Here is a 251,604-nt window from a genome sequence, read left to right on the forward strand (position 1 = left end):
CCAATCAAAAGCAACCAAACAGCCATGTGTTGTGAACAGGACAACACTCAGACAACAAACCTGCAGTCTGGCAAAAGACAAAAAAACAAACAAAGCTCAATCTTAAATAGACACAATACAACATAATCACAATTTAAATAACACTGACAATATTTGTTTAGACATTGACCGCTGGCAATGACCTGGTAATCTTAAATACAAAATACCAACATGGTAAATATTACAAATACTTATAAAATGAAGCCAAACCTCACATTTAGCATGAAGATAATATCTTATAACTCAAAATTAGCTTTATATGGAAACTATTAGGAAGAGCTATTTAACGGAAACCACCAAAACTGCTAAGAATGCAGGTAAGCTCTGCCTTCACTATTCAACAGAAACTCTACTCAGTCAAAAGTTATCAGTTTCACTAACCTAAAAATGAAGAAATAGTTAAACACACATGATATGTTTATTTTAGTATGAAAGTTGGATTGTTCTTTCCTGTCTGTTGTTATGTTTACTTCTCAAATCAGTTATTAAATTTCACAAGTTTACAGTTGTGATTAGGTTTATACAAGGCCCAAATGACTGAGGCTGTTTGACTAGCATTTTTTTCCATGTAATGACTGCTGCTCTCTGGGAATATTTTATTGTGTGCTCATAAACCCCGTTTTTTGTTGTTGTCATAAACTATTTAATTATTCCAGTAATCACTGTCTATAGTCGGCAGACATGTAAAACCACTGAAAAGTTTGACAATGTCTCCACCTGCTGTTAAATACCTGGAACACAAAATATTGTTTACAATGCACCACTGCTTTTTCACTAGATAGTAAGATAAATAAAACACATAGGGGAACTTGTATGATCATAATTGTTCTTCATAATTGGATTGTTGTGCTATCTTGGGAGGTACTGTTTTATTTATTCATTTAGTTTTTATTCAGAAAGCTGTGTGTCCTTTATGATTTTGAATGTTCCAAAACAAAGGCAGCTTACACTTTGATAATGCTATAGAGATATTTCAAGAAAACATAAATCATGGATCATGGATGACTTAACTACTGCTGAAAAGAAAAGTATGGACAGTAACAAGAGTGCAAAGCAAAATTATATTGTCACTGTTAGATCTCTTTTTTTCTTTTTTTCTCCTTTTAGTATATATATATATATATATATATATATATATATTACACAGGAAACAAATATGGTCTTATATATATATATATATATATATATATATATATATATATATATGAGATTGTATTATGTTACACAAAGATGCAATGTCATATATGTATAGATAGTGATGTCTGATTGAAAAGCAGAACAGTGCTAAGCTTAACTTTTGAGAATTAGTCTGTTGTCTTATGTATGTACATATATAATATATATGATATAAAACCATTTTCAATAGGATTAAAGACACAGTGTTAATATTTTCAGCATCTACCACTGTTATTCTAAGCTGTTAATAAAAAAGTAGTGAATGTTTGAACAACCCTTGTCAAATTACATGTTTTGTTGATTTTCTGAGTGAAAATAAGTTAACACAGGAAACAAATACGGTCTTTTTTTTCAAATAAAACACATGTAAATGGTAAACAAACGTATAAAATGTGCTTTAACATTTTATGCTTTATTTTTCCCAACGATATGTTAAATTTAGCAAATAAATAGTAATTGTGCGTTAAAATATGTAAAAGTTTGTTCCTGTAGAGGACAAAAAACCAGTGGCATCCAAACTTCTGCATACGACTGTATGTCAGTTATTAACTGACTATAGTAAATTAATGTTTGAGACTCCATTTTGTGTATGTTACTTCGAGCACATTCATTAAGAAGTGATGTCTTACCTGCTCAATGTAGCTTACAAATACAAATATATAAATATAAAAATACAAATATAAAGTATTGAGGTGCTTTAACCACTGGTAAAAATGAAGTTCTTTAGGCTACCTTATAACATATTCAACAAAATGTTCTTGGTTTGGAGAAGAATCCCAGCCAGACTGAGTTCTGTAAAGCACAGAGGTGAAGGCGTCAAAGTCTGGGGCTGTTTTTCTGACAGCAGTGTCTCTGAGCTTGTGTTTATAGAGGAGATCTTGAACTCCGAAATGTACAAAGGCATTTGTGTGCAAACCTGCGGAGGAAGAAAATAAATACAACTTGATTTGACATTTTGTTTCACAGCATAACCTTAATGTTATTTTAATATTAAATTATATCAACTTAATAATATTTTCAAGAATATTTGTATTTAAAACCAAAAACAAAAACCTCTGTTTCAGGCAGTCATAGACACACAGTCATACTCTGACATCTAGCTAACGTCTGGGCTCGCCATTGGTACTACATTACCCATAAACAGGGTGACCTGACGCATGCGCCGTGAGTTTTAACTAGTCCCCCACCCTCCCTCACTCCCCCCCCCCATTTCATGTAAGATGGTGGTTAGACGGTGCAGCCGCTGTACATGGTCATAGAGGCTACTATAAAGGCTTGGCAGTTTCAGTTAAGAGCGGAGAAATAATCCCCTAAAAAAAATCAAGCTCCCAGTTTCCTAACACTTCGGAGTGCAGAAATCTCTCTCATATCCACGTCCCAACTGCTGTGCATAAATCTTGAGAAGAACAGATTTAGACAGGGTGAGTATCCCAAAAGCTAGCTAACCTGGGCTAGCCAGAAAGCAGTAACTTAACTCGCCACAAACCGTGCAACTTAGCTAGCTAACTAACTAGCCAGCCAAAGGAATGACAAAAAAGTTTGCTGTGCACTTTTGTGTGATTGTTTGTGTTTAAACCAAACCGAACAAGCACTGCGCGTAGTCTCTCTTGCGTATCTGTGTTATGGTTGGTCGAGAAAATGTATTTCTGTCTGTTTTTGAAAGTCTTGAAGTCGGCTTGGGAGAGTGTCGGGCTGTGCCGGGGTACTGCAGGCCTCACTACTGAAATAATGATGAGCTCAGGCAGACTGACTCTGTTAGTTAGCCACGTTAGCATCTGGCACTTGCTAGGTTGTTCGGCGCCTCCATCAAATTTTGCCAGCTTATTTACTCTCAGTCGTGCGAGTTTGTGCTGTTCTGTACCAGACTGTATCAACACTATACATAAACACCAGAAGTATTTATGTATATGTGTTGTTGATGTCCGACATTTGATGTAGCTGTTTCGCTAGCCCGCTAATTCGGCTTGTCTGTCAGTTAGCTCGCAAGCTCGTCGCTACACTTGACCGGCTGTTGAACGCCGTGTGGGACAGGACAGAACAGACATCAGCCCTGGGTGTGTTCAAGAGGTGATGGGTTATTTGTGTTGAGCGTATCGCTGTTTTTGTGCATTTTGGTTCTCCCAATAACTCCTCATAAAAGCTAGGTTAGCTTGCTAGCTAGGTTAAGTTAGCATTCCCCGCCCATCGCTTGTTTAGCTATCTAGCTAACCAAGTCACTAACAGTACTATTATGTGATTTCTCGACAAATAAAATGAGAAAGTTGACAGTTTGCAGTATAACCCTAATAAATGTGCCTCCGTGTTGTTCGGGTAGCAAATGTATTAATATTAGGGTAACAATTTACTATTTGCTTTACAGTGTCTAACGTTACCCAGGCGTAGCATTAACGTTAGTTGTTACATTAGCGTTAGTTGTCACACGAAATCTTTACGTTCTTTCCTGACAGACTGGCTAACGTATATTATTTTAGATAATTTGGCTTGTTCCAGCATGACATTAAGTCATAATGTGGCTTCCTTCAAGCTGACGTTTTATATATAGCCTCTGTCAAACTGCTATCATAAGGAGCAACGACAGTTATTTTTTAATATTGGCCTTCTAAATATAAATTGCGAAATTATAACTACATTTAATAGGGAGTCTATAAAAGGATAGGTACTGATTCTAACGGGGCTGTATCATGTGAAGTGTTAATGTAGTATTACTAATTTTGTAAGTGTGCAATCACACATTAATTCCACCCTTGCTGTTTGTTGGCAGTGCACATTTTATGCCTATTTTTATGCTTTATTTCAATTAGCATCACCTTAATGTAAACATAACAAATATAACATACATAATCTGTAGATTTAGAAGAATGCATTTGTTTTGTTACCCTTAAAAGCTGTCTTTTCTTTCATCTGAAATGTTTTAATGCACACATTGTTTACCATGTTTCTTAATCATTACTAGTGATTATTTGAGCCGGTGTGATGGCAAACAGGGTTGTGTTGGAGAAATTAATGTGTGTATATATTTATTTAGGAGACTCATTCAGTTCACTTGAACTGCCAGGTTTTTCTCTGTTTTCCTTTATGTTGCAATTTCACAACAAAGATGAGGTAAATCATTATTTGTAGTCTTGTGTATACATTCTTTCCACCTGTGTCATACTCTTGAAGGCAAGCCTTGGGTTTTCTCATTGGTCGATCATAACATCTAGGCCTATAGAAACATTGCAGCTCAGCAAAGATTAGGGAACTGTTTGCAAGACTCATGTAGCGGAGAACATATTCCTCTTTTAGGAGCAAGGCTGCATTAGAAACATACTGTAGTACTGTGTAATAGTGTTCTCTGCAAGCCTGTAGGCTTCTTTGTGCACACAGTACTTCAATGTGTGAATATAGACTAGCACAGTGTCCATCATATGGACGTTAGACAGCTCCATCTTTGTCAGCGTGTTTGATCCCATAGAGAGCAGTATTCTGACACCAGTCTGTGTGAGATAAAAATAATAATAAAGATGTATGCCTGATCAGATTCAGTTGAAAGGAAGGTTTGCATCAGCATCACTCAATAGACCACTTTCATAGCTACTTTTGCTACTACTTTGCTCCCACCTTTATTTAGCTTTTATTGAAAAACAAGCCTGTCTGTCTGTTTACGATAAGCATTTTAGGTGTCAGCTCTGGCTTTTATTGTGGTTAAACCTTGTTAGGTGTTTTCTAGACATTTTCCAGCCCATTACTGTAGGTGTAGGGCCTTTTATCTTTTGCCAGAAGCATAATGTGGGTGCAGTGTCAGAAATAACCACGGGCAAAGGACAAAAATGCCCCCATGTTCAACATTTTTTACTCCTTAAAACATAAATATAATAAGTCACTGAGAGTAAACATCACTGTCATACTAATAAAGCACAGCTGGCACTTGGTTACACATCACTTCAGCCTCTGATCTTGACCTGATAATTCTATCTATAGATAGAATTAATTTTATTTATTTTTTATTTATTGCAATTGCAGGCCTACGCACATTTTAAGTCTATAGTAGTACTTTATAGGTTTTATGCCTCATAGGCTTTAGAGAGACAGTATTGTCCTACAGTGTGGATCACTGCTTGGTTAGGTTTAAGTGCACAGTGTAGCAAACGTTTGCAAAGCTGCTGTGGCACAATTGCTGTATCTGTGTTTGCTCAGTACTTGGGCATGCAGTGTGTTATTTTGAATGAAACAGCTTTATTTGAAATTGTTCATATAAAGAGCTGTCTGTAGAGGCTGCATGTTACATAGCATGGGCTCAGTGTTTCATATACTGTGAATATATGAATCGTAGGCTTTGTCAGTACCTAGACGTACAGGGTGAGTCACCAAAGGACTTCTGAAATCACAATTGTATGTCTGACTTTAGAAGACAATTAACTACAGCTTAACTAGCCAAACAAAACAAGACAATTGGCCTTGGATGTGATTTCTGCTGTCACTGCGCTATAGAGACTGTTGTTGAAGGAGACAGATGAGGATGAAAACTATGAAACATACTTAATTACAGGTATACAAAAGTACTTTTCTGACGTGGAACAAAACTCACTCTTCTCCACTGCAGCACTGCTCGATCCAAGGTAACAAATGTAGCATAGCTAGCTAAAGTACTTTCTTTAAATTCAGCTAGATTTTAATTATTTAATATTTTAGGTTTTTCAGTATGATATCAGAATTGGTATTGGTGAGTACTAAAAAACTTGTACTAATATTCGTACTCAGGCTGAAATAGTGACATCAGTGTATCCCTAAATTCAATCACTGAACCATTGACTGAAGAGTTATTTACTATGATTTTATGTGAAATGGTTAATTGTAGAGAAACTTACTGACTCAGATTTCTTTACAGCAGTTGTAGTTGAAACCAGGGGTCACAATGTCTACAATGCAGATAAAAGCATGTTATTTACAATCCAAAACCACTGGTGAACTTACATGTGTCTTTTGAGTTTGTGATGTTGATAAAGGTAAAATAGTGGTAAATCTGAACAAATAAGTTTTGTTCTATTTTGCAGTACAATGCCCAGCATGTACCTTTCTGTCATGAATGGATTTAGAGGCATTACATGTTTTAGATCTTAATGATTCAGTTACACAGAAATTAAATAAGTAAAATTTCCCTTTAAGTTCCCGACTTGTACTTAAAATGTTCCTAAATTTTAGTCAGTTAGAGTAAATAGCCCCTTATGTACTTGAAACGAATGATATTTTGAAATATTTTTAAAAAGAGAGAGCCCATTTGCCAGGACTGTCCTTTGTATGAGGTGATGTGAAGTTGGAAGAAATGACCAAGAGGAGATATTAGCGAATAAAAGATTAATGTTGCGGAATCTTCTTGGCCCCATGTGGAGAAGTATGCACTGGCAGATATTGTCTGTGGCAGACACAATGTTGTAAGTCACTTTTTTGGCGAGAGTCACTGCTGATACCTAACACTGTTCCCAGGGGGCACAAGCTGAAGTGTCTAGTTGCATAGAAATGTCTGTGGCGGAAAGCCATAGGAGGCCAGTTACATAAGAACAAGCCTGCAGAGTGTAACAGAGTTGCTTGCATTTGTTAGTATTTGTTTGTGAGTAGGCCCACCTGAAGCTGGTTAGCAGAGTTTGTATAATGTTGTTTACTCAGAGCTTCTGATAAGGCATTATAAGCTTGCACACCTACACAGGAAATTTTCCGCTTTCTCTTTTTGATAGGAATCTTTGAAAAATTATTGGCTGACTTTTCCTTCAATCCGAGCTCTATGCTGTAATAATAAAACATTATTTGTGTTATTAGTAAGCTCAGTTACTATTTATTACAGTCCTATTTCTGGAAGCCAACATGTACGATTTCATTATAGATGAATCAGAGAGGTTGGATTAAGAATATCTTGGATTGTGTTTTCTAGACAAGGATGCTAATTGCTTTAATTGATGGTTTACTGATGTATTACTTAGCCGCTGAGGAAGCGGTAGGGACCCTTTCATTTTCTAAATTCCAGTGATAACATGGCCAGATCTGCTTGAAAATTGTTTAGCCATGGTCTGTTGTTTATTGCAGTGGTGATAGAGCTTTTTACTCTGATTGCCTTTCACTGCAGTTTGGTATGTTTGTTTGATAAAGCTATATCATCAAACTGTCAGCAGTCCTAAACAATGACAAGGTTATTACTTCAACCAGTAACATTTTGAATCTTCTTGTTTTATAAACCATTGCAGCTCCACATTCAAGAGGTTTCCACTGTTGTGTCATTCCCCGGCAGCTACTGCTACCAGATTGTCACAGTACTACAGAGCGTAATAGCCATCAGGCCAGACCACGGACATAAAGTATGCAGCTCTAACTGTCAAACTCTTGTGTTATTCATGTGACATGTGGCACTTCCTCTTAGTATTCACAGGCAGAAAAATGAGAAGTTGGAGAGATAACAGCAAATGTTTGTGTGCACACACATACAAACCTATTTTCATTAATTTAGACTGACAACTTTGGGATATTAACTTGCAAATCAGCCTTTTCATGTGTCAGGGTGTTGCGATTGTTTCACAGTGAAGCTCTACAGTGATTTTTGAGTTTGCATTTATTGGACACGGTTGCTTGTAATAGAGCGGGCCTTCCAGAAACATGCAAAGCTAATGCCAAATCTCAATTCCGGAGTTTGCTCACTCCACTGTCTCTCCGCTCACAGAGATAAACTCCATGTGACTCTTTTATTTTGTAGGGAGACTGGTTTGCACCTAATCGATTGCCTCTGGAAATTAACTGTAACACTACACAGAATAAAATGTAGTCTTGGAGAGAGTTACAGTAAGAAATAAAAACAACTTTACTGTTCTGTGAAGAAAAAAACTAAACTATTCTAAATACACATTTATACAAAAGTTTGAAGACGTCTGGTGTAATTAACGCCTTTGCTGATTTTGTAAGTGACAAAGGGGTATAAAGCAGTTTTTAGCAGCGTAAAAGCCTTAGTTAAACCTCAGTTCACCAAAGAGTTGACCAAAAAGTTTTTATTTTTAAAGCAGTGGTTTTAAAAATAAATGAATACATTTCTCTGCTTTGCTGCACGGCTCACTGCTATTCCAACAGAGCCAGTAACGTCTTCGTTTAGATTTGACAGATTTTTTTCACACCAGTGTTTGATTGTGTGTTGGCTTACTGTGCTAAAAGGTCTGCATTTTTAATCATTTTCCTGCATTTCGAAACCTATATAAAATAAATATTAGATTTCTCTATAGTCCTAATCCATATATGCATCTGCATTGGCCCAGAATTTCCATTTCTGTGCATCCCTACTAATACTAGCAGAAATGTGATTTCAGCACTGTTCTCTCCCCAAACCACAGAGCTGATTGATAACTAGGGTGTTTGTGAAGATCTTTTTCTGAATGATTTGATAAAGATGCAGCAGTGACCATTAGCAAACTGTTAATGGCAAACATCCATAACACATTAGAAAGTGTTGGTCCTGCTGACCTTTGTAGCCTTATGTCTCTGTTAATCTTAGACATATGTACACTTAACACCATTTTTCTGTTGTGAAACACATTCTTTCATGCTTTCATGAGATGTTCAAGACAGCAAAAGAATGTGCATCCTCTTGGCTTACACAATGCATAGGCTTATGGGAAACTATATCTGTGGGAAGGTGCCTGAATGCTTTCACTGATACTTGATACACTTTGGATTAGAGATTATTTCATACTGACCCCTGCACAATGTGAATAGAAATAGGCAAGTGTAGTAGAATGTATGAGAAAAGTGGGACAAAAATTAAGCATTTGTATTACTACCAGCTGACGCGCCATGCCCACCTGCAAAACGAACATGAATTCACATGAGTGTTAAGCAGTGGATGTGGCAGATAGGGATCTCTCAGTCCAACCCAGCAGTTTCAGGCATATTTTAATGAGCAGGTATCGTTTATGTTATGATCCAATTCCGATTCTCTGCTTTTTTTCCCCATTGAGTGTGTGATTGTGAATATATATGTCTGTCTGTCTGCCCTGCGATGGACTGGCGACCTGTCCAGGGTGCCTTCTGCCTTCTGCCCAATGGCAGCTGGGATAGGCTCCAGCTCCCCCCACGACCCAGAAGGATAAGCGGTTTAGATGATGTGTGTGTGCGTGCGTGGCATGTGTGCGTGTGTGCTTTTATCCCCTCTGTCTATTTAGAAAACTGTCATAGAGGTAACTTAAACTGATGTTATCGACTGACAGTGAGGTGCATTTTCAGAATTTAACAAAATGTGAAAATGTCTGCACTGCGGAACTATTTTTAAGTGGAAATGAAAATGTGTAAAATGTGCAGTGCCAGAGGTTTGAGCTTGCTGCCTTTCATCAAAACATGAGCATGTGAAATGTGCGGCAAGTCACTTTTGGTTTAAATGTGACATTAGAGGAAGCATTGTTTTCAGAGCTTGAGAGAAAGGAGCATACTACTACACCTATGTTGGAGAAATGTTATGAATTCGAGACACCAAAAATGATTATCACTTAAGTAGAACATAAAGTAATTTTACTGCAGCATTTTAAAGTGACAGGTAGCCAGGTCATCAGATTCATCGGTCACATTGGATTTTAATAAAACACACTATAAAATAGAGGTGAGCAAAATGATTGTATTTATTGTTGTCATGATAAATTGTCATTTTGTTATACAATATGCTTTTCTGAGCATATAGAAGATATCAGCAGTACTTAAAATAGTCATTAAAAAAAGAAGGCCTATACAAGAAAGTGTATTACTGTATCAGGACATTTGTAATGGCAGAAGTGTTTCCCCATTACACATTACAAAAAAATGGGATCTGCTGGGTCACAGTTTTCAGCCTGTTGTGCACAGTTTTTAATCGACTGCTCTTCCAGACTGTGGGCAGGTTAATACACGCATCGCTGCTAATCAGATTTTAATATCGATCTAACATTAGTATAGTGATTCGGAGGAACATCTGATTCTAGTGTCAATGTTGATATAATTGCTGCTATTTGTAGTGATCTTTTCACTGTGTGTCTAGGCTGAACTGGTTTTGCATGTTAATTTTTTGCTTAGAATTATACAGATTTGCCTGATGAATGAATAGTCAGTGAGTGTTCTGAGATGCCAATAGGCCCTTTGACTCCTGCTGTGCTAAAACCTCTTTGGATACATGTCGACAACATTAGCTTGTAGCCTCGGTGTTGCTGTGGTATTTTGTAGACTGTGACTCATGTAAAAGCTAATAATTTTTTAGCACTTCAGAGATGATGCTGGAATGAGGCAATTTACTGCAGTAACAGTATTATGAGTCTTTAAAACCCTGCAGTCTAAGTGTGTAGCAGAAGCACTTGTAATATATATGAAGGTCTTCAAAACATTGTATTAAATATTCATTTAAAATAGTTAGTATTTCAGTTAATGGGCATTATCTTCAATGAATGGAACTCTTGGAGTCAAATTATCTATGATGCTATCGCTATACTGATCACTGTCAATGACGTTTATGTCTACGTGATAGAAAAAAGTTATATTACTATAAAAAATGGTGTGACTTAGTCAAATAGTTTGTGAATATTTGTGGATTAGATTTTGTAAACAGGTCTTGTAATTTGTTCAGTGTATTAATATTAGCGAGAGATTATATTGCTGTTGGATAATTAAAGTTTAATTAAAGTGTGCCTCTTTTTGGTAAACAAACTGACTGTGGTTTACACTTTGTTAAACAGGAACTGAGACTTGTAGCCTAGACCTCTTTATGACCCCAGCACTTTGTTCTTTTTTGTCATGAATATTTTCTTCTTTTATTTTTTATTTTTTTTCACTTCATTAGTCTTTCCATTTTTTTTTATTGGTTTAGTAAATGTTGTTTCTGAATGTAACGGTCTATCATTGTTGTCATAGAAATATAACTGAAAATGGGTTCTTGTCGGTCAACTGCATAGTAAATCAAAACAAAATGATCTAATTTTTATATTCTTATGACTTCTAATCTATACGATCACTCTTTTGGTCACCGATGTTATGTGTGTGGCAAGATGGGCCTGAGAGCTGTAGTGTATGCCTTTTTATGACCCCAGCATTTTGTTCTTGGGTTTGTCAGCTGATAAACCTGGCCCTACAGCTGAACCCAAATCTCTTGTAAAGAATCGTCAATACTCACAGTAAGTGGTTACAGACGATGCAGATGGGTTACAGGTGCTTGAGTCAACTTGCGTCAAATTAATAATTATCAATCACAAAGTATTTTCCTTTTCCTCTGGTGTTTTTTCTTTTAATCTGCTCGCTCAATCTACTCGCTACTCAATTAAAATTCTTAAAATTGTTTTTAACAGCACAATGAGATTTTAATTTGGCCTTTGGCCCTGTGATTTCCAAGGAGCAAATCAGGCCCTTTAGTTCAAATGGTCATCATTCCTGTAAGTGTGGGTTAAAAGTGTTTGCACTTGTGATATAGTGATATAGTGATAGGCAGGATAGGACAGTGTATCACTGGTTCAACTAGGGCTGGGCGATAAAACGATAACGATAATTATCGCGATTTAACTTTTCCTCGATAGAGCGATACGACATGTTCGATAAATGTTCGATATAATACACCATTCTCACACTTCCACGTTCAGCGAAAGCCTTAGAGGTGTTTTCTACTGCAAGGAAGGCGACACTACTCTGCTGTCGCCAGGAGTGGGTGCACTTTCGAGTTTTTCTACATGATTAGTGAGGGAGGGGGCCACGAGTAAGATGAGTCTTTAGCAACGGCTGAAACACGGAGTTATACATTCCCTGTTTGAGCGGAGCGACCGGCGATCTGTTCTCCTGTGACCGAGTGTGAGTGACAAGGTCAGTGGTGTAATTGTACTGACCTACAGCGAACTCACCTCTTTCTGTACATCCTAACCGGCTTTAGCAGCGTTAAATCACAATCCTCACAACTAAAGCGCTGTTGCAGCGCTCGGGCAGTCATATTTTAATATTAGTGCATTCCCAAGCAACGAAAGTGAAAGAAAGAAGTGGGTTTGTGTAAATTACAGCTCCGATTTAAACGAAAGTAAACTGAGGAAGCTGTGAGGCATTGAAGAGGAGGAGAGCGCTATCTTTCCAGGCTAGCTGTTTTTAGCCGCTGGCTAACTTGAAGCAGCTCTGTCACTCCAAAACACGGAGAATTGATGATACTGTAGATCAAACATGACACAAAAGCACCGCTTTCAGTTTAAACGTACCTAAAAGGAGGACTCTGTCTAGTGTTGATATTTTTGTGGTTCACCACTTAAGCTACTACAATTGAATATCCAGTTGTCGCTAGCTGGTGTCTGAATACTGTGATGTCATTTGTAACGGGGTAGCCGAGCGCTCGTCACCAGCTAAAAATAATCTGTTTTCTTTCTTAAATTATGACTATTACAAAATAGCCATGCTTTTCCAGCTGGTAAAAACAGCTCAGCAGACACTTTCTCCCACTCTCCCATGACAGATTTGTGAAATGTTCCACTGTTTGGTGAGTGTTTGTCATGATCCGACCATAAAGCATAGTTTAAAACAGCAATTAACCACCCAGGAGCAAAAATCAGCCTTCAAACTTGAAAGAAATAATGATTTGACATTTATCGCTGTATGTATCGATATCGAACAATATGAATTTTGTTTAGCGTGATAACATTTTTGGCCATATCGCCCAGCTCTAGGTACAACCCATTCAAATTAGTCATCATTCGCTATTTAACAGGTTATAGTGAATGTTGGGTGTGTCTGCAGTAGGGCTGCAGCTAATGCCTATTTATATAATTGATTGGTTGGTCTATTATGACTTGGATTTATCGATCACAGGGCTCCAGACAAAAAATTAGCCTCTGGCTCCTAAAATGAAAAAAATCATGCGGCAGTAGCTTTTTAACCGCCAAAAAATATGCAAAAATATGAAGCTTATCAACACACCTCAGGTCAGCTCTTTGATTTAAGTATCTCTGCCATCCACCATGCCTGATTCTTTTCATACATATTATCATACGTCTTTGACACATCCAGTCTGTTTATCATTAGCAAGGAGGAGAATTTGGTGAAGGGTAGATCTAGATGTATCATGTAGGCTGCTTTGAATGTAATTTTAAGTGCTTTGAATTCTGTCGAGACACTGCGCGGGCTAAGGGAGTTTCTTTAGGAGCACTCTTTGCGATAAAAGTGTATACATTTTATGTGTACGACTCTTGTCATGTTTTTTCAGTCTCTTTTAAATGATTCATTCCTGTTAAGAAGTCCATTTTTCCAGCTATATCTTTCTTGCTTTCTAACAGAATTTACAATATAGTCTGCTGTATGTTATTATACCTGAGCCACGAAAATTCCTGAAGCCAATAAGTTCTGAAATGTCTTTCTGTCGTTGTACTTTTGCATGAAGTGCTTGAATTGGATGGTTGTTCAAGAACATCTTCGTGTGCGTCTTTCAATAGTTTACTGGTCCTGAGTCAGACTGGGGTTGAGCAGATGACCTCTTAAGGTCTGACAGAGACGTAGATTGTGTTAAAGAAAAAAATCTAATATTTTCTGATGTTCACTGCAAAAAGCTCAGCTCGGCTCATCCGCTTTGTCACTTTTTGCCACCCTGGATGTATTTGGTAATATATTTAAGTTGAATTAAGCCATTTAACCACATTAAACATTTTAGGCTAAACTGACAAATGATATTTTACAGTGAAAAATGAAAAAACAATAATTACAGCAGAGAAACATTAAAAAAGAGGGTGGTTGTATCTTTTATTCTATAGGAACAAAAAGGTAATAGAAACTAAAAAAAACAGTGCTTTACCTTCAGTGTCACGGATATTGTGAAAGCAGCTTATTTTACCTGGTGTGCCTTGTTTGGCTATAAGTTCTTATTCACATCATATCCAATATCCTGTTTTGCTTGTACACTTAAATACACAAATAATACACAAATAATCACTTGCTTTTTATGTCATGAGCTCTTAATGGACAGTGCATTGTGAACAGAATAACTCGAGAAGTGATCCCTTTTTATAGATGGTCAGCACCTGGGTAGGACTTCACATCAACTTTAATTGATAAATAAGACAAATGAGGAAAGAGAACACATTTAAAATAGTGGGTTTGGATTTAGCATGATAATTTACCTGCTCGCATGCTACCGTTGATAAGCATGTAGCAGTGAAGTTTCGAACAGTTTTGAAGAGCAGTTAAATGCAGCAGGATTAGTTGAGAAAGTATTTTTTATTCTTTTTACTATGGTTTTAAGAAAATGTTAGGATCTCACCATGTTGAGTTTCTGCTGCGAATGCATTATATATTCTCTCTTGCATACACTTGCATACTGATGGTCACGCTGCCTGCTTAGCTTGGTTTTACATACCGCACAGGAAACCGTCTCTTCAGTGATGTTACAGTAAAGTTTTCATAGTTTGTTTTTTTTTCCCTTCACATCAGTCTGAACTGCAGTCTGTGCTACCTGTTTCTCTCTCTCAATCACTTAATTAAAATGAAAAGTGAAAACGTCATAGACAACTAAATGATAACTTTGTTCGTTGCCAACTATTTGTTTTATTATTGACGTTATCAATGGTGTTGATTAGTTGTTGCAGTTGTAGCCCTTGTCTGCATGTTTGATTACCAGTGTATGAAGCAGTTTTAGATTTGAGGGGAAGGGGAGAACGGAGAACGGCTGCACCATATGGGCACAAAATATGTTGTTTAATAAAGTTGGATATTTCTGTATGAACTGTAATAAATTACAATAGTGTCCTTCTGACTGGATGTGTTGCAAGTAGATTTTTTTTTACTGTGTAAACATAAAAAATACAAAGCCACTATTCACTGTTATAGCAATAATGAAATGCATCAGAACATTAGCAAGCACATTTTCATGCATTGTAAGGCTAAACAAGAACCCACAGAGACACTTCTGCGAAGCACTGCTTTTAAGAAGATTAAAGTTATTTGGCTGCTTATGGCTCCACCTTTTGGAGAATTTGAAACCTACAAAACACGAGTGAGTTCCATGAGGGGCTTCAATCTAAAAACAGTCATGATTCCCTCTTCTGTTAGCATCGTTTGTGTAATCATCCTTCAGTAGCTCACTGAAACAGCCTGCCTTTATGTACATAGCCTGCTTTAACATATGGCCAAGGTCAGAGTTTACTCTCTAAACATTATTGCTCTGTTTTTGAGCTGCGTTACTAACCTCACATCTTTTACAGCTGTGTCATGTGACTAGGCAAGCTGCTAGAGTTTCTAGCACCACTGCATCTTGTTCTGCATTCATAATACTATTTCTGTCATGCTAGAATTGAATCAAAATGTAAAGCAGTGATCATACCAGATTTTTGGAGCAGAAATCGTTTGACCCTGGTGTTATGTGACTTCAGTTTTGGCACAGCTAAACTGTGAGTGACAAGCAACAGTATGTTGGCTGAGGAGCAGATTTTCCATATTTTATTTAAAAAAAAAATATCCCCCACTCCCTGGAAAGAAGAGACCACAGCCTTTTTGATTTGTTCATGCCTGAAAGGTTCACATATTAGCACGGTTAAGGTTCACCAAGATTTACTTCGCCTGAAACAAAATTAACCATTGCTGGAAGCAAATTCCTTTTTTACCTATGGCGTCCTTTTTGATTCAAGTGAATCGACATTTTCATCAGCCAGATTTTATTCATGTTTGGCTTGACCAAGCATTAATGTGTTATTGTTTTGTCTGTTTGCTGCCTTGCTTTACGCCAGGGGTGTTGAACTCTGATCCTGGAGGGTCATAGTCCAGCACTATTTGGTGATTTCCCTGCTCAAACACACCAGATTTAAGTAGACAAATAGTACTACTTATTAGTGCAGGGAAATCACCAAACTGTACTGGATGTAGTGGATACTTGTCCTTGAGGACTTGAGTTTAACACCTAGCACTGGCAAGCTGCCTTTATCTGGAGCAGGTCTGTTCCTCAGACACAATAGAAAAGAGGTCCTCTTCTCAGGCACAGTGAGAATGCATTACTGAACAAATCTTGCTGTGAGTTTTTGAGGTAAAGGGTGAACAAATAATACCCCTAGACCCCTGTTACTAATTCTATCCAGGCACTCTCAGGAGATAGTGTGTTTCAGCAGGCTTGCCGGCCCTGCTTGGCTGCTTGGAACCTCGCTGGCCTGAGGAAATACTGATGACCCTACATGTAGAGCAGCTGATTGTGGGGAGGGGTCGTTAACCCCCTTTCCCAGCGTTTCCATCCCTGGTTCCCTTTTAAAGAGAGAACCAGAGGGGCTGGCATCTTCTTCGACAGCCGGTCTGCCTTCAGCAGGATATTTTTAGATGCCTTCCCTCTGTGCCCGCCTCTCCGCCCTGATTCACACTCTTGGTGCTCCCTCTGTAGAAGCACTGGCCGCACTGCCCCACCACACACTATGTCAAAGCTTAGAAAGTACAGAGAAGTTGTAGAAGGATTACAAAGATGTGAACCAAATGTCAGGGGCAGCACAAAGTACACATGGTCTCTTTGGAGGCCTCTGCCTGTTGCTATTTGGCCAGAGTGACCTGTCATGTTAGGCAGCCCGTTTGTAAATGATTTGGCAAGGCCGAGTCATAGTGGCTGCGTTTCTAATGTAAGGTACACTCTGACAACTATTCCAGGTACAAGGAAAAAAAGCACAGTACTGAATGTTTGTGTTCACTGTTTACTAAAAGGTGATTTTGTTCGTTTTCAGTAAGGCCATTGAAAGAATTGTTTAGTAAGTGAAGTGACTGCAGTCATCATGAGGAAATGGTGCTGCTTGTCTGAGTGCATAGAAACGGAAGTCACTTTGCCAGAGCTTCACATTTGTCCTGTGCTGCTATGGCCAAAGTAAACACAGGAGGGAAGTTTTCTTACCAGACCAAACCAGAGATGTTATAAAGAAGGAGACGGATCACTGGTTGAAATGTGAATGGGAAAGCTTGACGTGAAGTCTGTTTACGAAGAAAGTCCTGCCGTCAAAAAAACGAGCCAGTCAGCTTGCTAGTAAAGCCTCAAGTGGGAAAAGCACCATCTCTTTGTTGAGATATGCGCCTGCGCAGTAGACAAATGCTATAAACTATTTATGCGATTTTGGTCAGATTTTAACTGCGATTTCAAATATGTTTTAGTTTCAGATTTATAGTTTTCTCCTCATTCAAAGAGATAGGAACCTGGTCGTGTATGGCTAGAAATAACTGCCAGGGGGCTTTGCCAAGATGGCCGCAAAGTGGACAGACTTTTCTATAAGGACTTTGACCAAACATCGTTGTATGAATTTTGTTTACTCATTTTAGCAGCTTGTTTAGAATGTGTTCTCAGCACTGCTGTGTAAATAAACAGAACTTGCCAATCAATTGCACTGGGCAAAAAGGACTTTTTACGCTAACCTTCAAAACAAACATGAGCAGAAGAAACAGATGGGCAGTTCTTCGTTTGTCATTATCCAGTGTTGAATTTCATCAGTTTCTCTTTCTCCCATAATTAAAGACTGTTGTTAATGTGTTGTACCTCTTTTGTTATTGTGTTCTTGAAGGGCTCTTCTTGGTGATGGGGTGCATTTCTGATGTTTTTACTTCAGCTCTCTCTCTCTCTCTCTCTCTCTCTCTCTCTCTCTCTCTCTCTCTCTCTCTCTCTCTCTCTCTCATTCTCATTTTCAATATGGCCTGTGCCAAGACTCTTTTTCACACAGTTGGTTAATGAGACACTTGATGACGAACTGTTTACTGTGGTAATGTATTCGAATGCGACAGGAACCAAGGACCTTCCCATTTGGCCAATTTGGCCTTGAGAAGGAAACAATAGTAGACATAACATTAGTAGAAAAAAAAATCCCATAGCCTGCACATAAAAGTAGTGTATTGTGAACACACAGGGCTGACATTGATTCCATATGTGAAAGTGTAACTGTGGTCTTTTTGGGCTCATTTAAGCTTCTGGTATGCTTTTATTTAAGTTTCCTATGTCACCTTAAATTGCTCTTCCTCTGTTATTTCTCTTATTATTAGAACATTCGCTTCGATTAGGAATAGGCCTGTGCTGGTACTAGCATCTTTTTATTCAGTTAACCGGGTGAAAAATAACCCCAATATATGTTTAAACTGGGACTCACATTTGGGAAGGTGGGAGGACGGCTGGGGGTCTTTTCTTCTGGTAATTTTGAGACTGTCCCCAACACTGCAGTGGGCGTAGAACGGCATGTAAGTTTAAATATATATATATATATATGTATATATGTATATATATATATATATATATATATATATATATATGTATGTGTGTAGTTTTGCGTCATAAATGGACACAATAGCACAGTTCATTGTCATCTTTAATTTGGCCACAAAAAATTTAATTAGTCCGAAAGAACGGAATTGCAAATGTCGCATAAACTCTACCAACTGAGACTTGATGCCTTTTGCCCAAGGCATAATGTCAAATTGTAGGAGAGCTGAACCGTGGCTGTGTTTTTCCTGAGAGCTGTTTTGTCTGATGTCTGAAACCTGATGCTGTTTGAAGTAGGTCCCAAAATGTACACCAAAATATAGCCGACTTTTTGTACAGTCATGTTATCTGCCTGCTGCACCGAGTGCATTCAGCCAACCTTCCTGCATGTTTTTCTAGCATGCCTGCTGTGCCCAGCACTCTTGATTTTAACTCCTAGGTGTCTGTAAGGTGGTGACTGTGATGTATGACTCCATAGTGCAAGATATCCATAGATCGGTAGTGAATGAGATGCTACGACATTTCATGGCTGTGGAAATACTTACTTTTAGAGCATTGTACTGCTGGGTGATTGTATTCCAAAGGCTATCGTTGGATGGGATTTTGTAGCTTGGCTCAAAAAAGTGAGTTATGTCTCTGAACCCCTCTCCAGAAACAGCAGATAGTGTTCGAATATCTTTGACAATAAAGCTGACAAGCAGTTCGTTATTTGACGTCTTTTTTCGTCCGTGAGAGGATGTTTTGAAAACTCTGTGATGCTAGCCTACCCGTTTCCATCGTGATCCGTCTTGCTACTACCGGTGCTAGCAGTTAGCACTGGAGGCTTCATTATGAGATGGTTATGCACTGCAGAAGTATTTTTATGGTACTTAAACGTAGCTTTACACATTGTGCAGCTGACTGTAGAATTTTTTCTGAAGTTTTTCCAGACTACCAAAGTTTGTTTCACAAAAGAGCTGCTTTCTTTACCGTATTGGTCATTTTTTTTCTCTTTTTCTTTTTCTTTTTCTTTTTCTTTTTCTGACTAGTCGACAGCTCCCCCTTGCGGCGACTACTGGATGGACTAGTCGACTAGTCGGTTAGTCTGTGCAACCCCTAATGTGAGGTAATTTTAACGGTGTATTTATGTAGGCTCTCACATCACTGAACATGTTTAAACGTTCAGTTATGCTCACATATGGGCATACTACTGTCTTGCTATGGTTTGCATGTATTAAAGCAATAAACTAACAACATTACCAGCGGTGAATGAGTTTTTACCATCATTGGAGCTGTGACTGGTTAAGAGTCACCAGGCCACCTTATTGCAAAATTGTTTTTTTGTTTTTTTTTTTTTAAAGGTAAAAACATAGTGTTTAGTTTATAAAATCTAAGTTGTAAGTTGGTCATTCTCAACTAAGAGTTGATTTTATTTATTTATTTCTATATATACACATACATCTGTGTATGTGTATATGTATATATGTTTTTTCTCTGTCTGTTTCTCTTCAGTTTTGTGCACAGTCCTCCCTCACACTGTAACAATGCCACTTCTTGCCACTTGTGCCATAGGATGTCCCGTAGCCCTGAAGTGAAAGAGGACCCCATGGAGTGCCCCCTGTGCATGGAGCCTTTGGAGATTGATGATGTCAACTTCTTTCCCTGCACCTGTGGCTACCAAATCTGCCGTTTCTGCTGGCACCGCATTCGCACAGATGAGAATGGCCTTTGTCCCGCCTGCAGGAAGGTAGAGCTTTGTCTGCCTTTACAGCCACAGTTTGCCATTTAAATGGGTAGTTCTGACATTTAGACAAAGCAAAGAATGGCATTGTCATTAGATGGAACTGATCAATTATGTGGTCCAAAACAGCCACTGGATTTAACTCAAAACAGACATATACTATACTGTACAATTTAGCTTTTCCATGGTTTTCTTTAAACTTTAAAACTGTGATGAATCAGACTAAATTGCCTGCTGAAGATTTGATCAGTACAATTTCCCAGGTGTTGTATGTTTTCATGGCAGAGTCATGGAGAGCTCTGACAGTTTAACTTTGAAAGTGGTGTTAAATTGCCTGTTCCCTAGATTACATGATGCAGTTTGTTGAACAGCATAGAGACCCCTTTAAAAAGCACAATTTTTATCAAGTCACATTCAAAGGCTTTCCTTTTAATATTTTTTCTTAGCCTGAGGAACTCCATATGGGTCTTTTGTAGAGCAGCACTTTATTTTTAGGGAACAGCTCCTTGGGGGTTGGTGGAGAAAAGTGTTTTGATGACTGGTGTTCAACATCCCAGTGAGCTTTGATAGAAAAATTCATGCTTGCTCCACTGCCTCAGGGTTTGAGTGATTTTTATCATTGCGGTGCTTGCAGCTGTCTGGGGGAAAGTGGCAGAAGAACCTGGGAGTCTCAACAATTTGTCTTCTCTCTCCTTTCATCAAACACCCCTCCTCCGTCCGCTGATCAATAAGGGGCATTCCCTGAGTGTTCACTGTACATGCAAGAAGACCCAAATCTTCAGTGCCCTAAAGCTTTAACTTAACCTATACCACTAAAGCACATAAGGCTCCTCTAGAGAACAAATATTAGATAGGGCTTTTCAGATTGAATTCTTGTCTTTTTTAAGCTCAGCAGGTTGTTGCTAGGTACCATTATCCTAAATGATTCCTGGGGCAGATAAAGGTTTTTCTCTGTCTGAAATTATGTAAAGGTAGAACGGTGCAAGATGTAGTAGTAGAAATAAGTTATTTAACCTTTAAGCTGACATACCCCATTTTATTTGAAACATTAATTATGCTTTTAACAGCCTGTAAGCAAATTGCTAATCATAATAACTTGCATGTATGTTCACCTGTCCTGTTCTTCAATCTTACAAACTTTCTTTTCAAGGGATTCCATAATTCTGCAGTCTGGAATTATTAAAAATGTTACGGTGTAGTTTAGGAAACTTTTATCGGTAATATTACATTTTTTTGTGTACAAAGGAAAGCAAGCTTTACTTACTTGCTCAAAGCTCTCCATATTCACTCTGATCCTGTGTGGAATTGACTGATTTGACTGCAGTGTGCTCTTCAAGTGCATTGCTGATTTTGGGATGGCACCAATTCAATACCAGTTATCTGTATTAGGCTGATATCGACAGAAAATGCTGAATCTAAGAAGAACCTCTGGAGGGAAGCTCTATGAAATCTAGTCTTGGCCTCTGTTCCATCATTTGGCCTGCAAGCCCTCTGAAACTGTCAGAAAATTCTGGATTGGATATCGAAGGGAAAAAAAGAATGAATGACATTCAGTACTGTAACAGATCCATCCTAAAATTGCAATGAAAAGTAAGAGCCGTATTATGCTGCTCTAGTGGCCACACTGGAGATGATGCTGCCATTGCCAATTCTAATGTTTGAGACAGGTGGCTGTCTCTGTGTTCTCTGTGCTGCACAAAGCATGTTAGTTTTAAACCTGTATATTGAGCCAATGAGGGGTTGTGTGACGCTGTGGTTGCTCTTCTCTAGCCGTATCCAGAGGACCCAGCTGTGTACAAGCCCCTGTCTCAGGAGGAGCTGCAGAGGATAAAGAATGAGAAGAAGCAGAAGCAGAATGAGCGCAAGCAGAAGATCACAGAGAACCGCAAGCACCTAGCCAGCGTGCGTGTTGTCCAGAGGAACCTGGTGTTCGTGGTGGGGCTATCGCAGAGACTCGCTGACGCTGAGGTGATTCCATACAAGTGCACTAACCCATATTTACGTGAAGTGTATTATTAATAAAGTAGAACACATTTAGCATTCTTTTAGCATTTAGATGTTGTTTTTTTGTTTGTTTTTTTTGTTCAGATGTGAAGATTATATTGTACCATCATAATATTTTTTTCAGGACCAAGAAGTCAAAATAAGTAAATCAAGCAGGAGCTGCTAGACATACACTTACATACAGACATGTCCTAGTTGCTTCTGCAAAAATATACAGTACCGTGCAAGTACTGTACCCTTCATTTTTTATTTTTCAAAGGCTGTTGAGGCTTTTATTGAGACTTTAGTTGTTTTCTTTTTTCCTGATGCTGAAAAGTAACTTGTACTAAATGGCCATTTTGAGTGGAAAACTCCCTTGATTATTTGAGTATATTGTAATGAGAGATGGCATAAGATTTTTATCTTTTGACAACTAGTCCAAACTAAGTCATAAAGCTTTTGGAAGTTTCATTGAAGGTTTTTATTTTTTATTAGGCAATACTGAGAACTATTTGTATGGATATGGCTTTCAGCAGAATCTAGTAGACGAAAAGGTTCATTTCTAGGCATGAGAAGCAAACATGCTGCGGCAATTGAGGTTAAAATCAAGGGAATAAGAACATGACCAGCCATCTTACACTCTCATAAACATAAGTACTATGAAGGATGGAAGCGTTCTCTGTGTATCAGAGTTTGTCTACTAGATTTGAGAGTTTACCACAGAGATTGTGTTAGGTGAATGATCAGTTGTTAATAATTCTTAATACAAAATTTGCACCTTTAAATACTTGCAGTGATTTGTGGCCAGATGTATTATGTGTACAAATTATGTCAATATTTACATAATCCTCAACTGCTGAGCATCTTGGTCCAACTTGGGTGACTCTTCACTCCATATTTGTCTGTGAAATACTTGACCGAACCTTCTTTGAAAAAATAATTAGATGTGATTTACTCCATGTGTTATGACAAGAATATTTTACATATTTGCTCTTTGGGGGGGGGAAGAAAAACTAGCTGCCCACCAGATTTTCAGACTCAACTATGAGTGCCCACGGGCATCTCTCTCCCCCTCTCTTGTTATGTATCTCTGACGTTCTTTCATTCCCTCTCTCTGTGCCATCACTGCTGACGTCATGCACCCTGAATAGCTCCCGGCACCAAGGAAATTATTCACTGCAAAAAAGCAGAGGCAAAGTGAAAGCATGCCTGCCTGTTCCAAAAGTGTCCGAATGAGATTAGGAACACAAAGCTGAGGAAACATTTCTGTCTGTGGGCACGTGTTTACTGACTAAAAGCAGGGCTTAATTTTAAGTGCATTTTGAAATCTAGTTCACATAGTCTGGAACAGGCTTTTATGCATTTGCACACTTGCTGAATTTTATGTGATTTCATTCATTTATTGAAATAAATGTTTTCCCTTTTTTTCACTGCCTAGGTTTTTTTGTCTTCTTTTATTTTCTTCATTCACGCCTTGATATTTGGTGGGGGAGTTGGACTGGGGGGAAGGGGGCGGCATTGATGCAAGCAGCCTCGGTCGAACAAAGGCCACAAAGAAATATCCGGGCCCTGGTCTTGGTTTGAGAGTGACTAGAATCTCAAAAGCATTAGTCTGTTGAACAGAATTCCTTTGCCAGTGAAATGCCACTTGAACACTAGAGGCCTGGTAGCGTCACTTTCTGCTTTTTTCTTTGGTTTTGTTCATCTATCAGTGTTGATTTGGCTCACATTATAAACATCCTGTTGATGATGTTGAGGTCATCAGTTCAGTTCTGAATGCAGTTAGTCAACTGCACAGACCCTGTTCCTTTTATTCCCATGGCTGTGAATGCAGGATTCTGTTTTTTCTATGGCGTCCGGAGTGGGTTGTTTACAATGTGTTTAATATCTCTGAAAGCATGGTTAGTGGATTGACGTTGTATTCAAACATCAGTTTCCCCCCTGGTGTTGTTCTAATTGTACCTGTGTGTTTGTAATTTGTAATTCTGTTTTGACCTTTTTAGCTTTTTTGCTCTCCATCTTATTGTTTGTTTGTTGTAACAACCTTTTGATGATCTTTGATCCTTGTGGCCTGTATGGTCTAATATAGAAGAGTATTAAAATATTGTATTTTCTGAAATTGTTTTTCTTGCTCATGTTAGCAGTAAGTCTTTGACACATTGGTGCTCCTGCCAGATAGCACAGTTTAGTAACTTGGCTTTGTTTCTTCCACACTGCATTTCAGGTCTTGAAGAGGCCAGAATATTTTGGCAAGTTTGGGAAGATCCATAAAGTGGTCATCAACAACAGCACCTCATATGCAGGCTCACAGGTAAAATGAAGTTTTCTTTTCATCATCCCCTCATCATCCCGAATGTACGTTATACTGCCTTAAAAGTTCACTTAAAAAGCTAATCTTTTGTCGAAACTGCATAACATGCTAATTTGTCCAAATTAGAATTAAAATTAAAAAAAAAAAATTTTCCCACCAGGGTCCTAGTGCCAGTGCCTACGTCACGTATATTCGGTCAGAAGATGCCCTAAGAGCTATACAGTGTGTCAACAATGTAGTAGTAGATGGCAGAACACTTAAGGTAATGTAATAAAAAAGTAATGTAATAAAGATTCGATTAAATGGTAATCAAATAAAATTTGTCCTTGTTATTGTCAAAATGACTGATGTAATATTTTTCTGCAGGCATCTTTAGGTACAACAAAGTACTGCAGTTACTTTCTAAAAAGCATGCAGTGCCCCAAACCAGACTGCATGTATCTACATGAGCTGGGTGACGAGGCAGCTAGTTTCACAAAAGAAGAGATGCAGGTAAAGTTGTCTTGTACTTTAATGCTTTTAACTTCACCTCTGATGTGTTAGTCCAGGCCAAAGTTTAAAATGAATTGTGTATTTTAATTGCAGGCTGGAAAACATCAGGAATATGAACAGAAACTTTTACAGGAGCTCTACAAAATGAACCCCAACTTCTTGCAGACCTCCACAGGGACTGGGGAAAAGACAAAGGGCAAATCAGGCTCTGTACAGAGGTTTGAGATTGCTGTTTCTTAAACTGTGTTGAATTCTCACAAAACAATTGTTTTCTTTATGATTTATGATTTTTTTTTCTGTTCCAGAGAGTCATTTAAACCATGTCTTATGTCTTTGTACCGGTTTCCTTGTTTTACTTGAATACAGTGTAATATTCCGTTTTTCTTTTGTTCTTTCTTCCCTCTCAATCATTTTCACTTATGATCTTTCTCTCTTTTCTTTTATTTACAGTTCCAACAGTAACAACAAAGACGCATGGCCATCGTTACAGCCCACAGGAAAAACAGCCAATGGGCTTTCAGAACACCGCAAGAGCCCACCTCTTGATGGAGGCTCAGACTGTGAGCACTTAACTCCAGATGGGCCAGACTCAGAGCTGGGCCTTGGTCCCCTCCCAGCCCCCTTCTCTTCAAACTGTGAACCTGCCAGGTAGACACCCCTGTAGCCTCCCTTCTCAGTTTCCACAATACAAATGTCATCACTGTTTTGATTAACTAAGTGAAAATAAACTTTAAGATTTTTAAGAGTCTCTGAGAAACCCAGAGAGACTTGAAAGATATGAAACAACAGAGTTGGACATAATTATGATGTGTGCTAATTTTATCATCTGTAAAAACTGTGTGAAATCTTGGAATCCATCTCTCTAGCTTTAAAATTTACTTTTGCATGAAATATAGTATATCCACTTAATGAATTAGGCAGCTTATATGAAATGCTCACTCAAATAAAATGATTGAATGATATTGTAATATCAGGGAATGAGATCACATTTTTAGAATTCTAAATATTGACAGATATTGTTTGACCACAAAGTGAGCAAAGATGATGCAAAGGACAATGCCAACAAAGTCACAAGAAATTGAATTTATGTTCACTGAAATGAGGCAGCCTCAGGTAGCAATGCTTAGTTCACTCTGTGAGGGGAGGGCACACAGATGCTGTAGACCTGAAAGAACAAGCAATTGCGATGACCTGGTATCTGCGCCCATGCCCTTCAACACTGCCAAGAACATGGATGTGTTCCGGGCAGAGTGGCAAGACGCTGATCCTAGTGTCAGCTGCTGGATGGACTTGTATCCCAAAGAGATTACCTCCATCACTCAGTGTGAAAGCTTCGATTTTGACAAAAGCCATGAGATAAGTCCACATGATAGCTCAAGCCCCGTACAGAGCACAACACAGAGTGACAAGTATCCTGCTTGTCAGTGAAGAAGCCAGCCGAATACACCAATTCATTGAGGGATTGAGGTAGAAGCACTAGAATGGGGCATAGTGTGTGGCATGTACCATCCAGAATTCTTATACACACAGTTTTTCTGAAAGACGATTGTGTAGCTCTCTCACGTTTTCCTGTGGTAGTCTGCAGTAAGAAAGGTGACTTCTGTGAGCTTCACTTCGGGTCCATTTGTGTCAGAGGTTCAAAATGTGTTCCAGTAAATCCTTTATGGGTAATTCCTACAGCAGACTTGTAGCTGAGTGTGAAGGGTGGAAGTTCCGCATGCTTATATTAAGGAAGGCAGTGATCAAATAATATTGCACTTAGGTACAACCTGTCCACACTCTTGTGATAAAAATAAATAGTGGTCAAGCATATGTGACGTAGGGTCCTCAACTAGAAACTGAATTTAAGGTCCAGAGTTGATGACTTCTGGTCTAGAGGAAGCAGCGCCAGCCGCACACCAAGTTCTCCAGCCATAGGCATACATTATGTTCATTGATGAGGCACTTGCGTGCCATATGGTCTCCTACCCTGCCTGCTTGCAGCTGCTCAGCTGTGGTTCCCACCTAGTGGCCACAAATATAACGAGACTGTCCTTGTACCATTTTCCAACTTGGTTCAGATTCAGTGGCCTCACCAGGAGTACAGAGATGGGGTGAAATAGTGCAAAGGTATTAAGCGGCTGATCTGGCCAGCACATCGTAGCTGCATGAATTTAATTACTCAAAGCACAATGGGTAGTGGTTTGAGTCTGTGCTGGCAAATAATTCACCAAAGTGGTAACTTGTCTGACACAGATCATCAAAATCGCTTTCTGAAATAACTACTCCTTCCACAGAAGGCCCTGCCTTAACAGCGTGTCTGCCACGTGGTTTAAGTTGTGATGCGTTGCTCACAGAGAGGGAAAGCAAGAAAATGCCCAAGTGGTCAGCATAGTTGTGAACATTTGAGGCATGAAAACAAAGAATCCTGCACATGCTTAGGATTAAATTGACCCCTGTGAAAGTGTTAACAAGCTATTATTAATGCTTTTCAATGAGCTGAATTAAATCCTAGGGCACAGTACAGGTAGCCTCTGTGTCTGGGAGAGCATGCATGAAATAGCAAGTGATACAAGTTGGCTTTTTTGGCCCACACAATGTGCAACTGTCTGCCCTTGTTTGTATAAAATATCGTAGGTGTGTAGGCACACAACTGTCCAACTGCTTTGCACCACCTCTGGTCATTTAATAGTGCCAAGTGTCTACGTTCAGCAATGTAGAAGAACTTTGAACATGTACAGCATGGCAGATAACAAGTGAATTTTCCTGCGGATTCCTTTCCTGCCAAAATAAACATAGGGCTGTCACAACTACAACACAATTTGTTGTCATACAAACAATTCTGATAAACAATTTGTCTTTTTTTGTTCATTGTTAGAAACTATTAAAAATATGCGCCTTACTTACTAGCTGTGTATACTTAGTAGCTAACTCTCGTTTGACTGTTCAGTCAGTACTGTTTGCACACACCACACAAATGTCTACACAGAATCAAGTGTAGTTAAACAACGCTACATGTTCATGAGATTAATAATATAAGAGAAAAAACTTGTTCTGCCAGCATACACGCTAAAAAAAAAGAATTTGCTGCATAGCTAACAAATAAACAGTACTCCGGGCTGCCCTCACATGTTAGAGTAACAAATCAGAAGTTAGAGTTTTTGTTTTCATAAGGCCCATGATGTCATATTGAATTTATTTACTGCTTTCTTTTATTTATATTCAGTGACCTCAACCCAATGCACCTCATTCACATTATATTTGACTATAAAAATGATTGCAATCAGTTTAAATAGTTGTGAAAAACTCTATAATTCTATAAACTCTATAAAATCAATAATTGCGATTAAGTGATTCTGTAATAATTGTGACAGGCCTAGATAAACAGACGCATCTCTTTGCGGCAGACAGTTTATGGATTGTAAAACGTCTTGACAGCATTCAGTGTTTAAATTTTGCCCAGACGTTTCTGTTTCTTTATCTTTCTTACATAGACTCTTAAACTCTAGATAACCATAGTCCAGATACACTAACCTAACGCTTTTTTTATTAATGAGATTAATGGTGAGTTTACTGGGTTGATCATATCAAGTAATGTTATTAAAAGTGGCCTTTACTCATGACCAACAAAGCCAGCCACTGCCTGTGCTCTTTTAGAATGATCTCTCTTCTTTCTCAGCCCTGGTGACAAACCTCCAGAAGCCATCAGTATAGGAAATGGGGAAACATTGCCACAGGTGATTTCTGCATCACAATTACTCAATACACATTTCAGAAATATGTAGTATTGTTCTTTGAATGAATTCACATATCTTGTATTTCCAGTGTATGAAATGTCTCTTATATTACAGCTCCTGGTTCCTCATTTCTTTTTTTGAGTAATATTCTTGCTCTTTGACACACACCAACTTGCTGTCTCTCCACTCAGATTCCCTGCAGTGACTCGCCATCGCCCCCTCCAGGTCTGCCTAAGCCTTGTCTGGTGGTGCCAATTAGTGTATCAGGCTTGACTGTGCGTTCACCCTTTGAGGGGGCAGCAGCAGAGTCACAGTCGTTGTTCTCAGACAACAGCAACTTCAGGCACCCTAACCCCATCCCGAGCAACCTGCCTGGCTTCCCCAGCTCCCCTCATAACAACACAGACTGGCCCACTGCTCCTGAACCACAGAGCCTCTTCACCTCAGGTTAGCAAGCCAGACAATCAGTAGAGCTGATTGAAATTATCGGTGCTATCTTTGAATAACAGGTGGTAATTGTTCAGTGTTCTTGAACACACATATGGGCACGCTTTCAGACAGATAGAGATTTGATACTTGTGAGTAGTCAGGCTGCCATCTTAGGCAACCCCAGAATTTAGTATTTTCCCTGATTTAATAATAATGTAACTCTTCAGGTAATGACTTTGTCTTTCATGTGTTTAAATAGATTTCTTAGAGCAGAGAGCAGAGAGAACACTAAACTGCTTTAGTGCTTCCTGTCATGAATGTCGTACTTACTTTTAATATCTGGTTTTAAACAAGTTATGATACAGTCTTTTATATTTGTAAATTAATAATTGACCCTCTCCTTCTTTGGCAGATACCATACCAGTATCGTCCTCAACGGACTGGCAAGCGGCCTTTGGCTTTGGCTCCTCCAACAAACAGCAAGAGGATGACCTCGGCTTTGATCCCTTTGATATTACACGAAAGGCGCTGGCTGACCTAATCGAGAAAGAGCTGTCAGTGCAGGACAAAACTTCACTGTCCATGAGTCACACAATTCCAGCACCCGGCTTCCCCCATGGCCCTGTGCACAGCCCCCTCCACAGCGCCCCCTCCAGCAAAGGCCCGCTACTTCCCCCTGGCTCAACCACACACTTCCCTGCGAACTCTGTGCTGCCACCGCGTGGGTTCTCCCAAGTCCCACAGCGGGCTGTGTACAACTCCTTCAGCTTTCCCAGTCAGACACAAGCCTCACGCCACAGCTGGCTGGCCATGTCTGCAAGGAGCAACCTCCCGCACTTGAACCACAACGCCACAGCTGCCCCCTCCACCGTACAGCACAACAGCTTCTTGGACTTGACTTTGCCAGCTCAACAACAGCAACACAGTACAGGGCTGGGAGGCATCCCCATCACAGGTGAGTTTGAAGAGTGGATAGGGGGCTTCTGGGAAATGCAGTCCTGCTGGTTCATTGAGAATGATGTGTTTTATGCAAAATTTAATCCATAGGCATTCGGCTTAAATTGATGTGGAATCAGTAAAGGCGATGTTATATTGTTATTAGAAGTTATCACTGGACTTTGAATCCAGATGCTGGTTCTGGGGTTTTGTAATCAGTGTTAGGAATGACACTGGGTGGCAAACTCCAGAACAGGACTCTGGATTCAAGGGCTAGAGCTGAAAACCTCCAAGTAAGAGAGAACTTTGTTTCTTTTCTCTAGGTATCAACATGGACTTTTCTAGTAGTATCTGAGCTCAGGACTAGCTTTCTCTCTAATTTACTTGTAACTAGCAAAGATACTTTCTCTAGATACACAAAGCACTTTTTGTAAGTTGCTCTGGATAAGAGTGTCTGCTAAATGCTGTAAATGTAAACTCAAACCTTTGGTACTGGAAGTAGTACTATTCTGCAAACATTTAGTGGTGTTTTTCTCTAGGGTTTACAGTGTCCAGATATTCAATATGGTATGCTTCAAGTTCAGTGAGAACAGGATTGTGTATCTGTTGAGGGTGTTTCTAAAGGGGAGCATTTATCCACTAGGAGGCAGTGTGGTGCTGTGTTGGTAATAGGATAAGACGTGTAGATGTAGACTACATCAATTGTCCCCATCAAGAAAATTCTGGTAAATGTAAAGGTCTTTGCCTTAGAGGTGTTCATTATTTCACGAAGAGTGAGTGCAGATTATTCCGTAGCAGTGTCTGCACTGATAGACCTGGCTACATTGCACTGGCCTGTTTACGTCTGAGCACAGTGCATTGCTGTTCAGTTATGGAGGTTGTCACTCTGACCTCATCAGATTCTGAACAGCATACATGTTGATTTCATTTGTGAATGTTAACAACATACATTCCATATTGTACAAATGCTACATGCTCATTCAAGCGTAAGCTGTTTTTAATGACTGGTAAAAGGGTCTTACAGTGACCTTTTCAGCCGAGTCATTGTCTACATTTACAGGGTTTGATTCCACAGCTGAACATTAAAGCACGTGTCTGTGACCCAGAACTCGAGGTTGGTCTTGCAACATGAAAGTGGAGTAAATTAACAACGTTTTTTAATTGGAACAAAGCCTAATCTCTAAAACATTGTGTGCTGTTAAATATGACATTGTCAGTATTTATTATAACTTTCAAGAAGTTTTACATTTTCTAAACTTTTTTATTTTTTGAAATCCAGATAATTCGAGAGTTCACACTTTTTTTTGCCCCACTACTGTACATCAAACGTGTTATTTCTGAAGCCGTTGCCTACATGTGGTAGAGCTCACAGCGAGAATTCTCTTATCCCCAGATCTTTTCTGCGCCCAGAGCACTTGCACAGCAATTTCATATTAATCTTTCATTGACTTTGTTCTTTTAAACACTGGTTGTGTTTCCTTTCAGTCTAGCTCTAAGGCATCTTACATGAAACAATAATCATCTACCTAATTCGCTGAGACTGCTTTCAGGGTGTAGTATTGGCTAAATTGCTTTGTTTCCTGGCACGCCTTTGGTTCTAAGTTCAAGATTAGATTAAACTTCCATTTGAGCGTATGCAAAGGAATAGTGAGCTAAAAAGCAGGAAGACCTCTGTTCTCTTGTTCTTACATTGACCCTTTGGGTGCTTTGGTCAGCTCTGTCTCATGACCATATAATGTGCTTTTGTTCTGTACAGTTTTGTATCATATAGATTCGAACATGGTCCAGATGTTCTTTTTGCATCATCAGAAGTAAATAATGATTGAGATTTTGAGTGCAGTTATTTTGAGATGAATTGGGATATTTGAATTTGTTTTACAGTGCTCTTTCACAAAACCTCCTTTAAAAAAGACTGTAGATTAGATGTTATTGTCAAATCCATGTTCTCAATTATTTGTGGAATTAATTGTATAGTAGTCCTAAGTGATATCACTAAAAAATAAGTACCACAATATTTCTTTGTTAAGAAACCAGGATTATTGATTATATGCACACTCACAGCCCCCCAGGATGTGGCTTTGACCGACTTTGTTCTGTTTAACTGATATGCTTTTTTAGCATTAACTGACTTAATGAATGAACATTTTTAGAAGCTATTTTACATCTTGTTTAGACAGTCATTGCTACAGACGTGTAGGTTTGTAGTTGTCTCTTCTTTTTAAAAGATGCACACTGAAGCACATTGCATGCCCTAGGGGAGAATGCTGGATAAACTTCAAACTGTCACACAAGTAGTACTTACAACCCTGTTTCCAAAAAAATGGGGTGCTGTTCATGTAAATAAAATCAGAATGTGATGTGCAAATTATTTAAACCTTGTATTAAATTCAAAATGGTTCAAAGACTACATATCAAATGTGGAAGCTAAGAAAATTTTACAGTTTTTTGACAAATGTATGCCTGTTTTGAATTTGGTGACAGCAACACATTACAAAAAAGATGGGATGGGACAACAAAAGACTGGTAAAGTTGTGTAATGCTAATAAAACATCCGGTGGTTAATTGGCAATAGGTCAATAACATGATTGGGTGTAAAAAGGGCATCCCAGAGAGGCTGAGTTTTTCAGAAGTAAAGATGGGGAGGGGTTCACCACTCTGTGAAAGGCTGCATGAGCAAATGGTGCAACAGTTCAAAAACACAAGAAACAGGACCCAGAAATACCGCTGCCTTCTCTGGGCCTGAACTCATTTAAGATGGACTGAGTTGAAGTGAAAAGTGTCCTGTGGTGCGACAAATCAAAATTTGAAATTCTTTTTGGAAATCATGAACATTGCCTCTTCCAGGTTTAAGACCACCTGGCTTGTGATTAGCGGTTCAAAAGCCAGCATTCGTGATGGTATAGGGTTGCATTTATGCCCATGGCATGGGTGCTTTGCACATCTGTGAAGGCACCATTGATGTTTAACAATATGTACAGAATTTGGCAAAATATGCTGCCATCCAGATTGCATCTTTTTCAGGAAAGGCCTTGTTTATTTCATCAAGACAATGAGTGCGTATACATGCACTCAATAATCTGATCATAATTTCTGCAGTTATCCGATTATTCAAATGGTCATGTAAACACCGTACCCCAATCTAGAAATCCAATTAAGAAATCAGATAAAGAGAGCAGGATTTTAGCTCAGTAATCAGATTTCTCAGTGCATGGATACTCGTACTCCGATTTCTCAGTCTGCGCATGTGTGAGAACAGACAGTGGATGTCGCGAGATGGCAGCAAAACACTTTGAGAGGCGCTGAAACCAAACACGAAATGAAGGATTTAAATATTCGTCTTCCAGATGATGTTCATATTTTCCAGGTAAAGTGGTGCGAAACACGGCATGAAGTTTGAGTTTTACGTAACGTTTATGTCACGTCTTCTTCTGTGAGTTCATTGGCTGGTTGCAAAGTAGAAATCCGATTATTGCCTGACTCATGTAGACCTGGAGTTTTCCCATTATCTGATTACTCAAGAGGACGCGTTGATCGGATTACTGACAAAATCTGATTTTCTGCAGTTATCGGATTATTAAGTGTGTGTAAACGCACTCAGTGTAAAGCCACATTCTGCACATATTACAACAGTATGGTTCTATAATAAGAGAGTTAGTGTGCTAAACTGGCCTGCCCATGGTCCAGACCTTTCACCCATTGAGAACATGTTATGAAACGAAAAATATGATAAAGGAGACCCCAAACTGTTGAGCAGCTGAAATCCTATATCAAGCAAGAATGAGAACATTTCACTTTCAAAACTACAGCAGTTGGTCTCCTCAGCTCCCAAACACTTGCCGAGTGTTTAAAAAAAGAGGTGATGCAACACAGTGGTAAACTTTTTTGAAACATGTTGCTAGCATCAAATTCAAAATGGGCATATATTTTTCAAAAAACTTTAGTTTCAATATTTGATATGTTGTACTATTTCAGTTAAATATAGGGTTTACATTTCCATGTCATTGCATTTTATTTTTATTTACATTTTGTGCAGTGTCCCAACTTTTTGGGAACGAGGTTGTGAGTAAATGAGTCACTTTCAAAGTCACGTCCACATGCTTTACACCAAAAAAGAAAAGATGAGGTGTTACATTTTTTTCGGTGCTGTTTTTGTTCACAGAAGCATACACTCTACTAATCTGTTGTGTGCCATCTTAACCATACAAATTTTATAGCAAACCTACATTTGCCTCACCACCATTCATGACAGCAGACCTAGTACCTGTGTTTTAGAATACCTGTAGTTATGTCTGCTGTAGTGTGTCTTTCACACACCAGTGTTATGATCATTCTGCTCAGAATGGATGAATGAAAACTTAATCAAATAATCAACCCTTAAACAAATTATGAATGGAAACAGTTAATGTACTGTTATGTTATAACAAAATACAAAAAAGCAAATATGTTAAAGATTTATTCTAATATTGTTGTATTCACAATTTAGATGAATAATCCTTTGTATTTTGACTATATGGGCTGTGCTGCTAAAATTGCCAATTCAACATTAGTTTATAGAAATCAGGGAAGCACAATGTGCTCACAATGAAGCAGAAGCATGTGTTGGCAAGTGTACTCTACACAAGTGATATTTATTGAAGGGAACCTACAAGTTCTCTGTTCGCTACAGGCACTTTCAAACAACTTTGCGTCTCAACCTGAAATAGACTTTAAGACCAGCTCTCGTTCCATCTACATGAATTAAACATCACACTGCTTGTTTATCTGTGCATGCAAATGGCAACACAGGTGATTGTTATTGCTTGCTTCACTCCACTTACATGCACATTTAAGTCAAAAGCAGGGTGCATATCATATTGCAGATTGAGGGGGAAATTCTGAGTGCATGACTTAAATTGTTTAACACTTCTTAGTTTTTTTTTTTCCATTTAGTCTTTTTGTCTTTGCGTCATCTTAACCATTAGACAAAGAACATGGGTCATTCAGACTCCTTAGTTAGCAGTATCTGTCACTGAATGATTTGACTAGTTATAATTTCTGGTAGGTGTTTAATGTTTTTAAACATTCTACTCATAAAAATTAAATTTTTTCAGAAGGCAATTTTTGTTTAAGTATTAGGTTAAAAGGATCCTAATTAGCTTCCTTCAGATGTTCTTTAGTATATTCACTCCACACAAGTTTATCAATTCATTCAAACATGCAGACAGCTGTGGTCTTACCTGGTTCAGTAAATAGTTGTGTTGGGAAAAAGTCTGAAATGTAGAGCTTCAGATGGAGCCACTCTGTTTATATTCTGGCTATGTATTTGTAAGGAAGATGTTTCCACAGGGTATAACTAGACCCCCGATGTGTAAATGTTTCTGTTTTTTGGCAGGCAGTGCTGGTTCTGTGTGACGCACCTTGTCAAGAAAAGCCTCAGTGTGTGTTTGTTACCCCCCTCTTTTGTTTTACTAGAGTTATCCCTCACCACCATGCCCTCCTCCCTCACGTTTGTTTCTTTACTGACGTCCTCACCCCCAGTTCCCACACCAACACACATACACAAACCTCCTTGTGGACAAAAGCTTCAGGTGCTTACTGCTTTGATGCAAAAAGGCTCTGGGTTTGTTTTGGCCAGAGTCCAGGTGCAGAAGTTCTGTATTATACAAGCTGACTGTCTCTTCCTTACTATAAATGTCCATTTGTTTATTTGTGTAAAATTTTACAACCTGACCTTTATTTATTATGTATGAAATGTAAAGTGAAATTAATTTGGAAGAATGTTTTGCCCCCTGTCTGTTCCTTATGCATCTCTATATTTTGCTTCTCTCTTTAGAAAACAGCAGTTCAGTAGAGAGTATAAATGTCAAAGAGTGGCAGGATGGCCTTCGAGCGCTTTTACCAAACATCAACATAAATTTTGGTGGGCTGCCAAATTCTTCGTCTTCCTCCTCCTCCTCCTCCTCCTCGTCCTCCTCGTCCAGCATGAATCACACAGGGGGTATCACGCACAGCCTGAGCTGGGACGGCACAGCAAGCTGGATGGACCCTGCCATTATCACAGGTATGTCGTAATTGATTATGTGCTGGGTAAGAATAATTAAGTAAGGAAGTAGTCCACTACTTTTCTTCTTGAACCTTAGAATAGCGATAGTGAAACAGTTAACTGTGTCATTTTTAGGGTATGAGGCAATATAACTTCAGTCCAACTAATTAAAGAGTGAAATTTAATTCAGTATAAGTTGACATGACATGTATTTCCTTAGGGGCTTCGAAGTGATTTAGTTGAAGTCAGAATTGCAATTTTCTTCAGTTACCATTTACAAAAAGAATCTGTTGTATTCGTTAAGGAAATATTTTGCTGTTCTTGTTTGTAGTTTAATGACATCTGCAAGCATATAACCTTTTATATCAATATGCAAACTTTAATTTGCCACACTGTCTATAAGCATGGGTCTCTTTTAGGTCAAAAGAGTTTATGTGCAATGTGATATTAAGGTCATTCTAATGCTGCCTGGAGCTGTTAGGAGTTCGTATGTTCATGAAGAGTAGGGCGAGTAAAATATTAAACTTGTTTGCTTATTATCTGCATTCACACTAGTTGTATGATGATGTAGTTTCATCATTTTCACACAGCACAAAATTCATCAGTCACCCTTTTTAGGCTGGTGCCAGTCTGTCCTTGAAATTCTCAAATCCCATGTTACAGAGAACTTGGCTGACATTTTGTAGAACTGTTGTGTTATTTAGGTTTTTTTTTTTTGCAAACAAATGGCAAATGGCACGTAAAATGCCTTGCAAGGAAACAGGAACAAATAATGCATTTAGTCATTCAAAACATTTTATTTCTGTAACCTTTTCACTACAAATGTCAGCAATGCAAAGGTGTTTTGTAGGTCGAAGAGGAGGGCACCTGTTCCAGATCAATTTTCTCTCTCGCAGTTTTAACCAGGCCACACAGTGTACAAACCCAGCCAAGAGAACTAAAGCTGACATGCTTCTGCAGTACTGGCAAGGTGCCTGTAATACCATACCAGCTTTACTGATCCTCAAGTGCGACCCTATGGCTCTCCATCAGAAAACATTAGAACGTCATTAGAATGCCTGCCACCAAGTTGTTTTTCATCTGTACTTTGATGAGGGAGATGTCACTGTGATAACATTCAGATGAAAGAAAGACGCTCTCTTCAAATGTGAAATATAAGTTGTAAACAGGCAGTAAATTAAGCAAGTTGGTGCCGCTTGTTATTACAAAGATAGAGGTTGGGCTAAAATGCCTGGAGCTAGCTGAGGTTGAAGCTGCAATCTGCATGGAAGTCACGTCTGTTGTCTGGGTGTTGGTGGCGGCTGCCGGCCGACATCCATCATCTGCAGGAGGTTTGAAATTAATGACTCGCAGCGAAACCTCTGGGCCAGGAACATTTTAACTTCCTTTAACCAAGCAAGATATCCAGTTACGTCCTGTTTCCATGGTAATTAGTCCCTTAATAGCTGCTCAATATATTTGAGTGCCCTCCATGGTGGTCTGCATTTTGAATAGATTTGAAGAGGTAAATGGACACCAACATGTCAGAATTTGGAGGTTCGATTAACTTGAACTTCTTTGCTTTACTTCTTTTTTCACCTGTAGGTATCCCAGCGTCATCGGGCAACGGTCTGGACTCTCTTCAGGACGACAATCCTCCTCACTGGCTCAAGTCCCTGCAGGCCCTTACAGAGATGGACGTCACCTCTGGCTCCACAGTGCCCCCCCAGCCCCCTCACAACACGCCCTTTGGGGCCCAGGTCCCCCTTCACAGAGCCAGCTGGGCCCCATACCCACCCGCGGTGTCGGCCAACCCTGCCAGCCAGTTCCACTCACCTCCCCCAGGCTTCCAGACAGCCTTCAGACCGTCAGCCCAGGCCCCTACAGACCTGCTCCAGAGTGCCGCCATGGACCGACATTAGGGACTGTGAAACTAACACCCTTTCCTTTACTCTGAGAAAACCCAACAAACACAGCAAGCCGAATCAATACAACATTACAAAACTATTAACAAAGTAATTATAAGATAATGTATTCTTTTTTTTCTTCCTCCTTCTGGTCTTTTGAGCTCATTTTATCTTTCTTGGTTTCACATTTTTCTTGGTTTAGTCTTTGTTCTTGTTGTCCCAGTGCTCTATCCCAGCATTCTGGGCGTGTGATCACATAAGCAAAGAAATTCTCTAACACAGCATGAGAGATTTGAATAGATTCACAATGGGGGAGTGTTTAGGGGGAAAGAATTGGCAAAGAATGATTGTATGGAGATCATGAAAATAATGTGAATGGATTAAAGTCCTGGAGAAGATTCCATTTGAACAATGGAGCATCTTGATCAGAAATAAGCTTTTCTGCCTTTAAAGCTATACCAAAAAAGATCAGCACCTGTTGTATGTCTACCTGTACAGAGAAGAATCTGCTTCCCACAAGTCCTTAAGGCCATGGGATTCTAAGGAATCAAGTCTTTCCTGCCTTCCCCCCTTTTAAATCAAAAGCATACTTGCTGCTGTTCTGAAGGATCAAATGCATAAGGAAAGGGGGGAAAAAATCAGAAATGCTTTTCTTCCCTGGAAGATGTTTGGTTATATTTTCCTGGTTGTGACAGAGAGGCTTTTTTTTGGAAGGGGGGGTTTGATTACAGTCTCCTTTCAGAATGTGGCTATGGTCCTTAAAAGCCATGCCTTTAGAAAAAAAAGAAAAAAAACACAGAAAAACACACAAGCTGGGTCCTTGACACATGCTTCATTTTACTGGGTGCAGCCTTTTAGGTAGCAGGACTTTGTCGTTGACCCTCCCACCAAATGACTGGTACCGGGTCAGGACAGGAGGCTTTTCAGTTGCAGCTCTGCATTTAACCTCTGTATCAGAGGGTGGTGCATTGCAAAATCGACTGAGGCCTCTTTTGAAGAGCAGGGGAACTGTAATACCCCTTCAAGCAAAGGATAGGCGTAGCGGACAGGACACCACCGTGTGGTGTCTTTCACAGCTGCCCTTACCTGAAGAGGACATCCAAAAAGAGTTTGTGTGTTCTTGGGTTAGATTCCCCAGGGAAATAAGATGGATGTTGGGTTCTGGGACACATTGCTGGGTATGATATATGATCCATATAGATAGGAGACTTGTTTTGAGGAGACACATGGCAACAAAGCAAAGTGCTCATGTCTCTTTTCTCAGCATGTAGCATCAGTGAGGCAAACACTCAAGTTCTCGTGCACTGGTGGGTGTCTGACAAAAGAAATGTCGGGGTACAAGTTATGATTGATATGGTGTGTGAGAAAATGACTTAGTATGTTTTATTTAATTAGTAATTTGATTTCAAGATCAACATTCAGGGATAATTTGTTTTAAAGGCATGTTAGTGTCATCTGAAAAGAGATCATGTGTTTCTCACACTTAAACAAAGCGATAATGGCCACACTGATGGTGAAAGCTGGGATAGCAGTACTGATAGGCAACACAAAGTTCTTTCAACACAGGATCTCACCGAGGGCCGTATGAAAACCACTCTCCCTTCCATCTGCCTCCTTTAATTTTCTTTTAATGGTCTTAATCCTGTATCAGCTGTGTAGGTTCTTGCCAACTGTTCAATATTCAACAGTATTCAAGAGAAAATAATTAACTTATGATCTCAAGAAGAAACCAATACAGTTTAACTATGGGTTTTACTCAATGCTAAAACAATGAGAAAGTTTAAAATGAAGAGCTAAAGGAACTGTACCTCTTTGCAGGTCTGGAAGAAGAAACAATCTTAAAATAAAAGAGAAAATAACGATGCTGGTGTTGAGCTCTTTCCCATCTTTTAATCCCTGCTCCTTGTTTGACAGCCACAAACCGACTCGCACTCCTCTCTTCTCATTTGATTTCCTGTGAATCGACACATATGGCAGAGATGTCTGCCAAAAACTTTTTCTGGCTAGTCTTGCCAGCCGCTACGTAGACTGAACCCTGTTGAATCATCACTACGTGAGACAGACAGACAGAATAGTCTGATTTCTTTCACACAAGTCCCACTGATTTAACTGTTCATTTTCTTTCTTTCTCGGGATGGTATCTCTGGACATCCACAAATAAGGTTTAGGCCACAGTTTAACTGTTGTGTTACATGTAGTCTAAATAAGAAGGAAGATGTGGGATTTCTCAGCGAAGCTGGGTAAACTGAGGGCTGTGTTCCTGATCTCTACTCCTATTGGAAAGGTTTGATTTTGGGCATGCCTTATCTGACGAACTGGGCCATCCCTATGTTCCTAGGGCTAAGTGTTCGCAGGGTCCTGTGTTACCTGGACCCTTTGTTTTCCTATTGAAACTTCTGGAAACCAGCCCTGTATTCCCAGGGTTGCTTGTGTATCCATTGAATTTTCCAGGAAACTTATAGTCCCATGTCCCCATATTTCAGCCCCAAGTTGTCTCCATAATGTTTCCTCAAGTTCTTTATGGGCAGAACTTTTCCAGATATTGTTGTGATCAGACGCAGCTTTCATTTCTTTTATTACTTCTTTCAAATCTTTGATATTTGATTTACCACTTTCAAACGGGGCTTAATGTTGTAACTGCTCCATCTGTTATGCATTCCTGCTGATGCAAGTGTTGTTACTTGCCCATCACTAGCTAATGGCTACAGCAAAAAAGAAAGGAAATTCACCACACTTACACCAGATAAAGCAGTTATTCATAGTGTATGTATTCTACACCTCACATTATGGAGACTGCTCCTTGATGTTCTATCTATCACCTTTGTGTGACCCCATGACCCAAACCATGACCTTAGAAACACCTTATATAAGTTTCCTTAATGTATATTATTGATATCTTGAGGTGTGATTATATAAAGAGCTGAAGGAACATGGGCCCTTTAGAACATAGTGCCTTGGGAATATAGGTACGCTCCAGGCTAACTGAGAAGTCCTCACATAGCTGCCGTCCTAACAAAGATGGTTCTTCAAGGTTCTTTAGTAAAGACAGTGGTTCTATTTAGAAACATGAACACTCAAAGGATCATCTGCATGATTAAATGGTTCTTTGCATGGTGAAATAGTTCATCAGATGATCGAGAATGTGTTGCACCAGGACACCAAAAAGCTTGACATTGTAACAAAAGCAGAACCATTTTGGTGCTATATAGATACAATTTCAAAAAGGTGCTATATAGAACCATATATAACACATTTTATGTCAGTCTGAAGAACTATTTCACCATAGAAAGAACCGTTTAATCATGCAAATGGTTCCTTGAGTGTTCATGGTTCTATATTGGAACCATTGTCTTTACTAAAGACCCCTTTGAACCATCTTGTTTAACAGTGTGGTTTTTATCTAAGCTTATTTTGTGGTTCGTCTGTACTTGTGAACTGATTCTCATTTGAGTCATTCAAAAAGATCTTTTCTTGAACGGATGGTCAGTCATTATCAGTCAATAGTATCTATGTTGGTTCAGTGTGAAACCAAGCTCTCGTAGCCCTTGTCAGGGCTGACGATCACAGAGCGGAGGTTCTCACTGCTTGCTCTAGTGGGCGTCAGCACCAACCTCTGAACTAGAGGGCTTCAAATGCTTTCAATGTAGGCCAATTAGCTTAATGTGAGTGAGGAGGCAGCAGCTGCCAGATAATGTCAAGAGTGCATTAGGTGTTCGCTCGGAGCTCTCAGCTCTTGGCGCACAGCAGATCAGAGCCGTTGCTCTCATCTAGCGGAAATTACCGGAGTACTGTGCTGGAGCTCTAGCCTTAACAAGCACACATCTACATTTTGAAAGAGCATCTGAAACTGAAAGTGCATATATCCCAGCTCTGAGTTGTTGGAAACCCACTGTTTGAGTTGAGACTCTGAACATTCTTTCCAGCATGTTCAGCATGATCTTACAGAGCCTTTATGAGGGTTAGGTACTCCTTAGGCACTGTGAGTGGTTTCTGAGGGTATGAATCACTGAGAAATCCCTGTGATCCAAGTGAATATTTTGAGGCAGAGGACGGGAACTAGAGACAGCTAATATTATCTATACACTATTAGTGGAAGTTGGAGTAGAAAAAAGATTGCAGGGGTAACATTGCAAGGATATGTATAGGCTAATGGTGTTACATGGTTTGGAGAGAGGCCAATTTAGACTAACTTTACAAAAGAACTGTAAATGTATAGTGGCCCCAAAACGTATCTGAACACTTTAACCATTTGACCATTGGTAAACTTTAATGAAGTTCTTTAGGTTACTTCATAAAATGTTTAACAAAATATTTGTTTTGGACAAAATTACTTTTAGCATCAACATCAAACTGATGGGGGACTTGTGTGGAGAGATTCTGGAGAAGAATTTCAACTGGACTGCACTGTAGGACGCTGTACAGAGCACAGAGGTGCTCTGTGTTTAGGTGCACATCAATGTGGGGCTGTTTCTATTACAGTGTTGATGAGCTTATGTTTATTGATAGGATCATAAAGTGCACAAAGGCATTTTTGATACAGCCCTCTGCAAAGGAACTGCTGAAACACACCAGCCAACTTTGGAAAGAAGACTTGTGACAAAAAAAAAAGAAAGTTAGAGTATTGTACGGGTGTACCCATACACAAAACTGGATTCGATAATGATACAATATATTTTTTCATGCGCCAAAAATAAAGAGTGGCTAAATGTGCCTTGTGTTCATATGTTAAACTGTTAATACGCACTAGAGGTGTAACCGATTTGAGAGGGGGGATGACAAATGGTAAAAACACCCCTTTGTAAGTTGACAGGTCCCCCTTTCCACTTAATTTGGGTCTCTCAAAAGATGTTTAGTTTTAATATTTTCTAATACACTTTTTAATTAACTTCAGGCCAAGCCTGTGCTTCTAGAGAAGACGTGGTTATGAAAAATTTCCCCACTTTTCTGGCTGTGCTGTGGAGTATTTGGTACAGTGTGCAAAGCTGCCAGTAGAGATACCAGGTGAGCAGTTCTCCCACCAAATTGGGCTTCGAACAAAAATGCAGTTGCAGGAGAAAATGATTTTGAAGTTTCGGCTTCTGGTGGGTGGCTCCCAAGAAAACTTTGGGTTGGAGATATTTTCTGCACCTGATAACCCTTTGTTGGAAATAAAATGCTAATTAAACAACTAACATGTCAAAAGGGACCATAAATTATCTAACACTTAATATAGTGAGCAGCACTGAGTAGCTCGTGTCTGAAACACTTCTTGAGGGTGGAAGATGTCCACTTTAGAGAGCTGAGCATCTTGGCAGAAACCACAAAATAGCTCAGAGTCTGAAAGGGGTTGTGACTGACCCTGATGCTAACTGACCACAGCTGAGCTAATGAAAGTAGTTTGATTCAAAATCTGAGGTTTAAACATTGTGTGTAACCTCAAATCCACATAATATAACTGTAATAAAGTGAATAAAGGATGATTCTAAAAGTAAAAAAAAGTATAGTTTGTTATATTGAACATACCTCAGTCTATATAAAGAAATACCAAATGGGCAGGCTAAGCAGAATAAAAGGGTGGTGGAATGCCAGGACCAGGGTTGGGCACCCCTACCCTAGAAGAAACACTTGTGTAAGTAATGAGTGTGAAAAAAACTATTTAAAGCTTACAGAACCTTTGCAAATAAAGGATTTTCCTTGAACTGTACATCCAAGACAAGAATGATTTCAGAAGAGGAACTCCTGATTCTTCAATTTCTCTGCACAATTAAATCATTGAAATGTAAACAAGTCATTTTAGAGTGTTTTGCTGGGAAATGGTGCATTTGTAGAGAAACTTACTGATTCAGATTTCTTTACAGTGGTGTTGATAGGAGCTGGGGTCACGATATCACCAACACAAATATAGCCATTTTATTTACTATCCAAAATGAACCAATCAACCTACACTTGAGTTTGTATAAGTAAGTTGGTAATGATAAAATAGTGGTAAAAAATTTGGAGAAAAAATATTTGGGGACTATATGGCCTTACATCAGCCTGCATATACCTCTCAACCAAGAATACCGTTCAAAAAATACATTTAGGCAAAAAAGTTCATTTCTAAACGGTCATTAAACAATGTCTCAGGCATCAGACAGCATACTGGTAGCCATTTCTTTCAACAGCTTTTTGTGTTGTAGCTCACTGTCCCTTCAGGTCTTAGTCCTACGCATGGTCATTGTAAACAATTCAGACTCTATATGTTTCTCTAGAACAGCACATTTCATATCTACCCTCTCTGATTGACATTGTTTACATCCTGACCATTGAATTAAACACAAAAATCTCATTTAAGTGTGTAAAACAGAACCTCCACTTAGTTATGTACGTTTATATTAACCACTAAACGTTGTGGAGTGCATGAACGTCTTTGTCTTAGCTCTTTTTTTCCTTTACATGATATAACAGTTCATTTTTCTGAATCAAAATGCAGATGCTCTGGCAACCCCCCCATCCCCCACAGGCTGGTGAATGATGTACAGACCTGTGTGTCAGACCAGAGTGATCATGTGCTGTCTGTGCAGGAAACACATATTGATTTTGAGCAGTTGGTTGAGCTGTTAATGTGAAGAAAGGAACAGGAAGTGTTCCTGAGACCCCATAAGGGTGACCTGAATGCTCTTTAAAAAGTTATCAGACTGGGTAGTTCAAACTGCATTAATGAGTGAGTGAACTATTAGAGGATACTTCACTCATTCTTGCACTGGTGGGTCGTGTAGTATTAGCCTAATGGCGTATTTCAGAGCCAAAGTGGCGTCTCCGAGTGAAATAAATAGGTAATCAAATGCATGGCGAGCGCTCAGGGTCGGAAGATGGCCTCCAGCTCGTTGGCCTTCTGGAGCACAAATCAAGAGCTGTCCCATCTTAATCAGCACTGGGTATTCATAGCAGTGCACCCATTCTAAATGCTTTCATGAAGAATTCATTAAGCCTCAAACATGAGCTTTTCATCTCTTTAAATGAGTCTATTAGTCATTTTGTTCTGCTGCAGTGTACTTGTAGCCAACAAGACCCAGTTTGCAGCTTTATCTTCTGTCTTTTGCCCATTCCTCTTCATGAAGAGTCGATTTCCAGTTTGATGTGGACCTCATTATAACAATTGTGTTATTATTATTATTGTTAGTTAATTGGTCTTATTTTGTCCTTATCCACCTACATATCCAATAAATCAGATGACAGTGTCTATGTATTATGACAACTTGCTTTGTTTGAATTAGCTTATAGGTCCCATGACCATAAATTTACATGCAGGACTGTGAAAGACAGAGACTTCCTATCTATTTATTTAATTTTCTGTCAAAATGGCCACTACTTACAAGTTATTTATTTCAGTGTCAGAAAAAAACAAAGAAGGAAATGTGTACTGAACAGAAAATGACACAAAGGCCTCCAGCTCTAAGTATTATATCAAATCTATCAGTGTTTAATTTGTCCACTGTTCACTTCCGTGCACCTACTACCTCTTTAACTCTTCCATCCTTCCAATCTTAAACCCAACCAGTTACAGCTGTGTCCTCCCAACAAAAGCCAAAGATCTCATTCACATTATGTTCCCCTTTAAACAGACACTAACATTTACACAATCAACTACCCAAACTCATCTTAGTTGCCTTGCAAATTCCTTTCTCATGTTCATCTAAAATGTCTAAAGGAGATATTTCTGGGATTTGATGTAAGATAATCCACTTCATAATGACGGGGAAAGTAAGTGAAAAATCTGAAGTTTACGAAACCAAAGTAAAAAAAAAAAAGATTAAAAGATACAGAGAAAGCAAGACTCCTAACAACCTGCAAGACCTGGTAGATCACCAAACTGTCACCATCAGATAAACAGTAGTTAAGCTTTCATCTTTGGGAGAGAGGAGAAGATCAAGCTCCACTGCTGCTTCAGAACTGAAAAAATTCATAGGTGTTTCTGTCCATCCTTCCACTGTGAGACGACAACTCAGCAATATGAGTCTGAAAGGATGTAAAACGGCCAAGAAGCCTTTACTGAGAAAAACAAATGGACAAAAAAGAACATTTGCACTAAAAAATCAAAACTGGACATCTGAGATGTAGAGTAAGGTTTTATAGACTGATTCTAATTTAATTCTGATTCTGAGTCCAAATCTATAAGATTTACTTTAGTGAAAAGCAGAAAGTGCAACCAACTTCTAAGACTGAACTTCGGAGGTGTGGAAAAATATCCCTGCAGATTTCTTGATGAAAGCGAGTCTCTTGAAAAGAATGGAAACTGTAATTAAGGCAAAGGGTGGAAACACTAAACACTGCAAATATGATGTTCTATGTAGTTGTTGAGACTTCTGTGGAATTTTCCATTAAATATGTTTTCTGCTTGTTTTTTCCTGATGCTGAAAAAGGATTAGGCTGACTTGTAGTTAATAGCTGTTTTGATTGGAACTGAAATAAATGAAGGGCGGTCTCTGACTTTTGGATGGTAGAATAAATGTTAAACTTGCTTACAATTGCTATTATCAGTCAGTTATGCTTTCTCTGGTCAGTACTATTAAATAATGGCGTATTTTAGCTCTAGAGTGACGTATCTTGACTGGAGTCCTGCTCAGCACGTGTGAGGACATCAGTGTTGTTTGTGTGTGTGTAATGTAACATGCCATACAGATAAACACACCAATGAGATTTTATTATGGTTTTACATTCCACAGTTTGAACATTTCCAGGATTTTTTTTCAATGTTTTGTACAGTTTTATTTTTAGATTTACGCAACAGACACATTACTGATGAAAAAGATTTGATAAATCCTTAGATTTGAAGTCCCATAAAAATGAAAGTTGCAGTTTCCGTGACTCTGCTACTATTTTACAACATATGAAGAAGAAAAAACCCCACTCATTCAAACTTTTATACCCAAACTTCCATCAAACAAACAAATGAACAAACAAAAAAGACACAATGCTAACATGTTTGGCTGCTTTCATGTAAACACTGACTTAGATTTGATGGAGAGATGGCAAGATATGAGATTTTTTTCTTTGCCAGTCTTGTTTCAATGAAGCTGTAATCTATTCAAAATACTACATGTGCTGTGTTTCTGGTTTTATAAAGTAGTCACTTCAGTATAGTAGCATCATAAATGTGTGAATCTGTGTTATATTGATTATGGTTAGCCTTGGGTTGCTGACCCTGTAGTTAAACGATTGCCTGATCTGCTTTGTCCACAATCTTGTCCTGTTCCATGTTAAGCTTCTGAAATGCAATTTAATCCCTGTCCAACAAATCCTCCCGGAACTGATGTCGTTCAAGTCCAGCTGGAATAAATTTTAAAAGTGCCCTCTGGCATCAGATGCCAGTGCCTGTCCCCAAGTACACCTGCTTATTCTAGCCTCGTATAAACCTTTTTCAGGATAAGTGAATGAAGAGGGCGGGGAATGGCCGAAATATGATGCCTTAAAGAGGAATTCCATGTTTTTTTTAGAATTTATGTATAATTCAATCACTGAGATGTAAACAAAGTCACTTAGAGTGGTTTGATGTGAAATAGTTCATTGTAGAGAAATCTATCAGCTCAGATTTCTTTACAGTGCTGGTGATAGGAACCAGGGGTCACGATGTCTACAGCACAAATATAATCATTGTATTTACTAACCAAAACCACCAGTGAATACACATGTAGGTTCACTGGTGGTTTTGGTTAGTAAATACAATGAATATGTCCTGCATGTCCCTCTGTTTTAAGCCAAAACCTTCTCAAAGAGGCATTTTAGAGGCATTAAAAGTTTCAAACTTCTGGTTCCTATCACCACCATCGCATCAAACTACTCTGAATGACTGAACCATTTAATTTTGGAGATATTTTTGAAAAATTGGTGGAATTCCTTTTTAATATATTCATTTCCATGGTAAGGAAAGGCAGATACACTGGTGCTGGCCTGCAGCCTCTGGCCTGCTTTTTACCTGCTTTTTGACGTGCATTGTGTGCAGGCAGCCACTGACCCCATTTACATCTATGCCTGGTTGCGTAATCCTTGCGGACTGAAATAAATATTTTTCTTCTTAAGTGTGTCAAGGAACACTATCTTATATAAGGCCAGATGGGCTTAATGCAAGATGCTTCTGAGAGCGGATTGTTTCTTTATTTACTTTGCTCATGACCCAGATGTTGTGTGTTGTGAGAATATAGTAATCGGGGACACTCCGTGTGGGCTGGGTCGTGGAGTTTTTCTGTCGGATAAGGCAGATTTTAGTGAGCGCCTGGTTGTGGGAAGTGCATGCCAAAAAAAAAATCTCTTGAAGTATAACCACTTAATGTAATTTCATGCCCAATTGCTTTATCAGCTAGCGTCCTGTGGAGCGTCCCTGCCTTCCCTAAATATCTAGGCCACAAATGGGTAGAGGCCAAAGCTTGCAGAGTCTACCCCAGAGTTGACTCCCACTTTAGCACTAAACACAGTAGTGCTGGGTGATATATTGTCTGTACTGGTATACCGGTATTGGGGTCACACTACAATATTAATTTTTGGTAGTACTGGTAGATAACAAAAAAACAAACTGTTGAAAAGTTAACTGTAAAAGTCATTTGCTGGATGCTTGAGATTGCTTTGAAAGGGTGGTTTAAAATACATAAAACTTTTAACGTTTAAAATTCTGTGTTTCCCCTTGGTGTAAATTTAAGAGAACTTATTACAAAAACAGAGTCCAATCCAAAAAAGCTGCATTTTTTTTTATAGCATAGAGTAACCGTACTCATGGGTTCAGAAACCTTAATATAGGGCTGGCCTGAATAAGGCTTCGAATTCTCATTTTCTGAACTATGAACTATGAAATACTCTTTTCAGTACTACCCTTAAAAACAATACTGTTTACCTAATTCATAATAAATGAAAAATTCATCCCAAAGACGCTGAGAAACGCATGTTGTAATGTTATGTCTGCTAAGGAGACAGATGAGTCTGACTGGATTTCTTCTTACCTAGATAGCAGTGATGACACAGCAGTTAAATCTTTAGTGATGTGTTCTCATAGTCAGTTTAACCACTGGTGTGAATGGGGAGGACATGTCCCCTCCACTTGTAGAAATTACGCAAGAAAGTTTGGGAGTTACGTGATGGTTGTCAAAAAAAGTACACAGCTGTCTTGCAAAAGAGTTGTCAGATCAATTATTACATAGCTGCCAATCACAGTTTAAAAATTCTAATTATACCACAAATACATTGTTGTTTTGTTTAGTTATAGTCAGTAAAGACAAAAACGTTTGACTTGCTGGATGTAAGCTTTAGTCCCATAGCATTGCCCCAACACTTTTCAGAACAACATTAGCACCCCAGGGTTCAGCCAATTTGCAAAATGGAGCCAAGTTTGTATTCCATTGCCCACTCAGTGGCCCAAGTTCAGTTCTGTCATGAGTAAAACAACTTTGCTAGGCGAACATAAATCTCACCCTAGACTGACAACCCGGCAATTTTAGTGTTTCATACTAAATTCGTATTGATTTATAGCTGTCCATATCTTATAGGTATTAGCTGTTTATCTCCCTTTCTCAGCTTTGCAGTGGCTGAATGAGTGACAGAGGCCACACTCAGCTCTTCATCTGAAGTTCACAACGGTAGCCAAGCAAATTAACTTGTATTTCTCTTTGTTTATACATTAATTACCATATTAATATCTTTCACTAACATATCTTGCTTTAGTCTTTCAAGGAAAAGGAGTTATTTGTGAAATCATGGGGGGGGGGCTTAGTAATAGCCTAATATCACGTCCATCGTGAAGACAAATATTAAATAAAGGAACAAATACTCGAATGAATGAATGAATACTGTAGTATTTAAATCATTCAGGCCAGCCCTACTTTATTAACGTCAATATCATCTGATCATGTGATGAACTGAGAAGATATTGTGATATTGCCTAATTTTATTCAGCACTAGAACGCTGCATTTACAGATGCAGAAGGTCCATTTGTTAAATAGGAGAATACTCTAGCAATTTTCAGCCAAATCTCTCCAATTGCCCATTGGCTGTTATTGTAAGTGTGTTTTGAGTAAACAGATTTTCTGTTCTTTTTAAGTACCTGCATACAGGGAAACATGTTACAGTTATTGTCCATTAAATAGTCCTGCATCCCAAATGGCTTGTGGAGGCAGGAATGTTCTTTTCTGTGCTGTGTAACTACGTCACCTGTGTGGAGCTACAGCTGTGATGATTACAGGAAGGGATGAGCACCTGGATTAGTAGTTACACAAACAGAGGCATGCTACAGTATCACCCCAGCCTATGATTGGGCCAGGCTGGGATTCAGGACACCATCTGAGATTTAATGTGAGCAGGGCGACACTACGCACTGCATATCTGGAATACTTGAAATGTTCTCACAGAAAAGTACAATGAAGAAGCATGGATATTAAATTATGAAATTAATGCTGCGGTGATCAGGGGAGAAATAATATAATCAGATCAGTGTGAGCATCACGGCTTGATCTGGGATCAAAAGGACCCAATAGCGTTAAGGGCTTAGCGATTGTGTTAAGCTTGTGCTTTATTTAATGAGTGCTTTCATCCTCCATTTCGAGGTTGCTTTTTTTTGCATTTCGAGCCACGTTTTCTCAATCACCTTTGTCTACAGTAATCAAGAAGCACGCAAATGCTAGCGATGGGGCAATGCAGAATATCTGGGCTGATAATAGGAACCAATAATTAGCTACTGATTAATTTTAGATAGCCATGACATAGCTAAATCAGATGTAAAAGCTGTTGTAAACATTTATATTTATGTATATATTTAGTACACTAATTTTAATTCCAGAGCCACTTACAAAGGTAGCTGAATGGAGCACTGAGAGTCTTGCCCAAGGACTCTTATTAGTGTAATAATCTTCTGTGGGAGGGTTGGTGGTGTTATCCACAATGCTATCTGTTTTAATGAGTTGAAAAGAATGGAAATGATCAGCACTAGGGTCTACTTATCAGTGCATGCGTAAGCTAAAAACAGGATGCTAACTTATGGGCTGTAATGTCAATATACAGCCGATTTTCCCATTTATTGTCAATATATAATAGAATTTATCTGCTGCCAACATATTGTGCACCCTTAGCAAACACCATGTCTTTTCAGAAAGCCCCATTACAATGGAGCATCACATTAACTAGCATCAAATGAGGGCTTCTTTAGCGAGCGCTCTCAGAAGAGAGTCAGCGTGTGTTCCTATCAAATGGAATAAGTGCCACCTCACAGACGAGCTTAAGGCAGCAACGCTGTGATGCTGAGGCTTCTTCCTTCCATCTCCGCGAGCTCTGTCTACAGGAGTGACTTCCAGAAACTCGGGGCTTAGTTCTTTTAAACAGGATATGGCATCTTTCCTTTTTAGTCGTCTTCTGTTCATCAAAGAACCTACCTATTGTTCCCCCAAGGCAGGTTTTGAGTTTGTGTTATTTTTTGTGACAGCATTGTTTTTCCCTCTCCTCTTTTTTCTTCTGCAGAGGCTAGAAACACTCACCCTCCAACACATTTATCTATGAGAGCTAAATGGAGGACAGATACTCACGCACACAATCATTCATGATACTCGTCAATTTTAGAAAACAAAAGCACACAAAAAACGGTGGACCACCATGTTAAAAATGTTTGATCCCATTTGAGAATGGAAGAATGGAACTCCCTCCCAGGGGAAAGTAAATGCTCTAAAATCTGTCCCCATGGTAATGATTTTTTGTTTTCTCTGGAGGATTATTTACAATTTGCTATACAGCAGTTGAGAAATACTGGCACCAGCAGACACGTTCCGTTCCTCAAAATGTTCTTCTCTTAGAAACGTCAACTTGTGTGTGTTCAGTAGTACCGATCTTTTAGGTGCACCCTAAAGGCCTTGTGGTAGTCTCCAGTGTCAAGTGTTGATCTTTGACACTTTAGACTAACCTGAACCCGTTCACATCTATATCCGTGTTTCTGCATCGCAGAATCCATTGCTTCTGAAAGTTTTCTCTCTCGCCTGCATTCTGCAACCACTGTGAACTGTTGCCTTCACATAATTGGCACTGTCTCCATTCAGTGGCCGTCCCTGGTGTTCTCTAAATGCGCAAGAAAAAAAAAACCCACACAAGTGCTGGAACCTTTTCTCAGTCCCAAAGCACCAATTTAGCGACATGGAGACAAAGACAAAACATCTAGGAACTTCTGTCACAAACCTGTCGAGCTCCATGCTTCTGTATTTTTCATATACTGATGTACAAAGTCTCTGTTGCCATTTTATGTTGCCCTTCTCAAAGTTCTTGAGGGCAGGGAAATAATCTGCAAAGTGAAGCCTTTCTTTTTTAATGTCTCCACTTCTCAGGCATCTCAGGAGAAGTCCACCAATACACCGCCTTAGAGTAGTACATATTTGTTAAATTTTCATCTATTTTTCTTTGAACGATCAAGACACTTGCAAATTCACACAAAAATGGCATCTGTGGCCTGGTCGGTGAGATTAGAAATGACTTGAAATGAACGCATGGTTTGGGTCATCAAGTTGTCTTACTATGTATATGTTCCTCATGTGACATATACAGAGTATATGTCCGCGCAGTGGCTTTATGGTGGACGTGGCGCCCCGGGAGGCCTCCGCTTAACACACCGTGCCGTTTTCTTGCCGGGACTTGGGGCAGGTGGAGCGAGGGAGCGGCTGGACGGAGGGCGCCAGCGTGCAGAAGAAGCCGGCGATTAGCGACAGGCCCAGTCCACCCCAGGCGCAGAACATGGACCAGCCGTAGCCGTGGCTGATGTCATCCGGAAGCCCGTACAGGTAGCGTGGGTAACGAGACAACTCGAAATTAATCCCCGCCACACAGGTGCACAACGAGATGATGCAGAATGTGCCTGAAAAGACAACAGAAAGAGAGGCGTGCTAGTATCGTTTAGACTAAAACTCAAATGGATCCCTACTCTCTACAGTTGTATGCAAAAGTTGGGCACCCCTGGTCAAACGGCATACTTTGTTTATATTTCAAGCGAAAAGGAGTAAATAACTATTTAAAAAACGCAAAAGCAAATGTTAATACACACTTATCTATCAATCTATTTGACTGACTTAAAAAACAGGAAAGCAAAATAATTATGGTAGAATCAGCAAAAAGTTAGTTGAAAAAGCTGAGAGCTTAATTCATTAAGCTTTAATTGACTTGTTAGGGCTGGTTAGGCAGTGCTGGCTTCTATAACAGGACAATATTACCTCAACATCTACCATAGACTATTCAAGAAATGTAAGCGGACTCTTTTGGAATGAAAGTCTGGAGGTAGATTTTAAACATGCTGCGCATGCAACATGACCCAAAAATATCACATAACTAGAAGCATCATGCCAGAAAGAGTGGGTGAAAACTTCTAAAATAAAAAAAGAAAGACTCCTAGCTGGCTACAAGAAGCTTTTACAAAGCTGTGATATCTGCCAAAAACGGTGTTACTAAGTACAGAATTAGTAAGGTGTCCAAACTTTCACACATGCCACAATTACTATTTCATTAAGTTAATCAAACATAAAGAACTGTTGGCAGAAATAAATAATTTAAATTAGTCCACTGCAGAAGCTGTTTACTTCTTTTCACTTCAGAAATCAACAAAATTCATTATTTGGCCAATTTAGGCCCATATGGGTGCCCATATTTTTGCATACAGCTGTATAGAATACATGACATACACTGCTGTTCAATAGTTTGGAATCACTTGTCATACTAATAATAATTGTACTCAGCAACTTGTGTTGTGTAGATTAAAATGACTTGTAATACATCAGAAAGTATTTACAGATGTTTAATTTAATAGTTAAAGATTGTTGTTAACAAGAAGTTATTAAATGATAAATAATTTGGATGCACTGAAATTTCAGCCACCAAAAATCTCAGGCTGCAAATGGCCAAAACCCACTTTCAGATTTTGTTTTTCGACTATTAAACAGAGAAATAATCATAAAAACACTGTTTGATTTCTTGGGTCTCCTGCACTGATCGGTGTAGACACGATCAAACAGTAAACTGTGAAACTGTCTGAACTACAGTTTCTAAGAGGGCCATTAAACAAGACATTTTTAAATCAGTGTTTATGCTGGGAGGACACAATGATCAAGAACTTCTCCATCACATGTTTGATACACCATTTGAAAACATGACATCCTGCTTGAAATGTAGAATACAGCAAAACAACCAAAGCAGAAAGGAAAGCCCCTGTAGATGCCATCTGTAGCTACAGTTTTAGAAATTATGAAAGAAATGATAAATGGCAGCCAAAACACAAAGCATTACTAAAAAACATGAATAATTGCCTTGGATGACCATCTCTGTTGTCAAGGATGTGTACTTACATGCCACATTCTGTGTTCTACATACTGTAATTATTTTTACTGTAATCATCGTTTATTTTATGTAAACTGTTATTTTCAGCTTTTTTCATTTTTTTTAGCCAAGTGTGTCCTGAATTTCAGTTTCGGTTTTGTCCAAAAAATTCGTTTTGGTGCAACACTAAAAAATAATATATTGTAATTACCTATTTATAGTTGTTCATTGTCAAGTTCTCTGCCTCAAGATCACCACAATTTAGGCACAATTTTTTCTGGCCTTTTAAATATTACATCTATCATAAATTAATTCACAATGTTATACAGCTTTCTCAGTTTATACAGCTCTGTTCATCACTCTGGACACATCTAACATGTCTATACAACTAAATATTAGAAAACTATGAAGCACATCTGCAACAAACTGGTTTTATATTATTAAAACTACGATTTCAAGCATTAGAATGGCACGCATATCATGAAATACTAGCCCAAATAGTGCACTATATCTTATGGCTTAGTCGTGCTTTAGTGAACACAAAATATTTCAACAGGGGTAAATCATAAGCACTGAGATTACTGTGTTTCCATTGTAATCCTTACCACTGAATTCTTAAGAAGGTGCATTCAAACCACATCTAAGAAAAAATACGTGCTCCGTCCGTTGCTTACTGGTGTCGCAGATAATGCCGTCGTCACACGTTAGTGGATAAAGGACTCTTGCTCTAATTGTGGACTCATTTTCTGTGTGGTGTGACTGAGCAAGCGTTCAGCTGGGATTCAGCCCCCCTCCCCCACCCCCGTAATCTGACCCTCAGCGCTCCTTCTGCTTTTATGACTTAGCATCTTAATTGGCTTTTTAATTGCCTTCTCATTATTCAGGAGCAGGGCACTGCATTAATCCTACGCATCTTAATTGCGTCTTCGCTTTTTGCTCTCCGCAGTGCCGGAGCTGCGCGGTGCACGCGGGATGTGAAGCAAGCAGGGCATGATCCCTCTGTTCTTCACTTTAACTCTGAATCACCATCTACAGTAATATTGAAATTAGAGGTGCATGCCCCCTCCCCTCTACTGACTTATGCATATCCCCCAACATACTCTTTGCTTGTTTATTAGGTACGCCTGTGTTGTGCCTTCAACCACTGGCCATTTTATCTGAAACACCTAGCACTTCGTATGCTTTGTAGCTTTACCATACCTGCCTGTTGCCCACCTATTGCTGCACAATTTTCAGCCCCCCCTCAACCCCATCCATCAATGGAAAGGCACCACCACAGAACCACCACAGCCCAGATGTTATTTGGGTGGTGCGCCGTTCTTACACTCTTTTTAACAAACATACTGGACATTATATAGGACATCAACCTTGTTGGTACACTTTGCTGGTGTACAGTTAGAGACTATAGCTCATGTTTTTCCATGAATTTGTGTTAGTCCTTCTCTAGCCCTTCAGTCTCTGACCACAGGACCACTGTTTGCTAGATATTTTTGGTATTCTCCACTCAGCTGTGACAATAGCTATATTATTATTGACTTTGAGGAAATAAAATGAAAATGCATAAACTAATTTTGTACTTTTTGCTGCCTAGAAGCATGCTCCCGTCACATTTTTGACTTGTAGTGATAAAAATGTTTTCTTTAATCACGTCACATGACACAAAATTTTTGTGTACATGTGTTATTTTTCTCAACATTTCAGGTTTTTTTTGGAAAAAGTCAACTTACTGTATGTTTTCTACTTAATACCATGTTATGGTTAAATTACCTACATAATTTATTATGCTGATACCTCTACCCCTTATTATTACCCCTTTGTATATCAGTATACATTACCACCAAATAATTTTGGACATTTTTCTTATGTCACCATCATATAAGTGCGCTAGCAACATCTTAGTAACCACCTGGGATACCACAGCAATGGCCTAGCACCACCTTAGCAACCACCTGGGACCATAGCAATGGCCTAGCAACATCTTAGCAACCACCTGGGATAGCATAGCAATGGTCTAGCAACACCTTAGCAACCATCTGGAATACCCTAGCAACCTCATAGCAACACCACAGCAACTACCTGGAATTACTATATAAATGTAATTAAATTACCAAAAACAATCACCAGTGTTCTGAAACTGCTTTACCTCTTGCAGCATTATTAGCTGGCTTTGTCAAGCCAAATTAAAGATTGTTCAAGGACAGCGCTTTTCTAGCTACAGTCTACACTTTAGTTGAAAAAAAGCTTGTCCACATTTATAAAATAATACTGACAATTTGTGTATCCATAGCCTGCCTTGGCATCACAGTGCTTGATTTAGTCGTACCAGTGCAGCACACATTAACATCCCACTACTGTGTATCACTCCTGTGTTGTGAATCCACCACACAAATAATATGCGGTCAGTGGTGGTCCTGTGGTAGTCAATGCGGTAGGTGCACCGATGCCGTAGGTGTTCAAACAAATTGGCCGATGAGTTGCTAATAAACTGACAACTCATCTGTAGCAAGACGATTGGCTTGTCAGTTGCCTTCAAAACAGAAGGCACCAAGTGCTCAAGTGCCACTGTAAACAATACTGCTTACCATAATAAGAGGTGAGGGATGGAGAAATAATTGTTATAATTATTTCAGTAGATCTCCCCATTGTCTGTCATAGTTAATCTTTGTATTGCTTGTGTCAAAATTATGGCAGATAGTTGGCTGTGATCACTTACAGCCTTCATAGCAAGCCTTTTCATAATGTGACCACTTTAGAAAGATTGATGCTTTACTGGAACTTTATAGTAGCTGTGAGAAGACTATCTCACACTGAAATATGCTTTAATTCAGGGCTTATTGGGTATAGGATTAAAGGATATTTAAAGCATTTCAAATGATTTGAGATACATATTTTAAAGGTCACATATTCCTTTGAAAGTATAACATAATTGAAAAAAAAAAATCAGAAAAAATGAGAAATATGAAACTTTTTAGAGTTCAACGTATCTTTCACCCTTACACTTAGCTGTCTGATTTAGTCTAATAATGTGACTAAAAGAACTGTCTTAATTAACTTGATTCACCGCAACAAAGAGGCACTTCAGTAAGTTTATAAATCTCCTCATAAAACCTCAATACCTGAGAATTTCTAACCCCATGTGCCCTGATATAAAGTCTTTGCCTGTTTCTTTTTATTCAGGCATAAAAGAAGTGTTGGAAGTGTCTCCGACAGTGTTTCAAACTCAAGGACACCTGTACCACAATTTATTAATTCAGTCCCTGGGCTTAGCACTGCAGGCCATAACAGCTATGATAAGTAGCTCACTGCAGCACACTTTTATAATATAGTGGTGAAGAACAGAAAGATATAATAGTGTGGCCCTTTAAGAGCTGGAATGAGCTGTATAAAAGAGTGAGATGTGCTCAAATCCATGAAATTAGCCATGGCACACGCCTACATCAGTCACCTCTCTCTAATGTGTAATTAAAATGCTTCAACTAGTGACAGGCGAGACATGACTCAAAAACAGTTTCAGTATGAACAGGAGAGACAATTTAAATGCTTTTAACAGCCCTGCTGAAGTGAGACTTTACACCATCCTGTGTCCAAATGTTCTCATTCTAAATATATTGTGATTGTTGTCACTATAAATGGTGTCTCAATTTTTAATGTGCGAAAACATTTTTTTTTCTTATACTGGCCCTCTATTCTTTAAATACTGAATATTATAATGAAGATAATACACATTTTACATATTGTTGTATATAGTAGTTATAGTAGTTGTCTACAGGGACTGTTTACTAGCTTGTGACTTGTAACTTGTAGTTGCTATGTTCAAAATGGTCCCCTAATCATTATTCCATTCAACTAAAAAATAAAGAATATTGTTGTGTACTGTACTTTGAGCGCAAGTAGTGTGTCTCATACTGAGAACTGAAACAGCAGAGGGGGTCCTTCATAGCCCTCTAGGCCTTTAGAGAAGCCTAATAATCTCTGTGAAATACAAATACATCTCTATAATTTTTAATTCCTTTTATTTAACAGAAGAATCATAATTGTATTTAAACTCTGTAGTTTTGTAGTAATCCTTTTATTTCATTGTTAAGTTTTGATTGGACACAAAAGGGCTAAAATCTTGGCACACCCAAAGGAAAATTATCCAATCAGAACTTCTTTCTTGTGGCATCTAAGCAGATACAGCCAAGCTATCTCTTCCATTAGTCAGGCCTGAAGGACTAACATGTTACAACCACCAACATAATTAGTAAATGACAGAGGAATCCACCAATGATATTTTCTCTTCCAGTGTGAATTGTCAAGTTTGTGGGAAAAGGTTTTTAAGGTAATTTTAGGTCGTATATATGACACTGACTGTGAATGCAAGTTCTAACCTAAGCAGGTTTCAGTCAGTTGTTAGAAATGGAAAACAGGGGCAGCTCTTTCGTGAAAGAGTCACAAAGCTGCAACATACAGGGTTAAATCTATGTTCAAGTATATTATAAACTTCATGTAAAGCATGGCATGTCTTTTAGAAGCATCTGTGTTTAATCTAGAATGGCCAAAACATATTAATGCGTACCAGTGTTAGCTTAACACTACCGAACTACTAGAAATGTCTTAGGTGTTCTAGCAGAAATTAGCATTATCATACAGGTCTTTTTGATATTGATGGCCCGAGTTGAAGGCCTAGCTCTAATCGTCATGGTCAACTTTGCACTGGCAGGCTTCTTTTCATAGCTTAAGAGGAGGTCCATTAGAGGAAGCTGCAGTCTTTTTAAATTTCAAACCTGAGCTAAATGTAATTGTCCTTCAATGACTGTATTTCTTTGAGGTTTTATTAATGTTAGGTTATTTGCGATATGCAGCTCAAGATTTTAAAATGTCATAATAGTAACTGGGTTACAGCTAATCTCAGTTTGCTAACATTAGCTACTTGCTATCCCAGGTGTGATTCAATGATGCTAGGTACAGTACAGCAAATTCTCTTTTACAGTTACTGGAAAACATTAGTGTTCGCTCTAAGACATATTACCCTAAGAAAATTTGGGCACAGTGAAGTGCACAGGGTAAAGGGTAAGAAAATAGCATATAGCAAGTGAAGAGAGACATATGAGTGTTTTTCCCACAGCACTACAAAATGACAGACTCCCCAAATAGGGTACTGTATAGTGAACATGGATAAGTATAGACATAGCCAGTGTGTTAGGCTCTGTGTGGGTGGCTGACTCACCGCCCATGAGGAAGAGCAGACCTGCCACATATTGCATGAGGCCTCGGTCCCAGCAGCAGCCGAGCATGCCGATGATCCAGCCGAACAGGATGATGGCTACAGCCATGCCCATGAAGCCAGCCGTCATCCTCCGCAGGTCTGTAAGAGCACACAACACATAGCAGTAGAGTCAGACTCACTGTGAACGAGAGCTAAAAGAGCTTAAACATAAAGTATAGCAATTTCACATGAAATCAGAAATTGCTTTATATGCTGCTTCCAAAGTTTCCATTATCAAAACACGTTCTGATTGAACATCTCAGTGAACAAGAATGAGAATCTATTGAGTCGTAGGCAGCATTTGAAGTTCACAATATCGACAAAGTTGCATTTTTATTCAAAGTATATGCATCACACACTCTAGTATTTCAAAAATCAACTGAATTATGTTTGCACACTGAGGCAAAGTGCATTCCTGCTGAAAATATATGACCTTTGATTACCCTGTGAAACAACAAAGCATCATGTTAAGATATTGTGTATGATATGAGAACCATTCCACCAAAGTAGTTCAAATTGCAATCCCACAGTTAAAAAAGGAAACAATTAAGCTTTCAGACATCCAGATATTTTACAAGGATTGTAGGATATATTTAAACCCAAGGCAGTAATTGAAATCCCACTGTTTTGAAGTAAATGTGTCCAAATCTCTGAAAATCAGAGTGTAACATTAAGAACTGTCACTACCAAAACACATATTGGTCACACTTTATGTTGAGTGATTCTTTTAGATGAAACAAACAGTTAGTGATATGTCAAAAACATATGAGAGTTAAGTTTAGGTTTTGGGTTAAGGTTAAGGTTAGGGTTAGGATTAGGGCCAGGGTGAGGGTTTGGTTTTGGGTAAGGCTGGGTAAGGTTAGGTTTTGTGTAATGGAAGTAACTAATTAACAACACATCTACTGAATGTGAGAAATGTATCAACAGAACATCTACAAGATATTTACTTCAATGTATCCAGATGCTTCACTACTGTTACTTCACTGATATGCTGTTGATGTGTTACTGATAATCTGTTAAGATTTTATTAATCATCTACAAAGGACCACTCCAAATAAAGTGTTACCCACATATTTACTGCAATTAAGTACATTTTTTGTGTTAGTAAAAACATTAAAATTTTGTGTGTGCACAACTCTTCAAAGCTGTTTGCTTGTCATGTACTGGCTAGCGTTTTTGAGCTCTGCTCAAAATTAGCTAAAATTGTCACTACCAAAACAGTCATTTGGTAAAGGTTTGGTAGTGTTATGAATGTTTTGGTAGTAACAAAATAGAACACTCAATCATACTGATATTTTAATAAATTAAACACAATTAAGGTTTGGGCTGCTCAAAGCAAAAGGATTTTAGTCCAAAATGTGTTTTCAAGTCTGACTTTGATACAAAGATCCATAAAAAGCTGAACCTGGGAACATGGGTACACGCCCATCCGCACAGCCTTGCATACGCACATTCATGCAGCAGGTTTCATCAGTCTGATTGGAAACGCGTGATTGCAGGCAGTTGTCAGCTCTGTGTGCTGTGACTGAGCTTATCGAAGTGAGCTAGTCACAATACTATTTTCAAACAGTGTAAAAAAGTAACAAGGTTTTGAATGCTAATTCTAAAATGCAACAGTCTTATGGAAATGAGAATGGCTCAGGATGAAACTAAAACGAGAGAGAACATCCTACTCTCACTAATGCAGTTTAAAAAAATTAAAGCAGGGATAAAACCCAAAAGGAAGCATAAATCTTGTTTAGCTTGAAAGTTTCTTCAAACCTCTGCACTGTAAAGCAAGGATTCCTGTCCATCATTTCCATGAGGCTTTTCTCTGTGGTGTGAGTTGTGTGTGTTTTTGAAGGCACACACCATGTGTAGAAGGGTCAACTCCGTTAGCTAGAGGGCAGGTCACACGGCTTCAGTGTCCGCTTGCTCTTTTTAATCTCACAGTTGAGTTCTCTCAGTATGGAAAAGGTAGCCGTTCCAAAAACGCCTGGGACGGCAGCCTAGGCCAGCCAACTGTGAAAAGGTTACAGAAGTGGCCCTGGGGCGAGGATCCGCAGATAGTGGATGGAACCAAGCTGGTAACAGAAAACCATATTTACCCTGCCCTAGCAGGGCGCAGAGTGCGCTTGAAATTAATTTGATTTGACTTCTGAACGAAGAGCAATTTGTAAGAGATGAAAAGTGTGATTAAAGAGGCAGCACAATGAGAATAACATGTGACAGATTCTTCTGAAGCTGCGAGATATGCAGAACATCATTCTTGTACAACTCCATTCCCGCAAGCCTTCAGAATCACTTACTAGAATCGCACAGGAAGAGAGCTGTGAAACAAAATTTTAAATTCTGTAATGTTCGTTTGTAGACAAGCATCTCAAAAAGCACATGCAGTGAGTCTGGCCTTGTTGTCTGTAATCAAATGATGATACTTCATTTATCTTGTGAGCTTTCACCTTAAGACAGGAATACAGCTCTGTGGGTCAATAACACCAATGACCTTTGTTATCCACTGACTGATCTCAAAAATACTGTGGCTTTTGAGGGCTGAACCAAGCAGAGTACAATGAACTGAGCTGAGTAGTTCAGTGATTTGTGTGCCACTTAAAGAGCTAGCAATTGCTTTCAAATGACCCCCATGTTCAGATGGTTAAAGCCACAGATGTACATCTCTGTGCAATTATTACAGGCACAACCTCAACCTCTTCCTATCCCTACATGTACAAGGGTTTCTTCTAATAACCCCTTAAATTCCCATGCTTATTACATCCTAAGGCATATTATTCACTAACTGCATGGAAAACAATGTAAACTGGAGAGTTATCCTGATTTTATAGATATGATGAATGGAAGCCTGGCTATTTAAGGTGTTGATACTGCCTTTAAAAGCTTGTAACCAATTAGTTCTATCTAACTTCACATTCTAAATGTTTGTAGTGGTCTGCTTTGAGTTTTAACCAGGATTTTCAGACATAATCAATGAAGACAGCCTGTAGCCTACATTGCTAATGTTTAAAAGTCTAAATCTTTGACAAATTTCATCTTTCATCTTTCATGGTTAGCCCAACAGCAAGCTACTTTTAGTCAGCACTAACAAGTACAAGTGAAGGCTGCTGCACCTAACTAGAGGTAAGATAAAGCTTTAGCGTCAAGGCTCTAAAGCACACTGTACATATGGGGCGTGTCTATTTGTCATGGCAAATCCAAATAGGTTTTGGGCTTCATAACTCTTGTTTAGTTAAAATGCTTACTAAATATTTAATTTTCATAAAAATGAAATTTACAAAAGTAAGAATGTTTGAGTATTTGGAAAATTAATTAAGCATGTCACACTTTTAATTACTTTTTCCTGTAACAAAGTAGTGTAACACATTACATTTTCAGTTCTTGTAATCACGTTACAGTTCCTGGCTTAGAATTACATTACTTGAGCATCGTGTCTAAATATTGTGCCTGTCCGTACATCTGTCCAACAGCTGACTGCACGAGTTTGATCGTTAATGTGAGATGTCCGAGCATGGGAGGCACTGTAAACTCGGCCAACAATCTGTGGAAGCATCTAATTCTGCTGATATGAAACTTATGGATAAAGATCCTCATGATGAAGAAGAGAGATCCAACCTCACCTAAACAGACTACACTCGATTTTCATTCAGGAGCAGCTCTCTAAGCGTTAAATGTTATCCGTAAAGATTTCAGGCAGCTGTTTTGGGACCATTTCTACTAACTAGGTTCTGAGTTTTCCAACCGCATTGGCTGTTTATCACTTTAACTAAGCTTAACTCTTTAAAATCCCAGGTTTATTACGTACTATGGCTTATTATTCAGTATCTACAAGGCCTTCAGTGCAAACTGGCTGAGCTATTCTTAGGTTATAGAAGTGTGTAATAAAACTTTGGGCCAGTCAGTGGACCACTTAAGGGGTTAACTGGCTATGGCTTGCTTGTGGCTGGCTATTTCTTTGTGAATAAAGTACAGAAGGTCGACTGGTTTTTCTCTTGTTCTCTCCACTTGGTACAGATTTGTATGGTTTTTAGAGAGTAACACAGAAGTAAAGTTTTGAGTACTGAGATTACTTTTTTCCAGTAAACAATCAATAAAGTGGTCCCATTACAGTTTTAGAGAAATAATAAGTCATTTGTAATGTAACCACCCTAACACTGTAGTTCTGCTCGGCAATGTTCACCGCACTTGGCACATGGTGAGGATGTATGGCATTCTATTTCTCTGAGACCTAGCTGTGACAGTGTGACAGCTGGCTCACCTGTTGAGCGAGATTTTATGGTCTTTTCTGTTGTTTGCGCACAGCGGCCCACTGTGCTCTCTGAGGAATTACATATCAGCCCAGAGCATGTGAATGGGAGAGAAGCTTGCGCAGAGGTTAAGGGGAGGTTACAGACAGCCTGTTATGGAAGCTGTGCTCTGGAACCAAACCAAAGCAGCGTCAGCATCTTTCTCATGAACTGCTGGGTAGGTTACAGATCGGAGGAGGAAAAGAAGAGCCGGAAAAAAAGAAAAATCACCCAGTCAGTCATGATTCTGAAATTGAGCCAGAAAGTGTCTCCACAATCTTCGCCAATCTTCCCCTCCAACTGAAATTCTTGTCATTTTGATCTCTGTGTTGCTAAAGCCAGTAGGCATCTGTCCATCAGTCTGTCCTTTTTCTATTTTTTGCCCTTCATGGAAAGTGAATTAGAGTGAGATGACAATAGCTGTCTTCCTGTTCATGAATGTTAGTGCTCGAAACCTAAGGCAGAGGTGTGTAATTATGTGTGTGGAAGGATCCGGCAATTAGGCCTCGCACGAATATAGCAAGCGAGAGTGCAAATGAGATGAGCGCAAGAAGAAAACGTTCTTCCTGCCATCACCTGAGGCAGGAGCTTGTTTTTAATCACAGTAATCACAGTCAAATATGTCCAGTCAACTGAATGCTGCTGTAGGCTCTCCCACATTGAGCTTGGAATACGTTTGCAAATTGACAGGTGCCTCAAGTCTGACCAAAAACCCCATCCAGAAAGTCGATCCTTTAATTGCGGTTTCAATCTAGGGTGACATACTTCCCCACTTTGATCACTTGCAGCTCTGGCAGGGCTGCATCGACTGAGGCACACTCAAGTTACTGCTGAATCTTTGCCAGTGGTGCATTTGCTTGAGTGGGAGTTTCATCGCCTCATGCAATGCAAATCCTCGAGAGTACTTTTGATAGTCATGAGAGGAATAATTGTCCCTTAGCTTCTTATCCGCTCCCACTCCTAGAACAGTGACTAGTTTATTCTGACATTATGTGCAAAATCTTCTTAATCTTCCTCACTTCCAGTTTATAATCCTCTGTACTTCACTAAATGTAAAATCTCTATTGTGTGATGTGCAGAATCACTGCCCTGCCTCTTTGAACAACACTCGCTAAGGTTAGGAACAGACAGTCTTACACGTGGAGATTTCACACTCAAAAACCAAGACGCTATTAGCGTACCTTTACAGCAAACTTTCAGGCTTTGCATCATTCAATTTGGCAGCTCTCAAATAGTGTTTTACTAACATTTACTCATACTTGCCATAAAAGGTCTGTTAAACAGGATGTCATCTTCATGGTATGAATGCCATTTCTGAATCACTCCAAGACACTCCTCCTGTTGTCTCTTGATGGTGCCAATTGCATTTTATTTGTGCAATCGATAGATACGCTTATCCACAGTGACTTACAATGCAGCATTAGGAGTCTTTGCCGAAGGAGTCATATTGGTATAGTGTGGTGTGCTTTTCTGTTTAGGGAATCAAACCACAGTCTGTTGCAAGGAAGGCAGTGCTATTACCCGCTATGCCAAACCAACCGCAATGCTAATGTCAATGTTTTCATAAAAAAAAATCATAGAATAATTACATGAAGATGTCATCCTTTGTCCCTGTAATGAATTGATTTCTGTTCACATGAGCTGTCCTGATAATCGTACAGTCTTCCCAAGATATCAACTCTAGCTTGCGTTCACACTTAATCCTGTACTGGTTAATTAGCACTGCATTCCTTTATTAAAGTGCATATGTAAAAAGTGCTACACTAGGCCTTAACAGAATTTTGCAATGATGCTATCACTGAAGCAGATGTAGAAGCAAATAAAGTGGTGGTGAATGAGTTGAAGCTTAAGATTTGTCTAATAGCACAGCCAGGCTTGGTGTCAGGGGGTCATTTAGTGAGCATTACCCTCCCGCCCATGAAACTGTAATCTAGTATAGGGGTTAGGCAATATGGCAAAAATATATCACAAAACTTGAACAGAACTGTGAAGGTGAGTGTTTTTCCCAAGACCAGAAGCTGTTTTGTCTGATGTGTGAAACTTGATGCTGTTGTCTAAGGATGTCCTAAAATGTACACCATAACATAACAGGTGACTCTTTGTCAGTGTGATATCTGCATATATTATATATGCAACGGCACACTGTGCTGTGCTGAGCGTTCAACCAGTGCAGCTCAACAGCTGCATTTTAAGGACAATCCCATCAGGTATAGTAAATGTGGTTTTCATGCAGGATATCACATCACTCAACACGGTGATGTTTATATGTTCAGTCATGTTCATGTATAGGAACGCTAGTGTCTCACTACGGTTTGCTGGAAATAAAGCAACAAATGGACAACATCTTTTATATTGGTGATAAATGAGTTTTTAACATTGATAATGGCTGTTACTGCAGTAACTCGGTTAACTGTCACAGGGAGCAGGCCTAAGCTACACTTTCTTCTCTCAACAGGCATTCCTCACTGAGCTTGTGAAATGCAAATGTACATATATCCCACTTTATGTCTATTTAGGCACATCTCCATGAAAATGTGCCAATCTGGCAATTAGCTGCACTTCTCAGTGACGCCAAATGAAGGGCTACTGTATGCAGAGGAGGCAGAAGGGCTATGATTGTGTACAAGACTGACTCCTGATGGGAAACTAATGGCTGCACCTGCTCGATGACAGGAATTCACATGCCACCCCCATACCTTTTAGGAAGGAAACACAAGCTCTGTGTGGAAAAGCGAGAGTTAGAAAGCATGGCCATCCTTACAGGTACTGTCTACACAGCCTATGTTGTGAGAGCATGGCCATTGTCTAAAAGCCCCTCTTTTGTTTCTATCCCCTGGGCAATTCTTTTCAAAGATGTCTCATGGCAGGATAAATGCTAACAGGTTCTGTGTAGCCCAAGGGCCGGTCCACTTGCCAACAGCACATTCAGAGAGCATTGTGTGCGTGTCCGGCCGTGTGACAACATTATTTGACACAACAGAGGCAGAATGGAGAAATTCACTCCTGACATTTTCCACACGATACAGCACAGAGTCTGGTCATTGTCATGGAGAGGATCTGTTTATGGCAATGAGATGCACTACAGGAAAATTTGCGGGGAGTGCAAAGTGGGCTGCTTGAGAATGAACATGATGATATTTTCTTAGAGCGCTTCTGTTTGAGACTGTTTTTGCCGAGCTTGACAGCTTCTGTATGTTTCTCCTGCATTAGACCAGTAAGCCCTGGCTCAGTGTGGATAACAGCTACGTTCATTTATTTACAGTATCAGCTGCTGACAGGCTGAGAACTGTTTGTTGGTCCTATCTGGCTTGTTAGCTTGCATTGTTCGAGCCTGTGCCACTGTCTTCGTTTAATTATATTGCTGCTCTCGAAGTTGACTCTGCAAATGAAAAGCTCTTAGGGACAAAAGGAAAATTTCGGTTTCTACTGTTGCTGATTAGCGCTGTGCGTTTAGATAAGCAGACTCGTATATTTTTAGTGGTGCCACGGCACACAATGAACGTGCATAATGATGTGTCCCCTGAAACCTTCAAATTCTGATGTTCACTGTGCCTTAAATGGAAAGTTGACTTAGTTTGCCAGAAGCTTCCTTAAATCACAAGTGGTTTTGTGTTGCTTTTAGCAGATTGGATACAGGCTGGCCTCAGTCCTCCATATTGATTGGAAGCCCTACAAACTACCAGTTCAAACTGACTGTTTACTTCTATGAGGAATACATCATGTCTTTTGACTGTGAGAGTTGGTTTGTAATGACTCAACACCTCTGAGGCTTATGCTTAGTGCAGATTTGCTGTCCTCATGCTGAGAGTAGCTGACTTTATTGGTGTGTTTGTTCCTCTCAGGATTGGTTGTCACGGAGGACAGCTCCGCCTCGACTGGCTGGGAGGATAATAGAGATTAATTTCATTACTCTGTGTCAAAGTGCCACCAGGGAGAGAACAGTCGCGGCCCTGGAAGCAAATCACACCCAACAAGGGAGAAGGTAGCTGTGGGTGCGGAGTGGTGTCCTCACACTCTGCATTCTTTTAGGGAGCATTTGTGTGACAATTTACAAGCTGAAGGGAGGATGTGTGTGTGTGTGTGTGTGTGTGACAGTTTACAAGCTGAAGGGAGGATGCGTTTGTGTGACAGTCTACAAAGTGAGGGGCCACAACATCGCCCACAGTTGGTGCTGCTTCCAAGTCAACCTTTCTGTCTCTAAGAAAGAAGATGCTGAATAACTGTGGTGAAGATCAAAATAAATCTATGCTTTTGGGGCAGCAGCTAATTATTGTTTCTGGAATTGATTAATCTATGGACTATTATGCGACCAATCATTCACAGTTTCCTCTCACAGGCATCATTCGATCTGTGTGATTTCTACTTTACTGCTGGTGCAATAAAGCAACAGAAACTTTATCGCCGCCAACGCTTCTTGTAGTGTATTGCAATCTATCAGAATGACTAAGTATATCTTATTGTCGCTGTTGCAATAGTTGAGGTGTTTAGGGCATTAGGAGTTCTGGGACACTGCCCTGCCATATACCACAAGCAAAAAAAGAAGAAATTGCCATATAGGAATACATCACTATTTTTCTACTAAATACTTAGCACTAAGTATTTAAAACAGCTAGAAGACGTGCTTGTGTACTCCTCTCTCTGTGCTGCAGGGTGCAGATCTCAGTGTTCGTAGATTGCTAACTCTTCATTTAATTCAGTGCCGTTAGCCAATCAGTAGAGCAGATAAATACTGGCTCAGTGCGCTGGACAAAACAGCCTTGACCAATCTAGTGGCCAGGCAAAATAAATATATTGCTTTAAAACATCTGGCCAAATTTCCTCCTGATGAAACCTTCAATTAGCAAATTTGGTAGACACAGTAACATAGCCTGCTAATATGGCTGAGGCACTAACTTTAAATCCTTTTGAGAGAACTTTTTAGTGCACTTAAATCATGTGTAAATAAAACAAAGACTAGTCTTAATGAGTTTTCACTAATTTTCCTTTTTACTATCTGTTAGGCTTATTACTTCTTTACTTCTTTATGTATTATGGTTATTCTGGTTATTCTCTATTATCTTTCAGGTCTGTATATGTTGACATGTCAATTGCTTGACTTCCATAATCTTGTTTTTGGAGTCTTGGGCTGATTGTGTTTTTTGTACAGGCTGCTTGGGATGGGGTTCAGTTGGTCTTGTACAGATTATTTTTACGTTGATGTGCTAAATGCAAATTATATGTAGCTGTTTTGTCATGTGTCTTCACTCTTCTGTCTTGTAACTCACACTCACAGTTTAGCAGGCCAAAGGTTCTCCATAAGGGTGCGATATTAGAGCTCAAGTAGCTTCATGTGCATCATTAGAATGGATGAACCTACTATTAATATTAGTAGAATAATAATTTTGTACGTAGTTTGACCAGAGGAGGATGGGTCCCCCCATGTGAGCCTTGGTTCCTCCCAAGGTTTCTTCCTCAGCTCTGAGGGAGTTTTTCCTTGCCACTGTCGCCCCTGGCTTGCTCACCTGGAGGATTTACATTTCATGTTGAAACTTTGTCCTAAACGGATTTCTGTGAAGCTGTTTTGTGACAACATCAGTTGTAAAAAGCGCTATACAAATAAATTTGATTTGATTTGATGAACCATAAATAACTGTTATGGTTCATTTACAGTTATGATATGAGGAACATTAATTTCATTGGCTAGGCTGTGAGTGACCACTGGCAAAAAAAGCAGCAGACGTGCTGTGGCATGAGACTGGGCCACTGCATTAAAATCTTTCCCTAAGAAATGGGACAACCCTCAAAAACCGCCTGCCAGTCTGCAGTTAAAGCAGAGGAGGGTAAAGTTCAGCAACCTCGCTGCTGGTCTTCAGTTACATTTGGGCATCATATGCCTTCAAAGAAGGGGGTGCCACAGTTGTTTATTATCACCCACCCCTAATTCTTCGGTAACATGAAGCTGAAGTCAGCTATTTGACAGGTTCTTGTTTGAATTTTCCTGTTCCACATAAAATGAAGCAGCAGTTCTGATGCCTGAGGTGCCTGAATGTAACTGCTGCACCATTTAGAGTGGCGCAGGAAATTTAGCTTGCTAGCTAATGAGACATCAGCATACCATTGGCATTTTTTATGCTTGCTGTAAAGGACCATAATACATTGAAAAGAAATTAAACTAAGACAATACAATAGTTATCATAGTTTTTTATCAGAGAAAATACTCACATTTATGGGTTTCTTTGCTCTCCTGCTGGTTTTTCTTTTTTATTCTCATAACACTCTGTTTGGAGGGTGCCTCTGAAAAACCTCCATAAGCGTTAGGGGTAAGGGGTGAAGTGGGATTGGGCCAATATCTCTAAAATAGTAACTTTATGGAAAAGTTTAAAATATTCTTAACTATAACGTACATTAATGTAACAAGATTTTATTAATGCAATTTGTTCATCCTATGTAAAGGGCAGCTAGTATTTTTAAATACTATAAAATATGAAACCTAAAAAAATGAAGTTACGAAATTTTGACATGACAGCCATGGCATCAACGTTTCATCCACAATGAAAGTCATTGAAGAATAATACTGTTAATTAATTGTTGAAGCCCTTTACTAAACAGTTCCTTTACAGGGAGCTCTAAAAGAGCCTAAGAGAGCAGTTCTGCCAAGATGACGCAGGAATCGAGAGCTATGAGTGACAGTCTTGATGTGCTTAGTGGCTTGGAGGACTCTCCATCCTCAGGGACATGCCAGTCAGAGAGGACAGACCGATAGTATCTGTGCACGGGTGGCGTGGAGCTAACGCTGGGTCTATAAGTTGAAGAAGGGCAGGGTGGGGCACGAGGCTGTCAATCAAAAGCTCAGTGAGAAACCCACCGAGAGGAGTGCTGAGTGACAGCACAGCTGGCGTTCCCGACAGTTGCTATGGTGACGTGCTGTCCATCACCGGGAAGGGGATGGTGAGGGGAAGTGACAGGCTTGTTCTTGCGGATGGTGACTGGTGTGCGTACGCTTCATCAGATTCCGGGGTTAGCGACTACACAGCTGAGCATGCTAAACAGAATGTCTTGTCATGTTCTTATCTTGCAGCCAGATTGCAGGGAAGACAATTAAGCAGCAACCCAAACATTTCCGCCACCCATTTAATTAGTCTAAATAGTGATGATTGCAGCCATGGAGCGCAATGATTGCAGTCAGTTTAAATGCCCGGGCTTTGACATATTGTTCACTCTTGCGGTTAAGAAATCGTGTCTTTTAACGTGCTCTAACTCATGATCTCTAATTAATAAAATCTGCTAGGACACGGTTTTAGGACAGACTTAGTGTTGACTGGCAAATCATCAACCAAGAAGTTTTATTCCAAGTGATTCTGGAGCATTTCGACTGCTCCATTCATCATTAAATTTTCATACAATGTAAAAGACAAAGGCATGGTGTGCAAAAGATGTTGGGAAAAAAAATCAACAAAAATGGAGATGCATGATTTTTTTGGACGGCAGTGATGTGAACTATGTCCAAAAGTAGTCCTAAAGTACTATATATCAGTAATTCGGCAGGCTGCACTGGACAGTGCTTGCCGGAGAGAAACTAACAAAAGCAATAGCTCCAATTAAGACAAATAAGGCAAATGTGATTAATCACGATTAACCACACAGCTGATTAACTACTGAGAATAATCAACAGCCCTAATAATTTTCACAGCAAAGCACTGCCAGTAGAATGTGATGCTCTAGAGCAGCCACACATGGGTCTGAGCACTGGGCTGTGGAGCAGTGGAACTGCACTCTCTGGGGTGATAGAACTCCATCCAATATCTTTAGGATGAGTTGGAGTGGTGTCTGTGATCCAGAACTAATCATCCAGCATCAGTGCCTGATGCTTCAGTGGCTGAACGCAATCATATCCTCACAGCAGGGCCAGGCCTTATCGCCCAACACAACCTCACTCATGCCCTTATGCCTGAATGGAATCGAATCTCCATAGGCACTTTCCAAAATCTAGTAGAAGGCCTTTCCACAAGAGTGCAAGCTGTTATAGCAGCAAAACAGGGACTCCATATTAATGTCCATGGTTCTGGAATGAGGAGTGCCGCAAACACATATGACTGTGTTGTGTGTGTCCACATACTTTTGGCCATGTAGTCCAACGGCGCATACATGATTAGTAACGAAATAATATATCAGCATCTGTTTTGCACACAAAGCACAAGCCCAATAACTACTTAGTGGATAAGACTTTGATGAACGCAGCTCAAAATCTCACAAACCCAGAGGTCATACAATCCAACCACAGAAGGCCTGTAAAGTGATCCACAGCAGTCTGTATCTCTTTTCACTTACAGATCCTCATCCCGTTCATCAGTATTATCATGCATCCAGCGCCGCTCAAATAGACACAGAAATCCCATTCAGAAGCAACCACTTACACAGCACTCTGCCTAAATGACTCCACAAAAAAAGCTCCACTTATTTACCGCCCCATAAAGCAGCAAAAAATCATAGCTGCTGGAGGACGTTTCTAGAAACATTGAGCACGACTGGCTTCTCTGCATCATCCTATCGCCCTCATTCTCCACAGACTGGAGGAGAAAGTGCAGGGGGGAGGGGGCAGAGAGAAAAATTAATAACATTTTTTTAATCAAGCGTTGAGCTTGAGTGGTTTTATGGAGTCGTGCATGGCTGCAGGAGTGCTGATGTAGGAGGGCTGGTGGAGGGTGTGTATGGTGGAGGGTCGAGGTGCTGACAGTCTATCACTCAGCCTGAGCCGCAGCCTCTGCACATTACGGCACATCATTAACGCGTCGGTTTGCATGACAGAGCTACCAGACTGGCCTGCTCCGAGACGATGGACGCATGACTCAGCGCTTTTTGCAGGCAAAGCTTTGCAGTTTAATCTTCCATGCTTGAGGAAGGCCTGCGTAATCTGTATACTGGTACTGGGTCCCCATCAGGCCATGCGATTAATACAGTGTGATGACAACTCCACAAACAGCATCTACTCTATTTTATGCCTTGCTGGACATGAAACTTGGCAAAACATGTCACAGTAAATATAGAGCTGCTGCTCTGCTGTTTCCCAAAAAAAAAAGAAACTGTGAAAATACACTAAAAATCTTGGCAGTAAAAATATGCGGGGGGAAAGAAATAGCACTACACTTCTACAAATGTAGTTATTCTGAAAATTACAGTTAATTGCATTCTTTCAAGCACTCTCCTTTACCATTTTAAAAACCCTATTTGGACTTTACACTGTGGGAAAACTTCTCAGTTCAAATAACGTTAATTAACAGAAATGGCAGTTGTTATTTTCACATTGAGAGTTTTTGTTGTTATTGTTTTTTATGTTTTCTGTACTTTTTGTACTGTAGAAACAGCAGAAATTCTCATTTATAGCACTTTATATGTGAAAAGCATCGCTGTCTAAAAAAGAATCTGTGTTTTTGATATTTCTTCATTGTTGGAACACAGACTCTGTCCTTTACACATGACACTGTGAAAACATCATGATGAATTGATCAATACAAATGCTCCAAAACATTTTGCTTTCTCTTGTAGTTATTGTGAAGATAAATATTTTCTTTTGGGTAGCAATGAGGTATTTATCTATTTATTTAATTTATTTTAATCTTAATGTTGTTAATGGAGGCCTGGATAATGGCAGCCCTTATGGACCTCTACTGACTGAGACATGGCAGTCTCTGCGAAATGTCAGTCTCTTTATCTGCCCTTCATCTGCCACGTCTGGGCAGTATAGGCAATTGTGATTTGCTGTGACAGCCGCTTTACTCTGGTTATGTTCTTTTACGGTTAGTGGTGATGCAGGGCTTAAAGGCAAAATGCCATCCCTGCTGTTTGCCCCTGTATTCCTCTCCTTCGACGGTTCAGTTAAAAATTAAATAACTCTAATGATGCGTCATTCATTCATTCATTACTCCCGAGCAATCACGGGGCTACACCTGTCTTTAAAATGACTCCACTTATGTACCTATTCTGCTGCTTTCAGGTTCCTACGTTTTGACGTTCCCCTCCCTCCTCCCCACCACCACCAGTTGGGTCTGTATTTGGTTGTTCAGGGGTAGGCTCAGCCCCTGCTGTCTCTATCCGGTAGGATCAGCAGGGTCTTGACACTCCAAGACCTGGACCGAGGATGGGGCCTACACCAAAGACTCTTTAATTTCTACTGAATTGTCATATTTCAACTTGTAAAATTCCATTGAGGATATAAAATACGGTCCTCCTTCACTTTTGCCTCCTGAATATTTCTGGCAGAAATGCAGTCAATCAGCCAAGACATGTTTGATGTCTTAAGCTTGATTTGCTTCTTTAGTTTTACACTGGAGCTGCGAGTTAACAAGTATTTCAAACTCAAACTGCATCAAACTGTTAGCTATATTAGCCTTGTAGTTCCAGTTCAAAAGTAAAGAAGGAAACTTTGGACACAGGACACGTCTTGCCTGATCAATTACACTGTGGTTCAAAGAAAAAATTATGTAAATTAGATTTTTGGCTGATCCATTACTTTAAAGTCACTCACTCCTGTTTGTCACCCATAGTGCATCTGCTAGATGTTGGGAGTCTGGCTCGGTTAGAGAGTGCTCATGCGATGGTGGATTTGCATGCTGAGTGGCAGGCTAAGCCAAGAGAGAGACCAGAAGAGGGAGAATGATGGTGAGAGAGAGGGGGGAACGAGTTAGAGAGGTTGGAAGAGAGAGCATGCTCATAATTGCCCTGGATCATGGAAATGAAACATGGCTTTCCATGAGGAGGTGGAGGCTTAAGGGAGTGGAATAAGTACAGGTCTAATGCACCGAGAGACAAGTGATGGAACTCAAAACTTGCCTCTACTTCCTTTTTCCCCACTACAGTCTGAAATGATGCAGCTCTCAGCTTTACCATCACCCTGTCTGTACTCACTGTATGAACACACAAGATCAACTTGCTTGTGTTTATCAGTGTCATTGCACATTTGGCTGAAAGAATACTGCATGCTTGGTATGCTGTATGTTTGTATTATTATATGGATTATTACAGTACATTTGGCAATAGAAGTGTAGGCCTACTGTACATAGAAATAAGCTGATTTTACTAATACCGTTACAGTGATGTGGTGTTTTAAGGGAACTGTGTGGGCTGAGTGCTTTTAGATCTCCAGGCATGATTTTTACACTTTACTACACTGCCTCAGACTCCCTCTCCACACTTGCCTTTAGTGGAATCCCTGTTGCCATCTTGAAAGGCATTCTCTTTACCAGCAGGGTCGTTCAGCAGCCCCTCAAACCTTTAAATTGACTTGTGAGAGCGGGTCTGCTAAACTGTAGTCTTGGCCTCAGATGATCTGAACATTACAGTACACAAGTCGACTGTCAGTTGTTGTAGAGGTGGACAATACAACAACATTTTATCATTCTCGTGATAAATTGTGGCATGGCCATCAACAAAATGCTTTACTGAGCATATTATGGATATCGTCAGTACTTAAATAACACTGACCAACTATGCATTTCATTAAAAAGAGAGCATAATTAGTCATGTTTAATGGGATTTAGTCCAGTACAAGATGCGGAAAGTTGTATACAAATCAACGTACTAAGATTTTGTGGCAGTTTTTAAATGTTGCTTTAATACATTGTCTCTGTGTCAAAATATCATGATATGTATCATGAAAATGTCTAAGTATTGTGATATGATTTTACATTTTTACATTACCCACCCCTAATTTATTGTAAGTTTGAGACAACTATAGGAATTTTGTCAGTTACACTCTGTTTAGCTATCAGCACAAGTACTTACCTACTCTACACAACATTGCAACAATGAGCCTTTCAGATCAAGATGTAGTTGCTAGATTGGAAAACATTTGTTAACAGCTCTTCTTCTTTAAAAGTTATTCAAGTTATTGAAGACTTTAAAGCATTTAGAGGACAATAAATGAGATGTCTTGCATGTTTGCTGACAGACATACCAATTTGTTTCTTGTGTCTGTTTTTGCACTGTTGCACTGTTCGACAGTCGCCTGCGCCTGCATCATGCAAAAAACATCAGCATGTGATGGGTCACTTTGTATGTCGTTCATATAGTCATTCTCTGTCAAAGTAGGTGGTAACTGGCCATGTTGCAGCCCCAACCTGATATGTGAGAGGAAGTCAATATGTAAAACTACAAAACTGTACACTTAACAAAGAAACACATCCCTTTTTGTCTTTTGATGTTTCACCACAACAATGATGAAGAGCTGTCCTCATCATGGAAGACGAGAATGTGTACAAGGGTAAGTTAAATTGACAATTATTAGTAAATGCAACATAATTAACCAAGAAGCAGAGAAAGATCATTTTATTATTGCCCTTACATGCCGATTAAAGTAAGTTCAGTAAACTGTAATGTCTTGAAACTAAAGCCAACACTGAAGTTACTTTACATCCATTTCACACAGAGACAAAGTTCAGGAAAGTCTGAGTGGAAGTCAATGAGTGTGCTTACATGTGCTTAAAAATCTGCAGAAAAAACTGCAGAAAATCATATTTTGTCAGTAATCTGATCAACATGCACTTGAGTAATCAGATAATGGGGAAACTCCAGGTCTACATGAGTCAGACAGTATTCAGATTTCTGCTTTGCAACCAGCCAATAAACTCACAGAAGAAGACGTGATGTAAACCTCATACCGCAGCTTTTACATCGTACCACTTCATCTGAAAATATGAACACACACCATCCAGAAGATGAAGAAAATTTAAATCCTTCATTTCGACAAGAATGTACTTGGTTTCAGCATCGCTCCAAAAGTGCTTTGCTGCGTTTCACGGCATCGCTGCTTGCTTATTTCTGATACCATAGTCTGTTTTCAAACGTGCAGACTGAGAAATCTGAAAGAAATCTGAGTAAGAGTTTACATGCACTGAAGAATCTGATTACTGAGCTAAAATCCAGCTCTCTTTATCAGATTTCCTAATCAGATTTCTAGATCTCTCTCTGATCTAAGACATCAGAGTATGCTGTTTACATGACCATTTGACTAATCAGATAACTGCAGAAATCTGATTATGATCGGATTATTGAGTGCATGTAAACGCACTAAATGAGAAATAGAAATAGAATTTCTGGTTGACGCTGGGTTGACAATGTGTGTAGGGAAACTTCAGAACTTGTAGCTGCTGTGAAGCATCAACACTAAGCAGCAGTGAGTCTTTCGGCAGCAAGTGAACAAACAAATGCCGTGTGGCTGAAGGGAAAGCATGCGGTGGAGGTGCTGTCCCACTGCGTGTTTGGACGGCTCCCTCGTACCCCTGCCCGTGTGTTAAATTATCACCTTCTCTGCCACTTTGGCAGGGGTACGGTATGCTGGAGAGTGGCTACAGACAGAGCCTGGTGCTGCTTCAGAGCCACACGGTCAGCCAGAGCTCACAGGAGGCCGAGAAAGTAACACAGAAACAGAAACTCAAGGTTAGTGAGACTGAGCCCCACTGTAAAAAATAATTTGTCATTCATCCTAAAAACGTACTTCATTTGATAACCAGTAGTTTAACTGATTTTATTTAAGCCAACTAGTTCAATTCTTGGATTAACCTTCTGAAGTTGCAGTTATTGCCAAATGTAATTTATGAATTTTTCCCACTCAAAGCAGAGAAATTCTGACTTTCAATCGTTACCACATTATAATTTGAATTTGATGAAATTCCTTGTTTTGTTCTGCAGAAAGAAAGAAAACATCCCGTCATGTTTTGGTCAATGCTTGCCCTCACAAACAAAAACGTGAGAAATGCAGACTTGTACTTCTGCATTCTTAATCCAGAATAAAAAACAAATGTAAATGGCATTCTTTATGTAACTATATAGTTACTTATTCATATTTAAATAGTATCACTGAATGACAATAATAACTCCAGACTTCTAAGAGTCAAATGAAGGAAACTAATGTTCTGCATCAATCCAAATCTCAAATATTTCACATCAGCCTCTGCCCTTGTGTATTTCTTTCAGTCTGCCTTTTATAGCCAAGCCTACGTCTTTCACATTTCACTGTGGGCCACAGATCAGACTGGCCGTCTAGCAGCCCAAAGATCTCAGCTCAAAGCCTTGAGTGTTCATGTGGTGCCGCCCAGCTGTCAGGTGGCTCGATTCTCCTTTTTTCACCCCCTCCTTTCAAAACGGCTCAGTGAACGGGAAACCCAGTGTGGTTTATTGACAACTGGGGCTGCATCACCTCGAAACAAGAAGCATGAAATGGACTCGTTCTTCGCTCTAATTTGTCAAAAAAAACCCAAACATTGTGACACATTATGAAAGATGAGGACACAGACATTGCAAGAAGTACTCCACTGTTTTTCAACCTAACCTTTGTCTATATCTGTTGCTTATTGCTGTTGTTGGAACAAAACCTTATGTCTCCAAAATTATAACTTTACAGAAGAAAGAAAAAACATATGCTACTTTTAATGTAAATTAGTAGAACCACACATTTTTCCAGTTGTTTTTTGGCCACTTCTTTTGGTCCATTCATAATTAAATTTACACACAATCTAAAGGAAAACAGACATTTTCCAATTATGTCAAAAACTGAAAAGCTGCAAAAATGGAGATACAAGGTTTTGTTCTGACAGCAGCGTTATGCTCGATTACCACAAACTCGAAACAGACACCACTGGGCAGTTACTGTATTAAGTCAGTAAATACAAATTCTTCTAGAATCTTTTTATGAATTTTTTTAAGACATTTGCAAATTAAGCTATAAATCTGTTCTTATTCCTTTAGAGATGGTGTTAGTTTTCCAGAGGGAAGAACTTGTGGTTATTTTTTAACACAACAGTGGTGTGCGTGGAGTTTTCACAGGCTCCACCTGACCATGCATGAAAAATAGAAAACCTTAGGGAAAGTGAAAATAACCAAAACTACCAGAACTTTATTTTAATTGTGTTTAGTGCTCAAAAGTTTAGAAGAAAAAAACTGATAATGCGTTTTCTCATGTCATTCTAACAGACTCGGTAACACTGTTAGAGTGTAACAACTCTAGTTTTGAATTTGTGTTCTACATTCACAAATTGAAATGTTTATTAATGGAATTTATCAACTGCCCACTGGCTTCTGTTATCAGTGAGAATAACTATTTTTTTATTCCTTTTCCAAGTACAGAGAAATTACGTATCGTAATTATTGTTTGTGGTAACTGATAATAGGATACAGACGCATCAGATAGAGATCAGGTTGAAAAAACACTGGTGTATTCCTTTTAACTCAGCTTGTCACTGTGCACTTGTTTCGAGCCCGGAGGGCTTTCCGGATGCTGCCAATGTCCTGCCACAGTCAATACTTAGACATTTGATTAAGAGGGGACCGCCACCCCCAGGAGCCGTCCTCCTTCCCTCCGTTCAATTACTGCGCCCTTTCTCTTCCATTAATCTGGCCCAACCTGCCTCCGAAGAATACCTCCACTTTCCTTCTGGCGTGGTCTTCTCTTATATATGCACGAGCCGGCTGGCCTGAGTTAATGGGAGCAGACTAAGAGGGCAGAGAAGGGGGGGCGAGACAGGGAAGTAATTATGTCTTAAGTTTTGCGAGGCAAATTAAAGGGACAGAAGGCCTCCTGGCTCTCCTTCGTTGAGTGACTGCGCTCCAGACGGGTACCGACAGATACGCCCCAGTGGCCAGGACGATTCAACACTGAACTAATGGACAAGTGCCGCTGATAAATGCGCAGTGAAGAGTGTGGAGCAGAAGTGGGTAGAGTAGCCTAAAACCATATTCACGTAAAAGTACTGCCACTTTGATGAAACGATGACCCAAGAGAAAGTAAAAATAGCGACCAAAAACAGCAGGAGTAAAACATATCAGATCAGAAAGCTCCACAAGTTCAGAGCTCCCCATAGACCTGCAGTGGAACACGTTCAACACCTATCTGTAGAACTGAATCTTGTAAGGTGCTATTCTTCTGTTTTTGGGATCCTTTTGATGTTAGATAAAATGCTGAAGCTCAGAAGTGAGGAGTCTGAGCAATAGCAAAGCAATCCAAGCGCTGGCACCAAGTGAATAGAAAAGGAGTAGGAATAGAGCAGCTCAAAAATGCTAATGTTGATAACATGAATAACAGCCATCTGTTAGCATTATGCAAATTCCATCATGTAACTGGTGGCTACTATCTTCAATTCACTGTTAGTTATTGTTGTGGGTTTTTAAACCGAAAGTAACGGCTGAGCCGCGTAACTGACGCATGTTTATTCAGTTGGTCTCAGCCTTCAACACCTGATCACATGCTTCTGCTTTGGAATGAAAACCTGCAGCCATGTCAGCCCTTTACAGACACTCCTGTTCTGAGGGTACGAGTTTTGTCATTAACTTTATGCCGGTGGAGTCAGGGATGTTTCAGTCATGTTTCTAAAACGTAAAAAAAAGTAATAGTCCCGCACCAGTCTGCTGTTGAGGAGTCAGATACTAGTGTGTAATATTTAAAGAATGGCCAGTCTCTGGTTGTTAACCTTTGGCCAGCTTTCGTGCTTCTGTTTCTAGGTGCCATCTCCCTCTGACAGCTCGAGGCCTGATCCTCGCATCAAGCCAAGAATCCACTGCTTAAGAGCTGCTGCTGATAGTGTGAATGACTGTAATATTTACCAAATTCCAGCAGTGTCTACCAGTCATAGATGTAAGCCTGAGTGTCTGGGACGGACATATGAGACAAATTATTTGAGCAATTTGGACATAATATAACATTTAGCACTGTTTTTACTAGACACAGGAAATTTACTCCAGTTGTTAAATACAGTTCTCATTAAAAGTGAAGGGACATCCCAGAATAATAATGAACTTACTTACAAAAACAGGTTTACTTATGCATATAAAATGTTTTTATTTATCAGACATTGCAGTTATACTGCAATATACATTACTGGCCCTTCTGCCGACTGCTATTTAATAGGGCTAGGAGACGGACGACATCACTCTTTTTCATTTCAATCTGATATCAAGAGATATCAAGAAATATCAAGACTATTAGCCTGAGAGCAATACTGATACTTTTAAAAAGGGGGTATTCTTTGTGATTTCTACAGTGAAAACTAGTAAAAATGTGAACGTTAAAATATTTGTAAGCTTTTGTACTAGTATTAAACTACTACAAACATTAGTATCAGACTGAGGGAAACAACATCAAGTGATCTGCCATTGCAAAGCGTTCACTGCGTCTCATGGCTATATGTGCCTGCATGTGTGAGAAGCAGAGAGAGAGGGTGGCAGGAAAAGTAGGTCCTTTTTTGCTAATTTTTTGCTATGATAATTCTTTTTCACTTTATCGCCAGTTTATGAATACTAATTTACATATATTCAGTTTCTTATTTAAAGAAAACTTGCACTGATACTGTTATGCAAGGATTGATTCTCAAAAAAAGGAACAGGGAAGGAAGTATCAATATCTCAGTATCGATCCTTACTACTCTACTGTACTAAGAAGAGAAAACCCACTGACACACTTAGAATAGAAGCTATTGGGAAGCTTTCATGAATTTACAAATGAACCTTATCGGACTGGAGTTATGGTGTGTGCGTGTTCACGGCACAGTAAAACATATCAGCATGTAGAGTCAGAGCTCTCCATGTGCCACCGTGTTTTATATCACTATATAAAAGAAGCACGAATCTCCATTTATTATTGGATGTACTGTGAAGTGAGTGCGTGAGCTCATTCAGAGCACTGATCAGACTAGTAAGCACTTATTAATGATTTTTTCTTTAACAGAGCAGCAATAAAACACCTGGTGTGTGACTCAATTCCTATTCTTGTGTTTTCTAGTTCAAAAAATACAAAATTCAGCTTTCTTGGATCATATTCTTGACATATCAAATAAATGCAACAACAGCACTGAGAAATCACGTTAGTGAGGGAGAATGGATTAAACAGGAGAAATAGCCATGCTGTTGTGCTGGACTTAAAAGGCTAAGGTGTAAATCTGTATACTTTGTGGCTACTAGCTTGTATTAATTGTTAGCTGTGTTGAAATATATGGACTAACAATTCCTTTAATCACAAAAACGAACTAAAAACTAAAAAAAAAAAACATCCTAAATTCTGCATAAATGTAAGTAGAAGTATTATCATTTGAAAATACTCGAAAAGTTCAGTAGACTATTACTTACTTATATGGAACCGAATGACTGAAACTACTTACTACCCACCTCTTGTGTGGAGTGATGATGTCATTGGCTAACTGGTCTGGAAAAGTGCCTCTCTCACTGGCCTAAATTTGAACTGAGAGCAATATACAGCACTCCTTTGATGTACAGTGAAAATGGCAGCCTTATCGCTGCTCGTGAACCTCAGTGTGGGCATACAGTAGTGTTTTCATACAGCATGTCAAACCTAAGCACGTGAGGATGCGGCTTCGTAAACTATATGACATTCGTCTGTCTGCAGAACCTGCTTAGACACTAAGTCACAAAGTGCATTCCTTGGCTTGCAGTAGAGAAAAATACTCTCTCAAAGATTTGTGTCAAAAGTTTGACTCTGTGCATTTTTGCACCTGAGGAAAAGTAGGACATAAATTGGAAGAGCGGAGAACGGTGACTTACTGACTCCGCTCCCCATTCATTCCCTCTCTCTCTCTCTAATCCACCTGAATCCGAGCCCTCACTCTGAGAAGATAAAGAAAGTGCTCCTAGCAACCAACGCAACTGCAAAGAAACAGCAAAGGCACTCATACTCTGTGACTTTGTGCGCAGCCTTCACTGCAGCAAAATGTCTCTGGGTTTTCAAAAGACTGAACATTGTTACAAAAGTTGAGAACACTGAATGTGGTAATGCATTTCGGGTACTACCTAGATTCATTTCCACACTTCCATAGACTTAAGTCACATTTTGATAGATGTGACTATTTTCAAATGGTAATACTTTTGCTTCATCTCCGGCATAGGCAGGAATCTTTTATTTCAGTTCCAATTTAATCCTTCACATTTAGCTACCAAATCCTTTTTTGGGGTTTATTTTCATTTTGTTCTGTCAGTTCAGCTCCTGGACACTTTTGCTATTTCTCACCCCTTTCACATTTTCGAGTGTTAGCTTCTTATTTTACAGGAAAGGATCCCAAAAAGAGAAGAGTAGTGCCTAACAAATTCACTTCCTATGTTGATGGATGCTGCCGGATGTACTAAGAAGTTCCTCTGTGGTTTTACAATGTTTTATGTCCTAATACTTTAGTCCTCCTCAAGCTGTTTTTTTCTCTACTTGTACATGAGTCATTGAGCCTGTTTACTCTTGCTTCATGCGTCTAGGACTGATCAGATAGTTATCCGATTGTGAAAGGCCATGTGTAATCGCACTCAATTTGAGAGGGGATTGCTATCTGAGCACTCAAGCCACTTCAGGAGATGCTTGAGATGTATTGGAGAAGCAACTGAGCCAAGCAGAAATTAATCCAAGTCACATAAAATAGCTGTTGCAGTCAAAAAGTGACGCATTGCGCTTAGAATTGCATGTTTGTAGAAGTAGAACTTGCATGTTTGTAGAAGTCTGCACATGCACAGAGAACATACATTTAATCTTGCATAAAATGTTGGTGCACGCTTGTAGAGCGGTGCGGCCAAACATGCTGTGTTTAGTGAGACTGCTGTAGACGACTTCCATTTGGAAAGAATTCAACTAGTGGGCATGGTACCAAATAAGACCACTAGATTCATTTCTTCAAATACTGTTTACATTCTGAAAGGCAACCATTGAAAACCATTTTTAGGTTTTTAGTCAGTAATTTAAAAAAAGACCAACAGGGCTGTACATTTACTTTTAGTAGTCAAATTCAGGACCACAGATTTTTTTTAATTGCCTCAGTGATTCAAAAGCGAAAGGAAATCTTCCAGTCACTGTGGGTTAAATCAGCAAATGAGCTAATGCTAGTGTTAACAGTTTCAGTAGACAGACCTTATCATGGCACCTACTTCGTACTCATAGCAAACATACCCATGTGGGTCCAGTTTGGGACCCCAGTCAGTCAGTGTGATATAAAGGCTTAGTGTGGGCCTGGGGCCCTAACATGCGGCCCTGCATGTGCCCATGCTATCAAAACGGATTGGGGAGTCTCTGTGGGAAGCCCACACTAAGCCATCCTAACACGACTTAAGGTGGGCTGCCACCATGGGGCCCTAACATGTGGGCCTGGATGTGCCCCTAGCTTCACAAAAGACTTGGGCCTTACTACGGGAAGCCCACACTAAGCCTTCATATCACAGCTTATGGTGGGCTGCCAACATAGCGGCTTTTGCATAAAGCCCCGCATGTATGAGGGTATAGCGTATGTCGCCAATACAATGTCCCTACCATGAGGGTCTGTGCCAAATTTTTTTGTGGCAATTTTAACACTGGAGCCACAACAGCATGTCATTTTATCAGGTACACTTACTAATCATTTGCTAAAATAACAAGCAGGTTAGGGTGAATACTGAGAAACAAACCATAGTAATGTGCAACAAACTCCTGTCAACCTTTTTTAACATTTACAGTCCTACCTGTCAGAAGTTGAACCTGCAAGAATCTCACATCAGCTTTTGACAGTGTCAGCTATTTAACTGCAAAGCCAGCCCAGCATCCTGTCCAATGCAGGAAATGCAGCAAAATTAGATTTCTAACTGCACAACCAAGACGCATTTATGTGGTCAAACATAAAAAAGTGCACATTTTTTTGGATATAATCTGGATTCAAGACACAAGTTGCCAAATATGTAAATAGGCTTGTTATTGCTACAAAATAACAAGACTTTTCACTTGAGATTATGGTTTAAGGCCTCTCTATAAACCCACCTCTGCTCATTTCTTCACATTCAAAGCATTTTTGTGAAGCTACCTAAAATGTCTTTATTTCCCAGTTATTTAGCAATAAATAACATGAGCACTAATAACAACAGCAAATAAAAAGTGTATAAAACCTCTGCAGAGACCCTGGTATGTGGTGGACAGGCAGAACTTTTAAGATGCTGTTTGGCTATTGTCTCCATTGGTTTATTTTGTGGCCTGAAGTTTTTACAACGGGCTGTTTTGACCCAGCTGCCGCTGGAGCTCTGCCCATGTTCTGGCCAAATCTGTGAAGCGGAGGGCGTGTGCTCTTCCTTCTTGGTCCCTACATTTGCCTCAGTGTGTCTTGTGCCTCAAATTCTTTTTACCTAGGGCCTCAGCCCTCGTGTGCAAGTCACTTGGCTGGCTCCTCTGATTGGCGACAGAGAGTGCAGAGTGTGAAGAGCCTGGCTTCGCCTGTCACGTCACTACAGCAGTGAGACATGAACATGAGCGCAGGCAATTTAGCACCACACTATCTGGTGTGAAAGCCTGAGGATTGCCCTTCCGGCCTTCTACTGCAGCGCCATGACATCTGCAACTGACCTTTTCAGTCACCTCTAAGTTTCTAAGGTCCTATATTTTCCGGGCCCTTCATTTTCTCATTGAAATATCTAGGCAACAGCACTATATTCCCAGGGCCCCATGTTCCCTAACTGAACTGAATTAACTGAATCAAATTTCCTCAACATGAAACAGTGAATAACATCCATACATCTGATATATTTACAAACGTACATATATTGATGTTATATGTTTAATAAATAAAACTGGAAATTGTTACAGATTCTCTTGTTAAAACACTCTCTGACTCAATATTTCAGTGAACAAGACTGAGAGTCTATTCAGTGATAGGCAGCATTTAAGTGCTTTTAGTTTTGATTTGTTTTGTGTTTTAATAATGTTTTGTTTAATTTAGTTTCATGAAGTTACAAAAACTATTATTTTTAAACTTTTTTTTAAAACATTATTACAAAAATATTTCTGTGATGTCATAAGAACCAACTCTTTTACATATTTCCACATACAGCAGTTTATACATACAGTTCATACATACAGTTTAACTCCACCCATTCATACTGAGGTTATAAGGAGTGTTTCAGCTCTGAGTACTCTTTGACTGAAATACAATACAGGACAGCCAGTCAGAACAGAGCAAATTTACACAGATCAGTCTTAATGGCACAGTAACAGCCTATATAATTCTAAGGGATAAAATGGTCATGTAAAAATGAATTACATCTGTTTTTGGTACATAAAACCACAACAATGTTATAAGTGGACATCAAGGGAAAAAAACAAGAGAAATTGAAAAGATATAGGCCATAAGTGTCCAATAATGACATGTATATGGACAATTCTAGCAAATTAGTTCAAACTGCAGTTCCACAGTACAAAAAAAACTTTAAAAAACTTTTTGAAATTATGTATTTAGACCCTAGATGTTCAAAAGGATTATATTATGATCTAGTTAAATCCAAGGCATTAACTGAGATAACAATAATGTAAACATATACAAAATCATCATTTACAGAGTTCTTTCTATTAGGAAGTGTCTGTTCCAAACTCTAATCCCTAAATGTCAGCTTGTGAAAATAATACTTTTACAGTTTTTAAGAGCTTTTTGCTGTCTATTCAAGTGAAGATTTATTTTCATCATGAGTTTAAATGAAAAAAAAAATGCTACCCTATGTTTTCATGTCAATACCAAAAAACAGAATTTTACTCCGTAGGCAGAGCCTTATTTTAGCCACGCCCCTGAGTTTAGGACAGGAAGTGATACTGTATCCCTGTCACTCATGGCCACATGGTGAGCAGTTAGATCACGTTGTTTTGAAGGGATTGTGTCCCAAAGTCTGAAAATTAGTGACATTAAAAATTGTCAGTACTGAAACATTTTCTGCAACTAAGTAAAACTGTATTTTGTTTTAATAAAAGTATTATGATTTTATGTGTGTGTGCAACTGTTCAAAGCTGTATTTGTTAGTCATGTACTGGCTAGTGTTTTTGACTTTTATTCAAAATTAGTTAAAATTGTCACAACCGAAACAGTCACTACTGAAACATATGACAAAGTTCCTGTAGTGTTATGATTGTTTTGGTAGTGACAGAATGGAATGTTCAATCCTTTATTTTAATAAAATAAACATATATAATGTATTTTGAACTGTATGTACTGTTACGAACTATCAAACTGTACATCTCTGTTTGTGGTTTGTTTTACAGTATTTAACAGCAGTATTGCACTGATCGTTATTAAGCATGTTAGTAAGCATGCATTCTTCCCACAGCCATCATCACGTAATGCACAGTTGAATCAGTCTGCATAGCACAGAATTTAAAAGCTATTCAGAGAAAAAAGTTAGGGAAATGTTTTCAAGTTTCTCCTTTCAAGTGTTTTCTCCTAGAAGTTATAGCTCATTTGTTAGGAGGGTATGAGTGTTCAAAAACAAACTGTGTGTATTTTGCAGTGTCTCTGCCTTCTCTGAAGTGAGACAGAGAGAGACGGAGATGACCTTGGGCGTTACAGACTGTCCTTGGGCCGCGTGTGCCAGGGAGATAAGGTTTGCAGCCGCCGATGCTCACTCCCTTTCTCCAAACACCGGTCACAAGCTCTGATAGAGCGGCGCTCAGACGCAAAGGCCATTTACATCACAGCCAGGGAGAGAAGGAGAAGAGGATGATGAAGCTGTAAGGCTTCTCACAGAGCCACTGCTGGTGGAGTCCAAACTTTCAGCGCTCACTGAATGACTTTGTTTAGTCAAGGCAGAAGAGAAGCAGCTCTTGTCTTAGTCTCACCACTGTAGCTCTGTGTCTTTGATAAGTTCTGTCAGGGCATGCAGTAAAAGTTATGTTTTTTGTTGTTTTTGCTTATCATTTTAAGAGGAAAAGATGCCGTTTTCAAGTCTGGAAATGTATGTTTCTGCTAGAATCCATCCGAGAGAGGATGCTATGTAGGTCAAAGGCCCAAAGTACATGGCTTGTGTGGTTAGCCTATATACTGCAGTCCTGATTTGTTTTACTCCTTATCCACAGACTAACCAGAGGCCTCCCTATACTGTAGCAAAACCATATATGTCCAACTTGGTATCTTGGTAGGAAAAGGAAAGAACATTCTTAAACTTAATGTACATTAATGAGATTTTATTCCAAGACCATTTCAATTGGTCCATTACTCACACAGCATAAAGGGCAGCCAGTGTTTCCAAATGGTTTAAAGAAAAAAATGGAATTACAAGGCAGGAACGATATAGCAGTCTCAATTCCAACTGCACAAATTTGCAGGTCCTCAGAGGAGCCAGATCTATAATCTATCACGTACTTCTGTCCTGAGGAGCTGCCTTTTGTTTCAGCCCATCTCTCACTGTCCCAAGAAGATCCATCATGGGTCCAAAATAATCAGATGATAATCCTTCAAGCCTTTATCTGCTACACCATTCAGCAGCATGGGCCCATTCAATATAATCTCAAGTCTCGGTGGCCTAAATCAAGCGCTCGTAATCTCTAATCCACCGACAGCCTCCTGCCAACTACAGTGGGCAAACAATGACATGGTATGTAATGCAGAGGAAAGGGGAGATGTTCTCTGTGACCGAGGCTGTTGTGATACAAGCGCTCAGTGCTGGAGTGTTGATCCTGCTGATACGCTTAAAGACCACATATGCTGTGTGGACAGAAACATGCTCACACAGATACCTGACCTTTCGACATCCACTGCCATCCACCGTGCATCATATGCTGCTCAAAGCAGAATTCAGGACTGAGACAAAGATCTTTGTCCTTCTCAGTACTGTATGCTGTTTTTAGATACCAGGGGATGACAGGCAGCAGTGAACTGACTGGAAGTGTTGCTTCCTGGTCTGTTTGGACAGTCCTTATAAGTGGTAAAAGCAACTCAAATAAGTTTCATTAGGGTGACCATACATCCTCTTTTTGGGAGCTAAAAACACAATTTCTAAATTTTCTACATTGTCTGGCATTTGATTTTGTTTTCATGTTGACATTTGCTTTCTACAGTCTGCCCTGTGCCACCCTCCTGCCCCCAGTGTTCTGTTTTTTTAAAACATGGTCAGTTTAGTTACATTATTCTACATGTATTTTTTGAGCTGTGGGGTCATCAACTGCAAGTACATACACATACACAAGGTGTCAAAAATGTGCAAATGTATTGGTGCCCTAAAGAACCTTTCAGTGGATGAAATGAACCTTTTTATCCTCCTGAGACTCTGCATCTGTTTATGCAGAAATTGAATTTTCTACACTAGTGTATCAAAACTAATGTTCTCATATAAGGAGAGATTGAGCTGCTGTCTAGTGCTATCAGTGGTACAACATGGGCTACGATGTTTGAAAAAGATGGCTTCAATCTCTGTAAACTTGTCCACTGGAGAAGCGTTTATTTACAATTTTCAACATTTGTAGTTTGGCCTGACGCAACAATGTGAACAATATCCGTGAGCCAGCAAGGCATTAATCATGCTCATATGAGTACTGTGGGACAATGTTAGCGGAAGGTTTCTGCATAAAAAAGCCTAGCAAACCGATAGTAGCATAGTATACCACATGAAACGTTTTAATGACTTTCTAAGTGAAAAAAGTAAAAAAAAGGAAACATAAAATATTAAAATGTGCCATAATGTTTACACAGTCTACATTTTGTTCCCCCAATATGGCAAAAAACAGTTCATCTGCATTAAAATGTGCAGAAGTGTGTACTCTATAGAGAATGTGTTAACTTACTTTCACATACAAAATCAACAAAAAGTAATTTGACCAGGGATGCCCAAACTATTTCACACAATGCGACTGTACATGAAATCACATCATGCTCACTATTCAACCTCTTTGTGTATTTTTTTGAATAGGATACATTACATATTATAAATGGATGCATTTTATGGTATTCCTAAAAGATAAAATTTTACATTGGTAGCAGGTGCTACTAGTTAGAAATATCAAGGAGAAATAAAAAATGGACTAAACAACAAAGCGCAGAAAGTTAAAGGTTAAAGAAACTCCTCATAATGTATAATTTAAAGGTTTTATTCCAAAAAAAGCCAAGAACCATTTAAGAACCTTTATTTTTAAGAGTGAAATTTACTTGTATATGTACTTGCTAACACAACCAACTGGTGGTTATAGTCGGTTGATAATTTTCCAACTTTATTAGTTGATATGGACCATCTGAACAAACCATTAACTGCTCCATCTCAAAAACCCAAAGTGACTTTTATGTTTGTGGTGTCTTCCTTAAAATAAAGGCTAAAGAAATGTTTTAATGGAAAGCGAAAAGATGACACATTTTAAGTTTGCTTTTTCCTTCTCTGCAGCTATTTTATGTGGCTATTTTGTAGAATGAGATACTGCGTTCCGGTCTTATGCTGAACATGAATCTCTTTTAAGGCTGAAAAAGTAAACAGCCCTGCCTTTTAAAAACACACTTAAAATGCATCTTGGCTCACATAACATGTTTGCATACTGATCTCCTGATACTGTATCACAGCAAAGTAAAAGCTTACCTCCACTATCTAAAGAAGGATCTTAGGAGGGCTGGGGTGACCTATTTCCCTTCAGTGGAGACTACGAGCAGATGGTGAGGGATGTGAAAAAGTGCATGTAGGGGTAGCGCTCTCCCTTCTGATCCTGTTCCCCTATCCTGCTCTGGATCACGCACACTAGTCTGAGAAGAGCTTGTCCCTGGGCTGAACTTGGAACGACAAGGGGCCAAAGCCTTGCTGTAAATCAATAGGCCTTTTACTTTACACCTCCTTATCTGTGGCTGTTACCTGTCCTCTGCCTCCACCTCCTATTAGGTGCTAAAAGAACAATTCCACAAAAGCACAGCACTCTGCCTGACCTTCAGCTGCCAGCAGTGAAGAAAACTGACATGCTAGTCTCCCAGGAGGCTAACTACAACTATGCTTAGCTAAACAGCCTTGGTGTACTCTACATACAAATTGCTGTTACTTGATCAGGGAGTAAGAGGACACAACATATCATCCCTGTTGTAACAGAAGCTCATTTTGGATCTGGAAATGTTATAGGACAAAAACAGAACATTCCTAACTGTAATGTATGTAAATGTAAGTAATTTTGGGCCAGTTCTATTATTCAGTTTATGATGAAATGTAATGTTCCACTGTCTTGTTATGAAGATCAGGGGTGTAGTCAGCAAGGGGTCTGGGATGGCACTGGCTATTCCTTAAAATCCTGCTGGCCACCCTGGGTACCACCCCAAAACTCTATTTCATGTAACTGGCTGATTTGAACACTTTCAGTCACACAACTGGGAGAGAAGTTCATCTTATGACCAGCAAAAGTAAGGCCCAATCTCATTTCACCCCTCTCCCCTACCACTTAGCCCTTCGTTTTGCATGTTCACGTGTAGGGGTAGGGTGTCCCAGTTTTTATTAAGATGGAGGGGTAGAGTGAAGTGTTAGGGCTACAAAAGAAGGTTTTTCCACCTTAAATAGCCCAGCAGTACTGATGCCTGAAGTGCCAGAATGTAACTGCTGCTCCATTTAAGGTGGAACAGGAAAATTCAAACAAGAAGCTTGCAAATAGCTGACTTCAGCTTAATATCACCAAAGAATTAGGGGCGGGCAATAACAAATAATTGTCACATATTTATTCTCACATATTGTCACATATGATGCCCTAAATTTAACTAAAGCCCAGCAGTGAGGTGGCTGAACTTTACCCTCCTCTGCTATCACTGCAGACTGACAAAAGAACGTTACTTCATTAACAGGCTACTAGCGGTGCTCTGTAGGCGACTAAAGAGCACTGCTAGTAGCCTGTTAATGAAGTAATGTTCTTTTTTTAATTTGAGGGTTGACCCATTTCATAGGGGAAGATTTCAACCACCACACCTTGTTACTCAGTTCTTAAGGGGCAAAGTGACATTAGAAAACAGGGGTAAAAATAAGAAATGGGATTGGGCCTAAGTTTTGCAACTTGGTTGCAATGTTTTCTCCATGTCCTTCAGTGCCAGGGCTGTCATTTTGAATGGGTTTGACAAATTTGCGGGTGGGCCAAACCTTGAATTTCACTCCTGTGGACAGAGAACATAGGCTACAAAAATGAAACTGAGCATTGTTCAAACACATCAGTAGGAAAACAACTGCATGGGGAGACACTGGCTTGTAACTCTCCCAGAACACACAAAACTCAAAGCTAGAGAAAGAAATGCCTCCTACATCTGTCTCTTGGATTGTGTAAGGACGCTCAAGTTAGCTTCTCATTTGCCAGCTTTTTATTGGAAATTTCCCTTCCGCTTGAAATGGTGCAGCAGTTACATTCTGATGCTTGTAAAATGCACCATTTTATAGCTGCACCATTTAAGGTGGCACTGAAAATCCTTTGCACTGAGGAGCAATAGAGGCCAACATAACTTTAATATGCTGGCTGATGACTGTTCTGGATAACTATAGTTATTGTATTTATCTAATGCTATGTGGTGTGCTGGGCTACATTCACACTTAAAGCAAACCAAGTTCATAGGCTTCCAACCTTTGATTGCCCATAATTGTCATTCTCACAGGGTCAGCTTGAAAAATGAAAAGAAAAACAACAGGACTTTGATAAAATGTGTTTCTGTCATGTTACCCATTCATCCAAAGTCCATGTTATAATTTTGGTTAACATAAAAAAGAAATGCAATAAGACTTCATCTAGTTTTCTGGGTCATTTTTGATAATAATACATATTTATGGACCCCCTAAAAGTCCTAGAATTGCCACTTTACATGTAGGACATATCTTCAAAGTTTATGCTACAGTATGGTGCAGTCTGCTAGGCCCTCTTGCTCATGTGGAAATCATACAGATTTGAACAATGAGTAAGCCCACCCCATTAATATTCATAACACACATACATACATTGATTGTGCGGAGTGCTTCTTGTGAAAGTGCGATGCTCCAGCTCTAAAGGTTGTTGAATTTTAATCAGCATTAATGTCAGATTAAGTGTAGTGGGTGAGGTGGGTGCTCAGCACAAGCGTTAAACCTTTCCGCAGTGGGGCTGGTCGGCGAGGAGCGGTTTTGATGTAATGACAGTAAACAGAAGAGCATTACCAAACGCCGCGGTGTGAAATTCTATGTGGCAGCCAGTCAAAGCAGCGTAAGCCACCTCCTCCTCTTTAAAGTCTAAATTAGTTTGGGATTTGCCAGCCAGTGGACACCCAGGCTCTGCGATGTGACTAAACAGATTACTGCTGTGCTTTTGGGTGGAGGAAGTGGCCCTGGAAATGGCAGCAGTGCAGCAAAGAGAGAGGCACAGGGCATTAGCTCAGGAACCAAGAGGGTGTCCACCGTTAGTTAAGGAAATGATGAGTTTTGCTTGCTGAGTGTCTGAGGTCAGAGATTATCTGTGTCCCTGGTCTATCATTCATTTTGAGCTGTCACCAGGGCTTAAATTGTGCTGGAACAAGCCAGATTCAGATTCCGCACTTCCTGGATTGGTTCCTGCACCTATTTTAGTGGTTCTGGCCCCTCATTAATGTATTTTATATCTTTTATTAGGACAACCCTACTTTCACTGTATATCACACTGCTCCTGTTGTTCCCCATTCCTCATTTAAAGCATGTGCACAGATCTATTTCACTGAGGGTTTGTGAACTGTTGGTCCTCCATTAGCAATAATGTTTGAGCTCTAAGCGCTTTAAATGTGCCTGCCCAAAGTTTTCGCTGCCATTTATATCTGTATTCATAATAGCAATGTTCCATTTTGTGCTGCCTGGTCTAGGTCCCCTGTTGTTTTCTGCTATAGCCTGTATGATGGGGAGAGAGGAGAAAAAGCTCCACTCTTGTCTTCAAATCTGAAAAAATCCACAGCTGTTTCTGTCCATCCATCCAGTGAGAAAAGACAAATCATTACTATGAGTCTGAAAGGATGAGCAGCTGTCAAGAAGCTCTTACTGAGAAAGGAATATACACAAAAAAGAATTTGCAAATCAAGCAACATCACTGAATGTGTTTGGGATTACTTGAATGATGAGAAGCAGAAAATACACCCAACTTCTAAGACTGAACTTTGGAGGCGTGGAAAAATATCCCTGTAGATTTCTTTGAAAAACTGAAATTAGGTTTTCTGAAAAGAATGAAAGCTGTGATAAAGGTAAAGGGTGGACATACTAAATACTAAAAAATTGGTTGTTGAGACTTCAGTGTAATTTTCTGCTAAGCGTTTGTTTCTGCTTTCTTTTTTTTCCTGACACAGAAAAATGAATAACTTGTACTTAATGGCCTTTTAACTGGAAACTAAATACATGAAAGGTAGTGTCTGACTTTTATACAGCACTGTATGTTTTAATAAATGGCTTCTTTACATGGGCAGCAATTTTTTTTTGTTAAAACACCTATAGCGCAATTATGCTGATGGGTCCATCATGGCCTGTCTATATGAACAGTTGATGAATAGTGTTCCATATGCCTTTACATATAAACGTTTATGCTGTCAAAGGTTCAGAATTATATGCCAAACAGTAATGGAATGTCTTCATGGCTGATTAATAAGTTGTGTAAAAGTCCCAGCAGATTGCAACAGCCTGAGAGCATCTCATGTTCGTTTGTGCTGGACTTGGCAGGAGCAATACTGTTTGTACATCTTCTGTCTCCAGTGCCTTAAGAGGAGCACCAATGTTAGGATGCTGAGCCAACACATGGCACACCTCCAACCTCCATCTCTTACTCATGCAGTTTCAAGCAGCACTGCACACTCACAGACACCCCAGACATTTCCAAACCATGATCATCCCAGAGACCTAACATCTGTCACTCTCAGTGGATGATGGCTGGACGCAACCAATGCAATGCTGGAGATTCCTAGTGCCTATAATGCCACTGCTAAATCCAAAATACGTCATTGCCTGCTGAGAGCCCTGCAAATGCCAGTATTTGCAGCAGTTGGGGGGTGAAAGAACAGATTTTGCTATTGAGTCCACACAGACAGAGGGAAAAAGAGATGTTTTATGCGTCACTTGGATGAGAACAGACAGTGATATACGTCACCACTTCTAATAATTACATTTATATTCCAACTGATCTACAGTTTCGTCAGCATGGCACTCTGGTGAAGTCAGAAATGGACAGCAGGAAACTTCTTATGAAAATGGTATAAATCACCCAAGACATCAAAGCTCATCTGCATTAGAATAATCAGTCACACTTTACTTGGATGGTCCCCTATAGATGATCTACAGATACTTATATTATTAACAAACTTTCTGGTGATAGTTGATTATCAGTAACATTAAGGCTAAGATTAGATCTAGGAGCAAGTGTAGCTTTTGCCTTGAGGTTAGGGTTAGGGTTAGGGTTAGGGACAAAGCTTCTACAGTGGACCGTCCAAATAAAGTATTACCGAATAATCTGATTCTCTCTGCAGGTTATATGCAACAATCACTGCTCAGATTTTGAGGAGAAGTGGGTTTCCAATTACTGATGCTTTCCATACCTGACCTGAGTCTACTGCCAAATCATATATGTTCATCACATCTGTATGTAATTATTAGGACTTTCTAGAGTGTTCTCTCCCATGCACAATGTTCTACAACAGTGGTCTCCAACCCTGGTCCTGGAGATCTACCTTTTTGTGGAGTCTAGTTCCAACCACAATCTGCCACACCTGCTTCAGCTAATTCAGTTTTTCAGAAGTCCTTGACTGACTGGATCAGACACATTAGTTGTGGGCTGCTGGAGTGGTAGTTTGTTAGAGATGTTGGGTCAGCGTGCCCACTATTTCTTTGGGACTAGGTAGGTAGGTAGGTAAATTTCCAAAACTGGAGTTTAAGAAATTCTTACAAGTTATGAAGAACCTGGTAGACCACCAAAACCATCAGACAAACAGCACTTAAAGCTTTCATCTTTGAGATAGTGAAGAAAATCAAAATTCACTCTTGCGTCAAATCTGAAAAAAATGTACAGGTGTTTCTGTCCAACCTTCTACTGTGAAAAGACAACTCAACACTATGAGTCTGAGAGGATGTGGAGCTGTCAAGAAGTCCTTACTGAGAAAAGCAAATAGACCAAAAGAAGAGTTTTTAAAATTAACAAAGAAGCTGCTGGTGTTCTCAGAACAATATACTGACCACTCCAGAGTTCAGACCTCAACATCACTGAATGTATTTGGAATTACTTTGACTCTGAGAAGCAGAAAATGCAACCAAATTCAATGCCTTTGCTTCTGGTTTCTGATTTCCAAATGGGGCATTTTTGCATGTTTATGTATGAATTTCTGCCTTGTTTCTGTTTGTTTGTTTGATTGGGTTTTGGTTTCTTTGTGGCTGTGATTTGCTAGAAAAATGACAAACATCCCAAAACAAGAAGGGCTAATTCCACAGCAGGGGCTACACAAATCCAGGCAATATCAGTTGTAATTTGAGGTTAGAAAATGGCTAACACAAATTGTGCATGTCAACAGACCAGTCAAGGCCATAATCTACAGTCTACTAGGCTAATAAAGTGGCTGCTGAGTGTAGATTTAGTTGATTAGAATCCCCACCAAGCCGGCGAGTGAATTATTCATTTAGTTGTCTCCTTACTCATGCTAAAGCATGTAGCCTGTGTGATGTATACTCCAGGCTAAAGGGGCTTTGCTACAGAGCTGTAAGCTGCCAGTTTTAAAATAGGGGGTGCAGAGGAAGACATACTGAGCTTTCTATAGACTGCATGCTGAAGAAAGTACGTGAGTCATTGCTATAGACGCAGCTCGTGGAGAACCGAGTGACATTCTAGCTTTCTGGCTCAGGCACAGAGGACAGTCTAAGGGACGGAAAGCTATTCTCCTGACTGAAGGAAACGGCTCACAGAAAAAGAGATTATCCATACGCATAAATATAGAGCAGCACCGAACGGATTAACAGAAGCGATTACGGTCGAAAAACTCACGCTGATTCACGGAGGCACTCAAGCCTTCCAGCTTTCCAGCACGTGTTTCAGTCGTCATTATGAGCGTAGTCAGTGCGCATGCGCATCCACCAATTTTGCCCTAATGGCATGTTTTTCGTTTAACAGTTAATAATTATTTAGCCTGTTTGTTTGCATGACGAGCTCGTTCCCTCGAGCAAACATCCTTTTTCGAACATGCAGAAATAATGCAGAACGGAGAACTTCATCAAAAACATCAAGGTTAGGGCTTTTGTTTCTCCTCTGAAATCTGATTGCTGAAGCTCGTTTAGCATAAAATCCATAATGGATGTGCTCAAGGGCGAAGTAGGACACGGTGAGTGATTGTGCACAGCCCTGATATGGTTTCAACAACGCAATGAAGGCTGCGAAGCCACATCAGGACTAGGTCGTGCATCGATTATGTCTACTACAGCGTCTCTGAAAAGGGTTGAAACGGCTCACCGGTCATTTGCTGATGTAATTCGTGTAGAATGGGTAATGCCTGCACCTGGAAAAATACATTAGATCAAGCTCGGTTAAAAGCATCCGACTGATTCCTGCTCTCCTGAGAGATCACCCACTAGGTTACTAAGCGAAAGCAGCAAAATCACCAGACCATGAACAAGCACAGTTTCTTGGCTTACTGAATTACCCTGTGTGACTGTTGTGTCTTTAAAAACCCAATTAAAATTTCTTCTTCACAAAAGTACATTTAGAGGTTTTCTCAGAAAACCATCAGATAAAAAATTATCTCGACTATCTCAATCCACTGATTTTTGTAATTGCCTGCTGATCTTGCAGCACTTCATTTTAGGAAAGGACATGCAGTTGGACCAGTGCTGAACCCATCATATATATACATATACATATATATTAGTGGATGCATCATTAGGATGATGTCATTAAGCTGCCCCCACTCAAGCGCTTAATGAACTCAAAGCCACAGCCACAGTCCAGCAATTCGGCTAATTCCAAGAGAGTCTCTGTGTATATGGTACCCTTGGCCTACTGTACTGTGGGGATAGAGATGACAAAGTCTTGCCCTTTAGTAGTGCCCTTTCTCCTTACTCATTACTCTGCTGTTATGCTGTTCTCTTCAAAGCCCATGGGAAGGACATTTGTTATGTTACAGTCCCTTAAGGGTACCACACACAGATCAAGCGGCATCATGCATGGTCATGTAGCAGATAATACAAAGTGGAGGAAGCACTGTAGTGAGAACTCCAATGAGCTTTCAAAACGTAAGCTCAAACTCAAGTTCAGGGCGGCTAGTTTCATTTTATTTTTATTAAAGAGGGTATCACACATAAAATCAGATTCTGCTAAAAAATATCACTCAAAACCACAAATCTTGCAAAAACCTGCATGTGCTTTTATGCACACTCAGTAAGTGTAGCAAAGTTTTGAAATGGGGATAAATATGGGGTTGAGAAATGCAGATACCACAGCAAGAGCTGCGGAAATATTTACTACAAACTTGTAAATTTAAGGAGAGTGTGTGTACATTGTGTGCATGCATATTCCTTGGCCTTTTTTCTTTCTCCTAGTTCTCTCATTGGCTGCTGCATGAATTACTTCTTCAAATACATCACTGACCCTCTCACACCACAGGACTGAATGGTTTGAGAATGGTTGTCAGAATCAAACATGTTTGAAAATATTGAAAGGCCTCCGATCACTCTGAAGCTCAGAAGGCTAAAGATTGACATGTTTCGATTGACCACCCACACCACTTCTGATCAAACTCCAGACCAGGTGAATTGCTTCATATTGTGGAAATTTGTCAGACTGGGCAAACTGGGATTAAAATCAGCCTAAAAAAATTGTGTATTGTAGGACCAGCTTAAGAGACACAATGTGAAACAAGAAGAAACCAAGTGATTACTTTATCTACCGCCTCAAGAGGAAAACGCAGACCTACACCATCTTATGTATGGATTCAAAATGTTTAGTACTGCCATTTATTTTGCCATAGGTTTATTTTTGATTACAGATTCAAAAATCACTTAATGCTGCAATTTCATTTTGTGAGTGTACAAGCACAGTGGCTACAAATACAATGTAATAGCAAAACATCTTGCTTAGCCATATAACTCTGAAGATTAAAATACAATTGAACCCATGACTTGATGCCAGCTCTGCTTCGTGGAATGTGTGATAGTGACATTATCTGTGCAACAGACATTGTAGTCCATTTAGGTGACACATTCTTAAAAGCTTTATTTTTTTATTTTATTGTCAAAGAATCATTTAGAACATTGACACAGTGTCAAATATATCTGAATATGGAAGTGACACAGCACACTGTCTTACCAATCTGTAATCAGCTGCAATTCATGGTCAACCTATGTTTAAATGTAAAAAACGAGGCGACTTGCCTTCCCTAAGGGTGTCATCTACTATGAATGTTCTTGGTCTCATTTAATATATGATATAATGCAGTGCTCAAAGATATTGTGCAGGGCTGGAAGTCACTGACTGCTGCTGCTGTTCATCCATGCAAAATTTTGAGCTGTGCACACCTTCATTAAAAACAATGGTTTCTAATTTCTGAATGCTGCACGACGCTTTGGTTCCTTTATTCATCAGTTCCAGAATCAACTCTCTATGTCACTCCTGACTTCTGAAGGCGCACGGAAAAATACACTTTCACAGAGCCGACATTAGTTGTTAAATGCTGACATGATGTCCTTGAGGATATTACCTGTTCATATTTAAATTACACCACAGTCAACAGAACTTACAATCAACAGAAGTAGCGTTCTATTCATTATAGTAAGTTCTGTTGCAATAAGCCAGAAGTGCTGAACCTGGCAATCTTCACGAACAATGCAAAAAGCAGGGCTTGCAATGTGACCTTGCTTTCTTCTGTCACGTTTTCTGCCACAGGGCCTTCGTGGTGAGTCTTTGGCTTAATTTAATCTGAAGATACACTAGAGCACAACAGGGTTCAGAGATTGTTGAGTCAGCACACACTCCAGGGATGAGTGAATAAGAACAGGCCAAGGCTTGAACCCCCCGAGTTATGATTGAAACGGCTGCACTTCATAATACGTTGCAGAAATGCTGAACGATTCCAAAACTTGAACACTGAGCACTGAGTAAAAAACAGTAGATCAACTGATAGTCACATACACAAAGTCTACAAATAGTAGTAGTTCAATAATTGTTATGTGGCATATATGCACATGTTGATAATGTGTTATTGCATTTTCTTAGTTTGACCCTTTGGAGCATCCATGATAGTACAGGCTGACGCCCAGCTGCTTGCATGCTGTATGCTGCTGTGATAGAATCCATGATAGCAGCCGTATGTTCAAACACAGTGCACTACAACCACAGCTTTTACTGAACTGCATTTTATGATGTTCTTTTGTTTCACAACTCACACACTATTACTGTGTTTATTCCTGCTCCAGTGTTAGGAACCATCTGAAAATTACTGGACAAAAAAGTTCTGTTATTGTTATTATTGTATGCAGTAGTATGCAAAAGTGACATATTTTGTTCATTTTCTAAGTGAAACTAAGTTCACACATTCTCCACAGGGAATACACTTATATATGGCATTGTTCTGTAGGTTTTAGGCCACAATTTCTGTTTATTTGATGAGTTTAACATACTGGAAAAAAATCACAAAATATAAAACGTGACAAACTTTACACAGCCTATATTTTATGTTTTATGAATTTTTTTATGATATGCTAAATTCATGAAATAAACAGGAATTGTGTATTAAAATTGTGCAGAAGTGTGTTCTCTGAAAATCAACAAAATATGTAATTTCACCAGGAGTGCCCAAACTTTTGCATATGACTATATATTATTTTATTATATTATTGTTTCTTACAGTACATAAAAAGCAACCCATGCCAACACAAAACAGATAAAAGTCAGTTATTTAAAAATTTCTTGGCAGTTCAAGGGATGTCACTGTTGGTTCATCTGCATTGAAGGTGTTTAATGGAAGGGTCCCATATCTTTTTATACTTTTTGACTGAGCCTGTAATAATATGTTGTAATCTCTCCAAGTGTATAGAGGAAACCATTTCAGAAAGCCATTCTTAAATTATGGAGGATTTCAGGTTTCCACTCCATGAGAACATTCCTTTTTGCCAAAATCATGCCAAACATTAATGTCTGCTGTTTGGACCATTTCCATTGGTCCATTCATCATGAATGGTTCACATTTAAAGGGCAGCTGACATTTTCAAGTTGGACTTCTCATATGGTTCTCATATGACAGTGATAATGCACTGTTTATATGTAAAGTTGTGCCATTGTTCAGAAATACTTCATGTTGTTACAAATGAACACTATAGTAATACTCCATAGACTCTATGTAACTCCTCTCTGCTGCACAACTCATCATTACAATTTAACTTCCAGCCTGGCATCATGGGAGATTACCCTGGAGGTTACCATGAGTACACGGACCACAGACAACAGCCCAGGCAGTTTCATGGACACACCGCATGTCACGGTAAGCTTGTTCTCTATGCCTTTTTTCCATGTGGGTGTGGGATCAAAGTGCATCGCTGATCCTTCGTCACGAGCTGCTTCCGGCTGGCGCTCCATCAGACTGATCACCCAGCATCCGACTGACGGATTACAGCCCCTGCGGGGGCGCCGGGCATGTAGTCAAACCAAGAGGGATTCTGGCTAATCTGAAATGCCCCACATGCATGTGTGTAATGAGGTGCATCGATCCAAGACTGCAAGCTTTGCGTGGCTGTTAAGTTGCATTTTCCCCTCTCTCTCCTGTTAATTATGCTTGATTGTATTTCCCATCAATCATTCGCAAACAAGGAAGCGGGAAGGGGGTTTAAATGCTCGCGAGGTCTGCTATTCTTTCATCTGTTCGGTGCATGAGTATGTTTGGGAAAATTCAGCAGCTGAAAATAGAAGTGCAGTCAGCAACTGACTTTACTGAACTGAAGGGCACAGTGATTAGCAACTGTGTACTGAGGATACATAACTGAGTCAGTCTGAAAATGTGCACTTTTGCCATTATTGTTTTATGAAGGTACAATAATACAAATAGGCCTGTTACGATTACTGGATTTTAAAATCATTTAAAATTAAAATTTACCTTCTTGACAAATTGGCAGGGGTTAGCTGGCAGTAGCAATGACGATAATGCAATTTTCAATTCTCTTACTGGTCTCTCCTGCAATAACAATGACAAACCAGTTCAGCTGCATTTAGATTTTCTTTCTTTATTGTTTTCATATAAAATATTTTAAAATCTTTTAAAAACTATTTTTGGGTTGTTGGTTTTTGTTCAGGGCCCAGTGTCCCAAAAGCATCTTAGGGTTAAGCATCTTAAAGGTTGAGATTATCTTCGCTAGGATGTGATGCTCACTTTACCATTTAAGAATCATCTTTGCACTAAGATGCTTTTGAGAAAACCAGCCTAGTTAATTTAATTTTCTTAAAAACTGATTACTTGATAAAAAAATCATCAAACTAACCAGTACATTACACAGTTACTAGTCTCAGCCTCAGATACTCTGTTACACAGTTGTATGCAAAAGTCTGAGCACCCTCTATGAAATTACTTTTTTATTTTCTAAGTGAAAATAAGTTAACATAACCTCTACAGAGAACAAACTTAAATATGTCATTTTTTTGGAGATTTTAAAGCACAATTTCTATTTATTTTAACATAATGGAAAAAATAAAACATAGAATCTAAAATATGTCATAAATTTTGCACAGGTCACATTTCATGTTTTTATTTTTTACTTTTTATTATGTTAAACTCAGCAAATAAACAGTAGTTATGCATTAAAATGTGCAGAGGTGTGTTCTCTGTAGAAATGTACTGGTTTTCATTTAGATCAATAAAGCAGAAACTTTTGCATGTTAAGCTGGTCACAGCTATTGGGATTTTGTCAGTTCCATTCTGACTGGGCAACCACATGTCTGTGTGCATGCACTTCCGTGCAGAGGGTTTTATCAGTCCCATGGTGTTGGCTGCTGTGCGTGCCATAGCTGAGCCTTTTGGCGCAAAATATGGCAACCAGGCGTGGGCTATTGCAGTGATGTAACAGGATATCACTAATTATTGACAAGCAAAGTGACAATGCTGAGTAAACCAATAATGATGTTTAAAAGGTGATAAAATCTATTTTGGGAAAGGGGAGTGGCAGAGAACTAGAGATGACTAATTTACCTTTAAACAATATTATAACATATAAAACGTTTTATTCACTTTTATTGTTAGAACATTGGGTATTAGGAGCCATTAGGCGACAGTACAGTAAATACCCCACTGTCTCTGCTGTGGGTTTTCCAGAATGTGACATACCATCTGAGAAGCATTCACAGCACTTCTGGTACAGCTTGTGCATCCTGGTAGTTCATATAAGTTAAATTACAAAAATTATGAAAATATAATACTAGATGCTTTTCCAACGGCATCCACAGCAGAATTCCAGAGTGACTATCTCTCATTTCTTTAATAAAGCACATGGACATGGCTTTGGAAATCACTCATGTTTCTCCAGCAAGAGGTGCTATTAGCATACAATTTGGCATAAACCTACACCAGAAGGAGCTCATGAATGCATGTTTGCAGTAACAATTAAAATCACAGGTGAAGTACTTTTCAAAAGATCTTGGGTTTCTCATTATTATATTATTTAATATGTGATTTTTATTATTTTCATCTAAGCAGTTAATATTTTAAAAAGTAAATAAACTAAAAATGTATTAGAAAGTAGGTCTAAGCTGTTTGGGTAGGGAGGAGGGGACATAACTGATAATCATGATTTTCTTAGCTAGAAAATATAATACTTACTATTTTTAGATGCTGCCCAGGCCAAATGGAGTTGTAAAAAGTTTTTCAAGTACACCAATATGTTTTCATAGGTTTGTTTTTCTTCTAGTCCTATTTTGAAAGTTATCTGCCTTATGTAAAAAGAACGATCTGTGGTTGGTTGTTCAGCCTTTCATCAAGCAGCCCTCTCTTGTCAAAGTAGGTGGTTCTTGGCCATATTAAGTGATGGACTGCACAAAACATTCTGTCAGGAACCGTCTGGCTTGTGAGGCTACTCGGTTGCTAATATAATCAATAGCGACAATCCTAGATAAATTGAACTTTATTAAAAATAAGTAGCCATCATTTATTTTTAAAGGGCAATAAGGTGGTCAATCAGGCTGGTAATCATTATGAATGAACAAAATAGGTGATCAAATTGTGCTACTATTACACTATACAATACCACAGCCATTAAAACAGATACATCTTTGTCATGTTTAGATTACATTTTTCAGTGTCTATTGGCTGCAGGTATTCCCCATCCTCTGTGAAGCAACTTTTCTGCTCAAAGCCACCAAGGTCACTTGTACTATATTAACAAGGATTTCATCCTAATTACAAAAACCTCAAGTGTTCAGTTACCAAAAGAAACTGCAAATACTGACAACCAATACAGAGCGTGTCTCCACTAATGGCTTGCCATTCTCACCCTGAGCTCCTTTACCCACTTGGTGAAGGACAGGTGGGAATACGCAAAGAGGCATTTTAAATATCTCACATAACAATGTGCTAATGTATGTAATAACCTTTGTAACTGTTTTTTTACCATTCCTTCTATCTGGCTTATGAACAAGAATGGAAGTGATAAAAGCTTGGAAGCAAGATCTTGCTGGCTCATTTAGGACTGCCACTGAGATGTCCCTGGTGATTGTCATGAATCGGCCTTTGGAAAGGTTAAGGATATCACACCAAAGATGTAACATGGCATAAAGGAAAAGGTCTCATGGCTCTTTCAGGGGAAAATATCATGATCAGAAATGTCAAAATGCCAAATGTTTGCTGAAAGATTTCACCATCACCCCCCTTGCCTTGTTCCCTTTATCTGACTCATGCCTGCTATCTTGGCAAGTGTACTGATGTCAGCCTCCACATGATCCCAGATGTTTGCTGAGATCATTTTCCATTTTCATTAGCTACTAAGACAAAAAGCTTGTGGAAACATCATGGTTGTGGGAATGTAAATCAACTGAAAGCATGGAGTGTTAGCTGGAATGTGGCAAAGCACAAATTGATAGTTCTACAAGAGCTTATAACCAAGAAGGAGAAGGAACATGACTTTTTTAGCTAAAGAACGAGCAAATAGTGAATTCACTTCAGTCTTGGTAGAACCATAAATTGCAGTATCCTACCTTAACAGCAGCTGATTATACCAGTGACAGTTAATTACACTCAACATCCTATTTCCTCTGAGTATCACAATCTGGGGTAAAGAGACTAAATTACAGCCTGGAATGTTGTCATTACCGATGGGCGTACTCAATTACAATGGTGAGTAATCAGCCGGTAATAGATCCCAAAGACAATAACAATGAAACTGAGGCTTTTCTTAGTGAAGATACAGGTGCAGATTTGCGGTCTCAAGGTTGGAAAACATAATACTCAGTTATTGTTTGCCTTTTTGAGTGAAGATTCTGTAAGCATCAAGCAATAATTTGGATTTATCTAAACCAGGGGTCTCAAATACCAAAACTTCATACTGCCTATTAAAAATTTACAATTTATCTTTAAATCAGGCCTGCAAATATTTTTTTTTAGGTTTTCCTGTGACTATATGTACAAATGCACTATGACTATGTTGTGTTATAAAATTATTTCATAAATAATATAGAGTGCTCTATATAAAAGGAACCATTCAAACAAAAAACAGATCCAGCATGAAAGCTGCACACCGAGTGGATATGACTGTAATTTAGCTATAACTAACTTAGTATTCTTAATATTCTAACTTAGCCGGATGGTTAATTAAGTCTGCCTTTGTGGATTCATTCACGACATAGTGGTATATAGAGCATGTTAGTATTAAGAAATGAATGGAATTATCAAGGAAATTCACTGAGAATGCAGAATTAACTGCTCTCTTACCAACACTTTACTCACAGTAACAGTTGCTTCCAGCAGGAATGTGTATGTTACCACAAAAAAGCCTAATGTAGTTCTAGTATAAGAAATATCTCCTGAACATAATCCTTAATTGAACACTACAATATTTATTAAACACTCTATGTACACAAACATACAAATATATTTACATATGTTCATACACACACACACTAATAATAATAATAATAACTATTAGTATCATTATTTCTTATTATTAATAGTAGTAGTACTAGTAGTGGCTTGTAGTGACAAGAATTGCTAATAAACAATGACTAACATGTTCTTAAATGCATGTGTTTGTATGCATTTTCTTTTACCTACAGCTGCACATCCAAGCCAAGAACCACAAACTATTTTTTGTTGTAGTCTCACATGCAAGGGAGTAAATTATTTCTTATTGAGAGGGGTTTAAAATGTCAAGTTTTACAATGATTGATATCATATCTATAACAGCTGGCCATAGACCATCAGTGTGTGATACGCACGTCATTGACTGGCCGGTTCCCATGACAGCTCACTGAGCTGAAAATTTATTGCTCAGATTTTCATGCCCCGTTAAGCCTTTTTGCAGCTTCCCTTCTGATTAATAATGGATGGATTTTGATGAGGTTTGTTCTAGTAAAGTTTATAGATGACTGCTTAATAATGACCTATAAAAGACTGTTCTTCGGCTCACTTCTCTCTGGAGATCCACCTCCAGCCGAACTATATTTACTTCTGATTTACAGTTTCACTGTCTTGATGTTTGTTTAGTCCACAAGGTATATAGTAAATTGATTCTTCTTTTGATCTCCCATTGATTATGTTGCTATTGCTTTAGCTAAGAAGCTTTAGATAGTTCCTGCATCCATTTATCTTTGTCACATTTAGTAATTTAAATGTTAAAGGGTAATCCTACTGATTCATCTACAGTTCTACACAATTATATGGTTAAGATGTAAACAAAGTCATTCAGAGTGGTTTGATGAGAAATCATCCATTCTAGAGAAACCTTACAGGTCAGAGCTGTTCACAGTGGTGGTGATAGGAACCAGAAATATTTAATGCCTCTAAAGGTTCCCTCACAGAAAGTTATTACAAGATATGGCTATAAATTCACTGGCTGTTGTCTTAGTCACTGTTTTACGGTAAACTCTCAGTAAAAAAGGTACGAAATTGTCACTGGGGCAGTACCCCTCTTGTCACTGGGGTGGTACCCTCAAGGGTACATCTCAGTACCTTTAGGGAACATAATTGTACCATAATCCATTGAAATTATATTTCCACACACCCCGTCTCGTCTCCAGGCTTTTTATTTCATTGTTCTGTTTTAAAACATTAGGATATAAAAAGGTATAAATACATACCTTCAAACCATTGTTGTACCTTTGAGGGTAGATTTACACTGTTTGTTCCTTGATGAATGAAAAATGTACCTGCACAGAACCTTACACCCTAACAGTGTAGATCTGCAATAAGGTTTTATCTTACTATGTGTTTTTTAAGTCTATCCTTGGCTGAGGAGTACATGCAGGTCAATGTATGGCAAATAGCCCCTAAAGAAAACTTACTTTTTTTAAGATTTACAACTATTATCAACCATTACATATAAAAACTCAGACATTTGTAACTTTAATGGCCATTTTGATAGCAAATAAAATGGCTATATTTGCATTGTAGACGTGGTGACATCTGGTTCCTATCACCACTACTGTAAATTTCCCTACAGTGCACCATTTCACATTGAACCACTTTGAATGATGTTGTTTACATCTCAGCGACTGAGTCATGTTTCAGTTTTGAAAATCTGGCTTTTACGTGATGAAATTATCTTCTAGTCCTGCTTGCTTGTCTTGGGGTGCATTCCCCTAGCTTGGCACCTAATATGGAAGCTGCAGACACATTTTGTACAGCCAATAACGGATAGCAAATCCAGGGCTAAGAGAAAAAATGAATCCTAAGTAGTGTTTATAATCCACACTGGGCCTCACGGTAGCAGGATCCTCTTGCCAACTGTTTGCAAACTTCCTAATGTTGTAAATACATTTTTAATTTGAAGTCTGATGAGGTTGATTGAGTTCGACAGGCCGGGCACCCATGCGTATCTTCTCGCTCTCGTCTTTAGGGGTATGGTGTTTGCTAGCCTAGCCATAAGTAGTGAAAAAGCCCTGCAGTAATGTCTTCCATCAATTGTTTGAAGCTGGCACGAACTGCGAAAAAGAGATTTTAGGCTTTAGAGTAGTAAAACCATTTAAACGCTCAAATCTACAGTCTTCGTTCACCAATATCCAAGTTGATGATTCACTCTTTGTGCTCAGTGTGCTGCTCCCTCACAGTCAGCAAACAGTCCTGTCTGTGATCAGCATGCTGAGATGTAAGGGATTTGACTTCCAGGGGAATAATTAGTCTAGTCTGACACCTTTAAGCATTGCCTCTGATTATTCCCTGTCATGTTCATTGACAGCTCATTTTGTGTGCCTTCTTTTGATGTTACAAAATCCCTAAGCTGTCGTATTTACAGAGCGAGGCCTCCTCCCTCTGAAACAAAGAGCCGGGAAAAAGGAGAGAAATCCCTAAAGCATCAAGTGGGTTCAAATGAATATGCACCAGCGCTGTCCACAGCAGCAAACAAAAGATGTAGGCATGTGCGTGCACGCAGATAGCGTGTATACGCAGCTGTTGCTTTGATGTTTGGCTGTAATAGAAAAAGCGCCTTCATTTGCGACTTTATTGCTGTCACGGCTGCTTCCAGGAGTTTGACTGACAGGTACAAATGAGTTCTGTGTACATCTCACAGGCTTTGTAGCTTGGCTGATGTCACCCGAGAGTTTGCTACAGATTACGTATTATGGAATCGTGAAGGCAAGAAAAAAGTCCAAACCTGCCACTGTGTGATTTCACGCTCTTCATGAAAGTCAAGCCTAAGCCTGTCATCTAGGAACAGAGTTTGAAAGTGACCAGGCTTGGTGTGACAGGATGCTGCCTGTTCCATAAGATCTGTAGACCTGTTCTGCGAAATGGTTCAGGTGTTCTCATACCGCTCTGCCAATCATGAGCGGATATGAGCCGCAATATCCAGCAGAGCTCCGGGCCGGGCCGTATCTCTCCCGTTCTGTTCTCTCTTCATTTCTAAGGTGAAGTGAATTTTCAGCTTGATATCGTTTTTTTTCTGAAGCTTTCTGAACCTTTTGCCCTCCTTAGCCCTGACTATTGATCTTGTACTCAGCGATGTGAGATCCTCAGAGGCACCTGCTTTTGTTTATTTGGCCTTTCTCACTATTTTTATTTTTTCCCACATTCCGCTTCCACCGTCACATGACAGCTCATCCATCAAGGCAGTTTGGTCTGCTCGGATGAGGAACGGCATGCCAGCACAGCCAGTAATAAGGACATTAAACATCTCAGTCTGATGCTAGCCTGACTAAGAGAGTGACCTTCTGCTCTGAGGAGGGCAGCGTCCATCTCCATCGGCCAGCCCAGCACTCTCGGATCAAACACACTGCCCACTGGGCGCTCTCTGAACAGATTCCCATGCGCAGCTCTGAAAGAGTGACCTTAGCTTCTAATTGGTATAGTTAGTGGATGTGCCATGGCACAGAAGAACTATTTTTGGTTCCCTAAAAAACCTTTCAATGGATGGTTCTATAAGGAATCATTTTAAACACCCTTTCTATACCAATTAAAGCCCAAATATATGTCCAAGCCAAGAACCATTTAGGAACATTTATTTAAAAGGGGAATTTCTGCTTAACTCAATTACTAAGATGTAAACAAAGCCATTCAGAATGGTTTCATGTCAAATCGTTCCTTGTAGAGAAGTTTATCCACTCAGATTTCTGGTGATAGAAACCAGGGCTTGTAATGTCAGTGATGCAAATCTAGCCATTTTATTTACTATCCAAAACCATCAGTGAACCTACAATTCTGAGTTTTATATATAATGTTGATAATGGTAAAATAGTGGTAAATGTTGGCACTATATTGAGCACTATGTCCTGCGTATATTCCTCCAGGCATGGATTTTAAAAAATACATTTCAAGACAAAAGCTTACCTCAAAACTATCGTCAAACTATGTCTCAGGCATCAGGCACAGTATTTATAATAATTTCACATGATAACTTTCTGTAGGGAGCTTTTAGAGGCATTAAACTCTTCAGAAGTCTGGTTCCTATCACTACCACTATGTCTAATTCTGACTTAGTTTCTCTAGAGTGGAGCATTTCATATCAAAACACTCTGAATGACTGTTTATTTTTATAGAATTATACAGAAATGTAAAAAAATTGGTGGAATTCCCCTTTAAGAGTGTACTGCCGGACAGTGCAGACGCATTATGCAATGCATGTTTGGTACCTTGCTAGTTTATGAAAGCCATGGCAGAAAGAGCTGATTTTTGATTTTTCTTTCTTTTTTGATAATTTATTTTTTGTGTTATCAATCAAGTTTATCAATATCATACCGAGGGGTGCAAATTTGCTCTGACTATTGGGTGGGACCAACATCAGGTGGCTAAAGCTGTAAAACGGTGTAAACAAAGTATGCCTACACACTTGAAAATTATGTTTTTTTAAGTGTTTTAAGTAAAGAAAATGGTTCTATATAGAACCATGACCACTCAAAGAACCCTCTGAATCATTAAAAGGTAAAAGGAACTGCAAATAGTATAGAATCAAATAATAGCATAAAAAACTATACAAGTTTACTTGTAGTTGGCAATTTGTTGGAAGCAAGATTCCACCATGAGAGGTGGTCTTAACAGTGATGAAAGGGGTAAGTGCTGAAATGAGTGAAAGTCATACTACATGGCGCTCGCCTGCACATGATGCACTGATTCATCCAGACTCAGTGACTGTACTGACCAAGAAAAAAATAACTGTGAGAAATGCTCCCCACTGCAGAACACACATTATTCACTGGTAGCACTTGAATGCATTGTGAGCTGCAGCTTCATTTCTCTTCTTTTTCTATCTCTATTCTTTATTTTCTTCTATCCTTCTCTTTTACTCTGTCTCTGCCTCTCTTTCTCAATATCTTCTTTCTCCATCTCTGTCTTTTTCAGTCTCACTTTCTCCATCTATTCTATTTCTCCATTCAATTTTTTCCTTCCCTCTCTCTTTCTCTCCTCATGTCTTTCTTGTCTTTTATCCTTTCTTTTTCTGCCTCTCAATATCTTTCTCACTCCTCTTCTCTCTTCTTGTCTCTTCTTTCCATATTTTTATCATTTTTTCTTTCCATATTTTTTCGATCCTTCTCTGCGTATCTCTTTACTCTCTTTTGCTTTCTCCACCTTTTTCTCTTTTCTTCCGCAGGTTCTGTTGTTTTTTCTTGTCTTTTTGAACCCCCTCACTATCAGTCTATTTTTACTATCAATCTATTTTTTCTTTTTCTGTCTTTAAAAGTGTTTTTCTTCTGTCTCTCTTTTGATATCCTCATTATTTTTTTCTCTCTGTTTCTTTCGCTTGCCCCCTTGCACTTGTTTCAAAACCCCAGTTATGTAAGCCTCTATCTTGAGAGAGTAAGAATGAGAGAGCTGGAGTGAGAGTCAGAGTGAGAGAACTAAAGTAATAATGTGTGAGAGAGCTACAGTAAGAGTGAAATAGCCATAGTAAGAGTGACAAAGCTACAGTAAGAGTGAGCTAGCTGGAGTAAGAGTGACAAAGCTACAGTAAGAGTGAGCTAGCTGGAGTAAGAGTGACAAAGTTACAGCAAGAGTGAACTAGCAGGAGTAAGAGTGACAAAGCTATAGTAAGAGTGAGCTAGCTGGAGTAAGAGTGACAAAGCTACAGTAAGAGTGAGCTAGCTGGAGTAAGAGTGACAAAGCTACAGTAAGAATGAGCTAGCTGGAGTAAGAGTGACAAAGCTACAGTAAGAGTGAGCTAGTTGGAGTAAGAGTGACAAAGTTACAGTAAGAGTGAACTAGCAGGAGTAAGAGTGACAAAGCTATAGTAAGAGTAAGAAAGCTGTAGTGAGTGAGAGTGAGAGAGCTAGTGTAAGACTGAGAGAACTACAGTAAGGGTGAGTGTTGGAGTTAGAGTGAGAGGGCTGGAGTAAGACACACACACACACACACACATCAACTAAACCGCTTATCCTTCTGGGTCGCGGCGGGGTGCTGGAGCCTATCCTAGCTGTCATTAGGCGGAAGTCTGGAGTAAGACAGAGTGAGAGAATTGGAATGAGCGTGAGAGAGCTTGTATAAGAGTGAGAGAGCTGGAGTAAGACTGCGAGAACTACAGTAAGAGTGAGTGCTGCATTGAGAGTGAGAGAGCTAGCGTAAGAGTAAGAGGGCTGGAGTAAAGACAGAGAGTGCTGAATTAAGACAATGTGAGAGAACTGGCGTGATAGTGAGAGAGCTACAAGAACGAGAGTGAGAGAGCTGAGGAGAGAGCTGCTGGGGGGTTAAAGGAGCAGCGTCTCTCTCCAGTCACCTGACAGAGTCCGATCTTCGCTGCCCGCTGGAGTGGAACTGTCTGACAGTTTGAGGGCAATGCTGCATCCTGCTCTCTCTGCTGAATGTGTTAGCCCTGCCGCTGTGCAGCTCACAACCTCACACTCAACCTGACAAGCCAGTACTCTACAAGCCAGACCCTCAGAGTCGATTTGCATACCGCTCCCGTCACAAGAAAACTTCATCATTTTCTCTTTTTGGTTTTTATTTTTTTTACACTATTTGAAAACAAGAATTTTCCACAAAACATTTTTAAAAAAACAAAATTTGGAAAAACAACCTTTTACACTCTTTAAGTTGCAGCAACAGATGTAAAGTTAACCATAAAAATCGGCTTTTATTCAGTAAAAAATCTTGGGGGGTATGGAGGTGTGACCTATGTAGCTTGCAGTATGATGTGATGAGTAATATTTTAATACACAAAAAGCATAAACTGGATGGGGAAACCTGGGAAAATGGTGACCATGTAGAGATCACGATAGCAAAAGTGACAGTAGTGCGGGTGATTTTTCACTGGATAGCATGGATGTCACCAAAAGGTGCATTCTAGCTAGCTAACAGGTGTTAATCTTAATATCTTACTCTCTTATCTGTTCAGCCGGTTATCACCGTAGTGTAGCGTAAAGTGACGAACAGAGGAATATACATTACAACATACGCATTAAAATGAAGACTGGGATCAAATTTACTCATAACTGTGTGAATTTGCATATTACAAGTGATTTTTTAAATCAGAATTTAACCTAAAAAGATTACACCTGGCTGGAGTTCATCTTTAAGACTTATTATCTAGTAACTACTATGAGTACAATAACTGCACCACTAAAAATAAAGGCTCCTCAATGGTTCCTCACTTGGATGTACAGTTCCAAAACCTTTAATTGCTCTAGAGGCCGTGCCGTCTGTCAAAATTCTTCAAATTTAACAATGTTCTTCATATTAACATATCTTATTTAGTGAATGGTTCTTCTTTTTATTAACCAAATTTCCTCCCCAGTTTAGTCATGGCAAGTTCCCACCTGCTAGCTAGGTGTCATGACAAGCCAAACTGCTGCTAATGTAATGTCACTAGACAGCTCAACACACTTGTAGGAGAACACTAACTGACCATTCTTTTATGTCAGCTAGAAGATGCCCACATTGGTTAGCATCGCCTTGAGTGATGGTGAAGAGGGCCACTCTACCCACCCAGAGAGAGTGAGACCACAGATGGCTGTGGTATCACTAGGGATCTCCTGTTCTTAAAGAACAATCCATTAAAAGTTTTTCAGGGAACCAAACATTGTTTTTGTATGGCATTGTTTAAAATACCCTTTTGGAACCTTTATTTTTAAGAGTGTACTAAAAAGCGAATGCGTCGTTATTACAGTAAGAAAATGAAGTTTGGACGCTGTGTAGATGCTCACCATGTCCTAAACATTCAAATGGATAGCTACTGTATGGAACTGAACTTTAAGTTGAATGTAATTGATTCTGTTAAATCTAACCCTAAACTTAACTTCATCCAAAACCTATACCTAATACTAAACCTGACCCAAACCTTAATGATGTTAATAATCTTCAAGCTTCCCTACAGTCTTAACAATGATGGGTTTTCAAGGGTTCTTTAGTAAAGAAAATGGTTCTATATAAAACCATAAACATTCAAAGAACCATCTGCATGACTAAAGGGTTGTTTGCATCATGAAAGGGTTTTACAGATTGATGAAGAATGTGCTGTAGATGGTTTAACATAGAACCATTTTGAAGAGTGTTCTATATAGCACTAAAAAGGGTTCTTCTATTGTAATGATGTCAAGCTTGTACCAATAGAAGAACCCTTTTTGGTAACATATAGGACCATTTTCAAAAAGGTTCTACATGGACAGCACAGTCTTCATCATTCTGAAGAAGGCTTTCATGATGCAAAGAACCTTTTAAGCACACAAAGGGTTCTTTGAGTGTCCATGGTTCTGTATAGAACCATTTTTCCTACTGAAGAACCCTTATAGAACCATCTTTTTTGTGTGTGGATTAACTGTTAACAATATGAGCGTATGTTAATCTTCTAAAGGGGATTATCAAAATGTTTTTCTCCCTATAAAGTTACAATTTCAGAGGTGATGATATGCTTCTGCTCAACTTTTACAAACACTGGCTATGAACCACTGAAGAGAGGTAAAAGAGAAGTTTTGTTCTTTTGCAGCCGTGGCTGACAACCAAGAGAAAAGCTTATTGAGACTGGATTGTGACATGTTTACTCTTATTTATTATTTCCTGCTGTTCTCAGAGATGTTCCGTATCCACAGCTGCCAGAAAAGGCCTTTAATGTTGGCATGTGCATGCTGTATATGTTACATGAAACATGTGCTTCTCTGCAGGATGGAATCTTAATCCACCAAAACTTTACATAGCAGCCTGAGTGCTCATATTAAATGATTTTGCAGAGTATAAATTGGGTTAGTAAAGCATACTTGGCATCAGGACTTGAGACTGGTGTCCTATTTAGAAGGAACAACAAATTGCCATAGCTACATCTCGGATCCACTGGATCCACAGGGAGATCACTAAATGATCTGAAACTGCAATGTTTTTCCCCAAGCTCTTTACCTAGTTTTTGGTTTGTTTTAAATCAATGGTTTGAAATTATGACTCATAATTCAATGGATAAGTGAAGAATGAGTGTTTGTGCATCACTTGAAGGATAGTCAAAAGATTATCTCTAAAAAATACAAATATTTTTTAAAGGATTTTGGTGGTTTTTGGAAAACATTAAGATACACTGTAAAAATCCCTCCCATAGACGTCCAAAAAACATAGAAGTCAAAAAAAGTTTAGGAACTCTAATATCCCACTAATGGAGCGACGTAAATGTGCTATGATGTCCACCTCACAGTCAATGCGATAAACAGAATGCGTGTGATTATATAACTTGTCTGGGACTATTTTTTTTGCTCCATGGATGCTTGAATGCTGAACATTCTTTAACATAGTCTTGTTGTAAAAGCTTTAGCACAGGTTCTGCCACCATCATAACCTGCTCTGCAGAACAAAATAGCTTGCACAGTGTTTTCTAACAACACTGTCAATAAAGTGGCCATATTACAATGCACTGAAATAAGATTCAGAAATAAACAGAAGCCCTGTTACTCACGCAAGGAGTGCCACTCATCTTGCCGGATGGTCTTGGTGATGTTGTAGGACAGGTTCTTGGGTATCGTAGCTGAAGAATAGTGGTACTTGATATAGGAACATCTTGCAATTGCACCTGAAACCGAAAAGAGATCAACCAGTTATGAGACGACCTGGCAACCATGTATAGCATGTATAAAATATATATATAGTAAGAACTTCACTCTATCATGTAAAAAGATTCTGCTGCATGTTTTATTCTTCTTTAGAGCTACAGAGGAACAGATACTTTCTGCTTTATCTGAATAAACCCAGCATTTGCAAATTCACAGAGCGGCTCACTGTAGGTGACTGTTCACTTCAGTGAATTTGATGTGAAGCCATTTATTCAGCATCTGTTTAACACACGTCTGCTGGTGCCTTTAATTTCATCAATACACTTTTGGCAAGATCAGTAACACCTCCCATTTTCCTTCCTTCTATCCATCCTTACATCCTTTCTTCCATCCATCAATCCATCCATCTCACCTTCAATCCATCCCTTCATCTTTCTTTCTTTCTTTCCTTTCTTTCATCCATCCATCATCCTTTCTTCCTTCCATCCACCCATTCATCCAAATATTTATCTTTCTTTTTTCTTCCATCCATCCATCCATCCCATTTATCCATCTATCTATCCATCCTCCATCCACCACACATCTTTCCCCGCCTTGTTTCTTCTATCCATCCATTCATCTATTTATCTTTCTTTCCTTTCTTCCATTCATCCATCCATCATCTATCCATGCTCCCTTCCTTTCATTCATTCATCCTTCCTTCCTTCCTTTCATCCATCCATCCTTTCTTCTCTATCCAACTTTCTTTCCTTCTATCCATCCATCTTTCCGTTCATCACCCATCCATCTACACCTTCTTGTTTCTTCCATCCATCCATCATCTGTCCATTAAATTCTTTCTTCTTTCCTTCCTTTCTCCATCCATCTGCCCATCCCTCCATCCATCTGGCCATCCCTCCATCCATTCATCCATCCCTCCCTCTCTCCCTCCATTTTTCTTTCCTTTCTTTCTTTCAGCCCTGAGGCACTTCAATATCATTGCTCTCTTGAAATTACGTCCCAGGAGAGCAGTACGCTTCTTTCATTTTTTTTTCTCCTTAGGACAAAGTAAGGCAATTACATTTCTGATAATCATCAGAGAGCTGATTCCTTCAGCCTGTGCCTGCCTTCATGATCTTGCTTTTTTCCGCTGCAGATTTCCAAGCATAAGCATTTTGTGAACATGCCTATGCTTTGAAGAGAGGGAGACTTACTACACATATTGCTTCAAGGCTAAAGTGATTTCACTCGAGAGAAGCACCTTTGAGAGTTCAGCCTGCATAGAAAAACTACACTCTCCCTGCTCTCTAGGTAAAAGAGTGATGTGCTTCCATGCCCTAAAGACAGACACTCACACATACAAACACCACGCTTGGGAATATGACCACTGACAAAGGTAATTACAATCTACTGAGTCCTCACTACTGTACATGCCAGGAGTCATTCCAGCATGCATCACAATCTAAAATATCATTTCCTGTTAATTATAATGTTATGGAGATTGGACACAAGCACTTCCTTTCATCCTGAATAGGGAATTGCAGTCCCAGCGCTTGGCCTGCTGTTCCAGCACATCTTCCAAGAACCTGTACACTAGCTCTAACCTACATAGAGCTTCACAGGACTATTCCAGTGCCACATGATTAATTAGTGATTAGCACTAGGGTCTGAAAGTGTGTTTTGATGCCCACTTCTGCCAGTGCCTTTTATTTCACCATATTTAGCAAGATCTGAACAAGTAACAGCTCCCATCTTCCCTTCTTCCTTCCATCCATCCATCCTTCCTTCATTCTATCTATCCATTCACCCATCCATTATTCCTTCCTTCTTTTCTTCATACCATCCATCGATTCTGCCATTCATCCATCCTGACTTCTTTCCATGCAGCCAATCATTCACTCACCCAGGCATTCATCTATCCATACATACATCCTTTGTTCCAATTCAACTACATGTGTATTTATCCACCCATCTATTCATCCATCTGTTCATCCCTCCTTCGTTCCACTCATCCAGGCTTTTATCCATCCAGGCTTTCATTCATCCATCTATCCATCATCCACCCTTCCTTCCTTCATTCCATCCATCAATCCAGCCATTCTTTGATTCTGCCTTCCTTCCATCATGCATTCATCCATTCATACATCCATCTATCTATTCATACATCTATCCATCATGGACCTGTCCTTCCTTCCTTACATTCACCCATCTCTCCATCCATCCTTCCTTCCATTCATCAATCCAGCCATTTAACTGTTCTGCCTTCCTTCCATCCCATCTTCCTTCCTCCCATCCACCCATCCAACTGTCCATCTTCCACCCATTCTTCCTTACTTCTTCATCTGTTTTCCATCCATTCAACCAATGATCCATTCATCCACCCACTCACCCACCCATCCTTCCTTCCTTCTTTCCATCTAACCATCCATTCTTCCATCAATCAATCCATCCACACTCATACTGTTTTTTTAAAACCCCCATAACATTTTTTCTGTTTTGTTTTCTTTCTATCTATCCCACTTTAAAATAGCAGGTGCAATTATCTGAACATTTCATGATGAATGGACCAATAGATATGGTCTTAATACATTAACATGCATTAAACTGAAGAATGTTTTTTTGTCTCTCCTATAAAGTTACCATTTTATGTTTTACTACAGCAATACTGTTATCCTGGTATAGGAAACTTTTTATCATTTGAGTGCTATATTGATAATAATATCCCAAATTATATTTAAACGTACACTGTAATGCCCTCTTATACCTCATCATGATTGCTGCTTCAGTGTTTGCTCTTTATATATGGCTTACGCTGACAAGTCCTCAACAAACATCTCCAGTTACACGCAGCATGTAGGACAGCTCTTTGCACTTAAAACACTGCACGGCCTGTCCTTGTGGACCTGAAGCTGATTAAGGTGGAGTGTAAACCAAAACCTCCCGCTGGACAGCCCTGTCCTACTGTATGGATTTCTTGATGGCTGGGGGAGCTGGGAAAAAGCTGGGAAGATTTCCGATAAGACAATAGAGGCTGAAAATCACAAAGATGGTTCATCAGAGAAAGCTCCAATAGATCTGAACTGTTGACTGGGTTTGATTTAAGCTCAGATCTTACAAGTGATTATGTGCCTATTCTTCCTGATGGAGCCCTCCAAGGTCCCCAGTGGCATATATGCCTTTAATTATCCTTTTCATGTCACATCACGACATTGAAACAAATGAAAAAGTAAGAAACGCAGAGTTGAGCCTACCAGTAAAGAATGCAAATAATATGTAAATGTAATTAAAAGTACATATTACACTTATTTTGCACAACAATTTACATTCTTTCACAACTGGACACTGCTTGTTCTGCATTTCTTTCCATAATGCTATTAGTCTTCACCCCCAGCACTCCCTACTCATCTGTAGTCTGTCCTGCTGTTGTGAGCCTGTCAGTGAGCGGTCACCTCACTCAGCTCCACCTGAAGTCCACGTAGGCCCGCAGCACTGGGACTGTGCCCTTTGTCTTTAGATCTGTGTTTATCAAAGAGAATCTCTCTTTTCAGTGCAGCTTTTGCTCCAGCAGGGTGTTCTGGTGTTTATGCATGTTTCAGCCACTTTTTCACTGCAAGAGTGACCCACAATTTAGTATAAAAAAACAGCCAGCAGACTTCTCTCACAGTTTCTTGTGCATGCAGAGACTGATTACTGACTGGACCAGTGGGGCCAGTGCCCAAGGCCTTTAGGGGGCCTCAGACCACAAGACCTGAGGCAGCACAACAACTAGGGACAGTCCACTGCAGATGCAGCCTAATTTTAGCAGAACAGCAGCCTATTTATGGCACTACAGATGAGTAGGGAGTGCCGAGGTGAAAACTAGAGGCATTATGGAAAAAACAGAAAGAACAGCCCTTAATTTAATAGCCCGTAATGTGATGACTAAATAAATAAAATAAAGACCGCTTTTGGCCTATACCCCACCACTATATTTCAAAAAATTAAAACCCGTTTAACACCAAAAATGTACAGAAATATAACTGTGCAGGAAATAAAAAGCTACTGTGCCTTAATTGAGAATTTAGCCAACAATAACTTGTTTATAGTACCCATTTCTCATAAACACAAGCTGTTTATCACATCTATCTTTAATATTTTATTCTTTTTCTTTATATGATCAACATATGGGAGCAGAAGGCCACAAAGACAATTGTGCCCAAATGCTTCCTAAGACCAGTATCTGTCCCTGGGTGCATGATATAATTGGCAGCCCATATATTATTCATAGTTAAATAGGAAAATGTAGTTACTATTGGTTCAATACTGGAACTACTAAACAGAATAAATAATTTAGCAGTCTATTTTTAGCTTGTGCATGCACTAACTCATATGTAGTCACTAGTGTTGGGCATTTCCATTCATTTTAATTTCACTCAGATGGATAGCTCAACACCACTGCCTACACACACAAAGGCTTGGAGGTTTGATTCCTATCACCACTGTACCAGTTACAGTGCTAGGTCATGTCTGATTTAGCAATGTAAAATTAATCAATAATCCATCTTTGGTTTTAACCTGTCAAACAATAATTGCACTTCATACACTGATTTTAATGTAACTTTTTTAAAATTTTTATAACGTTTTACAGTTGTTTAATTGCTTGAAATTGTTTTGCAAAAAATGGTATCAGTTTATCCTATCATATAGAAATTGTATAGAAATTGTAAAATTGCACGGTAAAGTGTTTTTCTATCTATCTTCTATCTTCTATCTTTATTGTTGGATGCACTGTGACAGTTTCAGATTGTTATCGAAACATTTACTATTCATTCTTTTCATTAGAATAAAAACAAAACTTGAAAATGAAATGGTAACACTACATTAAGGGTCCCAAACGAATTGATATGCTAATAAGTAATTAAATACTCATTATGTATTAATTAACTGCTCATTAAGCAATAGCTAATGATTAATTACTTAGTAATTAGTAATTGAGTGCACTAATAGTTTGTCATTAATTCACAGCTTTGTTACTCATTATCTGTGTACTAACTGCTGCTTATTACACTGATAATGAACTGATAAGTGTGTTTATTCATATAAATAACACCATAAACAACAAGTACTTATGCGTTAATTCTGCTAAATATCTGTTGAATAATCTACTGATTTAATGTACTTAATTAATTGCCATTTTGTGTCCCTCCCAGTAAAGTGATTATCCACTTTACTAATTATACTACAAACTCATAATTTAAGACTTGACTAGTTATTGCTATCTTAATTTCGCTCTGCTTGTTTTTGTGTCCCCTTGAGTAAAGAGGAAAATGTACACACATTATCAATTAACATTTAGTCAGTTAAGTCCTTCATACGTGCACATCTCATCCAATGACAGGCTGTTTAAGGATCCAAGACTTTCATGGTATCACTCCAAAACGAACACTTTTGGCACCTAATAGACAAGCAGCTTTAAGATAATAAGATAACAGTGTGACAGATGCTGTCAGTGTGAGCATATTTCATTCCTACACTTATAAAGGCAACTATCTACACATGTCTTTGAATAAGACAGAAGTTTCTTCTGTGATTCACAGTGAAGTGTTTATAGGCTGCTTACTTGGAGGGGCACATAAAGTGGTATTTAATGGTTAAAAGACATGAAGTAATGAGTAATTAATGTTGGAAATGTAAAAACAGCTTTGAAGATAATAAACATGTGGAGATGAAGGAAAGTTTCCAGTAAAGACAAAGGACTGTGTTCCAGACAAGACTGCACAGTGGAGGAAATATTTAAAATAGATTATTTGTATGAGTAAACAGACTTATCAGTTCATTATGAGTGTAATGAACAGCAGTTAGTACACAGTTAATAAGTGAAAAAGCTCTGAACTAATGACAAACAATTATCAGTTACCAGAGTGCTAATTACCAAGTACTTACTCAGTAACTAATGCTCAATGAGCAGTTATTTACATATAAATAATAATAAATTAATTTGCAGCCTTTATTGTGAAGTGTTACCAATGAAATATATTCCGATTGATTGAGTGCTCAAAATGGTAGTTTATAACAAATAAAATAAAGATCTGTTTTATCATGTTCATGTGCTTGCAAGGGCAGCACTGAAAAATCATGTAACTAATGGAGGAGAGTAGATCAAAAGGCAGAAGGGGCTGCTTTTTTGGCTCAGGATACAAGGGTTAATTATTGGTTATCATTATCAGCCCAGAAATTATATAAGCGTGGATGCATAACTAAAAAAGATTCTGGAAAGTTGTCAGTGGCTCTTTCTCAGTCGTTAATCTAGCACTCTTCTTCCTCTGCATGCAGCATTACAGAGTGGGTTCCTTTTAACCTTTCTTCTGAAGGGTGGATTTGATGTGCGCTTCCTCCTTATCACAAGGGCATTTTCACCTGCTTTCCAAAGGATTCATCATCGGCATTTTCCACAGCTGATGCAACCACTCCAACTGAATACGAAAATAAACCATCCATTTGCCACGCTCTCCTCATATTGGATTCTAAAATATACCTCAGAGACACAATTTCAGAATTAATTATCCTTGAATTTTGGGGATTTATATTTCCCTTGGATCCTCTGCGTGGTGGCTTCTTTATTAGCTTTCGTCCATTTTAGCTGTCCCTAAGTTACCCTCATCTGACTCCTTGACATCACTGTGGTCAATGCACATCTACAGCTGAGCCTCTGGTCTGAAATATTGGCAATGGTGTAAGATGGCAACATGCCAGATAGTGTCAAATTGCAAAGTACGTTGGCTAGTGGAAGTCAATAGGTAAAAGGTTACAATAGCAGTTGGCTGATTCGAGCTTGGCTGCGATCAATTAATGCTGTCCAGCGTTCTCATTACATGTGATCTGTTTGTGACAGCCTTTCTCTGCGCTACGTTTATGCCCAGAGGAAAGCTGAAGCTGGTTCAGAATTAGCATCAACAGCAAATCTATATCAAAATCCACTTGTCACACTGTTTTTGTGCATTTCATCACATTAACATACATTCATTTTCCCTTGAACTGTTGGAAAATATCTGATTTCTGGTGATAAATAATTAATTGCATCACGGTTAGTAGATTTGTTTACAATGAATTCTTCCAGCATTGAGACTTTCATAACAAATTCTTGATCCAGTATTATATCACAGTCATTTGACATTAGATTTGTCTTACACCTCAGAGATACCTTACTGCAGATCAAATATAAACAGAGCAGTCGTTTTCACAGGATTTTCCATTTGCAACAAAGAAATCAGACATGTGGTACAAGTGAAAGTTACACAGCCTCCAATAAAGCACAGCAAATTATCTTCTAAACGCATGCAGTTCATCGAGATCCTATTGTAAACCACAGTCTTCTCCCGCCAGAAATCAGTTGAAGCCTGACACGTCTTCTCATTTAAATATTTATAATAGCGCCTTGACTTACCTCTGCATTTTGAAATAATCAAGCTGGAAACATGGTTATCAGGAGCACAGTGTTCTCTCTTCTTCAAATATTTATACAAGCACAGCCAATTATGCATTCATCCCCAGAGCCTTTTTGTCAAAGTCACCGGAGGTTAGACCGACAAAATATGTGTTTCTTCACACTTATTCCAAATTGTTTAGGGGAGGGGATTAATGGGAACTCTGATATCCCCTGTTTGTTTCTCAAGGTTTGATCCTTACAGTAAGCAGGGATTGTGTTGCTTAAAACTATAAGCCAGATTTCCAAGCCTCGTAAGCGCTAGGCTGTGCTGATAAAATTCAATATCACAATATTTTCCAGACATATCCTGGTATCAGACGATACTTAAATCAGTCATCTTTCTTAAATGCTTTTACTCTATGCTAAAATAACAACACACTAAACTTTGTTTTGATTGGACTGTTTTGTTCTATTTGGCCTCTCTTAAGATAACATTAAAGAGAATCTTCTGCAGTACTATAAATGTTAATCAGGAAGAAACCACATATCCAGAAAGGAAACTTACAATTCATCAATCTATTTTTATCTATCTATTTAACAAATATAGATAAAAGTCAATATTGTGTCAGTGACACCAACAATGGTGTGGACAATATAGTGGTGGTGGAAAGTTTGTGAACCCTTCAGCATTCTGTAAATGTTTACGTGTTTGGTGTAAAATCAGATCTTTCTCTAAGTCAGTTGATGAAGATAAACCCAATAGCACAAATGACAAAAAATATAAGTACATTAAAATATAAACATAAATAAAACCTGAGTCTTCACTAACAAAGTATGGTCTTCATCACACATTTGTGTGCACATGTCATGGCTTGGTCAAAACAGATTTTGGAGGACCTGTCAGTGCTCATCAGGCAAAAAAGAAGTTTTAACTACTGTTACCCTTCCCAGGATTGGTTGTCCAACCAACACCCCCAGGGTAACACCCTGGATATGGAGGACTCTCTAGTACTGGCTAATGTCAGTGTTCATAAGTTCAACATCAGGTAAACACTGAACAATTATTTTGTGGACGGAAGCACATTGCTGCTTGTTTCAAGTTTCCTAACGGCCTAAAAACAACTGAAAAATGTCATGTGGACTGATAATATAATGTCATGTGGACTAACAGAAAATGTAACCTGATTTTAATGTAAAGCGTTATTTTTGGCGAAAACTGAACAATGCATTCCAGTGTAATCATCTCAAATGTGAAACATGGTGGTGGCAGTGTAACAGTTTGGAGCTGTTTTGCTGCCACTGGGCCAGGAAAGCTAGTTATCAATTGATGATACTCTGTATTTTTGATTGTATCAGGAAACTCTACAGGAAAATGTTAGGGCATCCATCCATGAACTGAAGCTTGACAGAATGCAGCTCTTGCCGCAAGACAGTCAGTCTACCAAGAAATGGTTGAAGCAGAAAAAAAATCTAATTTTGGAATGGCTGAGTCAAAGTCCAAACCGTAATCCAACAGAAATGTCATGGCAGGACATGAAGCATGAAGTTCATGTAAGAAAGCTCACCAAGATCACTGAGTTGAAGCAGTTCTATGAGAAGGAAAGGGCCAAAATTCCTCCAAGTTAAAGTGGGACTGGTCAACAGACATAGAAAATGTTTAGTTGAAGTCAATGCTGCTCAAGGGGGTCACACCAGTGACTGAAAGCACAGGTTCACCAAAAACATTAAGTGTTAGATCCATTTGTTTCATACAAGATTAAAAACTTCTTTGTGTTATTTGTTTTATTGGGTCATCTTGATTTTTTGTTATGACAGACAAAATCTGATTCAATTTTAGGTCATATTTATGTAGAAATTCAGATAATTCTAAATAGTTCACAAACATTCTAGCACCACTGACTATTGCCCAGCACTAAGCCTAATATTAAACTGATAATTATCACCTTTTGGTGGCTGACACCAGTACCAATAACTGATAACTTTTCTTTTTTTTTAAAGAGAAATTTCAGTGAGAGCCAGGTTAATTTAGCCACTAATGCTAGCTACCTCATATTCTTTAGGCTATACAGAACTATAAAATTATGAGGTTTCAACTGATTCATTAGATTAGTTGTACTAAAAGTCTTTAGTGCATTTCCCCCTCATTGTATCTTGAACAAATGTTGCAAACTGCAATTCTGTTGAAAGCATAAAAACATGCTGAGTGGCATCAGTGTGTGCTCAAACAAAAATGGGGCAGGAGGTTACAGGTCATAATTATTAGCCATAATTCCAACGTAGTAACAATTACATTTTTCTATTTATCTGTGATAAGATTATATATATATATATATATATATATATATATATATATATATATATATATATATATATATATATGTCAGACACTGACAAATCATGAGTCCCTACAATAAATGACCCTGCCTGTGGGGTTCCTTAAATAAAACTCTGGATGCAGATTCCACCTCTATGTCTAAATGACCCTCTATTCCTCTATTGATTGATGCACTAACCTAATACCAGCAGATGAAACTTTGACATGATAGTTTAAGGAAAGGCACTCAGATCACCCCAGATTAAGCACCTTTCAACTTAGAAAGGAGGGAGTTCTTATGTCTTAAAAAAGACCTTTCTGTAGGTAAACATTTTGTATTATTGCTGTTGCTTCTACCTGTTGTACTGCGCATCAACACAAATGTGAAGTGTGCTTTCATTTGGGTGATGTAGGGTGTTTGCAATGCAGAGATATAGTGGGGGAAGCAGGAGTTATCGAAGGCTGCAGTTGCTGTGATGCTTTTCATACATCTCCCAATCAGTCAAAGCACTCCCGCTGCCTGCTACAGTGCACAGGAGCTGGCTGGATTGGCTTGCCGAGTTCAGCATTATTCACTGCCATTTCTGCCGTAGATGTCCTATCCAGGATGAAGTTAGAGGAAAACAGATGGTTAGGCTTTAGGTAGCTACATTTGGAGATGAATGGCACACTTATATACAGTCATTGACTATTAGTTATTGTTAGTTACTGTTAATTTGCTATAAGATTTAAACATAATTACACAATTACATGATTAATTACATAGTTATATAAGGGATTGTATTTACATCCAATTTACATAACTAATGACTAAAATGTAAATGTAATAAACAGAAAAGCAGATTAATTTCTTATTAATATATATACACCAAGTTATTCATACTTTATTATAACCAAAGACTGTCATGATGTAACTGCTTAATCAAGGTTATATGGCAAGTCTCAGCTGTTTCTGAGCTCCAGTTCTATCTAGCCGACTGGCACTGCTTGACCCACGCTCCATGGCCTAATTATGAGCATGCCTCGTAGTGGTAGGTGTCCTTATAATGAAGATGATAAAGATAGAGGAAGACTTTTGGAGTGCATGAGTCAAGATTGTGCTTAGAGCCACTTTATTCTGTCACCAACGCCCATATGGGCATCATACATCACTGTCATTGCCTAGCATAAAGCACAAGCTGTTACTGCCAAAGCCTTGAGGAAGAATTGGTTGATGAATCCATGGCTTTGTTTCATGTTTTGAGTATTGCTGGGGTACTGGATTCCTAAAGCATGTAAACATTAATGTCAACTGTCATTTGTGTGTCTGCACACGCCGCCATGCTATTTTATTCATAAAAACGGTATAAAAAATGCAGATTGCACATTGCATGGGCAAAAAAGTGTGGAAAATATCTGAATGTGTCTGCATTATTTATTCAAATAATATTTCACAGCCTGAAGAGAATATCTAGCTATCTTAGAGCTCCTTTTCGTTCCTCATATTAGAAGATATAGATCAGACACGAAAGGCAACCACTTCTTGCTTTGCCTCCCACTCTTTTGGAATAAAATTACTCTATGTTAATACACATCATACCAAGACAGGTGCCTAGCATCAGCAATGTGTGCCAGCAGCAGAAAGTCTTTCACCAGCATTGGGAGCTCAGATATAGTAAGGTATCTGTCAGAACTGTGTCCAAATGCAGGTACGTGTATAGTCATGGGTGGACTGGAAAACTCTCTCCTTCCCTCTTTTATTTTCTAGTCTGTCATATCTCCGGCAGAGATGGGCACACGTAGCTGGCAGATGGACGCTACGACGCAGCTCATGCCCTGGCCTCATTATTTGGTGACCTAGTTCATCCCCACCCCCAGCCCCAGCCCAGGCCAGGCGGGATTAATGGATTGAGATGTAGAGAGGGATGCAACAACAGCCATGGACGCTTTGGCCCAGCTGGTGCATCTATCAGTCTGTTTTATTAAAACCCAGATAAATTGCCACAGAAACCTCAGCCTGTCCATGAAGAGAATGTAAAAGTTGGAGTGTCTCCGATAAAATAAAAGACAACGGTAGCTTGTAAATTGAAACATATGAATATCCTATTAAATTTTGCCCACACTGGATAGCATATTCAGGGTGCTGCTATGGAAGCAACTGTTGTATGAAGCGGCATTAGAAAAACTGGCCCACTAACAAGGTATACTCAGGAGTTCTCAGGAGTGATGCCATATAAGAACTAGTTTTCACTCTCCACTTTGAAGGACCTCACACAAGGTTCTATACCTACTACAGCTTTTACCAGAATCATTCACCCAAGCCAAAAACCAGGAATCTTTATTTTGGCAGGTACATCCTTAATCATCCTTCAGGGAACGGTGCTAGGGAAAAGGAGACGAGGCAGACAGCTAAAGACATGGGCAGACAACATAACTGAATGGACAGGGAAGAGCATTGCAGAAACGCACGTCTTATTGCACGACCGGCAACAATGGAGCAAGTGGTTGATGCGTTTATCAGTACAGCGCCCCCACGACCGTGATAGTGACGTTCTTAAAAAAGTGTTTTTTAGTAAAGGCAATGGTTACACACTCTTAAATGTAAGTATATGGTTCTTTAAATAATCTTTTGCAAAATCATTTTATACAGCACCAAAAAGGGTTCAATTTTGTCACAGAATCATTTTGGTCTCTATAGAACATGTATTGCTCAGAAACCAGCTTTAAAATATTGAATGACTGAGGTTACCTCTTGTACCTCGGCATTTATTGAAAATCATCCACTTGGGTTTGATTGCCCATGACCTGATGCTTGACTGGGACTTGACACTTGTCAACACTTTCACTTCTGGCCTCACATCTCTCAATAAATTTAGAAAACCAGCATTAAGTATACCAATGTGGCCAACTGAAGAATGCTTTATGTTCATCTCTAGCTGCAAATACAATTTTAAAAAATTTGACAGTCAATACCTATGGGACAGACTTTAAGGTATTGCTTGCATCCCTTAATAGCTTCCCTTCATATATGATTCATTTACAAATAAACATGTTCAAAATGCATTACTTGGTGTGCAGATATAGCAGAGGAGTCTGGAGGAAATAAGGTGCTGTAAATGATTACTTACCAGCCCTTCCTATGGGATCGCAGTCAATGACTGATGGACCCAAAGAGAATCCTTGACCTTGACTGAGGGTCTTATATGCCTTTGCCAAGTCAGCAGACCAATCATGAATGTGACATGGTACTTTTCCATAGAGACTCTCAAGTGATTGAAATGAATCAAATTGTAGAGTAGCTGCTATGAAGTAACTATTTTCTTTGGCTCTTCAACCTATTTTTTTGTAGGGGAAACTTTGATGCCAAATAGACCTCTTTCAAAGGCATTCTCTATAACTAAAGATTATAGACAAAGATCAAACAAAATTGTTCCTACTGGGCAATTAAGACTTATCTACCCCTTAACCACGAAGTGGGGGCATTACATCACATCTTTCTAACACTTTTTAACCTTTACACAACTTTAACATTTAACTTCATTTTGATGCTATGCCATGAAGGAATCTGAACCATGGGGCGCTTTACCATCCTTATGGAAAAGACTCTATAGAGCCTTAAGTAATCAGGGAAAATTGGCTTTTTATATTCAAATGGTGGTACATATTACCCACAGCCACACCAAGAATCCTCTTTGAAGACTGTATGTTCACATGTAACAAAAGAAAAGATGAATGTAACAGATGGCATGTGGTCTTTATCTTCTGACACTTTGCTTTGGCCTCATGCAGGGAGAGTTTTGGAGGAGCACGCCCAGAACCAATTAAAAAAAGGTATCAATTAAAAAGCTATTCCAGTCACTCATCAAATCCATGGGTGGGCATGAGGCCTCATCCGTCATCCACAGCGCTTCGGCATCATTCATGTGATCTAATGCTGGAGCTTCAGTTTCATTAATATTCTTCAATTTATCTTCAATTTAAAAAACAACATTTCAGGCCTTCATGGTGCCGGGAGTCATGCACTAGTCAAGCATTCTGTTTGTTTCTATCAGTCAGCAGTTCCACACTGAGAGAGGAAGAGATGATTATAGCCACATCATCATTATCTGTAGTGAGCTGCCCATAGAACTAAAGCAAGCCATTACTGACCGATGCTATCTGACCACTGGGGGAGAGATGGCTAATTAAAGGTCGGAAAGCGTCTGCCAGCAGACTGTCCTTCAGTCAGAAAGGCAAAAACAGCACATTGCTGTTTCACTGCCACTCAGCAAATGGAAAATGTTAGTTTGACCTATGATAGCATTGGTAGGTCCTGCAGTTGCGGTTAAGGGAGCTTATTGTAAGGACAAAGCTTGCAGTTCATTAAGGTGTATCATTATACACTGAATGGAAGTTAATGAGCTTTGAAAAGTCTACATTGAATACAACTGAACACATGCATGAATCAATAGCTTCCAGACTATATTTCTTCCACAGAGAAATAAGAGAATAAAAAGAGACTAGAATTATTTAAATGCTAGAAGTACACTGACAATAGATGTACACCTCAATACGGGGAGGCTACTACTATAAAGATTGAAATGTTTGAAGTTTAACCATTAGAACACATTTTGTTTTCAAATGTAATTTCACATATTAACAAATTACATGATAAGTATGTTACACAATAAATGACATTTACAAATGGAATTGAATTGCATTTAGATTCTTCATTGAGAGCTTGAAGTCTGCACTTTCACCTTTTTTTCATTTTGTTTCAATGTCAAGCAATGATTATGTGAAATGTCTACACCAGTGCACAAAACAAATCATGCTAAAATATATCCTCTTCTACTTTCAAAATGTTGTATTGAATGAAAGTTTACGAATTCTCCTTTACATGATAACAGAACATGCACAGGTTCAAAAAGGAGCTCCGGCTTAATTTTTAGGTTTCAAATGCAAAATCAACATTTTACTGCTTAAGATATGACAGTGTGTCATTCACTTACATTCTCGGAAAACACCCTCACCTTCCTTGAACCGAGCAGAACTTTCAGATCATTAGAAACTAGTCAGGTAGTCCTGACTAGGTAGTCCCACATGGAGAAACAGTGTTTAGCTACTGTGCTACTCTTAAATGGAATTAGTTGGCAGAGAGCATTAGAACAAGCCAGACACTACACCAGCGGTCCGCAACATGCAGCTCCGGAGCCAAATGTGGCTCTTTTACCGCCCTGTTGTGGCTCCACAGCAGAATTAGATTTTAGATAAATTGCAGTGAAACAAAGCTCTGCTGATCTAACACAGTTTTAACAATAAATGCTTTTAAACGCTGGAGTTAATGTATTACTGATAATTCACCAATCTTTAACCCTGAAGGTTGGTGCACAGACTGCTGGTCACTATAGCAATGCTGACAACAGTCTTGCCTATCTAGTAGCTAACGAAAAGGCAAACAGAAAGATTTAAGGCAAACGTCGATAATTTGGTGACTAATGGACTTTTATAAGCACACCAGCTGGTTTCCTTATATGTGTAATCTGCAGCGAGAAACTGTCAAACACTAAAAAGTGGTAAAACTGAAGTCAGCTTCTTGTTTGAATTTTCTCATTCCACTTTAAATGGTGCAACGGTTACATTCTGGGGCCTAAGGCACCATTTAAGGTGGAACAAGAAAATTCGAACAAGAAGCCGGCGAATGACAAGCTGACTTCAGCCTCGTAAAAAATCAAACATTCAGAGACATTTTACAAGAAACTATGCTACTTTTGCAGAAAAGTTTCCTGCTAAAGATGCGAGAAAAAAGTAAGATGCAGAGATGCAGAGCAAAGTAAGTCTGTGTTTTAGTTTCGATTATATCTTTTAGCCTATACTAGTACATTAGCACATACTGAGACAAATTTTTGTAGCCAAGATGGTAAAATGGACATAAAATGTTGTGGCTCCCAATGTGGTTTGAATTTTATTGAAAGGACAAAATAGCACTTCTTAAAATTCGGGTTGCCGAACTCTGTGCTAGACAATTTTAAATCCAGGCTGAAAACCTTCATGTTTGAGCAGCTTTTAGCTCAGCTTACAACACCGTTAGCTCTACTGCACTTCTCTCCTGTAACGGCACCATATTATCCTAATTTAGCTTGGTTTAATTTGATTTTTAATTGAATGTTTTAATTTCTTCTCTTTTACATCTGCTGTTTTAATCATGTTTTTAATTTCTATTCTCCTATATCTTTTTCAATTTTAATTTGAATTGTCTTTATTTTCTCATTTGTAAAGCACTTTGAATGACCTCAGTGTATGAAAGCCGCTGTAAAAATAAAGTTGCCTTGCCTTCACCAGTTTTGGCTGAGTTCTCTTTGAGATCTCTTTCAATGCTGTCGCAATCATCAGATTCATCCGCTCAGGGAACAGATCCAAAGCACAACCGATATTGCAAAATGTTCTTCCGCACGTTGTGTGTAAGCTTTAAATTAAACATATGAAAACAGAAACTGCGCAACAGAAACTATTATAAGAGCTCGGTCTAGGAAGACAGAGAAAGAAGTCATTGAAAGAAAAAGAAGTTTTTAGAGGAGACATGGTCTACAGTCACAGCGTTTGCCATTATTAGCACACAGTCAGATCTCCCAGGCTGCAGATTAGGTGATGATGACCCAGTTTCCACCTGCTCAACAATTACATTATCATATTATCCATAGCAATGAGGCGTTGTCAGGAATTCGTAAATATTCACTCAAACGAGTGAGGAGAAATTCCCTTGTAGAAAGTGCACGTCCTTAGTGTTGCTGACAAAAGAGGAAATGAAGGATGAATAGGAATAATTGGGGCATTCATTTGTGGTCCTTACACATCATCGCATTTTTGTTCAGGTTTTCTGTCCTTGTGGAAACTTTGTTCCCTGGGAGCAGTTTGCCTGTAAGTTAAATTGACTGTGTTTTGCTTAAGCTTTTAATGCGGAAAGTGTTTCAGTGCCATGACTTGAACTCAGAGGTTTCTTTTTCAACCCAACTGGCAGATGCAGACTGGCAGGCTTATCAAAAGTTGGGATGATACAGAGTCTCAGTAAAGTCTTTATAGCTTTGTTATTTGAGAGATGGGTTTAGACAGTGGTACAGATTGATGCCTCGCATGTCAGCATGGTATGATATAGTGCCCCAGCATTTCAGCCAAACCTCTTTTGAAAATCCCTGGAAAGAGCGCAATTGATTGTCTGTATATTGTTTGACGGGGAGAAGTCTCACATTTGCAGCTGGGTAGATAAAGATGGATCACAAGAAGTCGAAATTCTATAAGCTTTCATCCCAGCAGGTCATAATATACTTTAAAACTGCCACCCAGCCAAATGAATTGAGCATGCCCAAGGGAACTGATTTCCTGCTTTTTGGAGAGAAAATGTCAAACCTTGCCTTTAGGTAGAGGCAACCTTTTATGCTTCCAACTTCCAACTCTGTAAAGAAACTGAACTGTATAGATTTGGCTGAACCAAATGTTCTCTGTGTGCTTTATGAGAAGATTCAAATGGAACCAGTTTGTTGCCCTGAACTCCTGCCCACCCCCACGTTCTCATCACTCAGGGATTTCCCCAAAGTTACTGATGATGCCTCAGTTAAATGTGTTTGAACGTGCTTTGAAGTTTACTGCTGCTTCAGTGTTGCTGTTTCCTCAGCAGTGTTTCGTAGGTGCTATACGAATCAATATGCTAATACAGCTGCACGTCAAAGCTGCCATGGACAGTCCACGGTCCTACTGAAGAGAGAGAGAAAGTTTATGTATGCTGAGAGAGTCTTCCAGGCTCCATTCTAGGGGAATGATAAAGTGATGGAGTCAGTGAACAAGCACATTCCATTTTACACCAGCGCAGAATTCGTGGGTAGTACAAAGAAGGACAGATGCGCTTGGACCACCGCAGGGAGGCAGCGGCGCATGTGAGATGGAATCCTGAAGGTTGAAACCCTGTCAGAACGCAGAGAAACGACAGTCCCTCAGGATCCGGATGGCCACACTTAGCCTGGACGGCACAAATACAGATGATGTCTCTGGAATTGATCTGTGATACTTGGGCAAGTGTCATAAAAGGGTGTCGAAAATTTAATGTAGTGCTGACATGGAACAGTCAACACATGTTGACTCAGATATAAATGTGTGGCATGCCTAAGTCACGTAGCGAGATGAAAATCCGTGCCAGGAAGACTTGGTTTCTCATAAGCCTGAGGCTTCCCTTCGCTATGATATCTGCTCACTCTGGGTGCCAAGGAAAAAGGAAGAAAGAAAACCCTCCTCTATTTCACTAGTCATTTTGCAGAAATTGCTGCTGCGCTGAATCTCCCAGCAGCCCCCTCTCAGCTTCAGGCCATGGCTGCTTTCCCCTCTTTTGGGGAAGGAGTTGGCAAGGATTATGAGAGCTTGCAGCCGCAGCAAGAGTGATGCACGGATCAGGCTGATCACTCGCCATTAGAGAGATTTAGGAGAGGGGGAGCCATGGGCAAAATGTGGGCAACGCTGCTGTCACGAAACACACTTCTGATTTTACGCCTCTGACTGATCTCCTGCCTCAAAACAACGCTTCCCACAGAAAGAGAGAGCGTGTTGTTTATTTGAAGCTGAATTCAGGCTGTGAGATTTGAGGGTCCGCAACATGATTCATTGAGAGACCCTGTGTCTACAGGTACCCATTTCACCTGTTTTGCTAATTAAGATTGCTTCTCTGTTAAGGAGAAGAGCTTATTAATGAGGCAGGTGCAGGCCTGGAACAAATATCTGCAGCCACTATAGTCCTTGATACATCATGTTGAGTACTCTTCTGCTGGAGAATAAGTGAGGTGAATCTGAAGGCAAATTAGTCTGAGAAGACAATCTGCATTGAATGTCTTGTTTCATAGTCTGGACAGAATGCTGTTCAGTCCAGGAAACAAAATATCCACATCCACAGGACTCACAAGTTTCCCAATGCATGCCTGAAAAGATAGTTTCACCAATGAGGTTTAGGAATTTTTTGTGTCCTTCTCTACACAGAACACTGAATAAACTCCCATCACCAAACAAATGTGCGTAAATTGTGGGGTAGGCAATAGTGGGGTAAGCAGTGGTAGGAAACTTTTCATATTACTTTGACAAATAGTATCATGTCACATTTCTGTGATGTGTCTCAAATCACCTAAAATCAGCCCACTGGCTGTAAGTGTTGTGGTGATATGTTGATTTACAGTCCAGTGTGGCACTGACATTTGTTATCAACCAGTCAAGTTAATTTTACCTTTTGAAAATGCAGGACAAATATTTTTAAAGATAATCTAAAGGTTTGTAAAGACTTCAAAAGATTCTTTTTAAAAAAGTATTTCAAAATGTTTTTTTTGTTGTTTTAAACAAACAACAGCCAAAGGCCACACATTTTTAAAATGTTCATTAGATCATAAAAGTACACAAAAAAACTGTTTATGCAAATGCATTTGATGTATCTTATTTTATTAGTTAACTGGATTAAACATTAATGGCTAAGCATTTAAAGACAGTCCTTGTCACCATTCACTTTTAATTTGTTTATTTGTTTATTTGTTTACTCTTCATAAGCAAGAACTTTAATGTAACTGGAACTTTGCAAGTTTTAGTTGAATCTCCTGGCAACAGGTAGGTATTTTTCCTAAGTGCAGGTAGATGTCTGACTTACTTTAACATTTAAGCATGTAAAGGCCAAAAAAATTGAGATTTTATGTGGCAAAGGTGACTGCTGGCTGTAAATTCCTAGGTTAATAACAATGATAATGACACTGTATTTACTTAAGACTAAGCTATGTAGATTGATAGAGCAAATGAAATTAACATTTTATTAAATGTTTGGACATGCACAGCCCAATGTATTGCGTATGGAGGTTTTTGGTGTGTAAACTGAGTATCCACTCCCATCTATGTAATTTAAAAAGATCTCTTATCAGTCATAAACAATACAAATATCCTGTGGTAAAATTATATTACTCCATGTAAGTCCAAATAATACTTGACAAAATGAATTCTGTTTTCCACATGGATTTCAGAAGCAGCAGATAAAATTTGAGGTTGACGATATGGCAAAAATATAATAACATGATACTTTCACGATATATGTCACAATATTTTTTTTTCAGACATCTAAACAGTTGGAACTCAACCAGTAGTGCTATATTTGAAAAAAAAAAAATACTATAAAAACTCAATACAATGATTTTTGTTCAATATTTGGCATACTGCGTTACACTAAATGCAGTTTAAATGGATTTAAATGTTGCTTTCAACATTCAAACATGTAGTTGGTCAGTACTGTCCAACCCTAAATAAAATATTTCCACTGCATCATTTCACACTGCACAGCAATATTCTCTGATGGCCTATTAAGATGTAGGTCAATTTGTTTGTGTGACCCATGGATGAGTGGATTGGGAGGTTAGGAGAGAGAGTGGTGTCGAGTCAAGGTCTGTCAGACTGTGTTGTCATGGCACAGTCCGTTTGCCCCGTGGCTCTGCAGTCAGAGGCATGTGCACTAATGTATGCCAAACAATGTGGGCCATCTCTACCACAGCATGCCACACACACACGCTCCAGCATATCTGCGCCTTCATGCAGAAATGCCATCACACTCGGACACCACTCCAGGGCTCAAATAAAGAGAGAGGGAAGGAGAGCAGGGGGAGGGCTGTGGCAGGCATGTAGCTTTTGCTTCCTGAAGGTTTTGTATTACAAGCAGGCCACTGCCTGAATCCTGGCTTTTCAATGCAAGTAATCCTCAATACTGCGGTTCTCAAATCATGACCTATTATGGGTGATTCTGATTTCCGTTTGCTTACAGACAAATTTTATCAGACTTTTTTTTTTTTAACCTGATGCCGACACTGTGCAGGCTGATTGAACACATGACACACTAGCACTTTTTCCAGAACTTTCTATTAGCAAAAGTTGCATAAATTACATTATTTCCTCTTTTTCACATTGCCAGTAAGACAAATAAGATGAAATTATAAATCAAATAAAGTCCTATATCGATGATAGGTAACTGGCTATTTAGCACAATAAGTAATGAATAATCATGCTATGACATTTTGCTATAGATGTAACAGCAGCATTTAAATACAGTGTGTGCCTGCTTCACTTTATTTATGTCATAAATTGCAACACATATCAGACAAAACATCAGTTAGGGAACATAACAGTCCCATACTCCACTGCAGTTAATTTTTTTATTGCATTGATTCCATACATCCTTTCTTGACTTATATTACTTTATATACTTATTATTTTATTTTAAGATACCTTCTCCCTTGGAATGTGGATGTAAATTTAAATGGAATGACCTTGGAATGTGTACTTTTAAAGCAGACAGACATTAAGGACCAGGCTGTATCTTCAGTCATCAGTATCAATCTTTTTTTTTAATTATTACACTGATTTAACTTTGTATGGTATTATATTTTTAATATAATATTTTAAGTTTATCAGTTCTTTGACGTGCTTGTCAATCAAAGTGTGTCATGTCTCAACTGCCAAATTTCCTAAACAGCAGAAGCTCACAGTCTTATAAATATGATGCTAATCTAAATACTCGGCGCTGGAGCTTCCAAGCATTCTTAGCGATTTTGGTTTTGTTTAATTAGCTTTTATTTTCCTCAGCAATTTTCACACAAATATTGTTTTTATGTCATAGCATGTTATTCCTACTAAGAGTTAGGTTTGGATGTATTTGGTGAGGATAGTGTTTTGTGATCAAGTTGACCTGTTAAGTCTGTATTGCAGTAATAAATGTTAGCAGATTGTGACTGAGGTCCTTGAAAGTGTGGAATAGGCACATCGTCGCTGTCCAAATAAAAACGTGTATCTCCTTTTTTGTAATTTTCACTTTTCTACATCATTTGAGCACAGCAGCTGTTCTTTACATTGTGTGAAAATTTCCTGATGAATGGACCAATAAAAATGCACCACGATTGCTTAGAAAAAAATCTCTTTCCATTGACTTACATTAAAAGTAAAGAACATTTTTGCCCTCTCCTGTAAAGTTACTATTTTGAAGATGCATGTGGACAGCAATTATATGCATCTGATACCATTAAAATCCTCAATAATTAATGATCTTTACATTAGTGGTGTGTATTCATAATATCGGTGCTTTATCAGTCGATTAATCATGGAAACCTTAAAATCTGCTAATAAATTGGTCGCATCCATGAAGAGAGATAAGTATCTACTCTAAATCTCTTACAAGTGCACTTAATTTAGTCCTGCGCCTGGCTGTGGTGGGTGAAGTGCTCACACACACACAATTGACCTTACACCGGGTCTAATTGAGACCTGTCGACCCACAAAGGGAGACTTAATTGATTGATCGGGTAGCAAATTTCCATGGCAAGCGACCTGAGCAAGACGTTCAATCAATCCCCATGCGGAAGGCTCGATGCGGCAGGGTGCTTGAAGCTCGGACTTGTCTCTCAGGAGGATCTGTCCATCATGCTTCTAATTTACAGACATGAGGCAGCTCTAGCTCCCTCTGATATTCCACCAAACTCATGTTCTGCTGTGAAATGCTCTCAGATCAGGCTTCCCTTCACTCACTACATAAATTCAACGTTGCAAAGCTAGGGCTGTTTGAGAAGCTGTTTTCCACATGGAAACTCTCAGAGCTTCTCCTCCGCCTGCTAGAGCTCCAAGCCAATAACTCCCTCTATATTTATTTCCTCATTCCTCTGTATCTCTGCTATTCTGCGCCGTTTAGCCGCTCGGGCCAGTCGTTCAGTTGACGCGAACAGAATGTTGCTTTCTCCCTCCGTCTCCTTCTGGCACGCCTCATGCTGGATTTTAATGATACACTATCAGTGTGCTTTCCTAAAGCACACCTCATCATTAAATAAGTGCAGCCAAGTATCTGAATTACCATCTGCAATGATGCCTCTTTAGGAATTATACAGCTTACTCTTTTCCTCTTAAGAGAAGGAAGGACTAAACAGCCTTCCTTCATTTCTACGAGTGGCAGAAGAAGATGTTTAGCACTATAATGCTGGGCAGCCACCTTAAAAATAGCTGTTTTATAAATGGCCACAAATTACTTGTCATTTCAGGCTCAGCAAGCGCTCAGCGGTGGCACGGCCAATGACATGAGTTTATTTGTAAACTGCTGGTTGTTACTCCAGGTGCCATCAAGAAACCAGGGTGTCCACTCACAGTTATTAAGCCTGAAAGTTATTTATTAATGTATCTGTCAATTAAATTTATCTATCCACAATGCCACAGGGTCTCTCTGTGGGTTCTGCAACTTTAGCAAAACAGAAAAGGAAAATCGCTTTCTTTAAATACTTCATGGCCTGTGGTTTGAGGCAAGCAGCAGGGCCATGCATTAATAAAGTTATTTTAGACCAAGTCATCCCTGACCACCTGAGTCCTAAAATTCTCCAAACATCCACTGTAAAGTATGGCAGGACCTTGTATTCATGGTGGTAGAACCCCACAGTATTTTTCTCCAAGCCCAGATCCCCAGTGGAGCTTGAAATATTTGTTTGAATCTGGTGGGACATGATTATTCTTCTCGGGTTCTGTACTGTTTGCATATCCAATATCCGTCAGGCTTGAGTCGGGTTCACATTCAGCTTTCTCATCAACAGATTTTGGCCTGAAATTAACGCTGTTTTAGTTTCCCCCCTACTTTATCCTTATTTTTACTACCTTAGATAATTTTAATATGGTCTGCAGGAGTCACTTATGTGTTGGCAGTGAAGTTGACTGTGGCCAGCTTTAAAACAGTGTGTTATGGCATTATCACAATACAAGCAATACAAATTACAAGTCTGATTTTTTTGCTTAAATCCAATCTTTTGAACTTAATGGTATATATTTGTGTAGGTAAATGATTCTGTCAATAATGTGAACAAACCTTTCTTGAAACGATCTGCATACACACATCCTAATCAATAATGTCACGTCAACAAACCACGCGTCATGAACAACAAACTAATCAGCAGAACAAGGCTTTACCCACAAAGAAATTTGCTCTGAGCAGCTCTTAGCTGTTGATTATTAACCAAGAGGATGGAGAAAATGGTCAGATGCATTGCTTTTGCATTGTTTGCTGGTGCTAACTTCAGGTTAAGTGCTGCTGCCATGTTAATGCTGAATGATGGTGCATGAGCAGTGAAACATATGAATTCCAGTTGCATGGTTGCATGGTGGCAAATCAGATATGTATCCAATCTAGGACCACATATGAAGGGCTATGTTTACTTAAGTGGCACAAATTTCATTATTTGCCTTACGGTACAGATCTGATATTTCTTCAAAGCTGTGGACACACAAATATGATCTCTTCAAATCAGATCTGAGCAACTACCATATATGGTCCTAGACACGATACATATCTGATTTGTGGCCATGCAAACTTAATGAGAACGGCTGGATCAGAATTCATGTGTACTGCATATCCATCATTCAGCATTAACATGGCAGCGGCACCTGACCTGAAGTTAGCGCCAGTAAATGGTGCAAAAGCAATGCATCTGACCCTTTCTCACCTTCATTCTGCTGTAATAATGAACAGCTGGGAGCTGTTAAAAGCAAATTATCATCAGGATGAATGCTTGTTCTGCTTGTTAGTTTATTTGTTGTTCATGATGCATGGCTCATGCATGTGACATTATTGATAAGGATACGGGTTGTTTCAGGACACAACTTCATTCACATTAATGACAGACTAGAGTCATTTATCTTTACGAATGTGAACTATCAAGTTACAAAGACATGTCCTTCACCAAGTTATTATACTAAGATCTCTTTGGATATTTTTTCAATGTGCTCGCAATCATCAGATTAATCCACTCTGGGAAGGGGTCCAAAGCACAACCCACATTAAAGAATGTTCTTCTGCACAGAGCGTGCAATTATACATTTTGACCAGAGAGGTCTTTAAATCCACAAATGTTACATAGTATAGCTTTAAACTTTAAACAACTTATCATTATGCCGATCATCAAGTCAAACTGAAATCAAAATCTATGGTTTTTGCCAGTTTGCTTCATGTCCATGCTCATATTAAGCACTCTGCATCATAGCATACTATTTATAAAACAAAATTCTTGTTTTCCTGTAATCTCTGAAAGTGTAGCAACTTTTTCCCACCTTTGAAATGCCTTCTGAGTTTTGATTAGCTGACGGTGCACCAGCGGGTAGAAAAAAACAGTATTAACAGTATTAATGATACTAAGTGTTATCAGTACTAATAGTATAAACCAATAACATCATGTTTCACCTCCCACTCAAAAAAAAAACATCTATCAAATACATGGTATAAAAGGAAAATGCACTCTGATTTCCAGTTCACTTTGATTTCACATTCTGTCATTATCACTATGCTATGAGCTAACTAGCATTATGAATATGGAGTTATAATAAAGTGCTGTTTGAATAATTAACAGGTTCAAACAGCACTTAAATGGGCTATATTTGGGACCAGAATTCACCAAATTTAAAACTTCCCATGACCAACTGAACATTACATAGCAGAAAGGTTGTATAAATACATATTTTTATTTACAATAGAAAAGAAGAGAGAAGAACAAAATCTTCTTTGTGGCAAATAGGTATTTTTAGGGCCGGAGTCTGACAACTTTATCAGACAACCTTTGTTCTAGGTTACATAAAATTCCCCTTCTTAAGCTTTTTCTTCATTTTATTCCACTTGTTCCTATTATTCCTCTTCCACTTCCTCATATCGCAAGCATGAGCTGTCCTTAAAAAAATGAAGTGACACCTGAATCAGAGTAGTGTGTTTGAGATAAGAGTAATGGGATCAGGTTAAGAGTAGCGAATCTCAGTTAGTGAAATTTTTATGTGCTGGAAAATGAAATAGCTCAACTTGCAGAGAAGACAATCAAAATGTGTGATCTGGGAGGGCAGATTTTTATTAAATGAATTTTCTCTATAACTTAGTGTCCTGGGTGCTGCGTGAGGTCTAAGGCTAGCTCTTTTTTTTCTCCTTCATGCTGATCTGTCCTCTTGCTCTGCACCTGGCTCAGGTGTTGGTATTCTGACGCTGACCGAAAGCCCCTGGTAATTACACATGCTGTGATATGTTTGCCTTTTGCCACTTTGGCCCCGGCATTTCCTTGCTTTTGTGTCTCGGCCCTTCTGTCGGGGAGGCGTGGGATGGAATAGCAAACAGGCTGGGAAGCGGCCGTAAATACAGACACTGGGTGGGCGGCCGCCGTGGCGGGTGCCATCTTTGAGTGCAGTCTGGTGAGACAGCCTCTTTTACTTTGCATCACCTCACAGATGGGTGAGGTTACTACAGAACTGTCAGTCCATTTGTAGAACAGAACTACATTCAGAATTAGCATCTCATTAAGGAGAACTGCCAGCTCTCTTTGCTGCAAATGGATCTTCACCATAATGGGCACTCATGTTGCCCCTCGTGGCCAAGCTACAAAGATATAGATGTCTCTTATATGTTTTTTAATAGACTTTCAAACAAGGCAGGGTTAGAGACAACATTCTCATCTCGGTTTATTCTAACCTCGCTTACACACATCCCTTAAAGGCCCATATTCTTCATTTTTGTTATTTTTGTATCCCACCCCACCAAAATCTTTACTTATGATGTTTGTGTGGGTTTATCTTTAGATCTTTTCATCTTGACCAGCTTCCAAAGTCTCTTTATCCCTTACGATTAAACAGGCTTTTTTATTACTGTGCCTTTACAACTGATATGTGTAAACGAGTTCTGTTCTGACTGGCTGTCTGGTATTGTGCCTTATTCTAAAAGCAGACCAGGTTAAACATTCCTTATAACTTTAGGGTGAATGGGAGGAGCCATGATAACTTAATCCTAATAAAAATATGTGATAAGTGATGGAAAACCTGTAGAATTTAATAACAATTTCAGGCCTACCAACCATGTGTTAGTTTTGTGGCATCACAAAAACAATGAATTCAAAGCAAGCTGTTTTTGCAGCTTTATTTGCATATGTGGACTGGACTGGTAAGTGGTATATCTTAAAATTTTAACAGTGTTTACATACAACACCAACTCTTTTATTTAAAAATGTATTCCATTTTCTATTATATGAGCCCTTTAAAACAATAATCCTTCCCTTCCCCCAACTTTCAGACAATATACGCTTAGTGCCTCATGTTTGCTACCTTAGTTTGCACTGAAACTACAAAGCTGATGTAGCTAACAAATATTGAAAGCTTATGCAAACGGCACACAGGTGTAAACAAGCCTATATCATTGCACACTAGCCTCAAACCACATCAAGTTGTTAAGTAATCTTCGACGGACTTGCTCATATGGCTTCTGATTCTGTATATACATACTGTTGTCTATAGAAAAATTACAAAAGTACATCTCAAAGACAAAAACAGTAGCAGCAGCATCTTGAAGGCTGGACTGTTGTACACTATATTGCCAAAAGTATTCGTTTGTCTGCCTTCACACACATATGAAATTGAGTGACATCCCATTCTTAATCCATAGGGTTTAATATGATGTCGGCCCACCCTCTGCAGCTATAACAGCTTCAACTCTTCTGGGAAGGCTTTCCACAAGGTTTAGGAGTGTGTTTATGGGAATTTTTGACCATTCTTCCAGAAGCGCATTTGTGAAGTCAGACACTGATGTTGGACGAGAAGGCCTGGCTCGCAGTCTCCGCTCTAATTCATCCTAATGGTGTTCTATTGGGTTGAGGTCAGGACTCTGTGCAGGCCAGTCAAGTTCTCCAGTCAACTCGCTCATCCATGCATTTATGGACCTTGCTTTGTGCACTGGTGCGCAGTCATGTTGGAACAGGAAGGGGCCATCCCCAAACTGTTCCCACAAAGTTGGGAGCATGAAATTGTCCAAAATCTCTTGGTCTGCTGAAGCATTAAGAGTTCCTTTCACTGTAACTAAGGGGCCAGCCCAACCGCCTGCTCTAGAGTCCAGTGGCGGTGCTTCACACCACTGCATTCGACGCTTTGCATTGCGTTTGGTGATGTAAGGCTTGGATGCAGCTGCTTGGCCATGGAAACCCATTCCATGAAGCTCTCTACGCTGTTCTTGAGCTAATCTGAAGGCCACATGACGTTTGGAGGTGCATAGTGCGCAGAGGTCACCAACTTTCTGCAGAGTCAATCACTACAGACCTCCAAACTTAAAGTTCCCAATCGCTTCCACTTTGTTATAATACCACTGACAGTTGACTCTGGAATATTTAATGGCGAGGAAATTTCATGACTGGACTTGTTGCACAGGTGGCATCCTATCACGGTACCACGCTGGAATTCACTGAGCTCCTGAGAGCGACCCATTCTTTCACAAATGTTTGTAGAAGCAGTCTGGCAATATAATGCAATATATGGCAATATAGTGTATGTACTTTTGTCTTTTGCTACATTGTGGGATCTGCGAGGCAGTCATACAGGCCATACCCAACACTCTACCAACCTCAAATCAGCCCTGTTCATTTGTAGAAAGTGGGATTTCCACTACAACTCTGCCGCTTTGTTCTGTCTATTCACATACAGTAATTGCACTGGATGCTACAAAAGCTATTGGCATACAGTGAAGTGCTGTCACTCATATTTTCCTTTCATGAAAATTCCCCACAGCCCAACCACATTCTACTCCATTTGACTTTGATATGACACATTATTCTGTTATTGTACTGCTGTAGCATATAAACCAACATCTATTGACTGAAATGCCTGCTATGTTTTTGTATTGTTTATTTCACCATGCAACATGTTTTTCCAAGATTTTTCTTCTGTGGCCTGTCTCTGTTCTGATGAGTCAGTTACATTCTTTACTTATGTCAATTCAGCTTTTGTCTAAAAGTCTAAACTCTATATTTTATGAAGAGGAATTTTTGCCAAATTGAAATGTTAAGCAGTACAGTGGAAAAATGTGAAATGCAAGACAAACAAGACATTATTTTTCAATATTGATGTGGAATGTGTGCCAAAATGAAAAGCAAAACCTTTTCTACATTGTTTTCACATCTCTTGACCTCTTTACTGAAAAACAATACATTTGCATATAAAAAATGAAATGCTGAATTTGTGAATACAAACCACCATTACAAATGTAATCAACCTACAACAATTATATGTTTGCAATATCGAAGGGCTTCCCACAATCCGATATTACATACATACATGCCACACTGAAATGCAATCATACTCATAAAAAAGTGAAATGCAATACACAAGAGATTGTGTTTAAACAATGGCATGCAGAAAACATACCAAAATGAAAAGAAAAAAAATCCATTACATGAATGCAACTTGACTTCTCAACACAAAAACAATACATATGGATTTGCATTTAAGGAAATTAATGCAAAATTTTTGTCAGAATTGAATACAAACCACAGGGACATGCAATCAACTCACAGCTGTATTGCGTTCCACTGTGTGGAGCTTTGAACCTGCCAAAACTAAACGCAATACAGATCATTGCATTTCAGTCAAAACAGTGCAGTATTAATGTCATAAAGAAATGCAATTTCTCCAGTTGTCATCCTCTGCTGAACCTGGAACTGAGAACCCTACTAGAAGTAATCACTTGTAGGCAAATTGTCTTTTCGCAATGAAGAATAAACACTCTAATACTTCAAGTTGCAAATGGTACAGTTACAGATGACTACATGATTTTCAAAGCTGAGTGGTTTTCAGAGAACATCGGACATAATTCACTGGCATATGTATTTTCAAGTACTCTGCTCACTGCTGGACGTCTGAACCCTGGAGCTGTTCCAGACTAGATTTTTGGAAATTTCAGGGGAGTCTTGTCCACTGTCTGAGACAATTTTCTTTAAAAACCACTGAGATTGAAAAGCATGTAGTTGTCTGTAACTGCACCACCCTCAACTTCAAGAATTAGTGTTTATTTCTTCTTTAAATCTATCGCAAAAAGACATCCTCAATGGATCACAGAAGCGATTATTCCTTACTTACTTGCCCAATATTTAGGAGGAAGACTGCGACTGGATAGTGACTACATTTTATGGAGAAATACAACACTGTTTAGACAGAAATGCAATGTGTATTGCGTTTAGTTTTGGCAGGTTCAAAGCACCACACAATGGAATGCAATATAGTTGTTAACTGACTTCATTTCAAGGTGGTTTGTATTCACTTCTGAATTCAGCATTTTGTTTTTAAATGCAAATCCTTATGTATTGTTGCTCAGTAAAGAGGTCAAATGGTGTAAAAACAATGTAATTAGAGGTTTTTCATTACATTTTGGCATGTAAAGATGGCACCACTCCAGTACCAGGTATCAGTACTGATCCAATATCAAGAGAAAATACTGGATCTTGGATACTGGAGTGAAAAAGAATGAATCCACTGAATCTAAGAATTACTCCAATCCCATGTTGTAGCAAATCCATCCTGAAATAGTGTATTTCTTACTGTGGGACAGTATAGAGATAGTTTGAGTAGTTTGAACATGATAAAATACTTTTATATCATCATCTTACATGAAGTGCTTCAATTAAAATAGCTTATTTTACAGCTTAATAGTTTTTCAAGAAGAAATACTGGATCATATCAGCCAATACTAAAGATTTCAATATTGCAAATGAGAAGGAAAAGTTATATTGTGCCAGCTCTAATAGAAACCTACAAATTAGCAGCAATTGCCTCTCCATTATGTTTAAAGTTCGGCTTCAGCTTTTGGTATTCTGTAGCACACTCTGGTTTCTCAGACGGCCCTGCGCTCCACATTAATACAAGCCTGCACCTGCTGCTAGGTGCAGGAATTCAATTACAGCGCTGGTGTGGTGATACGTTAGACCAGTGAGACTCTCTCCATCTCATCACGCCGGACTCAACTTAATGAAGCCTGGGCCTGGAGACACTGCGAGTGTTAAAGATGGAGGAAGTCTTAAAATACTTGCTCATGAATGTACTACGGTGAACAGCCCAGCTGTAGGCCTCCAGACTGCCGCAAGCTGCTTTCTGTGCTAAAGTGAGGCAGTGATTGGATAGGGGGGTGTGTTTTTTTTCCAATAGTGTCTTTATGTAAAGTACAGGGTGATTCAAAAAAATTCATCCGATTTCAAAGCACCACGTTTATAACTGTGAGGCGCCTAGGAACCAATCACAAATTAATTGAAAGAGGGGGTCACAGAGTTTCTGACTGTCACAGGAAGATGGCTCCCTTCAGTCTGCGTGGAGATGGTGACCCCTGAGCAGTAAGCGGTTTGTGTTCTCCATTTCAATAAGAGTGAATCCGTCATAACTGTGCAACGTGATTTTTCGCAGTGAACCTCCAAAAGGTCAGAGCGTTCGTCATTGGTTTCACAACACTGGATGATCTCTGAAATCGCACTGAAAGAGCCATGAGTACAGTGACACCCGACATGCTCAATCGAGTATGGGATGAATTTGACTATCTTGTTGATGTTGTCCGTACAGCTGGAGGAGGCCATATTGAGCACTTGTAAAATTTCATAATACACTTTATGCTCACTTAAACCATTTACAACTTACTGCATTGTTCTGTAATGATTTATAAGTTAAATAAATCATTTTAAATTCGGATGAATCTCTTTGAATCACCCTGTATAACTAGTCAGACTGTCTGGTAACTGGGTGTGCAACTGCAGCTCTAGAACTTGCAACTTTGCTAATGCTTACGTTTCAGCCTCCCTCTGCATATGTTTTCGAAGTTGTAGGTGAGTGTGCAGCATAAGATTTAGATAAACTGGCCCATGCACATCAGTAAAAAGGAAAACGCAGAGTCGTAACAAATGAGCTCATAACATATGTATTATGTATCCATAGTATATATCAGTGCTAAACCATGACTTTTAGAGCTCGGCCTTCAGTTCTGGCTATCAATGTCAAAACTTGGTCAAAAGACAAATTTTTGGGCCATTCTAGACTAAACACAGGCAATTGAAGCTCATAAAAGACATTCCATGTTTTATTTAAAGCTCTTAACAGACATTAACATATATCTGATCCTGTATGTAGCACTTTCACAGTGACTATTCAATAGAGCATCCTGGCACAGAGCTGCTACTTCCTATACTTACAATTTCAATTCTAATTACTAACCGAAGTCTGTTTAGGCTAAGGCTCGTAATTCACACAGTGCAGTTCTCACAATCAGTGATGTATCTAGAACTGTAAGGAGGACTAGAGTAACCTTTATTTTCATGAAAATCGCCCCGCTTAACTATGTTGATAGTTAATCTAACATGTAAGGCCTTCTGCCCAGCTCCTGAAGGCCTAACCAATGTGAGAATTCTCTTAGCTGTACTACAAGTACTGAGTGGTACTACAATGCATGGTGAGTTTAAAAAGCAGGATGACTCTATTCAATAAAAAACGAACCAAAAATTACAGACATGTATTGATTAGTTAACAGAAATCATTAGGCCTAGAAGCCTGTGAAAGTTCCCCTCTGGCATTTAAAATGCAAAAAATGCAGTGGATGTGATGGTGGCAACTCAACTGCATTGTTCTGCCAGTCACACTTGTGTATTCAGTGTTTTTTATAATGATTATGAAATCTTAGCTAATGATTAATTATATAATAGAATAGAAATAATTACAATTAACAATTTAATTGTCTTCCTTTGTTCATTATATGCATCCAGATTGGGTGATTAGCTAGTTTCCTTCCTGACATGGGTCAGTAAATTGCTTTCTTTTATTTACATTCATTTATCTTAAAACAAAGGATAAAATAAAGTAAGTAAAAAGTAAGTTTGTATATAGCAAAAGCAAGCAACTGTAGAAAATAAATGTGATCTGCTCAAATAATTGTAATCAAGTGATTATATAATATCTGTAATATGTAATATTCTGAACTGTACCATAACAGCAAAATTATTTTTAGATTTCATTAGGCCTTGCATTGTTCCCTAAAGAATAGCAAATAATTTTTGAAAGAAATTTGCATATCATTTACATACCAGAGATTTACATATAATACAAATATTACAGAAATAGAGACACTCAATAGAGACATATTCAGACTTTATAAAAGACTTTTAATGCAGAGTTTTAGATGAAAAGAATGATTTAAGAATTAAACGTTATTATTCTAATAAAGGTTTTATCACTATAGAGTAAGAAACTGAGCTCTGCAAACATTGCTTTTTGAAAGGACCTATGCATATTTCAGTAGCACAAGTTCTTCTCACTGGAATAATTAAGTGAATGTATTACAGGGTGTCTTTTATGATAATTAAAGATTTTCCTATGCTTAGCAATATTTTCCATTATGTATTGTACTGAATTTGCTGGACATAAGCATTTGAAGGAATTTCTGTTGTGACAAAAGCAGAATAAAGGATATGCAAACACACTTTTAATCATTGGATTTGGACTGTATTAACTAATACAGGCCTAAGCTGAACAAAGGCTGCATCTTTTGCTAAAAACAAATGAATAAGCTTTGCAGCCATAAATCATGATCTCATAAACTCTTTTCATTTCCACATTAATATTTTACAGGGCTTATTCATTAATTTAGAGGGCAGGTTGGTAACCTGGAGATTCTTGTGCATGTGACCGTTGGCTAGCCATGCCAATTACACAGATCCCCCGCCTGGGGTACAGGAACCGAGAGGAAATCAATGGAGCTGCCTTCATCAGGGAGCCGCTTCAAAAAATTTCACCACCTTTCAGGTCCTTCCTCCACTGACCCGCAGATAATTGTGTCCCCTCTGGACTCCCTTAGGCAGAGACGGCCAATCTGTGGCCTGTAATTGTGTTTGTAATGTGTCATTAGCAGAGTGGGGACCTTGTCGAGCTGAAAAGTTGCAAAGCTGATTGATCAAACGTCGCAGCATTGAGCTGCAGTCTGCACATAGCAAAAATACTGCAAGACTTTTACTGGGAGGCTGTAAATATCAGCTAGATTAGATGGGTGAATGTAATCTCTGATTGCTGATAATTACAGGCCTGGCATTAGCATTCCTTTGGTTTTCATTTTGAAACAGCTCAGGGGAAGTAAAGAAATTGCTACTTGCTGCTTCTGAGCAAGGTTATTTTTCCCTGTTTTTTTTTTAGTGCTTTTGGAAAGTGCACTTGATGGAAGCAAAAACAAGCAATCAGACTTAATTAGCTGAGTGCCGGCCAGTTGTCATGTTGACGGTGCTATACCTTGGACAATGCTGGCCTCTAACCTCTGAGTCATCACAGACTGGACATAAACTCATCCAGCTGAAAGCATTTGGAGGCTAAATTAGAGCGCATGGCCTCAGTCTGACATTTTGATCTCTGCTTTGATTTCCCAGTGAGTGTGTACGTACTTCAATGGAGAGAGTTCGCATTTGTATAAAAGCTTTGAGGTCACATTGCTTTGCGATTTCTTCTCAATTTTCTAGTCTTTTGTGGGTGCTTCAGAACATTCTACCTACGTTCTGTGCACCTAGTCTCATGCATCACATCATCAGGGAGCGGCCAAGGACCGCCTCCTTTGATGGGAAAGGGCCATTTGACTGATATGCAAAATGAGCAACCGCAGGCCATATGTTTAGCATGACGTGTATGTGTAGGCAAATTGTAAAATGGTGCTACAATCAAAACCAACCCTTGCAGCAAATTGGTATGCATCAGACAACAAGTGAGGATATTCTTGAATAACTTTTAAAGATGTCTTGAACTTTTTTTAATCCAGTGACTATATCTTGCTCCAAAAGACAGCACAGAGCAGGCAACAGGGCTGAATGATTTAGAGAATATATCTAATTACGATTTTTCAGACCAGTACTGTGACTACGATTTGAATCACGACTGTTTTCTTAAAAATATAATAATTATAATAAATGATAAATTATAATAAAATTATTATTACTATTATTTTTTAATTTTTTGCCAAAAAGTTGACTTTTTTTGTATGAAAATTGAACACTAAACACAGTGCACCAGACTGTGGTTGTGATGTCACAGCACATGGGCATCTGGTTGCTTTTGACTGGTCTAATTCATCTAGAGAAAGTTCACAAGCTCAGTGTTATTAGGTTAAATTTACCAATTTAAAACTTAAGATAATGTTCTTGAATAAGACAGGCTATAATTAAAATTGAAGGTCTTGCAATTCGAAAACTGAAACACAGGTAGCTTGAAAGAGTCTGATTCTCTTCAAACTAATAAAACCTGCAGCAGAGACAAGCCTACACATAAACATGGAGATGCAACTGGCTAATTCCTAAAAGTTGTGGCCAGCTTAACCTAATTTACACAAAGCGTACACAATACAGGCGAAGACCAGCCTGCAAACACCATTGTGTATCATGTGAGTACTTCATGCTTGACCATTTACTGTGCAAGCTTGTGTGCTGTGAATACTCTAGCACTTAAACTATGGCTTGCAAGCGTGTTTGTACTGGGTCGCCAAATAATTGGGGAATGTGTGTCATTATGTTTGGCCATTTACCCAACTGTGTAGTGAGTTCAAAGCCTTTTTATGCCATTTTTGTCTAACTTTTAACAATGGAAAAAACAGCTCAAGTGTTGAAAACATGCACATCCATATTAATATCATCTGAACCTGAACCTGAACCCAGTATTCCTATGTCTATGCACCCGATGAGAGGGAGAGAGAAAGACAGAGGAGAGAAGAGAGAGAGGTAGACTAAACTAGCTATTGTTAAGTTAGATTTCTGTGTGGGTCTGCCACCGCTGCAGTAAAAATCCTAAAGGAAACACTGAAATATGCAGGACACGTCACTGTCAGTTCTACAAAATAAATCTCAGAAGTAATCCCACATCCAACCAATCGAAACATGTGAGACAACAGAGATGGTATGAACAGGAAAATATAGGAGGAGGGTCTACTTAGTTTTTGTAATGCACTACTCACTGCACTATTTTGTAGGCTCGCTCTCTCCCCATCATTAAGCTACATTGTTAATGTGGAACCATGCTGAGCCATTTCTAAATGTAGTGTCGTAATCATTTTCTGTTTGGTCCCAGTAACTACATTACAATGCAAACTGGCTGAGTTATTCATGGGTTACAGAAGCGTGTAGTAAAACTTCAAGGGGTCAAGAGACAAACTCACTTTTTAGTCATATGTTTTGATTATGCAGAAAAATTCCTCAGGTAAGCTCAGAGAACATATGGACTAAAGAAAATGAATCATTTCAGATATGGACCTCTTACTTTTGTAAATGAGATGTGGGAGTATGAAGAACCTTTTTAAAGTTTAAAGAACCTCCACGTAATGTGAAGTTTCCGTATTTCTGTCAAAGGTTTTTCCTAGACTCATTCATCCATACCAAGAACCATTTAAGGAACCTTTATTATTAAGGTTGTTGCATGGGCTAGACATGAGTGTACATTATCCATGTTCAAGGGCAAAGACATATGGTGCTATTAAAGACACAGCGGAGAGTACGAGGTGATATCACGTGGCCGCATGCAGGTATGTGAATGTGTGGGGAAGTGAGAGCAGAGGGAGATGAGGAGAGAGCGAGCCGTAGCGGAGGCGCAGATAGCCCAGGGGAAAGGCAATTATCCAGAGGGCTCCCTGCTGCTGCTGGACTCAAGATACATCCAGACAGACAGTTATCTGACTTACCTTCATCATCATACCAGCAGTGTGTGAGTGAGCCGGAATGGAAACGCTTATAAAACATCTCTCTCTCTCTCCATCTCTCTCTCTCTCTCTCTCTCTCTCTCTCTCTTTCCCTCCACTCAGCTCTCACAGCTCTCTTTTTTTCTGCCACATATTTCTCTCTCTCCCTACAAAATATATATTTCTTTAAATTGACCATTATATGGAAAATAAATTTAAAAACTGTGATACAGTATGTACAAACTGTCAATGTCTCAAAACTCACCATTCACTCCCCAGTCCGAACAGGCCATTTATGGAAACTAAGACCGTTTTGAATTTTTTTTTTTCTGCGATGTCACAAAAAATGATGCATTTACATGTACACTATAAGGCCAAAAGTATGTGGACACCTAACCATCACACCTATATGAGCTTGATGGATATCCCTTTCCAAAACAATGGGCATTAATGTGGTGTTGGCCCCCATTTGACGTTTCCATTCTTCTGTAAAGCATTCCACAAAATTTTAGAGTGCGTCTGTAGGAATTTGTGCCCATACAGTCAAAAGAGCATTTGTCAGGTCAGGCACTGATGTTGGATGAGAAGGCCTGGCTCACAACCAACATTCCAACTGATCCCAAAGGTATTCGTTGGACTTGAGGTCAGGGCTCTGTGCAGGCCACTGGGATTCCACCACATCAAACTCATCAAACCATGTGTTTATGGACCACAATTTGTGCACAGGGGCTCAGTCTTTCTGGATCAGGCATTCCCCAAACTGTTGCCACAAAGTTGGAAGCATATATAGGATGCAAATAACATCACCTTACACTGGAACTAAGGGGCCGAACCCAAACCCTGAAAAACAGTCCAGATCTTTATCCCTCCTCCACCAAACTTTACTGTTGGCACTATGTTACAGTGTTCTTCTGGCATATGCCAAATCAACATTCATCCAGCAGACTGCCAGAGTGAAGCATGATTCATGTGGTGAATCATGTCCAGTGGTGGTGTGCTTTACACCATTCCATCCAACACTTGGCATTGCACATGATCTTAGGCTTGTGTCCAGCTGCTCTGCTATGGAAGCTCGTGACCTACAATACTTTTGCTGATGTCGCTCCCAAAGGCAATCTGACAAAGCGATAAAACAGAGGACAGTTGATTTTAATGTGCTACACACTTTAGCACTTGGCAGCCCCACTCTGTCTGCATAATCTACTACTTTGTGGCTGAGCTGTTGTTGTGCCTATATGCTTCCATTTTACAGTAACAGCACTTACAGGGCAGATCTAGCATGGCAGAAATTTCACAAACTGACCTGTGGCAGAGGTAGCATGATATAACAGTGTCATGCTTAAATTCACAGAGCTCTTCAGTACAATTCATTATACGGCCAGTGTTTGCCAATGGAGATTGCATGGCTATGTGCTTGATTTTATATACCTGGTACCAATGGGTATGGCTGAAATACCTGAACTCAATAATAAGGAGGGTGCACATATTTTTGGTCATATGGCACAAGTGGACCAAAAGGAAAAAACACAAAATAGAAGAAAAATGTAGAAATCAGCCTCTTCAAAATATTGCAGTGTGACTTTTTCCACATTATCATTCAGCCCTATGAGCAGATGTCCTCAGTTGTCCGTGTTTACTTCCTCATCTGATGGGTCTTTTTTTCTGATTGCACAGTTTGATTTACAGCTGTCACAGTGGAGGTCAGTGGAGAATGGCATGAGAATGGAACGGCATGGCAAGTTTGTTTTTATAGCTGCCGCTCCTGAACGAGTCAGCGAGGATGGATGGATGGATGGAGATGGATTGATAGCTGTTGGTTTATGGGAATGGCTATGGAAGGCTTGTGGCTGAGCTTAGAGGCATTTAGATTGGTAGAGCATGTTAATGATATTCCAGTGGTACTGATGCATTGCCGGTGACTTAACCATGTTCATTTTGACGCAGCATTTTCTTGACAGAAGAGTTAGCAATCTCTAGGAAAGGACAACACCAGACATGTTATGTTTAGGCAAATTTACATTTCTTGACATATTCTTTCTTATCCATTGTTTGAGATCTAAACTGACCTTTTACACCATGCGTTAGTAAAAGGCTAAAAGCCAGTGGCTGTAGCTGCAGCCATGCTTACAGCTCTAGACGCTGGTAATATCTCTCGGGAGCTCATTGCAGATTAAATGGCAGCTTGCAAATAAGCAGCGATGAGGAATAGATGTCTGCTCCTTCTCCTGAGAGTGAAGTGTGGAGGCGGCCATGCCACTGTTCGCCCTTCAAGCCATAACTTTATCATGTGTGCAATTATGCAACTGTTGCATAATTTACAGAACAAATGAGACAGAGGGAGAACAGCATTTGCTCTGATTATCTAGTCATATAGAATGAGCTCTGTGTGTGTGTCTGCATTTATTATTCCAAAAAGCATGCCATGCCGGTAAAGAGCAGACAAATACTATCCAGATATCTGTCCTGGTGTTTTATGGGTACTTTTAAATCTAAAGGTTCTTAAAATGGTTCTTAGACATCCACTTCTAGAAAAAACCTTTAACTGGTTTGGGACCAGGGGAGGTTCTTTGAATTTTAAGAGTGCTTTTATTTTTGTAGTTCTATTCCCTTGGTCCAGATCAAATCAGAAAAACATACAGTCACATTCACAGACACATTAAACATCGAACCAAAAAAAGAAAACAAAAGTCATAAGCATAAAAAGTCACAAATGATTGAGCCGATTTCACGATGCACATCTGGCAACAATGAATCAAGCATAACATTAGTTCAGGAAGGCCACAAAGTCAAGCTCAGGCTACAAGTGCAGGGAGGCCCCAGAAGAGAGCCGTACCACCAAATACAACTTACTGCAAATGGAAATAAAATATTTCTTTGACGAAGTGGTCCCGACTCAACTGGGATACTATCTATCAAAACCACACTGTACTCTGACCTAACTGAGCCTGCACATTTTTTATGTCTTGTTTTAAGTACAGTACTGTGCATAAGTGCCAAAAGACCATCCTTAATTTATACAATTTCCAGTCAAAGTGGTTATTAAGTCATCCATTTTTCAGGAGATATTCCTGAGGAGATTAGACATAAGAGTTTCCAAAACTGGAGTTCAAAAAATTATTAAACGATACAGAGAAAAAAATGACTCCTAACAACTATGCATGACCACCAAAACTGTCCCCATCAGATAAACAGATATTTCATCTTTGAGGGAGAGGAGAAAATCAAACTCCACTCTTGCTTCAGATTTGAAAACATCCCCAGATGTTTCTGTCCATTCTTCCACCGTGAGAAGACAACTCAATGCAATGGGTCTGAAAGTATGTGTAGCTGTCAAGAAACTGTTACTGATAAAATTTGTCAAACAAAGAAGCTGCTGGTGTTCTCAGAACTGACCACCCCGGAATCCAGACCTCAAAATCAATGAATGTGTTTAAGATTAATTAAACCATGAGAAGCAGAAAATGGAACCAACTTCTAAGACTGAACTTTGGAGGTGTGGAAAAATATCTCTGCAAATTTCTTTGAAAAACTGAAAACAACTCTCCTGAAAAGAATGGAAGCTGTAATAAGGAAAATGTGTAGAAAAAAAAATTATGTTATTATGTTTTATAATTATAAAGTTTTATAATAATTATGTAAAATTATGTTTAATTGTGAGGAGTGCAATTGCACCAGGGTTTGTTTTAATCAAACATGCCGAGTGTGAACACGCCCTAAAAAGGTCCTTCAAACTGTGCTTGTATTTTCAAAGATAGTTCTTTAAGAAACCATGAAAGTGTTTCCTCTGAAAGGGTTTTGAGGGAACCAAAAGTGGTTCTTGTATGAAATCACTCCAAAGAACTCTTTGGCACTGTTACAGATTAAGGGATTGTCTTCATTTGCTGAATCTTGGGATAAGGATACTTAAACTGAGATCTAAGCTAAACTACTTTTACATGGAACATCAGATTCAGTATTTATGAATGTCTTTGTGCAAATAAGGATGAAGCAGTTGTTTTTTTTAACTATTCAAACAGCACATCTGAGTCATAAAATGGTTGTGGATTAAAGTAAGCTTCTGAGTGGGATGGCTGTGTGGTGGAGAATGCTAAGTAGGTGGATTTTTATGTATTCTAAATGAAGAAATGAAACACTAGTTGCAACACGCAGTAAAATAGGCTCGGTGTCCATTCAGGTGGCAAGGTGAAAGTCCAATGAGTGCATCTTGCTGGTCTCACTCCAGCTGGAGAATTTAACAGATAGTGGTGATGTGGACAGATGGCACTGAAGTTTTACTCTATGGGGCAATCTGAGAGAGACAGAGAGAGAGAGATAGAGAGAGAGATAGAGAGAGAGAGAGAGAGAGAGAGAGAGAGACCGTGCCAGACCACATCAATGTGGTCTCTTGCCCATCACTGCTTTGCCATGTCAGTGGCAGTTCCTTCGGGCGAGAGTGAATTTCATCTCCTTTCTCTGCACGAGAGCAATCCCATTGTACGCCATCGCTGGGGTGTAAATGGAAACTTGATGCACTTTTTTTTTACCCCATTTTTTATTTAGCTTTACTACTCTTGTTATCTTTGACGAAGCTCCTCAGAACTAAGCAATCGTTTTATTGTGTTATTTTCAGTGTGCAGTCAGAGGAAAAGGTTGCTTTATATTTTTATTCTCTCTTTTTTTTGCCCATCAGTTTGTTCTAGTCTTGACAGTCTCCTGACTCCTCCATCTGCCAACCCCTGCTCTCCTGAGTGGTCTGTGCATAGCCTGAGGCTCTATCTCTCTCTCTCGTGAAAGGCTGAGGCAATCGTCAAGAAACTAGCACTGATTCACCAGCCACAGCCTTAATGAATTATGAGTTTCATCATTTAGTGAATATGGCCCATGCTTTATCCTCTAACTAGCTATGCAGGAAAACCGACATCTTTGTCTGAGATCATTCGCCTGACATAGCATGGCTTTGTTTTGTTTAACCTTTAAGAAATGTCATTTTGCTATCCACCTTAATTGTCACATAACACTGTATTTCGAGATTATGGTCAAAATATCCTGTTGTGGAAAGGAAATGTTGTTCATAGCTAAGTTTTAGCTAAGTCAAGGAATGTGTGCAAACTTGTTATGATTTATGTTTTTGAGGGACAGCATGCAGTTTGCAATGGTCATTACAGCCAAGTCAAGTATGGCAAAGAAACACCTGGTGGAATATCTCACAACTAATCAGGTTAATTGGCAACAGATCAGTAACATAATTGAGTCTAAAAAGAGCATCCCAGAGAGGCTGAGTCTTTCAGAAGTAAAGATGAGGAGAAGTTCACCACCCTGTGAAAAACTGCGCTGGCAAATAGTACAACAATTCAAGAATAACATTTCTCAATGTAAAATAGCAAAGAACTTTAATAATATAATAAAAATAATAAAAAGTTTCAGAGAATCTGAAGAAATTTGTGTATGCAAGGGACAAGGCCAAAAACCAATATTGGCTAGCCATGATCTTTGGGCCCTCAGGCAGCACTGCATTAAAAACAGACACTTCTGTCAATTCTGTAGTGGAAATCACTACATGGGCTCATGAACACTTCTAAAAAACACTGGCTGTGAAGACAGTTTATCACTGCATGCAAGCTAAAACTCTACCATGCAAAGAATAAACCATATATAAACAGGGTCCAGAAACACCACCACCTTCTCTGGGTCCGAGCTCATTTAAGAGGGTCTAAAACAAAGTGCAAAAGCATCCTGTGGTCCGATGAATCTAAATTTGAAATTCTTTTTGGAAATCATGGATGATGCAGGCCTTACTTATTTCAGAAAGACAATGCCAAATCCATTTTCTGCACATATAACAACAGCATGGCTCTGTAGTAAAAGAGTCCAGGTGCTAAACTTGCCTGCAGTCCAGACCTGTCAACCATTGAAAAAATTTGGCACACTATATAATTAAAAATATGATAAAGGAGACCACATATTGTTGAGCAGCTAAAATCCTATATCAAGCAATAACTTGAAAACATTTCACTTTCAAAAATTACAACAGTTGGTCTCCCAAACACTTACAGAGTATTGTTAAAAGAAGAGGTGATGCATCACAATGGTAGACATGGCCCTGTCCCAACTTTTTTTTAAACATGTTGCTGGCATCAAATTCAAAATTTTTATATATTTTTCAAAATACAATAAAATTTCGCAGTTTCAACATCTGACATGTTGTCTACTATTTTAACGAAAGATAGGGTTTAAATGATTTGTAAACCATTGCATACTGTTATATATACATTTTGCACAGCGTCCCAGCTTTTTTGGAAACAGGGTTGTAACATATTCATGCTTCATTAGATGTTCTGTCCATAAGTCACTTAAGCAGTAAAGCAACATGCCAGATTGGCCCATTAAAGAGCAAATAATGTTACGTGTATTATACATTTAGCTAATAGAAAGTACTGTAAATGTGCTGTCCACACAGTGTGAGCTTTGGACTGAAAAAGGCTACGAAAAATTATTTTGGCTGTAAAGGAATCAGAATCGACCTTAAAAATTCATGATTGGTGCATCCCTACAAACTATGTAAGTAATTAACAGTGTAATTAATTACATTTATATTTGATTTACATACTGTATTAATGGGTGCAAGTCTGCAGTTCCAATTATTTTCTCTTTATGATAAAAACTTAAAATAGAGGGATTTTTCTTTCAAAACAAGACTGTGTACACAGCGCTAACCTTTTATCAAAACCAAATCATGATATGAATGTCTCCTATTCTACTTGCCAACACAAATGTAGTATTGATTGAAACTTTAGAATCTGCCCTTTCAACAGAATTTCTCCACTTTTTCAATAAGAAAAAATATAAAATGACACTATGCTTTTGTTATTCCTGCTGATAACTGTGACTTCTAAAGTGGTTTGCTTATATTTGCATTCCACAAAAATCCACTATTTTCACTCACAATGGGGTGGAACAGCTGGATTTCGAAAATGAGCCATTCAAAATGTCACTGGAATGTACTGTAAAAGCACTAGAACTATGACTGCTCAAACCCTGACAGATGTTTCAGAAGACTTATTACTTAAGATGTCTCTGCTTATTTCCCAAGAAATTTGTTCTTTCATACAAATCAGACTTTGTTTTTTTTTCTATTCAAATGAGTACTGCAGTCTGCTCTTGGGCAGAGAACACTTAAGAATTCAGCATTACTTACTGTATGCAAAGAAAATGTGGGCGGCAGAACTCCCCATCCGGTTCACCTGAGTAGATTAGCCTACGCAGACATTTTCATACTGCGAGAGTTTTTAAATGCACATCAGTGAACAAAAGTGATTGACCTGTAGGTGAATTTGCCCTCTGGTACCACTTTCAAGCCTTATCCTGCTGAAGCTACACAGATTAGGAACCTTTAAGCCACAAAGCCAGAACCCAGGGGAAGAGGAAGAGGGTTTAGATGACATCTAAAATGTATGTGTCTGCTCAGAGCACATCTGAAGACTGTTGTCTTATAATTTCCCAGGTCTCATACAAGAGATGTCACACAGTGTCATCGTCAAACAGCAACGGCTGTCAGCTAAAGTCAGACTCCATTTGGAGATGAGGGCTGCGGCCTATTACACACTAGCGTATTAACTAGAAAGTTTAGTTAGCACAAAGGATTCTCATCACAGTTGGAAGTAGTTCAGCCCAAGACAATCTAAAGTCTTTTAAGAACAAAACTAAGCGTGCTAAGCATCTATTGCCAGCTAACTTTACTAGCCAAGTCACACTGTAGTTTCACCTCATACCGTTTAGCTAGAACACTGAGTCTGTGCAGAGCTAGTTAGCTGATACCAAACACGATAAATTCACTATATGATGTTGTAAGTTTTATTAGATTAATTCTATAACAGTAGAGTGTAAAATGAGCTTGAATTTTATATTGATTGGCACATTTCTGTGACACTTTGTATGTGGTATAGCTGCACTTTGTACTATGTGCGTAGACACATGCAGAAGTCTTTCTATGTTTCATTAATTGGATTAAACAGATAATAAACTCTGAGCAAAACGTAAGATGCAAATTCTTTGCAGCTAATGATTTTTAAACATGAGAATTTATAACATAAGTTTTACTTTATTATTCAACTTTTGAAACTGTAATGACTATTTGAAAATTTGAAAATTCTAACTAATCCTTACATGCTGATTTACCAAACACAAAGGGTATAATTTATTAAAACAAGAGGTTGAATAACACAATGGCACATCTCAACAACAGCAAATGCATGTAATCATATTCTTTCACTGCCAGGGCTTAAAAAACTGCCAGCACGAAGCAAATGTGTCACAGCTAATGTGAAAATGCAGTCTTTAAAATGAGACCAAATGGAACATAATGAAGAATTTGACATTGGCTGGAGGAAACAGCTAGCACAGCATTTCCTCTATTCCTCTAATCTCTATTTTCCGATGAACAGGATTAGAATTATTTAGAATTGAATGTGGCTGCTCATTACTAATGCTGGACCAGCACTGGCACAGTGTCCAGCTCCAGATGGGGTATACAGCAGCGCGGAAGCCAATACCTATTTTATTATCATCAGTGGCAGGGACTGATCCAATTATATGTTGGGAAATAGATGTCATTCAAATGTCAAAGCCATTTCAGTGACCAGCTCGATCTTCACACAAGCAGGGCTTCTTAATTAAAAACATTTTCGTGGAGCATGAATAACACTTGCACATTTTGTGAGTGCATGTGCACTGCAAATTGTATGATGTTTAGGAGCAAATACAATTTCAACAGCACTGTCTCAGTCTGTGTGAGCACCTGTGACGAATCGCTTTGGATCTTATGTGCGTGCGTATGCCCACTCAGTTGCAAGTCTAGTTAAGAAACAAAGCTGCACCACTTAACCTCTGTAAGGGTCTTTCCTCTCACCACTTAACGCTTTGTCCTTTTAGATTCCCATCAGAATAGAGCTCCAGTTTCTCTCTCAACCTCTTTTTCACCCCCCCCTTCATCTCTCTCTTGTACACATTCACCATTTTAGATTAGCATCAATTGTCTTGTCCATTGACCACGTTCTTTCATAGCTATGGTTGCGAGGTTGGACAAGCTTTGCAGAATGCTGGCAAAAATCTCATTCAATGTAATCAGAATAACGAGAAAAAACACATCGGACTGCTACAACGTTTGTTCAGTGTCGCTACCAATGTAGGGGTAGTTACTGAAAAAGTAATATCACATACTTATTACGTTACGTATCTATACTTGTTACTTCTTGGTAAAAGTAACCTCATTACTTGTTACTTTACTTTTATGTTACTTTCTAAAACCCATACAAATCCATACCAACTGAAAAGTACATGGGAAAACTCAATAGACCTTCATTACTTTAATTAAAAAGTCATAGCCAATCACAGTAAACATAATGTAAAAGGGCTTGTCAGCATCCATGCCTTAACATAGCCAGTTAATCTTTACCAAAATTAAGTATGGGTAATGCTGTTTAAAAACTGACAACCTAGCAACTAAAAACGGTCCAAAAACAGACACACTGGAAGTCAGAATAAAATGTAAAGCTTACAGAGCTGTTCCTGAATGAAAAAAATAGTCAGGTCTGTGTAGGAGAGGTTGGGGCTCTCTCTACTTATGATAGAGATCTTCATCCATCAGTTTCATATTAGAATGACTAGATGCTTCAACAGATTGCTCGCTAAGTTAATTCATGTAGTCAGCATCCGCTGGTAGCACATGCATGCAAATTACACACAAGGACAGGCGCGGAAAATCTATATACAGGTCATTTAAATTTTAAATGCATCATACTAGGCCTTAACCGAGTTACCGCAGTAACAGCTCCTAGTCACGATAAAAAAGCATTCAATACTGGTTTAAAAACCTTTCGTTTAATTATTAATCTGTTTTATGCAAACCATAGCAAGACACTAGTATTCCCACACATGAACCTAATTTTACTTTTGAATATGTGGTGTCTTTCAGTAATACCACACCTCTTCTACCTAACACGCTCAGTGCTGCAGACAGATGTCATGCCCACAGAACCTATAGTGCCACATATAAAAATGCTATAATGATAATAATAATAAACTTACAACTACAATGATTTACATCATGATAACAATAACATATCATCATACTGCCTACCCCACTACAACCACAACTCATTCAACTGTGTTAATATATATGATTATATATATTGTCACGCCTCCTGTCAAGGACGCCTCCTCCTCCTGTTCCTTATTCCTCAGATCACTTGAGTACTTGAATGGCCCAGAGGACTCCAACTCCCATGAATCAGTGGTAGACCACGTGACTCTTATTCCATCGCCATCAACCAATGAACATTCATTTCAGCGTTCCTCCTTGCCAGAATTCTAAACTGTCAAACTGGTTTTTGGCTACTCTCTGGATGCCCCGTTTGTTTTGGTTCTCTTGCTCTCTGGTTCTGACCCTAGCCTGTTCTGACTACACCCTCTGTACCTTCACCAAGACCTCAAGTAAACTTCTTTATCTGTGAGCATCTGATCTGTGTTGACATTGTAACATATATATATATATATTGTTGGAACAAAACCTCATATCTCCAAAATGGTAACTTGGAGAAGGAAAAAACCTACTTTGCAAGTCAATGGAACCAAGTCGAGTCATTTTGGGCCATTTCTTTTGGTCCATTCATCATGAAATTTACATATAATGTAAAGGGCAACATACATTTTCAATGTATATATATATATATATATATATATATATATATATATATATATATATATATATATATATATATATACACACTAGGGTGCAAAAGTCTGAGACCACTGGTAAAAATGCTTCTATTTGAGAGAAAATTGCTCTTTTGTGTTCTCTTTTGCTTTAATCACAGTGCGCCCTCAAGCTGCCATGGTCTCCATAAGTTCCATAGGACTCCATCAGTAGATCTCATCCACCTGAAAGTCACATAAACACGCATTTCAACTGAAGAAATGAAACAAAAAAAAAGTTTACCGCTGATATTTTCCACAGTTATCTCAATAAAAGAACTCCAGCACAGGCCTACATCATGCAGAATTGCTCTGTTTATTGCTCTGTATGAGATGTATGTTATTTATTGATTACAAGAATTTAAACTGTAGTGCATTACGCAACTATGGTATAGGAAAAAGCAATCACATTACTGTAACACATTCATTTATACAGCATTAACCCTGTTGCTACGTAATGCCAAGTTTCTAGTAGCAATCAGAAGTCGGAACAATGGAAATGACAACAAATTTGCCACCATTATAACGCTTGATTGCTCTACACAGAAACTATACTCAGTGTTTCCTAACAGTGTGGCCTTTCACACACATAGAAAAAAGACCATTTTAAATGAAGAACACATTCTAAAAATATTTTTTTATACAAAGTGAGTTCTCATTATGTAGAATGGGATTTTTCCCACATTCTGCAAAGCTTGTCCAACCAAGCAACAGCTGCTACGAAAGAGTGCATTTTTTGGCACACAAAGATGCATTTAAATAGAATTATTGTAGGCACCTACACAGATATTGTATGACTGTGTCACCCCTGTTGGTGACTCATTTAGAATTTCATATTTATACTTCATGTGCACCTTCGTCACATGACGCTTACAGTTAAGCAATGTCTAAGTTAATGAAGTACCCACATTTTTCAGCGCACACACACACACTTCCTGTCTCTCTCTGGTTCTGCACTGCAAATACCAATGCAATTAAAAATCTCAAGGGGAAAAAAACGAATGCCCGCTTCAGAGAGCAGAAATAACATCTGTCAAGCAGTGTCCTCGTGTTGCCATGACAACAGAAGCAGGAGGCGGGGGATGATTACACTTCTTTCTTTCTGTTCCTGATGAATGACGTCGCTCGGCTTCCTGCTCAGGAGCCGGCTCGCTTGCTCCAGTGAGGAGAGAGAAACAAACATCAATACCCACAGGCCGCTTTGAAACACCTCCATAACGCTCTACCCAACGGGCAGTCTGCAGGCTAGGCTTAGTCTTGACAAGTCCCAGATGCAAACGTGTCTGAAGTCAGTATGATTTCACTGTAGAATTGCAGAGAGCCAAACACTGTTCAGCTGTGCACACCATGCACAAAACCTGCCCTGTCACCTGACTAATAATGTGATTTGCCAGAAGAATTTCAGACTTCTAGGGATGAGACGATGCTCAAAAATTTAATCGAGACAAAATTACTGATAAATAACCAAAGGTATTTTACAGAGAAATATACAGTACATCTAGGAAATCTTCCATTTGTGCCACAAAAGCCAAAAAACCTTAGTCACAACAAATATCAAGGGAAATTCTACTGATTTTTCAAAAAATTTCTAAATAATTCAATTGTCCTTTAGAGTGGTTTACTGTGAGATGGTTTATTGTAAAGAAACTTAATGGTTTCTTTATAACAGTGGTAATATGAATATCAGGGGTCTCAATGTCTACTACATAAATATAGCCATCTTTTATTTTCTAGCCATCTAAAATGGTCAGTGAACATACATTTTATGATGATGAAGATAATTATGAAATAATGGTAAACTTGAAATTACACATTTTCTTTTGGCACTATTTGGTCTCACAACACCCTGCATGTATCTCTCCACCGTGAATCGATTTTTAAAAAGATGTGTTTGATGCCAAACCATATGTAAAACAATGTCTCAGGCATCAGGTGACATATTCATAATGTAATTTCATGTAATACATTTGTGAGGTAGCTTGTAGAGACATTAAATCCATCTGACATCTGGTTCCTGTCACCACCACCGCAAAAAAGTCTTAACAATTCATCTAGGAGCATTTGCAGACAATAGAGCATTTCACATAAAACCACCCCGAATACTTTTGTTTATAACCTCATGATCAAATCATGCAGTAATATTTTGAGAATCAGTGGATTTCCCCTTTAACTACAAAAGACATTCTATAACACTTCCAATAGTGTTTTTCCAGTGTGGCAGCTAGCGCCCCAGTAAAACCAGGACTGGAATTTCAGAATGTGCAGAATGCTTATGCATGAAAAAAGAAACTATTAGAGCAAAATGATACGTTACCTATCCATTTCACAGCACTTACTGATAATTACTGATAAATCAATATGTAATCCTAGCTTTGCTGACTTGATTTGAAACTCACTCCCCTTCCTCAAACGATACATTCTGGTGCTGAGCGATATGACCTTAAATCAATATGACGATTAATTGAATATTTTACCTTGATTACGATTAATGAACAATTATTTTGTTTTTTGTTTGTTTGCTTTTTTTGCCCTAATAGTTCACTGACAATGTTTGTACTGTAAATATACTCTGCATATCTTAATGTAAATCATCTCAACAGCCAGTTCGGAATTCATGCGGCTTTTACATCAATCCAACTCGACATTTGTCATAATTTCGCGCTGCTGAGAGCTAATAAACATTTGGGGCAATGTTTCTGTACAAAAATTAGAAGTGTTTGAAGAGATTTTGAAAGAAATGGCCAAACGCAGCTGTAGGAGAACGAGGCTGCAGCGTCAAAGAACAGTTTAAAGTCTGAACGCAAAGTATCCGAGGACGTGAACCAAAGAAGTGACCGCGCCCTTTTTATGCCAAGCTTGAACATATTCTGGGTGATGAGCCCACCTGTCAGTCAGTGAAGCTTCGTGATGGCTCCTGTGACGCTGGCAAAGATGAAACTGAAAGCTCTGGGAGGGATTGGTGTTCGTTCATAGTCAGAATTGTTTACCTCTGGATGAACCACGTGAAGCAACGTGATGCGTTGTTCTTTTGCGCGTGTGGGTCAGTTTGGGAGCTGATCTGTTCAGAATAACACTACATACAGATCACATTTCAAAGATAATGTGAATAGCCAAACAAAAAAATCAGATTTGGTGAGAAAATCAGATTTGGGCCACTTTTACCTGCTGTGAGAACATAGCCTTAGCTTCCATGTCGCAGGTTGGACGTGGCGGAGTCACGTGACTACACGCGTGGTAGTACGTTTTTAAGGGGACAGTATATGAACACATAGAGTGGGGAAAGGATTAACATAATTTAAAAAAAAAATCGAAATAACCGTCATAGGCAACATTACGTTGGTTAGAGGTTCTGAATATCAGTTTCAATTACTTTTTGATTAAATGCCCAGCCCTAATACATTCTATAGACATGTCCCGGTTTCGTCAGGCAATATCAGCATTTGGAAACCGCAGTTACGCTAAGCTAACTAGCTTAGCTCTTGTCCATCATATACTCTTTAGACTAAATAGCTTGAGCAGCTGTACTGCTCCTCTGTCTGGTATAATTCTTGCTTTGTCGGCTGCCTGAAAGCTCCCCATTCAGCCGGGCAGCTGCAGTGAACGTGGCTCTCATTAAATTAGCCCCAGCTTTCCCTTCAACACAACTCCTAACAAGCGCCTCATCTTTTTCCTGCTCTGAACAGGAAGCTGATTGGTGTCATCTCCCTGTGTGCTTGGCCCTGGCAAAGTCCAGCCCTTCTGATAAACCATTGATCAAAGGAGAGCAGAGAGGAGTGAAGGGATGAAGAGAGAGAGAGGGAGGAAAGGAGGGGGGAATGTCCACCTGGAAGAGGGAACGGTCATACATCAGAGATCAGAGCTGGTCAAGTTCCCAGTCAGCAGCTCAATCAGGCCTATTGAGGCCTGTTCAAGGCTGCAGGAAGTGCACATGGGGTAAGGGGTACAGATGAAACTTTCTGTGTGGGATTACCTTAAACAACCCCTTCTTATTTGAATTTGATTCAAATTTACAGTGCATTTATTAGTTGACAAACCAAATAGTGTTCCTTGGAGCGATGCCAAAGAAGAACCTCTTTTGGTTCTCTAAAGAACCTTCAATGGATGGTATTACCCAGTTTTTCTTTCCCATCACCATGCTGGGAGGGCAAAGGTTAGCACATGCTGACTTAAGACATGTGAAGCCAGCCGATGCAACAGCTCAGTATGCTTGGAGAAGAACACTAACTGCCAGCTCTGTCAGTTAACAGATGCCTGCAATAGCTAACGAGCACTGTGCTGAGTTATGGGGAGAGGGTGGGCCATCTTACCCACAGAGAGAGCGAGGCCAGTTATGATCTCTTGGACCACATGGATTACTGTGGCATTTCCAGGGGCCTCCTGATGACGGACGGTTGCACCCCTCAAGAGTGATATGCCCAGGTACTCGAGTATTTGGTTATCCGCTCAAGATGCAGGGTTTATATACTGAAATTACTAGTCGGGTATTTGTTGCATTTCACCACAGGAAGTCAGAGAACACAAGCAGGCCAACAATTCAGGAAAATTCTGATGTCATGTTTTAATATGAGGGTTTTTCAAGAAAGTGTATTATACTTTGCTACTATGAAACAAGTGTGCCCGAACATGAGTGTGTTGGCAAGGACGTGTTGCTGAGGACGTGACTGAGAAGGCAGAGAAAGCGTGTCCAGCTCCGGCGTGGCTTTTTCTGCTAACTAGTCTAACTAGTCTAGCTGATTTTAGGTAGATCCAGAAACAGTGAAAATATATTTCTCTGACAGAGGAACATGTAAGTACATCTGTGGAGAAAAGACTAGCTCATTAGCTCATCTGAAAAGGCAGCTCATCACATCACATCCAACATGAAAACCTACCAGTTTCCCTTGCATAATTTTGAATAATAAAACATGTTTACAAATTTTAACCTCAAGCCATCTAAAACCTTTATTTCCCTCTTGGTTGTTGCTATTTCTGCACTACATTTAACTTCCTTACTCAGGAACTCTGGAACCTTTTTTTTTAGCAAGACATGTTATCCAGCTTATCAAGTGGATGCGATCACGTGTAGTTTCACTAATAAAAACCTTGCAGCCTTGAAGTTCACCCCTGTTAATTGTTGTTCCTCTGCTCTAACTCAGATATTCTGACTGTGTGGTCATTTCCATATTTTCCAAAATTTGGACAGCTGCATCCCTGCCAATCCATTCCAGATCTCTGTTCTTATCTGCTGGAAAATGAGTGCAGAAAATTGACCCTTTTGAAATCAAATGAAACTTATCTGATCTCAATCATTCTTTCAAACTCAAGGCAGCCAATTTTCAGCAGAGTCAATCAGTCTCTGGCTGGCTGTTTATAACAGCTTAGTAGATTGATGGCTTGAAAACGAAGCACTCTAGAGGTCTGGGCTGCTTTACCTTCTGATAGCCAGTTTGAAACACTTGGCAACTTGTCGCCATGGAAATGTCATACTTGAAGGTGAATAGCATTGGCTGAATGGTGGCCTTGAGAGGAGGGAATGATGGGTTATGGCCCAATGATGGCTTTTTCAGTGTTATTTCTGTCCAGAGAACCGAATGGGAAGCAGAAGAGGGCAGGGTTTAGAAAAGCAGAGAGTGATATTTGTACGAGCTCAATAGAGGGGAGATGTGAAAACCTCAATTTCGGAGATTCAGAGTAGGGGCCGACCAACATATCAACTGACCGATAATGTCGGGTGATATGAAGGTCCTGCAGAAAAATACAATATTTAGTGGCTTGTTTCATGTTGTGACAAACAGACACCTCTGATGTGAAGAAAACCATTCACTTTACCGAGACTACTTAAAATGAACACCTCCTGCATACTTCAATCACTGTAATAAAGGTTGAACTGGTACATTTCAACAAAAAACCCTGTCATGGTTAGTATAACCAAAACAGTGCATCCAGACCTAACCTTTAGCATAGCACTCTAAAAAAAAAGGGTGCCAACATTTTTTTTTTTGACGTTGCCATAGAAGAACCACTTTTAATTCCCTAAAAAAAACTTTTGAATGTAAATTTCTTTTAAGAAGCATTTTTCTAAATGAGAAGAGTGAGTGTGAAGAACCTTTTCAAAGTTTAAGGAACCTCCAACATTATGTAAAGGCTTCAGGAAGAACCCCTAAAATTGGGGTAGAATCTTTACATGTACATGTATAACGTAAAGGTTTAAAGAAACCTCACATATTGTAAAGGTTCCATGCCAATTTATAGGTTCTTTCTAGAATTTTACATTATGTTAAGGTTCTTAAAGCCTTTTTTATACTCACAAATCTTTTTTTGAAACATGATTCATTTAGGGAACCAACAGAAGTTCTTCTATGACATCGCTCAAAGAACCCTTAACGGCACCTTTTTTTAAAGAGTGTGAGGATAACATGCTATAACACGTTAAAACATTCCATGAGGGTTCTGCTGATGAAAAATAATCATTAATAAATAATAAAATAAAAGCTAATTAACAGAAACAAACAAAAAACACTAAGAATTTTTCGAAAGCTCCATCTCTGACACAACCTATAGTTATATTATTTAAGAATTTGTGGGTTTCTATTGTTAATCTGAACTAAGGAAATCTAAGGAAACAAAGGAAATTGAGAAGTGACCATTTTTATCTCTTTAATGCTTCAATACCAAAAATGTTCATATCAGTCAAGGTCAGATAGAGTGCTAAAGATGCTTCAGCTTCAACCTCAATTCATTCTCCCTCCACTTCTACTTATAACTGACAATAACAAGCTGTGTCCACTTTAGAACATCACCCACAGTTCCACAGGTGCTTATGTGCTGTGTGCATGCCCATTATTTCCTTCAGTCAGTGTCCCAACGCAATTCTCTTCTAAAGTTTGCTGTGAGGGCAACTCCCACCTCGCAGCTATGCAGCATTTACCATGCAAGACTGGTTCAGTGCAATGGCGCGCTTCGCTGGGGGAAACGGGAAAAAAGCGCCGAACGACTTCAGGTCATGAAACATTGATGCCCGCTCTGTGGCTCCTGGCCATGTGAAATAACAACATTTATCACCACTCCTCCAGCCCACACTGCTCATTTGAAAACACATGCACCGTTGCCATTGCTCAGCTGAGCAATAAGCTCTGGACATGCACTCAGCGGCATACAGAAAATACAATGTTTTTCCCATGAACGACTGTGTCTCTAAAGTGTCATAGTCTCTGTTTGTGGACAAACAAGGCAAAAATATCCACTAGTACCACCTGGCTCTGTACAACCCAAGCATTAAAATGTCTTTTTACATTTTCTGATCTACCACAACAATGTTTCATAGGTGATTATCTGTTGCCTTGTCTCCTTTCTTCTTCTTCTGTTTTTAAATTTACCTTTTTTCTTTTGCATGAAACGTTTATTACATTTCCCAATTCTTATTAGTTATTGCCAATTTCACCTACTTTCTAGATCACATGATGCTACCAAGCTAGGAGGGTGAAGGCTAACATGAGCTTCTTCCTAATACTGTAAAGCATTGGTATATCTTTTCAAACCACTGTTTGTACAGCTCAACATGCTTGGAGGAGAACACTAACTGCCAGTTTTGCTACATCAGCTAACAGATGCTTGCACTGGCTATTATGCTGAGTGATGGATAAGGAGACATCTGACCAATCCAGAGAGATAACGCCAATTATGCTTTCTTGGTCTCCTGCACACGGATTGCTCTTTGTATTTTAATTCTTAGCTAGATGCTGTATATGTATTTAGGTATATACTTAAAACAATACCATTCTAATAAAAAAAATGCTCCATTTGTTTCACCTCTTGTTTGTGGTTTGCAATCAGTGTTTCAGGAATTTGTAGTCTTAAATTACACAGAAGAGCAAAAGTAAATGTTTCAAAGGACATTTTTGAAAGCAATCATACTTTTGGCCTTTTAATTTGAATCCTTTATGTGTAGTGTGCAAAAGTCAGAGACCACCCTTCATTTATTTAACCCTTCAAAATCACAGACAGGCTTATCACACACTAAGGCTTATTATTGAATAACTACAGGGCCCTCAATGCAAACTGGCTGAGCTAATTTTAGGTTATAAAACTGTGTAATAAAATTTTGGGCCAGCTGATGGGGCCTGGCCATTCAATGAGTTAATTTCCTGAGGAGATTAGATAAAATATAGATATAAGTATAGAGAAATTGGACTCTCAAGACCTGGTAAACCACCAGAACTACCACATTCAGATAAACAGTACTTATAGCTTTCACCTATGAGTGAGAGGAGAAAATCAAGCTCCACTCTTGCTTCAGATCTGAAAAAACCCAAGTGTTTTTGTCCAAACTTCCACTGTGAGAAGATAATTCCACACTGTGAGTCTGAAAGGATGTGAAGCTGTCAAGAAGCCCTTACAGAGAAAAGGACAGACAAAGAGAAGACTGACCACTCCAGAGTCCAGACCTAAACATCATTGAATGTATTTGGGATTACTTGAATCATGAGAAACAGAAAATGCAACCAACTTCTAAGACTGAACTTTGGAGATGTGGAAAAATCTCCCTGCAGATTTCTTTAAGAAACTAAAAGCTAGTCTCCTGAAAATAATGGAAGCTGTAATAAAGGCAAAGGGTGGAGACACTAAATACTGAAAAAATATGTTACATTTAGTTGTTGAGGCATCTGTGCAATTTATACATTTTCTGCTTTTTTTCCTGAGACTGAAAAATGAATAACTTGTACCTGATGTCTGTTCTGACTGGAAAATAAATACATGAAATGTCTCTGACTATTACACAGTACTGTATGTCTGACCACAGACACATATTTGCTTTTATTGGTTAAGTATTGGAAATACTAATCTAACAAGCATTCCATTCTTTACAAAAACCACTTCAGAGAGATCTGTATTCAAATATGTCAAAGAAAATCTAGAATATCACACTTTTCTTGTCCAATGTGAACATGACCTATTTTGAAGATATCTGCAATCAGTGAACGATTGAATGGTAAATTTGATAACTGTTGACAGAGATCCCAACCACATGAGCATAATTTCCAATAAGTGAAGAAAGAGGATATCAGAGTGGCTTTTATTGATCAGTGTCAATTTCTCATATACAGTGTCTGAAGAAGTGGACTGCTCTGCATTGACCGTGCTGGCCTGCATAAAATACTTCTAAATTATATTAAGATTCTTTAAAAGCTGTTGATAGGCCTCGGAGAGACTGAGCTCCTGGAGGGGTTTTGTATGGTTCACTGCTGTCTGAAGAATCATGCCAGTATCACAATAACAATATCTGAAGAATTTTGGAAGTTATGGCCTGTGACAGTGGCAAAATAGACTTCAAAAACATAACTACAAGCTTGCAGGTTTAAATTCCTTCATGGTACAGCAACAGAAATAGATTAAATATCAGAGGAACAGATGGGTTTTTCTCTTTTAGGTTAGGGCTAAAGAACCCTTTACGGTCAGGCAGGAACACACTTTGATTTTTTTTCGGCGCCTCCAGAGCATCTAAAAAAAGGTTTTACGTAACCTAAAAATGGCTCTACCTGAGGCTTTTTCTATCAAGAACATACCCTGACTTAGAAATTATGGCATGCGAAGACATTTCAGCTCTGCCAGCCACTTACAAGCCAGCAAGTTAGCAATATGACTTCTACCACAGAACTTTCCAATGGTATTTCTCAAGTGAAATTCAAGACGCTACGACCTGAATTTCACAGGAGATTCCTCGTTCCTTAGAGACGCAGCCAGCGTCCCAGCCTAGTTGCCTTCTAGTTGATTAGTGTCATCACCCATGTCTCATCAGGGCTTCAGTCACGAACCAAGAGGGCGTAGAGTCCTCCTCCCACAGTGTCAAATTTAGACACCCAAAGGATAGGGAGATCCCTGTGGAGCTGGAGGGTAATCCTACCCTTATCTCATCTAACTACTCACCGCCATCCTTCCTCTCTCTCTCGCACGCGCTCTCTCTCTCTTTCATTTGGTTAGAAGACAGGCTGTGTGGTTTAGGTAGGGGGTTGACTATCCCTCACTTTGGCTCCTGCTCTCAGTGATTGAGCTCTGTGGCCTAAATGTCTTCATCATCTCCTGATGGGTTTCCCGCAGGGAGCTGGGGACAGATGGTGGACGATGTGAGGGGTTGGCTTTCCCTGTGTGATCCCTCTCTCTCTCTTTCTCTGTCTCACTCACTTTCTCTCTTTTATGCTCTTTTCATTGCCCGTAAACTCCAGATGCCACTGTCTTGTGCATCATTTTCCCCTAACTTTACCTTTCCTCTTCTTTTTCCCATTTCCCTGCTGTTCCTCACATTATTTTATCTTCATTTATTCATCAAAAAGTTCTTCCAATTCCGATGTACCATATTTAGCTCAAATACTATTCTAATATCTCAACAATAGCTTTACCTACAGCACATCTGTCTTTAGATCCTACTAACTAGTTTCTAATTTTCATGTTCCAAATAGAGAATTATTACTTTTGTTTTGCAATACCATTCAAATACGATTACTAGTGGTGTGTTAAGCTATTAATGCTATAATTTTTATTGTCTTTAACATAGTTAGACCTTTCAAACCTCCATAGTTCCAGCCTAAAGCCCTATTGCCATTACTCTGCTACCTTGTTCAAATACAGCTTTCAAATAGTAAGAAGCTTCATTGATGGCTCTCTTGAAAACAGTTATTTCCAGCTACTGCTATGGTGAATCTACTATCACTACAGGACATTGAGTCTTAGGTGAACAAAGCATAAAGCATCGCTGATATCGTAGGGCTGGGTGATATGGCCGAAAATGTTACTGTGATAAAAATCATCAATCATATTGATAATTATCACAATACATGTCAACGCATTCATTGTTTTAAGTTTAAAAGCTGATTTTTGCTCCTGAGTGGTTTTTATTTGCTCCTGTGGTTTTAAACTATTCTTTAACATCAGAACATGACAAACACTTGCCAAACAGTGGAACGTTTCACAAATCTGTCATGGGATAAAGGTAGAAAGTTTCCCAGGTTAGCTGTTTTTCTGATCACTGTAGTTCGCTACAGTAATATCAATATGGCTGTGCTATGCAAGTGACAGAGCGCTGCTTCAAGTTAGCCAGCTGCTTCAAGTTAGCCAACTGCTTCAAAACAGCTAATCTGAGAAGCTAGCATTCTCCCACTTTCCCATGCCACACACAGCATTCCCACTTTACTTTAGTTTAAATCAGGGCTGTATCTTGCATGAACCCACTTCTTTCTTTGACCTTTTTTGCTTGGGAAGGCACTAATACTAAAATATGACTGTTTTGAGTGCTGTAACACACAGACAACTTCGGCTGTAGTTGTGTGGAGCAGACTAACATTCTATTAACGCTACTAAAGCTTGTTAGGATGTTCACAATAAAACATTTACTTATGAAAATAAATGTGGCACTGATCAGAAGTCAGTTTGTACAGTGACATTTAAATATTTGCTTAAAAAGTATCAGCATTGAACAGCTGTTTAAATTTGACTGATACTGTAAATACAAGATTTGATGATGCATTTGTTACACTGTGGAACAGTGGAATTTTCAGTTAATTTCACTGCATTTATAAAAACAAGTCTTAAATTTCTCTGTTGCTAATCCAGATGGATTTAGTGTCAATTTCTGCATTATATTAATGTTTATATATCATCACTGGCAGATATTGACATTAAATATTTTGGATATCTGCATCGGCCCATAACTCCCATATTGGTGCATCCCTCAACAAAAATTTAGCAACTTTACTTCCAACAGAATTTCTCCTGTTGCAATGAGTGAGAAATAATCAATACCTAAATAACTGGGTCTCCTGAGGGTTTCCTCATATGCATAAAAATTAATGCAATAAACAAAGGTTCTCGATAGAGCTGCAAGATTCTGTATCCAACTACTGAATGCAACGTATGTAATCCATCTTGAAGATTCACAGTGAAAACCTTCACACAGCCAAGAACAAAACCTCAAAACCCTCAGGTCACATTTTTACTTGCAGCTTTTTCAAAGACTGTATTAATATCACTCTGTAATATTACACTGTTTCATAAGTCTGTGTCTTATCAATCACTCTTACTATATTTTTTGAAATGTCAGATTTTAGGGACTTAGAAACCATGATAGCAGAGCAGAATTCTCTTCAGCCTCCTTTTTCCCTTATGCAGAATATAGATCTCTTTCTCAAACCTTTTTCTCCACCATTCATCAGTCCACTCTCCTCTTCTATTTCTCTGCCTCATCTATCACACCCTCCTCCCTTTCTCCTCCCTCTCTCTCTCTCATGGGGATTTGGGGCGTGTGTAGGAACAGAATGAGCATCCTCTGGGAGAGGGGGGGATGCCAAGCCGAGTAAAGTCAGCAGATTTCACGCAAAGATATGTCGCTCGTCTGGATAATAATATGGATTAAAATTCTGCCAGGCACACACTTGCACATGTGCACACACAAACAGTGTACTTTCATCCATTTTCAAACATGCTCTGAAACACCTGACAGCAGGTTATCTCTCCTAGGGATGTTTATGGATACTCGAGCAATCAGTTAACTGTTTGAGGTGCCAGTATTTAAATATGGAAATCACTAATAGGGTATTCCTTACATTTTATCACAGAAAGACAAACAATTCAGTGAAACACTGATTTTGTGTTTTAACAATACAGTAAAATGTGAATAGTTCATTCCTATGTGCAATTAAGTACATATTAAAGTAATAAGCCATGAGAAGCCACATGTTACGGTGATTTTATCATGAGTAATCTCAGTAACGCACAGCCTCAAATGTCTTTTTTAAATTGCAGACAACAATAAATGTCAAAATACACAAATATACCAAATTAATATTAATGCTAATTAAGATAAACAATTATTTCATCAAGAAATGTAATTCCTTTAGACTATGTTTCCAAAAAAACATAAACTGCTGAAATGTTCAGTCACCCATCATTGTATACTGCAGTCAAGACTAATTAATAATAATTCATTCAGTTAGCACCTCTATATGATTTTCAAGTATGCGCTATTTGGGTGTCCAGAATTTCTTAACTTCTTTAGTGCATTATATAGAAAGGAAGGAGCAGAGATTCAGCCTAGGTTTAACACTACTTAAGGGAGAACTAAGACATGGACATTTGGAGCGTGTTAAGACGTCTTACAGTAATTTATATAGTAAGTACTTAATTCATAGTGATGTCAATGGTGGAGATGGTGTGTGTTTGAGTGTGCATATATCAAGTATTTTACAACAGCTTTAATTGTGGTTCAGCCAATCAGATGTTAAGACTGGACCTATCCATTTTATAAATTACACTTTGCTACTATGAAGCATGAGTGCCTAATGTGAGCATGTTGCCATGAATGCCAAAAAAACCCTCAGCCATCAGCCCATTTCGGTGCATTCCTTAACGAAAATTTAGCGTCTTCACTTCCGACAGAATTTCTCCATTTGTTTCAATGAATGAGAAATAATATCTAAATAATTGGGACTTCTTAATATTCGTTATACTTACAAAATAATAAACACAGCAACCAAAGGTTCTTGATGGAGCTGTGAGGTTCTACATGCAACCATCAAATTCTTTCTGAAGATTCATAGTGAAAACCTCCTTCGCAAAGCCAAGAACAAAACCTCAAAAACCATAATAAAAGACTTTTACTTGATACTTTTTTTAAAGACTGTATTACTATCACTCTGTATTACTACACTGATTACTAAGTCTGTATCTTATTAATCACTCCTACAATATTTTTGCAATGTCAAATTTAATCAAAACGGACGTAAACATCTATTTTATAAATTACACTTTGCTATGGCGAAGCATGAGATCCTAACATGAGTGCGTTGCCAAGAACACATTGATCAGGATGTGACTAAGAAGGCGGAGAGTGCGCGGTCGGCTCTGCCATGGCTTTATTGCTAACTATGCTAACTACTCTACCTGATGTTAGCTAGATCCAGACACAGTGAAAATGTATTTCTCTGACAAACTAACATGTTGGCACACTGTCTACTGAGGTGAAAATAAGACAACAAGTCCTCATTAGCATCCCATGCTGTACTGGTTAGCTTAGTTAGCTCATTAGCTAATTAGCTCATCTGAAGAGGCAGCCCACGTCACCCAAAACAAAAACCTACTGATTTTCCTCAGCTATTTTTGAATGATAAAACATGTTCTTATATGTAGTTCTTTGCATGCTGCTCATTATTGTGTAACACCAGTGCTGTCACCTAAACAGGTACGTCTACAGCCCTTTAATGTCAGCAAAAGTCCTTTTTTTTGTTTCTTCCTTCACTTAGGTAAACAAATCATCCATTCATTGACCCTTACAGATACTCGAACATCAAAATTAAGCGTAATGCACATGCACCCTAATCTCTACAATACCTAATCAGCAACAGACTCTAAACTGCAAATTCTACTACATTAATGCACTTTGTAATGTCTCTGATACGCAGGCAGTACAACTATGGTCTACCGGAGCTGATTATAATACACAAGGTTTGCGGTTTGGAATAATGGTGCTGCACCCAAGTAACACTGCCAAACGCAGAGTGAGCTCTTGTGTGGATCTGGCAGTGGCCCCAGTGAGAGAAGATGAGCTTTTGCTGATCAGACAAAACACAGGCAGCTTGTGTCGCACACAGACTTGTAACATGCAGGACTACAAGGACGCCTTCTAACCACAAATACACAATTACATAATCACGCAAATAAACCCTCGTAAAGGACTGGGTGTGTGTGTACTTCACACTGGCTAGTTCGTGCTGCCACCTGCAGATAAAAACATGTTCACCTTGGCAGACATAGCCGGAGGGTAACCTTGGCAGTCTTGTCTGTTTTTGGTGAGAACTGGCCATGTCATCCTAGCATATTGACTTATATAGAGAAGCATGCCAGACTTCGGCCCAGGCCTTTTCACAATGACAAAAATATAAGCAACTGCTGGCCACTGACTACACAACATGATACTAATATCAATAGCATCCAACAATACCAGGGCAACTCTGGCATAATGCTAACTGGTTTGGGATAAGTTTCTATACTTATTGGCTATGTCACCCTTGTAAACTACAAAAATAAAGATAAAATACCAAGATATTTTCTGTATAATTAACTTGATAAGATGTAAACAAAGTCACTCAGCATCATTTGATGTGAAATGCTCAGTTTTTGAGAAACTCATCAAGTCAAATGTTCACAGTGGTAGGAACCAGATATCTGACGCATTTAATGCCTCTAAAATCTACTTCACAAAAAGTTGTTACCAGCAGTGGTTACAAATATGATAGTTTTGAGACATGATTTTGACTTACATTGTTTTTTTTTTTTAAATCTGTTTATGATGGCGAGGTACATACACAGCGTTGTTAGGCAACACAGTACATATATTTTCAGATTTATCACTATTTTACTATCATCAGCATTACATATTAAAACTCAAACATGTTCAGAGTAACTGGTCATTTTGGATAGTAAATAGAACGGCTATTTTTGTGTTAATGACATTGTGGCCACCACTGTAAAGTATGAAATTACGGCCACCACTGTAAAGAAAACTTTTCTCTGTAATTGACAATTTCACATCAAACAACTCTGAATTACTTTGTTTATATACCAACAATTTACTGAAATTTTGAACTAATCTCAAATCTTAAAGGGGAATTCCACTGATTTTTCAGAATTGTTGTATAATTGTTGTGAACTGCTCCATTCTAGATAAACCTACTAGATCAGAGTTACTCACAGTGGTGGTGAGAGAAACCAGACGTCCACCTCTAAAAATGCTTCCTCACAAAAAGTTGACATTAAATAGTTATGAATATGCTGCCTGATGTCTAAGACATTGTTTAATCTTTGTTTTGAGAGAAGGTATTGGCCTAAAAATGGTGGTTTTGGATGGGAAATAAGATAAGGCTACATCTATGTGGTAGACAGTGCAACCCCTGGTTCCTATCACTGCCTCTGTGAGGAAGTCTTTAAGTTTCTTTTAGTTTCTCCTGAACAGGGAATTTTACATCAAAGTACTCTGAATGACTTTGTTTATATCTCAACCACAGAATTATGCAGACATTTTGAACAAATGGTGAAATCCCCCTTTCTTTTTAAGTGTAGCTGAACCTGTGCCTGTTCAAATCTGCTATTCCAAACACCTATACTTAGATTTTCTAGAGGATGAAGATGAATAAGGAATTAAACAACAATAACTGAAATAAAAATACTGCACAACTTGTATGTCTCTTTAATTTTAATCTATTAACTTAACTTACAAGGACTAGCACAAAACCATTAGCCTAGCAGCTAACTAACTCCATAGCAACAATGGAAGTTCACTTTAAACAGTGTTGATGAGATGAAGAAAACACATTTAGACAGGTTTTCCTTACCTAAGATGCAACACGCTTATCTGAGTGAAATCTAACCCTTGAGAGATCATCCTGAGGAAATAACGTAAGTTGGTTTATGCAGTCAGGCTCAGGTAACAGCTCAGAAGGCCCACTGAGCCATGAGCGGTGGCAGGGAAAGTTAATGTCAACTGTGAGTGCCCGAGCTTAAACGAACACTGCTTATACAACCTGCATTAGAATGTTCACTAAAGCACCAAACAAAAACATGGCCAAGACCAAAGTTACTGGCGTAACTTTGTTTTGAAAAGTGCTGGGACAAGAATCAGGGCCAGGTGGAAGAAGTATGTGCACGTTACATGAGCTATGCTGTCTAAGCTAGATGTTTTGCATTCTGTCACATTAAGCTTCAATTGTAACGTAGCCAAAAGATAAATAAGAACTTCTTCTGTATTATGCTGAAAATGTAACCTGTTACTAAGTACTATTCTTGTTTATCAGTGTACTGTGTAACCGACAGAGCAGTATATGTCAGTTTAAAGGGCCCATATCATGGAACGGTCTTCACTTTTTTAAATAAAAGACATTGCAGTGCATAAATACTGGCACACCCCATACAGTCCACATATGGAAATTAAGCTGAAAAAACAGCCTATTTTTGTGTGATGTCACAAAAACCAAAACATTTATATTCATTTTCATCCTGAAGCCCCACTCAATGGCACTAAAGTTATAAGGAGTGTTTCAGCTTTGCTTTTTGAGTGAGGCGGCCAATCAGAACAGAGATTATTTACATTTATTAGTCTTAAAGGCACAGCAACAAAAAACAGCCTGTTTAATTCCAAAGGGTAAAGAAAGGAGGAACTGGTCATAGAAGAACAAGGTGTGACTGTTTTGGTCATAACTGGACCTCGGGGCAGGTAAGAGGTTAAGATGCAAGGTACGTGTAAAACATGGGCCCTTTAATGAGGACACCTAGTGACGTTTTTAGAAGTATTGTAGAGGGTTTCTGTTGGCAGGAGCAAAACGAGCATTTTCACACACACACACACACACACACACACACACACACACACACATCCCCCCTCAGCGTTGCGCACTACAAGAACAGCCAACCGCGACTGCGCTCTGTGAATTCCGGGCAAAGCGCCACCACAGCCAGCCTCACCTTTCCGAATGAGGTCCTCGATGTCCTGGTCGAAGCCGAGGCGGTGGCACTTGCTCCACAGGCCCATGTTGGTGGAGTTGTACTGCCGGCTACACTCGTCCGCCGCGCTCATGGCGAACAGCTGGCGCCGGTTGCGCGCGAGCAGCAGCCTCTCCTCCCAGCGGTCGAGGCGCGCGCGGCTGCCGGCGGAGGCGCGCAGCGGCAGGCTGTTATTGGGGATGTAGATGAAGCCCGGGTCCTTGCGGCGGCTCGCGAAGCTGCGGCAGCGCTCGCGGTAGCGCCGCGCGTCCGTCTCGTACCAGTGGTCGGAGCACACGGCCACGGCCAGCATGCCCAGCGCGCACAGGGACAGCGAGAGGCCGGCGTAGAGCAGCAGCTTCCCGGCAGCCATCCTCCTCTTCCACCGCCTCCTCCTCCTCCTCTTCCTCCTCACACACACACGCGCGCGCGCAAACACACAAATGCACGCGCGCAGCTCGGACGGGGCTCCTCGGGCGTGCACGCGCGTCCGCGCGCTCAGCTTACATCACCTCGCGAGAGCATCGCCCGGGGGTGGGGGGCTGGGATGGGGAGGAAGAGGAGGAGGGGGGTTAAAAGAACGCTGACAGCGGGGGTAGGGATGGGGGGTAGGGAGTCAGGGGTAAATGGCCGTGGAAAAAAAGATGCCTATAGTATCCCGGCTCTAACGTGCATCCGTAGCTCTGTCCGCTGGAGTTATCGTGAATGAAACGAGACACGCAGGCGTCCTCGGTTCAAACCTTTGGGAGGAAAGAGGGGAAAAAAAAAACAAAAGACACGTTACGATCTGAACCCTCACACGAGAACTGTATTGGCTGCTACACCTGAGTGAATACAAATGATGCAGCAGTCGCAGTTTAAGCCTGCAAATAAAGAAGATCGTAATGGCGCTTTGGCCGTGACGTCCAAAAGCAAATACAACAACAAAACGGGCTCAGAGCGCATTAATGGGATGATGCTAGGCTCTGTATAAGCAGCCACCCCACCCCTTCATCCCTTCAGCCTTTCGGATTTCCATGACCCACACTGGCTCATAACATGACTATATTTACTATAGCAGCTTTATTGTGTCTGCTCTGATCATGTAGACTAATACAAATAGAACTGGCAGGATTATTAACAGTGTGTAAAGACCCACATCAATGAAGTAAAAGGTTTGTCAGAGCCTTGATGGTGAAGGAATGCCTCAGCTTTAACACAGCTTTTCCCCCTAAACGCCTTTTTAACACTCAAACGCCCCAGTGATCCAGTTCGTACTCACCGTGCAGTAATAGTGCTGATCTTCGGGCTCTGTTAGCCCAGACTCAGGCCGTTTTCCTGCTGTTCTCCCGGTCCTGAGCGAGTGCTGCTGCTGCTGCTGCTGTGGTGGCCATAGCGTAGAGCTGGGGCGAAATCTAAGACAGGCTCAGCGCGCAAAGCTGAATTACAGCTACAGTCACCAGCGCCACACACAACTAAAACTAGATGCTCGCCCCAAGCAGCCTGTGTGAGAAATTGGGGAAAAAACAGCCTTACATCAGGAGGTGGATGCTGCAGAGCCCGCGGCCAGGCTCAAATATGGCCTCAACATTTCTCTCTGCATGTTTCAGGCTCCAGAAAATACAGCGGTGATGTCATGCTGTCAATGGGAGACGTTCATTGTTTATTAAAGCACCTTCTTAAAGGGCCAGTGCTGTTTTTTTTTTCTTTTTCTTTTTTTTGTGCTGGTGGTGTGTAGAGGTGCACTGATATATGAAGCAAGTCAACCAAATTTGTTCAAACTGTTATATCAGAAAATAATAAAATTAATGAATAAATACATAAATAAATATTCAGATCTTAGATATTTACAAGGATTATGTTGGTTTATTTAAACACAGTGTATCGATTAAGATAGTTACTAAGCTAAATAGATACAAAATCATCATTTCTAGGGTACTTTCAATTGGGAGGTGTTTGTCCCAAACTCTAACCCTTACATGTAAAAAAAATAATAGCATATGTCGTTTTTTAAAAGATTTTTTGTTTTCCTTTAAAGTGAAGCTGAAATATTTAGATTTATCATGAGTTTTATTTTTAAATGAAAAAAAAAATGCTGTCCCACCTTTTCATGTCACTACCATAAGGCAGAGTTTTAGTATGTGGGCGGAGGCTTACTTTAGCCACGCCCCTGCATTTTAGAGCAGGAACTGAGACTGCATCCCTGTCCCTCATGGCTACATGGCGTGCAGTAAGATCCCTTTGTTTTCAAGAAAATGTGTCCGAAAGTCTGAAAATCAGTGTGTAACATTAAGAAATGTCACTAATGAGACATACATTTTCAAGTTAAATATTATGCAAATTAAATATTATGCCTTTATGTGTGCACAGCTGCTCAAAGCTGTGTTTGCTAGTCAAGTACCAACTAGCTTTGTAACTAAAATTGTCATTACAACTGAAACGTTTGTGGATTTTTGGATATACATTGACATGTTTAACATAATGCATAGAAAATTTTCACATATAAAATGGTTGCTAATTGTAATGAGATATTGTCGTTTAGGAAATATATTTTGGGTAAAAATACCAGACATTTTCAGTAAAAAAACATTTTCACTAAACATGTGGACAGCCAAAAATACCTCTAGTTGCAGAAACACCTAAAAACAAAAGCAGCTTGTCACCGTAATCAAGACGCCGTTCTCTTTCCTGGTCATGTATCAGCTTCTGTTCACACATGAGTTCTCCTGGTAATCTCAAAGGAACTGCACTTGGCCTTGTGCAAGTAAACTGCCGCATCAGTGTTACTGGGGTTTCAAATCCATACATGCTTAACCTCTTACCATTCAATTACTCTTATATTAACACTTTTAAGGGCATGAAAAAAGGTGTTGAATTTACATGATTCAAATGTGTTACATTAAGTACTCACACATAGTAATCTGATCAATCTGTAACATGTTTTATTCATGTTGACCCAATACGCACAATTGAACTATGTAAATGTAAAGCAACCTTTAAGAAGCAGCAAACGATAGAACATCAAAAGAAACTAGGGGTATATCAGTGATACAGTTTTAAATTTTAATACACTGTTTTGAATACTGATATGTGTTCAATACTGTATTGAAACTGTTACATTTGTAGTGATGGGGTGGAGACTTTCTTTCCTTCTTTATGGGTTTATTTACTCGTTTATTTAGATTATTCTTCTCTGGTCATGTCTCCCATCAAAAATTGTAGCTTCATGCTTGGATAGCTTTCTTCAAACAGCTGGTGTCTCTATTATAACATATGGTTAATGTGTAGTGATATGATATGACTACACCAATCCTGTTGCCTAGAATCAGCCTGTTATACAGAACTGTTGTACTGTCCACAGCCTGCAGTGAGGAGTGAGTCGCTGAATAATTGATGAAACTAGCAGCTGTCTGTCAGACAGTACTGAAATGGTGAGTCACAGAAGCTGTGGGGTGGGGCAGGTTCAGGTATTATAGGACATCAGGTCATATGGGGCGAGATGTCAGCCACTATAGGACAATGTTGGGTACACTATACACCGTATTATGCTTCAAATGTACATTATTCAAATGTGTCAGTGTGTTGTGCATGAATAAATTATGTTACATCAACATCAACAATCATTTTGTATTTCAGTTCAATTCTTTTGGAAATAATTGTGTTGATGTTGCACATTTTATTCATGTGCAACCTATTGATGCATTTGAAACATGTAAATTTAGGTGCGTAATAGGACACTGTGTTATGTTCATATCTCAATTCCAAATCAACAGGACAGTATGTGAAATGCAAATAAAAAGGAAGGAGTGATTTGTAAATCTACTTTAAATTGTATTTAAACAGAACAATACAAAGACTAGATATTTAAAGTTTCATTATATCAACTTCAGATCAGTGAACACAATATATCGTGTACTCTGCCTGGGAGAGGATTACCCTTGGAGCCAGGCCTGGGGGTAGTGTTCCTCGGGTACGGTTCAGCATGGGGGGACCAGTGCAGTGCCTTAGAGGCAGTGGGAGATTGCAGGGAGGTTCTTGGCAGCATGGGCCCTGGCAGCGGAAACTGGCTCTTGGCACATGGAACGTAACCCCACTGGGTGGGAGGAGCCAGAGCTTGAGCCAGAGGTTGAGAGGTACCAACAAGATATAGTTGGGCTCACCTCCATTCACAGTGTTGGCTCTGGAACTAAACTTCTTGATAGGGTTGGTCCCTCTCCTACTCAGTAGTTGCACAGGGTGAGAGGTGCTGGGCGGGTGTGAGGATGCTCTCAAGTCCCCGGGTGGCTGCTGTGCAATTGGAGTTTGGCCCAGTGAACGAGAAGGTTGTCTTAATGCTAATTAAAATCACAGGGAGGAAAATTCTGACTGTTGTTTGTGCATACGTACCTACACCAGTTGGGAGTATTCTTCCTTATTGGAGCAAGTGGGTGGGGTTCTGGAAAGGGCCCCACCTACAGATTCCATAGTCTTGCTGGGAGATTTCAATGCTCACGTTGGTAATGACTGGGAAACCTGGAGGGGGGTGATTGGGAAGAACAGCCTGACCGATCTAAACCCAAAGGGTGAATTGTTATTGGACTTCTGTGCTACCCATGGACTGTTTATAACAAACACCAAGTTCACATCAAGTGTACTTGATACCAGAGGTCCTTGGGTCAAAGGTCAATGATCAACTTTGTTGTCATTTCAGCTGATTTAGGACCATATGTTCTGGACACTCAGGTGAAGGGAGGTACTCAGCTGTCAACCGATCACCATCTGGTGGTAAGTTGGATCAGATGACAGGGAAGACTGCGAGTCAGACCTGGCAAGCCCAAGCAAACAGTGAGGGTGTACTGGGAACCACTGGCAGAGGCCCCTATTTAGAATGATTTTAATTTCCACCTCCAGAAGAACTTTTCTCATGCACCAGAGGAGGCAGGGGACACAAAGTTTGAATGGACCCTCTTCAAAACCTCCATTGTGAAAGCGGCCAGGCGTAGCTGTGACCAAAGCTTGGTGGTGCTTGCCAGGGCGGGAACCCCGGTGGCCACCAGTGGTGAGGGAGGCCGTCAAGCTGAAGAAGGAGGCCTTTGGGGACTGGTTGGCCCGGAGGATTACGACTCAGCAGACAGGTCCCGACAGGCAAAAATGCAGCAGCGGCGGTGGTGGCAGAAGCAAAATTCAGAACATAGGAGGACATTTGGAGAGGCCAGAGAAAAAGACTTTTGATTGGCTTCAGGGAAGTTCTGGACAACCGTACGGTGTGGTTTCACTCAAGCTGTACTCAGCAAGGGTGGAGAAACTCTGGCTTTAAATATGGATATTGTTGGGTAGAAGGAACACTTTGAGTAACCCCTAAACCTGAGAGACATGCCTCCCTCCTGGGAGTCAGGGCCAGAGGCTTCTGGGGTGTCAGACTTCATTTGCCTGGTGGAGGTCACTGAGGTAGTTGGCAAACTCCTTGGATGAGATTTGCTCAAAAATGCTTAAGGCTCTGGATGTTGTGTGGACGTCAGGAACTGTACCCTTGGACTGGCAGACCAGGGTGGTGGTGGGAAAGGGGACTGAAGGTTGTGTACTAATTACTGGGGTATCACACTGCTCAGCTTCCCTGGGAAAGTTTATTATAGCTCAAAAGGAGACTGACCAATAGTCAACCTTTGACTGACGAGGAATAATGTAGATTCTGTCCTGGCCGTGAAACAATGGGCCAGCTTTTCACCCTTACATGGATTGTTGAGGGGTATGGGAGTTTGCCAAGCCAGTCTACATGTTTTGTGGACTGGGAGAAGGCTTACAACCGTGTTCCCTGAGATATCCTATGGGAGGTCCTCCAGGAGCATGGGTGCCAGGGCCACTACTTCAGGCCATTTGGTCTCTGTACACCTGGAGTGAGAGCTGTGTCCATATACTCAGCATTAAGTCAAGTTCATTCATTGTGGGTGTTGGCCAAGGTTGTGCCTTGTCATGATATTCATGGACAGGGTGTCAAGGTGTAGGTGAGGTCAGGAGGGCATTTAGTGTAGAGGCCAGAAAGTGGGAGTTGAGCCATAAGGTCAAGCTCTCTATTTACCAGTCGGTCTACTTACTTTGGGCATTGACAGAAAGAATAAGATCACAGATACAAGCGATGAAAATGAGTTTTCTTCACAGGGTGGCAGGTTACACTCTACTTGACAGGGTGAGGAGCTCGGTCACCCGGGAGGAGATTAAAGTAGTGATGCTACTCTTCCACATTTAGAGGAGCCAGTTGAGGTGGCTTGGGCATCTGATTAGGATGCCCCCTGTCCGCCTCCCATTAGAGGTTTACCAGGCAAGGCTGACTAGGACGAAATCCTGAGGTCGTCCTAGGACACAATGGAGGGATTACCTCCAAGTTAGCCTGGGAGCAGCTGGGATCCCCCAGAATGAGCTGAAGGAAGTTGCGGGGCACAGGGTCGTTTGGGATTCTCTGCTTCCCTATGGCTACCGTGACCCTAGCAGGACCAAGCGGTTTAAGAAGTTGGATATATTAACATATTTTGGGTGTGCTCCGTATTATAGGACAGTGTGTTAGGTATTATGGAATGTGTGTTAGGTTTTATCAGACAGTGTGCTAGGTATTATGGGATGGTGTGTTAGGTATTATGAAGACAGTTTGTTAAGTACTGTGAAGCCAGTGTGTTAGGTATTATGGGATTTTGTTTTAGGTGTGCTAGGTATTATAAGAACAGTGTGTTAGGTATTACAGGACATTGTTAGGTATTATGGGACTGTGTATTAAGTATTATGAAGATTGTGTTAAGTAGTGTAAAGAAAATGTGTTAGGTATTATGAGGACAGTGTGTTAGGTGTGTTATATATTATGGGACAGTGAGTTAGGTGTGCTCGGTGTTATGGGACAGTATTTTTGGTTTGTTAGCTATTTTGGGACAGTGTTTTAGATGTGTTAGGTATTATGGGACAGTGTGTTAGGTATTACTGGATGCCGTGTTATGTGGGTAGGTATTATGGGACCATGTGTTTTATATGTGTTACATATTATGGGACAGTGTGTTAGGTATTATGGGACAGTGTGTTAGGTGTGTTAGGTATTATTGGGCAGTGTTGTTTTGTGGGACAGTGTGTGTTAGGTATTATGGGATAGTGTGTTAGGTATTATCGGACAGTGTGTTTTGAGACAGGACCTTTTCATAAATCAGATGTGTGTAGTTATAGTTTTTTTTTTCCCTAGGAGTGCATAATATTTATTTTAATATTTGAATTCCCTTCTTAACCTACAAACAAATTCAAATATAGCTTGAGGGTCTCACTGTGTTCCACTATCAAAGCAGTGAAAGAAGAGTCTTCTGTAATTTGTTGTACAGTGTGTTTCAGTTTACAGCAACCAAGAAACATCTGTGAGACAGCATGTGGTTGAGAGTAATAGCACAGTTGTTTTCAGTTTATTTCACATCTTATTTCAAATGTTGTAAGTTAGTCATAATTGCAGATGGCCAGTGTTTTCAAGTTGCCTGAACAATTCCTTAATCACTTCTCATTATCTTTAGAAACTGTACGGTGCCTTTAATGTTTGGTGATAAACATATAACACGTATGCAATGTCTATAACAGACCATGGGTGTCCAGTCTTATCCACAAAGGGCCTGTGTACATAGACAACTAACTTATTCATGATTAATACAAAATAAATTATTGACAGATTGCATTATTGACAGATTATATACTGGTATCTTATGGGACCAATTTTTTTTTAAATTTTTTTTTGATTGGCTTTAGGGAGGTTGTGTTGCAAATGTAATAGGCGTTAAATGTAAATGACATCACAAAGACGATGAAATCAAAACAGCTCTTTTTGCAGTTTAGTTTCCATATATGGGCTGTATGGACATTGTTTACATATCATATTAAAGGGCCCAGATCATGAAAAACCTTCCCTCCCTTTTTTTAAAATAAGTGTAGTGCGCAAACATTGTTAAAGTTTTAAAACGTACCGTTCATTACTCAGTTCATACATTTTGTATATGCAAAGTAAGCTGCAAAAACAGTGTGTTTTGAAATAATTATTTTTGTGATGTCACAAAAACTAGCACATTTACATATATTCCCCTATTCAGACCGCAGTTTGGCTCCTCCTACTTAGGGGCATTATAAGCAGTGTTTCAGCCTTCTTATTTACTGCTTTGTGAATTAGTCACAGTGCATTTATCATTCTTAAAGGCACAGTAACAAAAACCACCTGCTTAATTCTAGGAGATGAAGAGAGGTTGGAAAATTGTCATGCATAAATGAATTATGATTGTTTTTGGTGCATAAAACCACATAAATGGCAAGAGGATCTCAGGGGAAAAAGTAAATTACATGGAGCATATAGGATATGGACCCTTTAAACTCTTTTATTTAAAAAAGGAAGTAAAAATTAGTTTTTCATGATATGGGCCCTTTAAAATGTATACAGCAATTTGATAATCATTGAATACTTGATTATATCTTTCATCTTCAGTTATTCTATAGTCATTCGGGGATATAATGGGCCAGTTTCCCAGACCCAAAGTTGATTAATCCCCAAATTAATCCTAAACTTGGACTAAAGGGGATTTTAATGGTGAATGGCCGCTTGCAATAACCTTTAGTTTGGTCCAAGATTAGTCCTCATCCATGTCCATGAAACCAGCACAACCATGTGATAAAGGCCATGACAGTGGTTGGTTAAGTATTCGTCCTTTTACCCTCTCATAGAGGAGAGGACAAATTGACTGCACTTGACTTTAAAGCGGCACTTAGTCCCTGCCTTTGTTTTCCCCACCTCGCGGACACTCTCAGGAGAGCCATAGTGTCAGAATGACATGGCAGAGCAGCTGAAACAATAGAATATCTGTGTTTCAGGGAGATTGGAAAAGTAGCAGCGTATTTAATGTGGACGTCAAAACGCAGCATTTGCATAATCTCTGCCTTGAGGGAGTGAATAAAAGTGGGTTTAATAGTTCTCTCCACTCCTGGACGGCTTGTATTTTGCCACTTTAAACTGAAATTTTGACCATGCAACAAATTTTCCCCAGGACAGTGTGAATGACAGTTTGACAACTGGATTGTAATTATATTTCAGGCAAGGCTGGAACTTTGCAGCACTCTGGGATGCCAGACAATGTAATCTGAAAATGCAGCAGATAGACCAGAGCAATTTGTCTTGCGCTATGTGAGGATGCGTTATCTTGGATGTTTTTTTTTTTGGTTCCCAGAATTGCGTTAATAGATACATCCTCTGTGAGAGAAGGAAAATCGTGACTTTCATACTAACGCAGAGAGCCGTCTATCACATTATTTATTTATTATTTATTTTAGGCTGATCTTGATTTCATGAGCAGATCTCCATCTAGTGGACAAACAAACACATGACACAAGTCTGGCAGCTATCAGTAGTTCAGGCTATGGCTTCACAATGATGTGGTTTTATTTTTAAAACACCCAGAGCTGAACATTCAGTATTTTGGCGCTGCTGTGGTTTTATGCTCTGTGGTGTGTCTACCACAGAACCATGGACTGCTCTCCTATCATCATCTGGAATTCTAAGAATATATATGTATATATGCACACGCGCACACACACACACACACACACACACACATTTTCATGTACATACACCATATGGACAAAAGTATTGGGACACCCCTCCTAATTATCGAGTTCAGGTCTTTCAGCCACACCCATTGCTAACAGGTGGATAAAATTAAGCACATAGCCTTGCAGTCTCGATAGACAAACACTTGCAGTATAATCAGTTGACTGATGAGCTCTGTGACTTCAAACATGGCATTGTAATAGGAAGCCACCTCTGTCACAAGTCAGTTATTTGAATTTCCTGTCCTGCTAGATCTGCCCCTGTCAACTGTAAGTGCTGTTATTGTGAAATGGAAGCATCTAGGAGCAACAACAGCTTAACCACGAAGTGATAGACCACGCAAACTCACAGTGTGGGGTCACTGAGTGCTGAAGTACACAGTGCCTATCCTCTGTTGAGTCACTTACTAAAGAGGTCCTAATTCCCCCTGGAAGCAACATCAGCAAAAGAACCCGCCACGACTGGACTGGAGCTGTGGAAATGCATTCTGTGGAGTGATGAATCATGCTTCTCTGTGGCAGTCTGACGGATGAGTCTTGGTTTGGCGAATGCCAGGAGAATGTTACCTGCCTGACTGCACTGTGCCAACTGTAAAGTTTGGTGGAGGAGGGATAATGCTGAGGGGTTGTTTTTTAGGGGTTGGTCTAGATCCATCAGTTCCAGTGAAGGGTATTCTTAATGCTTCAGCAGACCAAGACATTTGGACAATTGTATGCTTTCAACTTTGTGTGAACAGTTTGGGGAAGGCCATTTTCTTCTCCAGCATGACTGAACCCCAGTGCACAAAGCAAGGTCCATAAAGGCATGGCTAGGTGAGTTTGGTGTGGAAGAACTTGACTGGCCCTCACAGAGCCCTGACCTCAACCCCATCAAACACCTTTGGGAATGAACTAGGACAGAGATTGCGAGCCAGGCCCTCTTGTAAATATATAGACAGTCTTTTAGCTCTGGGATTAACTTAATCTAGTCCTAAATTAAAAACAAAGACAAAAACGTATTCATACATTTAAATTGAGATCTCAGTTCTGTAATAGTGTGATCGTATATGTGGTGGTCAGTAAAAACAGTCCCCCTCTTTCAGGATTGTAATTTTTTCTCATTTTTTTTCCTTAGTTTTCACAGTGTTGGGTCATTTGGAAGCAAACAGTGTGTGTTTGATATATTGATAATATTGATATTGAATATTGATATTGATAAATATCAATATATTGATAATATTGTTAATTTCGTTCAAAAACATCAGTTCAATTATGATGTAACACCACTGACTACATTTAACACCAATGACAGTTTCTATCACGTCCTATTGTATTACAGTTTAAACATGTAATGCAACAAATCCAGGAAACTCATAAAACCATTTAGCCTCTACATGATAAACGCAACGTTAAACATGGGGCTAATCAACAAAATTCTTATATAGAAATAGAAAATGTCTGCGTAACTGAATCTGCTGAAGATTAGTGAAAATACTATGACTCACACCTGCATTTTAGAACCATTAGGACTAAAACCTGATGGTTTTGCTTTCTAAGGGGAATCAGCTTAATGGCTACCATTAGAGACCACAAGGTCTCTAGACCCCATTAGGAAACCATCAGATGCACCTGGAACACCTGTAAAATCATTACAATCCTTTACACTGTCACATCAGGAGAACACAGAATACCATTAGTAACTAATGGACACCACAAGAGTTCAGTCCTCATCTATAAGTATGCTGCCACTCAGCAGCACTTACTGTCGCCGTACCTGACAGAAGCGATAAAATAACACAAAAACACGTGTCTGTTAATACTTACAGATTAGATTTGTTTTGTATTTAGTGTTAACCATATTTTTGTCATAAAGAAGGCGCTTTAATCCTTAAACATTTTTTTCTAAGTGGAAAAACTGAGCTCTTCGACCAACGCAGAACCATCCTTCAGAGCCTGTTTACGCACACGGAGTCATTTCAAAGACGTACCGTTTTTCGAAAAGATCTTTTGAAAGCTAGAGGTCAACGTTAGGCGATTTACTATTAAAGACTTAGGCTGATAATAAAGCCAATAAGCGAATAATTCGCTTACTTAAATATAATACAACATTATACGAAGCACTTGCGAGGATTAAAACATTCAGTCACGAACCAAGAACGCCCACAGTCTAATATTTAGCGGAGGACAGTAGCTTATCTAGTTACAACGTGCGATCATCTTTGGCCAGGTCCTTAACGCTCACAATAATAAATATACTTGCCAAAGGTTTTTAATTTGTTCCAGTAGTCAGTATAACTTTTATTCCATACCTGAATTAGTAGAATATTACCGTTAAAATGAGAAATGGAGCAAGTTGTTGGGGTTTTAGAGGATTGTGTCGGCATTTGGCGAAAAGACAAGCTGATCCGTCACAAGTTCACCAATCAGGAGCGCTCCCTGGCGCATGCGCGGTTTCTCTTGTTTTCACACGCGTGATGGTTTAGCGTCTGGTTACACTTAAATCAACTTGAGTAGCTAATAAGTCTAAAGTCTGTTTGTAGCGGATGTGTTTATATCGTATTATGGCTTCGTTATAAAACTGCATCGTCGTTATAAAACCTTGCTTCGTTATCTCGGAGAGATTCCTCCGGGAGTTCAGTGAGCGGTGAGCCATTTTGTCTTTCGGAAAGCCGACTGTGTCTGTCAGTGACCGGAGTGACCACAGTAAATGTTGTCCAACCTCAGTTCATGTCAGAAATGTTTGATGCGAAACAATAAAAGAGTGTGAGCTCCTGTGGTCAGTTTAGGCTCTCTTGTGGATTGAGGAGTGGACTGTAATTGTGCAAACTAACCCAACCGTCTTGTCCTTGCGCAGTCATGTCCGGTTTGTCCAGTTACGCGGTGCGCATGGCGCGCCTTAGTGCGCGCATCTTTGGAGATGTGGTGCGTCCCACGGATTCCAAGTCCATGAAGGTGGTGCAGTTGTTCAAGGAGCCGCCCATGGCCCAGAGGAAAGAGGTGTACGACTGGTACCCCCAGCACAAGATCTATTACTCCCTGACCCAGAGGCTCCGGTACATGGGGCTCTTTAGGTAAGCTGTGCCACACAGAGCTGCAGTGCGTGGTGTTGGTGTAGGTCAGTCAGTGTTTCCCAACCTTGCTTCTCGAGGCCCACTGCCCTTAAAGGGGATCTCCACCGGTTTTTTCGAAATGTCTGCATAATTAAATGGTTAACATACCAACAAAGTCATTCAGAGTGGTTTGGTGGGAAATCATCTGTTCTAGAGGAAGTTGCGGAGTTAGAATTGTTCACAGTGATGGATATAATAGAAACTAGACATCTAAGAAGTTGAACACCTCTAAAAGCTCCCTCCCAGGAACTTATTACAGGAGATGATTATGAATACAGTGACTGATGTCTGAGACATTGTTTAATGATAGTTTTGTGATAATGTTTTTGGTCTAATGTATTTTAGTCAATTTATTTTAATCCATTCATGGTGGAAGGATACAAGAAAGGTAATCTAAGGCAAAATAGTCCCCAAAGAAAATGGATTTTTTCACATTTGCCACTATTTCAATGTTCCTCCAGGACCAGAGTCAAGCACCCCTGTTTTAGGCGCATTAAACACTTTGGATGTCTGGTTCCTATTTCACATGGCATTTTGCCATACAGTGAGATTCACTCGAAAGAGGCCCTGAATATTCTGTTGTAACTCCTGTTAGGATGAAGCAATCTGAACCAAAAAAATCCGCTGCATATCTTGACATGTGCGTAATCGATTGCATTACATCCGTTGCTGGAAGTGATCTCCATTTTCTGCCAGACACATTAAGGGGTACGGGGGTATGCATCCGGAAATTGCAGGCGAATGTTAAACGTTGCGACAGCTGTCCGGCGCCTACCTCATCGCTCCAACGCAGGGGCATCCCGACTTGTTCGAAGCTCCATATACTGAGGAGCACATTGCATGTTGTTTCGTTCAGATTGCTTTGTCCTAGCAAGAGTTATTACAGAATATCCGGGGCCTCTTTCGAGTGAATCACCCTGTTTTATTTACTTCTTAACCATTACATTATGCACAAATTGTGAAAAATTGGTGGAATTCCCCTTTAACACAGGTGTGCTGAGAACATGCTAAAATGTGCAGAACAGTGGGCCTCAGGCCAGGTTTGGGACACACTGGTGTAGGTGAGTGATGGTCTGACTGATGTGTTCATGTCCGTGTAGAGACGAACACGAGGACTTCAAGGAGGAAATGCGTCGTCTCAGGAAGCTGCGTGGAAAAGGAAAGCCCAAGAAAGGAGAAGGGAAGAGAGCCACGAAGAAGAAGTAGACAAGAAGACACTCTACACCTGGACCTGTTTGTTGAACATGCTTGAGGACCCTTAAAGATGAGTTCCTGCATATAAATATGGATCATGGGACGTTCGTTTTGAACGTAGTGACCGCCACCGAGCTGTCGACGGAATGTGCAAAACTCAAGGACTGTATTCAGTTATCCTTGTTGTGGGTGTTAAAAATAATTTCATTTTGAATTAAATATTCATTTTTATTTAAGTCTGTCTTTGGGAGTTCTTTTGATGTTGAGCTGTGGGAAGCAAAGTCCCAAATTTCTCAATTTCACTCACATACTTCCTGTCTGTGTTTTGCAGTTGTGTTAATACTAACAGTCATAGTACTTTATATCCCACAATGGCGTTCACCACTGAAGGTGATAAAATATTGTACAGTTAGAGATGGCATGTCTGTATACATGCAATCCATCCAATAGAATTAAATGAATAACAGAAAAATACCAAAAATAAAAACTCCAGAAAATGCTGGATTAGATGTCAGACAGAAGTGCTGCCAGATAACCTACTCTTAGATGCCCCTATTTAGCAAAGTGCTTTAACTCAAAATAGCTTTTTAAAGTTTCATTTTTTAAAGAAGAACTATCAGATGTATTTATAATGTCATCTAAAGTGCACAGGATCCTTAATTGTTCTTTTATTTTTCCCTGTGAGGTCCACTTATGATGCTTGTGAGGTTTTATGTACCAAAAAAACCATTAATCATTTTTATACAGCAACTTTTCAACTTTATTGTTTTGAATTAAACAAGCTGTTTTATTGTTATGTTGCTTTTAAGACAAATATATGTGAATTAGTTCTGTTCTGATTGGCTGCCCAGCATTGTGCCTCATTCAAAAAGCAGTCCGGACCAAAGCATTTCATATAACTTAAGTGTAAGAAGGCGGGACTGAACTGCTGTAGGTTGAATAGGCAAATATATGTAAATATCTTGGGTCTTTGTGACATCAGAGAACATGAATTCAAAATGAGCTGTTTTTGCAACTTATTTCCCATGTATGGACTAGGGGTGTGAGTGTGGACCACTTTGAAATTGTCAAAAAGATTATATATATCATCATTATTGTTTTCCATTAAATGGTCTCTTTAAGTATGTGAGCAGTAATAGGGAAAGAAATCATGAGAATCTTTGTATCCAAGTTGGACGATTGTAGTAGCCACAGAAAAGGCAGATATGTCATGTTAGTGTTGGTAGTAATAGAGAGAATAATTATTTGATTAATCTTTCTGAAGGTGTACTGTCTTTGGCAGAGCGTTATTTACCACCTGTCCATTATTTTGTTTGCACCTTATAGGCAGATGCAAAAAAAAAGTGTAACCCACAATTATCTAAACTGATGGATTATAGACTGGAAAAAAGACTGCAGCTGATATGGTGCTGGCCAGCTGTCCTCTCAATATGTGCTGGTCAGTTCATTCAGCAACTGGGACTCAAGAAGAAAAAAGACTAACTTCAATAAAAGTACAGAAGTACCAGGTTAAATGTGACAAGTGACATAAGTACTGAGTAGCAAACCACAGTAAACTTAGTACATCCAGCATCTATCGGAGTAATAAGCCTTAAACAAAGTGATACATCTCAGAGGTCAGAGATCGCAGATGCTGTCACCAGCATAAAGAACATGAAACACAAAATGAATTAGGGACTGTTGTGAGTAGTTGAGATTCTTATTTGAACATGAAGGATATTGAGAATAAACTAGACAGATAACATCTTCAAATGAGAAGAAAGTGAGTTTATTCAGTGGTGTAACAGAAATGTATACAGGTGAAGCAGTGTTACCTGTCTGTCTCTGGACAGTCACCAATCTTCCACACTACTAACGACCCTACAGATTATTTTAAATAAAATGGGTTCGCTGCTGGTTGAGGATCTTACTGATCTTTCCATGATGGCTTAACTGGATATTATTTGTTGATGGTTCCAAAATTCAAATGTCCTCTAAGGGAGATCAGAATGTTATTATCACTATGTTTTAATGTAATGATAAAAATGGATGTATTTTATTGGGTTTAGATTCAGTTGACTTTAGGTGGCGATTCTGAATAGCTTTTAGAGAATAACCTCACCATCATTTGCTTCCAAAAGTTACAATGCACAGTTGGAGTAAGACTATAATGTAATAATTTTATATTGTGTGTTATACAGGGCGTCCCAAAACAATTGACATCATTTCGTAGTCTAATAACGTAGCCAATTCTCCCTCAAATGATCTCAAACAGGGCAAAGGGATCTGGACGACCACCAGTATCAGAAGATATTACATTTGTGAAGCTTTGTGAAATCGGTTATAAAATCTACATCCCTCTGAATTTCTTCTTCAAATTTTGATAAATAAATCTCGTATTGTTCAACATGAAGCCTATTTAATTTCATGTAGTTACGCAGATATTCACATCTCAAATGATGTCAATTTTTTGGGACACCCTGTATTTTATATTGTGAAAAAATCTTAATCCGGTCTCAGTCTCACTGCTCTGGGTCTTGGTCTTGACTCAGACTCGCATCTCGTAGGCTTGACTACAATGCTAGTGTAGTGGGTAACACAGAACAATGTTTCTCAGTCCTGGAAACCCACTGTCCTGCACTTTTTAGTGTTCTTCCTGCTCCCAAAACACCTCATCCAACTAATCAGCCCATTAACAGCCCGTCATCCAGTTAAATTGGGTGTATTAAGGCAGGAAAAGCACTAAAACGTGCAGGGCAGTGGGCCTCCAAGACAAGGGTTGAGAAACACTGACACAGAGACCCCGAAGCATGCAGACTGGGGTTCAGTTTCCAGCCAAGATCACTATGCTGTCCCGGTAAGAGTCCATGGGCAAGAGTCCTAACACTGCATTAGCCTATCTCCATATCATGAACTGTAAATCACTCTGGGTAAGAGCATCTGCCAAATGCCATGTGTGTAAGTGACTTCCTTTCCATATACAGAGCATGTTCAGGAACTGGCCACTTCTGCATATGCTGAAAATATGAAATAAATTTACCATTTCCTAAAATACCAATGTGACTGAATAAAGAGTAGATTACTTTCTGCACAAATATATGTGAAAATATCATAATTTAAAACAACTCAGGAAAGTACAAATCGATTTGAGCACATGTAACTGAGTAAAATTAATATAATAATATTCACAACAAAATTAATATTCACAATATTTTAATAATTATTTCTACTTTCTTGACAATTTTCCATTAGCCTTGTTTATTGCTGCTGCCATACTATTGTTATTTGCAATAATGCACAGTGCACTTTATGACTGCTGCTCACTGCTCTTTGCACAACATTCCACATGTGACTTTACTTTCATACTCTTTGCACAATTTTGCACAAGTAATTTTAATTGCTAAGCTTACTAATTTATGTCTACCTCTTTATTTATGTCTCAGTTTTTTTCTGAACGAAGGGTGGATTGACAAAGTCAGACTTTCATTGTGCAGCGTAACCACCTGTTTCATTGTGCATATGACAATAAAACTCTTGAATCTGATTTCCACTTTACTTGTTTATGCATTTTACTTGTTTTTACTTGTTTATACACTTGTTTATTCCTTATTTCATTTCCTTAAATCAAAATATGATTAAATGAGCCATATAATGGAAAAACAAAACATCCTCTTTTTTTTTAGAATAAGAGTTTGATGTGCTATACAAACACTGTTAAAGTTTCGAAACGTATCCTTCAGTCCATGTGCCATTCAGTCCATACAATCTGTTTTGTATTCGTTGTTTTTGTGATGTCATGAAGAACCAACACTTTTACGCATTCCCTCCTATTCAGCCGACCCTTGATAAGCCCCGCCCATTTACGCTGATGTTATAAGAGGTGTTTCAGACTGGACTGCTTTTTGTATGAGGTGCAAAAGAAAGAATGAAAAATGAATTATGGCTGGTTTTTGGTACATAAAACTACACAAACATTGAGTGCCTCAAATATTAAAAGTAATTCAATAAAATTATAAGAAAAGGATATTTTATATATTATCCTTTATATATATATATATATTATATATATATATATATATATATATATATATATATAACTCAAGTGGTGAGCTGCAGTATAAAACTTTCACAAGAAAATACATTCTTTATTATTTTTCATATAAATCATACATACCAAAACAAACAAACAAAAGCAAAAAGGGGGGAGAATTATCTTGACTTCTACTATCCACGTTTATCCTTGGCGTTAACATGTATTTTTTTGAATCTGATAAAAAATACAAATACAAATCTGTACTAAAAAATACAAATCTAAAATAATATTTGATAAACTGTCAAACGTGGTGAACAGTCAGTCAAAGAGGAAGCAGTAAGACTATAAAACCGTCAGAAGAAAATACGCTCTACTTTCTTTACTATGTTTTCAAAAGCGTAATATAAACAACTGCTCCACATGAATGGGGGAGACTCGTCCTGATTTCCACTCTCCCCGTTTACTCCTGCACTATTTTTTTAAACATTTCTTGAATCTGTCTCCCCCTCCTGTCTCGTTCCTCTGTGTCTTTCCTCTATTATTTTCCACTCAGTTTCTCGCAGTGTTAAAATGGCGGCGTTGAGCAGCGCCGAGTCCCCACCGCCCGTCTTCAACGGAGACCCCATGGACCGCGATGCGGAGCGGGAGCCCGGGCTGGAGGAGCTGGGCGCGGGGCTGGCCTCCACCTGCTCCGGGGGGATCCCCGAGGCTCAGCAGGACATTCCCGAGGAGGTACGGGGCTTAGAGGAGAGGAGAGGCTGGAGAGTCGGGTGCTGAGCGTAGCTCGCTGGATGGACATCTTCAGGAAACACCGGCTCTAATATGGATCGTGGGGATGCATTGCAGGGGAGGGGGGGAGGCGGCGAGATGATGCACAAAAACCGAAATTTTATGTCGTGCGCGGACAAATACGCCAGCATATAGCTAACGCTCGCAAGGTGCACTGTCGAGTGACGGCAGCTTTTTATTTTCTTCCATATTTTCCCCCGCAGTTTCCCCGAGCCAGTGTTTATTGCAGGGCCTGGTCGTATTTCATTCGCTTTTCGCTTTATTTTTCCCGAGCTCACTGCAGCTGGAGCCCACAGCTACAGCTCGGCTAGCCTGTTAGCATCCGCGCTAGCTCCCTAGCTCTCTGCGCTGAAATAACGACTTCCAAGTAAAATGATGTACCAGTTCCTCGCCTGCATCCTTTCTCTTTCTGCTGTTTCTTTTTTTAAAAACTGCAGTCAGTCCTGAACCTGCACTACATATACAGCAGGCGTCTTTTTGGTCAAATCTCAAGTGTTGTCATCTTGTCCGTGTAGCCTGACAAACGTAACGTTAGTTACATGATGTAACGTTACCGTACCCGGCGATCCCAATTACTGGCTCAGTGGCATGTTTTGGAATAACTTAGACTTATTTAGCGAAGCTTTAATGGAAGTTGGTGCCCGCTCTTGCTGGCAACATGATGCTTTGTGCTTCCCAACCAGCTGTCTGCCTAATTTCCCAGTGCTGCTGGAGTGAGGGCCTGCACTGGCATTACATATTCCTGTGCATTAAGCCTCTGTTTCTCAGCCCTGGTCCTGAAGGCCCACTGCCCTGCACATTTTAGTGCGTTTCCTGCTTTAACAGCCACTTCAACTCAACAAAGGGCTGTTAATAAGCTGATTAGTTGGATCATGTGAGTTGGGAGCAGGGAGCACACTAAAACGTGCAGGACAGTGGGCCTCCAGGACCAGGGCTGAGAAACGCTGCATTAAGCTGCATGATCACATGTGTCAATTTTTGATCTGTAACTTGTGTGTCGGTGGCTGTGGGTTTCTGATGCTGCGCTGTTCCACGTTACTACCACAAAAACCCCTTTATTGCAAGAAAAGGAAGTTGAGTGAGATATTAGGGCAGTTCATGGTTAAGATACGAGGCAGTATCAAGAAGGAAAATGCAGTGCTAATTTGTTGCAGTACACCATGTTAACTGAAAGGCATGATAACCAAAGTTAGCTTGAGTTTTGTCTCTCCAAAAGTCTCTCTGAATGGTTCTTTCTTTTTTCTGTGGCGTCTTCGCTTATCAGCTTTTGTAAAGATAAACTGTATGCTGAGCTCTCCTAATACCAATTTATTTCGTCTTTGGCTTCAGACGGACCTTAAAAGGGCCCTCCTGCCAAAATTACAAATCGAGCCAGTAGTACATCTGTTGTCTCTAGTGTGAGATTTTATGGTCTAAAGACTAGGAAGATGATGTATCCTGAAGGTTGGTTGAACTTTTGAGAGGCTATGAAGGCTTTGGGCCTGTTACTGATAAACAGGCTGTTTGAAACATGTTTCTTTCTTTCTGCTAGCTGGTTAAAAGGCAGCCAAATAGGAACGAATATCATGTCTGTACTGATTAGCTTATGCATTGGCATTGCTAGCATTCAGCATTTCTTTATGGGATTCCCTGTGGTTGTATGATGTATTTACATAGTGCTTGCTGGGTATTGTAGTGAAAGAACACTGACGGATTAAAAACACAAAAAAAGATCCAAAATTATGAGTTCTGTCAACCTGACGAGGCTGAGGGAGGCAGTACTGCACTACAGAATATTACATAACATGACAATTAGCATATTAAATGCTAGTTTGAGTCTAGATTGTCCTTTTAAGTTAAATTCTAATAATTTTATAATTGCTTCTACATGCTAGTGATTTCCTTGACGCTAGGCCTACTCGTACTTTTGTAAACATCACAGATGGATTTGGTCACATCTACTTTTGCAATAGTCCTGCCGCTGCTTTTTGACCATATTAGGCTCATGTGGTCTGTTGTCATGACGGGTATGTTGCAAAGGACAGGTTCATAACAATTGGAGCTTATTTTTCTTTTAACAAACGTTGGGACACCTTTGTCATTCATTTGTTTATACTGGCAAGACTACAGAGTGAAGCTGAAGTGGTTACCCTTTAAGTCACATTTAGGAGTCTCTTAAAAGAAGCAGAGGGTGTTTTTCCTCCTAATTTGACAGCTAGTTTATCTGCGCAGTAGATTATAATCAAGTGGCAGCTTCAAAAGTCAGAATGTGTGAGAAAACTGGCTTTTAATCAAAAGTGTAGCTGCACACAAAACCAGACCAAGTGTATAACAGCTCTTTAGACTTGAACTCTGACAATAAGACACTTGACTAGTGGATCACTGCAGTTTATTCCACATATTTACTCTAGCTATTGCTTTGCTGATACTTTCAGCAGTGTTTTCCTCTTCTGACCCTGGTCTCACATGACACAGATTGCTTGTAGGAGCATATGACCAGTTCAGCGTGCAAAATGACATTTGAGTGTAGTAGTTAAGATTGTAATGGGAAATCCCTGAGAGCATTTGTACATATTTGGAAATAAGGCAAAATTCTATTACTGTGATATATATAACAGTGTTATGGAGAATTAAATCGTTCCTCTTTTTAAAAAAAAATAAGCATAAGCTTTCATGGGACAATTTGACACAGATTAATGTTTTGGAAACCTTTGTGAATGCTTTACTGATACAAAACTGGACATGTAGCAACAATCTTTGAAGCTGATGGGAATTTACTGGTGGTGTTGGGTTATTTTTAGTTGTTGCAATATGTTTAGCATCATAACTAAGTTGTTTCAGCAACGATGATTTAACAGAAATTATATATATGTTTACTCTCAACTTATCAGTTACAATGGTCTACTGTCTTGTACATCTGATCACCATCTCTGCTGGAGAGCTGCTGTTGTGTTTTCAGGGCGCAAGTTTCAGAGCTCAGCTCACACTTGGCTAAAGAGCCTGGAAGTTCTCGCGGCACCAAACTAAAAACGCTGCTGTGTTCCCTCTGGGTAGGGCCAGAGATTTAGCATTCAGTGTCAGCTTTTACACCTTGGCAAAGAGAGTCCACAGCAGCTTTTTGTTAGTGTAAAGCTAGCACAGTAAGTCCAGCTAATGAAAGAAGGCGAATGAGACTCTTTACACTGGTTATAGTGCTGTTATATTTCTTGCTTTTGCAGATATGGAACATCAAACAGATGATTAAGCTGACTCAAGAGCACATAGAGGCACTTCTGGACAAGTTCGGTGGTGAACACAACCCCCCATCCATATACCTGGAGGTAAGTTTGCTACATATGCAAAGAGTGCTGCTCTTCATAAATGTGGTGAGATGTAGCTCATGTATGCTTATTCTAGCTCTCATAAGAAAACCTCATACTCCTGCCTTTTACGTTATGTCAACACTTCATGATGAATGGACCACATCCATGAAGTAATCAACATACTTGAAATAAAATATTGTTAATAGATCTTAAGAACATTTTTTCCTTGTTCTGTTAAGTTACTGTTTTGGAGATACAAGTTTTTTTCGCAATAGTGAAAATACATTCACAGAGCGATACTGACCTGTTCTTTCCTCCTTCCAGGCCTATGAAGAGTACACCAGTAAGCTTGATGCTTTACAGCAGAGGGAGCAGCAGCTGCTGGAGGCAATCGGGAATGGCACTGAATTCTGCTCCTCGCCCACCCCCAGCCCGCTGGAGATGAAGTTGGGAGCAGCTCAGGGCCTCCCTGCTGCCCCAAACACCCTAGCTGTGTTGCAGACCCCCACAGACGGTGCTCGTGGCAACCCCCGCTCACCTCAGAAACCCATTGTCAGAGTATTTCTGCCCAACAAACAGAGGACAGTGGTGAGTTGCAGCTAACTGCAGCTAAGCTTACCTTTTCAGCTATTATTGAAAATGATTCCATTAGCAAAGAGGTCCCCAGCTCTGGTCCTGGAGTTCTCCTGCCCTGCACATTTGATGGTTTCCTGCTTTAATGTTGCCTTAAGGTGGAAATTGAGCAACAGTTTTGTCCAGTGAGGGTCTTGTTCATTTGACTTGATTGCTTTCCTGTGGTTCATGCTGTAAGCAAACAAAAACATGGAGGTTTGGACTGGTTATTGTAGTTTATTAGCTACAAGTGAGTTAGCATCTGTTGATTTTGGACCAGTGTTTTTGAAAATAGACATAGAATAAATAAGATGTGGTAATAGTATAGTTTAACAAGTATCTTGCCACTAATTTATTATTTGTACATTCTTTTATACTTTCTTTTAATAGATTGTTCACTTTCAGGTCAACACCACAGAGGTACTCCAGGACCAGGATTGTGAACCATTGCTTACTGTATATTTAATGAAACAATAAAATCAAGCTTGAATTATAATGGCAACTCACATTTTGCCAAGGCGTTGCTTTTTGTTTGGTTCCTAAGACTGGAGGGAAAGCTTTGATTAAAGTTTTCTGCTCAAGGCCCCATACTAAATCCTGATACCTTTTACTGATTTGATTTTTAATTGACAAATAAGGTTGAAGCAAGTTAAGGATTTTGTGGATTCTTTTGAACTACTAGTTGTAGTGCAGTTTGAGTCCACAGTAAGTGAGCAAATGTAGGTGACCCCTTTTACGTTGATGAGATTCTCAGCCTGACTGTGTTGGCTTAGAACAAGGCTGCTGAAAATGCAAGACTTGGCGTACATAAAAGCTTGATGAGTATCTGTGGTGAGCAAAGCACACTAATGGTGACCTCACATTTGTTTTGCGCGTGTCTCAGGTCCCGGCACGTTGCGGGATGACCGTAAGGGACTCCTTGAAGAAGGCTCTGATGATGCGAGGTCTGATACCAGAATGCTGTGCTGTCTACAGGATTCAGGATGGGTAATAGCACGTAGTGTCATTTCACACGTTATCACATATTTTTGTGCATTTGCCAATGCAAATAATGCACTGTTTAGTGTCTTGGGGCAGTAGTTCCTAACTAGCAGTACTTGTTGCCTGTTCCCAGGGGATACCTGAAGGCATAGATGCCTGTGAAGCCATCAGAGTGCCCTCCAGAAACAAACACTCTGTAAAACTTTGGAGGTGGAGTGGTTCAGGGCAATTTAGTACATATCTGCAGTTTCTGTCAACATTGCACAGCATTAAGTGGACTGATGAGAAAACCTAGTAGCTGGTATTTGACCTACTCAGGCTTGTGATACTGAATGTAGTGTACCAGACTGCCAATTCACAAAGTTGAATTTCTGCAATCAAAACTTGGTAAGAGAATCTTGAATAATGTAGGATATTATTAAAATTGCCACTATTGCAATTTGAAAATCGCATGATTTTGATTTTGATATAAAACCAATCATTCAGCCTTAGGTAAATCTGAATCTTCTTTGGGTGTTACTTTGTCTTATAACGCTGTCTGTGTACGTTTTCTCCAGTTGTCCCAAAATGTTTAGGCCAAAAGTTTCTCTCAGAACTATTGTAAAACAATGCATCAGGACTCAGACAGTGTATTCATAATCTTTTCATGTAAAAACGTTCTGTAAGGGAGCTTTTAGACACGTTAAACTTATTAGACGTCTGGTTCCCATCACCACCGCTGTGGACAATTCTGACTCTGAAAGTTTCTCTAAAATGAATGAAGAATGAAGCATTTCATATTAAACCATTCTGAATTCCAGCTCGTAACCTCCCTCTTCCCTCACCAGGGAGAAGAAGCCCATTGGCTGGGACACAGACATTTCCTGGTTGACGGGAGAGGAACTCCATGTGGAGGTTTTAGAGAATGTGCCCCTGACAACCCACAATTTTGTGAGTATGACATGGAGCTGTTGGAATATTATGTTGAAAGAATGTGAGCATACTGAAGGGTGGGAAACAAAGATAATCATTCAGAATGTTTGTCTATTTATTGGTAATGCTAGAGGGAGTGATGTGGGAAGGTCTTTTGTTTGGGGATGCCTAAATTTTACTTAAATATTGTGCCTCATAATATACTATAATCTGGTGAAAATAACTATATACTCAAGACTGCTGCACCCTGCTCCCTCTGCTCTCTCTTCTGCTGGTTGAACGTTGTGCAAATGAGCTGAGTGACAGCCAGTCGGATTGTTGATATGTGGCACGGCTCATTGTAATAAAAATTCACTGTTGATTTAAACAGTACAAACTCCACCCTACAAGACATACAGTTCTTTAGTACACTCAAATTATTTTAAAGTTAATTTAACTCTTTTTGTCACAGTTAAACCGTCCTTACAACTTCCTGTGTCCCTGGCTAGGAATGCATTTCTTTTGGTTATGGTTATTATTATTATTATTATTATTATTATTATTATTATTTTTGATTGATTGATTGATTGTAACGGTCTGGGTTTTGGGTGTCCGGCTGACCTCCAGCCTGCCCATATTGGGGAAGTTCTACTGGGAAAAGGTCAACTTTCCTAGTAGGCTGTGGGTCAAACATTCAGGTCACCATGACAATGACAATGTTTATTTTGTGTTATTCAACATGAAGCAATACTTAAGTTCCATATATTCACCCAAAGGTTTTTTTGGGTAGAACAGAAGTTGGCTATTGTCCTTATTTAAGGTAAAGACAGCATGTTGCTGAAAGAATGTTTCCAAACTGTCTGATTTTTGGCCATGTGACATAATGGATCTTTTTCCATCTTTTTACAAACTATTATTATTATTATTATTATTAGTAGTAGTAGTAGTAGTAGTAGTATATTTTCTAAACTTTTATTATTATTATGTTAGTACTAAAAATATAGCATTAGCATATAGAAAAAATGTAGCTTTATATATTTGCTTCAGTAAATACTAATACATTTCTCTTAAGATTTTTTTGTTCTTTGTAGTGGCTTACCAAGCCCAACACAAACTAATTTTAGCATGGGGTGCTTAGCTATTACTTGATATTGTCTTTTGTCATGGCTGCTGTTACCAGGTGAGGAAGACGTTCTTCACATTGGCCTTCTGTGATTTCTGCCGGAAACTGCTGTTCCAGGGTTTCCGCTGCCAGACGTGTGGCTATAAGTTCCATCAGCGCTGCAGCACTGAGGTCCCACTCATGTGCGTCAACTACGACCAGCTGGAGTAAGTGCTTATGGGAGATGTAGATAAGAGACAGAGGCTTGTCATACTACTCCCAATCTGAAACTTTGGTCTTCCCTGGACTTGCAGACATGCAGACCTCCCATGCATGTTAGTCCACAGTATCATAGCGCTGTCTATTCCGTCATTTGTCTTGACCTTCATCTTCATCTAGAGCAGCTGCGTGGAATATAACTTATGGCTAAAGCAGACTTTGTTTGCGGAGGTTGCCCTAAATGTATAGCAGTAGAGATGTGATGAAACTGGAACAGTTTTAAAAAATACAGACAAACAAATAAGTTCTTACATTCTGTTATATCTCTCATCCTTTGACCTGTATCAGTCACTTTTATTCATGGAATAGTGCAACTGCCCAATGGCTTCAGTTATAAGTGAGTTTTAAGGTTTTAAGGTCTTTTTTTAAGTGTCAAAATCATTGTTCATATCAGCTCCCAACACGCATGAACCTGTTCATTAGGAACATTGAATGGCTGGTACGTGTAGTGGAAGCCAAATTAGAGCAGTATAAACTTACTATTCCACACTATTTTTCACCATTTATGTTTTATTTTTCTTTCTCTGCAGTTTATTACTGGCATCTAAGTTTTTGGTGCACCACCCCATTACCCAGGAGGAGGTGTCATCAGAGGGTACCACCCCTGTGTCGGAGATGTGTCCGTCCATCCCACCATCTGACTCCACAGGGTAAGTCTGTCTATTTGGTCTGAACAGCAATAAAATTAATAAGCAAAAAATTCAAATAAAATAAAATTTTGCATTTTATTTGAAATTGATTATTGTAAATTATTTTAAAGTAGTTATTGCGTGGAAGTATTCATGGGTTTGTGCTCTATGCATAGCTAAAATATCTGTTTATATTTGTGTTCTGTGTCTTCCTGTTGCACTTCAGTGTAGAATTGAAATGTAATCGATATACACTCACTGTTGGAGAGTGTTATAATCCACTCCCGCTCCCCACTAATTATACGATACTTGAGGGAAGGGGGGTGCTGTTACTTTTTTTGTGATAATACTGTTTATTAATAGCTGTTTTATGGAATCTAAAAAAAGATCACAAGAACAAATACCTTTGTTATTCCAGGTCACTGTGCCATCCGAGTGTGTCCCCGTCCAAATCTATCCCCATCCCACAGAGTTTCCGGCCAGGAGAGGAAGACCACCGTAACCAGTTTGGCCAGAGAGACCGGTCTTCCTCAGCTCCCAACGTCCATATCAACACAATTGAGCCAGTCAACATTGATGTGAGTGATTAAACTAGTGGTTCCAAACTGGTCCTTAGAGGCCACACGGCTGATCCAGATATTTGCTCCAGTGTAGTTCACAACACAGGCATAGAGCAAACATGTGTACTGTCTAGGGGTCTTTAAGTACTGGTTTGAGAACTACTGGATAGAACAAAGAGTATATTTTGTTAAATGTCTATTTCTCAGTTATTGATCATCAACATTGCGTTTTATGTAGTTCTGATAATGAGTGTCATTCTCTTCCTCTTTCAGGACTTGATTCGTGACCAAGGTTTACAGAGGTCTGATGGAGGTAAGAGTTCCCCACCTGTATAAACACAAACATATACCCCGACCGTAACACAGACTGAGTAGCCTCCGCTCATCCCATGTCTGTGTGCTGTCTCTGTGTCATTGGCCTTAGAAAGGTCAGGTTAGGCCATACTATATGATATGGCTATACATTTTCCTCCTGCAGTAAAGCTGATAAAAATCTGGACCTTCTGCTGTCTGTGCTGGGTGGCCTTTGCTGTAGCCATCAACAGCCTGTCCCTACCATCACTGTTGTAATTGGTGCAAATCTGCCCCCCCCCTCCCAAAATGTTCTGTGTACCCACTGGGGGTAGACATAAGATGGTACGAGAGATCGTACCTGGGCTTTGGGGCCAGTGATCGTATGTGTGTCTCTCTTCCCCCTGCAGCCCCCCCGCCCCTCCTAGCCCGCTGCTTGAGGAAGCACAGAACACGGACCTCTGCTCCCCTCCCATACTCCTACCCCAATGACATTGTGTTTGATTTTGAGCCTGAGCCTGTGTTCCGAGGTAGTTAGGCCTTTTTGCATTGCTGTGCTTCTCACCCCATCTGTGTCTGTCTGTCCGTTTGTCTGTCTGCAGACGTGCCCCCACCCTGGTCACTGGTTTTTCACCTGTTTTACTCAAGCTTGGCCTTTTCTCTCACCCTCACATGACGTGCACTGCCTTTTTAAAGGCTGTAGACACATCCCTTGAGCTATGATCAAACCTATGATCAAAATCTTGACCTTGGCCCATGTGGATTTGTAATAGCGCACATACAAAAATACATGGGGCACATGTATGCCACAGCAAAATGTCACTGATTCCAAATCACATTCCAGCCCCATCTCTATGGCCCATCTTGCAGTTCTGAATGGCCTGGTTTATAATTTATTTATTAAATAAATGTTATTGCGATTCTCCCTTTAAATATTCTGAATCGACTCATAAAACGCCGTAATCCGATTTTTACATAGGCTCTGCATTTCTCCTATTGTGGAATAATGTCACATGGGCCTGTAGACTTTATAAGGTAGGATATGTTGACGGAAAGGTGGAAAGAAAAGGTTTACAGTCAGAAATTGGTCACAGTTTTCATGTACATAAATTAAAAGGCCTGAAACCATAGTAAACGTACCTTTATATATGAACACTTTTTTTGTTTAACTACCAGCTCAGGAGATTTCTGAACAGCTAACAATATAATATAATGAACAAACATAGTGCTTCAATTCCAGCAGGCATCTATAGCTGAACTCCGGAGCACCTCAGTTACAACAACAGAAAACACCTCACTTTTCATGTTTACCTTAGCAGTCTAAAGTTTCTCCATAAGGGGGCGCTATTAGCACACAGTTTGCATGCAAGAGAAGAAACAGTCATGAACCCACACCAGCAGGAACTCACAAATGCACATTTGCACTAACAACTTTCAAAACAATAGGTGAAACATTTTTCAAGAAGTATTAATCCGCATGGTATTATCTAACATGGTTTTTTGTTAAAATTTTCAGTTAATCAGTTAATCTTACTGACGAAACATTCCTGCTGAAAAATAAACACCATGAGCTAAATGCAGTATGTGGCACAAAGAACGCAAAGGTCTAATAAAAATGTAGTTTCATTAGATGGTGAAAAAAAAACAAGTGCATAGGGTTTAAGCTACATTCAAATTAGTAGAAATCAAAAATGGAGCAACGAGATGCTTTAAGAATCATTTTATAATCTCATCTTGACACACTGAATTGAATCGGATCATGAGGTACTTAGAGATAATGAGTAATACAGTATTTGATGTGGATTGATTTTGCCACATAACGCTTACACACAGCCAGATTTTTCATAGTTCTGCTGGATAGGCCTTTCGAAAACTGGCAGAATTTGGTTTGGAATCATTATGTTACATCCACTGCTCACTTTCCCAGGGCTATGTGATGTGACTCTTTCTGCACTGACTTTACCCACAATTTTCTGCTTTTCTCTCTGCTTCTCTTTTTATTGTTTCTCCTTAACGTGACCTGTTGTTCTTTTTCCTCCCCTAAACTCCCCCAAAAACCAAATACCAAAAAAAAAAACTTTAGGCTCCACTACTGGACTGTCGGCCACGCCCCCTGCCTCCTTGCCAGGTTCCCTTACCAATGTGAAGATTCCGCAGAAGTCGCCATGCCAACAACGGGAGCGCAAGTCTTCGTCCTCATCTGAGGACCGCAATAAAATGGTAAGGGGCTTTTGTTCTTCTGCTATGACTGTACACGTCATCCTTCTTAGGTCTGTACTAGGGCCAAATTGATTTTGGCTGGTTACTTTTAAGTTAGCTTAATTAACTCATGTTTTTTTTACAAGTTGCGGTTGTGCAGGCAATGGAACGACACAATACATGTATTTGGTATTGCTGGAAAAATTGCCAACAGAAGATAAACTTTTAGCAGTTTATGAAATAGAATTTATCCTTTAGAAAATTTCATTAAATTTCATTAAATAAAATCTGTCCCATAGAATTAAGGTACAGTGTTTGCTGTTCTCCTGTAGAAAACACTGGGCCGACGGGACTCCAGTGATGACTGGGAGATTCCTGAAGGTCAGATCACTTTGGGCCAGCGGATAGGATCTGGCTCTTTTGGAACTGTCTACAAGGGGAAATGGCACGGTATGTATCTAAAAATGTCTGAATTCCTGACATACTTATATATTGTTGCTGATGGAATAACACCGTGTAGCTTCATATTGTTTTCATTTTCTGACATAATTTGAAAAATACCAGCTGCCCTTTTCTATTGTATGAAAATTGAGTGATGAAAGGACCAATACAAATGGTCCAAAATTGGAATCAAATCTACAATAATTTACTTAGAAAGTTAAGAATGTTTTCTTTTCCTCCTGTGAAGTTACCCTTTTCCAACAGTGACGATATGTAAGATGTGTTTATATATCCACAAACACTACTAGGTCTGATGGAAATCTACAGTGGAAATCAGTGGGTAGAATCTGCAGCTTGATTCTTCTCCCTTTCCTAACGTGTTACTAGAAGTGTTTGAGGCAGTGTTGGATGCATCCTTGCAAAAGAGAAATTGCATATGATGTAAATCACATCAGATATGACAGTGGATCTACACAATAATTTGGACTGAGTTATTGACTCGTTCAGGTAGGTGATGCTTGCTTATAAATAAATACTCTTGTCTCTCTAAAAGGGAGGCCTGAGTTAATTTCATTGGAGCAGTGAATCTTGCTAACACAGCATAATTGAGGCTTTCCACATCATAACTACTGCTGGGATAGACTAGCAGACTGGGGTAGCCCCCATCTGACCCTGTCTGTTGATGCTTGTGTGCATGGCGCACAACAATGCAAATCCCTCAGATATACCTCCCAGAGCTATAGTTTGATATTCAAACTTGTGGTCAGCTCATGCACTTTGTCTTCACAGGCGATGTGGCAGTAAAGATGTTGAATGTCACTGCCCCTACTCCTCAACAACTACAGGCCTTCAAGAATGAAGTTGGGGTTCTCAGGTAAGGCAGAATGTGCTCTCATTTTAAGACCTCATGCCAATTTATGTGAGTTACTGAACAGATTTAACTCTCACACAGCTAATATGTATGTTGGGTCTGTAGTGTAGGAATGAGAGACCCATTCCTGAAATAAAGTGTTTTTAATCACTTAACTTTATATGGGGCATTTAAAGGACTTTCTTCAATAGTCATTATGATCATTTGTTACCAAAACAATTCTAAAAGCATTTTAAATGGATAGTTCAGTGTAAAATCAAAAGTAAAAGTTCTTTGTGTAAATTTATACAATTCTTACCCTTCTTTTTACCCTAGGTGTAATCAGTCAGCTAAGACATTGGCATCTCAAGTTTGCTTCTTTAGCACTGGAGCTACTAAGCTAATATAGCAGGCAAACAAACCTTTGTTAAGAAATCTCAAATTGGCTTACTTATATAGTTTCTGTGAAAAATGGGTAAACATGTCTATAAAAATTATATTATTAAGGCATCAGATGGGCCTGTCACAAAATCTTAGCTTATGATTAATTACCATATATGCAGTTTAGTTTTGTCCATTGCATGAAATTATATGGCAAATCAGTTCAAATGATTATCATCAGGTTATTATAATTGTAATTGTGACAGCCTAGCTTCAAGATATGTTAAAGTGATACACATCACCATATACATTTAAGACCAGATGCTGAATGGCTCACAGATCACCTTTTCAGGAAGATTCTTTGCTGTCATATGTGAATTTTACCTCAAAGAGCAGTTTGGTATTTATCTGTACCACTTTATCTGCACAGTTGTTCCCTTTTTATGAGTATCTCTTATTTCTCTTCTCTCTCTCTCTCTCTCTCTCTCTCTCTCTCTCTCTCTCTCTCTCTCTCTCTCTCTCAGGAAAACCCGGCACGTCAATATCCTGCTCTTCATGGGTTACACCACCAAGCCCCAGCTGGCTATCGTCACACAGTGGTGCGAAGGCTCCAGCCTCTACCACCACCTGCACATTATTGAGACAAAGTTTGAGATGATCAAACTGATCGACATCGCCCGCCAGACAGCCCAGGGCATGGAGTGAGTTCATGGAGGGGGATATTTTTTTTTTTTTTGAGATGCCAAATGCTAATGTCTAGCCCAGGTTTTAATGGTAACGTTTCCCCCAACTTGCCTGGTTAGTTCAGTAGGAATGAATGAAAGTTGTTGTTGTTGTTGTTGTTGTTAATAATGATAATAATAGTAATAATAATAGTAATAATAATATTGTCATATATTTACCTTCAGGTGCAAAAACGAAATCAGAAAAGAATAATTCCGTTTTGCCTGTCTTAAGACCTACAAACTGTGTAAAACATCTCCAGTACAAATGACAATTGACTAGATTTAACTCCACACACTACTGGAAATTTTGGCAGTATTACAAATGGTGTTCATAGTCAAATACACCCTATGTCTGAACATCAGCTTGCCCAAGCAGGCCAGTTATTTTCAGTACTACTGTCCCAAATTTAGGAATTTGTGAATTTGTGAATGATAAACACTGTACCCTGATTCACTGTGGATGTATTCTTAGAATAGCTGCTAATATCAGAATTCTTAGAATGACTGCTTATAACTTCATTTTCGTTTTCAATTTCTTTTTTTAATGCAGCTATCTGCATGCCAAGTCTATCATACACCGAGACCTGAAGAGCAACAGTATCCTTTCTGCACGCTGGGCCAGTGGTTCCCTCACTTGTTCTCACTTAATGAAATGGATCAAGTGAAAAATGATTTTCATGAGCATGGTGTCCATAATAATGATGCTTAATAATTTAATCATAAAACAGTATGATTAGGACAGAAAATAATGTGTTGTAAGATTTGGATAAACAAACCTTGACAAAACCTCTCTAAAGATATCTTCTTGCATGAGGACCTGACAGTAAAGATTGGTGATTTCGGTCTCGCTACGGTGAAGTCCCGCTGGAGTGGATCGCACCAGTTTGAGCAGCTCTCTGGCTCGATCCTGTGGATGGTAATTAAATTGCTGCATGCTTATTGTGATACATCTACTCGAAATTTAAATGAAAGCTGTAGAATAAAATATTATATGCAGTCTGCTGAATCATGAATGTTGGAGCTAAGGCCTTCAGTTTAGGCCATAAATGTCAGATGTCATACAATGAGAAAAAACCCAAACATTTCTAGAATAATAAGCAGTTAGCAATAATTCTAATTTCTATGTTTGTTCTTATGGGATTTCTAGTAGTATGTTAGTGCAAACTAATGGTGGTGTATAAGAAGAATTTTTAGCCATTCTAGATTAGCCATTCTAGATTAAGCATGGACATTTGGGGCAGGTAAAAGACACAATGTTTTATTTGAAGCTTGTAACAGACATTAACATATATTTTGTATGTAGAAGTGTTACAGTGACTCTTTCAGTAAAGAGTCCTGGCAAAAAGCTGCCAACACTGTTTTCGGTTTCTAACATTTGACTGAAACCTGGTTATTCTGCCACTCCTATTAAGTTAGTTATGTATCTAGGACTTCCTGAAGTTATAGAATGACTGGCTGTTTTTCTCTTGACATTGGTCTCACTCATTGGAAACGAAGACACGTTTAGTTTTATTCCACTTTTACAAATTTACTGACTGTGTTGGTTGTTAATCTGAAAGGCTAATCAATGGGATGCGGCTTGTCTGTACTGTACCATGAGGCTTGAGTAATAGGGTGATGTCTTGTTAAGTTAGCGTATATGTGCTCTTTTGCAGGCTCCTGAGGTAATCCGGCTGCAGGATAAGAACCCATACAGCTTCCAGTCAGACGTCTACGCCTTTGGCATTGTGCTGTATGAGCTCATGTCGGGGGCTTTGCCTTACTCCAACATCAACAACAGAGACCAGGTGAGAGTCCTCTGGAAGATGTGTGTGTAACCTTGGGCCCCCTTTCAATACTGTTTTAAACATGCCCTCGCCCACTTCGACTCACCACTCAGATGTGCATCACACCTAAGTGTGGAGAGTGAGGAACAGATTTTTTTAATTGGAATGCACTCACCCTTAATTAGGTTAGCCGCAGTGAGCTAATCATCTAGTCATGTACTTTTGTTTTGTTTTGTTTTTTTGTTTTTTTGAGAGTTCTGAACATAACCAACATAACATTTTATGAATGATTGCTTTGTCTAGTTATAAATTTTCTAGTGGTGTAGAGCTGTGTGTTGTTGTTGTTGTTGTTGGTCATGTAATATTTAGCATACTAACAAGAAAGCTAGCTGAGTAATACGCTACAACTAATTACACAATACTGTCAGATTTTCTACATAATGGACCAGTTACAATTATTGGAGATGATTGCAGTTATTTAAGCTGACTTAAAATTAAGCTGCAATCATTTTCCACAGTCATTATATTTCATGATATGCTGCAAAAAGCAAAATGTGAATTGGATGTGCTGGGTTATCTTATAGAGAATAGTCTGTCGTTGTGTCAGAAAGCACAGAAGTAAGTCTGTTTGAGATGACTTAACAAGTTGAGTTGGTTTCATATTTTATGTTTTATTTTTTCCAATATGTTACTCAGCAAATATTAAGAAATTAACTCACCACTGAAAGAGGCTGTTGCAATGTCTTCTTCCTACTGTAGATCATCTTCATGGTCGGCCGGGGTTATCTTTCTCCTGACCTGAGCAAGGTGCGCAGCAACTGCCCCAAAGCCATGAAGAGACTCATGGCTGACTGCTTAAAGAAGAAAAGAGAGGAGCGACCCCTTTTCCCTCAGGTAACCAGACGGACAGTTGTTAGATGTATGCTATTGTTTCTTTCCACTTAATTTGTGAAGTCAGATAAGATGCGATGCTGAACAGGCTTGTAGTTCTTTTTTTAGTAATTCTTTTCCAAGCCTAGTTAAGGATAACTGTAGCTCTGAACAGGTTAGTGTTTCCTCTGCTCCAACATGCCAGATTCAGTTCTTCAACTAAATATAAAGCTTGCATAAATGAAAATATTACAACCCTGTTACCAAAAAAGTTAAAGGGTGCTGTGCAAAATATAAATAAAAACAGAATGCAATGATATGCAAATCATTTAAACCCTGTTTGTAATTGACAGTAGTATAAAGACAACATATCACGTGTTGAAACTGAGAAATGTTGTGAGAAATAAGAAAGTTTTTTTAAAAATATATGCCCATTTTTAATTTGATGCCAGCAACATATTTAAAAAAGTTGGGACAGGGGAACGTTTACCACTGTGTTGCATCACCTCTTCTTTTAACAACACACTGTGAGGTTTGGGAACTGAGGAGATCAATTGCTGTAGTTTTAAAGTAAAATGTTTTCCTGTTCTTGCTTGATAGAGATTTTCAGCTGCTTAGCAGTTTGGGGTCTCTGTCATATTTTTAATTTCACAATGCGTAGAATGTTTTCGATGGGTGACTGCAGGCAGGCCAGTTTAGCACCTGGACTCTTTTTTACTACAGAGCCATGCTGTTGTAATATGTGCAGAATGTGGTTCAAATGTTGTCTTGCTGAAATAATCAAGGCCTTCCCTGAAAAAGAGGTCATCTGGATGGCAGCGTATGTTGCCAAAACTTGTATGTATTGTTCAGCATTAATAGTGCATGTCACCCATTTCATGTACACTGATGCATCCCTATACCATCAGGGATGCTGGCTTTTGAACTGTGTGCTGATAACAAGCCAGATGGTCCCTCTCCTCTTTAGCCTGGAGGACACAGTTTTCATAATTTCCAAAAAGAATTTAATATTTTGATTTGTCAGACCACAGGACACTTTTCCACTTAGTGTCAGTCCATCTTAAATGAGCTTTGAGAAGGCGGGAGTGTTTTCACAGACAGTGGTTTTCAGAAGTGTGTCTGAGCCCATGCAGTGACTTCCACTGCTGAATCATGTCTGTTTTTAATGCAGTGCTGCCTGAGGGCCCAACGATCATGGCTAGCCAATATCAGTTTTCAGCCTTGTCCCTTGCATACAGAGATTTCTCTGGATTCTCTGAATCTTTTAATGATATTATGTACTGTAGATGATGAAATCCTTAAGTTCTTTGCGATTACACGTTATTCTTGAATTGTTGCACCGTTTTCCCATGAAGTCTTTTACAGAGTGGAGAACAATAGAGTGGGGAAGTATAATAAAATTTCTCAAGTTTCACTGTTTTATATGTTGTCTTTGTACTATTTTTAGTTAAATATAGGTTTAAATGATTTGCACATCATGGCATTCTGTTTTTTGTTTACATTTTGCACAGCGTTTTTGGAAATGGGGTTGTATATTAATAATTATATGAAGTTGAATTAGATATTCTGGAGCAGGGGAAGTATTAAAAAGGCAGTGCTCTGAGAACTGAGAACACTAACTTATTCATCCCAATATGTGCTCTTGGTGATATCACCACAAGATGGCACCAGAGTTTATCTAATGGCTTTACCATGCTGCTCCATGTACTCAAAGCAGTTCTGTTGCACATTTCCTGTCACCCCATTGTTGTAGGTTAAATTACTTAAGTGCCTTTACCACTGAATGTGTTTCCTAAATTGATACTTGTATTTATGAATTCAGTGCTTCAGATCTGAAAAAATCTCCAGGTGTTGTTGTACATTCTTCCACTGTAAAAAGACAACCCAAAAATGTGGGTCTGAAAGGGTATGTAGTTGTCCAGAAGCCCTTACTAAGAAAAGAACCTATAGACTATGAACAAATAGTCCACAAAATATTTCTTTTTGATATTGAAAATGGGTGATGTTCGGATACCAGGAAATTGAGGTGGGGGGGATTAATCCATAACATATTCCTGTTGTCGTAAGAAAACCTTGTATCACCATTTTTGACGTTTTCCAGTTTTTCACATAATTTGAAAATACATAATTTTATTTTACATTGTATGTAAATTTCATAATTTAATGGACTAAAAGAAACGACCCAGAATTACTTGGAAAAAAGTCTGGTTCCATTGACGTACATTAAAAGTAAAGTGTGTTTTTTCCTTCTCCTGTAAATTTATCATTTTGGAAGAGGTTTTCTTCCGACAGAAGCGATATGTAAGCTATAATAGCACACTCAAATTGTCCTGTGTTCACTATGCATTTCTTTCTGTGGGGTAGTAGAGCATCATAGCCTATGTGTTCTTCATCTTAAGTGAAGTGCTTCAGTTAAAAATAGTTCTTACTAAAGTTTACTAGTCTTAAGAGAAAACCTTCACTCAATGTTTTAATATCATTAAATTGGAAAATGTCATTGATATTGGAAAAAGAAAAGATGGTATTATGTCATCTTTAGGAATAGGTTCTTGATCTAACTTATAGCTCTTGTTCTTCGTCTCAGATCCTGGCCTCCATTGAGCTTTTGGCGCGCTCCCTACCCAAGATTCACCGCAGCGCCTCTGAACCATCCCTCAACCGTGCTGGCTTCCAGACGGAAGACTTCAGTCTGTACGCCTGCGCCTCTCCGAAAACACCCATTCAGGCTGGAGGCTACGGTAACACACATACATTTATTTTAGAATATACTGATATAGATACCTTTTCAAACATAAAAGTGCTAAACACCTCTCTCTCTCTGTGTCTCTCTCTCTCTACCCTGTAGGAGAATTCTCAGCATTTAAGTAGTGCCACCAACTGAAAAGTCCATCCCTCGTCACTTTTTAAGATGTCTTGTGTTCCTACAGTGGGTTCATCCATAAAACAGAAAAAAACACCTAGTTTCAAAGAATGTGCTGTTTTTCTTCCTCTTTACCTGAAGAACAACGGTGTTAATGGAATCGCTAAAAAAATAATGAAAACAAAAAAAAAAATTAAAATGGGGGGGAAAAAAAAAAACTCAGCTGGGAACCATCGCTGATTTTAAGGAAAAAATTATCATAACCTGAAAACAAGAAAACTTGAAATGATGCGCATAAAATAAAATTGACACTGAAGTTGCGAAACCTTAAAGGTGGCCACCGGACGAAAGAGGAGGACAAATGCAGGACGTCAGGATGAAGCGTCAGAAGTCTCGCCTTGAGGAGAAAAAAAAGGACAGCTGACTTTTGGAGCCATGCGGACAGAAAGGACCAATGAACGGTGCTTAAGATTGTCTTGCCTTTCTGTTTTCCTGCTGGGGTCAGCATGCAGTGCTGACCAAAAGGAGCACAGGATTTATACATTGACCAACGGCATGATTCTGTAGTAGAGAATAGAGCGAGCGATAGCGTGTCCTTGTTGGCGGTTTCTCTTTGGATATCATAAGGGAATGAGGTTGGATCTCAACCGATCTCGGAGAGGATGTCGGGAGATGACTTGAATGACGTTAGAAACGGTTCTTTTTCTTGTACTGAGTTTGTTACGTTTTGATGTTGCCTAAGGCCAGAGCTGCTGATAATGTTTTTGTCCCTTTTTGTTTTTATTCTTTTTTTTTCTTTTGTTTTGTTTTTTTTTGATTTTCTTGTTTACTTTATCCCACAGTTTTCTTTGCTTTTGCAGTAATATGGTGCCAGATCAATTACATTCCTTTGTGGAGACGGGTAAAGTATCAGTTGGATTGACTTCGCTTATTTGGCTTTGTTTACAGAGGAACGGTAGGGGAATGTTTGTTTTGCAGATATCCAATATTGCCCAAACAAATATGCTCCATTCTACTGGATGGTGACTGTGATATTCAGTATAACTACATCCCACCCCAGGGAATCTTTTTGTTGTATTTATAAATGTGGTGAGCTATATGAAGAAGCTCATGGGCTTTATTATGGCCTCACAAACACAAGTCAGATCCATTAATAAAATTAGCCATTTTATTGTAGTGACCTGAGGGGGCTTACTGTGAGGCTGAAAGTGATGTAGGATCAGTTCATGCTTTGTCATATTAAACATAGCTTCATAAGGATGGAGAGCTCATCATAGATTAGCTGTTCCATTCTGGAACCTACCAGAGATACCCATGTACCCATATATTCAATTCTACATCCATTATTTACTTTATATTAGCAGAGTATCTTTTAGCAGATTAATGCTGCTGCCACTCTCGCTGTGAGGTGGCCGAGTGAAACTAATGCTATGTCCTTTGTTCCCAGCTTTGACTTCCGACAGAATGGAGACATTCTTAAGGACCATATGTGTAAGGGTTGATGCGTCAAGTGTCATACCATTTGCCCCCTTTGGGCATCCATTCCAGTGTATTTGTTGAGTTTTTTATGTTTTTGTGTCTTTTCATGGACAGGCAGGCCTGCAGAATAGATTTATTTATGTAGCTTTAATTTTATTCCATTTTTCTCCCTCACCTCTAGGAGAGGTTCTTTTTTTGTTCTTGGAGAGGTTTTCTTTTTTTTTGTTTTTTTTTTGTAAGCTACTTGTTTTCTGTGATTGCTTAAATGGATGTTAAGCTGTGTCCTTTGCACTTTTGTAAAACATTGATGCAAAACAAGCAATTTGCCTTTCAATGGACAAAAACATTTTTGTCAGTGTTTCTAAGCATGACTAAATATTCTCAGTATCACAATGGGATTAAAATGCCATTACACATTAGGAGATACAGCCAGAGCTTTAGGGGGGAAAAAGAAACAGACCACACCATTTTTAAAAATGAATGCGATTTCTGACACTGTGTTGACGCTTGTTGGATATTTCAGATGACACATTTGAACAGATTGCAGGTTGCAGATCTGCCTGCTTGTTACCAGTTTGCTCTCTATTATGTTCGACACTGCACACTTCTCTGTATCTTTCAGCGATCAGATCCACAAATTGCTCATTAGACTGATCGATTAGAGGCTTCTCAAAGAATCTGTCAATTACACTCTACTACATAGGCAAGAACTTATATCCAGTTGCTTCTTTTTTTGAAGGATGGAATTGTTTTCATTTTTTTTCTCCCAATATCAGTGATGACACAATGTGAATTCATGATTAACCATAAAGTGTACACAAGGAAGTGCACGAGTCTGTCGAAGGAGCCCTGTTGGATGTGACAGCGTTCAGTCTCCTCAAGCTTTGGAGATGTTTAAATGGACCAGTTCTTGCTCTCATGCTGAGGACTCTTTCAACCCTCCTTTCAGTTGGCAGACCTAAAGCGGGACGTAAGGAAATAACGGAGGCGAGATTTTAAGAGTGCTGTATTTATTTTCAAGATTTTCTTATTTTATATGAGAATGTTACTAAAGAGGTTTATCTTTCGAAGGATTGCTCACTTGACTGTGGAACACTTGGGGACAGTTCCTTTTTTCCCTTTTTTTGGTCTTCTAAAAGCCCTTTTCCTCTTCACTTCTTTTCAGATATTTTAGTTTTGTCGTTTTGTGTCCCCTTCGTGTCCCTCCTCTTCCCTGCCCCCCTTCTAGCCACCTTTGTTCCTTTGCCTTGCCTGCACCTTAAACCCCTAGTATAAGTTAATTCAACTGAGAACTATCATAAAAGCTTTTGGGAGACTCTTTTCACCTGTAAATAGCTGTACAAAGGAAATACTGTCCGTTTGCTAGGAGGCATGGAGTTAAAAAATGTTTCCAATGAAGAAATAAAGGTTAAGAAAAGACATTTTGATAGATGAAATTCTGAAAAAAAAATTCTGTGTAAAAATATTTAAGATTGTATAATATAAAAGAAGAAAGAGCTTAATGTATTTGTTGTGAATATGAAAAACTGATATATTAAAGAAGTGCATGAAAACTGTCATTTCATTTTCAGTAATTTGTTTTATTTTTGTTTAGTTAAAATCATTTAAAGAGCCCATGTCATGGAAAACTGACTTTTCCTTGCTTGTTTGATGTAGTATAAAAATATTGTTCAAAGTTTCAAAATATGGCTCACTTTCCAGTCCAAACAGACTGTATTTGGAAATGAAGCCATAAAAAGCTCAGTTACAAAACTAAATGGGGTTCCCTGGCCGAGCAGCTGCACACAAGCGTAAGATCACTATGTGCAAGCGTCAACTGGAGTGGTGTAAAGCACACTTCTACTGGACTCTGGAGTGATGAAACGCGCTGTGCTATCTGGCAGTCAGATGGATGAATCTAGGCTTGGCGGATGCCAGGAGAACGCTACCTACCAGAATACATAGTACCAACACTATACACTGTGCTCTAAACCATTATACAAGTGATATATCAGAAGGATTTCAGTATATTGAGCATTTAGGTTTTAGTTTTTTCCAAAGTGTTTCTTTGTTTTATTTCTCTTTTTAGATATCTGGTATCAATCTCAGACAGGTTTGTTAATTAGTTTGCCCGGTGATCTTGATTAAAGGGAAACTTAAAGAGAAGTCTTTGCAAAAGGCATGACATTTCATGAAAACTGAAGAGAGATCGGAGTGTGAAAAGAGATGTGAGAAATTCAGAGCACAGGTGAATACAGACAGATAAAGACTTATTAATGAAAGTTTCAGGTCAGACAGATGAACTGTTTTAAAAGATCAGGTATAAGCACACCACTGTTGACCAGCAAACAGGTGTTTGCAGCTATTGGTGTCTCTGGAGTATGAAGAACCTCTCGATGCAGAATCCTCCACAGGCCTGCAACTGTGCATAAAGCTGTATCTTGGCCACCCCTAAGCGAAGCTCACAAAGAGAAATGTTTGCAAGGAAGACTAATTTTCAAACAGTTTTATTCACTATACTAGATGGATGGAGTTCTTGATGGTTGGTGAATGGCCTCCTTGTTCCAACAAGACTGCAATATCAGCAAGGAGGTGGAGAAGTGATTTCGGCAGGAATATTGGTAAGTGAGATGGTAGGTCCCTTTATGGTCCCTTAAGGTGTTAAAATGACCTCTACAAGATACACTATATTGCCAGAAGTATTCACTCACCCATCCACATAATTGAATTAAGGTGTTCCAATCACTTCCATGGCCACAGGTGTTTAAAACCAAGCATCTAGGCATGCAAACAGCTTCTACAAACATTAGTGAAAGAATGGGTCGCTCTCAAGAGCTCAGTGAATTCCAGCGTGGTACCATGATAGGACGCGACCTGTGCAAGTCCAGTCGTGAAATTTCCACACTACTAAATATTCCACAGTCAACTGTCAGTGGTATTATAACAAAGTGGAAGCGATTGGGAACGACAGCACCTCAGCCACAAAGTGGTAGGCCACGTAAAATGACAGAGCAGGGTCAACAGATGCTGAGGCGCATAGTGCGCAGAGTCAATCGCTACAGCCCTCCAAATGTCATGTGGCCTTCAGATTAGCTCAAGAACAGTGCATAGAGAGCTTCAGGAAAAGGGTTTCCATGGCCGAGCAGCTGCATCCAAGCTTTACAGCACCAAGCGCAATGCAAAGCGTTGAATGCAGTGGTGTAAAGCGCCGCCGCTGGACTCTAGAGCAGTGTTCTCTAGAGTGACGAATCACGCTTCTCCGTCTGGCAATCTGATGGATGAGTCTGGGTTTGGCAGTTGCCAGGAGAACGGTTCTTGTCTGACTGCATTGTGCCAAGTGTAAAGTTTGGTGGAGGGGGGATTATGGTGTGGGGTTGTTTTTCAGGAGTTGGGCTCGGCCCCTTAGTTCCAGTGAAATTTTGGACAATTTCATGCTCCCAACTTTGTGGGAACAGTTTGGGGACGGCCCCTTCCTATTCCAACATGACTGCGCACCAGTGCACAAAGCAAGGTCCATAAAGACATGGATGAGCGAGTTTGGTGTGGAAGAACTTGACTGGCCTGCACAGTCCTGACCTCTTACCAATAGCTTCAAACACCTGTTTGCTGGTCAACAGTGGTGTGCTTATACCTGATCTTTTAAAACACATAGCGCGAAAGTCCTGTTTCTCAATGAACTGTCAGTCCTTCTTGTCCAAAATCAGTGCCTGACTTCAAAAATATTACTTTGAATGGGCACAAATTCCCAAAATCACACTCTTCAATCTTATGGAAAACCCTCCCAGAAGAGTGGAGGCTGTTATAGCCAAAAAGGGCAGGACATCTCCATATTAATGCCCATAGTTTTGGAACAGGATGTCAACATAGTTTGGGTGTTCACATACTTTTGGCCATATTGTGTATATCTGCCTATTCATCCTACAGCAGTTCAGCTTTGCCTTTTTACCCTGATGTTATTTGTTTGATTCTAGGGCATAAAGAGGGGTTGAAAATGAAAAATGAAATATGACTGTTTTTGGTTCAGGCAGTTGCTTTTCCAGTCAAGTGTCAACTACATAAGCTTTCAACAAGGTACACTGTCTAAAATGAGTCTACAATATCTACAATATGAGTCTACAAGATCTACAATAAGCTCTTTTCAGAGGGTTTAATTGGTGGGTAGGTAACCATGACCACATTAGAGACTGTCAGGTTTAAGTTTTCATTAATAAATAACAAAAATGTTTTTGCATCACAGGAAATAAACCAGTACAATACAATGTCTTTCAGTAGCTTTATTTGCATTATGCATCACAAAAGCTAAATGTTTCTTAAAGCATGAAGAAATTATTACAACTCATAAAAAGTTTGCAAACAGAATTTTAGAATCTTAAACCAACTGAAACAAAGAAACCTCTTACACCATACCAAAACACACAGACTATAAACAGTTGTGAATGATATCAAAAAGCTAGTCTTCAATATTGTATCTTGATTATTTTGTAGTTTCTCACATTTTGAACATCAGTCAATGCAATGATATTGTGTTTTCTCAGTTTTTCTGAGACATAAAACAAAAACATGATTGTTTGGCTAGATTAGCAGCGGGAAGCTAAAAACCATGAAGTAAAACAATGTTATGCTTTGTAATAAAAATTCTTTAATATGAGAAACAAATGAAAACACCAAAAAATTATTGATTTCCCGACATAGCTCATTATCTTTATATGCAGAAAGGCCATTGAAGTCATGCAAGAAATTTAGGCATACTGATCCTCTAGATCCTCCTGTTTTTCCTTGAATCCATCTCTAACAATCTTCTGCAGCTTCTGTGTTTCCTTTGGAGAGGGTGGCGGCATTACTGCCTTCAATTCTCCTTCAATTTGCGCCACTCTTGCTCGAGTTTGCCCATCAAAGTTTTGCTTGTTTCTTTTAACCAGTTGCAGTATACCATCCTGTGCCTCCTTGCAGGCATCTTGCAGTAGCATGCGCTCTTTGGTGAAGTTTGGGTTCTCAGGGTCCAGGGCCATGAGCTTTCCAAGGCTGCTGACTCTGTCCATCAAGTATTTGTTGGACACCTCAGTGTAGGTACCTGAAATCATGTTCACCAAATGGGCAATGTTTGAGGCATGAAATGCTTGGGAGTAGATCATGTCTTTGACGAACATACTTGGTGAGTATCTCAAAGAGGAGGTGGATGTCTTCTGAATAGTTTTGGTGAAATCCTTCAGAGAGGTTTCCAAACACGTCTTGATTATATTTGACACCATCTGAAAAAAACGAACCATTTTCTCCCATTGCTCTTTCACTCGTCCCATGGCATCAAGTCCCTTGACCAGAAACTTGATGGTGGTTTCAAAGTCAATCTCCTGAACTTTACAGCTCCTCATGGAAATAAGGATCTCATTCAGTTCCTGCTTCTTCTTCTCCATGTCATCCACTCGCTTCTCATAAGCTTCCCTCACTTGATCTAATTGAGCTCGACTCTGCTCTATACGGAAACGGGCATTTTCTGTAGCAGCCTTGCTAGCAGTCGTCTTCTCAGATCCACTGGTCTGAGTTCTGCTTAGTTGTGGAGGCTTTGCAGTGAAGGCTGGGGTACTGGTTGAGGCCTTACTCTTTGAGTCAAATATTTGAGCAGACTGTATCAGATTGTGGATGCGTGAAACCAAATTGCTCATTTCGTCTGGTTCACATTTTCCCTGCTCTGCATACCTGGCCAAATCGGTGCAGATGGAGTTGCCATTTTCACAGATTGATAAAGCCTCTTGCCCTGGCTGGCATGGCTTCTGCTTCTTGATAATCTCTTTAACCATCTCAAAGTTCTTTTTCTGGAAATCTGAAGTTATGCGTCCGCTGCTCTTATCTTTCAGCATTTCCCATTTGATTTGATTTTCATGAATGAACTTGAGGAAACTTTGGCTTACTGACAAAATGTGGCTTGAATTGGAGTATATGTTGTTTACGGTCATTTGGTCACATTCTTGCACACTCTGTTCCATACTTCCTCCAACATAGATCGTATTTGGTCCAGCAGAGGGTGAAAATGCTTTAATTGTATCTGTAATAAAGCCCAATGTGCATACAGAAGTTAGACCAGAAAGCAAGGAAGTTACTGAGCCAGTCAGCCCGTCAACCACATCCATCCCAATCATGTCCCATCCTTTAGGCAAAGAGTCCATTGCCTCATTAAATGACTTCTGGGCATGTTTAAGTTGATCATCAAGTTTCTTCACATGTTTTTCAGCCCTCTTGTTGGCTTCCTCTAACACTTTTTCTCTAAGCTTTGCTGTTTCCAGCTTTTGCCTGACTTCCTCAAGCTCCTGAGAATAACTTTGTTTGGCATTTAGGCAAGCCTCCAGAAGCTCTTGAATCAGCATAATGACTTCCATGAACTTCTTCTCAGTGTTCGTTGCCAGCTCCAGACAGTCGTTTGCAATGCTGTCAATATTCTGGAGCTGGTCAGGGAGAAAGGTTTGAACAAGCTCGTCGTTATCTTGGAGAAGAATTTTCACGCACATCTTTATGTAGTCAGGAACGTTGCCTGTGTGTAGGCGAATCTGATCCATGTTCTTGTGGGCCTCATTGAAAGCACCCCATCCAGCATTGCAAACTTGCATGAGACAAGCTCTGAATGATTCTGGGTACCTGATGAATTTGAATCCATCTTTCGGTGGACTTTTGTTGATGGAGAAGTCCACTTTTGATGAAATGAAGACCAACTCTCCCAAAATGGCAATGGAAATTGGACCTGGTGTCAAGTACTCCTCCCAGTTTGCGTAAGGCTGCATTAGCATTTTGGTGTCATTTCTGGAACTTGATGCCTTAGTAATGTTTTGCGTAGCTTTGATGAGCTCAGAGGAAGACATGGTGTGACCCTAATGGAGAGTGATTGAAAACAGCATTAAAATGTTGGATTCAGTAAGCTTCTGCAATAAATCTTGGAGAACTGACCTCAGGGTAGGGGAGAGGGCATTAGTCAGTTTATACTTAAAAGGGCATTTCAGCCTACAATGAGTTGAATATATGTTTTGATGTGTCACACAGTTTTCTGTTATGTAACATTAAAACCCCTTATCCTCCTCAGCCTCAGTGGATACATGATTTAAAATCGTTTTCCTGTTTTTGTTCATCTACTTTTTCTCAATACAATACCAAGCATGTATTATGTAATATATTAACCATTGCAATACAGTTCCCGATACAACAATTTAGAATCCCTGTAGTGTCAGCCAACTGCTAGTCTATCCACTGATCTCTAGGCTAATAAATACAATCAAGTATTTAATGTAACTCTTACTTCACTCTTAACTCTTACCTACCTCGTCATCAAAGAAAATTTGTAAAGAATACAATAATTCAATCCTTATTCTGCACAAAATGAATGCAACAGACAAGATTTTATCCTTTCAGCAAGAGAAAACAAGCCAAACTGACAAAGTATCTAGATAGCCAGACAGCTACCTTGCCAACTTTATCTTTTAGCTTGTTGTATTATTGTAACCGTAGTAGTTATATGGCCACAATAAGATATTCAGCTTCCTAGCAGTAACCAGCTATCTGCCTTTATTCTACAGCTTAAAAAAATAACGATAAAAAAAATCCCCCAAAAATCCTCATCAGAAGGGAGGTTATCTAGTCTTTAAACCAGAAAATCTCAATCTAGAGACTTCCACAGCATCACTGTAGGGTGCAAGTTAACATGCCTTTTAAGTTGTTCTATTAGCAAGGAGAAACGAGACAGAAGTACAAATATCCATATTTCAACTGAAATTATAAAAAATGCATGTATGACAAAGGGTTGTGAAAACACGTTTTCTCAAAGTGCTTTGTGACTCAACTTGCCCCAGGAGGAGGAAATTAAGCCACTGACTTTCAAGCAAAACCCAATTAGAAGTAATTTGGTCCTACATTAAATATAATTAAAGAAATTATGGGTGCTTCCTGATCACAAGACAAAACTTGTGCACAGATCCGTATACACAGGGCATGGGTCAACTTAACTACTGGGTCATCTTACCCTACTCTCCCCTATGTGTGACTTAGAGAATAATTATATATTTGTGTAAACAGTAATAATTCTCAAAGGTCTTTCCCTACAGATTTGTGCCAGTATTAAAACACTGGGTCTCTCTTTATTTGGATAATCCACTATAGTCCCATATAGATTATCTACAGATGTTCAAACTGTTAACAAACTATCTGTTCAAATTCAGTTGATTCTAAACAGTGGTGGGGTTTGGGTTAGGATTTGGACCAGGGTTAGGGCAGGACCAGGGTGAGGGTTGGGTTTAGGTTTTGGGTCGAGGTTAAAGAAAGTGATGGTCAATTTAGCAGATATTTTAATGTAAATTAAGAATCCATAAGGCATCTAAAGCGGACTATCCAAATAAAGTGTTACCAAAAACTGTGTATTGTTGGTAAACTGTGGAAACAAAGTCATAGTACAGCTGTTCCTGTATTTGGGAATACATTGAAGAAAGCTTGATGGTAACATCAAATTAACATTCTTAAGGACAGGGACAAAAAATAATCATGTGTCATTCATGTTTTAAATTGTGGTGTTTATTTGATGTTACATTCAAGCTTTTCCCAATTTGTTCTCCAACAGAGAATCAGCTCAACTAAACACTCAGTAAGTTTAATTCATGTTGTAGTACTTTGAAAGAAAGAAAGAAAATGATTTTTTGGAGGCGCTATTGAAGAATAAAATAATTAGGATGCAAATAAATATATCAAATGCTCAGTTCTAAAGAAACTTGGTGAGTTGGAATTGTTCGCAGTGATGGTGATATGAACCAGACATCTGAAGCATTTAATGCCTCTAAAAGCTGCTTCACTAGAAGTTATTGCATGAAATGATTATAAATACAAAACCATTGATGGCAGAGAGGTATGTGCAGGGTGTTGTGAGCCAATAGTTTCCAAAAAGACCTTATTTTTTTCAGATTTATCACTATTTTTCACCTCAAAGCAGTTACAGTATTTCAGTCATCGTGACCCCTAGTTCCTATTACCAGTTGCTATTTTTCTCTACAATGAAAGGAACTATTTCACATAAAACCACTCAGAATAACTTTGTTTAAATTTTAATGACTTCAAATGAATCATGCAGATATTTTGTGCTTTTGATTGATTACAGCCTTTCTGTATATATGTTGATGTATATATGTTGAACACAGTGCTGTATCTGCAAAAGACCTGTAAAAATAACTGAATGACAAATGTGCATAAATGATGAGAAATAATTTCTGCATAAATGATGAGAAATAATTTCTGCATTTCTTGCTGAATGTTTGTATAATGTTCTCACAACAGCACATATATGCATTTTAGCAGCCCTCTTCAGCAGGACAAACGCCCTCACAATGCAGCAGCTGATTTATTCTGCTTAAAAGAGACTTGACAGAATAGCAAACAGATTTAAAAGACTGTAGCCGAGGGCCACATTATAGTCTGAATTCATAAACTTCATTCATATTTCATTCAGTTATTTCAATAGCCATTCCAAGAATCATAATGTTGACCAGCTGAACATAGCCACAACCTTCAAACTTCAAACATTTAGTAAGCTACTGTATTAACAGAACACCTCATATACTCACCTTTGAAAGTGGTAGACTTGGTTTTGCAATGTTGTAGGTGAAGGCGAAGTCAGCATCTGCTGCAGATGTTTGGTGAATGCTTCGCTCAGGATCTGCTGCTCTTATACACAATGCTCAGCAAGGTCAGCGAAATAGGTGTGAAAACTCTTGCAGATATATTTATCCTTACGAGTTAGAGCCTGAACAGTTCTGGACATTTGTCTTAGCAGGTATCAAAAGCAGGTAAGATGCTATACACTCACTATGCACTTTATTACAAATATTTACTTTGTACACTGGCCATTTGATTCATTACATCTACCTTATAGTTTCACTGTGTAGGTGTATCATTACTGACTCATAATGTTATACATACATATACATGTACATACTACATGTGTTAACTTCTTTTCACTTCAACAGTGTGTAATTTGATTAAGGGTGTTTAAACTTTTGCTTTTGACTGTATGTTAGGGACATTTTGATATGTTCATTTTTTTAATTATACTTATATGTGCTGAAAAAGAAATGCAAACATATCTGTTTTCTAACATACTACCCTATTAAAGGGTGGTTCCACAATTTAATGGTTAATATGTAAACAAAGTCATTCAGAGTCGGTTGATGTGAAATGCTCCATTCTAGAGAAACTTACTAAGTTAGAATTGTTCACAGTGGCAGTGATGAGAACTAGACATCTAAATTTAATGCAACTAAAAGCTATGTGAAAATCATACGTGAAAAGTGAGTGATATTTATAATTTAAACAACATTTTTCTCAAATTTTCACAGGTTGGACTCTCCAGGATGTCATTGCAAGTGGAAAATCAGGGGAGGAATTTTGTGAAGGCAGTGAGTCCTTCACTTAAGAACGGAATTAGCTCTCTCAATGCCTTAACCATCAGCCTCTTAGATATAGATAAAGACCTTATGTATGTGGCCAAAGATGATTTCAAGTTCAGGGAAATTCGGAGTGCTATAGTTAACGCACAGCAGAAGCTGGGGGAGGCTGAGTCGGCTGCATGCGGGGAACTCAAATTGGTAGATTATCGCTATGAAAAGCTGATGGTTAGAAAGGGGAATCTATCTAGACAGCAGGAAAGCACAAAAGAAAAACTACAAAATTTTAAAAGTCAGCAAAAAAACAACAAAGCCACTCTAGACATGTACAAAGCAAATAAAAACTCTGCAGAGTATCGTCTTAGAGATGCATGGGAGGAGCTCATGTTTCAGAGGAGGAATGTGGAGGAGGCAGAAGCACGAAGGGATGCTGGAATTGGGATCGCATTTATTCCCATTTTTGGGTGGATTGCTGGTAATGTTCTAGTGTCTTTTTGTTTTTTTAATTGAATTGAATTATTTCCCCTGTGCTGCAGTATTTGCACTCATCTTCTACAGTAGGAAACTCAAATCAAAAGAATAATTACAGACTCGTGATCATAATCAGGCTACCATTGTTTTTTGCTTTCCAAAAAAACAGGTCCAATAATGATCGCAGAGGCTGAAAATGACATTGAAAATGCAACTTACTACGTCGAGCAGGCAGAGGAAACGGTTGAACAATTTGACTCCCTGGTGCGAGAGTTCAGCTGGAAAGTGTCTGACTATGAGAGAAAAATCGATCAGACTCGCAATGAGATTTCGAAGACAGAGGATGAGCTGAGGCAGATAGGCTGGGAGATTGACAAGGTCCTAATGCAGCGGAAGAAGATTGCTGACTTCCAGGAGAAGATGAGGAACTCTGTCAAAGTTCTCGGTTGTCTTGCTGGGACATGCAACGTGGCAGAGATTCAAACGCGCTGCTTTGTGTTGCTGGAGGCGATGATGAAGTTACTGCAGGACTTTGTCAGGTTGGTGGAAGGCCTCAGAGAAGATCGCTTTCTCCGGGATGAAGGCATTAAAGCCCTCATCACAAACCTGCAGGTCAACTACATCAAGCTTAAGGCCATCGCTGTGCCTCCTGATACCTCTGCCATTGAAGATTACGTATAAATTTTCCATTCATTTTGTGCATGACTTATGCTTCATCTTTGCCTATTTCGGGGGTGTGTAGGGGTGGTGGTGGAAAGGAGAATAGCCTTCACAAATGTATGCCTACCTGCTAAATGCTTTGCAAAAGCTATCTTTATACTGAGTGGATATTTTAATGTTCTATTAATAGAGGAGAAGTAAAAATGTACTTCACTCACAATTAACTATGATCTGTCCTGAATGCTTATGAAATGAATCAGTGATGTATGTAATAAACATTTCACAAAAAGATGAATTCCAGTGAGACTTTGTATTTACACAACTGCTCCAAAAGGATGACACAAGAAGACTAATAAGACTATGAATAAAAGTATAATGAAAACTACATAGGTAATATGCAGTATATCAGCTCAGGCCTAAGAGAAGTAATAACAGTGGTTGAGATTTATATGCAGACAGTGGGAATAACAATAGTAAAAGTAACAACAATAAAAACAACAATAATAATAATATTCTCATATATTTTCTCCACTTATAATGTGTATGCAGTTATATGCATCAAAAACATGGCCATTTTCTGACCTCTCTTGGTTCCTTAGAATTAAACAGGCAGTTATAACGTCTTTACGACAGACGTATGTAAATGAGCTCTGTTATGATTGGCTGCCCTGTAGTGTGCATCATTCAAGGAGCATTTCTAGGCCGACACTCCTTATAACTTCAGCATGAGTAGGTGCATTTAAACTACTGCAGTCTGAATTTATAAATAAGTTGGCTTCTGAGAAATCAAAAGAACACTGAATTCAAAACGTGCTGTTTTTTACAGTTTACCTTCCATAAACTTTCAGATAAAAGGTACCAAAATGTCACTAGGGTTGTACCCCTCTTGTCACTGGGGTGGTACCCTCAAAGGTACGTTTTTAGTACCTTCAGTTATGGATCAATAATTGTACCATATTCCATTGAAATTATATCTTTCAAGTTGTACTGACTCTACACACCCCCACACACAGAGAAACATTTGTGTTTTCATGATATGGGCCCTTGAAGAAGAGGTGGAGCCACTTGAGTTCCTGGGCACAACCATAACCAGAGACCCAAAGTGGGAGAGAAACACATTGCCAAGAGAACACAGCAGAGAATGTTCTTCCTGAGACAACTGAAAAAATTCAACCTGCTGCATAGCCCGACAATCCATGTCTACACAGCGATCTAGTCAATCCTCACAGCAACCATAACCATCTGGTTTGGATCGTATCACCTCTTCCAGCCACTTCTCTCTGGTAGAAGATTCAGGGCTGTCAAAACCAGCACAACCAGACATGCTAATCAGCTTTTTCCCCAGACCCGCTCATTAACTACAGTGGAGACCTCACACTTTACACTTGAATTGAAACCAACAAAACACCCTTAGTGTATAACTTCATAACTCTGCTGTAACATAGTGCATATACAACTTTTATATATGTATCATTCTGTAATATTCTGTATGTAACAGTTATATGTATCCTCAGACCTGCATAGGTAAAGATTCATTGTATGAGTACTACATACTTGGTAAAACAAAGTGATTCTGAAGAGGCAGAGGAAGAACAAAAAGAAGAAGAATGTCTTTTTTAATCAGATTTGGACAGTGCAGTTCCTTTAAGCAAGCTTAGTCACAAGTCCAACCTTCTGAGATCATAGAACAACAACAAAAACAGCTCATGCCCAGCATTTTTCCTAATTGTGCTTATATGAAATAAAGAAAATAGATGCCTTTTTACAGAATCTCAATCTTGGCACAATTACACCCAAACAAATTGTTCACCTGCACATAAGAGGTGAACTCCAAGTGAACCCCATCTGAATTTAAAGGGGTGTAAATCATAGCTGTCATACACAATTTAATTTCAATCTATTTCAGCGCTGCGGAGTGTTCAGGGTGTTAAAGCGTGGTAAACATTTATGTCAACACAAAAATAAAAGAAGTGGAAAGTGAACTTGAGACAGGACAGTTGTTTGGTGCCTCTGCAAGAAAATAGATGATAAAACTTTCTAAGAATTGCATGTCTTTAATTATCTATGAATACAATCATAATACATTACAATAAATACATCATCATCATCATCAGCATCATCATCAACCGCTTAGTCCAGATAGGGTTGTGGTACCCAGAGGGGAGAGCACAGAATCCCTCACCCTATCAAGTAGAGTGTAGCCTGCCACCCTGTGAAGAAAGCTAATTTCCGCCGCTTGTATTCGCAATCTCATTCTTTCGGTCATTACCCACAGCTTATGACCATAGGTGAGGGCTTGGGATGTAGACCGACCGGCCTTATGGCTCAGCTCCCTCTTCACCACTACAGTCCGGTACAGTGACCGCATTACTGCTGCCACCTGTCCCAGCCTGCGGCCGATCTCATGATCCCTCTTCCCATCACTCATGAACAAGACCCCGAGATACTTAAACTCCTCCACCTGGGGCAAGTCATTTCCCCTTACCTGGAGTGGGCATGCCATCCTTTTCCAGGCTAAGACCATGGACTCAGGCTTGGAGGTGCTGATCTGCATACCAACCGCTTCACACTCAGCTGCAAACCACTCCAGTGAGCGCTGGAGGCATCCATGTGATCCAGCCAAAAGAACAACATCGTCTGCAAACAGCAGAGACGCCACCCTCCGGCCTCAACACATAATGCCCTCCTGACCCCGGCTACGCCTTGACACCCTGTCGGAGTCCAACGCTAGCACCGAAAGAGTCCGACTTAATGTCAAGTATACGAACACAGCTCTCATTCCGGGAGTACAGAGATTGTAGTAGTAGTAGTAGTAGTAGTAGTAGCCCCAGCACCCCATACTCCCGGAGGACCTCCCACAAGATATCTCAGGGGAACACGGTTGTAAGCCTTCTCCAAGTCCACAAAACACATGTAGACTGGGTTGGCAGTAGGAGTAGGAGAGGGACCAAGCACTATCCAGGAGTTTGATTCCAGAGCCGACATTGTGGGTGCAGGCGAGCCCAACTATATCTAGTTGGTACCTCTCAAACTCCCGCACATGCTCCTTCCCCTCCAGTGAGGTTACATTCCACGTACCCAGAGCCAGTTTCTGTCGCAGGGGCCTAGGCCACCAAGGGCCTCCCTGTCATCTCCCACTGCCTACACAGCACTGCACCGCTCCCCCATGCTGGGCCTTGTGGGTGGTGGGCCCACATGGTGTCCCCACGTTGCCTCTCCGGGTTACATGGGCTGCCCAGCCACCAGGCGCTCGCTGAGGGATGCTACCCCCAGGCCTGGCTCCAGGGGTAGGTCCCAGTGACCCTCTCCTGGGCAGGGTACATGATCGTCTGTGTCCATTTTTCATGGAGGATCGAGTTAGTCTGGGTCTTCACTCCAGACCTGTTCGCCCTGGGAGACCCTACCAGGAGCATATTGCTCCTGACAACTTAGCTCTGAAGATAAATAATAAATACATAAAGCATTATAATGTGTCTATAAATTGATTTAAATGCATTACAGTGGTACATTTTCCAAATACTTAAGCTGTTGTATCAGTTTATTAACATGAAACCAAAATATTCAAACTGTAATATTATTCTCAGCGTTGTATTTACACATAGTTAATATTTCAGTTCAGTCCGTTCCATTTAATATTTAATAGGTGATTTCAAACTTGATGGGGCAAATTTTATGAATGCATAACTAAAACAATGTATTTTTGAAATATTCTATAGTTGCATGAATTAAAAAGAGGCTTTGGGTGGAATTTTCATGAAATTTCAAGATCATTCGTAAATTGGCATGGAATAGCCTATTTACTATTAAGCTAGTACACTGCTTGCCAGTTGCCCACCGTGTACAGAAGTGATACACTGTAACATGTAAAAAATATGTACCATGGAACTTGCCCAAGTTCATCACTGCTCTGCACAGATTTGTTGATCATTCCAGTGAAACGTCCTTGTTCAGGTCAGAAACCCTGAAAAGTTTGAGAGGACTGGCTAACTGAACAATTAGTACTGGTTAAGACAATTAGTGACAGCACAAACTGGCAGTATTGCGCCTCAGCTTGTTCATTATGTGCATATTATTGCTATTGGTGAAAAACCTTGGATCTTTATTTTTGTCAGTTTTTACTGACAATTAAAGAGGAGTTTAACTCATTATAGAAGAATTTGGGTTTTTTTTTCAATATTTTTTCATAATTAAATGATTGAGATGTAAAAGTCATTCAGAGTGATTTGGTTTGTAAAACGCTCCATTCTAGAAAAACTTACTGAGTCAGAATTGTTTACAATGATAGTGATAAGAACTAGACATCCGAAGAGATTAACATATCTAAAAGCTCCCTCACAGAAAATTATTACATGGAATAGTTATGAATATGCTGCCTATGGCTGAAACATTTTTTTTTAGAAAGTTTTGTGCTAAGCTTTTGTTCTAAAACTTATTTTTAAGTACATTCATGGTGGTAAATGCAGGGCCTTATAAGGCAAAATTGATTTGCCACAATTTTACAATCATCAGCATTTCATCTAAAAAGTCAGAAGTCACATGTGTGGTCATTTTGGATAGTCAATAAAATGGTTATATTTATGTTGTAGACACTGTGACCCCTGGTTCCTAACACCACCACTGTAAAGAAATCTGAATCAGTAAGTTTCTCTACAGTGAACCATTTCACATCAAACCACTCTGAATGACTTCACAGAAATGTTGAAAAACTGGTGGAATGAATATTTATTTTAGGTTATTAAACATCATAATAAAATTTTAAAATCCTTTAACATTTGCTGACAAATTAAACAAAATAGCAGTTTTTTATTTTGTTCAACATTGTAGGAGCCAGATGTCCGTATGCCTACACTACAAATATCACCATTTTATCTGCTATCCAAAATGACCAGTGAACTTACATGTGCCTTGTATGTTTTTATATGTCATAAATACTTTTCCTTTGGGTGCTGTTTTTCCTTACAATGCCCTGCATGGCCCCTCCGGCCTGCATGCCTTTTGGGGAATGGTCTAATTGCAGTGCAGCAAATTTATGTACCGGCAGTTCCACTACAGCAGAAACTGAAATCTAGGTAAGAAAAGTTTGTAAGTAAATAACTTACTCGTCATTAGCCGCCGTGCATATATCACTGTTAGCTGTTAGCTTAGAACAGACTGTCTAATGTGGGCCACTCAAAAAATACAAAAACTATCTACACCGCTATCCTACCCCATAAACTGGTAAGCGGAGTAGCAAGTAATTTGTTGTTGAGACCAGCATTTTCCATTCGCCCGGGCTGCTCTGCATCGGTGCCAGTGGGTTCAGTCTCTCTCCCTTTTGGTGCTCTCTTATTTAAAACTCTGCAACTCCTTTGTTTTCTGGTTCAAATTGATATGGATCTATAACATTTTGGAAACAGACCTCCTCGATGTCCTCTGCATACTCTCCCATCTTCCAAAATAGGTAAGAAAACAGTAAAAATAAACTGTAAACTAACAGCAACTGTAAAAAGCTGTTGCTGGCATTAGCCATGTTGAACAGCTGTAGCTCCAGGCTGGTAACAACAAAAACACGTTAGGTTATGCGCATTGATCTCAGTTGAGAACGTGGTTTTGAGAGGAAACACGGAACTAATCCTGGAATAAAACTTTATACAAAAAAAATACGTTTTAGGCAAAAACTTCATAACAAAACTATCACAAAACAATGTCTGAGTTCTCAAGCCATGCATTCATAACTATTTTGTGTAATAGCTTAATGGGATGTAGCTTTTAGAGCCATTAAATGCATCGAATGTCTGGTTCCTAGTACTACACTATATTGCCAAAAGTATTTGCTCGTCTGCCTTCACATGCATATGAACTTGAGTGAGATCCCATTCTTAATCCATAGGGTTTAATATGATGTCGGCCCACCCTTTGCAGCTATAACAGCTTCAACTCTTCTAGGAATGCTTTCCGTTTATGGGAATTTTTGACCATTCTTCCAGAAGTACATTTGTGAGATCAGACACTGATGTTTGATGAGAAGGCCTGGCTTACATTATAAATATGTCTATAAATTTTTTCAAATGCAGCGCACCAGTGGTACATTTTCCAAAAACATAAGCTTTTGAGTCAGTTTATTAACATGAAACCTGAAGAACACAGTTAATATTTCAGCTCAGTTCAGTCAGTTACATTTAATATTTAATAGGTGATTTTAAACTCGATGGGGCAAAACTAAAAACAATTTTGTTTTAAAATGTTATATATTTGCATGTATTAAAACGAGGTTTTGTACTGAATTTTCATGAAATTTCATGATGTGACATTAAAGGTAATTTGGCATGGAATAGCCTAGTTTGCCTAAGTTCATCAATGCTCTGCACGCATTTACTGGTCATTCCAGTGAAACGTCCTTGTCATAAACAAGGACTGACTAACAGCACAATCAGTACTATTTTCAATAGACAATTAGTAACAGCACAAACTGGCTTTATCAGCAGACAGTATTTTGCCTCAGTTTGTCCACAATGTGCATTTTGATACTGAACAGATAAAGTGAAAAATTACTTGAAAAAAGTGTGGTTATATAAATTTCCATTATAAGTTAAGAATGTTTTTCTTCTGCTGTAAAGTGACCATTTTGGATATATGTGTCTTCATTTAGAGTCCTCATAACTACACTGACAGATTATACTCTTTGTGTCCAGTGTCTAGTGTAAGCAAAATTTTTGCTGTCATTTTTTTTCTAGGTGATGTTATGTCAGCACTTTTGTATCTTCTTTTGTCACTTTAAAAGCAGAAAAATCAGGTGTTCACCACAAGCGCTGATTACAGTTTCTTAACCTCAGTGTTAAAGTCTCAGTCAACACTAACAGTGTTAGTTACCCAGAAAAACAACAACAGTGTTTCTGACAAGCAGGTCTGTTTTTCAGTACAGAAGTGTGTTCTGTGTTTAAGTGTATACAAAATGCAAAACTATAGAGGAACGTCACCGTCCCCAATACAGAGTGCTGGCTAGAGGGGCATACAGCACCCCCCAGCACTGGACCGTGGAGCAGTGCAAATGTATTCTCCAGAGTGGAGATCCATCCAATATCTTTAGGATGAGTAGGAGAGACAATTGTGATCCAAAATTAATCATCCAACATCAGTAGCTGACCTCACTAATGCTCAATCAAATGCTCACAGCAATGTTCCAACAACTAGTACAAAGCCGTCCCAGAAGGGTAGAGGCTGTATGCAAAAGTTTGGGTGCCCCTGGTCAAATGAAGACATGTGAACTTATTTTCACTTAGAAAATCAACAGTGTGTGATTTGATCAGGGGTGTTCAAACTTTTGCTTGTGACTGTATATTAGAGACATGTTCATATATTCACGTTTTCAACATACCTGTTCATGAGAAAACAAAAATAAAGCACAGAAACCTGTCCTATGTCATACTAGCAAATTAAAGTTTTCAGTGTTTATCCATAATTAAATGGTTGCGTTGTAAATAAAGTGATTCAGAGTGATTAGTTGTGAAATGATCTGTTCTATAGAAACCAAGTCAGAATTGTGGCAGTGATAAGAACCAGACATCTGAAGAGTTTAACACAGCTAAAAACTCCCTCACCGAAAATCATTACATGGAATAGTTATGAATATGCTGCCTATGGCTGCAACATTTTTTAGAAGGTTTTGTGAAAAGCTTTTGTTCTTTAACATTAATGATGGAGAGGTAAATGCAGGCCACTGTTTTACCATCATCAGCATTACATCTAAAAAGTCAGAAGTCACATGCAGGTTCGCTGGTCATTTTGGATAGTCAATAAAATGACTACATTTATGTTGTAGACATTGTGACCCCTGGTTCCTATCACCACCACTGTAAAGAAATCTGTATCAGGGAAGAAGAAGAAGAAGATTTTCACTGTAGATTCATGTAAGTTCCTGGACACGACCAAATTCAGGGACCTAAAGTAGAAGTGTCCCAGTCTCTGCAGCCAAGAGAGTTCAGCAGAGAATGTTCTTCCTCAGACAGCTGAAGAAATTCAACCTGCTGCAGAGCCTGATGATCCAGTTCTACACAATGATGATCAAGTCCATCCTCACATCATCCACAACTATCCAGTTTGGTTCCTCCACCTCACAAGAATGAGCCAAACTTCAGCACATAATCAGGACAGCGGAGAGAATCATTGATCATTGAATGTAGCCTGCCAACACATCAGGACATCTACAATAGCAGGGTGATGATGTGCGCAGGCAAAATCACAGCTGACCCCTCGCGTGTTGGACATCACCTCTTCCAGAAACTCTGGGCCGTCAAAACCAGCACAACCAGATATGCTAACAGCTTTTTCCCCAGAGCTGCTCCTTAACCACAGTGAAGGCCTCTAACTTGACACTTAAACCGAAACCAACAAACCACCTTTACTGTCTTAGAAGAAGAAGAAGAAAAAGAAGAAAGGTTTTTTTAAATCACATTTGGACAATACAGTTCCTTACAGCAACCTTACTCGTAAGTCCAACATCAGAAGTCTGTAGAACAACAACAACAGCAGCTAATGCCCAGCATTTTTCCTAAGTGGGTCATTCACTGTTTGGAGTGGGAAACCATGTCAGAAAGGTTGAAAGGCTTAAAAAGATGCTTAAAATATTTGACACAGTTCCAAGAGTCAGTGTGTACATTTACACAGTTGACCTAAGATTAAATGACACTTTTCTCTTATGATTTCTCTGATTTTTCTTTTTTTAATCATGTTTCATATTCACTCTGCACATGTAAAACATTTTGTCACATAACCAATTTTCAACATTTGAGACAAAATTTTGTAATATTGAACAATAATTTTAAGAGGTTTAACTCAGAATTTGTATAAAACAGATTAATGTTTGCTTATTAATATCATTAATGTTATGCTACATTTTAAAATAAGTATTTTGTTTTAAAAATACTTTTGTCATTGGGACTTTGGTCACTGGTGTTATCAGGACTCTTATATTACATTTTCACATAGTACTTGCAGCTCTATTAAACTGCTTCCTTGGGTCAAGGTTCATCAGAGAGGAGGCATCTCAAGGCACAAGAAGGCAAGTCCATACTTGCATATTATATTTCATGAATTCATTAATAATTTTGTTCATCAGACAGCACATAACTTCTATGTGCCACTGGGGTTATGTGCTTTAATGCCTGGGTAATTAAAATTTACTCAAAATAATGTCATTTGTCATTTTTATTACTGATTTTGAATAGTTCCATAAGGTCACCTGACCTCCAGTGAGTCAGCCAATTTACAAAATCTTCGATTTTAACCAGAATGTCACTGGTGTTACACCATATTCATACAACACCAGTGACATGTAGTGACACCAGAAATACACAAATGGGATCTTTGTCAATATTTAAGTTTGGTAGTGCTCATTTTGTCATTTTGCTGGCCTGGCTAGGTCGGCCAAACAGAGTGCAGGAGAGAGGCAGAGGCTGTATAGGCAACGTAGAGAATAAGGAAAAGCTGCTTACTTGGCATAAAAAACAACAGACGTACCCTCCTCAGTCCTGAGACCGGCCAGTTTAAAATCAAATGTTTTGTTTTGAAATGTGTCCTCTGCTGCCTACTAAATAACACAATACATTCATTCTTCTTTTCTGTTTACTGGCAAACATATCCGGTGTCCAGTGTACTGGACATTTGGGCGCATGAAATGTAAGTGATTTTGAAAAATTAACATGTTTATAATCACCAACATAACAAGACACACAGCAAGCACTGAACTTTTTTCTGGGTTTACTGCATGCACAGTTGCATGAAAAAGTTTCTGAACTTTTAGAACCACCTGGCCTTCTGCATGAACAGCTCCTAAAATACTAAAAAATTGTCACTGGTGTTACAGATGTGTTATGATAAGATGTTCTTTTCTGATGAAATATTAACTGTATTAAGAGTATCGTACTTGATGTTGAAATGTTACAATAATTCATTTTTGCCCTGATTTTTATATCAGTAGTTTAATTTCCATGTTTATCGTACAACAACTTAATATGTCTTTTAAAAAATACTATATGGATGTATGTTAAAATACATTATAAAATCTGTAATTTTTTAGTACATCATTGGTAAAATGATTATTCAAATTGAATTTGTTCAATAAATACAGTCACATTAAATGTACATGACAAATAAATAAATGTATGACAAAAAGAATGCCTCATTAAAAGGTAACACCAGTGACAAATGAACTAAAACTTTGCATTTTACAATAAAATAAATTAAAATACATTTGGAATTAAGCTTCCCTTTTTGCATATATGATTATAGGAGATGTTAACGGATGTATTAAGTTTGATTGGGATGAAAGAAACTGATTTTCTAAAAAAGTATCCACCTGAATTCCCACTCCAAATGGAGAATGACCCAACTGTGTTTATCAGAAATAAAAAATGAGATGCCTTTTTACAGAATCTCAATGTTGACACAATTACACCAAAACAAGGAGTTCACCTGCACATAAGATGTGAACTCCAAGTGAAACCCATCTGAATTTAAAGGGGTGTAAAGCATGGCTGTCATGCACATATTCATTTCAATCCATTTCAGCACTATGGAGTGTTCAGGGTGTTAAAACATTGTAAACATGGTAAAACCGTTTAAGAATTCCATGTCTATAATTATCTATGAACACAATCATAATACATTACAATAAATACATAAAGCATTATAAATGTGTCTATAAATGTATTCAAATGCAGTGCACCAGTAGGACATCCTCCAAAACCTTAAGCTGTTGTGTCAGTTTATTAATATGAAGCCAAAAGATTCAAACTAAAAGTTTATTCTCAGTGCTGTATTTACACATAGTTAATATTCAGCTCAGTTCAGTCAGTTCCATTTAATAGTTAATAGATGATTTCAAACTCGATGGGGCAAACTTTACAAACTAAAAACAGTTTGTTTTATAATTGTATTTAGTTGCATGTATTAAAAAGAGGTTTTGGAATGAATTTCATGAAATTCAATGCTGTGACATCATAGGTAAATTGCCATAGAACAGCCTAGTTTCCCCAAGTTCACCACTGCTCTGCACACATTCATTGATCATTCCAGTGAAACGTTCTTGTTGTAAACTCAGAGTTTAAGAGGACTGGCCAACTGCACAATTAGTATTATCTTCAACTGACAATTAGTATGAGGACAAACCGACTTTATCAGCAGACAGTATTTTGCCTCAGCTTGTTCATAATGTGCATTTTGGTGACACTTAACCGTCTCAATTTTTGTCAGTTTTTACTTTTTGCATAACTAGAAAAATCCAGTTATTCTTTGCATTGTGTTTTAAATTTGATGGTTAATGGACCAACAGAAATGGTGCTACATTACTGATGCTAAAAAAACAATCTGGTTACATGAACTACACTGACAGATTATACTCATTGTGTCCAGTGTCTGGTGTAAGCAAAATTTCTGCTGTCATCTTGGTTAATAGGTGATGTTATGTCAGCACTTTTGTATCTTCTCTTTTCACTAAAAGCAGAAAAATCAGGTGTTCACCACAGGCGCTGATTACAGTTTCTTAACCTCAGTGTCAAAGTCTCAGTCAACACTAACAGTGTTAGTTACCCAGAAAAACAACAACAGTGTTTCTGACAAGCAGGTCTGTTTTTCAGTACAGAAGTGTGTTCTGTGTTTAAGTGTATACAAAATGCAAAAACTAGAGAGGAACGTCACCGTCCCCAATACAGAGTGCTGGCTAGAGGGGCATACAGCAACCCCCCCCCCAGCACTGGACCGTGGAGCAGTGCAACTATGTTCTCCAGAGTGGAGATCCATCCAATATCTTTAGGATGAGTAGGAGAGACAATTGTGATCCAAAATTAATCATTCAACATCAGTAGCTGACTTCACTAATGCTCAATCAAATCCTCACAGCAATGTTCCAACAACTAGTACAAAGCCATCCCATAAGGGTAGAGGCTGTATGCAAAAGTTTGGGTGCCCCTGGTCAAATTACATTTTGTTGATTTTCTAATTGAAAATAATGAACACACCCTGTACAGAGAACACACTTCTGTTCATCTGCTGAATTTAACATACTGGAACAACATAAAACACTATACATGCAAATACATGTACTTATTACAATCCCTGTAGAGGATGTGTGAACATATTTTTACTTAGAATAAGTATAGCACAAAAACCTGTTTTAAGACTTACGAAGCCATTAAAGAGGAATTCTACTGTCTTTTCTTGTCTATTCAGAGTGATTGGTTGTGAAATGCTCCATTCTAGAGAAACTTACCAAATCAGAATTGTTCACAGTGGTGGTGATAAGAATCAGACATCTGAAGAGTTTAATATATCTAAAAGCTCCCTCACAGAAAGTTATTACATGGAATAGTTATGAATATAATGTCTGATGCGTGATACTTTTTTTAAGTTTTGTGCTAAGCTTTTGTTCTAAAACTTATTTTTAAATACATTCATGGTGGAGAGGTAAATGCAGGCCATTATAAGGCAAAACTGTTTTGCCACTATTTCACCATCATCAGCATTAAAACTCATCTAAAAAGTCACATGTACACTGGTTCACTGGTCATTTTGGATAGTCAGTCAAATGGTTATATTTATGTTGTAGACATTGTGACTCTGGTTCCTATCACCACCACTGTGAAGAAATCTGGATCAGTAAGTTTCTCTACAGTGAACCATTTCATATCAAACCACTCTGAATGACTTTATTCCATCTCAACGATGGAAATATGCAGAAATGTTGAAAAATTGGTGGAATGAATATTTATTAGGTTTATTAAACATCATGATCAAATAAAAAAAATCCTTTAACACGAGCCAAACTCCAGCATATATTTAGGACAGTGGAGAGGATCATTTGGCGTGGTCTGTGAACACTTCAGGACTTCTACAACAGCAGTGTGATGAAGTGCACTGGTGAAATCACAGCTGACCTCTCTCGTGTTGGACATCACCTCTTCCAGCCACTTCCCTCTGGCAGAGGATTCAGGGCCGTCAAACCAGCACAATCAGATATGCTAACAGCTTTTTCCCCAGAGCTGCTCATGAACCACAGTGAACACCTCACACTTTACACTTATACTGAAACCAACAAACCACCCTTAGTGTAGAAGAAGAAGATTAATTTTATTTTTAATCAGATTTGGACAGTGCAGTTAATTTCAGCAACATAGTCATAAGTCCAACATCATAAGTCTATAGAACAACAACTAAGGCCCAGCATTTTTTTGTGATTACATGAAATAAAAAAAATGAGATGCCTTTTTACAGAATCTCAATGTTGACACAACTGCACCAAAACAAGGAGTTCACCTACACATAAGATGTGAACTCCAAGTGAACCCCATCTGAATTTAAAGGGGTGTAAAGCATGGGTGTCATACACATATTCATTTCAATCCATTTCAGCACTACGGAGTGTTCAGGATGTTAAAACATTGTAAACTGAGCGACTGCTGAGCTTCTGCGCCGCTACGTCTGGAACATCGATTTGAACCGCTGAGGGGACTTCTCCATCATAAGTGAAGTTAGGGTAAACACAATCACAGCCAGTCTTTCAGCATGGCGCATGAACAGAGAGCTGATTGAGCACAGGAGACGCACAGAATCTGGCAGACAAAGTGGCTGAAACCTCGGCCCGGCACAACACGCTGATTACTGGACACTCCACTGTACGGCTTGTTACAATGAAGGCCACCATCATGCACTGCATCCCCAGTGCCACTGTTTCAGTTGTAAAATTTAAACCATTTAAATAAGACATTTCAACACGTCAACATACAGCACTTGTTAAAGTTTCTAAATGATCTCAAAGTTAATCAAGACGCTGGTAACCTATCTATATTGGTTCTCTTAGATCTTAGTGTGGCCTTCGACACAGTCAACCACAAAATTTTGCTTAACCACACATGAGATTGCGTTGGTCTCTCTGGCTCTGCACGGAACTGGTTCCAGTCTTACTTCAGTGGCTGTGAACATTATGTTGCACTCGGAAATTCTTCATCCAAGCATCACCCTCTGTCATGTGGAGTGCCACAAGGTTCCATTTTTGGACCAGCACTATTCAATCTCTATATGCTACCACTGGCCAGAGTAATCAAAAAATATGATATTTTCTTCCACCAGTACACGGAAGACACACAACTTGACAAAATTTCTGCTGTCATCTTGGTTAATAGGTGATGTTTTGTCTGCACTTTCGTATCTTCTCTTTTCACTTTAAAGCAGAAAAATCTAGTGTTAACCACAAATGCTGATTAGAGTGTTAAAGTCTCAGTCAACGCTAACAGTTTCTGACAAGCAGGTCTGTTTTTCAGTACAGAAGTGTGTTCTGTATTGAAGTGTATAGAAAATGCAAAAACTCTAGAAAACAATCGAGAAAGGTCACCATGCCCAATACAGAGTGCGGGCTAGAGGGGAATAAAGTCCAACATCAGTAGCTTACCTCACTAATGCGCAATCAAATCCTCACAGCAATGTTCCAACAACTAGTACAAAGCCTTCACAGAAGGGTAGAGGCTGTATGCAAAAGTTTGGGTGCATCTGATCAAATTACATTTTGTTGATTTTCTAAGTGAAAATAAGTGAACACACCCTATACAGAGAACACACTTCTGTTTATTTGCTGAATTTAACATACTGGAAAAATATAAAACACTATATACGCAAATAAATGTGCATATTATAATTCCTGTAGAGGATGTGTGAACTTATTTTCACTTAGAAAATCCACAGTGTGTGATTTGATCGGTGGTGTTCAAACTTTTGCTTGTGACTGTATATTAGAGACGTTCATATATACACTTTTTCAACAAAAAAATAAAAAATAAATAAAGTACAATAACCTGTTTTATAACATACTAACAAATTAAAGATGAATTCTACTGTTGTTTTCAATATTTCTCCATAATTAAATGGTTGAATTGTAAACAAAGTCATTCAGAGTGATTAGTTGTGAAATGCTCTGTTCCAGAGAAACCGAGTCAGAATTGTTTACAGTGGCATTGATAAGAACCAGACATCTAAAAAGTTTATTGCAACTAAAAGCTCCCTCACCGAAAATTATTACATGGAATAGTTATGAATATGCTGCCTATGGCTGAAACCTTTTTTTTTGGAAAGTTGTGGGAAAAGATTTTGTTCTAAAACTTAGTTTTAAGTACATTAATGATGGAGAGGTTAATGCAGGCGATTATAAGGCAAAAGTAGTTTTTCCACTGTTTACCATCATCAGCATTACATCTAAAAAGTCAGAAGTCACATGCAGGTTCGCTGGTCATTTTGGATAGTCAATAAAATGACTATATTTATGTTGTAAACATTGTGACCCCTGGTTCCTATCACCACCACTGTAAAGAAATCTGTATCAGGGAAGAAGAAGAAGAAGATTTTCATTGTGGATTCATGTAAGTTCCTGGACACGACCATATCAGCAGAGAATGTTCTTCCTCAGACAGCTGAAGAAATTCAACCTGCTGCAGAGTCTGATGATCCAGTTCTACACAGTGATGATCAAGTCCATCCTCACATCATCCACAACTATCCAGTTTGGTTCCTCCACCTCACAAGAATGAGCCAAACTTCAGCACATAATCAGGACAGCGGAGAGAATCATTGATCATTGAATGTAGCCTGCCAACACATCAGGACATCTACAATAGCAGGGTGATGATGTGTGCAGGCAAAATCACAGCTAACCCCTCGCGTGTTGGACATCACCTCTTCCAGCAACTCTGGGCCGTCAAAACCAGCACAACCAGATATGCTAACAGCTTTTTCCCCAGAGCTGCTCCTTAACCACAGTGAAGGCCTCTAACTTGACACTTAAACCGAAACCAACAAACCACCTTTACTGTCTTAGAAGAAGAAGAAGAAGAAAAAGAAGAAAGGTTTTTTTAAATCACATTTGGACAATACAGTTCCTTACAGCAACCTTACTCGTAAGTCCAACATCAGAAGTCTGTAGAACAACAACAACAACAGCTAATGCCCAGCATTTTTCCTAAGTGGGTCATTCACTGTTTGGAGTGGGAAACCATGTCAGAAAGGTTGAAAGGCTTAAAAAGATGCTTAAAATATTTGACACAGTTCCAAGAGTCAGTGTGTACATTTACACAGTTGACCTAAGATTAAATGACACTTTTCTCTTATGATTTCTCTGATTTTTCTTTTTTTAATCATGTTTCATATTCACTCTGCACATGTAAAACATTTTGTCACATAACCAATTTTCAACATTTGAGACAAAATTTTGTAATATTGAACAATAATTTTAAGAGGTTTAACTCAGAATTTGTATAAAACAGATTAATGTTTGCTTATTAATATCATTAATGTTATGCTACATTTTAAAATAAGTATTTTGTTTTAAAAATACTTTTGTCATTGGGACTTTGGTCACTGGTGTTATCAGGACTCTTATATTACATTTTCATATAGTATTTTCAGCTCTATTAAACTGCTTCCTTGGGTCAAGGTTCATCAGAGAGGAGGCATCTCAAGGTACGAGAAGGCGAGTCCATACTTGCATATTATATTTCATGAATTCATTAATAATTTTGTTCATCAGACAGCACATAACTTCTATGTGCCACTGGGGTTATGTGCTTTAATGCCTGGGTAATTAAAATTTACTCAAAATAATGTCATTTGTCATTTTTATTACTGATTTTGAATAGTTCCATAAGGTCACCTGACCTCCAGTGAGTCAGCCAATTTACAAAATCCTTGATTTTAACCAGAATGTCACTGGTGTTACACCATATTCATACAACACCAGTGACATGTAGTGACACCAGAAACACAGAAATGGGATTTTGTCAATATTTAATTTTGGTAGTGCTCATTTTGTCATTTTGCTGGCCTGGCTAGGTCGGCCAAACAGAGTGCAGGAGAGAGGCAGAGGCTGTGTAGGCAACGTAGAGAATAAGGAAAAGCTGCTTACTTGGCATAAAAAACAACAGACGTACCCTCCTCAGTCCTGAGACCGGCCAGTTTAAAATCAAATGTTTTGTTTTGAAATGTGTCCTCTGCTGCCTACTAAATAACACAATACATTCATTCTTCTTTTCTGTTTACTGGCAAACATATCCGGTGTCCAGTGTACTGGACATTTGGGCGCATGAAATGTAAGTGATTTTGAAAAATAACATGTTTATAATCACCAACATAACAAGACACACAGCAAGCACTGAACTTTTTTCTGGGTTTACTGCATGCACAGTTGCATGAAAAAGTTTCTGAACTTTTAGAACCACCTGGCCTTCTGCATGAACAGCTCCTAAAATACTAAACAGTTGTCACTGGTGTTACAGATGTGTTATGATAAGATGTTCTTTTTTGATGAAATATTAACTGTATTAAGAGTATCGTACTTGATGTTGAAATGTTACAATAATTCATTTTTGCCCTGATTTTTATATCAATAGTTTAATTTCCATGTTTATCGTACAACAACTTAATATGTCTTTTAAAAAATACTATATGGAGGTACGTTAAAATACATTATAAAATCTGTAATTTTTTAGTACATCATTGGTAAAATGATTATTCAAATTGAATTTGTTCAATAAATACAGTCACATTAAATGTACATGACAAATAAATAAATGTATGACAAAAAGAATGCCTCATTAAAAGGTAACACCAGTGACTAAAACTTTGCATTTTACAATAAAATAAATTAAAATACATTTGGAATTAAGCTTCCCTTTTTGCATATATGATTATAGGAGATGTTAACGGATGTATTAAGTTTGATTGGGATGAAAGAAACTGATTTTCTAAAAAAGTATCCACCTGAATTCCCACTCCAAATGGAGAATGACCCAACTGTGTTTATCAGAAATAAAAAATGAGATGCCTTTTTACAGAATCTCAATGTTGACACAATTACACCAAAACAAGGAGTTCACCTGCACATAAGATGTGAACTCCAAGTGAAACCCCTCTGAATTTAAAGGGGTGTAAAGCATGGCTGTCATGCACATATTCATTTCAATCCATTTCAGCGCTATGGAGTGTTCAGGGTGTTAAAACTTTGTAAACATGGTAAAACCATTTAAGAATTCCATGTCTATAATTATCTATGAACACAATCATAATACATTACAATAAATACATAAAGCATTATAAATGTGTCTATAAATGTATTCAAATGTAGTGCACCAGTAGGACATCCTCCAAAACCTTAAGCTGTTGTGTCAGTTTATTAATATGAAGCCAAAAGATTCAAACTAAAAGTTTATTCTCAGTGCTGTATTTACACATAGTTAATATTCAGCTCAGTTCAGTCAGTTCCATTTAATAGTTAATAGATGATTTCAAACTCGATGGGGCAAACTTTACAAACTAAAAAGCAGTTTGTTTTATAATTGTATTTAGTTGCATGTATTAAAAAGACGTTTTGGAATGAATTTCATGAAATTCAATGCTGTGACATCATAGGTAAATTGCCATAGAACAGCCTAGTTTGCCCCAAGTTCACCACTGCTCTGCACACATTCATTGACCAGTCATTGACTGACTAACAGCACAATTAGTATTTTCTTCAACTGACAATTAGTATGAGCACAAACCGGCTTCATCAGCAGACAGTATTTTGCCTCAGCTTCTTCATAATGTGCATTTTGGTGATGTTGCGCAAAAACCTTGCATCTCAATTTTTGCTCAGTTTTTACTTTTTGCATAACTTGAAAAATCCAGTTACTCTATGCATTGTGTTTTAAATTTGATGGTTAATGGACCAACAGAAATGGTGCTACATTACTGGTGCTAAAACAATCTGGTTAGATGAACCATCATGAACTCTAAATGAAGATAATAGAGCAATCGTCAGTTAAACGTGTATAAATCACTGTCTGAAAAAATATGATGATATATACACGTTTAAATGAAAACTGCTCTATTATCTTATCTTTAGAGTCCTCATAACTACACTGACAGATTATACTCATTGTGTCAAGTGTCTAGTGTAAGCAAAATTTCTGCTGTCATCTTGGTTAATAGGTGATGTTATGTCAGCACTTTTGTATCTTCTCTTTTCACTAAAAGCAAAAAAAATCAGGTGTTCACCACAAGCGCTGATTACAGTTTCTTAACCTCAGTGTTAAAGTCTCAGTCAACACTAACCGTGTTAATTACCCAGAAAAACAACAACAATGTTTCTGACAAGCAGGTCTGTTTTTCAGTACAGAAGTGTGTTCTGTACTGAAAAACGTCCTTGTGTATACAAGTGTATAAACTCAGAGTTTAAGAGGACTGGCATATACAAAATGTGTATACAAAGTGTATACAAAATGCAAAAACTATGGAGAAATGTCACCGTACCCAATACAGAGTGCTGGCTAAAGGGGCATAAAGCACCCCCAGCATTGGGCTCTGGAGCAGTGCAACTGTGTTCTCTAGAGTGGAGCTCCATCTAATATCTTTAGGATGAGTGGGAGAGACAATTGTGATTCAGAATTAATCATTCAACATCAGTAGTTGACCTCACTAATGCTCAATCAAATCCTTACAGCAATGTTCCAACAACTAGTGTAATGCCTTCCTGGATGGGTAGAGGCTGTTACAGGAGCAGGGTAAAAACTCCCTATTAGTACCCTTGATTTCATAAAAAACATTGAATGAACACTGTTGTCTACATAGACACAGAGTGCATATATAACTATTTACATTCAATCCGAATTCTAAAATGGTTGGGATAGTAAGCAAAATGCAAGTAAAAACAGAAAGCAGTGATTTTTAAATGTTTATTAACCTGTATTTGAAAAAAAAACACTGTACAACGACAGTGCATGTTTTATCTTGTGGAAATCATTGTTTTTGTTGTAAATATACGTTCATTCTGAAATTCATGCCTGCAACAATTTCCAAAAAAGTTGTAACATGGACAATTTAATACTAGATGCATTGTGAAAAATTCAAAGAACATCTAAAACCAATAATCATGCTTGGGTATAAAATGAACATTCAGGAAAAGCCTAGTTATTTTTAAGCAAGGATGGGTCAAGGCTCTCCACTGAAAATGCATCGGCAAAAAATCCAACAGTTTAAAAATAACGTTCCTTAGCCAGGAAATGCAAGGATTTTACAGTGCTGCCCCAAAATTTGTGAACCCTTTATCATTTTGTGAATTTCTACATGAATGCAGCCTAAAATATGATCAGAATTTGTGATAATAATAGATAAAGAGAACCCAATAAAACAAATAACAAAAAATGTATAGTTGTTCATTCATTTTTTAACTAAGTAACCTAATGTTAAATGTCTTTCTTTGCAAAAGTATGTGAACCTCTGCTTTCAGGAACTAATGTGACCCTCTCGAGCAGCAAGACTTCAACCAAACTATAACTGTTGATCAGCCCTGCACATTGACTTGGAGGAGTCTTGGCCCATTCCTCCTGACAGAACTGCTTCAACTCTGTTAAGTTGGTGGGCTTTCTTGCATGAACACCACACCTTCTGGTTCTGCCTCAACATTTCTATTGGATTAAGGTCTGAACTTGGACTAATCCACTTCAAAGTGCAACATTTCTTCTGCTTCAATCATTCTCTGTAGGCTAACTGGTGTTTTAGGGTTGGCGTCTTTCGGCAAGACCCACCTTCTCTTAAGGTTCAGGTTACAGATGGATGCCCTAACATTCCCCTGTAGAATGTCATGAATTTAGTATAAGTTCTAGCACTGTGTATAGTACTATACTTTATTCAGTGTCCAGTCAGAAAGACCATTAAATAAAAAGCAGAAAATATATTCAACAGGAAGCCTCAACAAATAAATATAAAATCAACTGTTTGCACAAAAGCTGTGGTTCATGTAATGAGGTTGAATGAATTTAATGATAATGAAAAGCAGTGAAAAGGTTAGGAAACGCTTTACTTGATCCCATGTAACAATGACATGGCTGTGCCATACATTTGTCAAGGCAGATTTAATATGCTGTCATGAATTGTCATGGCAGATTTCGTTCAGTAATATAACAATGCCATGTTACCATTGCCAGTAATTGTCATCAGAGATGTCACAATATTTAATGTCATGTTCAAGTAAAGTGTTACTGAATGTTCCAGTGCATTAGTGTATATGCCATGCGTGTTAGTGTCTGTTTGTGCTAGCACTGTAGGGCCGACATGTATCACCTAGTCAGTGCTTGGTGTCAGAGGTTTTATAACACCTCTTTCTGACACAAAGCTACAGCCTTGATGTTGTATGTATGAGTGTACAGTGACCTGCACTGTGGCACTATTCTATTCTAAGAGGGTCCATCAAAGGGCTGACTCCATGGCATGATGTCCAGGAGCAACTTTAGATGTCAGTTTATTCCACCAAGGTGCTTTTTGAGGTGCTATTGGGGATCTTTTCTGCCAACTGCTATCAGGCGCCACCTCTTCTCGGCCAGCTACTATGTTCCTAGCTTATCAGAACAAACAATAGGACTGAGTTCCTATCAAATCTAAACCACACTTGTGTAGTAGGCACCAACTACATTTTATTTAGACAAATAATTTTTTTTTTTTTTTTGGATGCATAGAAGAACAGCCCACCCGGAATTCTCTATGTAGTACTGATGGCCACATCCTACACACCACTGAATCTTTCAGTGAGATTTTATTGTCCTCTGCACTTTGTCCTGTTTTTGCACAGGTATCTTGCACTGTGTATATGTGTAAGTATCCCTATGTGTAAATAATAAGTGTACACACTGCCCAGTGTTGATCTGCTGGTGTATCCAAATAAATCCCTCAGAGATCAATAAGTAAATAATTGTATATCTGCAGTATATATCTTTATGTATCCATAAACTACCATGTTGCCCCCTGCAGGTGACCTGGTGTCCCGTGCCATGCACCACTTCCAGCATCAAGAACCCCAGCAATGGAATGCCTGTGCACCAGAACCACAGTGGAACCATCCACTGGGAACCAGAGGCTCTCTACACACTCTGCTA

At 39.1% G+C, this 251,604-nt stretch overlaps 6 protein-coding genes across 9 annotated transcripts; 4 read left to right on the forward strand and 2 right to left on the reverse strand.

Annotated features, from left to right (window-relative positions):
- The first annotated feature begins 2,426 nt into the window (after nucleotides 1-2,426).
- Nucleotides 2,427-39,753, forward strand: cnot4b (CCR4-NOT transcription complex, subunit 4b). The gene is made up of 13 exons (XM_036577584.1): nucleotides 2,427-2,636; nucleotides 19,943-20,117; nucleotides 21,882-22,079; nucleotides 24,319-24,405; nucleotides 24,566-24,667; nucleotides 24,772-24,897; nucleotides 24,991-25,115; nucleotides 25,348-25,545; nucleotides 28,556-28,613; nucleotides 28,805-29,060; nucleotides 29,455-29,997; nucleotides 35,791-36,018; nucleotides 37,585-39,753. The coding sequence occupies exons 2-13, from the start codon at nucleotides 19,944-19,946 to the stop codon at nucleotides 37,899-37,901; spliced, it is 2,412 nt and encodes an 803-aa protein (XP_036433477.1). The 5' UTR covers nucleotides 2,427-2,636; nucleotide 19,943; the 3' UTR covers nucleotides 37,902-39,753.
- Nucleotides 39,754-49,161: 9,408 nt separating this feature from the next.
- tmem178b (transmembrane protein 178B) lies at nucleotides 49,162-179,713 on the reverse strand. Its single transcript, XM_036577585.1, has 4 exons — nucleotides 179,315-179,713; nucleotides 114,829-114,942; nucleotides 59,372-59,509; nucleotides 49,162-52,714 (listed from the first exon to the last, which is right to left on the reverse strand). Exons 1-4 carry the CDS (start codon nucleotides 179,703-179,705, stop codon nucleotides 52,464-52,466), a joined length of 894 nt encoding a protein of 297 aa, XP_036433478.1. The 5' UTR covers nucleotides 179,706-179,713; the 3' UTR covers nucleotides 49,162-52,463.
- Nucleotides 179,714-191,309: 11,596 nt separating this feature from the next.
- Nucleotides 191,310-193,409, forward strand: mrps33 (mitochondrial ribosomal protein S33). Of its 2 annotated transcripts, XM_036577586.1 has the most exons (3): nucleotides 191,310-191,513; nucleotides 191,724-191,940; nucleotides 193,080-193,409. In XM_036577586.1, exons 2-3 carry the CDS (start codon nucleotides 191,726-191,728, stop codon nucleotides 193,183-193,185), a joined length of 321 nt encoding a protein of 106 aa, XP_036433479.1. In that variant the 5' UTR covers nucleotides 191,310-191,513; nucleotides 191,724-191,725; the 3' UTR covers nucleotides 193,186-193,409. The 2 variants fall into 2 exon arrangements, with proteins under 2 accessions (XP_036433479.1, XP_036433480.1); XM_036577587.1 differs by having other exon boundaries at nucleotides 191,310-191,940.
- Nucleotides 193,410-197,740: 4,331 nt separating this feature from the next.
- On the forward strand, nucleotides 197,741-219,730 carry braf (B-Raf proto-oncogene, serine/threonine kinase). 3 transcript variants are annotated; one of them, XM_036577590.1, is made up of 20 exons: nucleotides 197,741-197,917; nucleotides 201,172-201,273; nucleotides 201,580-201,843; nucleotides 202,751-202,854; nucleotides 203,676-203,778; nucleotides 204,920-205,068; nucleotides 205,651-205,770; nucleotides 206,168-206,327; nucleotides 206,583-206,622; nucleotides 207,011-207,130; nucleotides 208,684-208,820; nucleotides 209,132-209,249; nucleotides 210,030-210,114; nucleotides 210,996-211,172; nucleotides 211,747-211,793; nucleotides 211,994-212,112; nucleotides 212,852-212,983; nucleotides 213,722-213,856; nucleotides 216,417-216,570; nucleotides 216,678-219,730. In XM_036577590.1, the coding sequence occupies exons 1-20, from the start codon at nucleotides 197,756-197,758 to the stop codon at nucleotides 216,698-216,700; spliced, it is 2,451 nt and encodes an 816-aa protein (XP_036433483.1). In that variant the 5' UTR covers nucleotides 197,741-197,755; the 3' UTR covers nucleotides 216,701-219,730. The 3 variants fall into 3 exon arrangements, with proteins under 3 accessions (XP_036433483.1, XP_036433481.1, XP_036433482.1); XM_036577588.1 differs by lacking the exon at nucleotides 207,011-207,130; XM_036577589.1 differs by lacking the exons at nucleotides 197,741-197,917; nucleotides 207,011-207,130 and adding an exon at nucleotides 199,943-201,003.
- Nucleotides 219,731-222,349: 2,619 nt separating this feature from the next.
- LOC118811390 lies at nucleotides 222,350-227,791 on the reverse strand. The gene is made up of 2 exons (XM_036575562.1): nucleotides 227,735-227,791; nucleotides 222,350-225,007 (listed from the first exon to the last, which is right to left on the reverse strand). Exon 2 carries the CDS (start codon nucleotides 224,996-224,998, stop codon nucleotides 222,890-222,892), a length of 2,109 nt encoding a protein of 702 aa, XP_036431455.1. The 5' UTR covers nucleotides 224,999-225,007; nucleotides 227,735-227,791; the 3' UTR covers nucleotides 222,350-222,889.
- Nucleotides 227,792-227,921: 130 nt separating this feature from the next.
- LOC118812520 lies at nucleotides 227,922-229,973 on the forward strand. The gene is made up of 3 exons (XM_036577595.1): nucleotides 227,922-227,956; nucleotides 228,506-229,028; nucleotides 229,194-229,973. The coding sequence occupies exons 2-3, from the start codon at nucleotides 228,521-228,523 to the stop codon at nucleotides 229,703-229,705; spliced, it is 1,020 nt and encodes a 339-aa protein (XP_036433488.1). The 5' UTR covers nucleotides 227,922-227,956; nucleotides 228,506-228,520; the 3' UTR covers nucleotides 229,706-229,973.
- Nucleotides 229,974-251,604: the final 21,631 nt, after the last annotated feature.

Source organism: Colossoma macropomum, unplaced genomic scaffold (genome assembly GCF_904425465.1).
Source record: "Colossoma macropomum unplaced genomic scaffold, Colossoma_macropomum, whole genome shotgun sequence".
NCBI lineage: Eukaryota > Metazoa > Chordata > Actinopteri > Characiformes > Serrasalmidae > Colossoma > Colossoma macropomum.

Excerpts from the sequence above, each read along its gene's own strand:
- tmem178b (XM_036577585.1), bottom strand. The coding sequence starts at position 179,705 with ATGGCTGCCGGGAAGCTGCTGCTCTACGCCGGCCTCTCGCTGTCCCTG. Across the intron at positions 59,510-114,828 it reads AGATGAGTGGCACTCCTTGC|ACCTGCGGAGGATGACGGCT; the intron begins GTGAGTAACAGG and ends GTGCTCTTACAG. Across the intron at positions 52,715-59,371 it reads TCTGCTCTTCCTCATGGGCG|GCACATTCTGCATCATCTCG; the intron begins GTGAGTCAGCCA and ends TTGTCTTTTCAG.
- LOC118812520 (XM_036577595.1), top strand. The coding sequence starts at position 228,521 with ATGTCATTGCAAGTGGAAAATCAGGGGAGGAATTTTGTGAAGGCAGTG. Across the intron at positions 229,029-229,193 it reads CATTTTTGGGTGGATTGCTG|GTCCAATAATGATCGCAGAG; the intron begins GTAATGTTCTAG and ends CCAAAAAAACAG.
- cnot4b (XM_036577584.1), top strand. The coding sequence starts at position 19,944 with ATGTCCCGTAGCCCTGAAGTGAAAGAGGACCCCATGGAGTGCCCCCTG. Across the intron at positions 20,118-21,881 it reads TTTGTCCCGCCTGCAGGAAG|CCGTATCCAGAGGACCCAGC; the intron begins GTAGAGCTTTGT and ends GCTCTTCTCTAG. Across the intron at positions 28,614-28,804 it reads ATGGGGAAACATTGCCACAG|ATTCCCTGCAGTGACTCGCC; the intron begins GTGATTTCTGCA and ends CTCTCCACTCAG.
- braf (XM_036577590.1), top strand. The coding sequence starts at position 197,756 with ATGGCGGCGTTGAGCAGCGCCGAGTCCCCACCGCCCGTCTTCAACGGA. Across the intron at positions 205,771-206,167 it reads CCACCATCTGACTCCACAGG|GTCACTGTGCCATCCGAGTG; the intron begins GTAAGTCTGTCT and ends TTGTTATTCCAG. Across the intron at positions 213,857-216,416 it reads AGCGACCCCTTTTCCCTCAG|ATCCTGGCCTCCATTGAGCT; the intron begins GTAACCAGACGG and ends TCTTCGTCTCAG.
- LOC118811390 (XM_036575562.1), bottom strand. The coding sequence starts at position 224,998 with ATGTCTTCCTCTGAGCTCATCAAAGCTACGCAAAACATTACTAAGGCA.
- mrps33 (XM_036577587.1), top strand. The coding sequence starts at position 191,726 with ATGTCCGGTTTGTCCAGTTACGCGGTGCGCATGGCGCGCCTTAGTGCG. Across the intron at positions 191,941-193,079 it reads CGGTACATGGGGCTCTTTAG|AGACGAACACGAGGACTTCA; the intron begins GTAAGCTGTGCC and ends ATGTCCGTGTAG.